At 38.3% G+C, this 242,914-nt stretch overlaps 10 protein-coding genes, 1 long non-coding RNA gene and 1 other non-coding gene across 14 annotated transcripts; 8 read left to right on the top strand and 4 right to left on the bottom strand.

Moving 5' to 3' along the window:
* The first annotated feature begins 9,536 nt into the window (after window positions 1-9,536).
* Window positions 9,537-24,092, top strand: LOC135081456 (alpha-soluble NSF attachment protein). Its single transcript, XM_063976152.1, has 6 exons — window positions 9,537-9,746; window positions 11,159-11,355; window positions 14,870-14,949; window positions 15,995-16,180; window positions 17,620-17,793; window positions 21,003-24,092. Exons 1-6 carry the CDS (start codon window positions 9,655-9,657, stop codon window positions 21,150-21,152), a joined length of 879 nt encoding a protein of 292 aa, XP_063832222.1. The 5' UTR covers window positions 9,537-9,654; the 3' UTR covers window positions 21,153-24,092.
* A 6,232-nt stretch (window positions 24,093-30,324) lies between these two features.
* On the bottom strand, window positions 30,325-31,047 carry LOC135081812 (uncharacterized). Its single transcript, XR_010259283.1, has 2 exons — window positions 30,955-31,047; window positions 30,325-30,745 (listed from the first exon to the last, which is right to left on the bottom strand). It is a non-coding gene; the product is annotated as an uncharacterized LOC135081812 (long non-coding RNA).
* A 4,343-nt stretch (window positions 31,048-35,390) lies between these two features.
* On the top strand, window positions 35,391-43,599 carry LOC135081444 (acyl-CoA synthetase short-chain family member 3, mitochondrial). Its single transcript, XM_063976135.1, has 12 exons — window positions 35,391-35,607; window positions 35,993-36,143; window positions 36,864-37,008; window positions 38,431-38,575; window positions 38,889-38,985; window positions 39,417-39,616; window positions 39,817-40,048; window positions 40,186-40,345; window positions 41,135-41,282; window positions 41,397-41,542; window positions 41,706-41,937; window positions 42,135-43,599. The coding sequence occupies exons 1-12, from the start codon at window positions 35,496-35,498 to the stop codon at window positions 42,410-42,412; spliced, it is 2,046 nt and encodes a 681-aa protein (XP_063832205.1). The 5' UTR covers window positions 35,391-35,495; the 3' UTR covers window positions 42,413-43,599.
* A 7,947-nt stretch (window positions 43,600-51,546) lies between these two features.
* On the top strand, window positions 51,547-85,551 carry LOC135081848 (src substrate protein p85). The gene is made up of 25 exons (XM_063976629.1): window positions 51,547-51,612; window positions 55,900-56,039; window positions 57,197-57,283; window positions 57,855-57,964; window positions 61,261-61,415; window positions 65,464-65,629; window positions 68,355-68,476; window positions 70,742-70,816; window positions 73,280-73,348; window positions 74,759-75,019; window positions 76,442-76,676; window positions 77,553-77,675; window positions 78,171-78,289; window positions 78,391-78,450; window positions 78,550-78,607; window positions 78,935-79,057; window positions 79,648-79,760; window positions 80,031-80,136; window positions 80,352-80,474; window positions 80,970-81,088; window positions 81,190-81,249; window positions 81,349-81,406; window positions 81,734-81,856; window positions 82,447-82,559; window positions 85,086-85,551. The coding sequence occupies exons 1-25, from the start codon at window positions 51,610-51,612 to the stop codon at window positions 85,167-85,169; spliced, it is 2,805 nt and encodes a 934-aa protein (XP_063832699.1). The 5' UTR covers window positions 51,547-51,609; the 3' UTR covers window positions 85,170-85,551.
* A 4,322-nt stretch (window positions 85,552-89,873) lies between these two features.
* On the top strand, window positions 89,874-90,897 carry LOC135081847 (chymotrypsin-1-like). The gene has a single exon (XM_063976628.1). The coding sequence runs from the start codon at window positions 89,920-89,922 to the stop codon at window positions 90,895-90,897; it is 978 nt and encodes a 325-aa protein (XP_063832698.1). The 5' UTR covers window positions 89,874-89,919.
* An 893-nt stretch (window positions 90,898-91,790) lies between these two features.
* LOC135081846 (chymotrypsinogen B-like) lies at window positions 91,791-92,807 on the top strand. The gene has a single exon (XM_063976627.1). It carries the CDS (start codon window positions 91,836-91,838, stop codon window positions 92,805-92,807), a length of 972 nt encoding a protein of 323 aa, XP_063832697.1. The 5' UTR covers window positions 91,791-91,835.
* Window positions 92,808-103,411: 10,604 nt separating this feature from the next.
* On the top strand, window positions 103,412-136,130 carry LOC135081453 (myosuppressin-like). The gene is made up of 3 exons (XM_063976149.1): window positions 103,412-103,480; window positions 133,556-133,743; window positions 135,675-136,130. Exons 1-3 carry the CDS (start codon window positions 103,470-103,472, stop codon window positions 135,764-135,766), a joined length of 291 nt encoding a protein of 96 aa, XP_063832219.1. The 5' UTR covers window positions 103,412-103,469; the 3' UTR covers window positions 135,767-136,130.
* Window positions 136,131-141,714: 5,584 nt separating this feature from the next.
* On the bottom strand, window positions 141,715-198,786 carry LOC135081845 (uncharacterized). The gene is made up of 23 exons (XM_063976626.1): window positions 198,130-198,786; window positions 192,722-192,878; window positions 190,845-190,985; window positions 189,880-190,040; window positions 188,711-188,822; window positions 187,517-187,586; window positions 182,284-185,495; window positions 181,488-181,634; window positions 173,682-173,841; window positions 172,068-172,159; window positions 171,071-171,194; window positions 169,640-169,731; window positions 168,689-168,807; window positions 167,373-167,498; window positions 160,115-160,205; window positions 159,312-159,430; window positions 158,176-158,283; window positions 157,184-157,345; window positions 156,825-157,109; window positions 152,601-152,771; window positions 151,206-151,361; window positions 144,494-144,598; window positions 141,715-142,431 (listed from the first exon to the last, which is right to left on the bottom strand). Exons 1-23 carry the CDS (start codon window positions 198,307-198,309, stop codon window positions 142,381-142,383), a joined length of 6,141 nt encoding a protein of 2,046 aa, XP_063832696.1. The 5' UTR covers window positions 198,310-198,786; the 3' UTR covers window positions 141,715-142,380.
* Window positions 144,357-144,429, top strand: Trnaa-ggc (transfer RNA alanine (anticodon GGC)). Its single transcript has one exon. It is a non-coding gene; the product is annotated as a tRNA-Ala (tRNA).
* LOC135081452 (putative peptidyl-prolyl cis-trans isomerase dodo) lies at window positions 167,163-241,084 on the bottom strand. Of its 3 annotated transcripts, XM_063976146.1 has the most exons (6): window positions 240,951-241,084; window positions 211,925-211,946; window positions 211,217-211,342; window positions 206,773-206,812; window positions 206,038-206,241; window positions 204,904-205,213 (listed from the first exon to the last, which is right to left on the bottom strand). In XM_063976146.1, the coding sequence occupies exons 2-6, from the start codon at window positions 211,925-211,927 to the stop codon at window positions 205,017-205,019; spliced, it is 570 nt and encodes a 189-aa protein (XP_063832216.1). In that variant the 5' UTR covers window positions 211,928-211,946; window positions 240,951-241,084; the 3' UTR covers window positions 204,904-205,016. The 3 variants fall into 3 exon arrangements, 2 of the variants coding, with proteins under 2 accessions (XP_063832216.1, XP_063832217.1); XR_010259196.1 differs by lacking the exons at window positions 204,904-205,213; window positions 206,038-206,241; window positions 206,773-206,812; window positions 211,217-211,342; window positions 211,925-211,946 and adding exons at window positions 167,163-167,333; window positions 239,957-240,660; XM_063976147.1 differs by lacking the exons at window positions 204,904-205,213; window positions 206,038-206,241; window positions 206,773-206,812; window positions 211,217-211,342; window positions 211,925-211,946 and adding an exon at window positions 238,805-240,660.
* On the bottom strand, window positions 199,219-204,377 carry LOC135081844 (E3 ubiquitin-protein ligase TRAIP-like). Its single transcript, XM_063976624.1, has 8 exons — window positions 204,229-204,377; window positions 203,626-203,838; window positions 203,162-203,320; window positions 202,853-202,954; window positions 202,019-202,132; window positions 201,101-201,446; window positions 200,350-200,472; window positions 199,219-199,816 (listed from the first exon to the last, which is right to left on the bottom strand). Exons 1-8 carry the CDS (start codon window positions 204,339-204,341, stop codon window positions 199,478-199,480), a joined length of 1,509 nt encoding a protein of 502 aa, XP_063832694.1. The 5' UTR covers window positions 204,342-204,377; the 3' UTR covers window positions 199,219-199,477.
* LOC135081446 (uncharacterized) lies at window positions 229,007-238,748 on the top strand. The gene is made up of 2 exons (XM_063976137.1): window positions 229,007-229,082; window positions 237,411-238,748. Exon 2 carries the CDS (start codon window positions 237,415-237,417, stop codon window positions 238,453-238,455), a length of 1,041 nt encoding a protein of 346 aa, XP_063832207.1. The 5' UTR covers window positions 229,007-229,082; window positions 237,411-237,414; the 3' UTR covers window positions 238,456-238,748.
* Window positions 241,085-242,914: the final 1,830 nt, after the last annotated feature.

Here is a 242,914-nt window from a genome sequence, read left to right as displayed (position 1 = left end):
CGTGAAAGAAAAGTGGTTCACAATGTGTTAAAGTATTTGTCGAAGAGAAATACCAATGGTTCGGACAATATTTTCATTGAATAATGTTTCCAACAAAGGTTGTCAAATTGACTGACATGTTTATCGTATAGTACAGTCCACTATGAAAATTAGCTGTAGTTTGTTTCAACTAGGGTCATTTCGCCTGTTCGCGTCCATTTAGTGCAGTTGGCAAGTTTGACGGCGATAATAAAAATGCCCCAGCACTCATTTCTATGACAAATTTGTGTAATGTATTCATTATATATTCTATTTTAAGATTAACTTTCAGTTGTATTAGAAACATCTTGCGTTTTCTTTTTAAATAGATAAACTTCAGAATTAGGCGTTATACCCAGTTTGCGTCCACAAAATCCAAATTGCGTCCACCCGTGGACCATTTAGCGTCCAGCAGCTTAGAAAAGGAATATAGGGGTGATTTTTTAAGAATTAATAAAGAAAGATTGTATTTGAACAATTTCTTTATTTAACAATAAACTTAATTATTAAAAATCAACATTATCATCATTTAAAACTCACTTTAAAAAATAAAAATAAATCTTCTCAACATTGGTTTAAGTAAAAAATTCTTTATTTCTGGCCAAACATTTTTCAAACAATTTTTGACCTGGTCGATCATCTTTGAAATTATTTTTAAACTCTCCGTCTCGAATTATTTTTTGAACAGTATCCAACAATTTTTGCTTTTTACTGGAAATCAACATTTAGAAATGTTAAGAAGCCATTCAACTACTTTTGTATTATTGTTCCATTTTCTTCCCTAAACTTTGAATTTTTGACGAATTTCAATATCTAATTACTACATGACGTGACATATCATTGGAAAGAAGTGAAGCTAGAGATGTTTTTAAGATCATTGGCAATCCACTATCACCTTTAATTTTTTTTAAATCGAATTCCAAGTTGAAATTTTTATCGTGGTTTGTGCCTTTGTTAAACTTTCGCGGCTCGTAACTAGCTATCCAATCATTATCTGGATCTGAAATTGAATTTATTTGACTAAAGACATATTCGATATTAATATCAAATAACAAAAGCGGTTAAAAACACGCGAGAAAAAAAATTTTGGCAGTATTTAGGTCAAATTTTGGAAAAAATTAAACAAAAACAAAAATATCAATTAAAATAAAAGTAGCTCACTTAGGGTCAGATGGGCGAAGTTGTATTCTTAAAATGACCTTACCTATACACATTAATATTAAACAGTATGTTTTAATATTTTTTTATAAGCAAGTATTTAACGAAAACAGTGGACGCAATTTGGTTTATTATTATAGAAGATAGGTATAGTTTGCGTCCATTGTGGACGCAAAGTGGAAGTTTTGTAAAATCGATGTAGTAATTCGCGTCCACCTTATTTTATTCGTTAAATATAAAAAACATTACCAAATTCATAATAAACATTATACCTTTTTTCATCATTAAACTGTAGAAATAGCTATCTATCCTAAAATTCACATAAAACAATATAAAACTTACCATCAAACACGCCGCTGCACACTAATTTTTATCTAAACATGCAGCGCGTGTGAGCTTCCTTGTCGAACAGCCGAGACTAACTATTTTTCTAAACAGGAATGGTTGGACGCACAGGACTTTTGTCTATGTGTGCGTGCCTCTTATACATTGACGTATTAGCGGTAATGACTTTTCGTTTGATTGGTGTGTTAGTTGACTTGTTTTCGAGGATTTTTAAAAGGAGATCGGCAAAATGGACGCGAATTGGGCGATGGACGCGAACAGGCGAAATGACCCTACCTATTTTAAAGTTTTTGTCACTTTCTAAGTGTTGAATTTTATGGAATTGGGAAAGAAGTACCGAGTTTGAAGCGTTCATGAGCAGACATTGCAGTTGAATATTCAAGTTCTGAATTTGATTATTGATGAATAATAAAGTAAATCCGTCTAGCTCGATTGATGGTTTCATTTAATTTATTTAAACCAGGTTACCTATAATAACAGTTTTTCGTTAATTTATGAAAATATCAAATTAGCCCGTAATCCTGATTCCTGATACATAAAGTTAGCCTATTAATTTAACACAAGTACGACTGTACTCAGTGTTGCACTATCAAATGCAATTGACGCGCCACTATGCCAGGGTTTTTATGTTCCTGGTCAGGCTATACTGATTGATTAGTTCTAATAGTTTGAGTGTTAAAATTAATGGTATATGATATCATTTGCAATATCCTAAGAGATCTGTTGTTTGAAATCGTTATGCAGTTATATTATTGCTAGTATTTTTTGTGCAATATTTTTGATTATGCTCACAGCGTAAATAATTTTGAATGTTTTACGCTTCTTATGAATCCAGTTTTCTTTTTCTTGTTGGCCATACTGTACTTTTCGATTTTCGCTGTGATTAATTGTCGTTTCGACTGATTTATTTGGAAGAGTAGGGTATTCTTTGTAGACTACTTATAAGTTCTGTTAAGAGAAAGTCTAGGACACACTTTGGATTTTCTTACTCAAGTCACCTTGAAATTTTTAAGTTGTACATTTTATTCTTTTTTTTATAAATGTAATGTAGCAATATTTTATGTAAATATATCCCCTGCTATGTTATACTAGCTCTATCGCGCCTTTAGATATTCGATTTAGTTTATTTATGAAAGGAATAAATCAATTATGATTATTTTTGCTTTTTATTTGTTTTTACCCTTTCATTTCGTAGCTTATCAGAGGGTCCAGTTTAAGCCTATACCAACATTAATTTTTGTTTCTAGAGTAGTGTTTGTGTTTCAAAGGTCTCTAGCTGAAGAGAGTTATTTTTGTGTAATTAATATAGATCTGTGGATGTCTATTTACCTCTCTTTCCGATGACAATACTATCACAAACTAATCTTAAATCGGCCTGTTTGTAATGTTAATGTAAGTGTATAGAAATTTAAAGTCGCACTTCTGTTTGTTCTAGGAAGGTCATTTGCTACGTATTCTGTAGTTTAAGTATATGCCCAAATATAATATTGAAATAGCTGTATATCTTAAGTTAAGTTACAATTGTCCAACAAATAAAAGCAATCTTCTGTAGTATACGGATCCCCATATCTTAGACCTTGAAACTTCCTAGGGCAGACCAAATCTTGAAGCTAGTGGATATTATATTCTGAATAATCACAGTATTATAGTAGCAAGATTTCAATAGATGTCAGAGAATATTGTATAGCTGTTACATTAGTTGGAGATGTAGTCATAAGACAGTGATGTGTTAATCAGTTGTTAATTAAGATCGCTAATTAAGAGCGTTGTAGCAAAAAGTTGGCGTTCGAATTTTAGGTTTTTATTGCTTGACGTCGCGTAGTGAGTGCGCAAACTGCATTTATCTGTACAATTTCAACGCTGCGTCGACTAAACGATCTTAATCCGTAGTTGTATCGTACCTAAGACAGTACATCATACATAATAATAAAGAAATAATGTATAATTTACCTATTTGATTTTTTCTCAGATCAGACTTTTAGCAAAATCAAGTTACGTAATTGATGTATTTTTAGTAAATATTAATAATTTAGTAAATCCCGCGACAAGTTTATAATCTTTAAATTGAGTAAAGTAATAAGTTGATGGGTTTGAAAGAATTTATGTTTTATTTTATTCTTTTTACTGTATCAAAAGCTTGTTTATGAAAAATATTTACTATTTAAATTTTACTTTTGACTTTTTAGTTTTTATGATGCGGGATGGAAAAATTAAAATTTATTCTGATTTTGTGACGTTTCCGCACATAAATATGGATAGGTTAAATATTTAGAATGAAATGTATGAAAACGAGCGTGCCATTTTTTAAACGTTTTCTATAATATCTGTGTCCATCAAAGAGCTCGTAACTAAACGTCGTAAGCGCCATTCAAATTATTATCTAAAAGTTAATAATAAATATTTAGTTTTTGTAAATCTAAACAAGTCAGGAAATCAAAGAGGTAAATACTGATATCATTGTGATTTTATACAATTTATTATTATAAACCACGGTCGTATAATGCTAAAAAATCAGAGGTAACTTTATGATTTTTATCCATAGAGCAAAATTTATCTAATCGTGTTTTTAAACAGTTATCCCATTAGGTACACATGCGTTCTGTAATACAAACCCATCAAAAACAATACTTGTCAAAAAACCAAATCTCACTACTCAGTTGTTCTACGGTAAAAAGTTGTGAGATCCATGTAATACCAAGTCCAGTCCAGTAAATTATTAACGTTTTACATAAATATATTGACTTGGCCATCGCATGAAAACACGTGTAAATTAAATTATTTAGTGCGAAATGAAACGAAATTTTGCATGCCTGTGTAGACATGCAAAATTTCAGCTCAATGGGAAAACGGGAAGTAAGTAAATTTTAAGTTGCAAGATTTTACAACTCCAGATGTCAAAGAAAATAAAAGCTTGTAGATAGCTTTACAAAGAAAAGAAAGATTTATGAAAAAAATAAAAAGTACTGTCTACGATACATTTGTTAGGCCGTGTTGCACCGTCTTACTTTAACATTGACATCAAAATTTTGGATGTCAAAAATCTGTCTAACATAAAACACCGGTTATTGTCAGTTAGGGTCAAAGTTAGGTGGTGCATCTCAGCCTTAGTGTATTTTAATTAAATTTAATACAAATAAAGATGACGAAAATAATCGATAAGTGATCTCACTCGAATATTTCTTATAGTAGGTATACAAGATGTCGAACTAATGGTTACTTACTGAAAAAGTGCTTCATGCAAACGGCATCAATAATATGTTTAAGAACGAACTGAATCTATTCAAAAAACCTATATTTCCAGCTTTCATACATTTAATACAGTTACAAACAAACACGAAATCAATGGTTTCTGAGAATTCTGAGTGCCTTAATGCCGTCCCCTTTATCTGTTTATTTAGTATTTATTAATTAGTATCTCTTGATGATATTGTAGCAAGTTAAACCTAAAATCATGTTTTCCGTAAATAATTTAAATAAGAATGCAATTTACGAGTTTGTTGTTTGATTATATAATATTACTCAATTAAAAAATTAAATTTAAAAAATTAACACTTCTAATATGGTAGGTATGGCTGGCGGCATACATTTAGTATGAAATTCGGAAACATTAAATTTTCGCATAGATCCAGTTTATTCTTTGACCTATTTATTGTTATTGTTTTAAAGAGCTCATGAAGCACTTACAGGAACAGTAAACAGTTTCTCGATATCTTGTATAATTAAAAATCAAGTGAAATCACTTATCGTTTCCACCCTGTACCTATACTTTTAAAAATAAACTTATTTTATACGTTCATTTGTGTATAAGTATCTACAATACAAATACCTAACCAACTTAGTTGACGTTTTATAAAACTATTTGTCTAAGTGTCATCGAACGACCGCTGGTGGATTTGCCATTTACCTGACCTACCCCTTTATTACTAAACGTTTAATATCAGATGAATAGTTAAGCACCAATTTCTTTCATTCAGTCGTCAGTAATTGAACTTTCGGAAAAACATGACGAAGCGTTGTGTGACCGTACAGACGCTATTCAACTTTTATTAGTAAGGAAGAGTATATTTTATGTTGGTAGAAACAAAATAGCATAGACTAATGTTTTGACACCCTGTTAAAATTTTTATTAGTCATTTATTTTTTCCTGACCAAACAGATACCATAATAATATCTTTTGTCTATTCTACCCATATTCTGTAAGTAAAATAATAAAAAGTTTGAAAAGAAAGAAATTACAAGTCCGATTTACCTATACAAATAAATTAAAAATACTTGCGGATCAAAAGTACTCAATCATACTACAATTTACGAAAAAATCACGCGTGACGCATATACGTCAGTGGGCAGTCAACAACAAAGCACGACTGATTTATGCCATTTGATGCACCCGATTTTATAGTATTTTCAAATTAATTTTTCATTTGAAGATTGAAGATAGATATTTTTTCTTTTTCACACAATAATAGTACTATGTTTCTTCTTAAGTATAAAGTAGTTTATGTTGCCAAATGACTTTTAGATTATGAGATGTGACCTGTTTTCTTGCAGTAATTTTCTCGAATTTTGACTATCTTAGACATGATAAAAATGCATTTTAATGAATTAAACATCAAAATTTTCTCAATACACTTTCTTCTTCAGGGTATGCTTATTCTAATGAATACATTCTATCTTCTTACTTAGAAATAAATTTGTTGTAATATTAGTTCAAAGTTGTGCCTTCGCGAGTTACCTGGAAATCGGGCTTTCGAAATTCGCTGTTTTCGTAGGCAAAAATCCAATTTGAAAGAGATTTTGTCAATAGACATTCCGTAAAAACGTATGATAATTACGATGATATAAGTCAAAAGAAGCTATAACAATAAATTATATGACTAAAATCATTTCGAAATCTGCCAAATTCTCGATTTCTGCATGAAAAATGTGACAACGCTCTTAATGTGCGTTTATTATTTTAATTTTGCTGATTTTAGGAAATGTGTGAAAATATAACTGTTGCTTATCGTACAAATAACAGTCATAGAAACAATACTACAATATAATGTACCAAGATACTCATTCTAATGCTAGATTATTTAGTTAATTACATAACAAGAGCCAATGTTCAATGCGTACTTCACTGATTAACATATCACACCCACAATATCTAAGATATCATATATTTTTGTTAGGAGTGGGTTTCTGTACTCGACTATCTTAAGATCTACTTATATTCTATTGTTGTGTTTGTCAGAACACTCCTGCAATACAAAGCTTTCAAAGTGTATCTTGTTGGATCGCAGATAGTGGCGGTTGATTATTAAAAGTACAATAAAGTTTAAAATTGTTTTATTTAACGTTGTGTAAGACCCAACCAGTACATGTGGGATTACCCCACTTCTTTAAGAATTGAGTAAATAGTAGCTTCAACTGCGATGCATGGAGACAAATCTACTAGGAGTCCACCATGAAGGTATAAAAATACTTCTAAATTAATTTCAAGGATTACGATCCCAACCAAGGAATAGATGGAGGGAATGCACCTGATAGGTATCACACTTAACCAGGATCTAAAGGCCCGTATAGGACCTTCTGTTCTATAGACATCTGTCTAATTTGTGCTTCCGATATTGTCTACCCCACGACTAGGGTATGCAAAACCGAAAGTTTATCAAAAACCGATTTTTTTTTCGATTTCCAAGAAAAAAAACCGGTTTTCGGTTTTTAATCGGTTATTATCGTTCTATTTTTTTTTTCAATCAACTCGTAGTTACATACAGCGATTTGTTACGTCCTGTCCGTTTTGTGTTAGATTACATTATTTAAGAGAGGGTTATAACAGTTTTGATAAATTTAGCTTATTCATTAGGCATTATAGGTACATAATGCATAATGAATAAGCTAAATTTAACTCAAGGGATGGTAGTTTATCTCCATTGCAATTGTACGTAATAATTGTTAACGAATACGTTTTTAAAATTCATTACTCTGTCGGTTTAGTATTTTGTTAATTACCACCATGTACGTAATGTACATCAAAAACGTATTTGTTTACAATTACGATTGATTTAAGCAATATCTTAAATTAAAAAATAGAATAAAATGTAAAAAGCTTTATTTGTGAACGTTAGGTGGTATTTCTGTCAAATTTCAATACACTAAGTACCTATTACAGTAATAAGCTTCTGCAGATATCGCAAATAAATGAGATTCAATGTTCAAAACAATTCAGAAATAAAAACTGTTCAATTCACTCACACATAGGTTAATTATTCACTGCAATAATCACCAACTATCTGAATCGCGGGGTGGGTCATGTCAGGTGGCGGCAGTGGTCTCGAACGTCAATGAGCGAAATCGGTAGAGTTGCCAACTAAAAATCGGTACATATGTACCTAAAATCGGTATATGAAAAAAAATACAATTTTCAATCAAATTGCTATATTTACCAAAAAAAGTTCGCTTATTATTGTAATATAACACCATAAAAATCAACTTATAACATAAAAAGAGAAGGTTTAACATAAAAATTAGCGTAGAGATTTGATTGGGCACAAAAAACGGAAATCTTACAAATTAAATTATTTATCATAATGTTTCGGATCGTACCAATATTCTTTGGCCATAGCCGCAGTAATTTTTAAATTAATTTCTAAGTCATAACAATTAGCATCCATGAAAAGTCGTTTTGAATGCAGTAGGTTAGTGATTGACTCAGTAGACAGCCTATTTCTCTGTTTTGTTTTCATTCATTCTTGCTGTAAGGTAATTCCCCGTAACATTACAAAAAAGGGTTGCCAGCACAATTTTGTGAAATCGGTAGAAAAATCATTGCATTTCGGTATTTCGATAAAACGGAGTCCATTTCGGTAGAAATACCGAAAAATCGGTAGGTTCGAGACCACTGGGTGGCGGGCGCGGGCGGTATGAGCACAGTATATATATTTATCTACTTTGGTATGAGTCTTAATAATAATTATCGGGAATTCCCCGTTCAAAGGTAAACGACGGAGTAACCAAGTGACAATGTTGCCAAGTTATAAATTGTAAAATAACCAAATATTCGTCAAATATCAAAATACCCAGGTTATATTATAATAAAATGATATTGCTTATTTATGGAATTTGTTACCTGTATACAGACAGAAAAACCGATTTAAATCCGGGTTTCGATTTTTAAAACCGGTTTTAGAATTCGTCGAAAAAGGGCGGCTTTTCCGATTTTTCGGTTTCCGATTAACCGGTTTTGCATTCCCTACCCACGACACTACTGGTAGTGCAATATAGTCAGAAGGGACTTTTTTTACCGCCTCTGTGGTCTAGTGGTAAGATCACCTGCTTCAGACGCAGAGGTCCCGGGTTCGATTCCCAGTTGGGGCAGCAGATTATTCTGTTCGGTTTGGTTGGTGGTAGGGCTTGTTCTAAGTTCGCCTGGCTAGCTGCCAGCATCTTACTTAAGTCTGTCGCCATAACAACAATGTTAACAGCATTATTGTGTTCCGGCAGTTAGAGGTAAGATAGCCAGTTCCTCCGTGGTTGAGGATTCCGGGTGAAGCTCGCTTCCACCTTCGGCCTGGTCGTCACTTACCATCAGGTGAGATAGAGGTCAAGAGCTTCCTCGATGTGGATAAAAAAAACTTGTATTTTGAGTTTACGACAGTCTGTTACAAGATAAGTAAGATTGGATAATTTGTATAGCTAAAAAATTGGGAAAACGGCCCGTATCACGCACACTTCCATCAAGAAATCATCAGTGGTATGAGGTTCGATTCTCGCCCAGGTGTAGGGACACATCGCAGTAAATGCCGGGATAATGCGCCCAATTAAGCTGATTAACCAACGATATAAGATTATTACATCGGAAAGCACCTAGGAGTAGCACACGCAGTTGTAGATTTAAACTGGGTGAAAAGTAAAAGCATTTTTTTAAATGGAGAATAAAAATCTGGTACAACTTTGTCTATGGTAGAAAAAATTATGAATAAATGAACGCATCTGAAATGACAAAATTTTTCAATATGGCAAGACTGAATCAATCGATGACAGCGACGGATTTTCACACTTCGGCGCTGACGACATTTTGTCAATAAATTGGGAATATTGTTGGATTTTGTTGATTTTGTGCTTAGTGAATAGTGTTAAAAAGCCACAAAGATGGCAGACAATGAACAAAAAGCAATGCAGTTGATGGCGGAGGCGGAGAAAAAATTGAGTTCTTCAAAATCGTTCCTGGGGTCACTTTTTGGGTGAGGACAATGACTTTCTCATATTAATTGTTGATATTGGCTTAATTATCAGCTCCTTGAACGTATTAAAGTCATCATGTTCTTTACTCTGCCTCTTCATTGTAGTTGTAAACAAAAAAAATGATTCCAACCAAGATTTTGCCTAATTTTCATCTTAGTCACAAGATTTCCTATGGATAATTTCAATTTGCTTGTTAGTTTACTCCTTTCATTATGTTTACATCATCTCCATAAATGTATAATACTATTCATTGTAGTTGTCAGACTTAGTAGTATTTGAAAAACCATTTTAGAGACAATGATGTCATTAATTCTTAGTGCACTCTTAATTGATAGATTAATTGACCTCTAATCTTGTTCTAACCTACACCAACATCTTCCTATTGTCAAAGGTCTCATAACTACTTATAACAATGGTACAGCAACTTACAATAATCAATAAAAAACACACACCAAGCCCCTCTCCCTAAACTTTCACTTTTATGCAGAAAGCTATGGCTATGTGATGACTAACAGCATGTTGTATTTTACTTTTTTGTTGTACAATAAGCCTCAGTAATGTATGTCCAACTATTTTAATTTCAAGGCTTTATTGAGTACAAATCTTGATGTCTTGAGCTTTCATCATTGATTGTTGTTACTAAATTATGGAATGCTTTGAACCAGGGTTCGAGGATATATATCAAGGGATATATATCAAGATATATATCGGATATATATCCGATATATATCAAGCCGGTTTTGATGATATATATCAACTTTTAAAATTTGTTACTGTATTTTTACTTTTTGACATAAGAATTTTATTTTTTTAGTTGTTTTTGCCGTATTTAAAAGAATATTTTATGTTTTTGCTTTATTTGTCTGATTTTAAGGTTTAAAAACATTAAAAACATGTTTATGTAGCACATATGCAATAGTATTCATGAATAATACAATAAAATAATAAAATGGCTTTCATACAAAATTGATATTATATCAAAGTTGATATATATCGGATATATATCATAAATATCCGATATTTTGATATTTATAATAAATATCGGATATTTTCGAACCCTGCTTTGAACTGAACCCAAACCCACATGACTAATACATACTACATGTATTTATAAATAATATAAGCAAAATTCTTATTATGATTATTAAAGTTTATTTTGCTTAAGCCTTTAAAAGACAGTGGGAATATTGTTCCCACCATATTTTGTACCTTATTTGCTTCAGGTCAAAAAACAATGAAAAATTTGATTATGTTATGACTGATAAATGGTTAAATAATAATCAATGAGTCTAGATAAGATTAGTTTTAAACGTTAGTAATCCATGTGATTCACACATCTAATTAGAAATATTTGCAAAAGATAAATGAATCTTGTATCTTCAAATATTTAATCATTATTTTCCAACAATAGAGGCTCGTCAAAAGTAGAAGAAGCCGTGGACTGCTACCTCCGAGCAGCGAACCTGTTTAAGATGGCCAAGAAGTGGGCGCAGGCTGGCAATGCTTTCTGCAGCGCCGCACAACTGCACCTCAAGGCAGGCGTTCGTCACGATGCTGCCACCAACTTCGTAGATGCTTCCAATTGCTATAAGAAGTGCGATCCTAATGGTAAATATTGTTTTGAATTATAGCATTGTAGTATAAAAGTTTTAAACAGTATTATGATTTAAGATGTCATGTGCAGATAACCTTACAAACTAATAATCTTTAGGGCTAATAAAATACAAACAATCTTGATCAGGAAGTTCAAAATAAGACAGTTAGGCTGTGTTGCACCACCTAACTTTGACCGTAACTATGACGATAACCAGTGCTTTCTGTATGGAGTTTGACAGATTTTTGACGTTAGTCAAAGTTAAAGTAATATGGCGCAACCCAGCCTTAAAATCATACCAGCATTTATAATGAATAAAGCTAATGTCCTAATGGCATTTAATTATTAAAACAACAGATAAAATAGAAGTGTCTGATAATACATCATTGGTAATTTTATCTAATACATTATTATTAACCTTCCTGTTAAAGAAGGGTTTTTTGCCAGTTTTAAGTAGGGTATTCTATGTTAATGCACTTACAGAGTGTTGTTTATATCTGACATAGGTAGGTATTTATTATCAAAATAGGAAAATGGGTGTGGCCAGATAACCAAATCTAAAACCAGGGTTTAAGATCTGAATTTATTAAATTGATTAATAATAATAATTTGCTGTACAAAATCGAAAGTCTATTTTATATCAGTAATCGCGTGTTCTGATAAGAATGATCCAGTATGATCATGGTCACTAGTGTTTACATGCTGTTGGTGTACTGAGCTTATCTTTTGCAATGTGGACTGTGTACTTTTTAGGGGGATATCTCACTGAGATGCCTAGTTTATTGTTATGTAATAAAAATATTTGGACATGTTAAAACAGCGTCATCTAGGCCCCAAAATCTAGGTCTGCAGGCCTTAAAAATTAGTTTATTCTAACTATAAAGCACAGTTTATGATATGGGCCTTCTAACCCAATGATGTAAGCCTCAGACTGCCAATTCAGGATTCGCTAAGAAAACGCTAATTCGATTCCTGTCTAGGTCTATACTACACTCGGCATCAAATAAATCGCACCTCCCGCGACAAGCACTTTTCAAACGTATGCATCCCCACTTCCTACCAACATTGGTACCATTTGAAAGCCTAGTTCTAAGCTTCATTTCATTAAAGGAAAGGTTTTTACCCCAAAAATGTGTTTTTAGAAGGATCCAGAGTCACTTCTTCAAAAAACAGGTAGTTACGCTAAGCCAACTTTTATGGCTATAAAACTGTTAAGTTGGGATTAATCGCTATCCATCTGTTAAAGAGGACACGTGTGATCATTATTTCGTTTTACAACCACAAAATTTGGTCTAATTGATCCCAGAGGTGAGCCCAAAGTGAGGTCTTTTTTCAAGTCACATTTATGGTATATGTTAATCATTTATTAAGAAATTAAATGTGTTTTTCTTTAAGGATATTTATTGGGCTTTCAAATAACACCAATATTGTTGGGGCACCATGATTGTGTCAGAAGAAAATCTTTAAAGTTCGCGTCGCGGAAGGTGCGGTTTATTTGATGTTGAGTGTATTTTTAGTTAATAAAAACTTATTAAAATGACCCAGAGCGGCGTTCACCACCCGCACCCGTGATCTCCGTATTAGTCCGATAGCCACTAGACCAGTGCCCCGATTACGCTAATTTTTAACGTCTCCAATACAGACGCGCTTCTTCGATTTCTTCGATTCTGCGATACGGATTTGTCAAAACAGCTGTCGTCCGGGCACGTTTAAGATGAAAATTTTTAGCGTAATCGGGGCCCAGGTTACATGTATAAATGAACAATAACCCTAATAAAGGATGTTTTCACTATTACATAATCTAGTCTAGCTTTAAGCAATTATTCCATATTCGACGCACACGTCTTTTGAACGTCTGTCATGGCTAATGGCACCGCTGTTTTGAAATATTTCTGGGATAAATCAATACTCCAGCAATTACTTAACACAGGCCAAGTTTTTCTCAACTGGAAACATAATAAAGCACAAAGTAGCTTGCGCCAAAATCCCAAAGCTCAAGCAGACACTTCGCTTATGTATCGATTCCAAATACGGGACTGTCGTCAACTCTCGAAGTCTCGAGGGATTCAAAAAGCAATGAATAACGTATTTTATGTCATTGGCATGGTATCCCAGTGAGACATGACCTATAAACGTAATGTTTGATTAGGTGTGACTAACAAGTAAATTTTGCAAACATGGGTTAGATTAGTTCATGAATTTTATTCTTCTTTCATAGAAAGCTAGGTTTATCCATAGTTTCTATGCTAAATATTTTATATCATATATGCAAGAATATCATAAACAACAGCGTTTGTTATAGATAGACAGAAGTTACTGTACACAATTTTATCTATTCGAAAAAGCCGCATACAATGACCACATATTTATTTTGAAATCAACTGGGGGCGTGAGTGAACGATCAGCAATTCAGCATGAGTCAAAATAATGTCGAATACACATTTTACAGGCAGTGATATAATAATTTAATTACTAGACATCCAATTATGACCATTAACTAAGCTAGAAGAAACAATTTTATGTTACATTCGATCTAGTATTCTAGTAGCACATTTTTAAAGAACGACGTAATAAATATCGGCATTTACTTACCAAATAGAGTACAGCGACTCCATTGTGTTGTAATAAAACAAAACAATAGTTTTTATCGCGGGTTTCTGCGTTCTTGTTAAAAATATGCGTGTTAGAAACAAATTATTCAAACGTTTTGTTGGTAAACAGGCACATTCTAAATTATCTTCTTTCAGATAACATTTTTATAAATGTGATGCTTATTCGTTTTTCTGGTCTAGTATTTAAAAGTCTTCAATTGATTCCCATATATTCTAAACTCTTTATTTATTGTATCCGTAGTGTTACAAAGGTGGTAAGGTATTACATATTTTAGATACAATTACGGACCGTGTCGGGCACAGCCCTTTTATTTCTTAAACTGTAAATGACATAATTATTTGTTGCTAACTGCCTATAAAATTACACTTGCAGTGAAAAAGTGACCCTTAAAATGTAAATATGAAGTCAATGATCTTTCTTCGTTCAATATTTATGTCGTGACCTTATTTTTTGACAGCATGACCGAAAGGTCGTCCAAAACTGCGTTGTATGTTATGCAAAGAAAGCTTCTTGAACTAATAACCTCTTTAAAGAGTAGTGAGTAGACAGAATTGCACTTCAGCTAGAATGATAACGGAGTGTGACTGGAGTGTAGACTATAGATGAAATGCGAATGAATCGGATTACAAATTAGCGCAATCGGGGTGCTGGATTCAAAAGCAATACTAGCACTAGCTTAGCGTTTTATTTTCAGCAGCATATCAGAATGACCTAAGTGCATCATTACTGTTCTAAGACTTTCCGGGAAACTATTAAGTTATCAAGCTAAATACTCCTACATAATATTTCCAAACAAACATAAGTATGAACTTACATACGTAAACATAGTTTAAAAGGCCAATTACAAGATATATTAATGTAAGAGTTTACCCATATGCTTCATGTTTCTATATCAATGTATGACTGTATTTGCAGAGGCCGTGTCGTGTCTGCTAAAAGCGATCGAGATCTACACCGACATGGGGCGATTCACCGTCGCCGCTAAACAACATCAGGTAATATCATATCAGGTAATAGGCTAGTTTCCTAAAAAAATTTTTTTAGTCCGTCATGTTTAATATCAAAAAATATTGAACACATATTTTTATTTGTCAATCTAACAAATAATTACATAGTTATGGTGCGTTGAAGTTCCGCACGACGTCACAACGTGCGGCACTTTTATGCACGCATTGACGTCACGGGCCTCTTCTTATGAACTTTGGCGCGCTTTATCTCTTTAAATTTAACTGACGGACTAATTAAAACTCTTGCTTTTTGACCCAGGAAACATCCCTATTATTTAATAGAACTGGAGAGAAATAAAATACTCTACATTTTACTATTTATGAAGGCAGGGTTATTTAAGTCGCACTTAACTTTTTTTGAGTGTTATTTTTAATTGAACTCAAAAAGTAGTTCTCATTTTTGGCCAGAACTTATCCATTACACTATCTAGACCAGCGGTTCCCGAATGGTGGTCCGCGGAACCCTGGGGTTCCGTGGAAAGGCTTGCGGCCTTCGGGTTCCGTAAAAAATATTATCCCACGTTTCGTGACCGACGTTGTTCGCTCGCACGGACTTGTTTACGCACAAGGGAGGGGCAGGGCGTGCGGGCGGAGTAGTAAAGGGGTTCCGCTAGGAAAAGTATAATCAATTAGGGTTCCTTGGCAAAAAAAATTGGGAAACCCTGATCTAGACACACTATACTCTCTCTCTATGATTTCTTTGGTTTAAGGATAACTTTTTTAACGACAACAAAATGTAATTAAGTCATGACATGAGACTCTTTTATGATGATAACGTTGTCTATTGCATTTTTTTACTATCAGTAGAAGACAAAAGTCTGATTAGCAGTCATTTTGTCTAGTCTCTACGCTCTAAGATTCAGCAGACTTCGAGTTCGAGTTTTTTCTAGCGAAATTTTATCGCCAAGCTATATTCCAACTGCCCCTTTTTAAAATACCGCTCGCTGAGCTGTAATACTACACTGGTTACTGGTACTACTGTTTTAGCAAACATTTGTAGTAATAGTAAACAAGATATATTACTTCTTTACAGAACATCGCCGAGCTATATGAGACAGAGTGCGTGGACCTCGCCCGCGCGATGCAGCACTACGAGCAAGCCGCCGACTACTTCCGCGGCGAGGAGTCCACGTCGTCGGCCAACAAGTGCATGCTCAAGCTGGCCCAGTACGCCGCCCAGCTGGAGCACTACGACAAGGCGATACAGATCTATGAGCAGGTAAACAGATTTTACACGTAATAACGTGCGATACACCCGTGAAGTGTAGTTAAAATGGAGCAGGCACACATAATATGTGTGCCAATACACGCACTAAATGTTATCAAAATAGAGCAGGTACACACATTATACACGCGCTAAGTGTTGCTAAAATAGAGCAGGTACACACATTATACAGGAGCTATACACGAGCTTAGTGTTGTTAAAAAAGAAAAAAGTTTAAACATGTAAAGCCGACTATTTCCGCGGCGAGGAGTCCACGTCGTCGGCCAACAAGTGCATGCTCAAGCTGGCCCAGTACGCCGCCCAGCTGGAGCACTACGACAAGGCGATACAGATCTATGAGCAGGTAAACGTGTGATAAATGTGGATAAAATAGAAAAAAAAATGACTAAGGACCTCCTATGAGCAAGCCACCGACTGGCGAGGAGTCCACCTCGTCGGCCAACAAGTGCATGCTGAAGCTGGCCCAGTACGCCGCCCAGCTGGAGCACTACGACAAGGCGATACAGATCTATGAGCAGGTAAACAGGTTTTACACGTAATAAGTGTTGTGAAAATAGAGCAGGTACACATTATACATGTGCGATACACGCGCTAAGTGCAGTTAAAATGGAGCAGGTGTACACATTACACAGGTGCGATACACACGCGAAGTGTTGTTATAATAGAACAGGTACACACATTATACACGCGCTAAGTGTTGCTAAAATAGAGCAGGTACACATATTATACAGGTGCTATACACGAGCTTAGTGTTGTTAAAAAGAAAAAAGTTTAAACATATAAAGCCGAATAGCCGAGTACGCAGCCCAGCTGGAGCACTACGACAAGGCGATACAGATCTATGAGCAGGTAAACACTGTTCGTGTGTTTCAGCCAAAAGACGTCCACTGCTGGACAAAGGCCTCCCCCAAAGATTTCCATAACGATCGGACCTGCGGTGCCCGCGTTCAGATACTTCCTGCGACATTCACCAGAATGTCGGACCGCCTGGTGCCTGCCCACATTACGGGTCGCCATTCGAGTACTTTTCTGCTCCAGCCGCTATCAGCTCTGCGAGTTATTTGACCCCCCACATGATTTAGAACTTTGATTTTCTTTCTTGCTCCTCATTTCTGATTCGATCACGCAGGGAAACTCCGATCATAGCACGCTCCAAGGCCCTATGGGGGAACTTGATGCCCGTTTTCACCATTAATCCCTAATTTTTAAGTTACACCTGTGGTAATGCTTCAACTACACGCGATGGCGATCTGCACGCGTTGGTGTGGTAGCTTACACATAATGACGAATTTTGTTTTCATAGGGGTCACTTAAAAATGAGGGATTGATATTGAAAACGGGAATGAGCCTTAGAGGCCTATAGTTAACAATATCACCGTTGTATTTTGTCGTCATATTTTTCGTTTGTCGCTAACAATGCCGTATCTTTTCAGATCGCCAAGTCGTCGCTAGACAACAGCCTGCTGAAATACAGCGCGAAGGAATACATGTTCCGCGCGGCGCTGTGCCACCTATGCGTCGACATCCTCAACGCACAGCACGCCGTGGAGAAGTACTGCGGCCTATACCCGGCCTTCACCGACACCCGGGAGTGCAAACTCGTCAAGGTGAGCTACATTCCGGCTGAGCTACAGTACAGTGAGCTACAGGCCGGCAGAGCTATAGTACTGTGACCTATAGACCGGTTGAGCTACTACAGTGAGCTACAGGCCGGCTGAGCTACAGTACAGTGAGCTACAGGCCGTCTGAGCTACAATACAGTGAGCTACAGGCCGGCTGAGCTACAATACAGTGAGCTACAGGCCGGCTGAGCTAGAGTACAGTGAGCTACAGGCCGGCTGAGCTACAGTACAGTGAGTTACAGGCCGGCTGAGCTACAGCACAGTGAGCTACAGGCCAGCTGAGCTACAGTACAGTGAGCTACAGGCCGGCTGAGCTACAATACAGTGAGTTACAGGCCGGCTGAGCTACAGTACTGTGAGCTACAGGCCGGCTGAGCTACAGTACAGTGAGCTACAGGCCGGCTGAGCTACAGTACAGTGAGCTACAGGCCGGCTGAGCTACAGTACAGTGAGCTACAGGCCGGCTGAGCTACATTACAGTGAGCTACAGGCCGGCTGAGCTACATTACAGTGAGCTACAGGCCGGCTGAGCTACATTACAGTGAGCTACAGGCCGGCTGAGCTACAGTACAGTGAGCTACAGGCTGGCTGAGCTACAGTACAGTGAGCTACAGGCCGGCTGAGCTACAATACAGCGAGCTACAGGCCGGCTGAGCTACCGTACAGTGAGCTACAGGTCGGCTGAGCTACAGTACAGTGAGCTACAGGCCGGCTAAGCTACAGGCCGGCTGAGCTACAGTACAGTGAGCTATAGGCCAGCTGAGCTACAGTGCAGTGAGCTACAGGATGGCTGAGATACAGTACAGTGAGCTATAGGCCGGCTGAGCTACAGTACAGTGAGCTAAAAAGTGGCTAAATGGGTTCAAAGGGCAAAGAGCAAGTGGTCCAGTCTTTAACGAACTGATTATAATAAATAATTATGAACATATTGTCTACACCATGACCTAGAGATAACTGTTAACGTTAACATTTACATACATTGACATTTAAATTAAATTGAAAATTTGAGTTTTTAGCTTATTGAATCATGAAGATAAACTTAATGACCACATATTAATATGTATTGTTAATCGGCTTAACAGGGCAATATTTGTTTGTTCTTATTCATAGAAGATTAACCTTTTTAAGGTTTGTTGAAATGAGGATCATTTCGATTTTTAGCTGTGAATGCAGATTTATAGGGCTAAGAAATCCTTAATACACAGTCCAAAAATTTTTGTTCTACGACAAAAATTGACGAAGTTATGGCCAAATTACTAAAAAAGTTCACTGACCGCCCGGCGCGGGGACGATGACGTCACTATATCCGATCCGAACGCTGCCGGCGTACTGCGTGGATAGAAAATATTTTTTTCTAGCCAAACTATCAGTTTTAGAGCAAAACTTGTAATGACATTTATTCATCAGAATAAAGTAAGCTATCGATAGGTAATTTTAAAAAATAGAAATTGTGAAAAATAACGCAAAAAATCCATACGCTCATACGATTCAATGGAACGCAGAGACGCGATTGGGGTCTCCGCGGTGGTATATTTGGCGATTTATTCAAATAAAGTGTTCATAAGTGTTGTCTTCTTCCAAGTAAAATATAAAAATGTATAAGTATTAATTTATTTACTTCTAACAATAAGGTATAGCTGAGGCAGATACACTCTGCCTAGGCTACAAGACATTGCTATGAAGATCATTTCGATGTACACGCAATACCTACCTGTTATTTAGTTTTTCTGAGTTAAACCTACGTACCTACCTATCTATTCGCCGTTCCCATGGGCGGGCCAGCTGCTGCAGGAAAGGACAGCTGCTCCCTCCTGGAAATCTATTTAATCTTAGCCTAGAAGTTGGGTATGACTCCCCCGCCCCCCTCCTCTCCCCAGGTCATAAGCTGGGCATGACTTCCCCCTCGGCCAGAAGTTGGGTATGATTTACCCCCCCCCCCCCCCCCCAGGCCCAGAAGCTGGGTAAGACTTGCCCCTCCCCCCAGGCCATAAGCATAAGCTGGATATGACTCCCCTTCGGCCAAAAGCTGGGTACGACACCCCCCCAATGCCAGAAATGCCAGAAACTGGGTATGACTTGACCCCCCCCCCCCCATCCCTCCAGGCCAGAAGCTGGGTAAGGCTAGACCCTCCCCCCAGCCTATAAGCATAAGTTGGGTATGACTCCCCCTCGGCCAGAAGCTGGGTATTACATACCCCCCCCCCCCCAGGCCAGAAGCTGGGTATTACATACCCCCCCCCCCAGGCCAGAAGCTGGGTAAGGCTAGCCCCTCCCCCCAGTCCATAAGCATAAGCTAGGTATGAATCCCCCTCGGTCAGAAACTGGGTATGACTTGCCTCTTCCCCTCCCACCAAGGCCAGAAGCTGGGTAAGGCTTGCCCCTCCCCCCAGGCTATAAGCTGGGTATGACTTATCCCCCCCCCCCCCCCCACGCCAGAAACTGGGTATTATTAGCATCATATTATGTATTATTATATTTATGTTCAATACAAACAATCATTAAGTTACACTCACCCCAACCGCGTCTCCGCATTGCATCGAATCCTATGAAAATGTGGTTTTTGGACATAGCGATACTTATTTTTCACAATTTTTATTTTTAAAAATTACTGGTCGAAAGGTTACTTTATTTTGATGAATAAATGTTATTAAAAGTTTTTTTCTAAAACTGATAGTTTAGCTGGAAAAAAATATTTTCCATCCCAATAGTACGCCGGCTGCGCTCGATTCGGATATAGTGACGTCACGCGGCCCTGCGTACGTTGACTTTTAGCGGCAAAAACGGCCTATGTTTATTACTTAATATCTTCGTAAGTAATGGTCCGATTTGGATAATTCAAAAAGATATATCTTTCTTATGTCTTAAAGATTAACGTAGATACTAGTTTTATTGAATTTTCTACAACAGTACTGATCCTCATTGTAAAGACAAAGTCTAAAACTTAGAAAGTAAACAGCAGAACCGGTCTTTATGGAAATACTTGGAGGAGGCCTTTGTCCAGCAGTTGACGCACTTTGAAACGAACGATATTCAGGTGCTTTTATATCTTATGCCCGTTTTCATCATCAATCCCTAATTTTTAAGGGACCCCTATGGTAATACATAACAGGCATTTTGTTCTCATAGGGGTCACTTAAAAATTTGGAATTGATGGTGAAAACGGGCATTATTCTTATTACTGATTTTGTCAACAGGAACTAATCGAGCATTTAGAGGAGCAGAACGTGGACGCGTTCACCGAAGCTGTGAAGACATACGACAGTATATCCCGACTGGACCAGTGGTACACCACCATACTGGTCCGCATCAAGAAGCAAATCAACGATAACCCCGACCTGCGCTGAGCCGTCATCGCCGCGTGAGTCTTGTCTATGCCCGTTGTTTATTGTTTCGGCTGAATACTTGATTGATCTTGAACCGTTTAATAGTCACACACCACAAAACATGTATTACATCTGTGGTATTCTTACTACTTCTAAGGCCAACTTTCCACAGAAACAGAGAGGAGATGTGATGTGGAAATAACGAAATCTGATTGGTTATTCTAACATCTCTCCGCTTTAGTAGATATTAGTTTATATTATAGACAGAACAGACGGTGAAACGCAACTGCAACGAAACTGCAACTTTCTGATGATTCTGATGAATGAAACTGAAAGTTTCAAACTGGTCGCGTCATGTGTGGTCTCTCAACGGACGCTATGGCAGAAACTTAGATGCAACTCAAAGTAACTAGCAGTTGCAGTTTCGTTGCAGTTGAGTTTCACCGTCTGTTCTGGGCCTTAGTGGTCAGTAGTTGATATTACAGTTTGATGTCATGTTTTTTCGAATTCAATTCCAATTTCCCTTCAACTTGACTCATTGAAATGTATTATTATTTTACTTTACCGATTACTTAAGTATACAATAGTATTTTTGCGTGAAAAGTAGAGTAGTATCGCATTAATAGGTGATGGATAAATGAAATATTATCGGTATGGGTTGGTGTCAAATGATTATACGAAAGAGTGGGTTATGTATTATGTAGATTTGTTGGCAATAAAGTTACTGAAGAAATTCATGATATTATATCAACTGTTTATCTTATTAATAACTTAAACTTTTCTAAATTAATCTATAACTGTACAGTAACTTCATTGCCAAGAAATATCTTTGTGTAAAATGCGATACAAAACACCTACAAGTAAATTCAATCAAAATTATAAGCAATAAAAATTCAAATTATTTATTTGGTAGTAAAGTAGTTAAAATTTAAATTGGCAATTTGTGAAGGAGTTTTATGTGAGCAACTTAATTGATTGATTGTTAAATATATCGATAATCGGATATTCGTTTGAATATGCTCAAGTATTTCTCGCTGGAATAACGGACAATGTGCGCAGGCATACGGCAATATATTTCCTTTTTATCGTACCTCTGTAGTTCATTATGCCTATTTCAATATAACAGTTAGGCGTACGCGGTTCTTTGTAACACAATTCAATTATTTTTAACACTATACAATTGTTTTAATACTATTCAATTGTTTTTGTCATATTTTAAAGTTTAAAGGGCGGTTTCAAGGGGCACACGTGGACGGTACACGTATGTAGTTTAGAATAGTTGAGTACAGGGTGTAAGGTACAAAGATTCCTCTTTACACCCTATATTTTCTAAGTGGTCTAACTACAAGATATGATGTATCGTCGCTTAATTAGTAGAGAACGTTTTTCTATTGTTAAGGTTTTCTATTATATCAAATATTTATTTAAAATACTTATTTTAGTCAGTCGATGCAGTATTCTATTTCAAAACGAATGAAGCTGTATTAGTCGAAACTTGATATGGATCAAGACTTAAAGGTCGTCTCTTGCGACAGTTTTAACAATATGTCTATAGACCTAAAAGGAACAGTGACATCATTTTACGATCAGATAAGTATTCTCAAAAGATTTTGTTAATATTTAACCTTCTTTAGTATATCTCTAAGCTCTATTTTCACTGTATTAGTGTGACAAAGAACCGTTCTAGTATTCATGATTAGGTGATAATATTGTAGCGTAGTGGCACCAATGATCGACACTTTAAGGAGATATTGGGCTTCTTATTAAGATTAAAGGTCATTTAGTCATCTTTAAACCAAAAGTAACGATTGAGCATGATAAGGTATATTCTTGAGATAAGAATAGGATGTATTATTTTTATTAACTATACACGGACTAGAAAAAAATCCCAAAAAATGAAAAAGCATATAAATCTCCAATCATCGACACCGAATCTCCAGTAGTCAACACCCAGTCATCGACAGCTGCCACTTACCGACACCCAGTTATCGACGATCTCCTTTTTTGGCAAGTACTCGACCAGGTTTAGGACGGAAGCTCTGCCAGTCCTGGCTGGTGTACTGCCGGTCGACTTAGAGGTACAGAAGCGTGCGGCTATGTACTTCGCATCAAGGGAAAATATACCTAACCTCCGATTTCTTAAATAGCCGCGATCGTTCTAAAATAAGCCGATTATTTGATTCCCGAGAAGTCGTTGAAGAGGAATTACTTAATGAATGGCAAAAAAGATGGAATACGTCAGTCAAAGGGCGTCACTTATATAATTTCTTCCCGAATGTACGCGAACGTCTAACTAGGCGATGGTTAGAAATCGACCATTGCTCGTCGCAGTTCCTCACGGGGCATTGCAACTTTAAACATAAACTTCACTAATTCAAACTAGTTCCGTCTCCTTTTTGCGAGTGTTCCACTAATGATGTCAGTCATGAGCAGTCTGCCCATCATATTATCTTGTGGGAGTGTTATCTTTGGAAACATGAACGTAATTTAATGCTTAATTCAATACAACATACCTACATCTGTTTCCGCAATTTATTACACCGATCTTGTCGCGACAAGGAAAAATTTCCGTGCTTTGAAGCGATTTCGTGAAAAATATTATTGGCAGGTAGTTGCTAATTGCTCATAAGATAAGCCCCCTTAATTGATATTTATTGTCCGTGGTGCATAATCTTTTCTTAAAGGGTTTAAACCTTTGTTTGTCACCTGTCATCCGCTTTGCAATGGAGGGAAGTCGAACCTTAATTTCGAACTCCTCCTATGTTCTTCTGAATAATTTCGTTGCGGGTCCAATGACAGTTTAACTTTCCCCCGGGACAAACTTGACCTTCATTGGTTGGGTTTTTGTGGCGGTCAAGCCGTAGATCCTGGCTACACAGGAGTTGCAGTGGTGGGAACGAGAAGTGGGAATAGTCCCGATTTTAGTTAAAACTGTGCTCGGCCCCATTATACAGGGTGGAAACGAAAAGTGATCTCGCTCGATTATTTCTAAACTATCTATACAAGATATCGAAAAACTGGTTATTGATCCTGAAAGTGCTTCACGAGCTCTTTCAAACAGTATCAGTAATAGCAAATAGGTTACAGAATTAACTGGATCTATCCGAAAATTCAATGTTTTCAGGCTTCATACTAAATGTATGCAAGCCACACAATATTAGAAGTTTTAATTTTTTTTTATTCAATAATAAACACTTAAATTGAACTCCAAATTGCATTCTTATTTAGAAAACATTGGTTTTAGGCTTTACTTACTATAATATTATCAAGACATGAGTGCCATGACTGTGGCAGTACTAAATGTATGGAAGCTGGTAACATTGAATTTTCGGATAGATCAAGTTTATTTTGTAACCTATTATTGGTATCGTTGGATAGAGCTCGTGAAGCACTTTCAGGATCAGTAACCAGTTTTTGGATATTTTGAATAGTTTTTAATATTATGTGGTTTTACTAAATGTATGGAAGCCGGAAACATTAAATTTTCGGATAGATCCAGTTTATTTGGTAACCTATTATTGGTACCGTTGGATAGAGCTCGTAAAGCACTTTCAGGATCAGTAATCAGTTTTTGGATATCTTGTATAGTTAAGAAATAATGGAGTGAGATCACTTATCGTTTCCACCCTGTATAATATAGTGTAACCCATTGTTGTTTTTCCCGAAATTTTATCATGGAGCGTAATCCTACCTAGGTACTCCGAAACGTTTAGCAGCAACTGCAATTTTTTCGCAATTTTAACAGCTTCTACAGCTTTTTCTAACTGCTCGGGAGAATAATTTTTTCTCGAACCAATCATCGACATATACAGTGTGAGTCACGTTAAAGTGTACATATGAAAATAGATGAAACTAGACCTATTTTTATCGACAAAAAAGAGGTCAAAAATTTTTTGAGATTTTTTTTTAATTTTTTATAGAATTTTTTTTCTTCCAATTACTTATTTTAAAGAGAACGTAATAACTTTTAAACTAAGCGGTATATCCTGATAAAATAAAAACAGTAATAATGCTAAATAACAGGCGATACTAAAAAAATACATAAAATACACAAAAAATGCCAACAAATAATAAAAAATGATACTTTTTGAAAAAAATCTGCTTTTAAATTCGTGTTTTTTTGGTTATTTGATAAATTTCTCCAAAAAATGCCCCTATAACAGGTGGTTTTTATTACTTTGTATTATTCTCTATCGTATTACCTTCGTAAAACCAAAAATCGCATGTCTCTATCCCTATCACAACATTTGCTATGATCGTTTGAACAAAGGCCTGCCACAACATTATTCTCCGCTACAGGTAGAGACAATTTTAATTTTAACTAAAATGCTTATTTTGTTTCGAAATCTTTTGTTTTTGTTTCAAATCTAACTTGTATTTATCAAAATTACAAATCTAGAGCCATTTTCAGTTTCGTTGTTAACGAAGCGTTGAATGGCGCGCCCGGAGAGGCTTAGTTCAAACGATCATTGCAAACGTTGTGATAGGGATAGAGACATGCGATTTTTAATTTTACGAAGGTGATACGATAGAGAATAATACAAAGTAATAAAAACCACCTGTTATAGGGGCATTTTTTGGAGAAATTTATCAAATAACCAAAAAAACACGAATTTAAAAGCAGATTTTTTTCAAAAAGTATCAGTTTTTATTATTTGTTGGCATTTTTTGTGTATTTTATGTATTTTTTTAGTATCGCCTATTATTTAGCATTATTACTGTTTTTATTTTATCAGGATATACCGCTTAGTTTAAAAGTTATTACGTTTTCTTTACAATAAGTAATTGGAAGAAAAAAAATTCTATAAAAAATAAAAAAAAAATCTCAAAAATTTTTTGACCTCTTTTTTGTCGATAAAAATAGGTCTAGTTTCATCTATTTTCATATGTACACTTTAACGTGACTCACACTGTATTAGTCCCCAATAATCGACACTTGTCGATTACTGGTAGCTCGACTATGAATAGTTTACTTCAAATATCTACTAAATGCGCAAAGTCGTAAGAACTATATTCGGTTGTCAAATGAAAAATGTTCCAAAAAATTACTATCGACACGTGTCGATTATTGGAAAAGTCAGTTTGTGAAAACCAGTGATCGACACCAACATTTTACTAATATCAAAATAACATTTTAAATTCGTTATAACAAAAATGGATTCTATAGTTCATAAAGTAACCCGTGAAAAAGATAAAATTCAAATAAGTTACAATACAGTAATGTAATTAACAAAAAATGTACTCACTTCCTTAAGGATTTTACTAAGAAATGTTGTTATTTTCACCGGTACTCCAGCCGCAATCAGTTGTTATACTGCCATTTTCAAAATAAATTGGCGGATTTTGCTTAAATGTCAATGGGAGGCAGTCAAAAGTGTGCTTTCTATGGTACAGTGTTGACATATTAAGAAATCGATTTTATACTCTTATTTTATTGAATCAAAAAATAAAGTGTCGGTCATTGGTTCTTGTCGGTCATTGGTGCCACTACGTTACTAGTGTATAAGTTGGTGAATTAATCGAAATGTTTTTTAAATCAACGCGTAGGGTAATACAGCAATCGTTCCATATATTGTAAGTACAGCTGGGCTACTCCGAAACGTAGTTTACGTAGTTTCGGGTATATCTGTCGCTGTCGCTCATGCAGACTCAAGCTTTGTGTGAGAGAGATGGAAACATTCGAAACTTCAAACGTTTTTGGGAGTAACCACGCAAATATGCCGAGTCCAAAGGTACTCTGCGTTGCAATTTGTATTCGGTGTTGTTTTAATTTGATTGCCGCCGCTGGGCGACCTCATTTGTATTGTATATGACAGTGTTTAATTTAAATGTGATAAAAATACTTTTTCGTATGCGGTGCGTAGACAAAGGCGAAGGCGTAAAATACTATATTTGTTATCAAAAGCTCGATCAAAAAAAGTCTGTCAAACTCCATACAAAAATCACCGGTTATGGTTATCGTTACGGTTAAAGTAAGATGGTAGTGGACGCTTGTCCTAGTGGTTTGTGTATTGAATCACAGCTCCAGTTGCTTCGAATTCCGTCGGGGGCAAATGCCAGTGTGTTGAACACATTTACGCCCAAAGTCATGAACGTCGGAATTTTCGTTAAATTCAAAGTTTATCACAACGCTTTAGGTCCTAGTAAACTGATCGCATATGAAAAAGTCGACATTGTAAATAATGAAATGCCCTTTCGAGTGACAAACGAATCGACCTCGGTTATCATCTAAGTTTGTTCAGGGCCTATTCTCATATAGAGTTAATGTATTTAAAACATTTATTTTGTTGTTGTAAATATTAACTGTTTCGTTATTATCAATAAATTTTATATTTTAATTTCAGTTCTTTTGTTTTTTTTATTGTTACCCGTTGTTTTTGCGTTTTGTTCGTTGATTATGCGGCTTCCTTGTATTGGTAAGGTTTCTCACACCGTCGTGTGTATGTGCTCTTAGATTAAGTGGTGGGATACCGCTCGGCAATTGTATGGGAATTAATATTCATTATTGTATGTAAGATAATTCGCCTTAATAGGCTTACTTTTTTTTAAAATCATATTTGGTAGAGTATGCCACATCTTGTAGGGTTCTGTGTGTAAAAATTTGTCTCTCTTTTACTAAAATCATTAATGTTAAAAATAGCGATCGTCTTTTTACGAATACTCGAGTTTGACAGTTATGTAGATCGTCGTATCATCATGTCTAGTCATTTGTATTTACTGGAAATGCTATATTTATCCTATAAAATATACAATTCATGCTTAAGGCTCTAGGAATGCTCATATATTTTAACATTAGAATCGGTTAACAAGAGGTTCGTGTAAGTCAAAAAACCTCGTAGCATTTCTACGATAAAATAATTAGTAAATTATGTTCTGTTTACATAAGTAGTGGGGGAGTGTGGTTAGGGACGTAGGAGCATAGTATCGAGAATTTTAAATTACCCCATTTTTGTATACTTCACTAAAATCATGTTTTTGCAGATGTGGCATACGCTCAATCTAGTATAAATATTTCGCATAACCGTAACCATAGTAAAACAGCAGATAACACATTGTATTGGCACAAGGATATTCGTTTAATTTAAAATAAAGGGTTAATATAAATACCTGTTTCATTTCATTTCGATTTTCCGTATCACCCCAATAAAAAGTAATAAAATAATGTGTTCCCTGCGAGACACAACTCTACTGCTAGGCTGCATATTGGGCACCAAACAGTTAAAATTAAAAAGTTAACTTCTTCAACCAGTTATACAAAATTACAGCTCTCTAGTGTTAATATACTGGTCATCACAAAAATCCGCCCACCTACGTTTTACAGGAAAGCTGGTTTCTACTGACACAATCATGGTGCCCCAACAATATTGGTGTTATTTGAAAGCCCAATAAATATCCTTAAAGAAAAACACATTTAAATTAATAATAAACGATTAACATAAACGCGATATACAATAAAAATGTGACTTGAAAAAAGACCTCACTTTGGGCTCACCTCTGGGATCAATTAGACAAATTTTTATGGTTATAAAACCAAATAATTATCTCACGTGTCCTCTTAAACAGATGGATAGCGATTAATCCCAACTTAACAGTTTTATAGCCATAAAAGTTGGCTCAAGCGTAACTACCTATTTTTTGAAGAAGTGACTCTGGATTCTTCTGCAGACACATTTTTGGGGTAAAAACCTTTCCTTTAATGAAATGAAGTTTAGAACTAGGCTTTAAATGGTGGCAATATTGGTGGGAAGTGGGGATGCATACGTTTGAAAGTGCTTGTCGCGGGAGGGTCGATTTTTGTGATGACCAGTGTAGTTTCCAAGCAAAACCTCGGACAGACAGACATATCGAAACTATAAGGGTTCCTTGTCAGGACTACCGAACCCTAAAAAGGTAACAACCCTTTGATTTATATTTCGAAAGATTTAACGAAAGACTTAGCAGGCTGTATTAACAACGGAAGACAATAGTTTGCTAATCATTTTTAACTTTTTGGGACTTTTGTAAAAAGCTGATGGCCATTAGGTTTATTCCATGCGCCTGTTCAACGTGCGAGACAAAATTGGTTTATTCGAACTTGTAGTGAAAAACCAAATTGCTAAAAACATAGTGTGCTTTTTTATGGTCTTGTTTATCTAAAACTAGCTTTCCGCCCGCGGCTTCGCCCGCGTGGAATTTTGTCTGTCACAGAAAAACTTTATCGCGTGCGTCCCTGTTTCAAAAACCGGGATAAAAACTATCCTATGTCCTTTTCCGGGACTCAAACTATCTCTGTGCCAAATTTCATCAAAATCGGTTCAGTGGTTTAGGCATGAAAGAGAGACAGACAGACAGAGTTACTTTCGTATTTATAATATTAGTATAGATAATAGGTAGGTATTGTTCGCTACTATAATCTCTGTGAATATGTCAAGGATGCAAAACCGTGTATTTTTAGTATCGCAGTAGCATGGAAAAAGTTTATGATATACATAACACGACATGACGTATAGGAAGTAAATAGATGTCGCCTACTCAGCAATTTGCATTTACAACACTAGTGTTGTTCCCATAAGACAAATCGAGGTAACATGAATGATAATTTATCGATTTTGGTGGGTTGGGGCGGGATTGCGGGTGTTAGTCGAACTAATATTATGGTAAGAAGAGCGGAAAGAGAGCAACCGCCTCTGTGGTCTACTTATAAGACCACCTGCTTTAGACGCAGAGGTCCCGGGTTCGATTCTCAGTGGGGGCACAATTTTCTGTTCGGTTTGGTTGGTGGTAGGGCTTGTTCTAAGTCCGCCTGGCTAGCTACCACCATCTTACCTAAGTCTGTCGCCATAACAACAATGTTAACAGCATTGTTGTGTTCCGGCTGTGAGAGGTAAGATAGCCAGTTCCTCCGTGGTTGAGGATTCCGGGTGAAGCTCGCTTCCACCTTCGGCCTGATCATCAGTTATCATCAGGTGAGATTCAGACCAAGAGCTTCCTTGTTGTGGATAAAAAAAAGAAATTTCTAATTTCTGTGTTCCCGAGAGGACAAATTAAACCTCTTGTATGTAAGTAGGTCCATTTCCTACCAAAACGTCAGGACAACATATCGACTTTTACTGAGTATGTGATTGAGTAATGTTGCTTGATCTTAATGGTTACTGGCTATATTTGGTGGCAGTATTTGATTGGGATGAACCTTAGAAAAGTATAAAATCATACTAATGATCATTGTTTTATTTGTTAAACGTTTCAGGTCACTTACACAACGATATTGTTTAAGGGTTCGTGTGGTCTTCTAGCCTTACTATTTTTGTGATTCCCATAAATATGCACTCGACCTTCTTTTTTGCTTACTATCTCATCCAGCAACGGGACATCAATAGATTCTACGCTAACATCCTTTTCTTGTGTGTTCTCCATTATTGGAATATCGTTCAGAAATGGGACGTCTCGAGGCTGAGGCATACCATCGCTGTTCTCAGCAACAGGTACCGACACAGTTTTAACGTTATTTATTGAAGGTAAGTCTTCCATTTGTCTGACAAATCGGTCCTTGAACTCTTTTAATATGTCGGCTATCTGGTCACCAAGTTCAATAGTGCCTTTCACTTTTACTGTGTATGCGAGAGTTGATGGTATCACTGAAAAATATCGGGAAAAAAGTGAACTGAATGTAGCCGTTTAAAACTCACAAGTCCTCCTCCAGAAGTACCACTCTCGCCTTTGACACAGAGAGAAGTCACTGAGGCCTAAGGCTATGACACTCTGTGACGTCATTTAGCGTGATGCCTCATTTAAAATAATTATGAATTATATTAAACGGGTTGTATTTTTAAAATGAGTAACTTACGCAATGTGAAAATAAAGGTGTAAAGCATGTTAATTTACTGTGTTAAATGTATTAATTAATTTCTCACGACTGCAACCAGGCTCTAATGAACGCAAATGCTTATCAATAATGGTAATTTTATTCCATAAATTATCAAATCCCATTAATACACCCGTAAACTCCATCACATAGATGTTATTAGGGTTCCGTACTCCAAGTCTTAACTACCCATGAATTCTCGAATGTTGTGGATGGAGGATGACATTGTGGATCATATTGGTACACCTAACTGGATAAAGGAAATAGGGTAGTTTTTATCCCAGTTTTTTAAACAGGGGCGCGCGCTATTAAGTTTTTCTGTGACAAACAAAATTTCACGCGGGCGAATAGATAGTACATTTATAAAGCAGCGTTGTAGACGCGCGGAACTTTGCGGCAAATTTGAAGGCGCCCTAAGTCTTCATTGCAGAAATGATCCTCTCTTATTAGCCAGAGGAAAATACATAATTTGTCCATACTTCCCACCCTGGTCAGACGGTTTGGGAAGGTGTGATGTTACTTACTGACTTTGGTATCTACAACATCAAGGGAAAAGACACCATTTAATGACAATTCGACATCGATGTATTACCTAGATACTCAAATAGTATTTCTACCCAACTCTAGTTTTCAAAAATACCTATTAGCATCTAGTTATGGAATATTATAAATAGGTAACACATGGTCTAGGCACGTGCATACTACCCGTTCGCGCTAAGTTTGCCAGTCCGTGGAACGCGCGTCCCCTCCCCCAACCGCGATTAAACGCAATTAGTTAGTGATTAAACGCAATTAATGTATCTTATTTTACGCAAAGATACAATTTTTATCAATAATAATACTTAAATAAAAAATATTTTAAATATAGTTTGATAAAATTATTGACGCTTCCCTTCGAGTGACGTCATATCGCCAGCGGAACGGATAGTAGTTTGTCTATATTTTCAAAACGAACATGTTTGCTCAAATATCATCAAGAGATAGAGGTAAGTCGGTTATCTAGGATTAACGTTGAATTTTTTAACGTTTGCTTTTTACCTGGAAATCTACATACATAAGTTCGAGCAGACCTTCCTGAGGATTAAAAATAATCTATATCTATACCTACTTATAATAAATCTGTAGAGAGGTCAATTCTGTACATGAAATATATTTTCAAAATAACTATCAGTGGGGTGATTAGTGATCGATACTGATGCCAAAAATGCAATCAGTAAAATTTTTGTCTGTCTGTCTGTACTCTGTATGTTCCTTATAGAAACAAAAACTACTCGACGGATTTTAACGAAACTTGGTACAATTATTCTTCATACTCCTGGGCAGGTTATAGTATATTTAGGAATTCCCACGGGAACAGTAATTAGCGGGAAAATCCTTTTGTATGAAAAATCTAAACCGCTTAAGTTAGACGCTTGAAATTTGGTATGTAGGTACCTTAGTAAACTTAAAGCTTAGTTACAACAAGGAATTCCCGAAATTCCTACGGGAACGGGAATTAGCGGGAAAATCCTTTTGTATGAAAAATCTAAACAGCTTAAGTTAGACGCTTGAAATTTGGCATGCAGGTACCTTAGTAAACTTAAAGCTTAGTTACAACAGGATATTGCAAAATTCCCACGGGAACGGAGTTAGCGGGAAAAAACATTTGTATGAAAAAATCTAAACCGCCTAAGATAGATGAAGGGGGTAAAACGGGATCCACGCGTACGAAGTCGCGGGCGGCCGCTAGTAATAAATAAAAATACAAATACTACTATCTATTCTATTATGTGTCTGTTTAACTTAAGATTATCATGAATTTATAATTTGAACCTAGAAGAAATAAATAAATAAATCTTTGGACAATTTAAAATGTGGTTTAATTTCCGATAAAGTAAAAAAATATGTATTTTGTTTCTTGAATAGCGAAAGAATATTTAAATATAATGTATCTTTCAAAAACCAATCTCCGGTAATTTAGCCTCCGCAAATAAAAAACATAGATTATTACCTCATCCTTTTGACTTATCTGGGGGCACGGCAGTGCCCCCACCAAGTCGAGCAAAAAAGTGGCACGGCCGTACCATCCTTTTCTCGAAGCAATTCAGGCCATTTTCGACCGCCTGTAACTTCGTTGTGGATAAAACTAAAAGGCTGATATAATAGTACTCTACTAATTATTTTTGTCCTTTTTAGATATCTTAAAGCCGAGTCAGTCAGTGAATCGTTTTTTGAATTTGATCACTAATAATTCTATACTACGGGATAACACTGCGGCGAAGCTACGGTTTCAAGATGACCATAAACGTAAAAGTAAGTACATTTTATAAGTAAGATCGTAGGTCTATTCACTTTGATCGCCTGGATTTGATCACCCAGGTGATAAAAGTACACTCCAAGCGACACTGGTGTCCTTTGATCACTATTCCAATTTGGTCACTTGGATTTGATCACCCAGGTGATGAAAGTGGACTCCAAGCGACATTTTGGTGTCCTTTGATCACTCTATTCCACTTTGATCACCTGGATTTGACCACCCAGGTGATGAAAGTGGACTCAATGCGACTCTTTGGTGTCCTTTGCTCACCTACGGATAAGACGAGAAGCCGGTCTACTCCTAAACACCTTTTCGTATTTTCGAGGTAAGCAGATTTTCTAACCGAGACTACTACTATTGTTAAATTAAGCTAGGTACTAAAATTTCTCGCTAGACTTATATGTTTATTTTAACAGTGTTAAAAGTTACATTATATGCCCCTTATTATGGGCTTACCATAATAAGGGGCGTAGTGTGAGTTTACATCAAACGCATTCGAAATCATCAATAAATGTATGAACATTTTATTGATTAGATTTTAACGCGCTCGCTAGTGACGACGTTTGATGTAAACTCACACTAAGAGTAGGCGCACACCGTTGATTTTTCGTCGGCCGATAGTTTAGTCTGGCAGTTGATCAGTATGGGCATGTATGGGAGTGCGCACATTACACCGATTTGATTTGGCCGATTCTTCATACAATTTAAAATCTGGCACAACTATCGGCCAACTAAAAATCGGTGGTCTGCGCCTAGTCTAAGCCCTCAGCAGCCGACAGGGATCGAGACCTCTTGAATCGGTAGTGTCCTTTGCGTTATTTGTGCTAAAAAGGAGTTAGTGAGAGAGATAGGTTCAATTTCTGGTCGAGTCATAATAAATTTATAGTTTCTAAATGACTTATGGCTGGATGTAGTGGGAGAGACTCCAGGAAAAATATCTTGTATGAAAGTTATGTTATGTTTTTAAGTCTAAGTTACCATTAAATTCGGCATAACCGCCTCTGTGCTCTAGTGGTAAGACCACCTGCTTCAGACGCAGAGGTCCCGGGTTCAATTTCCAGTGGGGGCAGATTTTTCTGTTCGGTTTGGTTGGTGGTAGGGCTTGTTCTAATAAGTCCGCTTGGCTAGCTACCACCATCGTACTTACCTAAGTCTGTCGCCATAACAATGTTAACAGCATTGTAGTGTCCCGGCAGTTAGAGGTAAGATAGCCAGTTCCTCCGTGGTTGAGGATTCCGGGTAATGCTCGTTTCCACCTTCGGCCTGATCATAAATTACCATCAGGTGAGATACAGGCCAAGAGCTTCCTCGTTGTGGATAAAAAAAATCTTGACGCTATTATCCATGCGATTCTGTTTCTCTCTTTTCTTTAGAGGATGGACAAATCTGTAAAGAGCCCCGACAACTTTAAATCATTAACCAACCTTAATTAAGCCATCATCTGCAAGGTATTTATTAAAGTTTAAAATGCATTTCTAAACTTGGGAATAGAACCTACCTATTTTCAATGAAAAATAGACGATACAGTTAAACATTTCCTTCTTGCATGTTACTATTCTGAACTGCGACTATACTGTTTGTTTAGTGACGTGCATCTATCCCGTGAAATGCAATCCCGGGGTTCGCGCGGTTAGTTTTTCTTCCAATTCTGATTTTGCGGTTTTCCTCCACCTTTCTGATAATAAGTGTCGAAAAGGCTAGATAGCCATGCAATTAACTTGATCTAGGTGATCAAGGCCTGTCTTTGCAAGCAGAGCTCTACAGCAAGATATGGGTAGGTATTTGTTTGAGAAGCCAGTGGCCATTTTAAGTAAGTAGGACCAAACTTTCAAAGAATTGAGAAGGATAAATACATCTTCTATACGTACAGTACTCGTATTCTCTACAATGTATAATGCATTTAGGCTATTATATTATCGTTTATTATGATAATAAGCTAGAGTCTGTTAGCTACCTATTCCCGTAAAAATAACATGAATCCCGGATCGTGTCGGAATAATAAACCGGAATTTCATGACGGCTACATTCAGTCTAGTTAATAATTCAATAGTGTCATGGGTCATTCATTCATATGTAAACGGGAATTTAAATGTGGTGAAATAAGACTACGGGCTACTGGAATGACTTATTACTCCCGACAGTACCGTATTAAATCCCGAGTAGGTTTGCCGACTCAAAACCAAAAAAGTGTTTTTTATTAATTTTGCGAATTTGGTGACAGTCAAAAATGCACCAAGAAAGCGAAGGGATTCCCAAAATTGAAAAAAACAAATTCGAATCGTCGATTAGTGAATTAAAAAAGAAAACTTTTGTCTCGGCAGCTGATATAGAAAGTTATGGTAAGTATTTTGATGATAACTTCACATTATTGTAATTAATTCATAGTTTAGATAATGTACTTTACTAGACTATTGTGGTGAACTCGCTTCAAATACAATTAGCTTAGCTACTTGGAGGGCTTGAATATTAGTAGCTAGGTAATTTGTTTGCGATAAATCGGTAGAGGAGATTTAAACTAAAAATCGTTATAAATACCTAAGTAGGTAGGCTTACTGCACTAAAAACGAGAAAGATTGTGAGAGTCTGGAGAAATGAAACTTTACTATGTTAGATAAACCACTCCGCAATTTCGCCTCTCTTGTACCATGGAGACGGACAAGGGAACGCCGGACAAATAGCTAGTAATAAGTACCTACTTACACTTACCTTATTTATCCTATTTAGGAGAGAGTGGTGTCACACCGGTATACCAGAAGGCCCACCGTCGCTCCCTGGACGACCCCGACGGGTTCTGGGCAGAGGTCGGCCATGAGCTGGAGTGGAGCAAACCTTGGGACAGAGTCCTCGATAATTCCAACCCACCGTTTACTAAATGGTATGTGTAACTTAGCAGAAATAACTTGATACGAATACTAAAGGGCAAAGTACCGTTCCTTGCGTAACCCCCACACAAATAAACGCTTGAATATGCAATGAAGTCAGTATCAGTTACACGATTAATTAGATAACAGTATTCAATATTACTGAAAGGAATGGATTAACCAGAAAATGAAAATAGATACACATGTCCACTACTGAACAAAAGTCTCTCCCAAGAATTTCCACAATGACTAGTCCTGCGCTGGCTGCATCTATACGCCTTCAGTAACCATCACTAGGTCTTCGGTCCATCGAGTGGAAGGCCTGCTGCATCTGGCGCGTGATCACTCGAGAACCTTTTTGAACTTTGGTTATCTTACGGATCTCTTCATTTCTGATTCGATCACATTTATTGGCTAACATACATATAACATAGGAATAACATGGCATGGAACTGACGGCCTATGGGGCAGCAAGGTTCGGAGTGGAGGCCACGTACCAGAAAGCGCAGGGTAGGACGTCCACCCACAAGGTGGACCGACGACCTCATAAAGGTAGCGGGAAGGCGCTGGATGCAGGGCCAGGCCGCCACAAACTGGCCATTGTGGAAATCATTGGGGGAGGCCTATGTTCAGCAGTGGACGTCCTATGGCTGAAATGATGATGATGATTTAACATAGTAAATTCACATTCTAAGCGCCAGTTCTACAGCTTCCTAACAAAAATCTAATGCCAGGTGGGTTGGTGGCGAAATGTCGGTATGCCACAATGCGGTGGACCGCCACGTCAGCAGTGGCAAGGGAGACTGCGTCGCATTGGTGCACGACTCGCCGCTCACTGACACCGTCAGGAAGATCACGTACGCTGAGCTGAAAGATCAGGTATGTCAATTACACTTTATTATTACTTAACTATATCAGGACATCAAACTTCAGAAGGTGGTCTATATTTTGTAAATGGATTACTAATGTTTGGCCAAAAAACGTTTCCCAAATTATCACATCGCAAACAACGTTTCGCAAATTTTCATTTAGCAAATTCTCATTTGGCAAAACAACTTATTGCAAACTTTTAATTCGCAAATGTCGTTTTTGGCATATTATTGTTTAGCAAATTATTGTTTGGCAAAGTATGTTTTGCCAAATGTTTCATTTGGCAAAAATGTTTCACAATAAACTATTTACAAAATAATTTGATTGGTGCATAGAATGGAATATAAATTAGCTTGTGGTTATTATTTTCTTTAGTGGGTAGATAATATAAAATTTGTTCTAAATAGATTTTTTTATTTCATTATTTTTATCGAAATTTCCAAAATAGAGGTGATTCTAGCGCTCGGCGGCCGCTGCCGCGGCACGCTTCGCTCGCCTTCGCGCATTAAGGGTTACTGTTCTAACCTAACCTAACCTACTATTTTCTGCAATACCTACTTTTTGCAACCATACTATTTTCTGTAATCTCTTTGTTTTACATAAAATTCTTGTGAAAACCATGATCATGTGCCTTATGCTTTGATTTGTGGGTAACGGTAGGTAAGAATGTGAAGTGTCAATTTGACCAAACAAATTATTTGGGATATAATATTTGGCAAAATAAAACATTTGCTATATAAACATTTGCCAAGTAAAATTTTGCCAAATGATAATTTGACCAAATGAATTAGTTGCGAAAAGTACAGTTGCTAAAAGTTCATTTGGGAAATGAAACTTTGGCGATAAGTTGTTTGCGAAGTGAAATTTGGCGAAAAGTAATTTGGCCAAACGGAAGGATACCTTTGTAAATACATATTTATTATACATAGAAAACACCCAGTCCAATACAAATAAATATGTTCATGCACACAAATGTTTGGTACTGTGCGGGAATCGAACCCGCTACCTCCGGAATAGTAGTCCGTTTCGAACCACTACACCAAACGGTCGACTTGATTGAAAGAGATCATTTCTGGAATTGATGGAACCAATAACCAAAAACTCTCACAGCTTCTCATAAAATCACTCCCATTCTAACCCTGGAAACGGAGTAAGTCTGAACGATTTTATTGCGAACTAGTAAAGTCGTAGCATAGGGCCATGTAGGTTCCATTAGTGAGAAGGCAGCAACCTCAAACCTCAATATACCTAACTCTTAGGTATAATAAATAATTAAGTTACTTAGTTTGTAACTTAATTGTAAAAATACTTAAATATTAAATAAGTAATGTATTACGTCACTTTCACAAATAAATTAAAAAGTCAGTAGCCATATTTCCCCATCAAAACAGATATGGTACAAACAAATACTTACCTAGCAATTTTCCGAAGGTGTCCCGCATGGCCGGCAAGTTGTCAGCCCTGGGGGTCACGCGGGGCTCCCGAGTGCTGATCTACATGCCGCTGATCCCTGAAGCGATCGTCAGTATGCTGGCCACCAACAGGATCGGCGCTATACACTCCGTGGTGTTTGGAGGTAGGCTAATAGCTCGTGTATTTGTATTGTAACTCATCATCATCATCATGGGGCTATTTAGTTTCCTATTCAGTAATTTATCTGCGGCAAATGGAGAATATACCCTACATTCTCAACGCAAAAGAATTGGAGTCAAATTCCTGATGTTCTCATATTAGTTCCGTAAGCACGAGTTCTATAAACTTGCAGAAAATTAACAACAGATTACGAGTTGTCTTGCTATAAAGTTATAAAGCTCAAATTTACCTTTTCTTTCACTGTATTTCCATCTAATGGCTTCTTAATCGTATTTCATATTTTTGTTATTGTTTAGGTTTTGCTGCAAGGGAATTGAGGACTAGAATCGAACACGCAGAGCCCACTGTGATCATTGCGGCCAGCTGTGGAGTGGAACCTAACAAAATTGTTCGGTATGATTCAATACAAAAACAACACTTTCACTTTGTTCACATGTCTTGAATTTACTCACGTACATACATAAATAATCATAGTAAAGACCCGAATAATTATTTTAATTTAATCAAGCAAATTATTTAAAGTAAATTAACTTAACTTTCGGAAACTTTTTCAAACATTTCGCGCGCTTTTTTACCTACGCCATATTTAAAAATCATAGAGTTATTAAATAACTCTATGTTAAAAATGCAAAACCATAGAGTTTACGTCGTAGGAAAATATTAAATCAGACATTTTTGAAAACGTATAAAACTTTTTTCTTAATATCTTTTTGGTAATAATTAAAAATTGTTAAATGAAATTATTCAACATCATTTGAATAATTTTACATATTGTTTTTGTGTAATTTAATTTTTTGTCTTAATAAAAATGCTTTTATTACTAGGTACAAGGATATACTAGACGAGGCACTCTGCCAAAGCACGCATCAGCCTCGAAAATGCATTATATACCAACGTAGGCGAGTGCTCGAATGTGCTTTAGAGCAAGACAGGGACATCTCCTGGCAGGAGGCATTGGAGGCGGATCCTGTACCTTGCGTGTCAGTGGAGGCAAACGAACCGCTGTATATTTTGTATACATCAGGTATGTAATAATAAATAATGTGGTATGTAATAAAAATATGGGATTATATTTTTTACATAGATGATAGATGATCGTCTAATGCTTGGCTTCAGCGGATAGCTTTAAATTTTATTTGCTGAAAATAAAAATTAATTATCCCCTAGTCAAGTGATAGTGTAGTTCTTGGTCTAGCGGATTAAAGAAATATGGTTTATTTACAGGTACTACTGATGCACCGAAGGGCGTTCAACGTCCGTGCGGTCATGCTGCCACCTTGTGTTGGTCAATGCATGCAGTATACGGCCTAAAGAAAGGCGTGTGGTGGTCTGCATCAGACCTGGGATGGGTGGTCGGTCACTCTTACATCTGTTACGGACCGTTATTGGCTGGGTTAACATCAGTACTTTATGAGGGCAAACCGGACAGGACTCCGGACCCAGGACAATATTTTAGGTAGGTGCCACAAATTACTTTCGATTTAGTATTAATCCCTCAGTATTATTTTTTACTTAACCTAATCTAAATGGATTAAAATTCTTGTTTTTTATTAGTAGATATAGGTACTTACTTATTCTGCGATTTCTCCACAGAATAATAGAGCAGCATAGAGTGAATGCTCTTTTCACTATACCTACTGCTTTCCGAGTTCTGAAACGTGCAGATCCATCAGCTAAATACGCCAGACGTTACTGTGGAAATTCTTTGAAGACTGTATTTATGGCTGGTGAACATTGCGACCAAGATACTAGAGTGAGTAAAAGTATTAATTTTGTTTTTCATCGAGTTCTATCTTATGATAGAACGCTAATGCGTTAAAGTAGGTAGGTGTCTGTGCCTAATTGTGTTTAATTAAATAAATCGAAATAAACCGGAATATATCAATACGTAAACAATGTAATGTAGCAGTCGACTGTATTGGAAATAGCTAAGGTCAATGGAATAATGCTTTACATTTTGAAAAGCGCTATGCAACGCATGGTGAAAGACCAAGAAGAAACTTAGTTAATTATTTTATATTTAATGACTATTACACAATAGAACAGATTAATGCCTTTAAATATAATAAAATAATAAAAATATTTAGGTTAACAGTAAACATGTATTTAATTGGAAGGTTATTGTCCCTATTCACATATTGACAGCATGTTTTAACGTTATGTAGATTAAATTCAACGCCACGATTCTGATCTCTGCCCTGTGGCATTGTTTAAACAGTAAATTAAACGGTATAGTAGGTACACTATAAATAGTAGGAAAAACAAACTGACTGTTACAATTTACATGTATTTTGCGGTTCGTAGAAAAGAATTGAGTTAGCTGCTCCCATTTTCATTACTGAAAATGATACATTAAATACGATTACTGTATTAACTTATACTGTGTTCTATACACATTGGAATTCACTGGATGGTAACAGACTACATTCCAACGTCGAGATATTTAAAAAAAACAAAATGGACTATCTTGTAGAGTACGGAGTGGAATTTTTCTATCCATGTGACACAGGCACTGTAAAAACAATAGTTTTAATGATTTCAGCAATGGGCTGAACGCGTATTTGGAGTTCCTGTATTGAACCACTGGTGGCAAACGGAGACTGGTTCCGCCATCACCGCTGCATGCTTGGGATATGGCGTCAAAGCAGTGCCGCCTCACTCTGCAGGATATCCTGTTCCTGGATATGATAGTAAGAGATTCAATCTGATGGTTTCATACCATTATCATTTTATTTTCATTGCTATAAAATAAATAAATGAAACTGTTACTTTCACCTAAATGGTATTATTTTTATTTGTTTCAGTTCGTACGTTTCGAGAAGATGGCATAGAATGTCAGACTGGCGAAGTAGGCAGACTAGTCGCCAAGCTTCCACTTCCACCTGGCTTTGCTTCTACATTGTGGCAAGCTGACGAACGCTTCAAAAAAACTTACTTCGAATCCTATCCTGTAAGTTTTGCTTTTGTGTTAATATCAGTTTATGTTCATGAGCATAAATTATGTTAATGATTGATGAACAACAACAGTAATAATAAGTCAAAACCAAACATAAAAACAGAAAACTGTTGTTTGTCACATTGAAAAGCTAATGTTTATTTCTCCTACTTTCTAGGGCTACTACGACACTCAGGATGCCGGCTGGATAAGCGCTGAAGGAGCAGTGTGGGTGGTGGCCAGAGCAGATGACGTCATAAATGTCGCCGGCCACCGTCTTTCAACAGCGGCGCTGGAAGACGTAGTATTGAAGCACGCCAGAGTTGCCGATGCTGTTGTGGTCGGGGCCCCAGACCCTACTAAAGGAGATGTGCCGCTGTGTTTATACGTCATGAGACCACCTCAAGATGGTGAGTATCTTTTATTCTTTATCATCATCATCATAAACAGGTCATTTAGTACTCTGCAAGTGGATGACCCTCACTAATTTACAGAGGCAAAATAGAGGATTTAGTGTACACTCACTCTCACGTTCCAACTTAAGAAAAACATTTTATAATAAAATATGTTTTTGCTACTTTTCACAACTTTCAATAACTATTTGCAGATGAAGAAATCGTTGCTGAAATCACTGTCACCCAAGAACTGATCGCTCTGGTTCGTCATCTCATCGGACCTATAGCAGCATTCAGAAAAGCTGTAGCCGTACCAGCCCTCCCACGTACCAGATCTGGCAAAGCCCTAAGAGGTGCTATTGCGAAGCTTGCAAGGTCGCAACTAGTGAAGTTGCCCGCGACTATTGAAGACCCAACAGTATTTGGTGAAATCAAAACCGCTTTGCAGAAGTTTGGATATGCCATCGATGCGCCGGATCCTGAATTTTAATGTCTAAGAATTCTGTTTTTGTTGATAGTTTTTTTATCAAAATTCTAGATCAAATGTTTTTATACAACCAGATCAATATTTTGTTTCTTTCAACTCATCAAATGAGTAATTTTTAAAACAATAGTTTTTACTGTTCTATTTTTTCAAGAACCATCTTTTCAAATAAGTATCAACATAATAGGTATTTTTTATGCACTGAAAGCCATGTGAGTAGAGCTATGGAGAGGCTGATATGAAATAAATAAGTTATTTATTTTAAATGTGAGAGAAATCAAAATAATAATAGCATGCATTTTATAGGTTCCTTCAATTTCGTTGTCGGCATGTAGGTAAATTAAATAATTATTGTATGACGGTTTAGTATGGAAATTCATTACTAGTTGTTCGATATGAGAAACTTTTTATCATGAAGGGTATGATAGATTGTGTATTTTCCATGATCATTGACTACCGTTTGTGCATTCAATATCCAAAATCCAGTTTGACAGTAAGCCAAATCCATTTTAATTGCACTCCCATTTAAACTAAGGAAAATATATTGGTAAAATGAATTCAGTTACTAGATGCAAATATACAATTATTATTAGTTATTCTAAGTAGATTATTATTAAACATCTGCCACTTAAAATTAAGTAAACATTTAGATGAATAAGCTCAATGTGATAGCAGGTAATAAAATAGATAGGTAGGTAATTGCAATATTTAAACGAATTTTAATGCAATGTATTAAAAAAACATAAAAAAAACAAAAATCTTTTGTAGGTATTCGTTATAATATTTTTACTAACTTCTTTAGTTTCGGTGTGTAACTAACTAAACGTCTGTGTTTTTTTCATGATTTTATTGAAGGTATTGAGTTCATTGTTGATTACCTACAAAATGGTAGGTAGGTACTTCTATAAAATTGCACATCACAAGTCACTTAAAATATTATTTAACGAAGTAGGTACTATTATTATGTGTTATTATTACTATTAGGTACATACTAAATTATGTGCATGTGTGATTTAAAAGTTAATTATTTACTTTAAAACTTTGCGTTATTATAAAATTTAAAAATGAGGAATAACACGAGCAAAATTAATAATGAGAAAATTCATAAAATATACCTGAAATTCAAGTGCGTTTCTCATTTTTACGTTTAGTAAAACATTATAATCCATAGTGCCTTGTTTGTAATTTTATTAAAAATAAAAACTTCTTCATAATTATGTGTTTCATTTTTCGAATTTCGAATATTAAATAAATTCCTAAATTCCCACGGTGACTGCAGCATTAATTAATTAAAAACACTTTTTATAGAATCCCCGATGAAATCAGGGCCGGATCGTGAATTTGTGGGGCCCTGGGCTGAAACTACTTGAGGGCCCCTATCTTAGTACTCAACTAATAGCCATATTATGCCAAAAAACTGTTTCTATAATGATATATTATTCTTATACATACAGTGTAAGTCACGATAAAGTGCACATATGAAAATAGGTGAAACTAGACCTATTTTTATCGACAAAAAAGAGGTCAAATTTTTTTTTTGTGCCAATCACTTCTTGTAATGAAAACGTAATAACTTTTTAACTAAGAGGTATATCCTGATAAAATAAAAACAGTAATAATGCTAAATAACAGGCGATACTAAAAAATACATAAAATACCCAGAAAATGCCAACAAAAAATAATAAAAAATATACTTTTTGAAAAAAATCTGCTTTTACATTTGTGTTCTTTTGGTTATTTGATAAATTTCTCCAAAAAATGCCCCCATAACAGGTGGTTTTTATTACTTTGTATTATTCTCTATCGTGTTAATTTTGTAAAACCAAAAATCGGAAGTCTCTATCCCTATCACAACATTTGCTATGATCGTTTGAACAAAGGCCTGCCACCACATTATTCTCCGCTACAGGTAGAGACAATTTTAATTTTAACTAAAATGGCTTAGTTCAAACGATCATTGCAAACGTTGTGATAGGGATAGAGACATGCGATTTTTAGTTTTACAAAGGTAATAGTAGGGAATTTAGTGCAAGAACCCCTCCACTTTGGTATAGAAGGCTCATTTTTGCACCAGTTGTTCTTTGGGTGCTCCTGAGTAGATTTCCGTCGGTAGACATCGGGAGCCCCCCCTGTGGTAGCAGGGGGAGGGGGGGCAAGTTTCCTTCTGCCGCGCTTCACTTTAAGGCCCATATCTTCAAAACTATGGGTATTAGGGCAAGTGTGGTGTCATTTTCGGATAATTAAAGGATGGCGAATTCATTTCTAGAACAAACTTTTTGCCTTTTCATACAAAAAAATAGAAATATTGAGTAAAATTCACAAAAACCAAAAAGTATTTTTTTAAATAAACGTCGTTTACTTTTAAACCATTGGAGATAATCTAATAAAAAAAATATGTCCTGAAAGCTACATTTATCAGGATTATAAATATATACCATTGTATGGTACTTTTTTCGAAAAAAGTAGGTGAAAAAAATTTTTTCTTCAGGACAAAGCGGGCGAATTTTGATGCGCGTCGGAAAAAAATATTTCTTTTATCCAAGAATTCATACTATTTGGTTCATAAGCAAGTAAAGATTATTATTTTAGAATTAATTTAGAGTTTCTGGCACATCATGCTACCATGATTTGTATTTTTTCTTCAATTAATTTTGAACTCTATGTGTAAGTCATAAGGTTGAAAATAGTTTAAATACATTTTATTATTGAAAATATCATAAGAAGAAAGCACTAAATAAAGAACTTGAATTTGTCTAAACGTCTAATGATTATTATTAGTATTTTAATTAACATTTTTATTTCTACATACTATTGTACCAGTGACTTAAAGGAATGGTAAGTGTGAGGAAAGTGAGGATTGATATTATCATAGTACGGGAGATTATTTTTAGCACAAAGGCTACGGCTGTGACCATTATAGTTGTTTTTTCAGACATCACCAGCTTCTGTACTACTTCTTGCACTAGCATCTCACCTTTTCCAGGCAAGCTTCGGCAGCTGGTCAATTGGTCCATGTATGTAGCCTCCATGTTGCTATCGACTCTGGTCCACCCCCAACCAGTCGCATAAAGGGAAGACTGAGTCGGTTACTTGCAACTGATCCTATACGCGAACCTTATCGCGAGCGTTATCTTATGTATGGCCACACCTAAACGTAGTCCACAGCGACCCATTAGGATCTTTATTCTCCCTTTTTTATTCCCTATCATCCAAAAAAATCCTATCCATTAGTTAGGTGAATTAAGCGTCTAAGTGAAAGCCACCTAATAGTCTTCTGATGCCGGATATGCTGACCCAAGCAGACCCATCCTTACAGTATTAAGTGTTTCATGGACCCCACATGTATTCCACATGCTCGAGAGCTTCTGTTGTTAGGCCCATTTTGTGGGACATGTGGTTCGTTTCATATTGCCGAGTTTGCGTACCTGTAATTGCTTGGGCTACCTTTGATAAGTTTTCCATGACCCTGTATTTCCCTTTAGGAATGATTTGGAGAGGCTTATATCGTTGGAGCTTTCCCATTCAGCCCTGTGCTTCTTGGATATGGCTCTATGGCCATAAGGTACCTATGCTTTTAGATAAAGGTACTATCAGTTTTGACCCAATAGGTATCGTCTCTGACCCTTGTCTCGCTAGACTGTCGGCTCTCTCATTGCATTCGATCCTTGTATGTCCAGGTATCCCACATCAGGGACCCTTTGTCATGCCTTCAGAGTTTGTTCATCTTTAAGATTGCATCTAGAATAATTCTAGACTCAACCTTTACTGAGGCGATGGCTTTGTTTGAGTGCTGCCTGGCTGTGGCCCAGGATGTAAATATTGCGTTTTTACACCCCTGTTTTTAGTGCACACATAATAAATTATAGCGTAGAATTCAGCTTGAAATACTGTAGCAAACCTCCTTAAACGTTCACTGTGTTCGTAGTGTTTACAGTAGACTCCCGGTCCCGTTCCCAAGGCCAGGCTATCTTGGCTTGGAGCTGTCAGTAAAACAGATTAGGCTGTTCTGTTGGGATTTTGGTCCTCTTTTCTAGTTGTCCCTTGTTCAATAATCTATCCACTTATTAGCTCAATCCACTGTTTTTTTCAGTCCACTGGTATTGTTTTAGATCAAGTACCTCCTACTATTACTACATGCTTGACTATGAACGAGTGCTGTAAGTGCCCATCAACCTAGGCAGTTTTGTATCAGTATATCAAGGGCAGTAATTATGTCCTTATGATTTTTTTAAGTTATTTAAAATTTAGTTGGTTCAAGGGGTTCGCGTATAGGGTCAGTTGCAAGCAACCGACTCAGGCTTCCCTTTACTTGACTGGTTGGGGGTGGACCAGAATCGATAGCAACATGGAGCCTACATGGACCAATTACCCGTAGCTGCCGAAGCTTGCCTGGAAAAGGTGAGATGTTAGTGCAAGAAGTAGTACAGAAGCTGGTGCTGTCTGAAAAAACAACTACATATAATGGTCACAGTCGTAGCCTTTGTGCTAAAAATAATCTCCCGTACTATGATAATATCAATCCTCACTTTCCTCACACTTACCTTTCCGTTAAATCACTGGTACAATAGTATGTAGAAATAAAAATGTTAATTAAAATACTAATAATAATCATTAGACGTTTAGACAAATTCAAGTTCTTTATTTAGTGCTTTCTTCTTATGATATTTTCAATAATAAAATGTATTGAAACTATTTTCAACCTTATGACTTACACATAGAGTTCAAAATTAATTGAAGAAAAAATACAAATCATGGTAGCATGATGTGCCAGAAACTCTAAATAAATTATAAAATAATAATCTTTACTTGCTTATGAACCAAATAGTATGAATTAATGGATAAAATAAATATTTTTTTCCGACGCGCATTAAAATTCGCCCGCTGTGTCCTGAAGAAAAATTTTTTTTCACCTCCTTTTTTCGGAAAAAGTACTATACAATGGTATATATTTATAATCCTGATAAATGTAGCTTTCAGGACATATTTTTTTTATTAGTTTATCTCCAATGGTTTAAAAGTAAACGACGTTTATTTAAAAAAATACTTTTTGGTTTTTGTGAATTTTACTCAATATTTCTATTTTTTTGTATGAAAAGGCAAAAAGTTTGTTCTAGAAATGAATTCGCCATCCTTTAATTATCCGAAAATGACACCACACTTGCCCTAATACCCATAGTTTTAAAGATATGGGCCTTAAAGTGAAGCGCGGCAGAAGGAAACTTGCCCCCCCTCCCCCTGCTACCACAGGGGGGGCTCCCGATGTCTACCGACGGAAATCTACTCAGGAGCACCCAAAGAACAACTGGTGCAAAAATGAGCCTTCTATACCAAAGTGGAGGGGTCTCCATACAAATCATTGCACTAAATTCCCTACTATAATACGATAAAAAATAACACAAAGTAATAAAAACAACCTGTTATGGGGGCATTATTTGGAGAAATTTATCAAATAACCAAAAAAAACACGAATTAAAATGCAGATTTTTCTCAAAATGTATCATTTTTTTATTATTTGTTGCCATTTTCTGAGTATTTTATGTATTTTTTTTAGTATCGCCTGTTATTTAGCATTATTACTGTTTTAATTTTATCAGGATATAATACCTCTTAGTTTAAAAGTTATTATGTTTTCTTTACAAGAAGTAATTGGAAGAAAACAATTAAAAAAATATCTCAAAAAGGACATCATCCATTTTGATCCAAAATCAAAAGTGCCGGCCAAAAAATAAAAGTGCTGTATTCTGATAGAACACGTCCACCTTAGCATTTGTTACTATGGCACCAAAGCTGTAGCACCACTGTGTATCGTAGTATTTGAGTTCTAAAAGTCTGTCTTTTTAACATTTACGATTAAACTATTTACTAAAACAAATGAAGTATCTTGTCGAAACATGGCGTTTTTAATATAAAACATATTAAAAACGCCGTGTTTCGCCAAGATACTTAACACAGTTAACACGATGTACTTATTGTCATTCATATACACTGCATACCCCAAAAATGCACCATGAGTACCTACAAACAATAAAAAGGAATGTTAAAACTAGACGCAGCTTATCACTTCTAGGAATTAAACCAATAGCCTTACCCTACCACCATAGAATACAATGGGCACACCGCCGCACCGCACCACAACCCTTTTTTTACGGGTAAAAATGCGTTGAATCGCACACCTACCCTGCGGGGACAGGGTCTGAAGGACGAGGCATACCCACTAAAAGACCTTGGTACTCCGTCGCTCGCCTTAGTGGCAGGAAACTGTGGGGTTCCGGACAAAGCCTTCTCTACCACAGCCCCTCCCGGCCCTACAAGCCCGGAGCACATAATAAGCAGCGGAGAACTTGGACCGAGCAAACTTTGGCCTTATGGCCCCCTTCACCGCAGCGGAAACAGTCCACTGCGGTCAATGCCAGCAGCGCACTTGAAGGTCGTGTGGCCAGTGCCCTAACAGGCGACACACCCTTCAACAGTGTTACATGACAGGACTAGGAGTTTAGTGGCCGACTGACTTGGCTTGAACCGGAGACCGACCACACACCCCTCCCTCAACCCTTCACCGCTGGTCTCGCGTGTGTCGTTCCCTGTCGGTTTATTTCTTTAGTACCGAGGGCGAAGTTGCCGTGTGTGTTCTCTCAGAATACAGCACATTATTTTTTGGCCAGCACTTTTTGATTATGCACCAAAAATATATGAAACGTGGATGACTTTGATCTCAAATACTACGACGCACAGTGGTGCTACAGCTTTGGTGTCATAGTAACAAATGATAAGGCGGACGTATTCTGTCAGAATACAGCACTTTTTTTTATTGGCCGACACTTTTGACTTTGAACAAAATGAATCGTCGATGAATTTTAGATCTCAAATACTTGACGCACAGTGGTGCTACAGCAGTGGTGCCATAGTAACAAATGCTAAGGCGGACGTGTTCTGTCAGAATACAGCACTTTTTTTATTGACCAACATTTTGATTTTGAACAAAAAATGTATGAATCGTAGATAAAAAAAAAAAAAATAAAAAAATAAAAAAAAAAAAAAAAAAAAAAAAAATTGATGAATTTTAGATCTCAAAAACTCGACGCACACTGGTGCTACAGCTTTGGTGCCATAGTAACAAATGTTAAGGCGGACGCATTCTGTCTGAATACAGCTTTTTTTTTACTAGTCGACACTTTTGATTTTGAACAAAAAATGTATGAATCGTCGATGACTTTTAGATCTCAAATACTCGATGCACAGTGGTGCTACAGCTTTGGTGCCATAGCAGGCCTGTTCATCTCCGCGAGTTTACATCGAAAACAAAACACGCACGATGGCCCACCTACAAGATACTATTCGACAAGGCCTTACATACGAGCGAACATTGACTCACGCACGCGTATTCTTGTGTATGATGAAAGAAAATAAAGAAAATGGTGTACTAAAATACTATGCAGTATTTAACTGCCTAAATAATAATAAAAACACAGAATGTACTTTTTTAAGTTGCCTCAAGACACTGAGAGGTAAATAATTAGTTAATATTATGTTCATCTCCGCGAGTTTACATCGAAAACAAAACACGCACGATGGCCCACCTACAAGATACTATTCGACAAGGCCTCACATACGAGCGAACATTGACTCACGCACGCGTATTCTTGTGTATGATGAAAGAAAATAAAGAAAATGGTGTACTAAAATACTATGCAGTATTTAACTGCCTAAATAATAATAAAAACACAGAATGTACTTTTTTAAGTTGCCTCAAGACACTGAGAGGTAAATAATTAGTTAATATTATTCATGATAATTCATGCTAAATCATGTATTTCCTCCGCCATTTTCCGCAGTTTGGCACCTCACGTCACATCATTTTACCGAAGTCAGCCCTATAGCTTCGGCGCAGTGCCGATCACTGACGTTTGTCAACAAAATGGTGCTTGACTCTTGAGACAGGCTAAATTACACCATATTGTTAATGACATTGAGCATACATTTTTTAAAATACCTTCGCGAAGTAAAACTTCTGTACGTAGTACTTATTATTATTCTGTGGCCATAGTAACAAATGCTAAGGCAGACGTATTCTGTCAGTATACAGCACTTTTTTTTGTTGGCCGGCACTTTTGATTTTGGACCAAAAATGTATGAAACTTTTTAATCAATATTTCTTATGACGTTGTCAACGTTGTAAACCGACTTTACAGACTATTTTTTTTTTCAAATTATGGCCTACTTTTTAGCGGGATCTGGGGGCCCCTTGTAACCCCGGGGCCCTGGGCTGCAGCCCAATCAGCCCATAGGTAGATCCGGCCCTGGATGAAATCCAATTCTGTTTACAGTAGGTTTGTGATTTCTACATAAAATTTTGTACTTTCGGCAACACAGTGTTATCTAACATGGTGTTAACTCATTCATTAAAGGTGGAATTAAATTCCTCTATATTGTGTTAACTGCCTATTGCCGGTCATGTCTCGTTCTATCACAAAGAATCACCATTTGGTGAGAGCGAGATCAAAAACGGAAATGGATAGTTAACACTGAGACCGTACAACTATCAAGTATTTTTAATTTGTATTTATTGAGTTTTTAGTAGGACTATAGCAAAAATATATATATTTTTACAATTAATTTGTTAAACCAAAATCTGCGTATAGAGAACCATCATAAGTCAAAGTCAAAAATGTAAAATGTCAATGTCATTCTGAGCAAGTGACGCATCGAGGAGGGTCGCCCTGTGGTCGTCCTACTAATTTTATTTGCAAAATTGTATGAATTTCTCGGTCAAAATTGGCAATATTTAGACGAAACTTGCTTTTGAACTAATATTTTTACAATATAAACGTGATTTCATACATTTATGTGTTAGATTTCTATCGTGAGAGTGATTTGACTACGTGTGAGCTCAACCGGCAGTAGATTTCAAGGTACAGTGGTTTATTTTACTGAATTTTCCTATAAATTACGGCAATATAAGCTAACAGGTATATGGTTGTTTACAAAAAAGTGTGATTCAGCTGCTCTCACGGGTGATTGTTCACGAATATTAATGTAAACAAAAAGGAGAGAGTTGCTCGAAATGGATTGTTTAGAAATTGAATGGGCTGGCGAACCCGCGCTGATCATTAGAAGTGTCTAATAAGTCAAGATAATTTTAGTCACGACAGTTCTTACGCGATAGTGTAGTGATATCACCTGTTATCAACACAATATTTGCGAAAATGGTAGGTTAATTTAATTTCATTGAGTTACAATCGTGTTGATAAATATTTAGGAGTGTGTACTTGATTATTCGTTTGTATTTTGGATAACAGTGGTGCAATAATAACATTCCATCTCTGTTAGAACAGGACACTTCTCTGTGTTATTTTTGATTTGCTGATGACTACTAAATTTACTAAAATACCTTCTATTATCTCGCAAAATATATCTTTATTTCAAATTATAGAGTATGTACATCTTTATAAATTTCAAGCTATTAATTTTCATAAATAAAGCACTGTTTACACTGACAACAAGCTTTGTCATTTACGTATTGTGATTGCCTAAATGCATCACAAACGTTTTAGTTATTTGAATGAATGAGAAAACATGAGTCAGCTTGCTAGCGAACATTAGAAAATCTTTGTAATACTGAAATGTTCACAAACTCATGTACAAATGAGTCATATTAGAATCGAATACCTAATAATACTAATAAAGAGCTTTTAGCAATTACAAATGATAACGTTTCTGTTGCTGAAAAAGCAGGCTACCCACTTAAAAGATTCCAAATCTTCTTATGGATTTAAAATAGTTATGTTACGGAGAAAGTGATAAATGTGAAAATTATGAATAATCGCCGGTTATTATGAATAATTACCGCATGATTTGGTAAATGTGATTAATATGAGGTCATTTATGTGTGTATAAAACTAAATAGGCGGCTTAGGGGTGGCCCAAGGGCCACCCCCGCCGCACCTTAACCTATTTTTCACTTTAAATCAAAACATTATGTTATAGGCATCATGGAAAAGTAATATTATGCAAGAAACATTCCAAACTCATTATGCCAAATTATATTAATATATGATATCAAAACGTTCAAAAGTTTGGCTGTACACAAGCACGTACACAAGATGTTGTTCTCTTTTATGAAATTTGTTAGTACTAAGGTTGCATTATTAAATAATCACTGTTAAACGTGATTAATTTATGACTTTTACCGCGACTGTCGGTAATTATCCATAATAACCGGTTATTATTAATAATTTTCAATTTATCACATGAACCGTAACAGTTACACAAACAAACATCATCATTAGACAGCTTTCCGGCTTTGCCCGTGTGGAATTCACAGGAAAACTTTATCGCGCGCGTCCTAGATTAAAAAATCAGTATTAAAAACTATCCTATGTCCTTTCCCGGGACCCAAACTATCTCTATACCAAATCGCATCAAAATCGGTTCAGTTGTTTAGGCGTGAAAGCAAGACAGACAGAGTTACTTTCGCATTTATAATATTAGTATAGATTTGAGCTTGCTAAATAAATTTATATTATACACTAGCTTTTCGCCCGCGGCTTTGCCCGCGTGGAATTTTGTCTGTCACAGAAAAACAAAATCGCGCGCGTATTTACTCACCGTTTAGACCTACCCAGGACTACGACAAACATTTTAAAACCAAAATCAGCTCAATCGGCCCAGCCGTTCTCGAGTTTTAATCAGACTAACGAACATCAATTCATTTTTATTTATATAGATAGTTACACAAACAGACAATCATTAGATATTTTCTTATTAGAACATTTGAGCTGGCTAAATAAGTTTATGTTATTACTCAATACTCAATACTTTATTGCTTCACCACATTAGCATTTAGGTTATAATTCAAGCAGATCAATGTGGACCCAGTTAGGGCACAGCAACCTTTGGAAGGAGGCAGAATGACCTCAGTAGTATATCGATTGAATGATTATATTATTGAATTATTATTCATAATGTTATTTAACCCTTACACGCTTATAACTATTCCAAACCATAAAATTCTTTTTTCTTTAGTTATATCCATTTATTTTAGTCTAATTTAACATAAAAGTAGTACAGAAAATATAAGTGCTATGTATTTCAGTGTTTTTCAGTCGGGGACACATATGTATGTCCCTATATGCGTTAAGGTATACATTCCCTCATATATTGAAAATAAAATACTTCTACGCTTTTATTGCAAAATAAATACAAATCACACTAAAAATGAACATCAAATTTAATCAATAAGCTTATTTTTAATATTTATAATAAGAAATTTAAAATAGATAGCATCATATCTTACGTATTTTTATATTTGATCCTCATCTCATCATAGACCTCTTTCTTGAAGTTAGACCTACCTAACTAAACTGTTTGTTTCAAGAACAACTTTGAGTGTAGAGTCTCCAGCGTGCAGAGGAGTGCGTGTAACACGGATATTTGACATATTTTTTTCGTGTTTTCCAATGTCCATGTTTATTTTGAATCCCATTTATTGAAAGCCTGTACTGAGGCCATAGAGCATTGATTCTAGGTCTTCCAAGGTCTCAGCCATGCCATGACTACAATCGTTGAATCTTACTTGGGGGGACAACATCCGAGAGGCTTCGCGACATCTTTTTATCCAAAATACCGCAGTGTCTCAAGACCTTTGACTGAAAGTCTGACTAATGTGTGTTGGCTTGGCGGCGATGACGCACGGAACGGAGACGTGTTCCTTCACTATGGGCCTTATGAGAAGACTCAAAGTCACCCAAAGGGTGATGAGGAAGTCCGCAGGAGACTAAAAGTAACAGACATAGCCCGCATAATTACCAAACATTCGCGGCAATGGGCAGGGCCGTTTGGGCAGAAAAATTCTCGAGTGGCGCCCACGGATAGGAAGACGCAGTGTGGCAGGCCTCATGTTCCTGTGCTGCTCATGCACATTTATGTATACGAGCAGCACAGGAACGATTGTTGTGAAAATCCTCAGGGAAGCCTCTGTCCAGCAGTAGACACCCTTTTATCAGGGAGGAAACCATCCTCGTTGTCACTATTTTCAGTCATCATGACTTCTAAATTTCGTCTTTTTTGAGCGAAATTTCTTCAAGTCGATTTGAAGACAAATGATTTACAAAAAATATGTATGAATTATAAATAAAACGTCAATATAAACATACAAATTATAACGAGGCAAACAATATCCTTAGTAAGAACCAAGTTGCCTTTGACGCACATAGGGACACCCGTGTCCCAATACAGATTTTTACATAATATTCATTATACATACGAAGAAAATCGAAAATATGTAATAAAACGATAATTATACTTATTAGTGAATGTAAATCGGAAGAAAAATAATGGCCAAACAGCCGCTAAGTAATATTAAAAAAAAAATTAATTTTGACGTATAACGATTTTTTTTTTTCACATTTTGTGCCAGTATTTTTTTACACAAGGAATCGCGTTTTTTATTCTTTATAGCGCATAATCATAAAAGATAATAATAAAATTTAAGAATATTTAACTACAAAGGGTTTAACTTAACTAGTATTACTGTAAATCGTAAAAACTATGCGGGGACAAATGTGTCCCATATGCGTGAAAGGGTTTAAATAAATTAATGAAATGAGGATCAGTACTGTTGTAGAAAATTCAATAAAACTAGTATCTACGTTAATCTTTAAGACGTAAGAAAGATATATCTTTTTGAATTATCCAAATCGGACCATTACTTACGAAGATATTAAGTAATAAACATAGGCCGTTTTTGCCGCTAAAAGTCAACGTACGCAGGGCCGCGTGACGTCACTATATCCGAATCGAGCGCAGCCGGCGTACTATTGGGATGGAAAATATTTTTTTCCAGCTAAACTATCAGTTTTAGAAAAAAACTTTTAATAACATTTATTCATCAAAATAAATTAACCTATCGACCAGTAATTTTTAAAAATAAAAATTGTGAAAAATAAGTATCGCTATGTCCAAAAACCACATTTTCATAGGATTCGATGCAATGCGGAGACGCGGTTGGGGTGAGTGTAACTTAATGATTGTTTGTATTGAACATAATAATACATAATATGATGCTAATAACCAGTTTTTGGCCTTGGGGGGAGGGGGGGGGGGGTTAAGTCATACCCAGCGTTCCATTGAATCGTATGAGCGTATGGATTTTTTGCGTTATTTTTCACAATTTCTATTTTTAAAAATTACCTATCGATAGCTTACTTTATTCTGATGAATAAATGTCATTACAAGTTTTTCTCTAAAACTGATAGTTTGGCTAGAAAAAAATATTTTCTATCCACGCAGTACGCCGGCAGCGTTCGGATCGGATATAGTGACGTCATCGTCCCAGCGCCGGGCGGTCAGTGAACTTTTTTAGTAATTTGGCCATAACTTCGTCAATTTTTGTCGTAGAACAAAATTTTTTGGACTGTGTATTAAGGATTTCTTAGCCCTATAAATCTGCATTCACAGCTAAAAATCGAAATGATCCTCATTGTGTTATGGTGTAGATGTGGAAAGCAGCAACGGATGTGGCTGCCCCAGCACTAGCCGAGGCTGACGATTGGGAGACCGATCCAGACTTCGTGAACGATGTCACCGAGCACGAGCAACGATGGGGCCCTGGGGGACGGAACGTTGAAGCTATCGAGTAAGTAATAGTCATATTTGTGTCATTTCAATTTATTTAGAGACTATTAAAGCCTTACTTATTTTAAATCTTTGTTTGTCACCTGTCATCCACTTTGCGATGGAGGGAAGTCGAACCTTAATTTCGAACTCCTCCTATGTTCTTCTGATTAATTTCGTGGCAGGTCCAATGACAGTTTAACTTTCCCCCGGGACAAACTTGACCTTCATTGGTTTGGTTTTTGTGGCGGTCAAGTTGTAGATCCTGGCTACACAGGAGTTGCAGTGGTGGGAACGAGAGGTGGGAATAGTCCCGTTTACTTGTATTTTCCATTGGTTGGCCAGTAAACTGAATACATATGTTTCAATACATAAGCATTCAACTATTTACGCCACTCCTTGTAAAACAGTAAAATGAACTAATTACTTATTAGATCATCACAGGTGACCACTTAATTAGGTGTAGGTAGATAAACACTTCACTTGTTTTATCAAGTTATTTTTGTAATATTAAAAAAATATTATTTGAATTTATACTTTGTTTATTATTTATTAATTGGCTGACCGTATAAATAAATATAAAAGACCTCCAACAAAAATCAAACTACTGCTACTGTGCCACATGCAATACAGAGTAAACCATTAAATTATCTTGTTCAATATTTGACATGATTTATCATTAAGTAACATCATCCAAAATTTTTGAGTTTATTACTTGTCATGGTCACGAACTTAATTCAATAAACAGTTTAGGGAAGCTCGTGGGGTCAATCACTCGGTTATTTATAAACACCAGACAAGGAGGAAACGTGTGGGCTCGGTGATTCATGTAATTTACAAAACATTATGCTGTATACTACATGTCATCGTAAAATTGTAAATTCTGTCAGAATGTAATCTGACTTAGTTAGATTACAGTCTAACCTAAGCCTAACCCACTCTTAGGCTGGGTTGCACCATCTTATTTTAACTTTGACAAACGTCAAAAATCTGTCAAACTCCATACAAAAAGCACCGGTCATCGTTAAAGTTACAGTCAAAGTAAGGTGGTGCCTTTCAGCCTTAGTTTACAATTTCACGCGTTATATTATAAACTGACGGAATTCACATAATATTTATTTTATTTATTTAAAATATTTATTGCACACATAAAAATACATAAATATGATTTTTCTGCAGCATGGCGAAGCTTAGAGAAGAAGTTTTTGAAGCCGATAAAATGGAGAAACAGAAGCAGTATGAGAAAGGACCGAAGCCTTCTTTTGGGTAAGTTTATATTCTCAAATAGGGGCCTGAAAATGCGGCGAAATGGTTCCAGTAAAGGATGGTACGGCAGTGTTTGCTTCGCGCTCGACTTGGCGGGGGCACTGCCGTGCCCCCAGATCAAAGAATTATCATTATTCTGAATACGGTTGGTCAGAAAGTTGTGTGTATCGTTTCGCGCGCGAAAGTTTGCGAGAGAGAATGTATGGATTTTTGTTATTCTTCACGCGAAAAAAATATCACGCACGCGGGTTAAAGTGGACAGTTTGTGAGTCAACACGTTATTGAGCCATGTCAGACGCATCGGGCGACACTGGAGGTAATTTCAGAAATAAATAAAAAAGCTACCTTCAGAAAACTTACCAAACCAACCAGTTCATAAACCAATGGGAATTTAGTGAAAGAAAAATTCAACACAACTATTTATGAAGGGTGTAAATTTTTTTTTCATTGTCTACATTTTAACTCTGTGATTTCACAATAAAAACAATTTGAATTTGGATTTAAAGGTGTTACATTATGTTTTGCTTATTATGAATGCAAATGTTTATAACTGAAATGTTTTTTGTTTTAGCTATGGAGGAAAGTTCGGGGTACAAGCCGATCGTATGGACAAATCGGCTGTGGGCCACGACTACGTCGGCAAAACTGAGAAACACGTCTCCCAAAAAGATTATGCTCAAGGTATTGTGCATATTTTAGATTTAACACCCGTATTCACAAACATTACTATGAGGTCTCACAGTGCGCATGGACGCACAGGGTGACACACGAACCAAGCATAGAGCTCTATTCAACGCTGTGCGTTCGATTTGCTGCTTCACTTAAGCATTGATCGTTTGTGAATACGGATGTTATTATGGTAGCCACACGTAGCCAGCTCATCAACTTCCAAATTATTACAGTGATGATAAAACTTTCAAATGATTGTAGACCTTATTATAAAGGTATAAAGTTCAATATTAATTGCGAATAATTTGCCTTTTTGTGGTACGTTAATCTGCTGTCGACTGACTCAATATTAGTTGAAAACTCGCACCTATTACAAAGGATTAAAGTGCTACAGGGTTAAGTTTGATGTGCCTTCTTCCATGTACAGAAATACAGATATTATTGCATGCTAGTTATAAATAACAATCGAATTAAAAGAAATGTGATTTCTATTACTTTATTGCAAACGAAATCGCATATTGTTTTCTGTATTAGTTTTAGTACCCACTTTCTAAGCTAATGATTCCAGTATTTGACAATGAGAAATTACTTGCACAGTGCAAGTCATTAGCACTACTGAAGTGATAATTTGTAAAAATGTACATTAAAATTCAAATATATTGGTTGGAAATATTATTTTGGTACGAGTATTAGGACAGATGGATAGATTATATGAGACAATATTTACCTAAAAGTTTGTATGAAACCTATTTAGAAAACCTCAAGATCAACCTACATCAACTGGAAACAAATCAGGAAGAAGATGCCCAAACTTTTTACAATAACCTAGCTAACATCATCAACACCAGCCTTGCATGCAGACTTAAGAACAATGAACTGAAAACGACTAACAAAATACTTAGTGAGTCCACTAGAACTCTCCTCACAAGACGATCTGAACTTATGAAAACGAAACAAAAAACTAAAGAAATGAAAGAAGAGCTAAGCATATTGTTTAAGACTACCAGTAAGGCAATAGACAAAGACTACAAAGAATACAGATACAAAATAATCGAGAATAATCTTAATACCTACAGAAGCACGAAAAAAGCCTATAAGAAACTGATCACACACAAAAATTGGATTCAAAACTTAAAATCAAAATCAGAAGAAACAAAAACTAGAAGAGAAATCATGGAATGCGCCACAGATTTTTACAAGGAACTTTATGCCAAATCAATTTCCTGCACCACTACAAACGATATAGTAGGAACAAGCTCTCAAGACACGAATGATTCGCCACTGGTTCATGAGAAGGAGGTTATCGACCACATCAGAAGACTCAAAACTGATAAAAGCCCTGGTCCAGATGGCATACAGAATGAAGCATTAAAAGTCGGTGCTGCCCTGCTAACTTGCCCACTTACATATTTATTCAATAAAGTTTTGAACACAGGTCAGGTGCCAGAACAATGGAAAAGATCTGATATAATCCTTTTATACAAGAAAGGAGACCCTCAAGACATCTCTAATTACCGCCCGATTAGTCTTCTTTCAAGTGTTTATAAATTGTTCACCTCAATTCTACAAAGCCATCTGAGTCAGGAGATTGATAACTACCAGCCAGTCGAACAAGCAGGGTTTCGCTCAGGATTTTCAACAATGGACCATATACAAGTACTACAACAGGTAATGGAAAAATACAAGGAGTTCAACAGGCCACTATACATTGCCTTCGTAGACTACGCAAAAGCGTTCGACACGATCTCTCATGACGCTATTTGGGAAGCGCTGAATAAATGTCACATAAACGAAAATTATACAAGAGTACTCAAAAGCATTTACGAGGGAAGCGTAAGTCAAGTCAAATTGGAGACACGTGGTCCTGATATACCGATCTGCAGAGGAGTGAGACAAGGAGACCCCCTTTCACCCAAGCTGTTTATAATGGTACTTCAACACATTTTTGACAATCTCAACTGGCAGTCGGAAGGTATTAGAGTTAATCAAGATCGACTTACACACCTCAGATTCGCGGACGATATTGTTCTATTCGCTGATACAAGTAAAGAATTAGAAAAAATGATATGCACTTTAAATGAAGAAAGTGAAAAAGTGGGCCTCAAAATGAACGAAGACAAAACTAAAATACTGACAAACAGCCACATAAACCCTATAAACCTCAACGGGAAGCCCCTTGAATATGTAAACAACTACATATACCTAGGAAAACAACTGTCATTCGAAGACAAAAGCGAAGAACTAGAGGTAGAGCGACGAATTAACATGAGCTGGAAAAAATTTTGGTCCCTAAAGGAAATTTTAAAAGGGAAATTTCCTCTCCATTTAAAGAAAACTGTCCTGGACACCTGTATCTTGCCTACTCTTACATATGGATGCCAAACGTGGACATACAACAATAAAATAAAAAGTAAACTAGTAGTATGCCAGAAAGCGATGGAGAGAAGTGTAATGAAATTAAGAAGAATACATAAAGTAAAAAGCGAAAAAATAAGAAGAAAAACGAAAGTTATAGACGCCTTACAATATGCCCTAAAACAAAAGTGGCAGTGGGCAGGACATATAGCAAGATACACAGACAAACGATGGACACTAGAGTCAACCATATGGAAGGGACCGAAAGGAAAAAGGAAAAGAGGGCGCCCTCGAAAGAGATGGATAGAGGATATAGAAAAGATAGCAGGAAGTAAATGGAGAGAGAAAGCTACGGATAGAGAGATTTGGAAGAAGCTGGAGGAGGCCTTTACCCGAGAAGGGGTTCCAATCAATAACGCTGAAGAGAGTAGGAATGATAGCGAGTAGAAGGAAGGGAAACTAAATTTATACATTAAACACTTAAAAGTAATTACTACACGTTATATTTATAATTTAAATATTAAACCCTAGCATGTAAAAACAATTTATTGTAGATTGGAAATAAAAACGGCTTTATTATTATATTATTATTATTATTTATTATTGTATGAAACCTGCGCAGCTGCGATGCGCGAGTCCGATATACACTTGAGCTTGACCGGTTTTTTTTTGGTGGCGGAGCACCCGCCCAAGTTTTAGTGCAGGCCCCAAACCAGATTTTTTGACCATCTTGACTGAAAATAAAACTTTTATTTATTTATGTAACATATTATCATGACATGACAGTAAACCAATGTCTCGCTAATAAAAACAGCCGTGCCGTTCCCATACCTCAGGTACTGAGTTGTCCTCTAGACCTATAGAACCTCATTCTTGAGATGAGATGATACCCATAGTACAGGTTTTGCTTAGTTTGGGACTAGAGGCGCAGTGTAAAATATTTTTTTGTGTAGGTTTCGGCGGCAAATTCGGCGTGCAAACTGACCGAATGGATGCATCTGCCGTGGGGCATGACTACGTGGGAACCGTGGACAAGCACGAGTCGCAGACGGACTACTCGCGCGGCTTCGGTGGCAAATACGGCGTGCAGACTGACCGCGTTGACAAGGTGAGATGTGAACCGTGTGTCTTAGGTCGTAAGGTTGAGTTTAGTAGGTGCAGATAGTTTGCGTTCACAAGGTGTCCTGTTGTGAACCTTGTGTCTTAAGCCATAAAGTTGAGTATAGTAAGTACGTGTCGCAGCGCGAGGTTTCGGCGGCAAGTACGGCGTGCAGACTGATCGCGTCGACAAGGTGAGCTGTGAACCTTGTGTCTTAAGTCGTAAGGTTGAGTTAAGTAGGTGCAGACAGTCTTCGTTCACAAAGGGCGCTATTGTGGATCTTGTGTTTTAAGCCATAAAGTTAAGTATAGTAAGCACGAGTCGCAGATGGACTACGCACGCAGCTTCGGCGGCAAGTACGGCGTGCAGACTGATCGTGTTGACAAGGTGAGCTGTGAACCTTGTGTCCTAGGTCATAAGGTTGAGTTCAGTAGGTGCTGTCATTCTGCGTTCACAAGGGGCGCTATTGTGGATCTTGTGTTTTAAGCCATAAAGTTGAGTATAGTAACTACGAGTCGCAGACGGACTACGCGCGCGGTTTCGGCGGCAAGTACGGCGTGCAGACTGATCGTGTTGACAAGGTGAGCTGTGAACCTTGTGTCCTAGGTCTTAAGGTTGAGTTTAGTAGGTGCAGACGGTCTGCGTTCACAAAGGGCGCTATTGTGGATCTTGTGTTTTAAGCCATAAAGTTGAGTATAGTAACTACGAGTCGCAGACGGACTACGCGCGTGGCTTCGGCGGCAAGTACGGCGTTCAGACTGACCGCCTCGACAAGGTGAGCTGTGAACCTTGTGTCCTAGGTCGTAAGGTCGAGTTTGGTGTGCAAACAAGGTGCGCTATTTTGAACCTTGTATCTTAGGCCATATAATTGACTATAATAAGTACGAGAGTCGCAGACCTATTATGAACCCTCAGATCATAGAAAGAGAATAGATATGAAGTCGCGCGTAACTACAACGAGAACCAGTGTCCCCACATTTCCCCCACCACAGCTCCCACACACACATTCAACTGTGTAAAAACAAAGCGACTGAGAGTCTACGACAACATGTGCAACCGGCTTAAAAGTGCTGTGATTGGCCAGAAGGCGTGCCTTATGGCCAATCAATGGCCGCGTGACGTGACGCACACTTTGAAAAAAGCAATTAGAGAGAAGAAAGATAAAATGGAGTCGATAAGATATCGATACTTTAAATCCTGGGGGCAAGGCTCGAAATTGGTTTAAAAAATGCTTGTATGAAAACCTTTTTATTATTATACGTTACTATTATGTTTTTTAACGATTTTTGCATAAAGGAGTCAGTTCCATTTTGTATGGACGAAAAACTCAGAATCAATTATTGGGACTAAATGAAGTTACCTTATATTAATTTACCCCAACCAAAGCTCAATGTCGTTATCGATGGAGTATAGAAGTTATAGACTGACAAAGTTTGTATGAAAAGTCATGGGTTAAGTAGGTACTTGCGATTTTTACCAGTATTTACAATATTGGTAATATATTATTATTTACTTTAATAATAATAACAGGATCACTGTAATTATTATTAACTACTATCGCGCATTAACTTTTTAATTATGGCGAAATTCGTACCGCCTATGTTTATCAAAAATAATGCCTATATTAGGCTTTCAACTAGCTCTTATAGTAATTACATAGTTGACAGTTACTAATCCCTTCTACTATTGTTATTGTTTTTGTAAAAACTTAAAAATCGCAAGCAACTCATGATTTTTTCATTCAAAATTAGAAAATAGAAAATAATAATTTACTTCTATTTATCGATAATAGGAAACCGTATTAGAACACGAGCCCTGCACTATGTTACGACCGGCACATGCGGCCGTACTGTGTATTTTCACGCGTCAGTGGATATCGGAAGAAATAAAATACATTGCGCAGTAGTTACGCATGACATAAAGTGGTTGCTAACTAAATCGTCAATGTACAACGTGTTTGAATTTTTATCACCACTAATTTCGATATCGCAGTAAATGTCACGGCACTGAATTCGTTCGTAAAAATGTTTAGTTTTTTTTATTTATAAGCAAAATACCAATGGATTTGCAATACTTACATGTGGTAAATGACTTCATTGTTCCTGTAGTTCTTCGTTTCACTTATGTTATTGCACGTTACGACGTATTATCCAACAATATCGGAGAACATTTCCTCAGTACGACTGAATCGCGACTAACCTGGCGTCGCGGGTGATGTTCGTTTCTGGGCATATCGCGGAGACACGCGCCACGCCCCCGTTTCACATCTATTCCCTTCTATGATCTGAGTATGAACCTATGCTATAAGTTATAGAGTGGAAAGTGTTGTTGTGTTGAGCACTCATACAGTATACTGCAGGACAAATGCCATTCAATATCTAGCTTCTGCCACCGACTTATGTTAGAACAAAAATCTTACTAACCACTTAGGCACATAGTTTAAACAATGTTGCAGCATAGTAACAATGTAATGCGGTGAAACCGAACACCGATACCGCATTATGCGGCCATCGCTGCTTCGTAAGATCAGTTCATCAGTCGCGGGCGCATCAATCGTCGGCAATAAGTGACTTTTGTGCAGATTATTATTATTAAAAACTAGTGAATAGGTCTTTTTATCCCCTTCAAATAACCTCGTCTAATGTTATGTATGCTCGTCATGGAGCTTAAGGTATGTCGTGACGTATCCTATAACTAATGGGCCAAAAATATCCAAATACGTTTTCTACTACCCATAGTACAAGTTTGCTTAGTTTGGGTCCTGATCCTGATGGGGCAGGGTCGTGTTCAATTTATTTATTTAATTTTTAAGCTACAACAACACCAACGCGTGGTGCGATCAAAGGCCAATGACAGGTCATCACTGTCATTTCCCAAGTTTTACGTGTTTTTCCCATCACTGCTTTTTCTGAGTAGTTACAATCCTGGTTCATTGAGAATCCAACCCAGGACCTCCGAGCCTGACCGGGTGTGGTCTAGTGGTAATACCAGGCCTGGCTCACTCCGCGCGGTACATCCGATAATTACCTACAGCGAAGCGCCCCGCCGGCGGGTATTATATCAGTCGAGTGTCACGCGCGCGCCCGTCAGGACGCTGGCGTGCGTTGTAGTACCTAATTCTATGATCGAAGTATTATTACAAAATGGACATAAAGAGAAAGAAATATTGTGCGGCGTTCGGGTGTTTAAATTCGAAAAGAAATCTACCGGATTTATCTTTTTTTTCGCTTCCCAAAGATGCTGAAAGGTATGTTGGCCATGTAGGTAATCAATAATAAAATTCTTAGGATAGTATAGGATTCTTCTTTTTTCTGTAATAGTATGTTTAATTTATCTGTCTTATGTTAAAATAGGTATGAATGAAGACATTGTAATAAAACAAGTTTTTTTAATCCTAATTAGGTATATTTGAAATGTTATTTTTACAAAGGTAAAATAACAGTAATACTTACTTACCTACATACGTACCTCATTACAAATAAGTAGATTAATTAGTTTTTCACTAGACAGCAACCCTAACAGCGTAAGAAGAGTTCAGAGGCACGCGATAGAAAGAGACAAAACTTGTAGGTGAATAAAATTGTAGGTACGTAGTGCTGTGCGAGCTGAATTCCACTGTATCGCGTCGTAGCAAGACTTGCATTTATTTAAATCGTCTTGCGGAGTAATCCTTCTGTACCTGTACTATTACTTATTCTGTGGTAATACCCAGGTGGTTTAACACTAGATCACAGAGGCAGTTAAGTGTGCAGTTCGTTCGTTTCAGTCGAAAGACGTCGACTGCTGGACAAAGGCCTCCCCCAAGGATTTCCACAGAGACCGGTACTGCGCCGCTCGCATCCAGGCACCTCCTGCGACCTTCACCAGATCGTCGGTCCACCTAGTGGGAAGCCTGCCCACGCTACGTCTTCCGGCTCGGGGTGGCCACTCGAGAACTTTTCTGCCCCAACGGCCATCGTCTACGAGCTATGTCGGTCACTTTGGTTCTCCTGCGGATTTCCTCCGAGCGTTCAAGTGTGCAGTAGACTTTCTTATTTATCTTTGTCATTTGCTGCAGAGTGCCGCCGGCTGGGAACATCGCGAGCAAATAGAGAAGCACTCCTCTCAAAAGGACTACGCCGCGGGCTTCGGCGGCAAGTTCGGCGTGCAGGCCGACCGCCAGGACGCGAGTGCGCTCGGCTGGGACCACAGAGAAGACGCGCACCACCACCACTCGCAGAAGGGTAGGTTACTGACGTGACTACACTAGTGACGTCACAAAGCGCCGAGAGCGCCGCGCCACCAGTTAGGAAAGCACTCTTCGCGAAAAGATACAGGCAGCAACAAACTAGTGTTGTCACAGAGCGCCGCTGGGATCCCGCATTGGTATGACCTGCATCTCCTCAACTCGCAAAAAGGGTGAGAGACTGACAGCACAGCAGATTAGTGACTTCACAGAATGTCGCCGGCTTGAGAAGTACTCCTCACAGAAGGGAATATACAGATAGTGTCAGGCTAGTGTCGTCAAAAAGTCGACACGCTGACTGGAAGCATCTATAGGACGCGCATTACCACTACTCGCAGAAGAGTGAGATACTGACATCACAGTAGTCTAGTCTAGTAGTAGTAGTCTAGTCTAGGTTCTTTACAGACTTTCGCCGGCAGAAGGGTGAGATACTAATACCATAGCGTTCTTCTAGGTCACATATCACAGAGCGCCACAACGTCTTAGGTTACTAGGATTATCACAGGGCGAGCTAGAGACCACAGTAACGGGACTATTCCCACCTCTCGTTCCCACCACTGCAACTCCTGTGTAGCCAGGATCTACAGCTTGACCGCCACAAAAACCCAACCAATGAAGGTCAAGTTTGTCCCGGGGGAAAGTTAAACTGTCATTGGACCCGCAACGAAATTAATCAGAAGAACATAGGAGGAGTTCGAAATTAAGGTTCGACTTCCCTCCATTGCAAAGCGGATGACAGAGACCACAGTAGACTAGTGTCTTCACAGTATCACCGGCTATAAAGGCACTTCTCGCAATAGGGTAGGATAGAGACAGCATCAGACCAGTGACGTCACAGACCCCGCGAGCTGAAAAGCACTCGTCGCAGTAGGACTACGCCGCGGGCTTCGGCGGCAAGTTCGGCGTGCAGGCCGACCGCCAGGACGCGAGTGCGCTCGGCTGGGACCACAGAGAAGACGCGCACCACCACCACTCGCAGAAGGGTAGGTCACTGACGTCACTACACACTGGTGACGTCACAGAGCGCCGAGAGCGCCGCGCCACCAGTTAGGGAAGCACTCCTCGCAAAAGGGTACAGGCAGGAACAGCTAGACTAGTGTCGTCACAGAGCGCCGCTGGGATCCCGCATTGGTATGACCTGCATCTCCTCAACTCGCAAGGGTGAGAGACTGACAGCACAGCAGATTAGTGTCTTCACAGAATGTCGCCGGCTTGAGAAGTACTCCTCACAGAAGGGAATATACAGATAGTGTCAGGCTAGTGTCGTCAAAAAGTCGACACGCTGACTGGAAGCATCTTAGGACGCGCAATACCACTACTCGCAGAAGAGTGAGATACTGACATCACAGTAGTCTAGTCTAGTAGTAGTAGTCTAGTCTAGTGTCTTTACAGACTTTCGCCGGCAGAAGGGTGAGATACTAATACCATAGCGTTCTTCTAGGTCACATATCACAAAGCACCACGTCTTAGGCTACTAGGATTATCAGAGGGTGAGCTAGTGACCACAACAGACTAGTGTCGTCATACAGTGAACGTGCAGTATCACTACTGGCAAAAAAGTCAGACACTAACATCATAGCAGATTAGTGTCTTCAATCAAAGGGTGTCACCGGCTAGAGAAGTACTCCTCACAGAAGGGAGGATACAGACAGCGTCACGTCTAGACTAGTGACGTCACAGTGTCGTCACAGACCGCCAGGACGCCAGCGCGCTCGGCTGGGACCACAGAGAAGACGCGCACCACCACCACTCGCAGAAGGGTAGGTCGCTGACGTCACAGCAGACTAGTGACGTCATAGTGTCGTCACAGACCGCCAGGACGCCAGCGCGCTCGGCTGGGACCACAGAGAAGACGCGCACCACCACCACTCGCAGAAGGGTAGGTCGCTGACGTCACAGCAGACTAGTGACGTCATAGTGTCGTCACAGACCGCCAGGACGCCAGCGCGCTCGGCTGGGACCACAGAGAAGACGCGCACCACCACCACTCGCAGAAGGGTAAGGATATTGTTACTACAGCATTCTAGTGACGTCATAGAGCGTCGCGCCGCCAGTTAGGATGACACTCCTTGCGAAATGATACAAGCAGTAACAGCTGAACAGACTAATGTCGTCATAGAGCGCCGCCTGCGGGACCACAGATAAGACGCTTACGTGTGGAACTACTACCACTGGCAGAAGAGTGAGATACTGACACCATACCAGACTAGTCTCTTCACAGAACGCAATGAAGTGGTAGCGCTGTGTGCTATGTGTTGCCGAATAAATCTCGAATAAAATTCGACTACCGCGTATTATCTATCGAAACAACAATAATTATCTGATGTTTCTATTCCTTCTGAGTATCCCTATAAGTGTTGATTAGTTTGGAACTAGAAAGTGAGCCCATAAACGTCCCATTGAATTTTGTGGGTACCACCCATCATTACATATTCCACCACACGAGTCCAGTGCGAATAGATGAAGATATAGTAAAGCACCGATGGCGCTGTATAAAATGGCCAAGGGCCATCATCAGGCCATTTATTCTCCACTGCAAATAGGAAAACCCTTTCTGATTTACTTAGGAATTCAATTGGCTAGACAAGTTGGCCTATCTAGCCAAGTCAGATCCTAAGGCTGTGTAAAATATTCATCATCATTTCAGCCACAGGACGTCAACTGCTGAACATAGGCCTCCCGCAAAGGATATTTATGTATTAACGTCCGCCATTTGTGTGCAGACTACGCCATCGGCTTCGGCGGCAAGTTCGGCGTGCAGACCGACCGCCAGGATGCGAGCGCCGTCGGCTGGGACCACCAGGAGAAGACGCCCGCGCACGCCAGCCAGGTCGACCACAAGAAGGTACCTTATTACATCTAACTAAGGTTCATAGCTCGCAGAATTGCTAAAATCAAGTGGCAGTGGGCGGGGCACATAGCTCGTAGAGACGATGGCCGTTGGGGCAGGAAAGTTCTCGAGTGGCGACCACGGGCTGGAAGACGTAGCGTGGGCAGGCCTCCTACTAGGTGGACCGACGATCTGGTAAAGGTCGCGGGAAGAGCCTGGATGCGGGCAGCGCGAAAACCTTGGGGGAGGCCTTTGTCCAGCAGTGGACGTCATTTGGCTGAAACGAACGAACGAACGAAGGTTCATATCACCTTGCCAGTCATGTCTATTGGGACATTAGACAATGACGTCTGTGCACGCCAGTTGATGCCAGCCAGGTCGACCACAAGAAGGTACCTTATTGTGTACTCACTAAGGTTCATATAGGCTTGCTAGTCTCTTGAGACCACCAGGAGAAGACGCCCGCGCACGCCAGCCAGGTCGACCACAAGAAGGTACCTTATTGTGTACTCACTAAGGTTCATATCAGCTTGCTTGTCTCTTGGGACCATCAGAAGACGCCCGCGCACGCAAGCCAGGTCGACCACAAGAAGGTACCTTATTGTGTACTCACTAAGGTTCATATCAGCTTGCTTGTCTCTTGGGACCATCAGAAGACGCCCGCGCACGCCAGCCAGGTCGACCACAAGAAGGTACCTTATTGTGTACTCACTAAGGCTCATATCACCTTGCCAGTCATCTGTCTATTGGGACATTAGACAAAGACGTCTGTGCACGCCAGTTGACGCCAGCATACTAAGGTTCAAATCAGCTTGCTTCTCTCTTGAGACCACCAGGAGAAGACGCCCGCGCACGCCAGCCAGGTCGACCACAAGAAGGTACCTTATTGTGTACTCACTAAGGTTCATATAGGCTTGCTAGTCTCTTGAGACCACCAGGAGAAGACGCCCGCGCACGCCAGCCAGGTCGACCACAAGAAGGTACCTTATTGTGTACTCACTAAGGTTCATATCAGCTTGCTTGTCTCTTGGGACCATCAGAAGACGCCCGCGCACGCCAGCCAGGTCGACCACAAGAAGGTACCTTATTGTGTACTCACTAAGGTTCATATCAGCTTGCTTGTCTCTTGGGACCATCAGAAGACGCCCGCGCACGCCAGCCAGGTCGACCACAAGAAGGTACCTTATTGTGTACTCACTAAGGTTCATATCAGCTTGCTTGTCTCTTGGGACCATCTGAAGACGCCCGCGCACGCCAGCCAGGTCGACCACAAGAAGGTACTTAATTGTGTACTCACTAAGGTTCATATCAGCTCGCTAATCTCTTGGGATCATCATGAAAAGATGCCAGCGCACTCCAGCCAGGTCGACCACAAGAAGGTAGCTAATTGTGTACTCACTAAGGTTCATATCAGCTTGTCTTATAATGTTAGCGTCAAATAGTTCGTGACACCCAAATAGCCAATAAGTTCGCAACACTTCTTTGTTGCATTTGAAATTTCTCTTGTTGTCAACTTTTTGGAACTTTTTGTCACGAACTATTTGACGCTGACGTATAGGCATGGTTTTTTTATCGATGATCTAGTGAAAGTCGTGAGAAGCCTCTGGATGCGGGCAGCGCAGGACCGGTCGTTGTGGAAATACTTAGGGAGGCTTTATCCAGCCAGTGGACGTATTTTGGTTGAAACGAACAAATATATATGTCTCTCGCTTTGTAGCTAGAATGCGTCTCCCTCGCACTCCTCCCCGCGTTCAACCCATCCGTACTAGACCGTCGATGTGACGTCACGGCTGCCAGGTACGCAGTAAACTCGATCGGGTATAGTCTGGTCTGTGAGCACGTAGAATTTTGTCAAATGACCCCTAGCTACCCATCCTTATCGCTCGCGCGTAATTATATTGCTATCGGGCTCGCACACTCACTGCGGGTGCCAGTCGCGCAGTCGCGACAGCAATATAATTACGCGCGAGCGATAAAGATCGGTAGCTAGGGGTCATTGGACAAAATTCTACGTGCTCACAGACCGGGCTTTAGTAGAGAAGCTCCATTTGATGTGCAAGAAGCCCTATCAGAGCTCTTATGCAGGTTTTTTAGGTCCTTTAGCAGTGTAATTTAACAAAATTACTATTACCACAATTACTATTACCACAATTACTATTACCACAATTATAATTACCTCAGGGCTTCGGCGGCAAGTTCGGTGTGGAAACCGATCGCGTAGACAAGTCGGCTCACCGTTTCGACGAGGTAGAGAAGGTCGGCACCAACTACACCAAGCAGAAGCCCGATATCGGCGGCGCCAAGCCCTCGTCTATTCGCGCCAAGTTTGAAAACATGGCCAAGGAGAAGGAACAGGTGGGTTCATCATCATCATAGAATCTTAAATCTAGAATGTGCCATAAATTGTATGATTCGCCACTACACACCCTCACAAACTGCGGACGTATAACGCGCTAGTGTAGGCGAACACATATTTTATGTAAAATATTTAGATTTTAATACAAAAAAAAGTACTCTTAATATTGTAGATAGAAAATTTTTCTCAAAGAAAAATTACACCCTGTATTTTTATTTTTTATTACACCGATCGTTAGGGTTAAGTAAAAGGATGAAATCCCTCTAACATACTAGATAAATCAAATGAAAGGAAAACCATGAAATCTTGAATTATTTTAATTATGTTACAGAAAATTGCTTGCTTGTATTGATCGACTTTTCCAACGCTTTTAATACCGTGGACCATGATGTTCTTCTCTCTGTCTTAGCACATCTCAATATGACACCTACTGTCATAAACTGGTTTGCTTCCTATCTTCGTGGTCGCCAACAAGCGGTTCGTACCGATAAATCAGTTTCCCACTTGCGTGACCTGCTCACTGGCGTTCCGCAGGGTGGTTTACTCTCACCCTTACTGTTCTCTTTATTTATAAATTCTATCACCCTTGGTATTGGCTCTTCTTACCATTTATATGCGGACGATTTGCAACTATATCGACGGTGCCACTGCGGGGATATTAACATGGCTGTGGACAGTATTAACGCTGACCTTAGATATATCTCCGAGTGGTCTAAGCGTTATGGTGTGGCTGTTAATCCGAACAAGTGCCAAGCTATAGTTATCGGTAGTCAACGTCAAATATGTCATCTTGATTGTGTATCACCAGTTAACTTTAATGGCGTTGACATCCCTTACTGCACAAGTGTCAAAAACCTTGGCTTACATATGGACACTACGCTCAGCTGGAACACCCAAGTTGCAGAGGTCAGTCGGAAGGTAACCGCCACACTGCGCTCCCTCTGGAGGCTCAAGAATTTCCTTCCAGTTAAAACAAAAATTACCTTGATCCAATCACTTGTACTCCCAATCATCGACTATGCTGATGTGTGTTACCCTGACTTGAATCAAGATCTCCTTACAAAGCTAGATCGACTGATCAACAACGCCATTCGTTTCATTTTCTGTTTGCGCAAATACGACCACATCTCCGCTTACCGATCTCAGCTACAATGGCTGCCTCTCCCACTTCGACGCAAAGTCAGAATCTTATGTACTCTTTTCTCGATCCTGAATGATCCAAATTCCCCATCTTATCTCAAGTCACAGTTCACTCTTCTCAGTTCAACGCACTCACGTCAGCTCCGTTCTTCTAATAAGTCTGTCCTTTCCACCCCTCTTCACCGAACTGGTTTTCTCTCCGACTCCTTCCGTCTCCAGGCCATAAGGCTCTGGAATTCTCTGCCTGAAGATATCAGGCAAGCCTCTAGCAAGTTTTCGTTCAAAAAATCTGTCCATAACCACTTTCTCCAAATGTTATCATCTTCATGAATGGTTTCTGTTTTAACTTATCGTCATCCATCATTATATCTATCATCTTAGTATGTATTTATTTATTATATTATTTTATATATTATTTATGTATGTGTATATGTAGCTTATTTGTTTTGCCGTCGCTTTGTTTTATTTAATTTTTTTTTGTTATACCGCTAAACTAATTTTTCTGCATAACCCAAAGGTAAACTGGATGAGAATGCCTTATGGCATTAAGTTCGCCTAATGTTAATATTTTTGGCATTGAAGTATAAATAAATAAATAAATAAATAAAATTGTATGGGTATGGTAGTGAATTTTCGAAAAATTTTCGAAAATCTTTGAATGCAGTTCTTTTTCTTTTCAAAAATAATGGAATGTTTTCTTACAGTAAAATTTTGTCTACAGTATTAAGAGTACTTTCCCTCCAGGTGGCATTTCAAAATTCCACCCTGTAAGGTGACTGACTGACTGACTGACATAGTGATCTATCTATCAACGCACAGCCCATCCCACTGGACGGATCGGGCTAAAATTTGGCATGCACGTAGATGTTATGATGTAGGCATCCGCTAAGAAAGGATTTTACGAAACTCCACCCCTAAGGGGGTAAGATGGGATTCACGCGTACTAAGTCTTACTTAAAATTTAAAATTAGTCAAATAATTTCTTCAAACGTGTGCGACCTTAGTAGCTGTTCTATTTGTTATTTTCGTGGATAACGGTGCTGGTTGTGCATTTATTTAAGATATATCTGTAAGACTTTTTGTAAAACCGTTTGTACAATTGTTTGTTGTCCCTAATAAAATAAAATAAAATAAAAATAAAATAAGTCGCGGGCGGCCGCTAGTCTATAATAAAAGCGAAATACCACTCACTGGTTAATCACGACATATTTATGCCCATGCGGCGGAATACAGCTGATCTAATTATAAAACTTATGACCTCACTTATGTACCTGTGATTTCACAATAAACACAATTTGAATTTGAATTATTTATCATTTCAGGAAGCCCTACAGTCAGTGCAGAGGATAAGACAGCAAAGGGAACAAATGGACAAGGATTTATCGCAAAAGGTAAAATAAGTCTACTATGTTCACTTTTAAATGTTTATTTTATTATGAAATACAATTCCGTTTTTTTTCCAATTAGAGAAAAACATTTTTTGATATGTTGAAGTTATGTATAAAGTTTTATTGACATTTTATTCGTCTAAGGCCATGGACCTATAAAAAAAGTCGGACGGATTCTCATCAACAAAATACTGTGACATTAGGATACACCAGCTTGCCTGTACGTACAGGCCGGCACGCACACATTCACACCCTGATACACCACTTCGAGTGCAAACTTCACACAGTTGACACATTTAAGCAGCGAAAAAACAACACGAATACGACATGTCTTGTGTGATGAAATTGTGTAAAAACCGTTCTGTTCGAACAAAAAAAAATTAAGGAATCACATTTCACAGGCAAAATAATAATCCAATCACTTATTTCCCGACATTAAAATATTGAAATTAATTGAAATCAAACGTCATTCACTCGAAAAAATAATACGTCAAAGACCAGTGTTCTCAGTTATTTACGTGGGAAAATTACCCGAAATATGGGAAATTAATAATAATTTTAGGACTTTTTAGTTATTTATTACGCATACTATGGAAATAAAATAATTTATCATAATAATTGTGTTTTAATGGGATATATTTTCATAGGCAAATTTGATCCTTCCCAAAAATGTGGAACTGCGAAATTCAAATTTTCTTACATTGATTGCAAGTCAGTGTCAGGTTGTATGTTAAAAAAAATCTATCAGAGATAATAATAATATATTGATGATGCATAAGATTATGATTATAATGTACACAAGATTCGTAATTTGTAAATGCGTGAATCATTTTTGATCAACATTATGTACATACCCTGACACACTGACTTGCAAACAATGTAAGAAAATTTGAACATTGAAAATTTCGCGCCTACCTCAACGCATTCACCTTTCATCCTTTTAAAATGGCACGGAATAATTCTGTCTACATTTCCAAGTAACATCTGCCGATCTATGTTTTTCTTAAAATAAATGGGTAAAATGTTTTGGCTAACATGGCATCCCTAAATTCACTCACACAATAGACAAACGCCAAAATTTTGCGTCACAGTTTTGTTGTAGCGCGAGTTCCGTCCGCCTTTTTTTATAGGTCCATGTCTAAGGCCCAGAACAGACGGTGAAACGCAACTGCAACGAAACTGCAACTGCTAGTTACTTTTGAGTTACATCTAAGTTTCTGCCATAGCGTCCGTTGAGAGACCACACATGACGCGACCAGTTTGAAACTTTCAGTTTCAGTTTCATTCATCAGAATCATCAGAAAGTTGCAGTTTCGTTGCAGTTGCGTTTCATGTTCTGGACCTAACTCGAAATCATGATTGCTTTGACAGTATAATATACCATTTATACTCATTCTCAAATCCATTTTTCAGGAAAAAGACCGGCTAGCCAAAGAGAAGGAATCCCAACCTGAAATCGAACCAGCACCAGTAGAAAAACTCCCAGAGCCCGCCGAAGTCAAACCACCGCAGCCAATACTGACACACACACAAGTGGAAACCAAACCAATACAGACCAAGGTGGAGGAAGACCCGGTGGCCCAAGAGATCAACAAAGTGATGGAAGCCAGTGAACCGAAGCAAGCTAATCTGCCTGACGTCACGCTGGTTGGCGATAAAGAGCATAAAGAAGAGGTTAGTTTATTTAGCCACATTATTTTGAACTTTATTGCTTTGTGTTAAGGTGCAGAAATAAGGAATAAAGCCCGGTCGCCGAGCACGTAGAATTTCGTCCAATGACCCCAAGCTACCCATCCTTATCGCTCGCGCGTAATTGTGTTGCTGTCGCGCTCGCACACTCACTGCGGGCGCCCGTCGCACAGTCGCGACAGCAATATAATGAGGGTTTTCGCGGTTGAAAAATCCGCCAGATGGCAATACGTAGACGCGAGGTCCAAATGCTGCATGATTGATGGATTTTGACATATCTGTCAATGTCATGTCAAAAATAACCAATTATGCAGCATTTGGACCTCACGTCTACGTATTGCCATCTGGCGGATTTTTCAATCACGAAAACCCTCATTACGCGCAAACGATAATGATGGGTAGCTTGGGGTCATTGGACGAAATTCTACGTGCTCGGCGACCGGGCTATATCAGCTTTGAGCCATACAGAAATAAGAGTAGACATTGCATGATATTGTTGCCGGGGTACATACGATCGAGACGACGTAATTTATGTACATTTGCGTGCGTTTGCCCGGCATCTATACAGGATGTCCCAAAAAGTAGTGTCAAGCCGAAGTCCAGAGGTATAGCATAACTAATCACTAGGGCAGAGTAAATACAAATGAGTAGGTCATCTTCATAGAAACGCACCGAGCGCGGTTTGTATGTGAGCGCGCCAATACGTATGCGGCGCGCACGCACACACTGACAAAATTTAGCGGGAATTAGCGGGGAGTTGCGCCGAATTTTGTAATTACGTATTGGCGCGCTCACATACAAACCGCGCTCAGTGCGTTTCTATGAAGATAACCTTCTCATTTGTATTTACTCTGACTAGGGCTTCCCAAATCACCGTGACTTGATAGTTTTCGAGTTATGGTTTTTTTTACAACATAAGATTATTTATTTATTTATACAGGATTTTAGTTTACATTCGTGTTATGGATGTAAATACTTCAACTCTGCCAATACCACATCCTACTAATATTATAAATGCGAAAGTTTGGATGTCTGGATGTTTGTTACTCTTTCACGCAAAAACTACTAAAAGAATTTTTATGAAACTTTACAGTATTATTGTTTATAATCCAGAATAACATATAGGCTATAATTTATGACGATCTGTGACAAACTAAATTTCACGCGGGTGAAGCCGCGGGCAAAAGCTAGTATCATCTATATTATAAAAGAAAGTCGTGTTAGTTACACCACTTATAACTCAAGAACGGCTGAACCGATTTAGTTGAAAATTGTCAGGGAGGTAGTTTAGAGCCAGGAGAAGGACATAGGATACTTTTTATCCCGTTCGAAATAAAAAAAAGTCTGCTTATGCGGAACAAAGTTCGCCGGGTGAGCTAGTAAATTATAAACTCTTATTTTTTCCAGATAACTCGTCAGCCTACGATAGTGGTGTCCCCTGTCGGTTGGGAAGGCTCTCTCTCGGGCGAGGCGGAGGGCGAGGGCGACGATGAAGACGGATACACGGCGCGCGCCCTGTACGACTACCAGGCCGCCGCGCCCGATGAGATCTCCTTCGACCCTGATGACGTCATCACCAACATCGTCATGGTGAGTGCGAGTTTGTACCCAGTGACTAAGGAATATGGTGCAAAATCCGGTGGTGGGCTCGCCAAATCGTCGTAGTGAGTGCGCATACTCCGTATAGCAGGTGGATGGGCCTGACGAGATCTCATTTGACCCTGATGACGTCATCACTAACATTGTCATGGTGAGTGAGATTGAGCCTAGTGTCCAGGACATTAAGTGCACAGTCCGCGGTATCTTGAATCAACATAATCAAAATAAGTGCGCAATCTTCGTCTAATAGACTACCGCACACGGCGCGAGACCTCTTTCGACCGCCTGACGTCATCACAACATCGTCAAGTGAGTGCGCACTCTCCAATTAGTAGACCGCTTGGTGGGTGCAAGTTTGCGCTCAGTGCTAAGGATATAAGGTGCATAATCCGTTGACCCTCGGCTTTCGGGCGAAGCGCATAAAAAGCCACATAAAAAGCCTAACAAAATCCGGACAAGACAATTTTTGGCCGAACACGACCGTAAAAAGCCAGACATGTCCGGCTAAAGCCGGACACCTGGCAACCCTAGGCGCACAGTTCGATGTATCTTGAATCACACACATCATCAAAATGAGTGCGCAATCTTCGTCTAATAGACTGCCGCACACGGCGAGACCTTCTACCCCGATGACGTCATCACTAACATTGTCATGGTAAGAGAAATTGTGCCTAGTGTTCAGGACATTAAGTGCACAGTCCGCTGTATCTTGAATCAACATCATCAAAATGAGTGCGCAATCTCCGTCTAATAGTCCGCCGCACACGGCGAGACCTCTTTCGACCGCCTGACGTCATCACAACATCGTCATAGTGAGTGCGCACTCTCCAATTAGTGGATCTCTTGGTGGGTGCTAGTTTGCGCTCAGTGCTAACGATATAAGGTGCATAATCCGTTGACTCTCGGCTTTCGGGCGAAGCGGAGGGCGAGGGCGACGACGAGGACGGGTACACGGCGCGCGCCCTGTACGACTACCAGGCCGCCGCGCCCGATGAGATCTCCTTCGACCCTGATGACGTCATCACTAACATTGTCATGGTGAGTGAGATTGTGCCTAGTGCTCAGGACATAAGGTGCACAGTCCGCTGGTCGGCTCGCTAACATCCTCCATCTTCATAATGAGTGCGCACTGCGCATACTCCGAATATCGAAAAGTCATAGTGATTGCGAATACATGCCTTGTGCCCAGGTCTTAAGGTGCACAATACAATGATAAGCTCGCCAACATCGCATACTGAGTGCGCAAACTCCAACTAACACGCCACCGCCGCATATATTCGACCCCGATGACGTCATCACCACATCGTCAAGTGAGTGCGCACTCTCCAATTAGTAGACTTCGACATGGTGAATGCTGCTGTGCTAGTTTGGTCCTTGTGCCCATGGTATAAGGTGCAAAATCCTATCGGGCTCGACCAACATCGTCATGGTGAGCGCGCGTACTCCGGCTGTCAGACTGAGTGCAATTTTGCAAGTTTGCGCTCAGTGCTAAGGATATAAGGTGCATAATCCGTTGACCCTCGACTTTCGGGCGAAGCGGAGGGCGAGGGCGACGATGAAGATGGATACACGGCGCGCGCCCTGTACGACTACCAGGCCGCCGCGCCCGATGAGATCTCCTTCGACCCCGATGACGTCATCACCAACATCGTCATGGTGAGTGAGAGTTTATACCCAGTGACTAGGAAATATGGTGCAAAATCCGATGGTGGACTCGCCGTCATCCTTATAATGAGTGCGCATTCTCTGAATAGTAGGCCGCCGCGCCCGATGAGATCTCCTTCGACCCTGATGACGTCATCACCAACATTGTCATGGTGAGTGAGATTGTGCTTAGTGTCCAAGGCATAAGGTGCACATTCCGTTGTGACTTGAAGCAACATCATCAAAATGAGTGCGCAATCTCCGTCTAATAGTCCGCCGCACACGACGAGACCTCTTTCGACCGCCTGACGTCATCACAACATCGTCATAGTGAGTGCGCAAACTCCAGTTAGCAGGCCGCTGCGCCTGACGAGATCTCATTTGATCCTGATGCGTCATCACCAACATTGTCATATTGTTCAGGACATAAGGTGCACATTCCGTTGTGACTTGAATCAACATCATCAAAATGAGTGCGCAATCTCTGTCTAATAGTCCGCCGCACACGGCGAGACCTCTCGACCGCCTGACGTCATCACAACATCGTCAAGTGAGTGCGCACTCTCCAATTAGTAGACCGCTTGGTGGGTGCTAGTTTGCGCTCAGTGCTAAGGATATAAGGTGCATAATCCGTTGACCCTTGGCTTTCGGGCGAAGCGGAGGGCGAGGGCGACGACGAGGACGGGTACACGGCGCGCGCCCTGTACGACTACCAGGCCGCCGCGCCCGATGAGATCTCCTTCGACCCTGATGACGTCATCACCAACATTGTCATGGTGAGTGAGATTGTGCCTAGTATCTAGCCCAACATCCTGATGCGTGCGCTTGATATCATTCTGTAGCTCGACTTTCGCCTGGCGCGGCAACCACATAAAAAGCCTAACAAAATCCGGACAGGCCGGACAAGACAATTTTTGGCCGGACAAGACAATTTTTGGCCGGACACGACATGTCCGGCTAAAGCCGGACACCTGGCAACCCTAGGCGCACAGTTCGCTGTATCTTGAATCACACACATCATCAAAATGAGTGCGCAATCTTCGTCTAATAGACTGCCGCACACGGCGAGACCTTCTACCCCGATGACGTCATCACTAACATTGTCATGGTAAGAGAAATTGTGCCTAGTGTCCAGAACATAAGGCGCACATTCCGTTGTGACTTGAAGCAACATCATCAAAATGAGTGCGCAATCTTCGTCTAATAGTCCGCCGCACACGGCGAGACCTCTTTCGACCGCCTGACGTCATCACAACATCGTCAAGTGAGTGCGCACTCTCCAATTAATAGACTCTTGGTGGGTGCTAGTTTGCGCTCAGTGCTAAGGATATAAGGTGCATAATCCGTTGACCCTCGGCTTTCGTGCGAAGCGGAGGGCGACGACGAGGACGGGTACACGGCGCGCGCCCTGTACGACTACCAGGCCGCCGCGCCCGATGAGATCTCCTTCGACCCTGATGACGTCATCACCAACATCGTCATGGTGAGTGAGATTGTGCCTAATATCTAGCCCAACATCCTGATGCGTGCGCTTGATATCATTCTGTAGCTCGACTTTCGCCTGGCACGGCAACCACATAAAAAGCCTAACAAAATCCGGACAGGCCGGACAAGACAATTTTTGGCCGGACACGACCGTAAAAAGCCAGACATGTCCGGCTAAAGCCGGACACCTGGCAACCCTAGGCGCACAGTTCGCTGTATCTTGAATCACACACATCATCAAAATGAGTGCGCAATCTTCGTCTAATAGACTGCCACACACGGCGAGACCTTCTACCCCGATGACGTCATCACTAACATTGTCATGGTAAGAGAAATTGTGCCTAGTGTCCAGGACATTAAGTGCACAGTCCGCGGTATCTTGAATCAACATCATCAAAATGAGTGCGCAATCTTCGTCTAATAGTCCGCCGCACACGGCGAGACCTCTTTCGACCGCCTGACGTCATCACAACATCGTCATAGTGAGTGCGCACTCTCCAATTAGTGGATCTCTTGGTGGGTGCTAGTTTGCGCTCAGTGCTAACGATATAAGGTGCATAATCCGTTGACTCTCGGCTTTCGGGCGAAGCGGAGGGCGAGGGCGACGACGAGGACGGGTACACGGCGCGCGCCCTGTACGACTACCAGGCCGCCGCGCCCGATGAGATCTCCTTCGACCCTGATGACGTCATCACTAACATTGTCATGGTGAGTGAGATTGTGCCTAGTGCTCAGGACATAAGGTGCACAGTCCGCTGGTCGGCTCGCTAACATCCTCCATCTTCATAATGAGTGCGCACTGCGCATACTCCGAATATCGAAAAGTCATAGTGATTGCGAATACATGCCTTGTGCCCAGGTCTTAAGGTGCACAATACAATGATAAGCTCGCCAACATCGCATACTGAGTGCGCAAACTCCAACTAACACGCCACCGCCGCATATATTCGACCCCGATGACGTCATCACCACATCGTCAAGTGAGTGCGCACTCTCCAATTAGTAGACTTCGACATGGTGAATGCTGCTGTGCTAGTTTGGTCCTTGTGCCCATGGTATAAGGTGCAAAATCCTATCGGGCTCGACCAACATCGTCATGGTGAGCGCGCGTACTCCGGCTGTCAGACTGAGTGCAATTTTGCAAGTTTGCGCTCAGTGCTAAGGATATAAGGTGCATAATCCGTTGACCCTCGACTTTCGGGCGAAGCGGAGGGCGAGGGCGACGATGAAGATGGATACACGGCGCGCGCCCTGTACGACTACCAGGCCGCCGCGCCCGATGAGATCTCCTTCGACCCCGATGACGTCATCACCAACATCGTCATGGTGAGTGAGAGTTTATACCCAGTGACTAGGAAATATGGTGCAAAATCCGATGGTGGACTCGCCGTCATCCTTATAATGAGTGCGCATTCTCTGAATAGTAGGCCGCCGCGCCCGATGAGATCTCCTTCGACCCTGATGACGTCATCACCAACATTGTCATGGTGAGTGAGATTGTGCTTAGTGTCCAAGGCATAAGGTGCACATTCCGTTGTGACTTGAAGCAACATCATCAAAATGAGTGCGCAATCTCCGTCTAATAGTCCGCCGCACACGACGAGACCTCTTTCGACCGCCTGACGTCATCACAACATCGTCATAGTGAGTGCGCAAACTCCAGTTAGCAGGCCGCTGCGCCTGACGAGATCTCATTTGATCCTGATGCGTCATCACCAACATTGTCATATTGTTCAGGACATAAGGTGCACATTCCGTTGTGACTTGAATCAACATCATCAAAATGAGTGCGCAATCTCTGTCTAATAGTCCGCCGCACACGGCGAGACCTCTCGACCGCCTGACGTCATCACAACATCGTCAAGTGAGTGCGCACTCTCCAATTAGTAGACCGCTTGGTGGGTGCTAGTTTGCGCTCAGTGCTAAGGATATAAGGTGCATAATCCGTTGACCCTTGGCTTTCGGGCGAAGCGGAGGGCGAGGGCGACGACGAGGACGGGTACACGGCGCGCGCCCTGTACGACTACCAGGCCGCCGCGCCCGATGAGATCTCCTTCGACCCTGATGACGTCATCACCAACATTGTCATGGTGAGTGAGATTGTGCCTAGTATCTAGCCCAACATCCTGATGCGTGCGCTTGATATCATTCTGTAGCTCGACTTTCGCCTGGCGCGGCAACCACATAAAAAGCCTAACAAAATCCGGACAGGCCGGACAAGACAATTTTTGGCCGGACAAGACAATTTTTGGCCGGACACGACATGTCCGGCTAAAGCCGGACACCTGGCAACCCTAGGCGCACAGTTCGCTGTATCTTGAATCACACACATCATCAAAATGAGTGCGCAATCTTCGTCTAATAGACTGCCGCACACGGCGAGACCTTCTACCCCGATGACGTCATCACTAACATTGTCATGGTAAGAGAAATTGTGCCTAGTGTCCAGAACATAAGGCGCACATTCCGTTGTGACTTGAAGCAACATCATCAAAATGAGTGCGCAATCTTCGTCTAATAGTCCGCCGCACACGGCGAGACCTCTTTCGACCGCCTGACGTCATCACAACATCGTCAAGTGAGTGCGCACTCTCCAATTAATAGACTCTTGGTGGGTGCTAGTTTGCGCTCAGTGCTAAGGATATAAGGTGCATAATCCGTTGACCCTCGGCTTTCGTGCGAAGCGGAGGGCGACGACGAGGACGGGTACACGGCGCGCGCCCTGTACGACTACCAGGCCGCCGCGCCCGATGAGATCTCCTTCGACCCTGATGACGTCATCACCAACATCGTCATGGTGAGTGAGATTGTGCCTAATATCTAGCCCAACATCCTGATGCGTGCGCTTGATATCATTCTGTAGCTCGACTTTCGCCTGGCACGGCAACCACATAAAAAGCCTAACAAAATCCGGACAGGCCGGACAAGACAATTTTTGGCCGGACACGACCGTAAAAAGCCAGACATGTCCGGCTAAAGCCGGACACCTGGCAACCCTAGGCGCACAGTTCGCTGTATCTTGAATCACACACATCATCAAAATGAGTGCGCAATCTTCGTCTAATAGACTGCCACACACGGCGAGACCTTCTACCCCGATGACGTCATCACTAACATTGTCATGGTAAGAGAAATTGTGCCTAGTGTCCAGGACATTAAGTGCACAGTCCGCGGTATCTTGAATCAACATCATCAAAATGAGTGCGCAATCTTCGTCTAATAGTCCGCCGCACACGGCGAGACCTCTTTCGACCGCCTGACGTCATCACAACATCGTCAAGTGAGTGCGCACTCTCCAATTAGTGGATTTCTTGGTGGGTGCTAGTTTGCGCTCAGTACTAAGGATATAAGGTGCATAATCCGTTGACCCTCGACTCTCGGGCGAAGCGGAGGGCGAGGGCGACGACGAGGACGGGTACACGGCGCGCGCCCTGTACGACTACCAGGCCGCCGCGCCCGATGAGATCTCCTTCGACCCTGATGACGTCATCACCAACATCGTCATGGTGAGTGAAATTGTGCCTAGTATCTAGCCCAACATCCTGATGCGTGCGCTATTATTCTGTAGCTCGACTTTCGCCTAGCGCGGCAACCACATAAAAAGCCTAACAAAATCCGGACAGGCCGGACAAGACAATTTTTGGTCGGACACGACCGTAAAAAGCCAGACATGTCCGGCTAAAGCCGGACACCTGGCAACCCTAGGCGCACAGTTCGCTGTATCTTGAATCACACACATCATCAAAATGAGTGCGCAATCTTCGTCTAATAGACTGCCGCACACGGCGAGACCTTCTACCCCGATGACGTCATCACTAACATTGTCATGGTAAGAGAAATTGTGCCTAGTGTTCAGGACATAAGGTGCATGGTCCGTTGTATCTTGAATCAACATCATCAAAATGAGTGCGCAATCTTCGTCTAATAGTCCGCCGCACACGGCGAGACCTCTTTCGACCGCCTGACGTCATCACAACATCGTCATAGTGAGTGCGCACACTCCGTTTAACAGGCCGCATACGGCAAGACCTTCTACCCCGTGACGTCATTCACAACATCGTCATTGTAAATGAAATTGTGCCTAGTGTCCAGGACATAAGGTGCACAATACAATGGTACGCTCGCCAACATCGTCATAGTGAGTGCGCACGCTCCAACTAACAAGCCGCCGCCGCACATATTTGACCCCGATGACGTCATCACAACATCGTCAAGTGAGTGCGCGATCTCCGATTAGTAGGCTCCGACATGGTGAGTGCTACTGTGCTAGTTTGGTCCTTGTGGCCATGGCATAAGGTGCACAATGCTATCGGCCGTCCGTCTAGCAGGCCGCCACGCCCATTTAGATCTTCGACACCGATGACGTCGTCAATATTGTCATAGTGAATGCGAGAGTGAGCCCAGTGCCCAGGACATAAGGTGCATAATCCGCTGCCTTTCTACAGAATTTGCTTTCCAACATAGTCACGGTGAATGCGATTGTGCGCCCAATGCCCAGAGCATAAGGTGCACAGTCTGTAACTCCTCAGCTAGTGGGCCTGTTCTGGTCACCATCATCATAGCGATCGGCAGTAAGCAGCTGTTGCTGTCGCGTTCGCACACTCACTGCGGGCGCCCGTCGCGACAGCAATATAATTACGCGCGAGCGATAAGGATGGGTAGCTTGGGGTCATTGGACAAAATTCTATGTGCTCACGGACCGGGATTTACAGTGTAGAATCTACACCGATGACGTCGTCAACATTGTCATGGTGATTGCGGGAGTGAGTTCAGTGCCCAGGGCATAAGGTGCATAATCCGCTGCCTTTCTACGGAGTTTGCTGTCCAACATAGTCACGGTGAATGCAATTGTGAGCCCAATGCCCAGAGCATAAGGTGCACAGTCTTCCACTCTTGAGCTAGTGGGCTTGTTCTGGTCACCATCATCATAGCGATCGGCAATAAGCAGCTGTCTCAATCCAGATGAATCTGAAACAAGATAAAAGGAAAAATTACTTCTCGTTTATCCATGTATCAAAAATATCCACATTCAAATTATTTATTGCGTGTCACATGAGATAGTACGTAGAACTAACGGCCGATGGGGCAGCAAGGTTCTGGAATGGAGGCCGCGTACCGGAAAACGCAGCGTGTGACGTCCACCCACAAGGTGGACCGACGACGAAGGTAGCAGGGAAGCGCTGGACGCAGGCCGCTACCAATCGATCAACATGGAAAGCATTGTGAGAGGCCTATGTTCAGCAGTGGACGTCCTATGGCTGAAATGAGATAGAGTGGATAAAAAACTTTTTCATTCTTAATTGATTTGTTTATTCTTTCTCAGATCGACGAGGGTTGGTGGCAAGGGCTTTGCAAGGGTGCATATGGTCTGTTTCCCGCCAACTACGTACAGCTACAGGACAAATAAACACGCTACAGCGCCATCTACTCACATTCCTACTGAACTAACGAAGGTATGCAGTTCACATCGATCAAGGTAGATTTATAGCAAAAGTTGTTGTGATTGGTTGAGCATGACCCTATTAATTGGTTTTATTATCTTCTCTTTAAAAATGTCTAGATAGTGAACCAGTATTTCTAGTCTCTGGTACAGTTAGTACGATTTTTTAGGTATAGATAACCCACGCTGAACTGTCCCACCAAACTCAATGACAGGGGGGCGCTACCATCGTTCAACTTTATGGTTTCCAACATAGCAAAAATCTGAACCAGCGATCCGGTATTGACGGTGGCGCCCCACTGTCAATGTCATGCATAGGACAGTTCAGTATTTTGGAACTATATACAAAAACAGACAAGGGAAATTATTCCTTTATCTATGGCTTGATCAATCATGACATTATTTTATAATAATTTTCAAAGACTAACAGGATGTATGTATGCACTTTGTAAACATAGCACTTTTTTACAATATTTTGCCAATTCTTAATATTTTTTATACAGGATAGTGTAAATAATTTAAGCAAAACGTTAATCTTCGTATCGATATTTCATAGAGTAAGTAAAAAAATAAACTGATAAATTACACTAAATTCCATTTTAGATTTGGGGAAAAAATGTTGATATTGTTTTCTTTGATTCGTTGGAAATATGTATAATGTCAATAAATTGCAAATCAAGCTTTATTTTAATAAATAGGTAACATTTAATTTGCACTTAAATAATACTCAACAATGAAATTATTGATACGAAGATCAAAATATCAAGATGGCTGTGGCTGTCACGTGACCTTTTAAAAATATTGTAAACTAATTTTAAGAATACGATAATCATGCTTCGTAAAGACAAAACAAATTGTTACTGTTGAAAAGCAATCTTTAGCTTAGAAATATACAAAATATCGACTAGATATAGAGATTACTATATGGTTCTTATAAACATGAAATAATAGGGTACTTGAGATATCCACAGAACACCAATAGGTATACCTTAGTTCTTTAGAAATTTCCCTAAATGTAAACAAATATGGCCAACTGACATTGACGAATTTTTAGTCTATGTCAGTTGATCTACTAGTGATGCGACAAAATCTCTCGTTAATCGCAATTCTGTAAATGTTATTTACGGACTGCAACAGACGATTATTAGATTTTTAAAGATCGTTTGTATAATTATTAAGATCAATCCCTCTTCTGATTGATGTTGTGATCAGTAATGTGATCGACAAAATAGGATCTTCTTAATCAAAGAAAATTTAATTTTCCCTTTTTTATTTGTTTAGGAAATATAATTTAAATTATACTGTGGGTCTAGACAAAGTGCACAATAAAATCGTAAACCAGTCGAAAAGTGGTCGAAAGGCCTTTTTTATGTGACACTCGTCTGTTTAATAAAGCTGAATTCAAAGACTTCTTCGCAAAGTGTGTTGTTGCATTCAATGAAGAAAAAATACATTGTTGAATATAAACTCGTTTATATTTTATTTTAAATTAATATTATCAAAGTAATTGGTAATTGAAATAATTGAATACTTGAAATAAAATCGATAAAATTTACAGATTATTATCTATGAATATTGTCTATGACTTACAGATTTTCCAGAGATAGGATCTTAATTTCAACGTCAAATGTCGATTTGACATTTTAACATGAAGCACAAATTTTCACCATCCAAATATTTTGTTAAAATATTTTGTTTTCAATGTTAGATTTCATATTTGTTTCATCATGAGAATAAAGTTGGTTTCATGAGCTTGTGAAATAATGTGTATGATATTAAGAAAACGTGAGTATTATAGTGTAATTGTGTGCACAAGTGTTTGTTTACATCGATGGATATTTCTAAAGAATTTAGGATTAGGCATTAAATTGTAATACATTAAAAAAAATGAAGTTTTTAAAAAGCACCAATTTTTCTAAACGTATCATCAGCTGATGAGTTGAGAGCGTTCTTTGTTCGTCACCAAATCAAAGTTTCATCATTTTTGGAACTTAAGACAAGGCAATAAAGATATTAAATTGTTGAAAGATTTTATTTTAATGCTCTAAAAACGACGTTTCATGCGACTCTTAGTTCTTTTGTCATGAATATCGTCTATTGGCATAAACTTATGGTCTTCGCACGTTTATCAACCCGGAAAGGGATCGTAACCGTATCAACTCGAGGCGGTCAGTATTCTTTGTATGAAAGTCCATACATACACAGCAACGCACACTTATCCGCACTGTAACAACGGTAGGCGATGACAGCTCGCAAAAGGCGATCGGTGTTGATCCCTTTCCGAGTTGATAAGTCTGCTATGAACTTTAGTTTGATACATACTTATAAGTAAATGGGTTGACCGTAAGCCTCAAAATGTCAGTCTATCGTGAACGTACCCTATATTTCCATGCCTTCTTTGTCTTCTGCATAGTGCATAAAAGAGTCTATTTATATCATCTTATTGCTATTTAATGTAAGAAACGTACTTATGACACGAAGTAATCAAATCTAACCTCATTTATGGAATTACACGTGAATTGACTAACATAGAGAAACGCCTAACTCTAGATTTTAAAAATTACAAAAATAATAAATTGACACTGGTTGTAATAATATGCGATTTATTTTTTAATAACGACATTTACAATAATGTTATTAATGAAGTATTATTTTGTACTGTGTATTGTGACTGATGATTTTAATTTCACTGTCATTTCATTTAAATTATTTCAGCCTTTTCATATCATTTATAGTGGTAAGATGCATTTCTTAAGTCTATATTTTAAGTAATTGATATAATGATTGTTTCGCGAAAGATTTTATTGTAAGTGGTATGTTATAGTCATAGTTATAGAAAAAATAATTATTTTTTGTCAACAAAAAATAATAAAAACAGAGTTTTCATTTCAAATATTCAATAGCCTTATTTCTAGAAACTGGGGTTTCGATTCTGCTATTTCGGGTAAGATTATTTTCTTAAGGTTTTTTCAATAACTTTTCTACTTGTCGTATAAATAAACAGTGTAATAAAATATTGAAAAGATCTTAATAAATGTAATAAATCAGAATGGGTTGAAGTGCTGTGTCCCAAGACGTGACTTTCCTAACAAGAATAGTAGGATTAAAAATAAGCTAAATTCTAAAATTACTGGATTAGTAGAATTGAGGCCCTGTAGTCCTATTATTTTGAGTTGAATATACAATTGCTCAATATTTATTTGCATTTTAAAGAACCTACGAAATAATTGCTATAATATGTATCTAGCTTCCGTAGAATAAACCGATATTGATAGTGGATACATATAGTTGTTTTCAATGGAGGATTTTACAAATGTTATCAGTTGACGTGACAGTGTTTACACACTACGTGATTTTACAACTAATAATCGTCGATAATGTAAAATTAAATCTATTTTTTGTTGCGAAATCGAAAATATTACATTTAACTTAGTTTAAGCGCTTAACTTAGTGAGTGCCTGAGGTATGGCAGGGGCACGGGACATTGCCATATATGACGTCAGAGCAAACAAATCTGAAGCCTATTTGTAGTCTCGCTGTCGTTTGACGTCAAAAACCCACTGGTACCGCTCCCATACCTCAAGGTACTCATCTAGCCGTGTAGCATGTAATGTATCAGATACCAAGTATCAAGTGAGTATACAGGGTGTTAGGTAAATGGGTATATGAGCCGACACTAGCCCATGTTAACATGGACAAATAAATGGTATGGTAAAGTTGATATCATTTTATTTTTTTAAATTTTCATACAAAATAAATTTTATAAAATCCGATTTGTATGAAAATAAAATAATTAAAATAAAGATATAAATTTTCTGACTTCACCATACCATTTATATGACCATGTTAACATGGGCTAGTGTCGGCTCATATACCCATTTACCTAACACCCTGTATAGGCACGAGCCCGCTGCGAGCTGCTCGCGCGTGGTTCGCAGGGAGATCGCAGCGACCCGCCGAGTGGCGGTATCACTGCGAGCACAAAGGCGGCTCGCAGTAGGATCCAGGAGCTCGCAGCCAGATACGCGATGACCGTGGACGAGCCGTACTCACTTGAAGGTTGGTTACGTTACATGCTACGCTACGTGCTACATGGCAGGTGAGTACCCTGTCTCAGGCATTGAACGAGCTAAGCACTTGACCTGCACATAGGATGCCACAGTATTTAGGTTGATGTGCCGGTATTTTCACTTTATGTATTTAGGACTCGACACATTTATTTCACTTCAGAAATAAAAATAACGCACAATACATAAAAAAGTTACGTAGTGTGTGAACACTTGATATAATTGTAATATTGTACGGTATGTGATGCCGACTATGTTTTATATAAAGCGATTTATTGTTTATATTATGATGAATAAATGATTATTTTATAGCTAAAATGCCGTTTTATTGACCGTACTCGTATCTTGTTATATTTTTTTGCCTCATCTATACAAATTAGCTATTTTGTAAAGTTATAGTCGCCTAATATTGACTCTAAATTATTTTAACAAAGAAAAGTGGATAAACTTATCGCGTATTTCGCATAAAAAAATATACAAAAAAATATTTATTTTTATTTAAAACTTGGAGTAATATTTCTGTGTACCATTTCTAAACATAATGTGTCACTCAAAATGACATATATTTCAGTGTCATCGTCATTTGAAGAAGATACTTTATTATTATTTTGTAATCGCTTTTTGTAGTTTTATGTGCAATGTAAAATTAAATGAGTGTCGCACTACTACTTTTGCTCATATTCGTTGATTTTGCCAACTGTGAGTACGACACCCGAGTGATCACTACCCTGAAGTATTCCAAATCGTACGTTCACCCAACAGTAATCAACGGTATACCAGCTCAGACTGGTCAGGTGCCTTTTCTAGTGTCCCTCAAAGAAATCCTAGTAAAGGTATCCGATTTGAAGTACATCTGGACTAACATTTGTGGAGGGAGCATCATCAGCAATACAAAGGTCCTAACAGCAGCACATTGCTTTGAAGGAAAGAGTTTTTTGTATTACCATCACCCGGAGTACCTAAGAGTTGTAGCTGGCAACTTTACGACTGAATTAATTCATACTGGCAACACTGACACAACCAGGCGCGCACAATGGCGGAAAATCAAAAAGGTTGTGCTCCATAGAAAGTTTTTTTTCCCCGAAAATGATCTCGCTTTGGTATTTGTGAATGAACCTTTCGAATATAATATAAACGTAGGACACGTCGTGATAGCCAAACGAAGGGCAGATTACCCGAACCAATGCATTTCGGCTGGTTTCGGCAGTATGAATCATAGTGAGGATCGGATTACCCCGATTTTGTTAGTAGCCAATATGTTCCTATTGTCCCGTCGCAACTGTTCCAAAATGTGGGAGATGAATATGGACAAGTTTATTTGCACTTATTCGTTTATGAGTGACATGGGAAGAGGGGATTCTGGAGGACCATTGGCTTGTAAAGGGACTGTAGACCCGGCTGAAAAGAAAGGCCTGCCGTTACTGGTCGGTGTAGTCAGTGGGAAAAACTTCGATAAAACGACTCTCTTCACAAGGGTGTCAGCTTACAAGACGTGGATTGCCAATGCCAAGAGTGCAGCGTGCGCGATTGGAGATTACGTTTCGTATTGTGATATTAAATATTTAGTTTTTGTTGTAATACTTTATAGTTTTTCCTGTGACTTACATACTGATGTTTGTGCGTGGTAAATATAGCTATCTTTATTTTCATAAAATTAAATCTTTATTATTCTTCTTTCTCTTTTGCATCAATTTTAAATACCTGTGTAGGTATGTACAGAACCTCAACACTCAATCTATGAACTAAAGAAAAAGTTCTCGTAAAAGCCTACCGGTATCGAAATATAGAATTTCTACTGTTTATCCAATTCGGATAAAATAATAAGATGTGATCCCTTTCTCATGATACTGATTTTCAGTAAACCAAAATCGGACGGACTCGCGAGCAGAAGCCAGTACCTAATAATCCATAGTCCACCCATAGCCGAATTTTGACTTGAGCTTCGGTTTTTCCTCTACCTTATGAAGCCTCCCCTAGCTATAAATTAGAAATAATAATAAAGAAATTGTCCGTCGGTCGATGTAACGACCGCCTCTTATAATTACAGGCTTCTTTATCTATCGTTTGTCTTAATTTCGTTTGATGAAAACCCCATTTGTTAGAGCCTTCGTTGCGGTGATATAATTTGTCTCTAAATTCGTTATTAAAGGGTATTTGATTTGGCATTTTTGAAAGGATTTTCAGGAATTGGGTTAGATTTATTTAAGGAACCCATTGAAAGCTTGCAGCTGCTTGATATCGGAGAGGTTTTTATGTGATATTAACATTCTGTTTGATGATTAGCTACATAATTCATTTAATTCACATATTTATGCGTTTGATATTTTATTATTTTGTATTAAATGTGAATGAAACACTGTACAAGTACCTACCCGCAGTAACCTACAGAAGCCTGTAGAATCCTATGATTAAATTTAATGATTGAAATCTCTTTGGTAAATGAGATCGGCCTTTTAAAGTTCTATGTAATCTGTATAAAGACATTAGTTATGTCAAACTCATAGAAGAGCGTAATGTAAACACAAACAAAATTAAATTCCTTTTCTGGTTATTTTATGTGAAATTCATGAATGTTCTACTTTTACTCACATTTCTCATCCACACCACAGAGTGCAATATGGAGAACCGGGTTATTACCAGTTTGAAGTACTCCATTTACCGCGTCAAGCCAGTCGTGGTCAACGGAGAGCCTGCTACCAACGATAGAGTGCCTTACTTGGTCTCGATCAAACAGCCAAGTGGCAGGATCGGGACAGATATATTTTGGACTAACATGTGTGGGGGCAGCATCGTTGGGGAACAAAAAGTTTTAACCGCAGCTCACTGCTTTGAAGGTAACAGCTTCTACTATGTCTACAATGCACACCAACTACGAGTCGTAGCCGGCAGCCAGAATTCTAATCTCCAACACAGCGGCGCGACAGACACAACTCCCGACTTGCAAGTCCGGAAAATCACAAAAGCTATCTTGAACAGAGGCTTTCACTTCCCAACACACGATATAGCGATCGTTTTCGTGGACGTGCCCTGGAATTTTACGGACACCGTAAACTTCATTATTCCAGCAAAGAAGACCACCGATTACCCTTATACGTGCATATCGGCGGGTTATGGTAGGATCGGCCACGACACATGGTCTCTGGAATCTGATGTTCTTCTGATAGCAAGTATTAGAGTGTTGTCTAGGTGGAGATGTTCAACCCTGTGGCAAATGAACATGAATACTTTTGTGTGCTCTGATAGTGCGATTACTGATGTGGCGAGAGGCGATTCTGGGGGGCCTTTAGCTTGCTACGACACAATGGATCCCGAAGAAGTTCCAGGAAAGGATTTACTGGTTGGCATCGTGAGTGGAAAGAATTTTGACAAAACAACACTATTTACTAGAGTGTCAGAATATCGGGACTGGATTGACTCAAACTTTGGCTACAGATTATCTCCTACATTTTCAATACTTTTCACAATTATATCGATGGTTTTAATATATCTTTTGTTTCTTTTATGCAACCAATTACTTCCAAAGGTAGGTACAACGTAGCGGTACGCGGAGCGTACAGCAATTAATAGACTCGCTTCAATGGCAAAGGCAGACAGACTATTGTTTTATGTAAAATAGTTCATTTCTGTTGTGATATTACTAGATGATATTTAAATTATACTTAGTCGCGTGGGTGGGTTTAAGGCAAGAATCCTTGATAATCATTTGCACCATAAAATAATATTTATTATCCACCTACAAAGGCAAAGGAAGATTGATTTAATAGTGAGTATTTTTATCTGACTTTAATGCCAAAATGATTGCTAAATGTATTTAATGTTTTAGGGTCTTTCCCTCAACATAAACATGCCTTCAATAAGTTAATTAAGTAACAACACCGAGCGTCATTCCCCAAAGTGCTACAGTCCTAATAAACTAATTTCTGCAGGTGGCTACTCCACTATATCCCCAACACATATTATAATACTCATATTACACTCGTAAATACATATACACACGCAGTTACGTTCACGATGTGAGCGACTTGTGTGATTCTTATAAACTTCCATTCGTTGGACAAAACACCCCTTGAACGTCCTTAATGAGTATGTATTACTCATAAAACTCATTTTTGCAAGTCAGTTTTACACGTCGCAGTATTAACCCTACCACTGCTTCGGGACAATAAATGGGCCAGTGCTGAGAAGAAGCAGCGCAAGAAACTCACGTCACCATTACTACAAAATGCAAATTGCAACATATTGCCCTTCTATCTCCATCTGCTGTCAGAGTGTCTTAGTTTTTGAAATAGAAGTGCTATTTTTAATTCAACAAAAATCTGTCCAATAACTCAACCGCATTAGGTCTCCAATGACTGGAAATTTACCCTATATTGAAAGCTGTCGTCATTTTCAAGAATCCCCCCGTAAATTGGCACTATAGATCGTTTTCATCCACGAAGACGCACCCCACCATTCTTCCGCTAAAATGTTTAGTGTTCATGCTAAATCTATGAGTGCACACGCACACTATATTAATGACGCTCGGATTGCTCGAATCAAACTCCCTACACCCTGTGCTTCCCTCGACCAAAATTTTGTGGGGCGCGTCTTCGTAGATGAAACGATCTAAAAAGTGTGTTTTTTCTTGCACAATATTGCTTGACATTGACGTCTGTTGCCTTCCATGTACAGTCATTAATTCAGATCCTTATTTATGAACAGAATAAAGGATCTTTCGAGTGCGTGAGGGTATCCCGCCGCCGCGTCGCGCTATTGTGTGATTTTATGGTGATATGTAGTCGGCTGGTGAGGCGTTAACATTTATATTAAACCATGAATATCTAGCAGAAGAATTAGATTATTCGGTGACGCATTGAACTGTACAGTGTAAGAAGGTACAGCGGGCCAAAGACATAAATTATATAATACCTGCCTAAAACGATATCTAAAAGGACTAGCAGAGGAATAATCCATCTTACGAGAGCGAAATGCTTTGTGTGCACTATAACAATTAAAAGAGGTAGATTAATCTGAATCAAGTTGATAATCCGTAATAAAATGGTGGAAGTTTAGTATTCAGTACTTGATAGTACATATTAAGATAACGCGTCAAAAACTGCCGCTTTGAAAAAAACTGTTACTGTCTCTACGTATACGTTGTGTGTATCAGTAGAGTGAGGATTCTTGATACACGATTGAAGTGCGTTAGAATGCATGAAATCTTTAAGTCATATTCTCTTCGATAATGCAAACTCCTTTACCACTAGGTGAAAGTACTAACTTTTATACGCAACCGTCGAGGCGCCATTAGCGTTAGTTTCGATGATAAAATCTTTCAATGCCTTTGCATTTTGTCTATTAATATTTTGCGAATTATGTACCTAAATATCCATGAAAGACGAAAGGTGAAGGGGTTGGACTGGCCGACTCGTCATCCAAAGGACGCGAGTTCGAACCCCGCTGCGCTGACGCTGGACTTTTGTGTTGATCCTATTCGAGCGTGATACAAGCACATTAGCTTAGTACGAAAGGTTAAAGGGACGGGGCTATTCTTTAAAAATAATATACCTATTATAAATTCCTACAGTTAAATAAATGTTGCTCTACCAAATAACCAATTATGCCGTATTTAATCCTACTTCATTGTGACTTCAAGGTTCTCATTGATTCCGAAGTTAATTTACCTTCGTCCTGATTTGAAAAAATCACCTGAAATCGGCCTAATCAGAAATAGATCGAACCCGTGTCTCTACGCCCACTGATCCACGCTTAAAAGGTCTCTACATATAGGGTAAAACGTAATTTAGCTCACAAAACAAGTAAGTACGTACCTAACAGTCATTTTTTTTATCCACTACGAGGAAGCTCTTGGCCTGTGTCTCACCTGATGGTAAGTGACGATCAGGCCAAAGGTTCAAGCGAGCTTCACCCGGAATCCTCAACCACGGAGGAACTGGCTATCTTACCTCTAACTGCCGGAACACAACAATGTTGTTAACATTGTTGTTATGGCGACAGACTTAGGTAAAATGGTGGTAGCTAGCCAGGCGGACTTAGAACAAGCCCTACCACCAACCAAACCGAACAGAAAAATCTGCCCCTACTGGGAATCGAACCCGGAACCTCTTGGATTATACCACATTGCACTAATAATATTATGATGTTTAAGTACCTAGGTACTAATAACTTAATTACGAGATCATACCTAGAATCATAGAAAAAAAGATTTTATTCCTTAAACAAGTGCAAATTGAAATTCAAATAGTTTATTCAGTACCCCTACATAGGCCCTACTACACGTCCCAAATATAGCTTGCCCTACCACCACTTCGGGACAACATATGGGCTGGGGTGCTGAGAAGTGACGGAAGAAACTGTCACTTTTGTCACTTTTGTAAAGCACTATAACTAACTAACAAAATTTAGGATTTGTAGAGAAACAGAGGCTATCAGGGAATTTAATTCCTTGGCTGTGTCTTGTTACAATTATAATACTTAATAAGTACCATATTTTTTATCCACCAAATAACAATAAAAACTGAGTAACGTAATTTCCGTGCTACATGCTTTTCCGTTTTCTTTTACAACCTGTACAATTCACAGGCTGTATTAATATTTCTTTCGTTTGAGTAAAAGATCGCGTTGTAAAGACGCGAGAAGGATAGTGTTGTGGGTTTACAAAGAACTGTGTTGGCAACTATAATTGTAGCCTTAGGTTTCCAGTTCTCTTCACCTTTCAGGGCTGAATCTGAACGCTAGAAATGTCAGTCCGAAGTAGTAATTCACGCAGCAGTAGCAGTATAGTAGTAGTATAGTTCATGATAAAGTATTGAAAGAGACTCGCTACACATACCTAGTTAGTATCCAATCCAAATTAGCCTTATGATATCAAGTTCGCCTTAAAGTACGTAGGTAGGTAATTGTGTTCCTTTTAGCATTTAATAATATTTTAATATTATAAAGCTGAAGATTGTTTGTTTGGTTGAACGCGCTAATCTCAGAAAAGACTCCTCCGCTTTGATAAAATATTTTAATACGCGTACGTAGTCGCGGGACAGCTAGTTATAAATCACAAGATCCTAAATCCTAATGACAAAGTTAATTATAATGTTAACCTGAAATTAACCTACTCAATCGGTAAGTGAACACTGATAAGCTTTAATTAACTGTGATAATGTTTTGTTCCGATTTAATGGAATCCTGACATCGTTGACGGCTGTTAACAGTTAATGCTCCTGGCATTAGCGATAAGCCATGCTAAGCTTTCCGTTGTACTTATCCACTTTTATAAACACTTGAAATTAGCTGAAAATTCTGCGAATGTTATAGAATTTATAAATCACTGTAGCACGTGATGTTGTAACAAACATGAATACCTACTTATCAACGTAAAACAGATGCTGCTACGAGTGTGTATGGTACCTATGTATATGTTACAGGAAATGTATGAATTCTAGGAATTGTATACTATTCCTAGGAAATCTATACAATTCCAAAGCTATTTAGGAAATGTATAAAATATTGCTTCAGAGATTTTTTATACGCACATATCCTAGGAAATGTATACTTTTCCTAGGAATTTTATAGAATTCCAATATTGTATTAGGAAATGTATAAAACTAAGCGGCACAAGCACGGTCGCATGATCGGGCGCCCCTCGGTACGCCTAAAATTTCATTTAGCCAAACCACATTGGCCGATAGGTACTTTTAACTCACAATTATTATTGTTTAGCCTGACAGTTGTTTTCGCACTATTATGCTTTGGCCGAAAAAAATATTTGCCTAAAATTTATTGGCATAGGTACCTTTCTTTCGGCATCACGCATATTACACTGAAGTATTGGAAATCCCTAAATTTAAAATCTCTTTTATTAAACTATTATTGGCATGCAGGTTTTAGTACTCCTGTAGCTGGATAACAAAGTCTCGGTTAGGTTAGGTTAGACTTGCGACCTTACACATACACAGCTGCCGCGGCGCGGTAATTTAAGTTTCGGAGAGCAAAATTTGGCGTAATAAAAATAATTTTGTTTAAAAAAAATTATATAATTACATTTCCGATTGCTGTTTAGGAAATGTGTAATTTTCCTAGGAAATGTGTCTAATATAATTTACATCACACATTTCCGGGTGATTTTAGGACTTATACACAATTCCTAGGAATTGTATACAATGACGGATTTCATACATTTCCTGTAACATATACAAGTATACTAATCAGAAGGAAGGGAAAAGAACACTGGAGCAATTTTTTTATGTCTAATGAATGCCATGTTTACCTACATATGGGGTTACAGTTTCACTTGCTAGTTTCTCCTAAATTCCTTAGAATAATTTAGGATAAATATAAACACCTGGGTTTTGGGTTAGATGTTATGAGTAGGTACGTTTTAAGAACGAAATTTCTTTTATAAGTTAAATCTACTTTTCATAATTACCTAGGTGTTTTTAGGATACCTTGAGACGTATGAAAAATTGAATGAATGTAGTACGAGTACCACACAACACACTTTGTCGGCCTGTCACAAGTAATTTTCCCAAAAGCTACTCAGTCAGGTTTGTAGACTTAGGTAAATCTGTGACCTAAAAAGGTACGTGAACGTGACACATCACACATACATAAATAATACTAATTTTATGTTTTGAATGTAAGAAAAGGAAATACTTTGTCGTTAGATATACCTACGTAAAAGTAGGTACTATTAAGTCATAAGTATAAAAATCACGTTAACGATTTCTTGTCTCCTCAATGTCATAAAGCTATAAAAAGGAGAATAAAGTGCTAATATTGTTAGGAAATGTTGCGATTTGCAACATCTGCCAATAAGGTGAATCTCATACGAATACCTTGGAAATTGCAATATAGAGCGTATTAGCAATTATACAATTCCTGTACACCTACTTATTTCATATTAGCGGGTAGAATTCGATTCTAGCGCAATACTCGTACAAGTAATACTGAGGAGTTATTTCATAAAAATAGGATTTTTTAACATGAGGCACATGATTTCTAGAGATCAATGTAAGACATACGTACATGTGACGTGGTTTATAAGTTAGAGACGAATAAATTCTGTTTTCTGAAACATCTCAATTAGAAAAGTTCTTGTAAAAATTATTAACACGAGGCTTGTTAATGTTATTTTTTAGTATAATCATGGATTCTTCGAAGAGATCTACTTAAATCCGAGCAACATTTTCATGGATCCTATTTTCGGCTTAAAAAAGACAAAAAATACATGTAGGTACTAGCTCTTACATCGTTTACTATTCGCCTCTTTGACCCGACCGGCAATAAAACCGAAACCGCTTGCATTGAAGACGCTTCATCGCGCTACACAACACACTTTCATATCACAGTCGGTATTCTGCAGACGGAGCAACAAATAGCAAAAGTTAAATGAAAACCGACTCCACGCTCAAAGTTTTCGCCTATTTTTCGCTACTGTAAAACTAATTAGACGCTGTTTGATCTCGGATTATGAATATTCACGCTAAGTGTGGTCCTGCGCAGGCTATGCATAGAGATGAGGGTAATGCAGCGCGTGTCAGAACCTTCTGTAAAGTAAAGTTGAGGAAAGATGTGCACAAATCATGGCAGTTTGATCTGCCAGTTATGACGGTGGTATCAAAAGTTTCAGCCAGTGGAATAGGGCCCATTATGTTTTTGAAACGTTGTCTGCTTATGTACAGGTGTCCTAAAACTCATCGTCAAGAGGGCTCCGGGCAACAGGTGCAATAGGCCCTAGCCTATTAGCTGAAGACAACTCTGAAAAACTTACAATATTATTGTCTGGCAACTGTTATAATTAAATATTGCGTCAATAAAGCTTTTTCTCTTTTCATCATTCATCTTGAAGAACTTACAAGAGCCTACATATATGTAGACTAGCGGCCGCCCGCGACTTCGTACGCGTGGATCCCGTTTTACCCCCTTAGGGGTGGAGTTTCGTAAAATCCTTTCTTAGCGGAAGCCTACGTCGTAACATCTACCTGCATGCCAAATTTCAGCCCGATCCGTCCAGTGATTTGGGCTGTGCGTTGATAGATCACTATGTCAGTCAGTCAGCCTTTGAGTTTTATATTTATAGATTTTCAAAATTGCAATTTACTCTTCAACAATCGTGTATGTAGGTACCTGCTTACAATGCTCCTTTCGTTTTCTTTTTCCAAACTGACAGTTTCATTTCCGTATTACCATAACATCTTGCAAATCAACATGATTAACTTCCCTCGAAGCGCTATTGCCCTCATATTTGACTTTGAGTTTTCCGGAACCATATAAGAAGTTTTACTGAAAAATAAATCGCTTCATAAGAATTACGTCTCACAATACAAGATTGTCATATTGCTTTCTTAATTATGCGCGTATTTGCCCCATAAAAGCAAATGAGCCATTTTATTTCTCAGCCCTCGTTTCATCGCGCAATATAACTAATTACCTCGAATATGAATTGAGATTTCCGCGCCACACTGAAATACAGGGTGGAAAGGAAAGATTCGTACTTCAACACTTTTTAAACTACTATACTGAACCTGGTCGGTGTTTTTATGCCTTCTAGCTAATCATCCAGTGTTTAGAGAGTTCGATTTACAAGTATACCTAACAAATTTAAAGTTAGTTTATACTGTAAGCAGGTTTGAATAAGGCTGATAGTAAAGAAATTATTCCGTGCTTTAGTTAGAGAGTACACCTTGTCAAACATCTAGGTAGCTCTACTAACAAAATGGTTGTTGTGACCATAGTTAGGTGGTTAGGTTACATCGCACACAATAATACAATTTTATGAGTTTAGAAATTAATTACTAAACACTTAACGGTTTCTTTTGAGAAAATCGTAAAACATCCCTGAACCATTTCACTTAATGTATTTAAAACAAAGTAGCAAGGTTTTAAGTGCACTGGTTAAATAATTGCCAAAGTGAGACACACCCTGTATTTATAATATCGCCACAGTTTTTTATCATTAAAGACGTGGGTACCTACGTAGAAACCTCTTGTTTATTCTCATCGTTTGATTTTTAAATTTCGAGTCCACTAGGAATAAATAAAACTTAAAAGATTAAGCCAAAGTTCACGACAATCCTATTTCAACAAAGAAATCATATTTTTTATGTTAGGTGTCTACTAAAATATTCAGATGTATTAGGCCGGGTTGATATAAACTAATCAATCCCAATAAAAATCCGTCCTTCAACTGTCAAATTTCAATCTGTTTTCGATCAAATCTAACTTAATATTAATCTGTGATCATTTGATCAGTTATATGGATATTTATCCATAATTTGCGATGCTTTTACGCTTTCATAATGTTTAAATAGTCCATTAAACAATATTAACATACATAAAAACTTCGAAAACCGAAGATATTTTAACCAAAGACATAATAAAAGCCTGTTGACGGACGGATTTAAAAAAAACCGGCATTAAAACTAAACAGTTATATACAGTGTGTCCGAGTTAGTAGTGATAACTTTAAGGGCGTGATCTATGGACAGTTTTATCGATGAAAATACTTCAAATCTGGGGCTTGACCCACCTCTCGCCAAATTACAGGGATTTTGTTTTTTATTTTTAATATTCACCTCTTCCTTTGACGACAGCAGGGCACCTTGACACTAATAAGCATTTTCCATAGATCACGCCCTTAAAGTTTGATCACTACTTCCCCGGACACACTGTATATGTTGGTATCTTTTCTTGTATCGCATGGGTTACAACGATCTTGGTGTCTGATATCACTACTGAAATGCTTAACGCGTGTCAAACCAACTGCTTTAACGGCTGCTTAACTTGTTTACCTGCTCATGTGTAAAAAAACAAAACCTTTATAAGATCAAACGTCTGTCTGTCTATCTCAAGCATTTCTCTCATATTTCCGAACCTAATCGAACTGATTTTTCTCACTACTTACACGAATCCATAACCTTTGAATCTAAGGCTTTCGACCTTAGCCTACGGAGGCGTTGAAATATTAAAATTTTCAGTCAATAAACGAATGAAAAATACAAGATTTACTCGAGAAAAGATAATTATTATTGTTTCTGTGTAATTATTTATTTACGCAACAGTAGTGGGTTTTGAAATACAAACACGAACAATACCAATTTTAGTTAACCCAAAGTTTAAACAGTTAAGTGTTCATTGTTGGCGAGAAGCGAGCATCATCTTTAATCTCCGATTAAAAACTTAAGTGTTACTTGAAAGTCCTGTCTGTTCTTCAGGGGAATATATCTAGTCCATGGGTTCCCAAAGTGTGCGCTGTAGAAATTTCATATTGTAGATAGCTATAATTGTAATTTTTGTTCCTATCTACCTAACTTTTTTTTTTTTTTAAACCAGCAGACATTGGTGACTGAGTTTGTAGCGGCGCCGCTTCATCTCAGCAATTGCCAAATGTTTGTCTCGAAGCGCTGGTAGGGCAAAAAAAGAATGGGACATGTATGTATGTAATAGGCTCCTTAAGAGCATTTGATGATTTGTAAGTACTAATTTAGTCTTCACAAATAAAGATAATTTTGATTTTGATTTTTGAACCACACAACCATCAACTATCATTATAGGTGCCTATTTCTTTCGACTGTATTTTTTTAAAGGGTAGGGGCGTCGTGACAAAATAATTTTGTAATTCTGCGCCGCGGGATGAAAAAGATTGGCTACCCCTGCTCTAGTCGATTCAATACCTTGTAAAGATAATGCTCCAGGCTACTGCCAAGTTATACTTTGCGACTTAATCAAAGGGTCTTAAGGATGACTTGAGATAAAATCAATTTAACCGACAAGCTGATCATTAGTGCAATGTATAATAGTTGGTTGTTACATCATATTGAAAAAGAAGGCTAGAAAAGTGTCATAAGTACAGAGACAGTTACAGAAAAAGTCCTCTGTATACTATTTTTGGCTGTTTAACGCTTAACTAAAACCAATTTTAATGAATTATTAGGTACTAAAATTAAGGAAGTAATGTACCTATAGTCTTTTTACCGCTAAATAACTTCATGCTGTAAATTAAAAGATGTAAGTAAGTTTGCTTGGGAAAGTTTTACATGTTTTAAGTAATGAAGACATTTTTTCAGTGGATATCCATATCATGCTATTTTATTTTAATGAATTTTATGTTACTACCTGGGGATTACTAATCTGGGGATTAATTCTGAAAAAACATAACCCTCATAAAGCAGTCGGATAAAAATATACATTTTTTATTTCAGACAAACACACCCATAATTTAGTAAATAGATATTAGATATTATGTTCGTTTGAAACGCGAAATTGATGAGCTCACGCTGGGTCTGTTTTCATAGATTTATTCTGAGACGAGGTTAATTTTTATTGCTCAATTGAGGAAACTTGAAAAGAATCATTTGACGGAGATATCTTTGAATAACATAATTTTCTTGGTAGTTATCTTAGTTTTGCTACATCAAATAAAGTTTATTGGTTGTGTTAGCTAATGAATATTAAAGTATGAGTAGAAACGTTAGAACACTATAAAAATACATGAGGGGAAACTAAATAAACACTATTTGTTACTTTGAACTTTGTCTGGAAGTCTATAAGATTCTGTGCTTTGAAGAACACAATATTAAGCTCAAAAAGTATTTTTTTTGTGACTCCGTTGTTAACCACAAGCACGACACGACAGACGAAAGAACATCTTAAAAACTAAAATGAAGCAGCCTTTTTACTGAGGTGAAACAATACGCCATTGCACTTTAAAGATAACAATTATGCCTAACACAAATCTTAGATGAAATAATATTTTGGTTGGATTAAATTATTATTTGAAATTGTAGTTAATCTAATTTAATAAATAAGGACGTCAGTGTTTAATTGTTTTCTTATGTCCCCACAAACCAATTAATCTATTGTCTTTGCAAAAAAAATTCAAAATAGATAAAAAAAACATTCCGCATTTTCCTGAAACCCCCTTTACGATCACAAATCTACGCAAGCCTTTCTCAAGCAAAATACAACTTTTGACCATCCAGTACTCTACCTCAAGATTACATTATTCCAAAACCAGCAATATACAGAAATAAAAATCTATGTACAGAAATAAAAAAAACACTATTAATTCCAATCAACGCGATATTCGGCGTGGATGCACAGCGGGGGCGGGCGGCCATTTATAAGCGCGCGCGGCCACCGCTACGGCATTCGTAGTCGACGCCGCCGTAGCACGCATCTCGTAGCACTTCGTAGACCCGTAGCAGACATGTCCAGAAGGTAAGTTTTTTTTCACTTTTTTATTGAAGGTTGCAGTATTTTATAAAATGAGGGGATTTTTGAAAGTTTTTTTCTACTTTTAAAAGTTTTAAAACTTCGTTTTAGGGGGTTTTCAGGGGCAAATTAATTTATTTATGAGCAAAATAATAGGAAATATATTGAATGATGATTTAATTTTATTTCTCACATATTTTATACCGGTTGTATGCTGTAAGCATAAAATTGATTTCGAAAGTTATTCTCCTTTAATACAATATTAAAATTATTTTTAAATGATTACAAACATTACTAAGAGATTACTTTTATGTAAAGTTTTCCCAAAAACAAGGGACGAGAATACAAATTGCAATACAGAGCTAAGTGATTACTTCCAAGTTGTTTGAACACACGCTACAAAGTACGAAACAACCAACAATTAATATCTTTGTACGAAAACACGAAATTAAAAAATATCTAGAATTATTGCGGCCAGCGAAGAGCTTTTGTTTCGTTCATTGCAAAAGTTTCAAAGCAACTATGTCAAAGAATATTGCACCGAAGTTGCGGGTTCGATTCCGTTTTTAATTACGATAATGTCTAGTATTCTTTCGTTTTGCAACAGCTCTCAAGGCAGCTTGAAATCAAAGTTAAAAGAAAAGTTATACCACAACGCGAGCTGCGAGAAAGTTGTGAAAGTTCCTTTTATTTCATTAAATATTTCATATTTTTCATACCAGTGTGTGATCACTGATAAAGTATTCATCTATTACAAATACGACACAAAGACAGCTAAATTGGTACCACCAATGGATCGGATTAAACGTATCGAAAGGATAAAAAACTAAGAATTTGGGACTCGTAATTCTGGAAGATTTTCCTTATTATAATAGATTTTCCACACGTGTTTCGGATAAAACGTTTAACTAGAGTTGTCTATTTTCAACTACTTTTTAAGTATCTAAAAACAACTCAAATCCACTTTACAAAAGATATTACTCATACTACAAAACGAGAGCTTATTTTCATGTACTTGAAATGCCGTATGTCTGCAGCCTTTATGAAAAGAGCTGTCTATTAGTATGATCTACTCTGACGGAGTCTCATTTTGCGCCTTGAGTTATTAGGTAATAAAAGAGCAGTAGAATAACTTAAAAAAATAAAATTCAGTAAAAATTTACGAAATTAATTTTATTTTTGCAAGTAGGCATTTGAAAAGCACTTTTACACGTCCCAGTATTAACGCTACCACTGCTTCAGGACAATAAATGGGCCAGTGCTGAAAAGAAGCAGCGCAAGAAACTCATTCACTATTAATTTTCAGACTCTTATTCAAGTCATAAGATATGTTGCAAATCCAGTTACGCTTAGCACTCTTCTAGTCTCTTCCCTACTATAATTAAAAATCCCACAATACTAAAATGCAATGCATATTTAGTTTTCTGTTGGGGTTTCTGGAAGTAATTGCTTTCTAGCGATAAGACCACCTAAATTAGGAATTAGGCAGTTTTATAATAGACAGACTACAATTTCATAAAAAAGTTGCAGTGTTTTGCTTCAAAAAGTAACAGTTAACTATGGTATTGCCGTTTTATTAGAAACAATGAAAGTTTTAATTTCAGAACTGAAAGTTGTATCTTCAAAGCTTATTTTGGATGTTCGAAAAGCTACTTAAAGTAAAAAGTTCCGCTTAGGTTCAGTTGCATTTTAAGCCTTGGTTGAAAGTTCAGAAATCATTGATCAGGATTTTGTTATTTCAAGAAGTTTCGTTACGATCTTAAAACTTTAGATATATTTAGTTAGATGATTGAAGATTCATTGCACAATATCTATAAGAGGCGGACTTAACTTCATTTAAAACGGAAATGTAAGGGCGAAGAGACAAAGAGAAAAATGCAATATGGATTTCAATAACCTGATATTACATAGTATTAGAGACTCGACAGTCTTCTACATTGTAAATTTTATAAAAATGTCACGTAGTAAGTATCCATGTAACGACTAGTTGACGCCTGATTATATTCTATTCGTGAGATTTTCGAAATCGTTTCGCTACATTCCCATTTTTACGTACACAATTACTCGAAACGTCTCCAAGGTTTAAGTTTCTTTTGGTCCGCCAGCTCTGGGTTCAAATCCCAGAGACCTGGGCCACAAAAATTTCAAAAATACTATTGTACCTATTTATCGTTTCCAGTTGGGTTAGATTATTTTTTTCGGTTTTATGGCAACCAAACCTCTCTTGTAGACTTGAATCAATCTGAAAATAAGAAAAGAAGAGCCGTCGGGCCGATTGAGTATGTAAGTCGACCTTTAAAGTTAATACCTAGGATAGAAAAAGAAGAAGATTAAATGGATAAAACCTCGTTTAATTCTAGCTAGAGCCTCTGTGATCTTAAAAAGACTTGAAAATTTTTACCAATGGTCGAAAATTTTGCCTTGTCTAGTTACGCTCTAAATTGTAGAGATGCCCCAATAAAGATCCGAAACTACTCATTAGGAGGCGTAAAGGCATTGAGGGAATCGTTTGCGGAAAAACGTACAGACACTAATTTATTATAATTATACTAAATTGTAGGTTTTCCGACCAAAACTTAATTGGAGATGCTGATATCACTGACTGGAAAGTCAAGTTTGTGTTTAATTAGGACGATATATCGATGATAATAAATGTAGAGATAAGTACGCGGAATCCCAAGTCCCAATAATAATACCTGGTTTTAAATAAAGCAAACAATTAAAACATCTTTGTCTAGAATCTCCTTAGCTCTTCCAGGTCAGAAGATTTAAAAGTCTAGTAAAAACGAGTCGAGAATTGAAACTCTAATTCATTGTTTCTCTTGAAAATAAGGATGATTAATTTTTTATTGAGCTCTCGCGCGAGAGTTGCGTAAAGAAATAATTAAATATTTGCTAAAATGTTTCCGTTTTGATTACTACTGCCTACCTGGCAGGGTTCCGTGCACGTAAGGATCTTCATCTTTCTGTTTTTGGTAGTATTTTGTACAGTCACCGTCAAACAGTTCGTGACACCCAAAGTGGGCAAAAAGTCCTAAATCCCTAAGTCCTTACTCAAATTGGGATGTTTCCCGGGTAAAAAAGCAAGAGTTTGTATTAGTCTGTCGGTTAACTTATAAAAAAATACTCGACATGAATTTTTCACTTTTTTAAACTAATGAAAATTGAAAGAGATAAAGCGCACCAACGTTAAAAAAAGAGGCCCGTAACGTCAAGGCGTGCTTATAAGTGTAGCATTTTGTGACGTCACACGGAACTTCAACGCATCATAACTTCGTAATTACTTATATGACTGACAAATAAAAATTTATTTATTTATTTATACTTCAATGCCAAAATATTAACATTAGGTGAACTTAATAGGCCAGTAGAATTAAACACAAAAATTGATTAAATCGGAAATAATTCCTACAATAGATTTTTTTGCTTTAATGGCTTCATTGGTTGCCCATTAAGACTCTCCTAAGTTTTCGACTTCGACGGAGTTGTGCTTAAGTGTTGGGGGCCCCCGAAAGCGGCGTTTTTTCGGTTTTCCGGTTATACCGCGTAAAGGACTTATCCTATCGAAAAGTGGTCTTCATGACGGTTAAAGGGCACTTAATCCTGCATTGAATAAGATCAAATTCATATGTTTTGGACAAACCGTTCTCGCGCTAAAGTTCGGCAAAGTAGAAAATATACGTATAATTAATGACCCTCTCCACGTCCAATGGCTTGTTACCCACATGCTTCCAAGCCTTGTAAAGGGTCGCCTTAATCAGTGTAACCCTAACAAGGCTCACGAGTTTGATTCGCTTATCCTTGTTCGTCCCAGCCGTTCCTTAACTGCGGTTGCTGCACCTCTTCCTGACACTCTCCTGAACGACTCTGTGTTACCTAATGTGGCTGCCTCTCTTCCTTGTACCCTCCTGTACGATTGCATTGCTTAGCTATATGCCTGGTCCAAGGTTCGACGCCACAAAATCAACTTTGTACGCGTGAAAATAGTTTAAATACTATTTTCCGTGCTTGCAACATTTTTCTTTACTGCTTCGCTTCTCTTAGTCGTAGAGTGATTGTATATATCCTATAGCCTTCCTTAATGTATGAGCTATTCAACACAAAATAATGATTTCAATCAAACTAGTAATTCTTAAGATTAGCGCGTTCAAACAAACAAACAAAAACTCTTCAGCGTTTTAATATGAACTTGTTGTTGTTGATTTTTGGCGTCGAACCTTAGACCAGGCATACGGCTAGGCAACGTAGTCATGCAGGAGGATACAAGGAAGAGGGGCAGCCACAGTAGGTAACACAGAGTCGTTCAGGTGAGTGCCAGGAAGAGGTGCAGCAACCGCAGTTAAGGAACGGCTGGGACGGACAAGGATAGGCGCATCAAGCTCGTAAGCCTTGATAGGGTTACACTGGTTGAGGTGGCCCTTTTCAAGACTTGGAAGCCTGTGGGTAACAAACCATTTGACGTGGAGAGGGTCATTAATTATACGTATATTTTCTACTTTGCCGAACATTAGCGCGAGAACGGTTTGTCCAAAACATATGAATTTGGTCTTATTCAATGCAGGATTAAGTGCCCTTCAACCGTCATGAAGACCACTTTTTGATAGGGTAAGTCCTTTACGCGGTATAACCGGAAAACCGAAAAAATGCCTCTTTCGGGGGCCCCCACCACTTAAGCACAACTCTGTCGAAGTCGAAAACTTAGGAGAGTCTTAATGGGCAACCAATGAAGCCATTAAAACAATAAAATCTTTTGTAGGAATTATTTCCGATTTAAAAGCTAATTCTACTGGACTATAATGCCATAAGGCATTCTCATCCAGTTTACCTTCGGGTTAAAATTATACGTGTCCAATATTTTTTGATAATGTTATTGACGGACTAAAAGATTTGTTTTAAGAAACTAGCCTATTGTAATAAAGACGTTTGCGAAATTCTAGCTAAGTACTTTGGGTGCCAAGAACTATTTGAGGCTGACTGTACCTACACGAGTCATGTCAAACGCTAAATTAGAACGACGGACGTTGGAGCAACACGTGAGGTGTCGAATTGTGTTTTGTTCAGCTCCACCAGCCCTGTGTTTGTCTGCGGGTAATCAAATCTTTCAAGTCAGACTTTTTTCAGCTTTCCTGGTTAGTAGGTTGCGTTTAACCACAACGGATTTTTCAGAGTTGTATAGGACTTCATTGGAAAAGACGCTAAGATTTTCTATCTGCTCGGCTATCTTAAAAATAGGATTCTTGTGATCTCCGATTACATATTTTATGGGTAGGTAATTATTTTGAGGACCCTTTAGTTTGATTGCTTAAATAAAATAGAAAAAATTGATTATATAGATCCTGAAACGATTTCGTTGTATTCCTTAACGTCCCTAATATGGATTACCATGGATGCCTAGATCCTTCAAAATCTGACAGGAATTTCTAGCATATTCTCACTGTAACTGACAAAAGCCTAAGCGATAGAAGTTATTTCTCTGAAAATGTTCCTAAGACAGTAAATCCAAGAAGTTTCGAAGGCGCAACAGGTGCGCATAACTTCGGGACAGAATGTACGGACATGTTTGTACTCACTTCGATGCGTGTAAGAAACTTCAGAAAGGCAGTGTTGTTATATCCAGATGCTGATTAATAGCTTGCTTCTAGTAAAAAGTACGTACGGTATTGTAAAAAATAACTTTAAGGCTGGGTTGCACCATCTTACTTTAACTTTGGCAAACGTCAAAAATCTGTCAAACTCCATACAAAACACACCGGTTATCGTTATAGTTACTGTCAAATTAGGTGGTGCAACTCAGCCTAAGTATATCACTTATGCCCATATTCACATACATTACGATGAGGTCTCACAGTGCTCTGTGACGTGGACGCACAAGGTCTCATAAGAAACAATCACAGAGCTCTATTCAACGCTGTGCGTTCGATTTGCTGCTTCACTTAAGCAAGCATCGTTTCGGCGGGCGTTAGAGTATAATAGATACTCGTACACACTTCCTTCATAAACACTGACAATATCTTGTTTAAGTTTGAAAATTATAAATAACTTGAAAAAATCGAACTGCCTAAGGCGGGAATTGAACCCACGACCTTCCGCTTGCCGGGCGACTGCTCTTCCAACTGAGCTACTTAGACACTGGATGAACCCGTCGAACTGGATGAGCCTTAGGCAGTTCGATTTTTCAAGTTATTTATAATTTGAGATGCGACTCTTAACGCTAAAAATTAAATAACTTGTTTAACTTTATTTAGGTATCTGAAAACTTACAACCTTTATTGAGTTTTCATTCTAGTCTTTTCGGTTTATAAATAGAAATGGTTTAAGCTTTCTTTTACCTAATTCATATACATTAAAGTGACACAAACTACGTTCCCGAAAACAATCTCACCGAGCGTCCACAGAGGACGGCCGTAGATTCACTTTAAAAAGAACGTTTCAAGTTCAATATTTCCCCATAATCAGGGGAAATTACCCCATTACCAAATAGCAACAAGCCGGCAACAATTTCGTTGAGGTGGCCCCGAAATTTGAGTTTGAGCGAACTCCTTTTGTAGGCAAATTGGCCGTTACTTTATACATTACGAGGCTGGCAACACTGTTCTAAGCATAATTTTACGTTCCTCTAGTTATCAAAGTAACTGCTACAATCGATATGTAAAGCTAAAACGTCCTTTCGTTTAAATTACTTTTAAAATATTTCATTTTCTACCTTATTTCTGTCGTCATTTAGCATTTCCATGTTTATCCGAAGGCCTACCTGTTGGAAAATTCGATTAACATCTTCGAATATTATCTGTCTATTTTAGTTATCTTCTAATTTTCACAGTTAATTAAACCTGTTGTCAGATATTAGCATCACGGGTTCAACCCGGAAATCTAATCAAGACTAGAGGTAAGGAGGAAACTCAACCTCTAACCATTAGGTATCCCATGGGCGTCAAAATTACTCATTACATTCATCAATTTGAAAATGAGAATCCAATTATGAAGTACACAATGCAATTATTGAAAACACGGCACGTGCATACGTTAATTCGCTATAATAATTATCCGGCTGTCTGTCCGGGCCACGTCGTGTCATGTCACTTGCAAAAGTATGATAAGTTTCATTGTTCGACCGTAAAATGTTGTGACACTGTGCCGAAACAAAAGAGATATTGGCTGGTTAAACTAATAAAAAGAGAAATATAAAGAAAGGGATAATGCTGCCAGTTTCTTCGACTACATTGGGAGTAGCACTCGGACTGATATTCATAATTAATTTATTCATTGTATCATAATAATCAGCATGTTAATAGTGACTTAGAGCTAAACATGAGCCCTGCTCGGGCACTACAGCATTCATAGTCTAAATATTTTCATTATACTGGCATACCTACATTATGTGTGTAATGTATGTTCCGATGTCGTAGTGGTGCCGAAAAATGCCTTGAGCGTAAAAGAACAAGGATCGATTATTAACTGCAGCTTCAGAACGAAAATGTGATTCAGCCTGAAAAGTTTTCCTGAATTTTACCAACTTCATTTCTAACTGTTAATTTTCTTCCATATGCCTTGGTTTGCGTTACGTTTTTATATTTTAAAGCATCTGTAAAAACTGCCCTCATGAATCTTTTACAGCGCGTTATTGGGAAGATAATTACAAACCTAAATAAACTTATGCTGTTTTTCCATTTGGGCTTTGTTTTTCGTTTTCATTTTCCGCAACGAGTGGGACGAGAAAAAAATGACTAAAACGACCGAAACAAGTTTTTAAATAAATAATTCAAAAATAGGTTGATGTCTATGAAGAGTTGGTAGGAGGGCTTAACTTCCAAATTTTACAAAGCATAACCATTAACGATACTGCAACTTTACCTATAAATACACATTGTGGATATTTAAAATTTAGTTTGAGAAGCGACTCTATTCGCTAAGAAATTATAATAACATTGTGGATTATACGTCCACATATTTCTATTTTACAAAAAGATTTATCTAACTGCACTCTATTCGAAGATAAATGTAATAAAATGTAACTTTTAAAATAAGCTAAAGAGAATTAAGCCTGAAATATTATTTGAAAAGGAATCGATTAAAAATTAATCAGGATTTCAAATTATCGGAGCAAGTCAAGCAGATAAAGAAGGTTTGATTGAAATAAGTAATGCTGATATTATGAAAGGTTTGTATTTCCGTGAAATATTTTAAACTGTCGGATTTGTATACATGTAGAACCTTTTCCATTTCATTTTACTATAATATTTGTACCTACTTATTTGTTCATTTGACAATGTAGTTTTATTTTATCACCATACAAACTTATCTAATATTGCGTCACTATTTACAGGTGACTTAATAAAAAAGATTAGAATGGAAAATAGGTCAGGCCAGTAACCGCATCTCTGCGTTTTATGTGCGTGGGTAGTCGAAGAATATCCCCTGTATTTACCCGACTGCGCCAGAAGGAGGGTTTATAATATTGTTTCATCTTAGATTCGAGCTTGACAATTTAATATTTCTATGTTATGTATTATGTTATGTAACATATTAGCATCAATAGTATAATACTTAAAGCATAACGGCTCTTAGGGCCTCATCACAAAAAGTTAAATGCGCGTTAAACACTTGTTTAAATTGACGTTTACTATGAAAATGATATTTTAAATTAAGTTTAACGCGCGTTTAACTTTTTTGTAGTAAGACCCTATGGCTGGCAAGGGCAATGTAACCTCATCAATCAAGAAGAACAACAGTTTCTATTAATAACTTTATCTTATTGAACTACCTTGATAATGGCCACAATATTCACGAAACCTATTAAAAATATTATAATTTTGATTTTGACATAAAATATATTTTTTAAACTTTTTATGTACCTAATTATCACAGGCACGTTCTAACCGGACCTTCTGTTCTGTTTTTATGTAAATATGTATTAACTGCCAGTATTTGTCTCTGGATTTCTTAAAAAAGGGTAATGTCAAAGTTGTTTGCTCGCGCGCAATCACACGCGTTCCCCCAGGAAATCTTCTCAGATTGGTTTTATTCGTACTACAATTTATTAACGTTCAGAGAAACCGCGTTTGAAGTTATTGAAAATTTGATTTTATTTAAACACCGCTGTTTGTCGACTGCAATACACTTATGTTTTCTTTCTATTTGCTGACTATACATGGACAAACTTTATGTTTGTTCTCAATTTCAAACTGTGTTTACAACAGATCCAACAGATTTAATAGCTGTTGTATCGTAGAATTAGTTTGAGGAAAAAAACTTAAAGAACGTCTTATTTATAATTGGATAAAAATATATTTTCTTATTAACAAATTAATTATTTTACCGCGAGAACCTCTATGAAGTTAATTAAGAATTGTGATACAGGTCATGTTGCGGCTTGATTTTAAAGCTGCCCTTCCAATTATCTTGCAGATTAACTTTAATGTTTCTTTAAAATAAGGGACACTATTTACATATTTATTTGTCCCGGGAAGCAATTAAGTTCGTAATTAACCGCGGTGGCGCGCGTGTCGACGCATAAAGACCAGAGACAATCCATCATGGCGTCAGCTGTCAGTTTTTGGCGCGCGCGGACTCTTAATCAGATTTGCGGGCGGGAAACTAAGTTTCAAAATGGCGGCATCGTTGCAAATTAGTTGGACGGTCCACTGCCTATTGCATCGAGTTAGTGGTTTACGTTGGATTGATCTCCGATTGATTTAAGCGACGAAATGATTTGCGTGGGTCGCATTTCGTTAATTTCACACTAGTAGGTAAATGTGTTGGTGACATTTTAATTGGGGCCTGAATTACATACATGATTGATTGAACTTGCAATTCAATTTACGTTGCAAGCAACGTTAAGAATTAAATTATTATGTCATTGGACATAATAAGCTCTTGCTTTTGTAAATTTCAGCATGTCACAGAAAGAAAGACGCTGAATATATTCGGAGGTTTTGACCAGGAACTTGAAATAAAATTACACTTTGAAATTTTAATAAGTATTCACTAAGCCTAGTGTAATTTACACAGATGTTTTTTTTACATCACAGGATTTTTGTCCGCATTTCGTAACACAGTGACAAAAGTGTGGGTAAAACCGTCCGGCAAATGTCACCCATCTGTTTGACATGCAAATGTGAGGTTGGCCAATTATTACCATAGTATATGGACTAGGCCTAATTAGTATGGAGATAATCTTGTTCCAAACTGTGAATTAAGAACTTTTTATCCTTAGCTGTTTGACTTTTAAAGGGTTTTTCAGGAATCTTCTGCTCCATATTTAGAATTTATAAATAAATTAAATAATTTTGAAAGTATGTGGATACTTATGTGTGACGATTGAACAAAAATAAATGAGAATTTTCTTTTAAATTTCTTCAACAACAAAGAAGAAAATAGAGTCATGAATTATTACGATATTAAACTTTAGGTCCATTCCAATTAGTACCCAATAAATTAATAAAGACGTGGAAAGCATTAGGGGAGGCCTATGTTCAGCAGTGGACGTCCTATGGCTGAAATGATGATGATGATGAAATTAATAAAGCATAAAAAACTGAACGACGTCCAAAAACGCCTACCTATTTACAGATATACTGAAAACTGAGACATGTTACGTGAATAATTCGACGCCTTTAGACGTAGACGAATATTACTATACCTCCATACTTTGTTCTCAAAGAAAATCTTGAAATATTAGAGGCCCAGTCATTTCTCCTGTTTGACTGAATTCAAAGAGACGGTAACTTTTCAAAGCAAAAGTTTTCGCGACATATTAACGGTGACGTTTGCAAATGCTTTCTGAACGTCTGAAACATGTTTAAATATCACAACATTTTGATTTGTCAGACGTTCTTTTTCGTGAAAGAAAAAGCCCAATAAACATTTAATTGGAAAGTCACCCTTAACCATTAATTTCAGGCTCAATTTATCTAGAAAAATAGTTATTTCAGCTCTGGAGACCCAGTTTTCAATTAACGTATACGAGTAGGACAGTAACTTGACATCTACAAAAAATAGTCAGTTGGCGGTACTTTAGGGAAATAGAGTATTAACGGCTTTTACGAAGCTATACCTAAATGTATGCTGTCAATGAAGACACATCACGTCGCCTTTTAGATCGTTTCTTTATTGTCTCCTCGTACGAAATGAGCTAACTAAATTAAGCCCAGTTTCCCCAAAACACTGCAAAAGCATGTTTAATGAAAAAGACCGACAACAGACGTGTGCAAATAGAACAAACATACAAACAACAGCTCCCATAATGCAGAGGACAGAGCACATCGACAGTCGATACGCAAACAGACCCCTGTCTCCCTAATGGGGACAAATTGCCGCACCCAAACCGAACTGCAATAAGGCTGATCTGCGCGTGATCCTGAAACTTAATCTTTGCGTCTCATTTTGTTGGTACGCGACGAAAGGTGACAGTTGCTCGGTGGAACGTTCCATGTGTAACCAATGTCAAATGTTTGCAAACCGCATGAAGACATAATTAATTTATACCAATATTTGAAGAACCACGGGACTCATATGAGACATTATTTCAGTTTCAAATAATATAAAGAAATGAGAGTTCAGAACCTTATTACTAATTCGTTTTTTAAAATTATCGTTAGCTTTCCTGTGCATAAAACATTTTATTTGTTTATTGGCAAACTTTTATGGGAAATTGAATTGAAATGATTTATCTTTCTTTTTTGGGTTAAACTGCTGCATGCATACAATACCTTGTGTCTTATTGCAAATGCCTTCACAGAAGGAAAACAGTGTATTTTTTCTTACAAATACGTAGGCAGGTACTTTAGAGAGATCCCCAAACCGATTTTGGGATGTAAAGAAGGATTATCACCTGTATTTGTGTCTCTTTTGGAGTTTTACATATTCCGGGGATAAAAGAAGCTTACATTATTACATTGCAAGGATAGTGTGGAGTTGTAACAGTAAAAGATCTTACAGAATTGGGACAGCTACTTTAATTTTACAACGACTGTTTGTTAATCAAAAACGCTGCATTGTATAGAGATAGGCCTAGATCCTCTAGGAAAATAACATGATATCTAACTAATATGCTACAGGGTGTCCCAAAAAATAATGTATAGCTGAAGTCCAGAGGTAGAGCATCACTAGGGCTATCCGAATCACTCCGATGTAAGTATGTTCTGAGATTTTTCATTCACTGTCATTCGTTCATTCGATTTTTGTAAATCTTTCTTCCTTATATAGATTTATTTATTATTTTCGCGATGATTCGGGTAGCACTAGTGATGCTCTACCTCTGGGCTTTGGTTTGACTCTACTTTTTGGGACACTTTACATATTTCGTACCCCAATAATAATTATTGGGGTACGAAATATGTAAAGTGTCCCAAAATTGTAGTGTTTAGGTACTTACGGGGAGCCAAAGTTTCTCAAAATGGTTCAAAATACTTTGCATCTTACACAAACTAAACGAAAAATACCCTTGCAATGTTTGAAGCTCTCTAGAAGTAGCGGAAAATCCCTTGTAATTTAACCCTGTATATGTCATCAGGTGGCAAGTAAATTCGTCACTGTCGGTCTATTTGGTGGATAAACTTGGCGATATTGTCAAATACGTTTTCATTTACGTTTCAATGGCGGCTACATTTAATTTTATTAGATTGGAATTGGTAGTCCAGATAAATTACGTTGTGGTGATAAATAAGAATGATTTGTAAACTTTGGAGGTGAAACTAAAGGATTCCATGGATGCTGTAAATATTTAAGGACCCGTAGATTCATGAAACATAGACAACAAAAAAAATTTTGGATAATTATTGAATGGTTTGGCTAAAAATTATCGAGGGATACATTGTTTGTCACTGTTGCAAGCAACAAATAAGTAGGTGTTTTCAGAAGCCAGACAGTTCCCAAAATATAATACACGCATGCAATTTTAAATTATAATGCAATTGTCACTCATTTAAATGGGCATCTCAAATCAGTTGCAGCTAGATTTGGGTCATATGAGCAAACTACCCAATTGAATCACAAATTCGTGTTCTTGTTGAAGTTGGCGCCAAAACATGCCGCCATATTGGTTCCACACAGTGACCTGTACACATTCATACTAAAGTCATACTCATAATATGAATTTGTTTACTCACTTCGATCAATTTATGTGAGAATGAAATGTTTGTTATTCGATGTGGTACGCGTCCAATTTAGATGTTTACCAAAAATATTGTTATGGAATTCTTTGAATTTTATTTTGGTTCTATTACTAAAGGGATATTTACCAATTAGTAGACAAAACCCTAAACTAAACTATGTGTACGACAGCTACAATCTGGAATTAGATTTTTGTCCCTAAAATTAGTAATCGAAACTATTTCAAGGGGTATTTTCCACTAATAATTAGAGCTGCATAGTGGCTTGCAGATGCGCTTCCAAAGTTTTATATAAAAACAACCAAATTAGCAAAACTTTAGGTCTTCCCCCATGTTTTCATTACTGCTGAATAATAATTAGCTCCCGGTTGCGCTGGCCAAGTTAAATGGGACTCATTCGGACAAGTTAAATATCCAGCACACTTGCAGCCGCTGGTTGCTGTAATAACTTTAGTTTTCTAAGGGTTTGCATACTAAATTACGCCCTACTTCTATTTGATTACATGTTTTTAACACAAATATAGAGTTAAAATAGAAAAAAACATGATTCTTCTATGTTTTAAAGGTCTAAAGTTTTTTAGCTACAAGAACCAGGACGATTAGAATTTACGTTATTTTGATTGCAGAAAGAAAGTACATTGTGAACTTTATACAGAATGTACCTATAGACCATGGTTGGACTCTAATTTTCCATGTAAACACACGTATATTCCAATTTAAAACAAAACCTTAAAAGAACAGCAAAATCTGTTGTTGGTGTTAGTGAATAGCGTATGAGTCGTATATCAATTAGGTCTGGAAAGACCGCGTTGCAATTGCAGGGTTAAACTATTGTCAAATTAAAGTGTAAAAATCCTCAAACTAAAACAAAGCTGTAGATCCTCGCCATACAGGAGTCGTAGTGTTGTAAACGTGAGGTGGGATTACTAATATAAAATGGTTGACTGGTAGAGAATGCCGCCCGGCATTAAATCCGCTCTCTACTGCTTCTCTACTTTTATGTGCAAGTTTAAATAAATAAAAAATACAACCTCTGATGCCTTCAATATTTTCAGTAATTTTATAGGGTTTATTTTAACTATAAAAATGATTCTCACCAGAATCAGGATTTCTGACGTGCATTGATCATTGAGTTTCAGCAATGAACTGACTGTCACTGATATTTAATAGATTAAAAATTGCAACAAGGCCAATGAGGTAATCCTATGTCTTTTTGTTACTTTTCATCCCACGTAGACTACAATTTAAAAGTTTTACTCCTACTAAAGAACGGACCAATTTCGAAGCGTCATATGTCAATTAGGTCCGGTTGTGCGACCACTGCAATTATAGGGTTAGCTTGCAACTCTCCGTAATGACGTCGGTCGTTCAACTTACAGAGTGAAGTTTGCTTTTAATTAAAAGAAACTATTACTGGACAAAAAGAAAAAGAGGAAAAAGTAATTATGAAAAAGAAAACTTTAAATTGAACTCGATGTTTGATTGAAAATTAGTATTCAAATGACAATAGTGCAATGGATTTAACTGGGTAGGTATATTGTATTAAAAAAAGCTGAAAAACTTGCGGAAATGTCTTTTTTTTTTCAATTCTTTTCAGCTTCAATCGTTAGATATGGCTAAAAAGGTACTCAAGGAGCATTTGAGTTGTTGAGTTGTTGTAGTGCAAATTGATTGATGATTTATTTTGATCATTAGATTGATATGACTCTGTAACTTTCAATATAGGACAACCCTGACAAAAGAATGTCAAAGACCATCTGTTTACAGCTACCAAGGTTTGAATCCTTAAAAGTTGATTTTGAAACAATTGTTGGAATAAAGTATACTTCAGTTTAATTTTCGGTTTGCTAAACGCCATTAGTGTTGTCGTTTTAAGAATAGTGCACGTGTAAACGTGCGAATTTGCACGTACGCATCGCTTAGTGCGGTGCGTTATGATTTTATGTCGATAACTCTTTCTTAAAACATTAATTACGTATATCAGAAGTCATACAATATACTAGTAGGGCTTATGTTACGAATGTTTATAACAACTTTTGTAGGTACCAACATAGAGCTAAATATTGCTCCATGTCATCCAAATAGAACATTTTGATTTTGAATTCAACCATTTTTTTAATACCTACGTGCAAAAGCGTTAAGGGCTCTACATGATAGGTGAGGTGTACCCCTACTTCTAATGTGATTCGACTAAAAATAAATAGGGCAAAATAGCTTATTGAAAACATCGTTGAACAATATAATTACATCGAATTAAAATTTTGGTAACAATATTCGGGTTATTTGTTTCTTAAAATGTGGATGCACATCCCTGCATTGTTTGCGACGTCACGAGATAAATGAATTCGTAATCGAAGTCGAAGTCCCAATCCCGCAGCCTCCAGCTATCAGTGCGTGCACGCATCTCGGCCGGAGCCGTTGAACTATCGATAAATCTAAAAATAACTCGCGCAGCACTATTTTTAATACGATAATTAATCGAGTGCATAAGTCAAGTGAAGTGTGTGTAATAAGTGCATGCGTTAGGTACTAAGCCGCATGGTTTGAATTTTGATGAAGAGTGTCATGTAAGTGAGGACCTTGAGGTTTTTTTGTAATTTATTGTTACCTTTTAAATTATTTTGGCTTTTATTATTAAACAAGATTTTTACATTTACGTACAGTAGTATTTTTTTAACAAGCGTAGGTTTTATTTTGTCCGTGGCATGTCCTTTATTCATTTGGACATATCAAAGGCCTTTTAACACATGGTTTTTAAACATGGTTTGTTTTAATTAATTTCTTTTTATTGCGATGTAAAACGTTATAACCTTTTTAACTAAATAAATTATAGCCAGATACGTGACAAAACAGTCTTTAATCTGGAAACAGTGTTTTATTTTCACGGAGATAAATTGTTGTACTAAATATTGTGGTAGTTGTAGTAAATATTATGGTATATTCTTTTGTATCCTAATTTTAAATTACCTACGCAAGCGGGGTTTGTTAAACTTTACAGAAAATTTAAACACGTTAAAATATGATAATTTTGGTAACATTCAGTGTTATCTAAGTAAATACGCCTAAATAAACGGTTGTATTCAAAAGTGCCTTGTTTCCTGTTATGAATTTTATACCCTAATGAAGTATTTCTATAAGGGTGTAGGTAAAGACAGTTTATTTTTAGGAGCAGGTGTATCCTTACGCCTTCAGGAAAATTGACAACTTATTTTGTGTGATCGTATATTTTTGACGCAATATAAAAAAGCTATTTACAAAATTACCTGATTTTCACTCACTTCAAACTTAGAAGTCTAGCCAATCCACAATATTGTTGGTCTTGCCTCTATATACAATATCTTTGACCAAAAGGAACTAACTGTATCAGAGGCTATATTATTACTTACTAAATTGGATGAGTTTCACACCCTAGTCTTTTAGCTTCAACCATTGGACATTACCATTTACATCAGACGGGAGTCGTATCCGCAACCGTGGATACCTAAACTAATAACCACCATGCACGTGGGCTGTCAAAATTTAAGTTGTATGTCTTGTCTTTAAGTAAGCACATGAAGCATTGAATTATGAATGACAGAAAACTAAGTTAAAGTATAACAATCACATATTTTTTACAGAATGCCGTACATATTTATTTGGTATTATTACATCATATTGACATTTCCGAGTCTCCCGAGATATGAATCCTTGCGACCAAAATCAAATACACAGTAAAATCTTGACGTTGTGATCAAAATACAATATTTGAGCTTAAAGCTCGACACATAGACTTTAAGTTCTATTGAAATCGCGATGCTATTGTAATAATATTTATAAAATAATGTAGGCTTGTCATATTTTTGTATCATAAATAAAGGATGACAACAAATGAAAGGGCAAAATTAGTTAGTTTTTGTTAAATTTTTTCGCGGTTCCAATTTAGTCGCGGAAGTAAATTGGAACCGCGAAAAAATCGAGTAAATAAAAATAAAGGCCGCAAATACATGATGTAGGTATAACTTTTTGTTCTAATACGTAGGTACAGTTGACAGCTAAACATGCATGTTATGTATAGGTAATAAATGAGTGGTATTTTGTATCAAAAATAACGTAGCTATGGCTTGATCTCCTGATGTTTGTGAATTAGGTAATTAAGTACTTGTAAATTCAGTTTGTACGAGTCTTTTATCAAATTATCAACCAGTTATTATGTAAAATATGAAATCATGAAGATAAAATTTCTTTACGCTAATTCAACAGGTAATTGCTTTATTACTAAACAAGCCGCAAAATGTTTCCAAGAAGGAGCGTGCCTTTATTCTTTTTTAGTTTTTTGATGAACCGATTCTGATGCCTAAATTACCCCTCATTACTGATGCTGCTGCCTTAAAGACAAGGCGGGATCCGATCCTTGAAACCTTACACTCGAAAATGTAGTTCTTTTATGTAAAGATTCGAATATCAATGTGTGACTTGGCTCGTTATTATCTGCCCACGCATTTAGTTGCCTATGAACTTCTAGACAGTATTTATTGGGTTAAAAAGATTTCATTTGCCAATTAGGGTACTGCCCATGTTTATTATTTTATTTTATCTGACAATAAACTAGATAAAATAACATTACAACATCACCACCTAATACCAAAACCCTAGCATAATAATGTGAACAGCTCGTCTGTAAATAAAAATTTGGGATATAGTTAATTTGAAAAAATCACTGGCTCATGGATATTTAGATCATTTCCACGAGAGAATTGGACCACCCAAGATGCATTTCGATAAGAATTACGCATCATTCGCATTTCATTAAGGTTATCTCAGTGAACAAATTGAGTAATTGATAGTAGGTATTTACTTGTTTGATTTCGCTGCTCCATTAAACTAGTGGGTAGTGGGAACTGATTGTGTCAAGTTAATTAATTGTTTTGTTTTTGTTTATATGTTTGACCATAATAAGGTTTTGTAAACTACGGTAATGTTTACTGTGGTATAGTTACAGTAATGACTCCATAGAGCGTCTCGTAGTGCAGGGAAAAGTTGAGGGCACCAGACCACGTGGTAGATCACCAATGAGATGGACGGACCAGATCAAGGCCGCAACTAAGTGCTCGGTTGGCGAAAGTACCCGGAAAGCTGCCGTCCGCGAGGAATGGCGCCGTATTACGAGGAACGTCACTCTGAATCGTGATTCAAAATGATGATCACGACCACTCTGACAAGAGTGTACCGACTGAGAAGAAGTTACAGTCCTCGTCAAATAGTTCGTGACACCCAAAGTAGCCAAAAAGTTCGCAATACGTCTTTCTTACAATTATAATAAGGTTGTGTTATAAACTTTTTGGCCACTTTGGGTGTCACTATTTAAGGATGTCTGAATTGTGGAATATGGGAGTTCAAGGAAAGAAGTAATTCTTCAGCATTAAACTGTATTTAGCGTTTTCTACAATAATACACAACCACACCGGCCCGCCTCCATGACAGCAGAGGGGTTCACTTCCGTATCCGCTAGTGAGGTGACACGACATTAGTGATGTGGCATTGTTCTCACCACAACACCCTTCCTCAATGACACATCTCCAACAAACAATTAAAGTTTCAAACTAACTTAAATGTTAATACACTTACAAAAAAAAAACTCATCCCGGGCTGCACCATACCTCTCTAACCATAACTAAAGTATCAAATTCCAAATAAATGATGATGCAACTCAGGGCCTAGTTTGTAAAACTACATCTTACAAAATCCTACCTTGTTTCTACAGTTTTCAAATTTAGATTTAGCCAAAGGCTTAGTACACATGTCTGCAATTTGTTTTTCACTTTGTATATATTTTAGAATAACAATTTGTTTTTCAACTCTATCTCTAATATAATGATATTTCAAATCTATGTGCTTCAATCTTTTATGTTGTTCAGGGTTTTTTGCAATATGAATGGCAGATTGGTTGTCCTCAAACATAACAATTTGATTACACTTTAAATAAATTTCTGTCAGCAAGTTTATAATCCAACAACCCTCAGATATCCCGTTAGCTAAAGCAACATACTCAGCTTCTGTTGAAGATAATGATACACACTGTTGTTTACTGGACGACCATGAGACCGTGCACCCATACAACTGCATTATGTAGCCCGATGTAGACTTCCGGTCAACCTGATCTCCTGCCCAGTCTGCATCTGTGTATCCAACCAAACATTCATCACCGTTCATACTGTAAACCAATTTCATATGTAAAGTTCCTTTTATATATCTTAAAATCCTTTTTAAACCCTTCCATACATCCTCATTTGCACAACCTTGGTAACGACTCAAATAACCCAAAGCATAACACAAGTCTGGTCGAGTACCTAACATAGCATACATAAGACTTCCAACTAACTTTCTACACTTTCTTGTCAATTCTTCATTCTGATAATCTTGTTTCTCAATTTTCATTCCAGGATCCATAGGTGTACTAACCGGCTTGCATTCTTCCATCTTGTATTCCTTCAAAATTTCTTTCAAATAATCTATCTGATCAATTACTATTGACTTTTCATTCCTTTTAATGTTGATTCCTAGATACTTAGAAATTCCTTCCATGTCCTTCATATCAAAGTTTTCCTTAAGTGTTTCTTTTAGCTTTTCAATTTGTTTACTATTTTCTGAAATCAAAAGTATATCGTCTACGTATAATAGTACATAAAATCTTTTTCCTGGCATGTAATATAAACAATAGTCACAGTTACTACGATGAAACCCTTCCTGTATCATTAATTTATTGAACCTTTCATTCCAATATCTCGGTGACTTTTTCAGTCCATACAATGATTTTTGAAGTTTTAATACTTTTCCATCCTGTTCCATACCTTTTGGTTTTTCCAAATATACTTCTTCCTCTATATTTCCATACAAGAAAGCGCTTTTCACATCCATCTGCTGTATATCTAAACCATACTTGCATGTTACAGCCAGCAAGATACGTAAAGTTGGTAGCTTGGCTACTGGAGCATATATTTCAGAATGATCAAACTTACTGTCTTGCTTAAAACCCCTAGCGACCAATCTTGCCTTATAGATACCTTCAGTTCTCTTCACCTTAAAAAACCCACTTGCTGTCTATTGTCTTCTGACCTTTAGGTAAATCCGTTTCTATCCATGTATTATTACTTTTCAGTGCTTGCAGCTCCCTATTTATCGCCTCCAACCATTCCTTACTATCCTTCCCAGTTATTGCCTCTTCATACGTTAAGTCTTCTTCTCCTTGTGCCGTCAATCCCACCTCATAATCTTTCAACCTTTGAGGGGTTTTTACTATTCTGCCACTCCTTGTTTTCCTTTCCTCCAACCTTGCTTCATCTGGGCTATGCCATTCTTCTGATTCATATTCCTCGTCCTTGTCCACATATCTCCTTTGACCAGCACCCACTTCAGATCTTCTTTCTCTCTCTTGTTCTTCATCAACATTTGTTATTTCTTCCGGTAAATTTCCATATTCCTTCTCTTCCATTTCCTCATCATTCTCTATATTCTCACTCTCTTCTCCCATTGTCTCCTCATCATCGCTATGGCACACCTCTTCTATGTCACCCTCCCTCTGACTGATCCTGTTATCTTCCATATCTTCATTTCTTTTCATTCCTAGCACAAAAACAACATCTCTATGAGTTTCAACATCTCTCTTATTTTCAAACCAAATCCTATAACCTTTTGTATTTATTCCATAGCCGACAAACCTACCCATTTTTGCTTTTGAATCCCACTTTAGCCTTCTTTGTTTGGGGATGTGAGTGTATACTTCAGTTCCAAAAGATCTTAATGTATTGATGTCAAAACTTCGTTTATAAATTAGTTCATATGGTGTTTTACCTTTCTGGCTACTGCAACCTGTCCTATTTATTGTGTACACAGCATTACTCACAGCCTCAGCCCACAACTCCTTGCTTACATCCGCATTTATGATCATATTTCTAGCTGATTCTAGAATTGTTCGCATCTCTCTTTCTATTCTACCGTTTTGTTCTGGAGTATACGCCACAGTACATTCATGCAAAATTCCTTTCCTTTTAAACACCCCTTCCAACTCCCTGTTTTTAAATTCCCCACCACCATCCGATCTAAACTTTTTCACCTTGCATTCAAACTCATTTTCAAATTGCTCAAGAAACTCACATATTCTCTCTTTCGTCTCATACTTACTTTTAAGAAAATACACAAACCTGTAGTTACTGTAGTCATCCTTTAATAATAAAAAATATGAAGACCCACCTAAAGACCTTGTCTCCATCGGGCCACATAAGTCTGCATGCACCAAGTCTCCTGGTCGCTCAGCACGGCTCTCACTGCTAAAGAAAGGCAACCTATGTTGCTTTCCCTGTATACAAGACCGACATTGATCAATCTGCCCTTCATATTTGACACTATTTTTATTTAATATTTCCTTGACATGTTTAAAATTTTGATGGGCTAGTCTTTCGTGCCATGTGGACAAACTTAATAAAGCATTACAGTCATTTTGATCAGAGTTACTTTCAATCTTAAATTCCATTAAATACAAACTTCCTACACGTTTAGCTTGAGCCATAACTGATCCATTTTTGAGAAATTTACAATAGTTTTCACTTGATGATAACAATTAGCCATGGTCAACAGCACTAACCAAAGAAAATAAATTCACATTTAAATCAGGCACATATAACACATTGTGCATGACAGAAGGTATGTATTCTGAGCCATTGTAAGCCAACAAATGTATGTCCCCCATGCCTTCAACATTTAACCTTTTCCCATCCCCAACTATTACCTTTTTATCAATTTTACAAAAATTCTGAAGAAACCTTTTATTATATGTCATATGTTCGCTAGCTCCTGAATCCATTATGAAATCCAAATTATTTTTAATATGTAATATAGGCTCTTGAACTATGAATGCATTTTTAAACTTATTTTGAGATAAATTACAGTTTTTAGCCAAATGTCCAGACTTGTTGCACTGATAACACTTTACTTGTTGGTTACACTCAGCAGCCATATGGCCGGTTTTGTTACAACGATAGCACTTTTTCTGATGACAGTCACGCTTCATGTGTCCAACTTTGCCGCACACAAAACACTTTCTATCACTGTTGCCATTTCCCTTGAATTTGGTTCTGGTCGCAAATGCAGATGATGTAGACTCCCCTTGGTTATTTCTTTCTTCTTCAATCAATAATCTTGAGGTTAGTTCCTTTAGGTTTTGTTGACACGCAGGCACCGACTCCCAAGCACTTACAAAGTGTTTATATTTCTCTGGCAAAGACATCAAAATCTTGGTAATTAGCATATTATCTGATGGTGGTTCGCTCAACGTTCTTAGCTGGTTAGCTATTTCTTCCAGTTTTGAAATGAAGTTCATCATTGGTTCTTCAAAGGTTAAGTTAAAGAAACGTTGTTGTACGAGATGCACACTGACCTGCGATGAGGGCTCATACAAAGCAGATAACCTTTGCCACATTTCCCTGCTAGTCACACAGGACGACAAGTACGTCATAACCTGTTCCTCAACTCTTGTTACAATGATCTCCTGTGCTTTGTAATCCTTTTCATACCATGCTTGTTTTTCTTTCGAATCCTCTTCCTTAAGTAGCTCGCTGCCAATGACCACATCATACAACTTCTTAGCCCTTAGTATCACGGACAGTTGAAACCTCCATGCCCCCCAATTTCTGCCATTCAGCATCATACGCTGCTCCGCTCGACCCTCCATGATCTTGATTTTCGGAAACCTTCCCAACAGCTTAATTTCCGCACCACCTCGTGTGAAAACAGGTTACCCACACCAACCCACGCCGCGCCACTTCAGACAAAGATGCTAGTTTTATAGTCACTTTCCCTTAAACTCCAACACGCGTACGCGTGTCTGGGCCCATAACCAATTGTGGAATATGGGAGTTCAAGGAAAGAAGTAATTCTTCAGCATTAAACTGTATTTAGCGTTTTCTACAATAATACACAACCACACCGGCCCGCCTCCATGACAGCAGAGGGGTTCACTTCCGTATCCGCTAGTGAGGTGACACGACATTAGTGATGTGGCATTGTTCTCACCACAACAGTCTGTACTTACTACACTATTGCTACTGAAGGTTCAAATTCAAATTTTTATTTGCATACAAAAGTGTTCACAGGGTTTTAACATGGGTGTCCAAATGCATGTCCATTTTCTACCGATTGTGGAATTGTTATTTCATTGTTGAACTCCCAAAACACGTTTGCCGGCTTCCTTCACATGTTTTGCCACTTTTTATCGTTTTAAAGATGCTCATAAATCTTTCAATACTGATTCTTACGAAAGAGTTTAGGTTCTTCAAAATGTACCCACTAATTCACTTATTTCTATGGAAAGGTTGTTTTACTTACTCGAAGTAGCCCTAAATATGATACTTATTAACGTTAATGGATTGAAAGACTTGAAAACCCCAAGAGAAATTCAGATATTTAATAGTACTGTGCCCGCGATTTCGTACGCGTGAAAATAGTTCGAATATATTTCCCGTTTTCGCAACATTGTTCATTGATGCTTTATCCTATTGCTCGTAGCGTGCAATAGCTTAGCTAAATAAATGGGTTATCCAACACTAAAATATTTTTTCAAATCGGACCAGTAGTTCCTGAGATTAGGGCATGATTAAGTAAGCAAACAAACTCTTCTGCTTTATAATATTGGTACCTAGATTTATTTATCATCTTAATATCAATTTCCACATCAGATTTAAAACTGCTTTTAGACTTTTTGTCCTATTAGAGGAGAAATTCCTTTAAAACATTTAATTTCGAATACATTATTTCAGATTTCTGAGTTTCTTTCGGTGTATTGATTTTGATAGACATTCATAAAAATATTAAAAATTTATTGCTCAAATTGTAATTACAGAAACCATAAACATTCATCAACGTACAGTCAGCATCAAAAGAATTAACTTATGATTAAATTTTTATAAAAAAGTACTTACTTGAGAGAGCAGGGCGCTTCGTCTTGTGGTCTGCCTATTGGACTACGCCAACTGTGGTTGCAGGTTCGACTGCCACTGGGGACAAATTATAGAGAGAATTAGAGTCATTGTCTTTTATAGTACCTTTATAATTAGTAATTAGTGAAACTAAAAAATAAGTTACATTAATTATGAAACTAACTGTACCTACCTGCCTAATTCTACTCTTGAATTTAATCAGCTTAACATTCACAGTCACAAAATTAAAGAAACCAAAAATCGTAATTCTAATTCATCGAAAGATTTACCTAATTATAGCAATTGGTTTCATGATAATTTTGATTAGTAAGCCTATAAGAAGTATACCTTTAAGAGATTTATTTACTTAGTAAAATTTATTACAAATCAATTGAAATTGAAAATATGGGGCCCAATGATAACCTTATTGATGTTTCTTCTCAAAAGAAAATTATTGCTAACTACATTGAAAGGCTTCAATAAATGAAAATTGATCTATTTAAGGAAAAAATGAGTGGGAAGTTACGAGAAATTATAGGTAGAATATAGTGCTTTTAAGGGTACCGCTGATCTTAATTTTTCTCAAATACGTAGGACGTAGGTACATCTTATTATGAGATCAAGGGTGAAATCTAAAAAATAACTTTTCTTATGCATTCTCAAGGCTCTAGCTATTTAGTAAAAGAGCGTTCGGTTTAAAAACGTCTTATTTGAAAGAGCCCTTAAGGTTAGCTAGATTAACTCTAGAATAGGGAGACCTGGGAGAGTTGTAGCAGAGGTAAGTTTTAACAAACTCAATTTCTCTGAACATATGACAGTTTATCAAGATATCAACTTCACAAATTAGTTGCTCTTTCGACACTCCACACTATAGAATGTCCAACAATGAACTACTTATCCCAGCTATGACATTGTCAGGAGGGCGCTCTATCTATGCTGGATTATTAGTTCCGATTTTTGCCACGTTGGACAACCAAATAATTATGACATTTACAGGAGGGCGCTACTATTAATACTGGGTTGTTAGTTTTTTATTTTTGCCAGTTGACGTTTCAGAATCGTGGGACTTGTGAGCTCGCTAAACGTCATAGGTGCAGAACAATCGGCTTTGTTACAACTCACCTCTCTTACGAGTCTTACGACTTTTCTCGGTCACTCAGCTCACAAAGGCATATATTTTTAATTCTCACTAGATTTCTATAGAAAAAAACTGTATCAAAATGGCTCCGGAGTATAACCGCCTACGCATAATTTTTGTTTCATGAATAAATATTGTAGCTCAAAAAGTTTGCGCTCCTTCTCAGTGGGATTAGGCCCTCATGGCTTAGTGGTTGTTTGCGGTTTAGCCAATAAACGTTGCCTTGTTTGGCTGATAAGATGTTATTACTCCCTTTGAAGAACAGGGATAATCGAGGTTCCGAAATGCAGTACAGTGAGAGTTAAGGCAGCCGGTTTCTACATTAAATCGTCTATTGTTTCTAATAATTGGCTCTAATCGGAGTTCAGACTTAATATTGTGCTATGTTGTTGTGTTAATTGTATTGTTATTGTTTGTTCTCTGTAGCTGTGCCTTAAATAAATAAATATGTCACATGACGCAGTGTAAGTACAGGTTTCTAAATTCAATTGTCAATGATTGTTTCTAATATGTCACATGAAGTATGTAGGTATTATAGGAATGTTGATATGTAGCCCCGAAGCTGTTTTATTGTAGAGTCAGCGACAAATAGTGACACCCAAAGTGGCCAAAAAATGACAACACAACCTTATTCTGATTAAACATGTAACGCAACACGTCTGTGGTGTTTCGAACTTTTTTGCTACTTTGGGTGTTATAATCACGATCTATTTGACGCTGACTGTAGCTATATATCTTTGCCATCGTTTTCAGCAATCACCTTTAATATCCTATCCTAGGCCTACTGATTGACTTTCATTAAAAGTGATCCATGAACTCTTGAGATCATCGTCCCACGCTTTGCATTATTTTCAGTCTAATATTCTCGAATATTCGACCAACTGTCGAATTTCTTGCCGCCCTCTATTTGCCAGAGGGTTAATTCCCTCCGTGGTTTTCAATAAGTGTTGCATTACAATACGTCGACATTCCCAAGAGGGTAGAGGCCAAATTCTTGACGGTAGGTTTTTATTGTGTTTACAACAGCGTTGGAGAGGCGATATCGAATTTAATCATAGGCTTTAATACTTTATTAAGTAGGTACTCGTTGTTTTCTTGGTAATTTTTCTTTTTCTCGGTGTTTTAATACTCGATTGTCAAGGTAGGTATTTTCTGACTAGAAAAGACTAGGTACTCCATCTTAGATAGTCAGATGACATAGGAATAAATCCTATGTAAAAACATGTTTTTCTCATGGGGTTAGTTACACAAGGTTAAGGCTAAAATGAATCCTTAGGATGAGGCATCTTCACACTTCATCACGTAAGGATACTTATTCAAATTCATACTTATAGCTCATCATCATCTCAGCTATACTGCTGAACATAGGTTTCCCACAATGATTTCCATAAAGGCCGGTTGTATCCAGCGCCTTCCTAATACCTTTACGAGGTCGTCGGTCCACCTTGTGGGTAGACGTCCTACGCTACGCTTTCCGGTACGTGACCTCCTCTCTAGAACCTTGCTGCCCTATCGGCCGTCAGTTCTGCGTACTATGTGCCCTGCCCATTGCCACTTCATCTTGCTAATAATCCGTCGGGCTATGTCAGCGACATTAGTTCGTATACAGATCTTATCTCTGCTTACTAGTGTCTACTTATAGCTCTCTTTCTATTATATTTATTACTAGCGGCCCGCCCCGGCTTCGCGCGGTTGTAATGGAATTTCCCGGCTTTTCTCTTATATAATATGCATGTTTAATGCCTAAAAACCTTCATCTTGAGTTACTCTATCTACTCGTATTAAAAAAAACGCATCAAAATCCGTTGCGTAGTTCTAAAGATCTAAGCATATAGGGACAGACAGCGGAAAGTGACTTTGTTTTATACTATGTAGTTATGTTATTTATTTCACACCCGTATCTCAATGTATGCTGTGTGGTCATAGATTAGGCCCCACATAAAACAAAGTTACAACAACTCTCTAAATATTATGTAAGCACATAACAGTAGAAAGCCATTGCAATAACAATCCCATTCACATTCGATATCTACAAAACGCATCCTCTAAGAAGCACGCTATCAGTTATCAGTGTCAAAGCCTAAGGACACAAAGGGCCTGTTAGCGAGTAATGGGAGGTCTCAAAGACAGGATCAAAGAAAAGGGAACACGCGAGGGCGCGAAGACGCCCGGGATGTACAAATAGTTGGATTATTACAGGAGTTACGTGAAAATGCTTTGGAATAATTTTTGTTCTATAGCCTGACCAGGAACATAAAAACCCTGGCATAGAGGCGCATCAATTGCATTTGATAGTGCAACACTGAGTACAGTCGTACCTGTTTTAAATTAATAGGCTAACTTTATGTATCAGGATTCAGGATTACGGGCTAATTTAATATTTTCATAAATTAACGAAAACATATTATTATAGGTAACCTGGTTTAAATAAATTAAATGAAACCATCAATCGAGCTAGTAGGATTTATTTTATTATTCATCAATAATCAAATTCAGAACTTGAATATTCAACTGCAATGTCTGCTCATGAACGCTTCAAACTCGGTACTTCTTTCCCAATTCCATAAAATTCAACACTTAGAAAGTGACAAAAAACTTTAAAATAGGTAGTTGAAACAAACCACAGCTAATTTTCATAGTGGACTGTACTATACGATAAACATGTCAGTCAATTTGACAACCTTTGTTGGAAACATTATTCAATGAAAATATTGTCCGAACCCTTGGTATTTCTCTTCGACAAATACTTTAACACATTGTGAACCACGTTTCTTTCACGACTATAAAGAGATTTTAGCAATTTCATTCACAAAATCAATTGCGCACATTTAAAATAAAGTTTGTTTACACTTTGACAGCAATAGACTGACATGCAAGGTGACATGTCAATGAAGTTTTTAGTTATTGTTGCCATTAAAAGAAATTAGTACCATTAGATTTCCGCAACATGGCGAGGGTTTTTATGTTCCTGGTCAGGCTATAATACTTTTACCTACTGGTGGGTGGGACAGGGCGATCGTCTTTCATATAAATGCCTAATGTAAGAGAAGCTATGCCTAGTTTCGCTCGCAAAATCAAAAATGGAAATTCAGAAAACTACACCTAAGTGTTTTAAGACACTACTTTTCGGGACACCTTGTATATTACTTAGTACATATGTAAATGTTTAAAAAAGCTTAGATTTTAAACTGCACAGGCTATTGTAATTATTGGGGGAGGCCTATGTTCTGCAGTGGACGTCCTATGGCTGAAATAATGATGATGATATGATTTTATATAATCTAATCATTACTACTTATTTACTTCAGCTTTTGGTTTGGCAAGACGTTTTTTCTTTACTTATAGATTTGAGAAATAACTCGTTTTAAGGATAAACATGTGGTGAGGATTGTCCCGAGTTTCCGACCTCGAGAAAGAAATAAGTTTTTTGGGTCAGATACTAAAGTTAATTTGCGAAAAATGAGTGAGTAGGTAAAAGCAGGACGAAAATATGCGCATAGGTAAATAGGTATGTACATATTTTTCTGCTCGGATGACTTTCTGCGTGCTTACTAAAACAGTTTATGTCCCGGTTTAATTTATATGGTAAACATGGCTTTTTAAGAATTTCTTTGGGACAGGTTTACAAGCGGCTTTTTCTTTTGAAGCAGTTTTAGTTAACGCGTAGGAACTGGGTGGTTATTCCTTTAGTTCTCGTATGGGTAAAGTGGACATTAAAATAGGCTAAAAATTAAGATGAGGTCGAATAGAATTAGTAAGAATTTTTTGAAAGTCGACTATTAAGAAGGCAATAATGATAATTTAAATCCAAATTAACCCAATTTAAATAATCACTGTTGTTCTTTCCAAATATACAATAGACTTCAATAGAGCAACTAAAGGTTGGGTTGGTTGTAAATTAAAATATAATAGATTTCTGTTGGTACTTTTATCAGATAGCTAAGTTATTTAGAGCGGATAAATAGTCACAGTCCACGTAACAGAAGACCAGCTTAGATTGTATTCAACCCTAAATAAAAAAAAACATATGACATCAACTTGAGAAATAATCCAGCTTCAGAGGACAATCCAAGTCGTAGAATTCACACGATAGAGCCATTTCAAACTGTACTGTACCTCTATTACGAAAAACTTTCGAGTTCGTTTCGTTGCGTATTCAAAGTGTCATCGAAAAATTTTGTATGAAAAATTAAACAGCGCCCCCTATTTATCAACTGCTTTTTTACCACAATGCGCAAAAAATGTGCATCCCTGGTGCGCAGGGTCCGGAGTAGTGGCAACAGCATCCTGACCATGATTGCGAGCAGGTTGGATTGTGTGTACGTGAGGCATTGCTGTGACACAGCCTATGGAGTGAAGCGGGGATGACTCATGTATGCATAACCTCACACTTGTGGATTTGGAATTGAAATGAGTATAATTTATTATAATACTTATTTCAATTCTAAATCTAAATCTAAATTCAATTTTACATCTGTTTCAACTCAACTAACATAGTTTTTAAGTGCAATTGTTATTAACAAACTGAGTCCTAGTAACTTGAATAAAGAATGATTTATTTATTTATTATTTATTTATTATTATATTATAGCCGCCCTAGGGGGCGCTGTTTAATTTTTCATACAAAATTTTTCGATGGCACTTTGAATACGCAAACGAAACGAACTCGAAAGTTTTTCGTAATAGAGGTACTGTACTACAACGCCGACGCAACGCACGGTCAACACATTGGCGTATCTAGGGCTATATTTCAAGGACATCTGGCCCCTGATTATGCTATGTCTGATAGCTCACTCATGAATGAGTATTATCATCTTGATCAACCTAGAATTCTGGGCACGTGGTAAACGTCCGTGTGTCATCTCTCTAATAAAGATCCTTGTTCCAGCATCGAGTATCGTGCAGCCGTGCTGGTGGCGCTGGCGTGCGTGGTGGCGAGCGCTGTGTGCGCGCCCGCGCCGCTGTGCGCCGGCGCCGCGGAAGACGACCCTAGGGCCGCGCGCTTCTGCCAGGCCCTGAATACTTTCCTGGAGCTGTACGCCGAAGCAGCGGGCGAACAAGTTCCGGAATACCAAGGTAAGATACTCCTCAATGATAGCAAGGTAGGCAATTCCTCTATCTAAGCCCCTCCATCCTCGGTGTCTGCGCCGCGGAAGACGACCCTAGGGCCGCGCGCTTCTGCCAGGCTCTCAACACTTTTCTGGAGCTGTATGCCGAGGTTGCGGGCGAACAGGTCCCTGAATACCAAGGTAAGCTACTCTTCAGTGATAGGAAGGGAGGCAGCTCCTCATCTGACGTATCTAAGCGAGCCTTCGAGGTCTGTGTCGCTGTGCGCCGGCGCTGCGGAAGACGACCCAAGGGCCGCGCGCTTCTGCCAGGCTCTCAACACTTTCTTGGAGCTGTATGCTGAGGCAGCGGGCGAACAGGTGCCGGAATACCAAGGTAGGCTGTTTAGGCCACTCCTCTTTATGTGCTAGCAGTATCTAATCCCCTGCCTGTGCGCACCCGACCCGCGTCGCTGTGCGCCGGCGCCGCGGAAGACGACCCTAGGGCCGCGCGCTTCTGTCAAGCTCTCAACACTTTCTTGGAGCTGTATGCTGAGGCAGCAGGCGAACAGGTTCCTGAATACCAAGGTAAGATACTCTTCAGTGATAGCAAGGAAGGCAACTCCTCATTTAACGTATCCATGCCCCTCTATCCTCGGTGTCTGCGCCGCGGAAGACGACCCTAGGGCCACGCGCTTCTGTCAGGCTCTCAACACTTTCCTAGAGCTGTATGCCAAGGCTGCAAGCGAACAAGTTCCTGTATACCAAGGTAGGCAGGTCCTCATGCTGTGCTAGCATGGTAGGCGACACTTCATCCTGTGCTACAGATAGGCAAATCCAATTCTGTGTTACCAATGTAGGCAACTCCTCATCACATGATGAGTAGTCTCGCGTCGTTCGCAGTTTGATGTCCGTGGTAGTCAAAACCTTTAGATTTAGTATTCCCTACTTAGTCCGTTTTTGCTCTTACAAATGCTAATTCTTAAAATCCTAAATGTACACAGCACCTACTTGTTCTCATGAACTAACTTTTAAATTCCACTTTCAAGTCGAAAGTCGAAACTTAGGCCATGTTTTACATTTCCTAACTTCAATCACCACTCGCATTCATGCGTCCTTCGCGAGTCATTTATCACCGGGTTACTACCACAACTAACTAATATTAGAAGTGAAATAGATACCTACTTTTATGTTGGATACGAGCTTTCTAAAGTTTAATTAAATCAAAATGTAGGTCAAAAGTTAAAGACTGCATAGCGCTCAAAAATGGCTAGTTTTATGCCAATGTCTCGAGGAACTAAATTAAATTAGTGACTTTACAGCACATAACAGACAACTCCATAACTTCAACACTTTTAAAAGTTTCTTAAATCTTGAAGTTTTTATAGTGACATCAAACATTTTTTCAAATAAATAAATATCCTGAAGTTGTGAAACAGTTGGCTTGAAGACTCTACTGAATATGACTATAGTATGCAAATTCATTGACGACACAGTACAGCTGCATTTCGTTAACTGTATCAACAAAATTAGGTCGCAACATGATTTCGGATCATTGCGATAACGTGATTGCAGGTTGATAATTCAGTTTAGATATTATGGGCTCTCATGTTTTCCTATGATTTTGGCGAGTGAATATTTAGGTTACGCAATTGACGCAGGTAGACAGAGTCAGACACACATCACCTATTACCCTCATTTGCCTTAAGTGGGAAGGAACTGTGGGATTCCGGACAAAGCCTTCACTACCAGTCCCTCCCGGCGATTATCCGCCTACACGGATGGCCTTACGAGCTCTCCAGCAGGACGGGGGCCGTTAAAAAAATGAACCAACTTATTACAGGCCTCTAACTACTAGACTGGACCCATCTTTAAGTCGGAACAAGGCGCTAAATGTTTTCTAAGGTCCTGAATCCTGACAGTGCGTCTACAATTCAAATTAACCGAAACCTCTTGTTTCAGCTCTAGTACGCGACTACCCTCAGCTCCTCGACACCGGAATGAAACGGCAAGATGTCGTGCACTCTTTCCTGCGCTTTGGGCGCCGGCGCTGACGTGTGGCGGCGTCTCACCCCGCACCCCGCAGCGACGAGGCTTGAACTAACTGCATAACCAATAACCACCCTTTCGTCCAAAACATTAACGTAGATTTATCTAAGAAGGGTAATTTAGCCGTCGAATCCACGGATAGACGGACAAATTATGTTTCGCCATACTAGTTTTATTCTATAGGTATCCGAGCGACAATCTGAACCTCTCTCCCCAAATTTATAAGGCTAGGTTACGATGTACTTACTGCTAAAAGTATTAATAGTTTAAGGTGTAATTATCGATCTTGTTGTCAATATTTTTGTGGCATTTCATTTGGTAAGTGTAAGAATATTAAAATGTTTTAAATAAATTCCATATTTATGACAAGGCGACGTGTTTTATTTCAATCCTTGACTCCCTTCCAAAATAAAATAAAGTTCTAGAATAACACCGTACATTTTAAAGAAAAGTAATATGATATTACCAACGCATATTAAACGCCTAAGGTTCGGTTTCCACCAAGGCAGAGAAGAGCGGAGAAGTGTGAGGCCGTCAAATTTCTCTGTAGAATTTGACAGCAGCGGCTGCGTGGCGCGATGCGGAGAGAAGTGGAAACCGGGCCTAAGGCGGTTATCACACTGCGCCGCGCTCCGCCGCGGAGCGCGGGGCGACAGATTTAATCATTGTATGCAAGTACCTCAGTTTGTATAGAAAACACGCGCGGCACTTCACACTGACAACGCGTCCGCGCGCGTGATTTTTTATATGAAAATCACGCGCTCCGCGGCGCAGTGTGATAACCGCCTTAGACCTATCTAAAGCAGTGACCTAGACGTTGCAAACAATAATGTAAACGTGCAGTCAAATAGACACAGAAATAATAAAGAATGTAAAGGATTCAAAACTCACGGAAAATGGTGCACCGAAGTCTTCGTGAACGCCGACACCCAGCACTGATACACAAATCTTGTTGTATCAAACAAGTGAATTGCACAATTTTACACACACGAAACAATGCACTGTCTAATCCAGCATAGGGATATTCCGATACTAATAAATACGAGTAGGTACTCGATACTTTTGATTCGATACCAAGTATTTATTGTATCGAATCAATTTTGCGATACTTAATCGGTATCGAAACAAAAATAGGGTAAACCACCCAATCATTGGCACTCTACCAATTTATTGGCATGCTCCAGTTTTTTAAGAAAATTAAGGTTTTTTGTAGCCAAACCTTATATTTTTTAGTAGAAATTGTACAGAAATATCATTTATTACTCGAACTGGCTACACACGTTTTTTATTTTTTCAAACATCGCGGCGCATCAACCATTTGTTTGACAAACCGCGACCTGTGTGAAAAAAACAATCGAAATATTCGTTTTTTACTAAGGTAAGAGCTATCATAATCTTTTAAAAAAATGCAAATCCATTTTGTTGTCCCTATACATAATCATTTTGTCTTATTATTGAATATATTAACTGCCTTTTTAAAACATTATTTTATAATTTAACCGCCAACTTTTAATTATTTGTGGTGTGCCAACATTTGGTATGCGTAAAATCTGTTTATCCATTTTATTGGCACACATGCCAATAAAAGGGTATTTAAAATAATTTGAGTTTATTAAAAATTATACCTTGTTTGTCTCAAAATTTAGTTTAAATTGCATTTAAAATATTTTTTAACGTTTTGGATACACCAATCCAAATGTTGGCCCACTGCCAATTATATAAAATCCATTTATTGGCACGGGTGTCAAACATTGGTTAAAAAGGTGCCAATGAAAAATATTATCTTTTCAGCCACTTTCAAAGCCTTTCAAAGTCTTATTCCACTAATCCCCGTTGACAATCCCCGTCAACGGGGATTAGTGAACTTTTTGTTCATTAATTCCCGTTAGCGCCAATGGAGTTTACGATGGGGATTAATGAACTAAAAAGTTAATTAATCCCCAGTACGTTAAAAATAAAATACTCATGTAAGAATCAGGTACCTTCTATTTATTACTAGATAAGAATTCACTTATTATTTTTATTATCAAATTAAATTAAATTTAAGACTGATTACAATACTTAAAAAAATTAACACTTACCTGATTAACCAAAAGCACTATGGATATTGAATCGTTATTCCCCATTCATCATTTAAAAGAAGATGGAAACGATTACATACAAATTTGGGCCAAGATGAACAAGATAAAAATGGTGTAAATTAATAGCTTTGTAATCAGGCTTAAATTTAATTTGATTATAAAAATAATCAATAAGTGAGTTCTTATCCAATAATAAATAGAAGGTACATGATTCATACATTAGTATTTTATTTTTAACGTAGTTTTCTGAATAAAGAAAAATAAAATAAACTAAAAAGTTCATTAATCCCCATTATAAGCTCCATTGGCATTAGCGGGGATTAATGAATAAAAAGTTCACTAATCCCCGGGCTTTGAAAGTGGTACCACGGTCTACTATACAATTCAGATTGAAACATCCTGATCATCGCTCTAAGCCCGGTCCGTTCACAATTTTAACTGACGAGGAAGAACAGATTTTTGTTGACTGGATAAAATAAAAATCAGTAGCAAAAAAGTATTTCCGAAGAGAAAAGAAGATTTGATAAAAGTGTTTATGGAAAGTTTAAAACCATATTTAAATATAAGCGTTTGAACTGATATGGTATGTTCCTATACAAATAAATGTTACTTTTCTTATAACAAAGGATTTTATTTTGTTTATTTCTATCATGAATCTCTTTAAAACCTCTACATAAGACCTAGCAGCTATTTTTCAGTCTTGCGAGAACAGTGCCAATAATAGGTAATTATCACTGCCAATAAAAGGTTTGGCTATGCCAACAACTGGTATTTTGAGGTATTTTTTTAAAAGGTACACTATATTGAATAAATGATTTAATTTATTAATGATAAGTACTTTATAATATTCTGCAAAGATTAAAAGACCCATATAAATGTTTTTTTCTTTGATAAAACATATTTTTACATGCAAATTTTACCGGTTTTGTGAAGTAGCTGCTTAAAGTGCCAATAATTGGGTGGTTTACCCTACTTGGTATCGAATCGAATCAGCAAAACAACCGAAAACAATAAAAAAAACCGAGAACGCATCATACAGAACTGAGAGAGCAAAAACAGTCAGCTAATCAGCTTTAATCGGTTACCGAGTTACCGGTATTCGTCGCGTGGCGGCGTGAGTGACGCGTTGTCTCGCGCTGGGCCAGCCGAATTCGTCCGACTTCAGCCGAGCCCGAGCCGAAAGCGAGAGAAGGAGTTTGTTAAAATTATTGTCCTTCAACGTTCATTGATAGCACCCTCAAAATAATAAAACAAAATAAAAGTTTCAAAAAGTATCGATATCAGTAACTATCGATACTTTAAGAGTACTTATTTAAGTAGTATCGAAAAAAGATTTGAGTATTATCGAAATGAGTAGGTATCGATACTTAGGTGGTATCGGAACATCCCTAATCCAGCAAATACACTCGGGGGAGACCTTCGGAAACGGCACAAAACAGTCGTAATTCAATCCAAATAATGGAATATTGCACGGTATGCATTTCAATATTCTCGAGACAGGACTGACTTGTCCACTTTTTCGTGTGTACCTGCAAAATATTAATAATATTGAAATCTTTTTCTGTCTACCGACGAAAAGATTAGGCGCGAAAGTTTAAAAAGAATGGTGGACTACATTTTTGACGATGAATTATTTAAATATTAAACAGGAATGTACTCTACGTAGGTACTTTATTTATTTTGTTAGGGTATTAGCAATATAGCAGTCATTTTTTATATTTATTTACTGCTATTTTGGTCGTTACGTCGGATCTCACGTTTTTCTCAATCTCTAAAACAAAAAACTAGATCAAAATCGGTTCATCTTTTGGGATTAAAAATAAAATACTACAAACAAAATACATCTAATATCTCGCTGCTTCGGGAGTTTAAATGAAATGCAATAAAAGTTGCTCACAGTATATTTTCATTCTATAACACACTTGTATACATCGAAAATATCATAAAAACATACAAATTGCGCTAACAGTTAATTTTTGAGTTAGAGAATAAAGAGAGATATAATTTTGTCATTTCGCATACACATAATACAGTGTGTTTGGGATTGGGCTAGCAATAATTTAAGGCGATGTTTTCATGTCAATTTGATCGACAAAAATGCAACCAAAAACTTGCCCGTCAAAACTGAATTTTTTGACAGAAACTAAAATTCATTGTTCTTTTTTTTAAGTATTTTGGTCATTGTTTTTCATTCTTGTGTCTTTTTTAATGACACATATTATTAGCTTACAAATGCAATTTATTATTGTATATCTGTAAGACGGGCACATAAGAAACATAAGAAATTTTTATGTAGTCACATAAAAAATTAAGCCCCACAGTCCAAGAGGAGGGCCCACATATGGGGGCATTTTTGTCGATAAAATTGACATCACAACATCGCCTTAAATTATCGCTAGCCCTATCCCAAACACACTGTATTTTATCTAAAATCAGTAAGAACACGATAAATACATTTTTTATAATAGAAACAGGATTACAACAACACTATGTACTCTTTTCTTCTTCTTAAATCTTGATTTTGCTGTAATTAAAATATTTTTTTTATTAGAATGGTAGTACATGACTGCTTGTTTAAATAAATATCAAAAAGTTGCTAAATTTATTATTTTGCAGACATAGATAATAATAAGGCTTTAATAAATCTAAGTTTGCATCAACCTACCACAAGATGTCGATTATAAAACTTACAGTAAGGGTAAATATTTCACAATACATTGGGATACTTCATCTTTTTCTAGTAGAATATCTATTGTTATTTTCAAATTATAGCTTGACATTTTGTGTGCCTTTTGATTACTGTATTTTGAAACTCGGTATTTATTTTTTGTGATTGTAAAATATATTAGAAAGAACAAAAGTATACATAATTTATGACATGCATTTGGTATCAGAAAGATATATCAATAAATTGTATATACAAGTTGATAATGTAGACATAGCACCGTATTATATACACTAACCATTGAGCTACGACAGTAAAAATAATATACAACGTTCCATACAAAATACAAGCTTTTTTGAAAATTCTACTTTACATGTAAATTTTTAAGCGATTAGAAAATACGTAATCAATATTTATTTACAGTTTTCTTTAATTTTTTGTTTTGCCATAGTAAAAATGTATACTTATATCAATATCAAAGTATTTTGGTATGAAATAATTATTTAGTCGCTAAGGAACAACACAAACATTACAGTTAAAATACAGTTTCAAAATTTATCAGTTGTAGAGAGATGGGTATATTGTTATTTATTCATACAAAAGGAGTGGTCTAAAAATGAATGTCTTTAAAAAAACGTGAATTAATCATAAAAAAAGGCAAGACATATAATATAGACTTATGCTATTTAGTACCAGTTTCATTAAAATATTACAGGCATAGTAAGACTATTTCTTCGGACACTAGTTATAAAAAAATGTAATCTAAAAATCTTATTTTTCCTGTTAAAATTAAATTGTATAATTATGTACCTGTGGGTTTAATATAGAAATAATCACACGATAGTATAGAAATATATTAACAGACTCACATAACATTTATGGCAAGAAATGACACAAACTTTAACTTTTGGAGAGCATACGTAAAACTTATTTTTAATAAATTGTGATAAAAATATAATTGATAAATAAAATCGTAAGTTGCCAATTTGTCATGGTTTGGTTAGTAACTACTTTTAAATAAGGACTCTTTCAAGTTCGTAGCATATACGTCAGCACACCAGTACCTCTGTTACGAAAAACTTTCGAGTTCGTTTCGTTTGCGTATTCAAAGTGCCATCGAAAAATTTTGTATGAAAAATTAAACAGCGCCCCCTATAATATATAAACGAAACGAACTCGAAAGTTTTTCGTAATAGAGGTACAGGTGATCATTTTCGTTGCAAAATAACATCTAATTATAAGTACATAAGAATTAGGCTGAGTTGCACCTATTGACTTCAACGGTGACTATAACAATAAACAGTGTTTTTTGTATAGTTTGACAGATTTTTGACGTTTGTTAAAGTTAAAGTAAGATGGTGCAACTCGGCCTTAATGTTCAGCTTGATATGCCATCAAGTTTGTCTCTGACTTAATGATTACATAAAACAAAACTTACAAATATACAACAATCATTTTCTAATAATTTTGGAAAAACATTATAACATAAATACATCTTTTGGATTTGACCAGAAATCTTATGATGTTTATACGATTTCTTTTTAAAGTACTTCATTGGCTAAACAGGCCAAGATATTTAATACACCAAATATGAAAACTTTAAATATTAAAATATGAAAAAGCGAACATTTCAGACGATTTGTTTTCTTACACAGTTTAAACAGTCTCTCTTTACGACTTATGATAGCAATGGGTTGGATAATATCACACCTTAGATTGCGCGTATCTAATGCTACTTGCCTCAAGCAAATACGGTCCTAAAGATGTCGGCATAAAGTGCAATTTTCATTGCACTTTAAATGCTCAGGCGCATGCATTTTGGCTTGCGTACAGCCGGTTGCCATCACTACAGATATGTAATATTTCGCTATGCCTAGTACGTAATATGCACCACGTCGCCTCCCACTGATAGAAGACATTGACCCTGTGGAATAAATTTAGTTATTATTTGCATAAACTATTTTTATTATATTAAAGTTTTGGGGGATAGGTTACTGTTGTGTGGAACCCGCAACGAACCTAAAGGTTTTCACCACAGCAGAGAGAAGAAGCAGTGAAGAAGTGTTTGAATAACCAAAAGAGTTCGTTATTTCAACGTCGCTTATCCGCTCAGTTTCATCATCATCATCATCATTTCAGCCACAGGACGTCTACTGCTGAACATAGGCCTCCCCCAATGACTTCCACATCGCTCGGTTGGCAAGCTGAAGTGGCAATGGGCAATACACGTACGCAGAACTGATGGTTGATGGGGCAGCAAGGTTCTGGAGTGGAGACCACGTACCGGAAAACGTAGCGTGGGACGTCCACCCACAAGGTGGTCCGACGACCTGATAAACGTAGCAGGAAGGCGCTGGATGCAGGCCGCTCAGTTTCGGTTTGGTTTTTTTTTATTGGTTATTCAAACACATATCTTTGTTGGAAACACCGACTATGATAAGCCACTTCCAACTTCAGTGTGATAATTAAAATATTGTATTCTTTCTAGAGCTTTTCAAGCAGATAGTCCAGTCATTTAAGCTTAAATTAGGTAAGAATCTCGGAATTCGAGATACCCAGCTGTAAGTCTGTAAATACTTGTATATTGACACCCTAAAAGTTGTCTCAAAACCTACGTATGATAGGGTAGAAAACGGTTCACCGTATAACATTTTTTTTTAAACAAAATTTGTAGAGAATTTTGTATTCTACAATATTGATAATAAATAAAAATAGCAAAAAACCCATAGGAAATGAGATATTTCTAAAAAAAGCGCAAAAAACCGATTTTTGTGACCGTTGACCTTGAAATTTAATAGTTGCTTACACCCTACCATATGTAGGTTTTGAGACAACTTTTAGGGTGTCAATATACACGTATTTACGGACTTACAGCTGGGTATCTCGAATTCCGAGGTGAACTTACTATAATGACTGGACTAAGAATTATGTACACACGCCCACACTGTTAACTATCTATTTCCGTTTTTGCTCTCGCTCTAATCAAATGGCGATTCTTTGCGATAGAATGAGATGACATAATTTTCAATGGGCAGTTAACACTGTTGGCGATAGTACAGTCACGGAATGAAAAGGTTCGTCAGTTTTCAAATTGATTCCTTCAACGAATCGCGAGCACATATTACCTTTTGAAACTATGTTACATAATAATCTCGAGTTAGAGAAAATAATCTTTAACTGTTCGTCAGTAAAGTTCAAAATTATTCAGATCAAAGTTGTTTGACGATTTAACTTGTTAAGAAGATTATTATGATTGATAAAGTAAAACCTTCTTGTTGGTTCAACCTGCCATTATCTAATTAATAAAAAAAACTACATTTTGTAACATTGCACTGATGGAATAGAAAAATAAACAAGCAAAACCTTATTCGTTAGCAAACGTCATATTTATTTAAATGTTAGCAGCACTGTTTCTTGCACTGTTATGTCGGCAGGTTTGACTCTTACAGTACCTAGTGCAAGCGAAAACCGACACTAAGGTGACGAACCTTTTCATTCCGCGACTGTACATAGAGGCACCCGCTGAAAACCAGCGTCGGGGCACGCGTGCGACGCTTTTTTGGCACAAAAATATGCGTGTATAGTTTTAAGTCCCTTTGTTCTGTTTAGTTTCTTTTTGTGTCAAATAAAGTTTTTCTTAGTTATTAAATTTTTAGCGTTAAGAGTCGCATCTCAAACTAATTTGAAAATTATAAATAACTTGAAAAACTTAACTTAACTCTTAACTGACAGTTAAATATTTGCAACAATATTTCTGTTAGATGTAGGGTAGGTATACTTAACATTGATGAAACAAACGCTGGCTGTAACAGCGTATTACACTTGAAAATTTCGACGGGGTCATCCAGTGTCTAAGTAGCTCAGTTGGAAGAGCAGTCGCCCGGCAAGCGAAAGGTCGCGGGTTCGATTCCCGCCTTAGGCAGTTCGATTTTTTCAAGTTATTTATAATTTTCAAAAAAAGTTTTTCTTATTCTTACATAATTTACCTGGTTTTTGTGCGCGTTGTCTTGCAGCATGAGCTGCGTGATGTAGAACGAGGTGAGCGCGTTCCCGCCCAGCGCCGCCGTGTAGGCTCGCGCTATGGCTAGCACCTGCAATCATTTATTAAGGGTTAAGAGCGTTTACGCGAAGCGCGGCGTTTCAAGGGGCATCATTGGAAATGATTCGCGCGCGGCGTTTTTTAATAGTTTTTAAATGTTTATAGCAAAACAATAACAATAAATTATTATATCGTTTCAAAGTAAATATTTTAAAGAAGATGTTATCCCAACTAATATTATAAATGCGAAAGTAACTCTGTCTGTCTGTCTGTCTGTCTGTCTGTTACGCTTTCCCGCTTAAACCTCGCAACCGATTTTGATGAAATTTGGCATAGAGATAGTTTGAGTCCCGGGAAAGAACATAGGATAGTTTTTATCCCGGTTTTTGAAACAGGGACGCGCGCGATAAAGTTTTTCTGTGACAGACAAAATTCCACGCGGGCGAAGCCGCGGGCGGAAAGCTAGTCTATATATACACCGTGTTACTTTGCATTCTTGCCATATTCACAGAGATAAAAGTAGGGACCAATACCTGTTATTTAAGATAAACAAGAGACTCCCATAAAGAAAGTACACTGAGTTTTTAGTAAATTTGGTTTTGCAGTACAAATTGGAATAAACCAATTTTGTCTCGCACTTTCTACAGGTGCAAGTGGAATAAACCTAGTGGGCGTGGCCTAGTTCTTATTAATCTGTGATGTTTTATGGCTCTGAGTACCAGCCTTTTTATCCAGTCATAATAATTATTTTAAAATACTCTTCAGTTGATTTTAGATTTTCCTTTCTACTCTCAGTTTCTACTTAACGGGCTTAGGACCGTCAAAAATACGTAATAATTATTAGGCTTTTAATTAACTTATAACATTGTTCCCTATTTTTACAAATTAATAAATTAAGTATGAAATGAAATCACCTTATTCACAATTAATTATTTATTTATGAGTTCCTACTTACAAAGTTTACGTACTGCGAAGCAAGTGTTCAAAGTGTCCTCCGTTCTGATGAAGGCACAGCCTAGCACGGCGAAGCGTAGGTATTTCGCTTTAGTTTTCGCAACACATAAACGTTTTGTCTCACAGTTTCGCTGAAGCAATCCTTTCACGTAACACGTTTACACTTTTTATCTCTTCTGCGCATACCAGGTCGTTTCAAGTCACTCCAAAAATAATAGTCCATTGGTGTTAGGTCCGAGGATCGTGGTGGCCAAGCTACTGGACCCCCTCGTCCAATCCACTGTTCACCAAACGTATTATTCGCGCACTTGACGTCCTTATTGTGGGGGAGCACCATCCTGCTGGTAGTAGAGCATTTGGTGTAACGCTAAGGGTACGTCATCAAGCATTTCATTTAAGACGTCTTGCAGACACTCCAAGCACCATTTTGATTAAATTATTCGTTGTTTGAATACACTTCAGTCATTTTTGTATTATTTATAACGTGATTTGTGATTGATGGATTTCTCAGTTTTTTACAAAAGTGTCAAAAAGACATTTTAAAGACAATAGATTGCAATAGATATTTAAAAAATACAATAAAAAGTAAAAAAGTCTCCATCGCCATCGCTAACATAAGTGATGTGCATGAGTTACGATAGTTAGTGATGTGTTTAACAGATTGTCGATAAAATAAAATATTCAAAATTAAAAATCAAAATTTTCGGGCATTATTTTTTAACGGATTTGTGTTCAGTATCAGTAATATAGTTACCTCTGTAAATATGGCAAGAATGCAAAGTAACACCCTGTATATAAAAGAAAGTCGTGTTAGTTACTCCACTTATAACTCAAGAACGGCTGAACCGATTTAGCTGAAAATTGTCAGGGAGGTAGTTTAGAGCCAGGAGAAGGACATAGGATACTTTTTATCCCGTTCGAAATAAAAAAAAGTCTGCTTATTTATTGCCATTAAGGCGGAACAAAGTTCGCCGGGTCAGCTAGTTTTATTATATTAAGCTATTTTTATGTTGAATTAAAGAAGAATAATGGTGTAAAAATCACTTTGATTTTTGGGAATTCTTATTGTAAAATGCTTAAATGTAAGAATTTTCTCAACTAACTATTTGCCTAAGGACCTATAGGATATAAATGTTTGTTATATCGTTTTCACAGCATTTTTATAAAAAATTCAGCTTGTAAACTGACGCTAACGTGGAAATTTGAAAACCTGTGTGGATTTGTCTTGATAGAATTCTTAAATACTATACTAATCGAAATATTTTCTCAACTAACTATTTAGATGACGAAATTGCCTAATTATTTATGCCTATAACATATTTGTAATGTAACTGGTTAATGAATGTAACGGGTTGAAAAAGTACTGTTTTTGCGCCAAACGGCGTAAACGCTCTTAAGTGTACTGCAGACAGAACAAAAGTGTGACACAGCGTAGGTGTGCGTTACGGCCGGTTCACACATGTCTCCGTTTTACTGTTCCGTTTTATCGTGTACGTTTTTTTTCGTCAAACAGCAAAGCCCAGTGTCACAAAGGTCCCGTGATAAAAAATGGTGTCGTGGTCGTGACATATTTTACCAAATAAACTGTTTTCTATTCTAATAACCGCCTCTCTGGTCTAGTGGTATGAGTGGGTTCGATTCCCAATCGGGGCAGATTTTTCAGTTCGGTTTGGTTGGTGGTAGGGCTTGTTCTAAGTCCGCCTGGCTAGCTACCACCATCTTACCTAAGTCTGTCGCCATAACAACAATGTTAACAGCATTGTTGTGTTCGGGCAGTTAGAGGTAAGATAGCCAGTTCCTCCGTGGTTGAGGATTCCGGGTGAAGCTCGCTTCCACCTTCGGCCTGATCATCACTTACCATCAGGTGAGATACAGGCCAAGAGCTTCCTCGTTGTGGATAAAAAAAAAACTTATGAGTGTTAATTTGTCTTTTCGTTAGAATAACCCTAACCTGGCATCTGTTCTTTTGCTTTTGTATTCTGAGGTAAAAATACAAAAACAGCAGAGCCTAGTGTCACAAAGGTCCCGTGATAAAAATCCTAAGATGCGCACTGCAATAAGCGGTTATCACGCCATTTTATCGATTTGCCCATACATTTTGACGTCGATAAAAGTTATCACGGCGCGCATCTTAGGCCTAGTGGTCGTGACATATTTTACCAAATAAACTGTTTTCTATTCTATTGAATTCTATGGATAAACTAGCTGACCCGGCGAACTTTGTTCCGCCTTAATGGCAATAAATAAGCCGACTTTTTTTTTTATTTCGAACGGGATAAAAAGTATCCTATGTCCTTCTCCTGGCTCTAAACTACCTCCCTGACAATTTTCAGCTAAATCGGTTCAGCCGTTCTTGAGTTATAAGTGGTGTAACTAACACGACTTTCTTTTATATACAGGGTGTCCCGTAATGTAACGTCAAGCCGGAACTGGGTGTTGAGGCAAGTTATGCTGGTTATCAGAAAAATATAAAAAAAAATCTATGTGGCATATTTTCAAAATAATGGGCATTTAAAAAAAATCAAAAATTTCTACTCCAGGTGACGGTCTTTTTACTCGTGTTGCCACAAATCTTCACTTTTTCCAAATTTTTTTTTGTTATGTAACCCTGAATAATGCTTCTCTAAATTGTTATCAAAATTATAAAACCAGCTGCTCCAGCTTGGATAAAAAAAATACATTATTCCCAAAAAAAATTTCAAAATAAAAATTTTGTCTAGTTTAAACTGACTGTACTGAAAAAAAAAAGTACTACGCAAGTGTGGCATGTGACGTCATAATTTGGCGCATTTAGTAAGGATTCCAAAATGGTATAACACTTGGTAAATTCTTGCGGTAATTGTCGACAATTTTTGGTTTTTTGGAAATAATCCCGTTTTTAACTTTATCTACCTTGGTTAAAAATTATTATTCTAATGTGCCCAAAATTCAAGTTCCTATCGGCCGAATACTGAAACGCTACTCAAATCTTTCACTCAGCTGACGGGCTCCTAAATTTAAGTATCCTTCAAATTTAAATGGTATTCTCAAACGCCACTCAACGGATTTGAAGCCGTGATCAGCTAAGCAGCTCTCAAATGTTTACATAATGGCAACATTTACCAAAAAAAGTATGTTTTCATTTACACAAATGATAACTTTACGTTTTTTATCCATTACACGCAGCATCGTTTGGTTATGTATTGTCTTTTATGGAAATATACTCAATCAACTTAACATAGAACAGTTTATTTTTAGTTTCTATCCCAACTAATATTATAAATGCGAAAGTAACTCTGTCTGTCTGTCTGTTACGCTTTCCCACTTAAACCTCGCAACCGATTTTGATGAAATTTGGCATAGAGATAGTTTGAGTCCCGGGAAAGAACATAGGATAGTTTTTATCCCGGTTTTTGAAACAGGGACGCGCGCGATAAAGTTTTTCTGTGACAGACAAAATTCCACGCGGGCGAAGCCGCGGGCGGAAAGCTAGTTATATATAAATCTCGTTTTGTCATATAAAAAAATTAATGCTTGCATTTTTATTTAATTAAAATAATAATTTTAAAGGTGATACTTTTTATTGTTGAAATCTATTGAGTGGCGATCGTGGACCGAAACGTAACCACAATTGACATTTATCATTGTTGACAGAGCATCAAATTGACAAATCAACAACTCTTGGAAATGCTGCTATGCGATGTGTTATTCCTCAGAAATAGGCATGTTTTAATATGTATTGCGATTTCATAGCAGCTATTTTGGTTGTTACTTCGTGCACTATACGATGCACAGTTGGCTGTTAGATGTGGAAGATATCACCTAGTACACGTTCATATCTTCCCGTTGCGTAGAACAGTAGGGTTATAATAAGTATTTGGTCCACTGGTTGTATGGCGTTTGGTGAGGGGTTTCAAAGAGCTTCCAAATTATGAATCCAGAAACAACACCGTTTCTTTAGAGACGCGGAACCTCGCTCGGAATTGCATGTCATTATAATAATATTTTTCAACAGCGTTCAGCCTTATTGCGTTCCTGCGATTAGATTTAGGTATCCTCGAGGCTCGAAAGAAATGATAACGATGACACAGACATTATTTACCACTATTTAGGTATAAGAATAGGATTTAAGATACCGCGCAAGCACTCTCAAATTTAACGGCTGCTCAAGACGATTTGACAGTTGTTTGAGTAATGCTTAGCGTTGAATGGCGTTTCAGTATGCGAAAATTCATTTGAGTGGCGTTTGAGTGCAACTTAATTTGAGAGGTGCTTAAAAATTGAGAACTGCTTAGATATTGTTTTGAGTATGCGAAATGTCAGTTTAGGAGCTGCTTATCTATTTGAGAAGCTGTCAAATATTTAAATGGCGTTTCAGTATTCGGCCGTATGACTGACTACCGTACAGTCAGTCACAGAAACTTTTGTCACCATGACAGTAATTAGTAGTTGACATACTGTGACAAAAGTCACCCGTGCGTGCGCGCCGTTACTACCTGCTCTGCCTGCACTTGTACTTGGTAACAGGGATAATAAGGATATGAAGTTTCGGTTATGGATACGGTTACGGATATTAGAATAATATTATACCGGTTTCGGTTACGGTCACGGATATGAAATCATTTCAGATTATCCGAAAGTTTCGGATAATTTCGGTTACGGAATTATTAGAATTTCAAAAATGTAGGTATAAGCAAGATGCTGCGTGACCCACATAGCTACTTTATGTACCAACTAAGACGACACCTATGTATGATAAAGGTTAAACAGGCTGGCATATTAGATGGTGCCAGGGAATGCCAGACAAGTTGGTAACAAATATTAAGATTTAAGGTACAATTCCAAGACGGGCCGCAGACCGCAAACTGCAAAACTCTATGAAATCGGCAGCGCGGCATTGCTGCTGCGGCGTGTATACTGCAGATTTCATAGAGTTTTGCAGTTTGGAATAATTGTACCCTTAGACTCCGCCTTTATCCGAAACTATCCGTAACTTTTGAATCAGTTTCGGTTACGGTTATGGATATTTTTTTATTTCGGATATCCGATAGTTTCGGTTACGGTTACGGATATCCATAACATCCCTGCTTGGTAAGATGGCCCTCTCCGTCCCGCTCATACCTTTTAAAATGGCTTCTCCACCTCATTTAAGCCAGAAACTTGAATTTTGGGCACATTAGAATAATAATTTTTAACCAAGGTAGATAAAGTTAAAAACGGGATTATTTCCAAAAAAACCAAAAATTGTCGACAATTACAGCAAGAATTTACCAAGTGTTATACCATTTTGGAATCCTTACTAAATGCGCCAAATTATGACGTCACTTGCCACACTCGCGTAGTACAATTTTTTTTCAGTACAGTCAGTTTAAACTAGGCAAAATTTTTATTTTGAAAATTTTTTTGGGAATAATGTATTTTTTTCATCCAAGCTGGAGCAGCTGGTTTTGTAATTTTGATAACAATTTAGAGAAGCATTATTCAGGGTTACATAACAACAAAAAAATTTGGAAAAAGTGAAGATTTGTGGCAACACGAGTAAAAAGACCGTCACCTGGAGTAGAAATTTTTGATTATTTTTAAATGCCCATTATTTTGAAAATATGCCACATAGATTTTTTTTTATATTTTTCTGATAACCAGCATAACTTGCCTCAACACCCAGTTCCGGCTTGACGTTACATTACGGGACACCCTGTATATAGATAACAAATGATATCGCTTACCTCACAAGTAAACGTGTGCAGAAACCCGCTAAGTCCTCCCAGCTCCCGCACAGTAGTGGTTTCTCTTACGAAGAGTAGCCGCAACGCACACACGCGTCTAACGGCGCGCGCGCCGCTTATGGTGCACACTGACGTCAGAGATACTGTGGTGGGCGTCTGTTGGGGAAGAATTGTATTCTGATTAATTACTTATACAGTAAAAAACCGTACCGCGTTCCGGAAAACGCAGCGTGGAACGTCCACCCACAAGGTGGACCGATGACATCATAAAGGTAGCAGGAATGCGCTGGCCGCAGGCCGCTACCAACCGGGCAATATGGAAAGCATTGGGGGAGACCTATGTTCAGCAGTGGACGTCCTATGGCTGAGATGATGATGATGACAGTAAAAACGGCTATCGAAAGGTTTAATTCAAATTCTGTTTAAAGGGTGGAATTTTGTAATGCCACCTGGAGGGAAAGTACTCTTAATACTGTAGATAGAAAATTTTACTGAAAGAAAACATTCCTTTATTTTTAAAAAGAAAGAGAACTGCATTAAAAGATTTTCGAATTTTTTTCGAAAATTCTCTACTATACCATACAATTTCCTGTACATATTTAAAATAATTTAAGATTTCATGGTTTTCCTTTCATTTGATTTATCAAGATTGTTAGAGATATTTCATCCTTATACTTAACCCTAACGATCGATGTAATAAAAATACAGGGTGTAATTTTTAGCAGATTTTAGTTGGTTCGATTCCCGGGTGTGGCAAGCAAATTATTGGAAATAAAGGAATGTTTTCTTTCAGTAAAATTTTCTATCTACAGTATTAAGAGTACTTTCCCTCCAGGTGGCATTACAAAATTCCACCCTATATAGGTTTAGCGAGGGATAGGAGTGGCACAGGACACATAATAACATATGATGTGACAGAGCATACAAGTCTGAAGCATATCTGAAATCTTACTGACGTTTGACGTTACAAAATCATCCTCTTGGCCTGTCTGGCCAGTGTGGGGAGTATGGGCCAAATCCTTTATGTGCCTCTGCAAAATTAGAGGAAGTTGTGTTCCTAGTGGAGTCTAAATGACTTGACAATGATGAGGGTATCACTGGAGCAGGTTGCGGAAAGCACCAAAGCGTTGACTGATCATTGTGAAAATTTTTGGAAAAGGCCTTTGTCCAGCTTTGATCTTTGAGCAGCAGACAATTTTTTTTAAGTAATTTGTTATTGCACAAATTACTAATATATGTAGTCCCGTTAGCCTCTCATACTAGGCTAAATATGTTTGCGTCACGAGTGACCTCACCACAATAGTCGAGCGGCGGCGGGGACCGAACCCCGGATCACGAGTCGGCCAGTCCGACCGAGCGGCTATCGTGGCTTCGCATTATGGTCTGATGTCATACCTGTCCATTGGCCATCTTCTCGTCCACCGGCTCGACCGGCGGCCTGGCCAGTTGCTCCTCGTCCAGCGCGAAGATGTCGTCATCGGCGTCGCCGGTGCCCAGCCGCCGCTCGGGCTCGCGCGCGTCCGCCAGCCGCACCGCCGTGCCCGACACCACCAGCTGGATCTCATCCTGGGGGGAAGGGGACGTGTTAAGACGTAAGCTGTTCCAGAAACTCTCTCAAGAATAATCGCAAAAATCCACTGCTGTACCAGACACCTCTAGCTGGATATCATCTTGGAAGCATGATAACAGCTTAGGATAACTAGCTATCCTTAGGGGCTAAAGGACGTGTTCGGACACAGATATACCAGCAGGCGTCCTGGGCGACAAGTCGACATGCTTATAAGACAGATTTCCTAAAAATCCGCTGCTATGTCCGACACCACCAGCTGGATCTCGTCCTGGAAGCAGGATAACAGCTTAGTATAGCTCGTCTTAGGGGTAAGAGACCGATAAAGAACACTCGTCTTAGGGGAAAAAGCTTATAAGACAGATTTCCCAAAAATCCATTGCCGTACCTGACACCACTAGCTGGATTTCATCCTGGAAGCAAGATGTCCAGGCTGGACCAGGATGGATCTGGTTCAGACTGTGTGTTACGACTGACAACTGTGTTAAGACTCCGATGTCCCAGAAATTCGCCGCCATGCTCGATATTACTAGCTGGATCTTATGCTAGGAGACAAAAGAGTAACTTAAAATTGTGATTTCTTAGAAATCTGCCGCTATGCCTGATACTAAGCTGGATCTAATGCTGAGAGCAAGGAGACAACTTTTAAGTTTTTGCAACGCCTTCACTGGGCGTCACATGTACCTAAAAAATTATGTTCTATCAACCCTTACCCATGTGACATGCAATAAATAATTTGAATTTGACATGTTAAGGCACATGTTAAGATTCTCGACACTACTAAAGCCCGGTCCGTGAGCACACTCACTGCTGGCGCCCGTCGCACAGTCGCGACAGCAATATAATTACGCGCGAGTGATAAGGATGGGTAGCTTGGGGTCATTGGACAAAATTCTACGTGCTCACAGACCAGACTATAGACGAGTTAGGACACAGATCTTTTAGCAGGCGTTCTGGGAGACAAATCGAGATGCTTATAAGACAGATTTCGTAGTAGATGGCACAAAAATCCACCTCCGTTCCCAATATCACTAGTTGGTTCTTATCCTGAAGGCAAGAAGGATCAGATTTCGCAGGATTTCTAATTAGTTCCTTCGAAGATGTCGTCGTCCGCGTCAGAAGACAGAAGATGTGTTAAGATAGAGACTTCCCACCAAACGTCCCAGGGGACAAGACTCAGATTTCCCACCAGATGCCCCTGAAATACACCGCCATTCCTGACACTACCCCAAATCCAAAATTCCACTGCTGTGCCCCATTCTGTTAGCTGAACTTAATCCTAGGGGACAAGAAGGTATGCTGGATAGATCAGACGCCCTAACATGGACATGGTTCAAGTTTCGCCGAGCTGTAATCAATTCGTCCGAAGATGTCGTCATCAGCGTCGCCCGTGCCCAGCCGCCGCTCGGGCTCGCGCGCGTCCGCCAGCCGCACCGCCGTGCCCGACACCACCAGCTGGATCTCATCCTGGGGGGAAAAAGGACGTGTTAAGATAGCTGGATCTAGTTCAGGAAGACCAACAACTGTGTTAAGACTGATGTCCCAGAAATCCGCTGCCGTGCCCGACACGATCTCGTCCTGGGGGGAAGGGGGCGTGTTTAGATAGACTTCCCACCAAACGTCCAGGGGACAAGACTTATATTTTCCACCAGATGTCCCAGAAATACACCTTTCCCACCAAACATCCCGGGGACCAGACTCAGATTGCCCACCAGATGTATTGCTCTCAAGAATAATCGCAAATATCCGCTGCTGTGCCCGATATTACTAGCTGGATCTCATCCTGAAAGATGTCGTCGTCCGCGTCAGAAGACAGAAGATGTGTTAAGATAGAGACTTCCCACCAAACGTCCCAGGGGACAAGACTCAGATTTCCCACCAGATGTCCTAGAAATACACCACCATTCCTGACACTACTAGTCCTCAAGAATAATCCCAAAAATTCACCGCTGTGCCCGATTCTGTTAGCTGGATTTCATCCTGGGGGACAAGAAGGTATGCTGGATAGATCAGACGCCCTGTCATGGACATGGTTCAAGTTTCGCCGAGCTGTAATCAATTCCTGCGAAGATGTCGTCATCAGCGTCGCCCGTGCCCAGCCGCCGCTCGGGCTCGCGCGCGTCCGCCAGCCGCACCGCCGTGCCCGACACCACCAGCTGGATCTCGTCCTGGAGGTAAAATAACAGGTTAGGACAGCTGGACCTCGTCTTATTGGACAAAATTCTACGTGCTCCCGGACCAGACTATAGTCGGATCTCAAGAATAGTCCCAAAAATCCACTGCTGTGCCCGATACTACTAGCTGGATCTCGTCCTGGAGGCAGGAGGCTTATTAGGATAACTGGATCAGGTTTAGGAAGACAGATAACTGTATTACGACTTAGATGTCCCAAAAATTCGCCGCTGTGCTTGGTACTACTATAGTCTGGTCTGTGAGCACGTAGAATTTTGTCCAATGACCCCAAGCTACCCATCCTTATCGCTCGCGCGTAATTATGTTGCTGTCGCGCTCGGCCACTCACTGCGGGCGCCCGTCGCACAGTCGCGACTGTCGCGACTATAGACGAGTTAGGACACAGATCTTTTAGCAGGCGTTCTGAGAGACAAATCGAGATGCTTATAAGACAGATTTCCTAATAGACGGCACAAAAATCCACCTCCGTTCCCAATATCACTAGCTGGTTCTTATCCTGAAGGCAAGAAGGATCAGATTTCGCAGGATTCTAATTAATTCCTTCGAAGACGTCGTCGTCCGCGGCAGAAGACAAGGGGATGTGTTAAGATAGAGACTTCCCACCAAACGTCCTAGGGGACAAGACTCAGGTTTTCCCACTAGATGTCCCTGAAATACACCACCGTTCCTGATACTACTAGTCCTCAAGAATAATCCCAAAAACCCACCGTTGTGCCCGATTCTGTTAGCTGGATTTCATCCTGGGGAACAAGAAGGTATGCTGGATAGATCAGATGCCCTAACATGAACATGGTTCAAGTTTCGCCGAGCTGTAATCAGTTCGTCCGAAGATGTCGTCGTCAGCGTCGCCCGTGCCCAGCCGCCGCTCGGCTCGGAAGGGGACATACTTGTTAGACAGATTTCCCAGTAGATGGCCTAGAAATAGCAATGAGCAGGACACAGTCACATATTATAGCACCAGAACTGACGTCCAAAGTTTTGAAATAGAGGCCATGTACACGTATAAGTATGGGTCCTGCAGTCGAATTGATACCACCAGCTGGATCTCGTCCTGGTGGGAAGGGGGCGTGTTAAGATGGAAACTTCCCACCAAATGTCCTGCAGCAAATCGTCCACGCGCACTGTGAGACCTCATGTTAGTGAATACGGACGTAAGACGCAGGTTTTCCACCAGATGTATAATACACCACCATTCCTGACACTACTAGTCGGATCTCAAGAATAGTCCCAAAAATCCACTGCTGTGCCCGATACTACTAGCTGGATCTCGTCCTAGAAGCAGGATAACAGCTTAGGAAAGCTGAACCTCGTCTTAAGGGTAAGAGGACGAGTTAGGACACTCATCTTAGGGATAACAGGACGTGTTAGGACCCAGATATCCCAGCAGGCGTCCTGCATACAACATGCTTCTTCTCTAAAATCAATTGTACGCAATGTTACCTCTGTTAAAAACAGCTGTGCGCAGTGTTTCTTCCTCTAGTAACTGTCAAAAGCAGTGTTTCGTCTCGTAAAAGCACAAATTTGCAGTTTCCTCTTTTAAAAGCAGCTGTTTGCAGTGTTTCTTCTCGTAAAAATAGCTCTGTGCTTTCTGTTCCATTCTAAAAGTAATGGTATGCAGTGTTTCTAGAAGTGTTTTCTGTTAAAAGATACTACTAACCTCGGGCAGGTCACCGGCCCACCTGCCGCTGCCCGCCCACTGTCAGGCCCCGCCTCCTGTGACGTCAGTCCCCCGCCTCACCTCGGGCAGGTCGATGCGGAAGGCGGCGGTGAGCAGCGCGGCGGGCTGTAGTCGGCGCAGCTTGTAGGCGAGCGGCCCACTGTCAGGCCCCACCTCCTGTGATGTCAGTCCCCCGCCTCACCTCGGGCAGGTCGATGCGGAAGGCGGCGGTGAGTAGCGCAGCAGGCTGCAGGCGGCGCAGCTTGTAGGCGAGCGGCCCACTGTCAGGCCCCGCCTCCTGTGAGTCAGTCCCCCGCCTCACCTCGGGCAGGTCGATGCGGAAGGCGGCGGTGAGCAGCGCGGCGGGCTGCAGGCGGCGCAGCTTGTAGGCGAGCGGCCCACTGTCAGGCCCCGCCTCCTGTGAGTCAGTCCTACGCCTCACCTCGGGCAGGTCGATGCGGAAGGCGGCGGTGAGCAGCGCGGCGGGCTGTAGTCGGCGCAGCTTGTAGGCGAGCGGCCCACTGTCAGGCCCCGCCTCCTGTGACGTCAGTCCCGCCTCACCTCGGGCAGGTCGATGCGGAAGGCGGCGGTGAGTAGCGCAGCAGGCTGCAGGCGGCGCAGCTTGTAGGCGAGCGCGTCGAGCGCGCGGCCCACTTGCCGCTCGCCGGCGCCGCGAACGCCGCCTACCGTCAGGCCCCCGCCCTGCACCTTGCCTCGCCACGCCTAAAAGTCATCAACAACACACCAACCAACAAATAAAAAACTTGAAATGTTAGTGGTTATCTGTCTAAGAACCAGTAAGGCCCAGAACAGACGGTGAAACGCAACTGCAACGACACTGCAACTTTCTGATGGTTCTGATGAATGAAACTGAAACTGAACGTTTCAAACTGGCCGCGTCATGTGTGGTCTCTCAACGGACGCTATGGCAGAAACTTAGATGCAACTCAAAAGTAACTAGCACTTGCAGTTTCGTTGCAGTTGCGTTTCACCGTCTGTTCTGGGCCTAAGTTACCGATCAAGTTATCAAATCAAACGTCAATTTCTGATTGTTTTGTCACGTTTGAGTATGAGCTATCAAAGATATCGATATAATTTGGGAGTAATAGCTTTCATCCTTGCAGCATTTAGGTAGGTTTATTATGATGCTAAAAACCTTAATTAAGTAAGTAAGTAAGTAAGTAAGCATTTATTTGCTGCACACAAAGTCACATACATAGTTTAACAAGATTACATAATTCAATATTTAACATGCACATTCAAAATAAAAAACAAAATAAATAACAATGAAAAATGAAACAATGTGAGCAGAGTTGCGGCAGCAAAAGGTCTCCGTCTCAGCATGTGTCACAAGCTAATGCCTGGACGCTGATTTTCAGACGGCGGCCGACGAAAGTGGAGAGCGGCGGTAATCGCCGCAGCAATTCGCAAGGGCATTGAAACACAAATTATAAAGAAAAATTAAATAAATAAAAAGTTAAAATTAAAGTTAAATTACCATTTCAAAATATTATTAATATTAGATGTGGCGACCCCAGTCTAATTTATCATACCTGCACGAAGGCATACGGCGGCGCGTCGCGTTTCGCCGTGAGCGCGTCTGTGAACACTTGCATTCGCGTATGAAGACCGCGCCGAGCCAACCCACGAGCTGTCTCCACCTGATAATATAAAAATAATAATAAGTTAAAGTTTAGATCTATGAGAATATAAGGGCACTGCCAATTTTCCTGTGAATGTCATATAAGGCGACCATCTTTACACGGTCATCTGTCCACCTTGTATGCATGTTTCGTATGAGATGCGGGCAGAGTAAGACCGTTCTTTGTGGAACTTCTTAGGAGGGCTTTGCCCAGCAATGGACGTGACCTTTGGTTGCAGCCACGATTCTAGATGAGACCGCCATTTGTTTTAGTACTCATGTCCTCTGCCTCTTCGAACTTGTGTACCACGTTAAATCTAAAATTTGCTGTAGCATTTTGCACATAAACTGTAAGAAAATAAAATTCACAATGGCACCGGCTTTTGTAAAAGTCAGGCAATATTTACTCGTCTATACTAATACTAGCGGCCGCCCGCGACTTCGTACGCGTGGATCCCATTTTACCCCCTTCATCTATCTTACGCGGTTTAGATTTTTTCATACAAATATTTTTTCCCGCTAACTCCCGTTCCCATGGGAATTTTGCAATATCCTGTTGTAACTAAGTTTTAAGTTTACTAAGGTACCTGCATGCCAAATTTCAAGCGTCTAAATTAAGCGGTTTAGATTTTTCATACAAAAGGATTTTTACGCTAATTCCCGTTCCAGTGGGAATTACGGGAATTCCTTTCTTAGTGCACCTCTACGGTACCTAAGCTACGTCCCTTCCAAATTTCAAGTGCCTACGTTTAGCCGTTTAGGCTGTGCGTTGATATGTCAGTCAGTCAGTTTCTCCTTTTATATATTTTTAGACTATAAAGAGGAAAACTTTATTTGTTTGGTAGTAATTAATAGGCTCAAAAACTACTGGACCGTTTTTAAAAATTCTTTCACCATTCGAAAGCTACATTATCCACGAGTAACATAGGCTAAATTTTATTTTGGAAAAAAATAGGGTTCCGTTAAATATGTAGATAATGTAGTCCAGGCGCGCGAAGCCGCGGGCGGAAAGCTAGTACATAATATTATCATTATTTAGGTACTCACGTCCTCAGCCTCATCAAGCTCCAACACGCAAGCGTCTTTGTCCGCACATAGGTCTAACGCGGGCGGCTCCTCACCCTCGATCTCCGGTAGTGCACCGTTCGTGCTGTGTTCTGGACCGCCTACAAAGACAAAAGCGCTTTGTAAAAGCCTATTTCAAAAAAATAAAGAAATAAACATCTCTGGACAATCTCACACAGCGCCATCTAGCCCCAAAGTAAGCAATTAATATGCTTGTGTTTTAGATGCTAGCTTAACGGATATACTACTTATATACTTTTTTTTTTAAATACATACATATTATACATAGTAACACCCAGACCCGTCACAGAAATTAAAATTCATCATTTCAATTTCTGCCCGGCCGGGAATCGAACCCGGGACCTCTCGGCATAGTAGTCCGTTCTGAACCTCTACACCAAATGGCCGACGAGGCAGGTAATAATATTTATAGGCAGGTAATAAAATACATGACTTTCACAACACTGCACACTGTAAAATAATAGTACATTAGACCCACAATGTTGTTTTTTTGGGATTCTAAATTTATTTAGAGAAGAAACTAATTTGACAAGCAAGACGAGCATGATCATTATTTGTTTTGGGTGTTTTTATAAAATACGAATTCGAAGCTATACGTTGTTACAACGACATCTAGCTGAAAGTTTCTTATCAGTTTTACAATGTTTAGTTTTCTTTAAAAATGTTTTTTTATCATTTCTTTGCACACAAAGACAATTAGGAAACTCTTTTACACTTTAATTTTCTTCTTTTCAATTTATAAAATGTGTAAACCAAAAACTCACCCGTATCGAATCCATTTGCTGTTTTGTTGGCTGTGAACGAGTCCCACAATGCTTTTTGTATTTCTAACGCTTCCTTGTCATTTTCAGATGCCTGTAACAAAATAAATTATTTAATAGTGTAACCAGGAGATGCTTAAAATGGTACTGGAATCGGGATAAAAGTCAGTATCGAATTAAATGAACATGACGTCATATGCCACGCAACGCAACAATGCGTATTGTGACAGTGACACTTCACGAGATTTAAGTATTTGTGATATAAGCTAGATGACAAAATTTGTCCGTCAGACAGATAATTAGAAAATATTAGACTCATATTTTTTATTTTCTTTCATAATTAAATAATAACAATGCTACATCGAGTTGAAATGGCGCGTTACGTCACGCATGAGTAGATTTTTTACTCAAAAGTGACGTCACGCGACATTTCAACTCAATATAATACCACAGAATAATAATAAGTACTACGTACAGAAGTTTTTCTTCGCGAAGGTATTAAAAAAAATGTATGCTCAATGTCATCAACAATATGGTGTAATTTATCTTGTCTTAAGAGCGTTTACGCCGTTTGGCGCAAAAACAGTACTTTTTCAACTCGTTACAATCATTAACCAGTAATACTACAAATATGTTATAGGCATAAATAGTTAGACAATTTCGTCGTCTAAATAGTTAATTGAGAAAATATTGCGATTAGTTTAGCATTTAAGAATTCTATACAGATAAGTCCACACAGGTTTTGTAAATTTCCACTTTAGCGTCAGTTTACAAGCTGAAATTTTTATAAAAACACTGTGAAAACGATTTAACAAACATATATATCCTATAGCATAGATCCTTGGGCAAATAGTTATCTGAGAAAATTTTTAGATTTAAGCATTTTACACTAAGAAATCACAAATTAAAAGAACGTGAAATACCCAAAAATCAAAGTGATTTTTTCACCAATATTCTTCCTTTATTCAACACAAAAATAGCATAATATAATAGAAGAATATCTTATCTAAAATATTTACTTTGAAATTTAAAATAATTCATTGTAATTTTTTTTCTATGAGTATTTGAAAACTACTATAAATCGCCGCGCACGAATCGTTCAAATTCAGTCCGCCTCGAGGCGTTCCAGAGTGAGGTCACGTCGCTCGGTGCTCTGCTGACATGTGTCATGCGTACGTTGATCTTTGACAGGTAGCTGGACTTTTATAGTGTATCCGAAAAATCTTGGTGGTAGATTTTGCGATCACGTGGTAATTAAAATATTTTATTGTTATTTTTCATTACAGTCTATTTTTACTACAAATTATATTTCAGACGTAATGAAAAATAAAATTAAGTTATTTTTAGCGATGAAACGAAAACGAATGACGAATATTTGGAACAGCAAGTTATGTATGTATACCTACTAATATTATAAAGAGGAATAATACTAATAATTTATTTGCCATAAATAGGTGGTTACAGAATAGTTAATAGGAATGCTCTGCTAGCAGGGACCCACCTAGTTGTAGGGGGAACATACACAACATATTACAGTCGGAAAATCTTTGCGGTAGGTACCTCGGATTGTAGTTAGTTGGACAGTGGTCATTTGACCGCCACTTGAATCGTCTCACCCCTAAGCTTTTGGCTACCGCCGGCGCACTAAGCCGGGTGATGCCTAATCTCGGAGGCCCGGCTGCACTGAGTCGCTGACTATACTTTTGCGTCGCGCGTTATATGGTCCTATATGGGGCTCGAGTATGGCACAGTGCTGTGTAGTCGTGGAACATCCTACTGTTCAAAAAAGCGCAACGCATGATATCACTGACAGGCTGAGGTAATTCGTGGATACCGCATAGTCTATTCCCTATTCTATTCCCGGTCTATTCCCGGTTGTGGACACTGACTGTGTCCCTACTGAGGATAAATGGGAAAAAAAATATTGTCATTAGTAGCGACGTATAACAATCCTACTAATATTATAAATGCGAAAGTTTGGATGTCTGGATGTTTGTTACTCTTTCACTCAAAAACTACTGAACGGATTTTGTTGAAACTTTACAGTATTATTGTTTATAAACCAGATCAACATAATTATAGGCTATAATTTATGACGATATGTGACAAATAAATTTCAATAAATAAATAAGACGTGTCTAAAAAGCGCAATCTATCGTCATTGGTTAAAATCTACAGCGCTGGACAAACTACTGTTTTTGACGTTCGTAAATATTCATGCGGGGGAAGCCGTGAAACGCCATCTATCAACATGATATCAAACAACAGATTTTACGAACTAAGGAGTAAAACGAGGTCCACGCGTACGAATTATTTATAAAATTAATAATATTTGTATTCATCTGGTCTTACTTGACTTTTACTTTACGTATGTCATGCACGATGACATTAATTGTGTTAATATTTGTGTACGTCCCCACTAGGCATAATTGGGATGTATTTTTCTAATTTGTCATAAGTTGTGAGAAAGCCTGTAGCTACAACTGGGAAAGTATGTGTCACCACTGGTGACAATCGATATTATTTATGCCATTTATCCTCAGTGGCGACAAAGCTAGTGTCGACAACCGAGAATAGACGCCAGTTGCGAGGTGACCATAGGTCCCAAGGGGAAATTTACGTGTACGTGCACCACGAGAGGTGGAAACCAAAAGGTAGAGGCTTGAGGATCTCGGCCCTAGAGTGCTGAAGGGTACGCCTGGCCGTCAGCCAAATTTTACGTCGCACCATAGAGGCAGTTCTGCCTGTATTAGAGGAGTGGGTGCGACGGCATGATCGCCTCACACAAAGGGCGACCCAGGTTTTACCGGGCCATGGGTGCTTCGGGCCATTCCTCCACCGTATAGGCCGAGAGCCTGTAGATGGTTGTCAGTTAACACTGCAGTCTTGGCACGTGAGTCACCGCAGCAGACTGACACGCTCCAACAGTGCCCAGCCTAAGCGAACGAGCGGCGGTTGGAAATGACCTCTCCCTACCAATCGGGAAGAGGCGTGAGATAGATAGATAAATTGTTTATTTGTTGTAACACACTTTTTTTTAATGCTTTTAACACACACATTATGTATAGTTGCTATTGAAATTCAATTCAATATCGAAATAAAGTTAGTTAGTCAAGAAACACACTAGGTGACACCACTGGTATTTTGTTACACAGGTTAGTAATAATTTCAACAGTTGCAACATAACAAAAGTGACAAAACAACATAAGATAAAGATGACTAGCGTTTCAAATAGTTCCCTGCGTCAGAGTGATGTGTGCCGCAGCGATGCAAAAAGCAAAGAGCTCAGTATAAACACTACCCTCAAAAGGGCAGAACACTGATTTTCAGCTTTTGCTAGAGAACGCATGAAGCGTACAGGTACGGAATGAACCCGTTCGCTTTCGGAAACAATATCTACATTAGTATAAAATATATGATGAGACAAATAATCTTATGGTATAGTGTGCTTACTTTCTGTGAAAGTGTTCTTTCACAGAAAGAAGCAATGGAAAGGGGGAGCGAGAGGCCTCAGCCGACACTCCGGTTATCCGCCGCCGACACCCTTTGCGCAAGAGGACAGCTTATGGTCTCCAACTGTCCCTTCCTAACAGGCCTCGGTCGCTAGACATGGAGGTGTCTGGTGGCGGCTAAGGACGAATGCTACAGGCAACAGCCAATGGCGATGTCCCGCGTTCCCTCATATCACTTATATGGATCATGGCAGAAACAGTCAGGTTTTTAGTGGGTGTAGGGGCTACCCACCTTCTGGTAGGAAGAACCCCAAATAACCCACTAGCTGCCCCCGCAGCTGGTGGGTATGAAATGTTATGCATTTTCCGGATAAAAAAAGAATAGTAAACAGGAAAAGTTTGTTTTGAATAGAACCGATTTGAAAAAATCTCTCACAATTAAAATTCAAAAATTTTTCTGCTGAACATAGGCTGTATAAAATATTCTCAAAATAGTAAAAAACCTTTGATAATTTACTATTTGATAAAGAATTTACGTATTTATTATTGATTAGGACTAATGTATACCATTATTTATAATTATGGAGTCGGTGTTGGAAGATTTGAAGATTTTATAGTTTCCTTGAGCTGTCACTTGACAGCCTGGCATACTTTTACGATGGTGGATCAAAGTATTTTGATTTGACTATAGAGCGTGAGAACACGCACACAGTCATAATTATTTTAGTGTGAATAAAACTAGCATCGAAATTACCTAAACTTGACATGCCACGCTAGACGTAAACGCTCTTAAGAGTCGAGCACCGTTTTGTTGACATACGTCAGTGATCGGTACTGTCTTGATGCCATAGGGCTGACTGCTACAAGAAGCTACTGTGTCGCCATCTAGCGCACCACACTTGCATTCACTGCTCTTCACGGCAACGCGCAGCTACATGCGGCCGCCAGTTATATAGTGTAAGAGCTAGCACCTAAATATTTTATAACACACATAACTGTGACAATTTATTTCACGTGGGCGAAGCCAAAAAGCTAGTAAGAAATAAAAATTCAATTCAGTAGGTATTTCAAACCAAATTTTATTACATAAACAAACATTATACTAATTTCATTATGGGCCCTTAGTATGTGAAAACTGCAATTGACGATATTTCGTACTGTTTTCAATATTATGTATTACAGAACGTATGTGTGATGGGATGATATTTTCGAAAACACGATTAGAAAAAAAATTTCTCGAAAAAAAACATTTACCTCTGGATTTTTTTATAAAAGTTTAATATGACCGTGTTTTACAATAAATAAAATTCCTATAAAATCACAAAGGTACCTATCATGTTTGACTCTTTGATTTCCTGGCTGTTTTAGATTTCAAAAACCTAAATATATTAATTTATTAACTTTCTGATAAAAATGTGAATGGCTCTTACGATGTCCCCCCCTTAAATCAAAATGTCTTTATTTGGTCTATATGCCCATCATCACTACGTAATAATAATTATAAAAAAAAGTCGCTTTCCTGTCTGTCTGTCCCTATGTATGCTTAGATCTTTAAAACTATGCAACAGATTTTGATACGGTATTTAGGGTTCCGTAGCCAAATGGCAAAAACGGAACCCTTATAGATTCGTCATATAGTCTGTCTGAACATAGAACGTTTTTGTGCACTTTTTAAAATGAGTTAACCAAGTATATGGCTATTAGACTTGCACACGTCCGTCCGTTTTTTGTAGGATTAATATAATTAAGTAACATTTATTTTTTGCATTCGGCTCTTGGTCTAACCCAAACGAAACACGAACAACTAATGAACTAACAATGAACAAAGTTGATAAATTAGTAATATGTAAATAATGAATTTGTTTTACGAGCTGTCCCGGCGTACTTCGTAACGCAAATTAATATAAAGTTGTTTAAGTGATTTATAAAATCGCAATATTAATTTTTGAAAGTAGGGTCATTGTGCTGGTTTTCTATCTAACTTCGGTTTTCGTCCATTTCACTGAGCTGCCATAAACACATGCGTAAAATTTGAATACAAAGTATTGTATTCACAGAAGGCAGTAGCCATCCCGCGCTAGTTTTGTTGCAATCTATAATGCCTAAGCAACAGTTCTACCTAAATGAAAATGTAATTTAAAAAGTAGTGAGTTCCAAAAAATTACGTAAATGCGCGGCCATACACCGGTCACCGGTACATTGCAGAAATCATCGCGCTAGAAAAAAAACGTGCTGACAGGAAAAGTTTTTGGCACGTATGTCTAATTGATAGCATTATAAACACAATTTTAAGTGTTTATTAAACTTCTTCATACAAAATTAAATCTTAGATGATCTAAGGGTCATTTTTTTAAAGCAAAGCTCAGGTCATATAGCAGGCAAATCAACTCGGGAAGGGATCAACAACGTATCGCCTTTTGTGGCATGGAGGTAATAGTGGAGAGGAAATATAGATCTATACAAAAATTCGACAAATTAATGACAAACAGCTGTTTATCTCTTTCTAACTTACCCCTGGTGATGTATAAAAAAAGAAATAGATAATGTTTGGTTACTCATTCTGGCAACATTTTCATGTGACGTCACTAACTACCTGACTTGTGCCGAGTAGGTTCCTACATACAAGATTTAAGAAAACAACATATTTATAGGCAATCAGCTGACAACTACACGCACACACACACACACAAATACCTGTCAGCTGATTGCCTATATTGCGGCCATGTTGTTTTCTTAAATCGTGTATGTATTTATAATGCGTGTAAATGTGTGCGTAATGTACCGAGTACGTTTATTTTAAAGTTACGCCAAGTCCATGAGACATTGATATACGTCAGTGTTTTGCGAGCTGTCATTGCCCTTCGCGCACTGTCATCGGCGAGGCAAGGCGTTTACGTTACGGTGCGGATAGTGTGTGCGTTGCAGTATGGACTTTAGTTGACTGCCTTTATGAGCACTCGAACGACATAAAATAATATGATACATTTATGTAAGGGTATTTTAAGATCACAAAGTTGGCAACTCCGATAGTTGGACGAAAACCAGCGCAAAGACCCTATCCTGTTTGACACCTATAATAATTGACAATAGCTGGCTCGGCGAACTTCGGCAAACTAATGTGTGACGTGAAGTGCCAAATCGCGGAAAATGTCGGAAGAAATACATGAATTTGCATGAATTATCATTAATAACAATAACCACTTATTTACCACTCAGTGTCTTCAGGCAACTTAAAAAAAGTACATTGTGTGTTTTTACTATTATTTAGGCAGTTAAATACTGCACAGTATTTTTTACACAGTATTTTTTTATTTTTTTCCATAATACAAGAGTACGCGTGCGTGTGTCAATGCTCGCTCGTATCTCGTATGTGACGCCTTGTCGAATCGCCTCCTGTAGGTGGGCTATCGTGCGTGTTTTGTTTTCGATGTGAACTCGCGGAGATGAACAGGCCTGATAATACTGTAATTATTCGATTATGAATAAAATTAAAAAATATGTGTCTAAATTTTTTTTATTATCTGTTTGACGGACTAAATAGAATTTCGATTTCATTACCCAGTCATCATCCCTATTCTAAGGCGCTAGAATGTTTGATATAGATGACCCACGCTGAACTGTCCCACCAAACTCAATGACAGGGGGGCGCTACCATCGTTCAACTACATGGCTTCCAACATGGCAAAAATCTGAACCAGCGATCCGGCATTGACGGTGGCGCCCCCCTGTCAATGTCATCGACAGGACAGTCCAGTATTTTGGAACTATACCTTTGTGGGATTTCAAAGATCTTTTTGCAGTTAGCTTACCTTGATCCTAGGCGGCGCTGGTGGCGGCAGCGCCGTAAGTCGGACTGCGGTTCCGCTAGCGAGTGCCATGACGCAGCGCTCGCCGATCGCGATTTGTGTTTGGAGGTTGAATAGCGCGTTCGCACCCTGGAACAAACAATTTTAGTTACAGCTTTTAGTCTAAAGCCCGGTCTGTGAGCACGTAGAATTTTGTCCAATGACCCCAAGCTACCCATCCTTATCGCTCGCGCGTAATTATATTGCTGTCGCGACTGTGCGACGCGCGCCCGCAGTGAGTGTGCGAGCGCGATAGCAACATAATTACGCGCGAGCGATAAGGATGGGTAGCGAGGGGTCATTGGACAAAATTCTACGTGCTCACGGACCAGGCTTTAGTAGTATAAACGATTCTAGTTGTTTGCGGTAAAATTTAACTTTTTTGGAAAATCAAATTCAGGCTTGATTGAAAAAGTGATAATAGAACAAAATTAAAGAAAGATTTCATATCATTGGTTATAAGCACGAGGATAACAGTGTCCGCTATGTAATCACCGCAAAGGAGCATAAGTGCCACTTAGCAGCGTTACGCAAAGTTTAGGAAGAGGGTAGAGTCAGTGCAAAAACGGACGAGTTCATTACTATTGGTCTACCGACGAGTCCACACTTACGGGACTATTCCCACCTCTCGTTCCCACCACTGCAACTCCTGTGTAACCAGGATCTACAGCTTGACCGCCACAAAAACCCAACCAATGAAGGTCAAGTTTGTCCCGGGGAAAGTTAAACTGTCATTGGACCCGCAACGAAATTAATCAGAAGAACATAGGAGGAGTTCGAAATTAAGGTTCGACTTCCCTCCATTGCAAAACGGATGACAGGTGACAAACAAAAAGGTTTTAAACCTGTCCACAAAACGAGTCTACACTTGTTGCACAGTGTTACTTTACTTAATTATTCTATAACAAGTTCTGCAGTGCCCATTCTCAGCCCACACTACGTCTGATCCTGGATCCCTGCTTTCGTTAAATAAATAATATGTATGGTTAAAGTACCCAACATGAATCTGTAAATAAGTACTTGGAAGAGATCTCCTAAAATGTGCTGTCTTTTTTGTGTGATTTTATTGTTTCTTTTTCTGTATGGTGTACAATATAATGCTAATCTATCTATAGTCCGGTCGCCGAGCACGAAGAATTTTGTCCAAGGACCTCAAGCCATCCTTATCGCTCGCGCGTAATTATATTGCTGTCGCGCTCGCACACTCACTGCGGCCGCCCGTCGCACAGTAGCTTGGGGTCATTGGACGAAATTCTACGTGCTCGGCGACCAGACTTTACCTGCATCCTCAGCTTGGCCAGCAGCAGTTTATGCAGCTCGTACTCCAAGAAGGGCAGCTGGTCAGATATGTCTCTTGCGCCCGGCTCGCCGGCCGGCGGCGCACGGCGCGTGCGCGCGGCTAAGGGAAACATATTGATATGTATCTGTCATAATATGTTCAGCGAGTAGAATATCATTGGTATAGGATAGTTTGGGGTTTTTATTCCGGTTGAGACATGTTAAAAGAGTTTATTCGGTTCAACTATAGTCTGGTCCGTGAGCACGTAGAATTTTGTCCAATGACCCCTAGCTACCCATCCTTATCGCTCGCGCGTAATTATGTTGCTATCGCGCTCGCACACTCACTGCGGGTGCCAGTCGCACAGTCGCGACAGCAACATAATTACGCGCGAGCGATAAGGAGGGGTAGCTAGGGGTCATTGGACAAAATTCTACGTGCTCACGGACCGGGCTTTAACTTATTCTTATTATCTAAATAAATATAACTCAAATGTGACTAAATGACTGACATAGTGATCTATCAACGCACAGCCCAAACCACTGGACGGATCGGGCTGATATTTGGCTTGCAGACAGATGTTATGACGTAGGCATCCGCTAAGATAGGATTTTATGAAACTCCACCCCTAAGGGGGTAAAACGGGATCCACGCGTACGAAGTCGCGGGCGGCCGCTAGTTCTTCAATAAATATAAAGTCCCACGCGCGTCTCGTAGCAATGTATAACTATGTGATCGTTTTTAGATTAAGGATTATCAGTAAGCAAACGTTTATCTTAGGGTGCGTCCACACTGGGCGAACGGGCTCGCGCGGCAAACTCGACATCCTGCTCACTCAAGAGCAGGGTGAGCAGGATGTCCAGCGTGCCGCGCTAGCCCGTTCGCCTAGTGTGGACGCACCATTATGTAATTACTAACTAACACAAACAGCAGTAACTATAGCTATACTTACCGACGGCAGTCAAAGTAACCGCTTTAGAGTAGGACGCAAGTCTGCTGGGTTTAGAGCAAGTAGATAACAGCACCGCGGGAACTCGCGCTCGTCTGTGAATGTAAACTTAATGTCTTATTATTGTGTGTTTTATTGGATAATCTTACCCATTCTCTTACGACATCTACGAGAAGATGGGGTGGTCTTATTCATCTTTGCTGGAACCACATCTTTAGCTTAGGCAATCCCATTGTCTAAACAAACCGATAAAAAGGGACAAAATATTTAAACCATACGCTAAATGAACTGCACTTTATTGAGCTGTAGTGAGTACAGCAATTACTCGCAATTTCTGTGGTCCTCCTGTTGATTTATAAGTGTTCTGCAGTAGGCCTGGTATTGGGGGTAACCCCATATTTATGACATGATATGATGGAGGTAACTCCATCATATCATGTCATCGTTTCATCGAATGATCAAAATATCGAATGGTAAAAATATCGAACGTTCAGAATATCGAATTTACAAATGATCGAACGATCAAAATATCGAATGACTAAAATATCGAAAATCAATATCGAGGTTTTAATTAAATGTCATATGATTAATTTACCTAAATAAAACATATTCATATTAAATTTTTTTTTATTTCCTACTTTAAGGTACCATAGTCAACAAACCCTTACCTCCATCTTCCTATTATACTATGCAATATAAGATCGACTTTCGATATTTTAATCGTTCGATCATTTGTAAATTCGATATTCTGAACGTTAGATATTTTGATCGTTCGATGAAACGTGTTCGATATTTAGATTTTCGATCATTTGTTATTCGATATGGTGGAGCCCCTGGCAGGGTGGAAAAAAATCATGATTTTTTTATTTTAATCAAAAAAATCAGATTATTTTGAATATTTTATTTAATTTTATTTTATTCAGAAAACCAATCATTTTATTTTATTCAGATAAAAATGTATTATTCAGATAAATAATAAATCGTGATTTATTTGATTTATATTGATTTTTATTCGATTTTGTAATCATTGCCTTAGTTTTTCATGCGGAAAACATGTTTATTTAGGTACAATTGAGGTATAGTACTGGGAACAAGCCAAAAAAGTTAAATTATGTAAGATGTCATATTTTTACTGAAACAAGAAAAAACTCGTCAAAAACAGCTCGTCCTAAGTGGTGTCTGTTTCCATTACAAAAACACGAATATCTTTTTACAACTATTTCATACTTGAACACCTAATATTAACATTGTTTTGAACATTACAGTTGATTAATATGCACTCCCAGCGTTGCATTAATTCCATTTTAGTAGGTATATTGATTTAAATCAGTGATTTTTATTAAAAAAATCATGCAATAAAAATCGTGATTTAAATCATGATTTAAATCAACTTGATTTAAATCACGCAACCCTGGCCCCTGGTGTAGTACGTACCTGCAGCCGCCGCATGTGGATAGCTCCGCGCGGTAGGGCCCGGCTCCCGGCGAGTAGGGCACGTGCGCTGCGGAACACTCGCTTTCTACTTCTTCTATTGTTGCTTTGGATGTACCATTGGCCACTGGAATGACATAAGCTTTTAATATCATCATCATATCAGCCACATGACGTCCACTGCTGAACATAGGCCTCCCCCAATGATTTACCAGTTAGACCGGTTAAAGCCCGGTCCGTGAGCACGTAGAATTTTGTCCAATGACTCCAAGCTACCATCCTTATCGCTCGCGCGTAATTATATTGCTGTCGCGACTGTGCGACGGGCGCCCGCAGTGAGTGTGCGAGTGCGACAGCAACATAATTACGCGCGAGCGATAAGGATGGGATTGGGTACTAATGGGTAGCTTGGGGTCATTGGACAAAATTCTACGTACTCGCAGGCAGACCAGACTATAGTTGTGAACATCCAGTGTACTCCTGCCATCTTTATAAGGTCCTGTATATGACATCGGTCCAGGAGATCACATGGTACACAACAATTTCATGAGATTTAGAATGAATTCAGATCAGTGACTAGACAACCCAAGACAGTCCAAAGGTTACTACAAGGTTCGAGACTATATTAATGACAAGGATGCGTGGTCAGTTCAGTCTGCACATATTTGATGTACTTGAATTTGGTTATTCTTCTTACCGTTAGATAATTCCTGGCAATTAGCGGTGACTGAGTTTGTTCCGGCGTTTCTTCTCAGCACTTGCTATATGTTTGTCTCGAAGCGCTGGTAGGGCCCAAAAGATAAGGAGACATGTAAAGTGCCCCATAAGGGCTACCTTTTCTTTTTTATTATTTTCTATATTTTGACGTTCATAAGTGCCACTTGTGGTCTAAACTAAATAAATATTTTTGATTTTGATTTTTTTGATTTTTGATTGTCTTGTCGCCTTAGAACAAGGAAAGCCGACCAAAAAAGCACAGCAAAAGAAAAAGACAAATTACCTGACATAGCAGCGTCCAACTCTGCGTTCATGTCACAATCAAGATTAATCACAGCTGCCGTGCCCGACGCTGATAACACGCATACATCTTCGCTGAAATCGAAAAAAAAAAACAAATATTAAATCGTAAAAAATATGTCTGTCGAGTTACGTCACGTAGAATTTTGTCCAATGACCCCAAGCTACCCATCCTTATCGCTCGCGCGTAATTATGTTGCTTTCGCGCTTGCACACTCACTGCGGGCGCCCGTCGCACAGTCGCGGCAGCAATATAATTACGCGCGAGCGATGAGGATGGGTAGCTTGGGGTCATTGGACGAAATTCTACGTGCTCACAGACCGGGCTTTAGTATAGTATAGTAGACGTAAGCCTCAATCATCAGATACGGTTGTGTCTACTAGGAGACTAAAACTTTTATTGGGTGAGGTTCACTCCGCATTGAGCAGGACAAATACCGAACAGGGAATGCGATACAGTCTCCGATAGCGAGGTCCCGCGTTCTCGGTCTATTTTTATTTTATGTTGTTTAGTTGGTCATCATCATCTTCACTATTTCAGCCACAGGACGTCCACTGTTGAACTTAGGCCTCCCTCAACGATTTTCATATTGCCCGGTTGGTGCCTCCAGCGCCTTCCTGCTACATTTATGAGGTCGTTTGGTCGGTTTTAGTGGGTAGGCCCAGTCTTTCTGACAAGGAAGCATCTTAAAACCCACTCACTACCCTTATGGCTGTTGGGTATGTAGCTTGGCCTACCAGCCGCCAGTTACTACAGGGCGGCTAGCACGAAAAACTTTCGAGTTCAAATCGTTTGCGTGCTCGAATCGCCATCAAAAGATTTAGTACGAAAACTACAACAGCGCCCTTGTGAACGTGTCGTAAAGTGAAATTGGTATGAGAAATGGTTGAACGAAACTTATTTTGAGAATCAAAATTATTGTCACGTTATCGTTTAATTCGAAGGTTGAGTATCGAATTTTGTCGAATACGCAAACGATTCGAAGACGAAAGTTGTTCATGCTAGAGGTACAGGCACTGACCAGATGGCGGCGGTGTCGGCGTAGGCGTAGACGGTGTGCCACAGGCACTGACAAGTTGCTAAAGGCACTGACCAGTTGCTACAGGCACTGACCAGTTGCTACAGGCACTGACCAGTTGCTACAGGCACTGACCAGTTGCTACAGGCACTGACCAGTTGCTACAGGCACTGACCAGAAGGCGACGGTGTAGGCTCACATCGTTGCCACAGGCACTGACCAGTTACTACAGGCACTGACCAGATGACGGCGTTGCAGCGTAGCGCTCGACGTGGGCTCTCGCCACCGACCATTCACTAGTTCCACGGGGCGTGTCGAACTGACTACATGGCGTGTCGGCGATGTCGGCTCTCGTTGCTAAAGGCACTGACAAGTTGCTACAAGTACTGACCAGTTACTAACTATAGGCACTGACCAGTTACTACAGGCACTGACCAGATGGCGGCGGTGTAGGCTCACATCGTTACCACAGGCACTGACTAGTTACTACATGCACTGACCAGTTACTACAGGCACTGACCAGTTGCTACAGGCACTGACCAGACTATAGGCACTGACCAGTTGCTACAGGCACTGACCAGATGGCGGCGGTGTCGGCGTAGGCGATGACTGCGTTGCAGCGTAGCGCTCGGGCGTGCGCTCGCAACTCAGTGCGTAGTTCGGCCCACCACGCCGCTCGGGCCGCGCTCTCCCCGCCGCCGTCCACAAGTTTGACGGAGCGGGCGCATACTGTGCCACCTGCGACGATAACTTATATTTAAATGAATATTCTTGGACATTTTACACTGCGCTTCTAAAGCCCGGTCCGTGTGCACGTAGAATTTTGTCCAATGAGGGCTATCGTTTTAGCGCTCACCAGTTAGCGCCACTGCAGAGTAAGGTCCTGTCACTTGCTAGTCGCGAAGACAGTGGCACCAACTTGTGAGCGCTAAAGTGGTAGGAGGACTATCGCATTTGCACTCATCAAGATGGCGCCACTGTAGAGTAAGGTCCTGTCAATCGCCAGGGGTGCCAATTTTTAAGTATAAAAACGATAGCCCTCATTACCCCTAGCGACGCATCCTAATCGCTCGCGCGTAATTATATTGCTGTCGCGACTGTGCGACGGGCGCCCGCAGTGAGTGTGCGAGCGCGACAGTAACATAATTACGCGCGAGCGATAAGGATGGGTAACTTGGGGTCATTGGACAAAATTCTACGTGCTCACAGACCAGACTATAGTTCCAAACTAAGCAAAGCTTGTACTATGGGTACTAGACAACGGATATAAACATACTTAAATACTTTTTTTTGTAAATACATACTTATTATACATAGAAAACACCCAGTCCAATACAAACAAATATGTTCATGCACACAAATGTTTGTAACTGTGCGGGAATCGAACCCGCTACCTCCGGAATAGTAGTCCGTTTCGAACCACTACACCAAACGGCCGACATCAAATCTTTAACCCCTTAACACAAATTCCAAGTTTAGTTAACAACTAAATCGCAACTTGCAAAATTCTGTGTTTTACATGCAATTAATCACTTCAAATTAAATTTTAATACGTATGAATCAGCCTTAACTGTCAAGATATTCCATCTTTGTATACCATGTGTACGCGCCAGCATTAAAACCTCATACATTTCAAACTCATGTCACACTATTCTATCACTCACTCTGACAGTCCTTTTCCTATCCTCTCCTTCCCACCTTCAGTCTCGCTCTCGCATCGCAACGCGCCGCTTCGCCTACCTATCTGGGCGTTAATTACTAAATAAGTATCCAAAATAAACCAATTCAAATAAACCCAAATCGCGCGCTAAACTCATCTCAATAAAAATTCAAGTGTTTGTGAAAGTGAAAGAAGAACCAAGCTTGGACCGTCCTGTGGAGTCTGCTCAATCGAAGGTATCCCATCCCATTCCTATCCCAATCTCCTACAACTCCTTTCTGGTCCTACCGAGCCGCATGGTTCATTTCCTATCCTTTACACTTACATAAAATCACAACTACACATTTTCACGCATCCGTCATTTTGACAACCATCTAGAAAATTCTAGAAAATTCGCTCGTTTGACACATTCTAGAAATTACTATTCGCTCAAACGTCAACTCGTTGTTTGTAAACACGTATATTTTTAAAATTCAATCTTTTTAAATTTTATTTCAATTCAATTTCAAATTCGCTTACATACGCTACGCATTTTATTTTCCTACGCACAACTCAACTCATTTTTTAACGCTAGCTCTCGTGCGTGTGTTTGCTCACCTACAATACAATGGAGGGAGTAAAACGCAAAATTAATTTGCTTGAAGCTAAAAAAGAAGCGCTTTTTCAGAGGGTTCAGGAATTATACGACCTCAGCCTAAAGGTCTCCGACCCTCAGATTGAACAAATTTTCATGTCTCGCATGCATTCGATTGAAAAAACAAGATCGGATTTTCTTGATACTATTGACGAACTTAATTTGTGTTATATGAAAAATGATGAGGAACTCAAACCTACATTTGCCGCACTCAACTCGTTTGACGATTTGTACTGTAACATCCTTTCGGTGCAAAGCTCCATCGCACAACTAAAGGCCAACACAGAGCGACGCAAACAGGATTTCGTAAAAAAATTACCGCCTTTAGAACTAGTCTCTTTCGACGGAGCCCCTTCCAAGTGGCCCGTTTTCTACCAAAATTTTAAAACGCTTATTCATGAGAACACTGGTTTGTCTCCAGGTGAAAAGGCTCAATACCTTATAGGAAAACTTTCCGGAAAAGCACTTACAATTTGCTCGGGTATTCCACCGACTGGTGAGAACTATTACATAATTTGGAACAACCTATTAGAAAAATACCAAGACATAAGAGTACAAGCCTCTATGTATTTGGAACAATTAATAAACTTCAAATCGCAATCTTTAGATGAATTTTTGGAACAGTATTGCTCAGCTGAAGCTGCCTTACGACGTTTACAGATTGATGACCTTTCCGATTTCATTTTGACTCATATTGCTCTCAGTAAATTAGACAAAGACACTCTAAATTTATTTGAACAATCCATTAAGCACGTAAAAATGCCTACGTTTAATGATCTCAAGACTTTTATAAAAGAACAGAATAAGATCCATTCTTTACGCTCATCTTTTACGCAGAATAAGCTGTACGTTAATAATAAAACGAATTTCGCATCGCAGTCTAAAAACTCGAAACCGACACAGTCGTTTGTTTCTAATACAGCTTCTGGAGTAAAACCCAATCAACATTACTTCCAATCTCAACCGAATTCGCAAGGCTCATACACTCCATCCTCTGTACGCAAGAATTGTCAACTTTGTAAGACGGAACCTGAACATGCCCTGTTCAAATGCAGTTATTTTCTCTCGAAAAATGCGCCAACTCGCCACTCTTTAGTTACTAAATGTAACTTTTGTCTCAATTGTTTAGGCTTTCATAACATCAAAGATTGCAGATCTCAAAATCGTTGCTCAGTTTGCCAACGTAAACATCACACTCTTATTCATATAGATAACTTTAACGTGAATAGACCTATGACGTCACAACAGCTGACTTGCAGCGCGACGCTTTCGCCGACCGACGCGTCCATGTCCGCGCCCGGTCCGGTCACGCCGCCGTTGCAATCGATGCCAACCAACAATGTATCTCTCTCTGCAGTCACGCCGTCGATCGCTGATGAATCTAGTACCACGGTCTTATTACCCACCGCGTCAGTGTATACTTATGACAATAATAAGACGTGTCAAAAATTACGCGTGTTTCTAGACACAGGTTCGATGAGCAACTTTATCACAAATAAATGTTGTGCGCGACTGAACTTAAAAGTCAATCCGCTACCTACCACTATTAAGGGCATAGGTCAGTCTGAAAGTGTATCGCTGGGATATGTATCTTTCACAATTGCTTCACGCTTTGATCCCAGGTGTAAATACACTATTAACGCACGCGTCATTGATACAATAACCGATTATTTACCTAATGTAAAGGTTGACATAACCCAGTTATCGCATTTACAAGGTCTTCCTATGGCTGATGACAGCTTCGATATCCCTGCTGAAATCGATTGTTTGTTAGGCAATGAGATATTCCCGCTTCTTTTAGGTAGTAATAAAATAACTTCACCGCAATCCTCTGTCATCGCCATCGAAACCACGCTCGGATATCTCGCTATGGGACGCGCTCAGTGTTACTCAGCTCATTCACGCAATGATAATAAAGCATTCTTTTGCAATGTAGACTCGCACTCATTAGAATCACTCACGCAACGCTTTTGGGAGCTTGAAAGTGTACCTACTAAGAGACACATCAGCCCTGACGACGAAATATGTGAAAACATTTTCCAATCAACTCATTCTCGCGACGACTCTGGGACGTATACCGTTTCATTGCCATTTAAACTCGACCCATCAGAACTCGGCGATTCTTACTTTACTGCTAGGCGTCGCTTTTATAACTTAGAGAAAAAGTTAGACTCAACTCCGGGCTTACGCACTAACTATAATGAAAATATTCAAGACTGTATCGATCGCGGTTTTCTGTCAAAAGTTGAAAACGCATCGAATTCAGAGGAAAATACTCCAAATTATTATATACCTCATCATGCAGTATACCGACCAGATAAACTCACTTCAAAAACTCGAGTCGTTTTAGACGCAAGTTGTAAAACAACTTCTGGAAAGTCGTTAAATGATGTTCTTTACACTGGCCCAAACTTACAAAGTAATATTTTTGATCTTTTAATTAACTTACGCATTTTCTCAGTCGCTTTATCTGCTGATATTGAAAAGATGTATTTCTGTGTAAAGCTTGATCAAAATCACCACCCGTTTCAACGCATATTATTTCGATTTGATCCTGAATCACCGATTGATACTTATCAATACAATAGGGTTTCTTTTGGCGTTTCTAGCTCGCCTTACCTCGCTATGCGTGTCGTTCGCCAACTCGCTGAGGACGAGCGCGCGAATTATCCTATCGCTGCGACTGAAGCTCAATCCTGTATGTATATGGACGATTATGTCTCATCGATGGACGGGTTAGAAAAAGCTGAACAATCTTACCATCAAATGGTTAAGATGTTCATGGCCGGGGGGTTTAAAATGGTTAAGTGGATCTCGAACAACCCTGAGCTTATAAATAAGATTCCCGATTCGCATAAAAATCCACAGCTCGTCGATTTTGACACTGACTCAGAAATTACGACAAAAATCATAGGCATGCAGTGGCAACCTAATGATGACGTTTTTCTTTACAAAATTAACTCTACTAACTCTGACCAATGCACAAAACGCACGATTCTCTCCGCAACCGCTAGATTATTCGACCCTTTGGGTTTGCTAGGCCCTGTGACAGCGTTTCTCAAACTTTTAATTCAAGAATGCTGGCAGCGCGAACTTGAATGGGATCAGCCAGTTCCAGACTCAATAAAAAATAAATGGAATCGGTTTGATAGTGAGATTAACTATTTATCGCAATTAAAAATACCTCGTCACATAGGAATCACCGCGGGTTGTCACGTCACTATCATGGGCTTCGCGGACGCCAGCGAAGTATGCTACGGAGCTGTAGTTTATGTGCGCGTGAGCTCTGATGCAGATTCACCCGGTGAAGTCTTTCTTATCGCATCCAAATCGCGCGTCGCGCCTTTAAAGAAAATATCTCTTACGCGGCTTGAACTGTGCGCAGCGCTGCTCTTAACAAATCTTTTATTATCGGTTCGCGATAGTATAGAGAATCGTTATCCTGTCAACTCAATTTACGCATTTTCAGACTCGACTGTCACTCTCACGTGGATACATTCTCCCGCGTACAAATTTCACACATTTGTTGCGAATAGAATTACTGAAATTAATTCAAAACTCAACGCCAAAATTTGGTATCATGTTAATGGAAATGAAAATCCTGCAGATGTAATATCGCGACCTGTAACTCCTAAAGCATTATTAAATCAATTAAATTGGTTTCACTCTCCTCAATGGACAGCTCAGCCAATCTCGCAATGGCCTATCGAGCCATTTCAAGTTTCATCTAACAGTGTTCGACTGGAAGAGAAAACTATCGCTCTTGTTTCAGAGACAAGCTCTCAATCGAACTCTCACCCTTTCGATCGATTAATTGATCGCATTTCCACGTACCCAAAATTATTACGCGCTACTGTGTACGTGTTACGCTTCGCAAAAATACTACGTTCAAACGGAGTGGTTACATCCTCTGATTTAGAACTCGCTGAACTCTATTTAGTACGCCATATACAGGCACTATTTTTTACTCAAGATATGCACGCAATTAAAAATAATAAACCCTTTAACAAATCGCTTCTCAAACTTAACCCTTTCATTGACTCTGATAATATACTTCGTGTCGGAGGTCGACTCACTCACTCTCAACTCAACTATGGACAAAAGCATCCAATCATTCTATCGCCTAAACATCGCTTCACTCAACTTTTAGTTGATTACTTTCATGTATGTAATTTACATACTGGTCCTTCACTTCTACTCAGTCTGCTTAGACAGAAATTTTGGATACTTTCCGCACGTAACTTAGTACGTCAAAGAGTGCATCTATGCAATATCTGTTTTCGTTTAAACCCTAAATCTACAAACCCTCTTATGGGCGACTTGCCATCATTTCGCGTTTCAGAAGCTAAAGCCTTTGTTTATACATCGGTCGATTATGCAGGTCCCTTCTTTATTACTCACATTCGCCGCAGAGGTGTTAAAAGCCAGAAGGCTTATATTTGTTTATTTTGCTGTCTTACAACTAAGGCTCTACACATAGAGTTAGTTTCAGACTTAAGCTCTGATCTATTTCTCGCCGCTTTTCGTCGATTCATTTGTAGAAGAGGCCCCGTTTCCATGATATATAGCGACGGAGGTACTAACTTCATTGGCGCTAAACGCAAGCTTGACGAAATTTACGCTCTTTTAGAATCTGACTCTCACAAAAATTATTTAAGTTCACATTTGGCTGAACAACGCATTAAGTTTCTTCATAGTCCACCATATGGTCCGCACTTTAACGGCATCACAGAGATAAATGTTCGTTATGTAAAAACGCATCTTTATAAAGTTATTGGTCTTCAAGTGTTAACATACGAAGAGTTCAACACTGTACTTGTACAAATAGAAGGCTTATTGAATAGTAGACCATTGTGTGTTCTTAGCTCTGACCCATCTGATATATCCGCTCTCACTCCCAATCACTTTCTCAATATAACTCCACTGAAATTCTTACCAGTAGAGGATGTCTCTGATATTTCTGACAATCGGTTAACGCGTTATCAGTTAGTCAATAAATTAGTGCAAAGCTTTTGGCGTCGCTGGAGTCAGGAGTATTTAACTTCTCTACAACGCCGTGAAAAGTGGAATACGGTGACCAAACCGATAGATGTGGGCTCTGTTGTTGTTATAAAAGATGACAATGCGCATCCTCTTTGTTGGCCATTGGGTGTGGTTGTGGAAGTATATCCCGGAAAGGACAAAATCATTCGCACCTTAAAGATTCGCACTGCAACCGGTACTTATGTTCGGCCTGTAGTTAGAGTTTGTCCTCTTCCTTTACAGTAACTCAAATAATGTTCTTAACTTTAATTTAACACAACTTTAACGCTAATTTAACTCGTTTAGTTCTCTCTAACGCATGCTTTTTACGTTTTTAACTTTATTTTTTCTTACAAACGCTATTCAATCTAGAGGAAGACCTCTAGGCCGGGGGAGTTGTACGCGCCAGCATTAAAACCTCATACATTTCAAACTCATGTCACACTATTCTATCACTCACTCTGACAGTCCTTTTCCTATCCTCTCCTTCCCACCTTCAGTCTCGCTCTCGCATCGCAACGCGCCGCTTCGCCTACCTATCTGGGCGTTAATTACTAAATAAGTATCCAAAATAAACCAATTCAAATAAACCCAAATCGCGCGCTAAACTCATCTCAATAAAAATTCAAGTGTTTGTGAAAGTGAAAGAAGAACCAAGCTTGGACCGTCCTGTGGAGTCTGCTCAATCGAAGGTATCCCATCCCATTCCTATCCCAATCTCCTACACCATGTTTACTGGCAAATAAAGATTTATTATTATTATTATTATTTGTACGCTTTGGAGCTCACGGGTCAAAAGTGGCCCGTATATATATATTATTATTATAAGAAAATTGATACTAATCTAAGTATAAAAAAATGCTTACAGCTAAGAACTAACAGATAATCTTGTCTTACAAGATAAAAAAAATATGACCTTGCCCTACAAGACAAAACTTGCCGATGACCTTATTCTACAAGACAAGTACCAGCCAATGACCTTGTCTTAAAAGACGAGAACTAGCCAATGACCTTGTCTTAAAAGATGAGAACTAGTCAATGACCTTGTACTATAAGACAAGAACTCACCGATGTGAACTATAAATCCAGGCGGGTACTGGCTCATGGTGAGGAAGGGGTATTCAAGCATCTCCAGATTGTTGCTGTTCATGGACGGCCGCAAGATGGCGCCGCCGCCGCTACCCGTGTTCACCGCCGACGTGTTTAGAGAGCTTCCTAAAAGTAAAAGTAATAATCAACTAAAGCCGGGTCTGTGAGCACGTAGAATTTTGTCCATTGACCCCAAGCTACCCATCCTTATCGCTCGCGCGTAATTATATTGCTGTCGCGACTGTGCGACTGGCACCCGCAGTGGGTGTGCGAGCGCGATAGCAACATAATTACGCGCGAGCGATAAGGATGGGTAGCTTGGGTTCATTGGACAAAATTCTACATGCTATTGAAATCGAACGAGTTAAGCAATGAGCATTAATTAGGACTGTTTTCTTTCGTCAGAAAGTTAGGCCCGGTTTCCACCAAGTGTTTTGTTGAATAACCGGATTTCATTATTCAGGAAACTAGAAAATCTGATTCGTTACTGAAAACACTTCCCCACTACGCTACGCATAGGTGGAATCTAGGCCTTATAATTAATTTTCTTGAACTTAAACATGTGCAAGTAGGTATGTTCTTTAACGAAAGGTAAATTTAATTAATGCACATAATAAATGGAAATAAAAGTGAATTTTTGAGGAAAAAATAGAAACTGAAAGAAACTGAAATTATTTTTGTTGACAATAGTCGGATTTGTGACAGAATTGCTTGGAAAATTAATACGGTTCAGTTGATCTGCGATCATGGAGTTTGTAAAGCTTTACAGACATACCTTTTGGCGTAACACTGAGATCAGAATCCGACGACCTCCGATGTATCCCGAGCGGCGTCGACGACGAATTCAGCGACGCGTTTTGAGTGTGAGTGGGCGGCGCCGGCTCACGACCACCGTACGACTCGTGGCGCGCGTGACGCGGCGATCCCTTGTCTCGCTCGCTCCTGTCCCGCTCTCGCTCGCACCTGCCGACACCGCACGCTGCATGCGAGTTACCACACACACTAGCGCTGTTAGTGTCACACTTATCTCTCTCTACGCCGTCTACGTCTAAGCTCTCGGTACGGTCGAAACTCTCAGGCAGTGACGGTATGGTCTCTAATGGTGCACCGCTAAGTATAGGATGGAAGTGTTGAAGGACCGGCTGTTTTCGTTTTGGGTCTTCGTTGGACATTTTGAGCGACTCGGCGTCTGAATCAACGCTGTCTTGCCTGACTAAACGTTTGTCCTTGGAACCTGATGATTCTAGCTTTGGCTTAGCATTATCATCTGTGGATTCAGTATCAGGAAGAAGCGACTGAACTTTGTCGATGAGCATTGTCTCCATTGCCGTATGGATTAAGCCTGTTGGATGGTCCGACTTACGATCGTGATCATCTTTTTTCGAAGGGTGAAACATGGACTGGACTTTATCTACAAGGATTGATTCCATAGCTGAAGAAGTTAAGCTAGTGGGTTCAGGTTTAGGGGCGTCCTCTACTACTGCTAGTTTAGAACTGTCAATGTCTACAACCGTGGGGTCTATCAATGATTGCACTTTCTCCATAAGTATAGTTTTGACAGCAGTGTTTATGAGACCACCAGTTTCAGGCTCTTTTTTAGCTTTTTCTGGTTCGTATCTTTTATCTTTACTCTCAGTTGAATGTTCTGCAGGAGCATTAAAAGGTATTGGAGAAGTAAATAGCGACTGAACTTTATCCATCAGGATAGTTTCCATTGCAGTATGCACTAAACCAGAAGATTCTTTCTCTTTCTTCTTTTCCTTGTGATATGTCGTCTCACTAGTGTATGATTTTTGATCATCATTACTCGATTCGTCTGGGGTGTTCAAAATGTGGCTTCTCTTAATGGCGTCATCAAAGTTTTTATTAGTTGGACTACACTCGGGTGTAGTAGGCGTCAGCAAGGACTTGACTTTATCCATTAGTATAGTTTCCATAGCAGTATGGACCAATCCCGTTGTTTCTGTAGTACTATTTCTTGCTTCTTCGACTTTCTCCAACTTTTCATTGACGTCATCAAAGAATTGCCTGTTAACATCAGAGGGTTCAGGAGACGTCGGTAGAAGCAATGATTGCACTTTATCAATGAGTATGGTTTCCATTGCAGTGTGAACTAGACCAGTGGGTTTGATAGCAGATTTGTCTTTCTTGTGCAAGAATTCACTATGACGCCTTGAGAGGGATGAGTCCCTAGCATGCTCCGGGAATAATGTACCACTTAATGACGCTCTCGATACAGGCTCTGAGCCTATGTACATTGAAAATTTTGCGCGTTCGAATTCATCATTGCTTTTGTGCAATTTATTCTTTTCTGTATACTCCTTGTCTAAGCTAAGCAAATCTGCGTATGAAAGAAAGGGAGAGCCTAAAACGGTCTCACTGGGAGCTTTAGAAGTAACGTCAGAAGACGACCCAGGCTGGCTCATAGGGGTTTTGGTTTCAACTTTTTTCTTAGGGATTAAGGAGTAATGCGAAAGGCTTTTTATCATGCTGTTTTTGGAGAGCTTCGAAAGCTGTCGTTTGATGCGCTTGGAGGAGCGATATACAAAGCTTTTGTTTTCTACCGGCGAACATGGTGCGCTAATACTGTTGGACTTTTTATGGTGTGCAAAAGGGTTGTGGAATTTAAACTGGTGGTTATTTGATTTTGGGACTACAAACGTGTTGTGATCCGTTTCACTGGACGTGGACGCATACGCCTGGTGTTTGCTAATGTTTTCTTCTATTTTCTCATTCTTATTATTGTCAATGTCAACTTCTTTAGCTGGTACATTTATAGTTGGCGGCGGCGGTGGCGGTGGCGTAACTTCATTAAGATCAGTCTGGTCAATTTGTTTATTCAAATTATCGTGGCTTGATACTTCGAGGACGCTCAATTTTTTATCCACGTGAGCTACGAGCGTTGGGTCGACTATATGATTCATCACGTAGCGAACCACAGAACTCGTCGTTTCAAATGATTTCTCTGTATCAGTTCTCTGATCAGAGCTTTCGTAGTCTTCGTCAGAGCTGGTGTATATTTCTGAACTATCGCCAGATAGGGCAGAAGATACCGAGCCAAAATAACCCGCTTCACCAGGGAGTTTCAGAAGATTGTCACTTCTGCCAGCCACTGGTGTGTTGGGACAAGACTCTGACAGTTTTCTATGACGCTCCGGTATCACAATTTCTTCGGAACTTATATTTTTTAGAGAAGAAAAATGTATTTCTGGGACATCCTTAGTACACGTTTCATCTACACTTGCATCTGAAGATGTTGCTACAATAACTTTGGGTTTTACTTCATCGACGTTAATAGTTGGTTCTGATTCACTAGTTCGGCGTAAAGTCGAGTTTGGTGAATGTTCAGAATCTTGAGTTTCAGCAATGCATGCAAGGCTTGTGTGTGCGTGCATGACTGATCTGGCGAGAATCGATGCCATTCCTACGCCTTGATCTTCAGGATTAGCAAAAGTCTTTCGAAACTTGGGCTTCTTGATTCTTTTGAACTTTTTTATTTCATTCTTTATATCAACTAGGGATATACGAGACGTATCAGACGAGTTTGACTTTATTGAAATCGCGTCATCTTGTTTTTCTGATTTTCTCGATGAGCGCATGCTATTGAGTCTTTTGAGGAAGAAGCTGGTTTTGAACTTTTTTATTTTCTTCAGCGGTCCTGGCGAGTCTGAGTCATCTTCGACGCGATTCAGTAGTCTATTTAATTCGGATTGATCTTCTGCGATGTGCATGAGACTTTTTTGGGATACGTAATCGTCTTGATATATGGAGACGGAGCCAGCATAGCTTTTGATGCTGGATTGCCTCGTGAGGATGCTTTTATCGTCATCTTCTACGTTGTCCGTTTCATCTAGAAGGGAGGATCCTTTAGGGTTCAGTATAGTCAGTAGCTTCTGCAATTCTTCTTGGTGACTTTGATAGTACTGATTGAGGTCTGTGATACTTTCGTCGTTGGTCGCCAAAATGTCCAAACACTTTCTTAGCTGTCTATTTACGTTTATGTACAAATACAAGCGGACACACGACAAACCATGCAAAAGTTTTCAATTAGTATTTTATGTTCAAATACACTTGTTTATTTAATTATAAGTAAGAACATTGAAAACAACAATGAAAGCTGACCTTAAGGAACTGAGAAACTTTGACTGTTAAGTAGTTTAAATATTTACATTTTCTAAATTTTTTTATAGGCGAAGAGTTAGAGCTGAACTTGTTACCGTTAAAAATTTTGTTACACGGGGTTTTTAAAGTGATACATTGTACAGATTGTACAGACATCAAAAGGAAAAGGTATATTTTAAGTTTAAACATAATCTATAAAATTGGGGAACCTTCATTAGATTTAGTATTATGCGTGATTTATATTCAGTAATACCAATAGTAAAAACTACTGAGACACTATCAATCTAAAATCATAGATAACATACACATTCTAAAATGACCAATGACCATATGATAAATCAAATTATTCCAAAATAGATATGATTATTCTAAAAGGAGTTGCAGATGGGATACAAAAATAGGAAGAGGAAAATATTAGGAAGTTAGAGGATTAGGTATGGTAATAATAGGCAGGGTACTCACCTGCCATGTAGCACGTAACGTAGCATGTAACGTAACCAACCTTCAAGTGAGTACGGCTCGTCCACGGTCATCGCGTATCTAAAGCACGGCCAACTAGCAGAGATACAAAAGGTCGATGTGACTGTCGAATTGACAATCTATTCTGTCTCTTCCCATCTTGTGTATTTGTCGTAATATCTCGTTCTCCCGCCAAAATATGTCAAAGTTAACATCAGGTGCGATTGTGGTCAAATACCTGCCTTGTTATGCATAAAAAAAAAAAAAAAAAAAAAGTTAGACGGGTTTGTCAACATTCGGACATCCATTTTTGTATACATAGTTGTTGCAATTCACGAGGGCGAATCTGTTACTTGTCTGTTCTTATTTTATTATTCCGATATATTTAAGTCTTTAAGAAAAAGGGGTAGGCCTGTTGCCATACACAGGGCACATTGTAAGGCAGAAATGCTATCATTATTCTTGTTATTTAATTTAAATCTACATCTATCATCTATTAGACAATAATTCAAATTATAACAAAAACATCTATTTTTATGATTTGACAGATATTTTTTAAAACTGTATCGTCTACAAAAATATTTAATCTAACCATTAAATAGTTATGCACCCTTGCTATTCCAAATTTAAATGACATTGGGTTTGTTTACATTTGGTATCGCTTCTCGTTGGCTCTACTTTAGCTGCGAGCCGCCTTTGTGCTCGCAGTGATACAGTATCTGACTATCTGATACATTACATGCTACACGACTAGACGAGTACCCTGCTAGAGGAGGTGCCATATAGAGATGGGTTATACTAGGTAAATTTGTTACTAGGTGCACCTATTCCTAGTATTTATTAATATTCGATCCAAATACCTATTCCACCTAGTACGTAGTAATTTAGCATACTTGACGCGATAATATGACTTTAAAATACAATTTTCTTAGAAAAGATACAACCGCAGTATGAATAATGCAATTTGAAATTGAATAATAATTCATACTTCAACAGGCTTAGGACTGTCAACTTAAAAGTCGGCGTATTTAAAAGATATCAATTTCATAAAAATATTCACATATTTTTTTCTTTTTTACATGAATTTACATGAATATGGTTTGACTACGTTTGTGTGCGTTTGTTTCGTCGCGCTCAAATTTGTTTGGTCAGACAGAGACGGAGTGAATCTCTACGTTCGCACATATTAATAAGCTTAGCGAGAAATACTAGGTGCGCGTAATACACGACTAGGTACGGATTACGCAACAATAACCTCTATTACTTTGATGGTAGGGTCGGAAATCGTGTAATTTATAAAATATTAGGTGGATCAAGTATTTAAAAAATTGGAATAGGTGCCGCTTAGTACTGTAAAATACCTAGTGTGTGGATCTGTTCTAGTAAATACGTCTCGTGCCATATTGTGTATCATGTATAACACTCACTGCTGTGTGCAAGGAGGCCCACTCGTTGCCTGGCTCGCGCTCGGGACTGGCGTGATACTGACTGCGGTTCCTGTGGGATAATATTCAGTTGACAGCACAAAAAAAAGCTTTTCGAAGACAATGACACTTATTGCAACGAAATAAGTTTGAAACCGGTTTGAAATGGTCGCGTCATGTGTGGTCTCTCAACGGAATCTATGGCAGAAACTTAGATGCAACTCAAAAGTAACTAGAAGTTGCAGTTTCGTTGCAATTGCGTTTCACCGTGTGTTCTGGGCCTAAGATTCAACATTTTTATAATTAGCCCGTGTCAAATTCAGACTTTCGAAGATATACCGACTTACTGAACAATTTACATTTATTGTCGTATTGTGGTCAATAAATTATAGCCTTTATGTTATTTTGATGTACAGTACTGTAAAGTTTCATGAAATCCATGAAGTGATTTTTGCGTGAAAGAGTAAACATTCTTCTATCCATCCTCACAACCTTTTTATCTAAATCTAAATATATATAACTCAAAGGTGACTGACTTACATACTGACATACATACATACTGACTGACTGACATAGTGATCTATCAACGCACAGCCCAAACCACTGGACGGATCGGGCTGAAATTTGGCTTTTTTTTTTTTTTTTATGCATAACAAGGCAGGTATTTGACCACAATCGCACCTGATGTTAAGTGGGATGCAGTCTAGGATGGTACATATCTGCCCTGTATCTGCATGCAGGTAGATGTTATGACGTAGGCATCCGCTAAGAAAGGATTTTTCGAAACTCCACCCCTAAGGGGGTAAAACGGGATCCACGCGTACGAAGTCGCAGGCGGCCGCTAGTTTAAAATATTATGGCGCATTTTCATTAGTCGATAACTCGTTCGGTATACAGCATGCGGGGACTCCCCGTATGCGAGATAACGACCAATGAAAGTTGGAAGTCGATACGCGTTCGGTACAACGCCTGCGGGGATTCCCCGCATGCATTATACCGACCGTGCTATCGACCAATGAAATTCATCATTCAGATTTTCTGACGCGCCATGCCTGTTTCTATTTTTTAGTAAACTTCGCACCCAGATTGCGGGCCCTGTGGCACGCGTTCCAGAAATCTCTCGCACTCCGCATGCGGACCCTATCGACTAGTGAAATTGGGCCATTAATAATAATAAGGAAATAGGATGATACATACCAATAGCTCTGGCCACGACTCCTGCCTCGCCCTCTAAGTCGAAGTCTTGTTGGTAGCCCACCACAGCATTCGCGCCCAGCTCGGCTGCCTTCAAGCCCACTAGGCGTTGCACCTGGCAATAAATATTCAATAGATGAGATACTTAAAAGACAGCTGGCCAGATTAATATACGTAGAAAACACTCAGTCCAAAAAAAAGCTATATCTACTAAAGCCTGGTCCGTGAGCACGTAGAATTTTGTCCAATGACCCCAAGCTACCCACCCTTATCGCACACTCACTGCGGGCGCCCGTCGCACAGTCGCGACAGCAATATAATTACGCGCGAGCGATAAGGATGGGTAGCTTGGGGTCATTGGACAAAAATTCTACGTGCTCACGGACCAGGCTTTATATAAAAATAAGTCGGGTTTTCCTTCCTGACGCTATAACTCTAGAACGCACGAACAGATTTCCACGGTTTTGCATTCGTTGGAAAGGTCTCGGGCTCCGTGAGGTTTATAGCAAAGAAAATTCACAATACAATTAAAACAGTTTATTTTCATAACAATTTTTACTCATGATAATTTTATCGATCCCATCGATGGCGATAGCAAGAAAAAATACTTATTATATACCTACATTTTCAAATCGGTACCATTATTTGAAAAAGTAGCTATTCATCAAAGTATATACAAATGAGTAGGTCATCTTCATAGAAACGCACGGGCGCGGTTTGTAAGTGAGCGAGCCAACACGTATGCGGCGCGCACGCACACACTGACAAAATTTTGCGTGGATTAGCCCAGCGGTTCCCGAATGGTGGTCCGCGGAACCCTGGGGTTCCGTGGAAAGGCCGCAAGGGTTCCGTAATAAATATTATCCCACGTTTCGTGACCGACGTTGTTCGCTCGCACCGACTTGTTTACGCACAAGGGAGGGGCAGGGCGTGCGGGCGGAGTAGTACGGGGGTTCCGCTAGGAAAAGTATAATCAATTAGGGTTCCTTGGCAAAAAAAAATTGGGAAACCCTGGATTAGCCAGTCGTGGTTGCGCCGAATTTTGTCAGTGTGTGCGTGCGCGCCGCATACGTATACTGGCGCGCTCACATACAAACCGCGCTCGGTGCGTTTCTATGAAGATGACCTACTCATTTGTATTTACTCTGCATTCATACATAATGACCACAAACCTGGTTGCTGAGCTTAATAAACGCGACCTGCCTAGCCTCGTTGGACGCACGCGGCGTGCGTATCTTGTCGATCCACTGGTACTCTGGGTCATCGTTCACCACCAACTCCTCGACGAAGCCGTGGATGGAAGTTGCCCTGTAGCCAGGCGGGATCATGGGGCCTGCGAAGATGAATAAGTAAAGTAGGTATAAATAACTTTAGAATAAATATGAAAAACGATATACCTACGTGCCTACAAAAAGACAATGCCGGAAATTGGCGTCTTTTTTTTTTCGCGCGGCCATCGACCATTGCAACGAAACTGCAACCATTTTGTTGCAATTTCTTACAAAACTTACGCGCAGAAAGCAAATCTAGTATGTAAAATCATCAAACTTCTAACGCTCGTAACTCAGTTGAGAATGAGTTTAGAGGTATATACATGTCATAATAAGTTTGGTTTATTACACTATTTTGTAATAAAAAAATAAGGTTTGGTCGATGGCCGCGCGAAAAAAAAAAGACGCCACCTTCCATACAAAATCTGGCATTGCCATTTGAGGGTTGCCTTCGATTTCCCTAGGATCCCATCATCAGATCCTGACTTGACCTGACGTTATATCATAAAAGCTGATTTTAATATAAAATATTAGGGCAATAATAAGAAGTATTTTCCTCATCAGCCAGACAGTTTTGACAGTTCCAACTCCTTGCCAGACAGTTTTTTTAGGATAGCTGCCAAAGCCACGATGACCCAAACTTCATGATTCACCAACATTCTATTCTATATTGGGAGCATACGCTGACAAACTTTCAGCTTTTATAAAATGACGTAGGTCTGGCGTTCTAGCTCTTAGGCTGAGTTGCACCACCTAACTTTGACCGTAACTATGACAATTTTTTGTATGGAGTTTGACAGATTTTTGACGTTTGATGGTGCAACACAGCCTTAGTCTATTTTACAAAACATCAAACCACAACTTACAGTGAAAGAACTGGACTCCACAGCTGGAAGTCTTGTACTTGTTGAAGTCCGAGAACAGTTCGACCTTCACGATGACGTTCAGTTCGCCTCGGATGCCGTGCATCGTGTCGAACACCGGTATCCAGCCTGACATCACCGCGCCTGGACAAACAACGGAAAATAAAGGAGGAGATAGTTGCGGGTTGCAGACCAGAGCTAAGCTAAGTTAGTTTAGCTTTCCACGCATAGCTGACGCTCTTTCCCATAGTGTTTATGGTAACTATGGAGTTACACGACTAAGTGCATGGTCCACGGCGGCATAGTGTACTATAGTCTGGTCTGTGAGCACGTAGAATTTTGTCCAATAACCCCAAGCTACCCATCCTTATCACTCGCGCGTAATTATGTTGCTGTCGCGCTTGCACACTCACTGCGGGCGCCCGTCGCACAGTCGCGACAGCAATATAATTACGCGCGAGCGATAGGGATGGGTAGCTTGGGGTCATTGGACAAAATTCTACGTGCTCACAGACCGGGCTTTAGACACGTACGCTTCATTGTACTCATGGTGTACGTCTGCTTGCAGCTTACATACAAAACAAAGTAACTCTGTCGACGGAGCGGCAGCGTCGCCCACGCGACATAGTATGGAAACGTACAAATACGAGTGCGCGGATAGTTTTAGTACGCTACGCCATCATGGACAGTGGCGCAAAGTACGCAGTTTTGCACACAACTATGGGAAACTGCGTTAGCTATGCGAGCTAAGGAAGACTAACTTAGCTTTTGGTCTACAGCCCGCATACAGCCCGTATGCGTGCAACGCAACACACCAAACTAGGAAACGAGGGTGCGGTTGCAACTGTCAATATTTTAGCTCATTTGCTTCTTTGAAATCGTATGTTATGATCATATTTTTAGATGTTCATAAAAGGAAAACGTTACCAAAACCTATCGACGAACCTGTTTCGTCTTTCCAATCAATACTCGTGTCGATTGCTATAGTACGGCACAGAACGGATATAGAGATCGGAGATTCGGAACGGAGAAGGAGCCTTCCATTAGGTGGACCGACGATCTAGAGAAGGTTGCGGGAAGCGCTTGGATGCGGGCAGCGCTGCAGCGTAGGACTGATCGTTGTTGAAATCCTTAGCTTAGAGGAGGCCTATTTCCAGCAGTGGACGACATTAACGTTTAGGTACACGCTTTTTCAAGGCGACGAAACCACTTTTGTCATTTTTATTCTACCCAATGAGACTTGCAAGGGTCACAAATGTATGTAATGGTTTGACAGTTGTTATCGTACCCTTACCTAAGCATAAGAGACTAGTGATCAAATGAAGATATACATAGGTAATGAAAGGGCTAGAAGCAACAGCGCAATGTACATTTGCAATACTTGCTAATATCTACATAATAAATCAGTTACGAACTTTGTAAGTCGCACCGTTTTTCTCCATCGAGAATTCCTTTTTTTTCTTGAGTGTGATGAACGTGTGAAACAGAAATCACAATTAGAACACACAAAAACCCATAGTATTATCTCTTAGCAAACTGAATAAGTAGGTATTTATGATACTTGAAGAAGACAGTGAGCCATATTATTTTTTTTAATTTTTACGCGTAAAAATATTACATTTGGGAAAGTGGTTTGCTTATTTACTTACGGTATAAAATTCTTTCATTATTATTTATTTCATTGAAGAGTTTGTAAATGTAATCTAAATTCTAAATTATTAATTCTGACATTAAATAGCACTCTTAAGGTTCGGCCAAACCAACGCGATCAGCCGGCGTGCAGCGATGGCGACCAGACTTAAATGCATTGATCGCCATCGCTGCACGCCGGCTGATCGCTTGTGATCGCGTTGGTTTGGCCGAACCTTTAAGGCTCATACCACCATGAGGAGCAGCGGCCTTCGCATTGTTGGCTTCCCTGGCCAGCAGTGGTGCTAGACTGATGACGACTTTGCCAATAGCATCGTTCGCTGAGTAGGTGTCGTGGTCCATGAGCCTGAGTTGTAGTGGCTCATCTTGCAGCTCTGATTCGTCTACCTGGAATGTTAGATAAATAAACTTTGAGTTGGTTAACAGGACCATACATGACTCCATTGTGTGGTTTGGCAGTTGGAATGGAAATTCTGAATTCGATTACATACAAACAAACAGTGAAAAATCACACAGCCTTCAATCTACAGCTCTTGCAATAAAAGAGTGAGTTATCAAATGTTAGTTAAAAGTTATTCGTTTCAGCCAAAAAAAATTAATAGTAAAATAATGGACATGGCGCACAATTTTTGTTGAAGATGCCAAAAAAAACTACAAAAAATTAGAATGAATACTGTATTTTTACATTTTTTATATCTTTAAAAATGACTGAAATATTCAAGCTCAAAGTGCGCTCTTCCGCTAGGAGCGATTTTCCGCGCGGATTTTGAAAATGTGACGTAGTAACATGAAAAGCTGCATGTAAGATATTATCTGTGTACAATGGTTAGAATGGTTAGTAGGGGAGCCGAAGCGGGGATTTCGGGACTTACTAAAGAGTGGCAGACTAACATACAAGGAAATACTTTGTACCTGGTTGATTACCTCTAAGTATGAATTTTTGATATAAAACGGCATTAGTTCTTATGCCTCTCACCCAAAAAATACCTCAATTAAGCCCAAATTTGAGACCGCAACCAAACTTTGAGTGACGATGGAAACTAGCCTAGATGGAGGACTCATGAAATTGAACTTCTGCTTCTTCATTGATAAAGACTTATCATTTACCATACCTTATCATTTTGTATTCCATTTTCAAGTCACTTTTTTTTCGCTTACTGTTTAAACAAAACGTGGGACTTTTTAAAATCTCAGGTCTTTTGAACGCACATCTGAACGATGTCTGGTTTTAATTTCTTCAGTTACTCCGTGACCATGGCGCTTGCAACAGTGCCGAAATATTGGAAACTCAAAACTAAGGTACATGGTAGCAATCCCGTCAGTATTAATAATAGGAAAATGTCTTGAAAAATAAGTAAATCGTATATTACTTTATGTAACTAATTTTATTATGTATCATACTTATAACTAATCACTTCATTCAGAACTAGAAAAAGATTCCAAGGATTCCACTTTTCTTCAATAGATGATCAAGATAATAGAGTTATTTATTATAAATTGCTCTTCCACCATTTCAATTATTCTATCTTACATCTTACTTGATGAAATCTTTTTCAATTTTATTTACATGGTTATAACATTTTCACCATTCCTCTGCACCAATTTGTGAGGTACACCTGAAACCCCCGATAAAGCAGCTATTATAAGAATAATATTTTAAAAAACCCTCCTTCTGACGCAGTTAGGTAATAAACTAAATGTATCCAATTTCACTCCAACTTACTGTCAACTCAACGACGCGCTTTAAAATCAAAGATTGACTTTGAATTATGCCTTATTTTACAATACACATTGAAAACAATATGACTTGCTTGAGTTACTATGACACTCGAGTTAATCCACATTCAGCACCATAGCCTCCCCTTCTACAAGGCCCTCTACAAATGTCAAAAGTCACTTAACCCTTTTAGCACCAGTTCTTTTGTTTTTGAGAAGATGTACCCAAATTTTTATATCAATTTAATTATAGTCCAGTCGTTTGGTACAAATTAACGTGGTTACCTGGAAAGTGTTCCGGGAGTTTTGAAAATTGGTGATTAAAATAGATTTCGCTATGCTCTCTGTTAGTCTGTTAGTTAAGTGTGATTGCCGCGCTCGTTGCGAAATTGGAAAAATGCTGCCTTAGAGAAGATTTTTGATAGTTACATTCTTTCCTATTTCGTCGTTACAGTCAAATGACGTTCACCGCTGGACAAAGGCGAGAGGCCTTTGGGTTTTCCATAGGTTTTTCATAATGAACAGTCCTGCGCTGCCCGCATTCAGGTTATTCCCGCGACCTTTACTAGATCGTCGGTCCACCTAGTAGGAGGCCTGCCCACGCTACGTCATCCAGCCCGTGGTCGCCACTCAAGAAATTTTCTGCCCCAATGGCCATCGTCTCTACGAGTTATGTGTCCCGCCCACTGCCACTTGATTTTAGCAATTCTGCGTGCTATGTCGGTCACTTTGGTTCTCCTGCGGATCTCCTCATTTCTGATTCAATCACGCAGGGAAACCCCGATCATAGCCCGCTCCATTACCCTTTGGGTGACCTAAGCCTTCTTATGAGGCCCATAGTAAGCGACCACGTTTCAGAACCTTAAACTTTCCTATTTATTTCACGACTAGCTTTTGCCTGCGGCTTCACCCGCGTGAAATTTAGTGTCACAGATCGGCATAAATTATAGCCTATATGTTAATCTGGGTTACAAACAATAATATTGTACAGTTTCAACAAAATCCGTTGAGTACTTTTTGCGTGAAAGAGTAACAAACCTGAGACACAGGAATCTTCCTAGTTCAGGTATCAACCCACCAACATTCTTACTTTTTGTTTTTCCTGATTGTTTGTTATCATAATATTATCTGTTATGTTGGTGAGAAATAAACATTACTTTACTTTATTTTAAACTTCCAGACATCCAAACTTTCGCATTTATAATATTAGTAGGATACAATTATGTAATGTAGAAACAAACAAGACAAAAAAAATGTATACTTCAGCAACGCGAATTTTTTTATACTTCAGCATATTTAGGACACTCGGCAGCGTGTCCTGCCATGATCAAAGAAAAAAGAACTCGCAATTTAGCAGGTACATTAATTTGACTGTTTCACAACTCTAAATCTATTTAACTTACATTACATGAAATTTATCACATTTATCAAAGCTTCTTAGCTTGTCTATGTCCCAAAAATTATAAAATGAAAAAAGTAGTTGTCAAAAACCTTTTTTAAGGCGGATTTTTTTCAATAAGGCGGGCGCGCGCGCGGCTTTAAACGAGGTCACAAAATAGAACATAGCGAAATCTATTTATTCACCAATTATCAAAAATTCCGGAAACCTTTCCAAGTAAAATTAATAAATAACTGGACTATTTACTCGTTATTGAGCACAAAGACACAAACTTGGTTATTTTTCCAGAAAATTTATATTTAAGTGCATAAATGTAAAAATGGCTTCATAGTGCACAAAATTGGCAATAGGTGGCATATTAATGGTTACTTTTTAGCGCCTAGTTTGAAATGTGATTGAACGATGACAACTAACAACAGTTGTCAGTTAGGTAAAATTTTATTTTAGTTGGAAAAAGACAAAAAGTGGTAAATGGGTTAACGTGCGGGGGCTGCAAAATCATGTTGTGACGTCACGTGCGAATATTGGAAATTTTTGAAAATTTTAAATAGTCCGTAAACTTCTCGAGGCTCTATCTTCGGTAATACTGGATGGATTGAGGTGAAATAAAAACTAGTGTAATGTGTGTGATCTAAACTTTAAATTAAGTCATAATTTAACTTGATATTACAACTTATGCGTGTTGTCCATTATGTAATTAATTCAATCACTAATCTATATATGTAGTAATTTTATTTATTTTTATTTTATTTATTGCCACACAAAAAAAACGGTACAAAAGGCGAAATTAATGCCATGTGGCATTTCAATTTTGTGTGAATAGAAATAAAACTATTAAGGAAGGGATGATAGCACAGGTGATGGTTTAGCTACATTTGCCATAACTTTTAAAAAAAATAAAACCGACTTCAAATGCGTGAACACAAAAAAAACCTAAAAATTAAAAATATTGCGAATAAAAAAGTTCATCCCCAATTTTCCACCCTTGGGGGTGAAATATTTTCTTCAAATTCGCATGAAACCACCCTTTTGATAATACCTATTCAACAAAAAAATAATCGTTCAAATTGATTTATAATCGGCGGAGATATTGCGTATAAAAAAGTTCATCCCCAATTTTCCACCCTTGGGGGTTGTTTTTTCTATTATTAAATTTAAATGGGACCACCCTTGAGGTATTACCTATACGCCGAAAAAAGATTTGTTCAAATCGGTTCATAATTGGCGGAGTTATCGCGTAACAAACATAGAAAAAAAAAAAAACATACGGGTCGAATTGAGAACCTCCTCCTTTTTTGAAGTCGGTTGAAAATACTGAATACATGATCTGTGACCGAATTGAAGGGGTGAGTGGACAAAGGTGTTATCTGACAAAACTGAAGAATCGACTTTTTTGCATGAACATAGGTTTTAAGTGATGATAAAATCGACTAATGAGCTCAAAACACGCAATTTTGTTACGTGTCAAACCTTAACAAAGGTGTTATCTGACAAGCATTCATACATTTCAGGATTCAAATGTGGTATGAGCAGATTAACATTTTCAAACACTCATAACTCATTTTGTTAGTTAAGACCTTTGTCCACTCACCCCTTCAATTATGTACCTAAATATGCAATGAGAGACAGGAAATATGCCATACAGACTGAATGCCAAAAGATAAAGAGATATTAAAGCTATTTTTGCACCTGTAGTAGATTATTGTATGTGCCTTATTTAACAATTTAATTTTATGACACAGCACACAAAGTTTTTGAGACATTTAATTTGACAACTATTCAATTGATTTGTACTACAGTCCTAAAATATGTTTAAAAAACAATTGATGCCTGAAAATTTCATGATCTCATTCATAATAATACTTCAAAAATTGTGTTTGTTTGTCTTGAACCAACAGGTGCTCTGCAGACAGCTGTTTATAATGCTAAAATAAAATCTGAGCAAAACACTATAAAATGTGTTATTTCTGAAGTAAACAATTTCACATTGTCTTTATAGTTAAAAACTCCACATTCCAATAGAGAGACGATCACATATGTTTAATATAAACAAACAATATGGCAGACAGACGCCAGACGCATATTTAAAAATACTCGAATACCACATCGGAGTAGAATTGTACGCGCGCCAACTTTTGGGACAACCGTTTGTCATTTTACAAATTCTGGCCTTGATAAGTCTGGAGTTTGGAATACTACGAACTTTTGAAACGTTTAGTGTTTTAAAAATGCACAAAATCTTTAGAATTTGACAAGTACAATTTTAATAAGACCACTTGATCTTGTTATCATTATTTAATATTGTACTTATATAAAATCAATATATGATAATGAGATTCCAATTAAAGTGAAACTATTCAATTGACAAATATTTTTGAATGAGCTGTTTGAAAATTGGTAATTCTTTTTGGTAGAGGGTAGTTGTAGAATTTTATTTAAAGTTTATCCAAAATAACTAGGACATGATACAATGAGCAAATAATGACTTGCATGTGTATTTTAACATAAAGTATGAGCTCTTACCTCAAATCTGTACCACTCTGTGCTATTCCACTGCGGGTTCAGAGACTTCCTGCACACGTCGGTCTTGTGCGTGACGCCTCCGAACTTTATCTCCACGAAGGCATCCGTGGTGTCCCCAGCACGGTCCATCACAGGGAGATTCCTTCCCGCCAACACTTTTACCTTTATTTTCCCAGGCATTTTGAACTATTGACAAACAACTTCACACCACACCACCACAATCACCATCTAACCAATCAGTCAACACAAATTATTCGACTCTATTAACACTCTTTTGCAACCAGTTTAACACCTTCCGAACTCATAATCAGCACGAAAACACTACTTGATAATCTTATCAATAGAACTGTCCGCACATCGAAATTCGACTCCGCTGTGATTTGGTGATAACACACACGACACGTAATATATTCCAACACTAAAATCTAGGAAGAACCCTGATTTTTAATCACTATTTTATGAGAAAATACTTTATTTTGGTACGGAACATCTTGTTTTTGTGACGCATTTGATACGCGGTTTACGGTATAAACACTGCGTCTTCAAGCGCCTCAGATGTATCCAAATGATGTTCTAAAACTAATGAGTAGGGTTTATTAATAGACAACGAATGATTTTATAAATAAAATTCGGCTATCGCCGCGGCGCCGTGCGACAATCACAGATGACAGATAGAAAATGTCAAAAGGCATGTCAACTGAAATGTCAATTTCAGATGCGTTCATTTATTTTTTTGTCTGAAATTGCGACGTTCAGTATAAAATAAATATGACATCGTTTTAAGTCGGGTCTCTAGCGCGTTTTGACCCAGCAAAAACATGACAAAAGTGACAAAAGTCAACAAAATTACCTACAAAAAATGTTTAGTGTTGACATGTTTCTATTGATCGTTTAGGGCAAAACACGCGCTGCGCTGGAAACTTGGCTTTTACAGAAACCTTCCCGACACGAAAACTGGTGGTTTATATGAAATACAAATAACCAAATGTAGATATCGGTAGAGGGTATTGTAGGCTACTACAACTACACCTATCCTCACTCTACAAAAAATCAAAATATAAAGTTGTAGGCGAAATAAAACAATTTTTGTTGAACTTGCATTTTAATAACTTCATAGGTACAAATGAACAAATCATAACAATCTCACGTGTTTTAGGTACCAATATTTCTTAATTCTATTTACAATTACATATTATAAGTTCATGATAAGGCGGGAAAAAATTAAATATTATAAAGTCACAACTTTTTCATGTTTTCTTGTTTGCTTTTAAGAACAATACTCGCTATTCCTCTTTTTTTACAAAAATAACATTATATTATTTATTTTTTGCTTACAATAAATTACATCTTACTTATCTCTGATTTTCTCCAACAGTTTACTTATGTCTTGACTACCCGCCGGGGGGTTGGGTCTCTTCAGTTTATGTTTCGCGGTTAGTTTAGGGACGCAACTCTTGATTGGAGGCCTGATGTTTGGCACAGGGAACGTGTCTAACTTGGAGTGGCCGCCTAGACCATCGTATGAGATATCTAGCTGAGCTTGGTTCATATCAGCTTCGTCGGAGAAGTCTATTTTGGCTGGCTCCTTCTTGTGGAAGATGCTCAGCCGCTGGCTGTTTGAAGGCTGGTTCTCTGCGCCCCTTTTGGTTATGTTTCTGGCCGCGTTTAGCAGCGCCATCTCTGAGGGCTGAAAAGAGAAATTATTCGTTACAAAATCAGCAGTTTAGCGCAGTGATATGATGTCAAGATCTTCGAAGCTCCTGACGCTTTCAAAAGATCAAAATATCATCTAGATACATCAATCAGAAACCAAGTCCTATCGACGAATCGCTGAAACGCCTATGGAGAAATTCTTTAAGCCAAAGGAAGTTATGGGAATTCATACAGATTTTAGTATTTCTAAGTAAAAAATCTGGATTAACCTCGGTTAATCTCGGCAATTCTCGAATTGACTCTATCAATAGCCAAGATGCAGAGATGGTGATACCACTTCGTTTATATGCGTCAGTTTTGTTTAGCGTGTTGCTATAAGTGTCTATTGCCCTTTCTCAACAGGTTTAAACTTTAAATAACAAGTTACAGAAGATGGTTTCCTTAAACGTCGGGTTCGGGTCGCCTGAAGCGTTCGATGACAATCTTCGAATGCTGTGGTATCTGTGAGAATTGGGTTAAAACATTAACTCTTGCTGAAACATGATGTAACGACACCCTGTATGTTACCTTGAGTTTTGTAGCAGGCGGCATTTGCGAAGGCCGCGTCTGGAGCGCAGAGAGCGCCAGGCTGCTCTGCTTGAGGCTCAGATACGGGGAGTCCGCTTGCTCTATCCTGTTCACCATTGTATCCTGGGGCAAATAAAAAAAGGTATTTAAATAAATTTTTAAGGAAAATGATCTCAAAAACTCCAAAACTCTGATTCAAATATAGTCAGTAGGTCAATAAAATTAATCAATCATAAAATAATATGATAGAAAGTGACGTTTAGCCTAAGCGCAGACCACCGACTTTTGGTCGATAGTTGGGCCCCGATTTTAATTTGTATGAAGAATCGGCCGATACCGAATCGGTGTAATGTGCGCACTTCCATACATGCCCATACTGATTAACTGCCCGACTAAACTATCGGCCGACAAAAAATCGGTGGTCTGCGCCACGTCTGCGCCTAGGCTTAATACTAATATAGAAATCTATACTAATATTATAAATGCGAAAGTAATTCGGTCTTGCTTGCTTTCACGCCTAAACCACTGAACCGATTTTGATGAAATTTGGCATAGAGATAGTTTGAGTCCCAGGAAAGGACATAGGATAGTTTTTATCCCGGTTCTTGAAACAGGGACGCGCGCGATAGTTTTTCTGTGACAGACAAAATTCCACGCGGGCGAAGCCGCGGGCGGAAAGCTAGTCTAATAATAAACTAAACTATTAAATACATGTAACTTTTAATTAGTAAGGTGGCTAGTTTCTACTCACAAAGCTGACATTGTTGTCGTGTATGATAATGGCTTCATTAAGCCGCGGGCTGGCCTTATGCTGTTTGGGGCTGGGTGTGGCGTCCCGTTCACTATTGGCTACGTCGCTGATCTTTCGCTTGATTATAATATTAACATTATGTTTTAATAGGATTCTATTGTTTCTACTCACAAAGCTGTCATTGTTGTCGTGTATAATAATGGCTTCGTTAAGCCGCGGGCTGGCCTTATGTTGTTTGGGGCTGGGTGTGGCGTCCCGTTCACTATTGGCCACATCGCTGATTTTCCGCTTGTTCAATAGCAACTCGTTCTTTCGGTTCGCGTGCGTTAGTTTTTCTTCTAACTGCCTGTGGGTACAGAAATGATTGTTCATTGGGTGATGCTCAATTATTTTTTTCAAATCAAATCATTTATTGCATTACATGTGTGGTTTGACAGTTGGTAAATGGTAGGGTAGTACATCACATGCACCCTGTAAGGGCATAGCAAGTATTAAGTATAATAAACAAAGGTATATTTTGCTGAATTAATTCATAAGTAAGATAAATTAAATTTTACAAAATAAAAGAAGGAGTTACAAATATTAGATCATTAGTAATAATCAATTTTAAGATAAGTCTGCCTGTTGTAAAGCCTGGGCCACACACATAACAATAACATTCAGGTGATAGAGGAGCGAAGTCCTTGCGAGTATGCAAAAAAGTACTGAAGTATATTTATTTAAAACCTTTAGTGCACACACAAAAAAGCGATACAAAAATTCTCTCCTAGCTAACCGACTGTATGCGAATACTTGGCTTCACAAACCGTGATAATGCGAATCTTCGGGTTATACACACCGTGAAAACGCGAATCTTCAGGTTATTGTGATGTGTGTGGCCTAAAGGTGATAAGAAATGTATTTTTAAAGGTTACTTACAGTAATTTTGCTTGCAGGTCAGCAACATTGTTTTTCTCTACACCAATTTGCTGTTTTGCTGCCTGTAACCTGTCCCTTGTTTCATTCTTCTTTGATTCTGATTCACATAGGGCTCTGAAAACGTGTAATTACAATATTAATCTTTATAGACAAGATATGATTGCATTCTTAAGTGGAACATCATCATCATATTGTTGGTTTTTGGGCCTTTACTTGCGCCAACTCGACCAGGTTTGATCTATTGTGGCAGCCCTTGTCTTTAAGAGTTCACTGCTTAGTCCCGTTGAGTCTATAAATTTCCAGATTCTTTGGAGCGTGATATCTGCTATCTCATCCGGGTGCATGATGTGTCGCCCGAGATGGATACTTCTTTTGCTCATAAGCGGGAAGCATGAGCAAAGAACATGCATGGCCGTTTCTTCTTCTGTATGGCAGAATCTGCACAGAGTTTCCTCGGTCATGTTCATGTTTGATTTACGTTTGTTTAGTTTGCAGTGGCCGGTTAATATTCTAGTCACTGCACAGGCTTTGTATCTTTTGAACTTTAGCAGTTCCTTAGTTACTTTGTTGCTATATCCCTGAATGAGTGCTTTTGAGTGTTTTTGTCCCGATGTAGACTTCCACCACTCAATATCATCATCATAAGCGTCACGTCATTTCATATTATCGCCGCGACACGTCGCGGAGTCGCGACGACAACTAATATTATATGAAATGACGCACGCACAAGTCTTGTGGCCGCGTCTGTCCCGCCATTTGTCGCAATGTACGCTGTCGCTTATTATCAGGTCAATCAGTCATAGAAAATTTGATTTTATTTTTCAATGTCAATACCTTTTCAATGCCGTGGCAAACGTGGCTACAGTCCTAACATCTGTGTATCCCTGTAACATCTGCTCCACTTCATCACTGGTAGCATTTAGGACTTTCTGTAAACTGAAAAAGTAATAATTTTAGGCATGTAACAAAGACAAGATCTAAAATAATGCTTAAATGACATTCTAGCGTACTACTACTGCTGATAACTAAATAACAAACGTCAAAAATCTGTCAAACTCCATACAAAAAATACTGATTATGTTGTTAAAGTTAGGTGGTGCAACAGCCTTACTAAAATAGGACAAATTATGGTTTATTTCTTACCCATTTAAAGTCTGCATATTCTTATTGAGCCTTTCGTTTTCTTCTTTCAGTCTGTTTGTTTCCTTATTTTGTATTTTGACGTAGTCAAGCTGCTCTTTGAGGGCGGATATTGCAGATTCTCTGGTCACTAATTTCTTTTCTAAGTTTTTTAACAGTTCCCTGTAATTATAATTTAAGTATGAAATAAAATTAACTTATAAAAAAATCTTGTTAATACAATAATGAAAGTTAACCAAGGCTTTGGATAGATATTATAAATGTGCATATATTGCATAGATATTATAAAAATTATCAGGAAATTAGTAAGTTTATCAAATTATCAAAGATAAGTTTCTCAAATTACTCAGACCACATACAATTCTGTCTATGATTGTTATCATTATTGGTTTGAAAATTTATGTCTGAAGTAACATGAAGGTCTAAACAAAAAATTTTAAAACTCAATTAATTCAGCAAATACAAACTCATTCTTTTTCAACTCCGTAGTGATTGCAGTCAGTTTATCCTCCTTATCCTTAGCCGAAGCTTTCTGTTGCCGCAGCTGAAGTTGGGCATCGTCAAGACGGGACTGCAGCGTGGTCACGTCTTCGCCAGTGCTCTCGTTGGATATGGTCGGGTAGATACGGAACATGCACTTGTCTGTGACTTTGTGGCGGCATTGTGGGCAGGATTTTGATCTGAGGTGGAATTGTGTAAAGCAATCGTTATCATTTGACAGTTCATAGCGTACGATAATTCTGTCAAATGCTTTGTTTAACTGACTTTATCGTATGTTATGAACTGTCAAATGATTACGATCGCATTACACAATTCCACCTCAGATTTCATATAAGAAAATAATACCATGAATATTATACTTAAAATTACAATCTTAAGAGCATTTAATACTGACTCACTGGTAGTCAAAAAAGTCTAATCATTGATAGATTTTCATGTCTATTTAGGGACCACTTTTAACTGTCCAAAAAGAATGAAGATCATGATCATATTATGATATGGTAAATGGTTTCATATCTAGGTAATTTGGTATCCATTGAAGTTTGTCAGCAAGAATTAGCAAGTTTTACCTTTCGATCCACTGTGCCAGACAATGATGATGAAAAATGTGCCCACATTTGGTCGCGAAGATGTTCTCAGCTTGGTTCACGAGGTCACTACAGATTGTGCATAAAATATGCATCTCCTAAAAATAAAAGGTAAACTAGAGCCACAGGTAGAGCGATGTTCACTGTTTACATTTTGAGGTTATGTTTGTTTGTTTACTCTAATAAATTCAATAAAATAAAGACAACAATAACAAATTTACTTTTTCAAATTGTTTATTACAGAATGAAGTTAAACAAACCCATTGAAACAGAATTTTTAATACTTACCGCCAATTAATTTGAGTACGAATAGAATCCTATTTACGTCGTAAGAAAAAATTATAATTCATAGTTATAATGTAATACACTAAAATTAAGCGTGATTGATGATCACGAATTCAACAATATTTCCATTCATTTTAATCTACCTACAAAAGATTAAATTCACAAATAAAATAAAAATCTCAAAAATCGTGTTATTGACTTTTTACTTTTTAATAACATCAATCAATTTTTTAATCTGTGCATAGACTAGTGATGCGACTTATGCTACGCACGCACACACAAATTGAAATAAATTAATCGATGTAAAATAAATTACAGTGATTTAATTTTTTTAAATAACTTGAATTATGTTCAAATTAGTAAAACGCCCAAAATATTTAATACACTATATTTATTAATATTATAAATTATTTCCCTAGAGATTAAATACAAAACAAACAGTAATGAATAACTATTTTAAGTAGGAATGTAGAAAAAAAGTTTTTTTATTCAGCATTCAACTCTTCCATTTTGCTATAAGCAGTTTTCAGTTCCTTCAGCAGCTGGATGGCTTTTTCCTTTTCTATGAGGACTTCACTTTTCTTCTGTGCGCCGGTGATGTCGGTAGTAAACAGGGACATCGTGAGGGTGTCCGCAGAATCGGGGGGCCCAGGTGCTACTGATACGTCGGTCACTTTGTTTACTGAAACAAAATTTGAATTTTTACTACTGGATTTTTCCCCTGCATTGTATTTATAGTTGGATTATAGGCCAGTTTCATCCAATACTTAATGATTTACGGACTGAGTTTCATTCGTGTTCATCACAAATTACAATTAAAGATGGCAAAGTCTACTGGTCAGCTTGCCGAAGACAAAGCACACGGAATATTTTTCCCCCATTGAGAATCAAACCCGGAATCTTTAGATATGCGACTGTTCTGATGGACAGGCTGGATGATCCCAGCTACAGTATAGTTACCTAATATCTTGACAAGAACGCTTTCAGCCAGTGGCCTCACTGGTGAACAACGCGCCAAGCACTTGGATGCAAGCAGCGCAAGACCGGTTATTGTAGAAATTTTTGGGGGGAAGCCTATGTCTAGCAGAGGGTGTCATCTGGCTGAAAGGAAGAATGGGTAACTAAGTTACTCACTGACGAAGCCGCCAGCCTTCACGCTGTCCTCATAAGCAGCTCAGTGCGTTTTGAACGTTGCTTCATTCAGCTCTAGATAGGTCAAAACACTTTCATCTGGTAAGACCTCATGCCGCTGTTCTCATAAGCAGTTCGGTGCGTTTTAAGGGTTGTGTCACTTAACGATAAATACTAAAACTTCCAGCTGTTAGCCAAGCTACCCATCCTTATCGCTCGCGCGTAATTATGTTGCTGTCGCGCTCGCACACTCACTGCGGGCGCCCGTCGCACAGTCACGACAGCAATATAATTACGCGCGAGCGATAAGGATGGGAAGCTTGGGGTCATTGGACAAAATTCTACGTGCTCACGGACCAGGCTTTAGTTACTTACTGACGAAGCCGCCAGTCTTCACGCTGTCCTCATAAGCAGCTCTGTGCGCGTCGAGCGCGTCAGCCAGCGCGGCGGCGTGCGCGCGCGGGACCCCCAGCACTAGTAGGTCCCGCGTCAGAGCTGCGCCGGTGCACGCGCACGACCAAGCTTGGCGCGTCACCCAGCGGATGCACGCGCACGCGCGGGCGCACTCTTCGCGGGATGCTGTATGGAATAATGAAAGTTTGTACCACAATAGAGTAATAACTTAGGATAGGTATGTTTTAGGAGTCTTTGGGTTCTTCTTCTTCTTCTTTTATTGATGGCGATGAACTTGTGCTTTTTCGCCACTGTTCCGCCAATGTCACGTGCGCAGCTTTTACACAGTGATAGTCAAATAAAGTCCCGCTTTTAACTGAAACTGCAGTTCCAATTGCCCGATTGACGTTATAATTATTTACAGAAACATGTGTAAAAACATTATTACAGAGCAATACTTATGAGTTGGTCTTACAATTTATGAGTTTTATTTTTTCTCTTCGGGCACCCATAAATGGTCGAAAATCAATTCAAATCTACAACAACTTTTAAACATTGTTAATAGTGGGTCCAGTTGCCGGAAGAAGAAATAATTAGGCATTTGGAACCGCGGTCACTTGAAGGAACACTTTAAGCCTTTTACGTACACAAAAATGCCCTCATTGCGATTTAGTTAGCATAAATTGTGTATTTATTTATTTTATAAAATTGACTTACATAAACTGGTATCTTTCAAGATTTCCATGATGCTGTCATCCTGCGAAGAAACAAATTCTTGTAAAAATAATATCCATTCATTATTATAACGAGGATAGCATGCATTCCATAAAGAAAAGTTCAACATACATAAACCACTGATTCCAATCTAATTCCACGTGTAAATATAACAAAACAAGATCCGTTACTGCGAACGCGACCTTTCTATTGATATTCAGGGGCTCTAATGATCAAAGTAACGCCACTATTCTATTAGTGGCTTCAAAGGCTCCCAAGAAAAATAACATTGCTCTAAGACAACATCTAAGTGGTGCAAATTGACAAAAGATGTGGGCTTTAACGGATTATGAGGTGTTACGTGCATTCTATCATAGCAATTGGACAAACGAATAAAGTATAGAAGCACATTTACAAAATCTTGAAAAAATGTTGCTTTTTTTAACGAATTTAGGTAGGTACATCGTGGTTTTTAGTAGCAATAGACAGCTATCCAATTTAGCCCATTCATTTGCGGATTGCGATGTTCAAAAGTAAGTCTCTAAATTATACTTAAAGAACTTCTGAATAAGCAACTTTATCAAACACTACATTTTCTCTGGAAGAGGATTGTTGTAGTAGGTAGGGTAAAGTACATGCTAGAGATTTATTTTTATGTTTTTTGCGTTCAGCCGTGTGACCTATACCTAAGTAGTGCGATCAAATTAGTACCGAGATAGCAGTAATTCTATGTTAAGATAAGCTCTAAGAAGGAAAAATACTAATTTATAAAAATGACGTATCTATAATGATTTGGATTTCCTTTAGATTGTGTTTAAATATGGTTTAAATACTTTGATATTGATAGAATTCAGAAGAGTTTCATTCAGGACAAAATTTATACCTAATTAAAGGGCAGGTTGTAGACTTGTACTTAGTCACCGTAGAGTCATTTGACTGACTCACTCATCACGAACTGCAGAAACTAAAATGCTAGGAGTCTCAAATTTTGCATGGCACCCCCATTTAGAACGTAGGTGCTCACTAAGAACGGATTTTACGAAACTCCACCCCTAAGGGGGTAAAACGGGATCCACGCGTACGAAGTCGCGGGCGGCTGCTAGTAGGAAATAAACAAAAAAAAACCACAGACCATCCAATCATCAGTCATATTACGATTTTCTTAAAACTTTATGCAAAGTATACCTACCCTTATTAAAGTTTATAATTTCGTTCGTAAAAGGCAGTAAATTACGTATTCACTCATTAATCAGTGATGTAGGGTTTAGACCTACCCAAACCCTGCAAAACCACTGAAAAGTTTACGTTCGAACTTCTTCCACAATTTGTACCGTGGTGAAAATCTTGGTGTTCTATGGAAAGGTATTAAATTAATAAGATAACATGCTTTTAATCATTTATCGCAACAAAATACTCATTCTCGTAAAAAATATTAAGCGTCTTTGTAAGATAAAGTATAAAAGTATTGGCGATTGTAAAGGCGTTTTAGAAATCATGTTAGAAGACTTGTTTTTATAAAAAAACGTTATAAAAATGTTGTTATAAATGTTACAAAGTAGCTACTGCTTCAGTAAAGTCTTTTCTATTTCAAGACAAGGCTTCAAGGCTTTATATTCAGGCAACTTAGTACTCAAGCCAAGTAGTGTTCTTTCAATTCATGAATATCTAGAAAAATAAAAACCTTACGCAGTTATGTTAAGGAGATAAATCGAGTTGACACTCGTCTCGTTCGACGTGACAATTTTGCGATAGTTCCCTTTCGAACGTCATAGTATCCATGTATATTCAGCGTCAAATAGTTCGTGACACCCAAAGCACGGTAATACTATCTATATCTATACAGTATTCCAACTCGGCCATATTTTTGAAATAAATGTCAACAGCTGCGCGGTACGTCACCGTATGACAACATGCGATAGGGCTGCTCACCTACAGTACCCATTTTAATTACATCTGCCTACTTAGAATTTCTATCTAGTTTTTTGATTGTATTTTTTTATTTAGTTAGACAAACAAAATACTTTGTGAATGGAATAGGATAAAAATGTGTGTTGTTTTGTGATTAGTTGATTTAATTAAAAAAAAAACTACTTAAATAGTTTTGAAACTTTACTAATCATAATGACCTGTTACTTTAAGTTCGGCCGTGCGAAGTCGTGGGCAAAAGCTGGTTTTATACAATATAATTTTCATTTCAAATCAAACTGACTGAAAATGACAATTTGACTAGTTTTGACCAATTTGACCGTAAATGACGGTCAGTCTAATTCAATCAGTTTTGTCATTTTTAACACTTGGCCACCGACGTCCATTCGGCACATTCGCGACACCCCCGACTTTTGCATACCGAGCGCATCCCGAGATTTGAATTTCGAAGGAAAGCTCTCGTTTCGTCTGTTCATATGAAGTTACAATACTGTATGATATTATTACCGTGCCCAAAGTGGCCAAAAAGTTGACAATACAACCTTATTCCAATTGTGACAAAGACGAGTTGTGAACATAATGGCTACTTTGGGTGTCACGAACTATTTGACGCTGACTGTACCTACAGCAGTGTGGAAATAAAACATGATGCGTAATATATCTTCTGGGGAGAATTGATTTATGAACGAAACGTTCAATGGTTGTAACCCATGTCGTGTTTAAAAATATCGGCCCAATAAATCGCACGTATCTAGCTAGAAATCTCTTTAGGTTCTTGGTTTAATTGTATTTTTTTCCGTATAATTAGGGGCATTGTGGGTTCCCTCGAAGCCGGAGAGGCTTCCTCTAGCCTGATGCGGAGCTGCGGACAAATGTGTGAGCTAGGACAACAACTGGCGGCTCCGTTTCTTCGGGCTCCGGTGGACACCGTCTGGTTTTAGTGGGTAGGCCCCGCCTTTAGTGAGCAGGCGGGGAGAGTCCCACGTAACCCACTGGCCGTCCCCATCGATCAGTGGGTATGGCCAAACCATATCCCGACGTTAAAAAAAGGCTCTAACCAACATATTATCCGAAAAGGAATATGATTTAGGTCAAAGCATGCCAAGCGGTGATTAAGTCATGTTAAATGCCGATAGCGGTTCCTAAAGTTTAACATTCTGCCCTTATAGAAAGAGGATATAAGCAGTGAATCTCTTTCATTTCATAAATTGTAATAAAACGTAATAATATATTGATTTAGACGCCATACTACACGCTCTAATTCATCGCAACACTAATGAAGTGAATTAAGCAATATTCCCTCTCGAATATAGTAATATAATATAATAATCTAATCGCTACACTTGAACAATTGCGGAGGTAGATACTTACTATTGAAAGACATTTCTGTCATGCGATATTAATTGATCAATAAAAAGGTGAAATTAATGTTATTAGCTAAAGATTATTGCTAATAAATTAGTTTTTCTTGTGCTAATATTTCCTCTTTTTTTGCTGTGACTCCGTTTACAGATTTTATTTTTCCCTCCTAACATTACCCTATGTTATAACTTGCAATAAATACCGCCTACTACCTTATGTACTTTAAATGTACGAGTAGATACTATTATAATAGTCTCACGAACTTGAATGCCACATAGATGTGAAAGACTAGCTAAAGATATTGAAAGACTTTTTCCAAAGTATCTATTTTCTCTATAATCTATCTCTATAAAAGCGAAAGGTCACTGACTGACTCACTCACTCATAACGAAACCTCAGAAACTACAAGTGCTAGGAGTCAAAAATTTTGCGTGGGGGTTCCTTTTAGAACGTAGGTGCTCACTAAGATGGGATTTTCCAAAATTCAGCCCCTAAGGGGGTAAAACGAGGTCCACGTAGATAAGTAGAGTCGACAGTTACACACTGTAACAATATGCTAGGCTACGCTAGGCTAGATGACAAAATTTCAATTATTTATCCGTCAGACAAATAATTAGAAAATATTATTAGACTCATATTTTTTATTTTCTTTCTTAAATAATAACAGTACTTATTATTATTCTGTGGTGCTACCTACATCGAGTTGAAACGGCGCGTTACGTCACGATTGAGTAGATTTTTTACTCAAAAGTGACGTCACGCGACATTTCAACTCAACATAATTCTGTAATAATTATTCGATTATAAAAAAAAAAAATACATGTCCAAAATTTTTTTAAATCTGTCTGACGGACTAAATAGAATTTCGATTTCATTACCCAGTCATCATCCCTATTAATGAAATACAAGTGCGATTTCACAACAAATACTGTACTGCAAACTCCACCCTATTAGGTACGTATGTTGCACAGTGTTTTATCATCATCATCAACATCATTTTCAGCCTTAAGACGTCAACTGCTGAAAATAGGTCTCCCCCAAAGATTCCCAGATTGGTCGGTTGATGGCGGTCTGCATCCAGCGCCTTCGCGCTACCTTTATGAGGTCCACATTGTGTGTTGCACAGTGTTTAGCTTGCTCTGTTACATGTAAGACTCACAGGCTGGTCCTCCTCCATGACTTGCTGCACCAAGGTCCTGAAGAGTGGGGCAGGGAGGCTGCTCAAAGCGTGCAACCCTGCCAGAGCCCAGAAAGGGCAATCGCCGTCGGAGCAGAACTTGAATTTCTAAAAAATTCATTAGAGATTAAAAAAAATGCATTTTTATTTGCGACACGATGCGAAGTCCTGAAACATAATTTAAAACAAAAAATATCATACTTATTACTTGATACAATACAAAGCTATAAAGCTCTAAGGCTGTGGTTTCACCACCTAACTTTGACCGTAACTATAACGATAACCGGTGTTTTTGGAGTGGAGGATGGTGTTTGGCAAATATTTGACGTTTGTTAAAGTCAAAGTAAAATAGTGCAACCCAGCCTTTATGTACGAGTAACTAAGCTCTAATTGAGCTAAAATTGCGATTAGAACACAGACATACACATGAATAGATAGGTACATTTAATGATTAATATAAATGAAATAAAAGAATTAATCAATTACTTGCAACCTAAGTGGGTATTTTTCTAGTTCGTAGCAACTGTGCAGCAACTGAGGTAGAATTTTTTATTAATAAAATTGTTTAGTTAAATTGCTGACGTTCGGATCACCTCGACTTGACGTTCAGCTAACACTATAGTTCTGTGCCCACCCACGTATTTGCTATACCACCTAAATACGACTGGCAATAACTTAAAGAACACTTACCATGCTGATGACCAGGGTCGAACTGTAACAAAACATATAAAATTAGCATCAGAATCGCAGCGGCGACATACATCGAGTATGTTATGTCAGTATCAGTTACACACAGGTCATAAGTTTTAATCGTGGTATTGTATCACAGCTATATGGCTGGTGTATCTGTAAAACGTGCCTGTACGTCGTGGTCAGTGTATCATTCAAGTAATTTCTAAAAAATAATAGTGAGTTGCGATTATTTATTTATGAGATTAAAAATATTATTGGCCCAATTTGGGACAACAAATAGGTACTGTAATACACATAGTTTTCAGAAGGCATTTCTAAACATTTGGAAAAACCAGTATCTTTTGTAAACAATTCATAACATACGTAGTTTCATTTAGTATAACTAGAGACACATTTTTCCATGTTCAATCAATAGGTACCTACATACCTAAGAGTAGCCGCACACCGTTGAGTTTTAGTTGGCCGATATTTCTGACCGATTTTAATTTGTATGAAGAATCGGCCAAATCGAATCGGCGTAGTGTGCGCACTCCCATACATGCCCATACTGATCAACTGCCCGACTAAACTATCGGCCGACGAAAAATCAACGGTGTGCGCCTACTCTAAATCATCGTTTATTCTATTAAAACACCAAAAAATGGTTTAGCGGTAGAAATAGACGTCACAGATCAACGGAATGAATAGAGACATTAGTAATTTAATTCAATCACGCACCTAAAATGAACTATCTCAAGAAATCAAGATTTTCTCTTAGAAATACCAATAAACTATTGAACTGTTAGCGATTTCATTAAAATTTCTTGCGTTCCGATACCTGACAAAATATGTCGGGACAATTTTAAACGATTCATTTGTAAACTCGTATTGTATTTTAGTCGGAGAAAGCGATTTGTAATAAATTCCTTTAACGCAAAAATTAAAAATTAATCTTCTATCTATTTATATGTATAAAAGCGAAAGGTCACTGACTCATTCATCACGAAATCTCAGAAACTACAACTGCTAGGAGTCTCAAAGCATAGGGGTTCTTTTTAGAACGTAGGTGCTCACTAAGACGCGATTTTGCCAAATTCAACCCCTAAGGGGGTAAAACGGGTTCCACGCGTACGAAGTCGCGGGCGGCCGCTAGTAAAAGATAAGAATGTAATGAAGTAAACTCACGATAGTCCTAAGAATAAATCTTAGTAATTTTTAAAGGCTATCGATGTAAAATCAGGTCCTGTGTTTGTTCAAAATGATATAAAAATAAAAATAAACACTTTAAATATAAATTGTTTCCTCTATCAGGCAACTCTTCCACGACAATCCAATGCAAGTTTTTATTATTACTGACGGGATTGCTACCATGTACCTTAATTTTGAGTTTCAGATATTTCGGCACTGTTTTAAGCGCCATGGTCACGGAGTAACTGAGGAAAACTTGCGGGAGAGATGGTAACAATCCCGTCAGTAATATTGAAACTTTAAAAGCATGTAAAAATAAGTATGAAGTCATAGCAAACTTTACAAATATTCGACATGATGTAGAGATTCTCATAAAACACACAGATTGGCAGCATGGCGGTTTAATATAGCAGTTACAATGGATAATCCGTGGACCTTCCGAGATAAGTAGCCGCTACGATAATATTTCCGAGCCACGAGGCACGGTCTTTCATCTGAAACTACTATTTCATTTATTGGAAACGCAAAACATATTTTTTGTTTAAAAAATTTGCCCGGTAAATACCTAAGAACTCGTATTTTTTATCTTTGATCATTTCATTCTAAGCTCGTATGCTGAAATGCCAGCTCACTATCAATTTATAACCACACGCCAACAAAATGACCACAAGAAATAACAAATAAACAATTAATTATTTATTTTATAGACTTTTTTTGCCCGCGGCTTCACCCGCGTAAAATTTATTTTGTCACAGATTGTCATAAATTATAGCCTATATGTTATTCTGGGTTATAAACAATAATACTGTAAAGTTACATCAAAATCCGTTCAGTAGTTTTTGCGTGAAAGAGTAACAAACATCCATCCAGACATCCAAACTTTCGCATTTATAATATTAGGTAGTACATATTTGCATTGATTTTGAACCTGAATGTCTCCAACTTCCTCATTGGCCCTAGAGCAATTCCAAGTATACCATCAATAAAAGCCTAATTAGAGTCATCAAACCTCTCAGTCATTCAATTAGAGCCATTAGAACTTCATAACTATGAGTTGTTTTCTGTGTGTAAGCTGAGGACACGTGTCCCCAGCTGACACATCTGTATCTTCGTAAATATTTATGCTACGATAATGTATTATACCTCAAAAATTACAGTCGAATCCAAATAGTAGGCTTTCCACTTTTCAAGACTTTAGCTCAAATACTGTTAAAACCACGATCAAAAAACTATGTGCGAGCTGGAGTACCGTGTCTCCAGCTTACACATCTGTATCTTTGTAAATATTTAAGCTACATCAATGTTTTATATCTCATAAATTAAAGTCGAATAAAAAAACCCGACTTCAAATCTTTCAAAGCTTTATCTCGAACCGTTTTCGAACTACGAACCGATATGTATGTGTAAGCTGGTGACACGTAACACACGGTGGATTATTAAAACCGTATAAGTTAGAGTTGCGTTTTAAAGATCAAATAATTCTTTATAATTAAAGTACACACGAGACATAATTTCAAATCTCTAGGCCTCTTAGTTTCAGAATTAAAAGCCAAAAACTATTTTCCCGCCAAATAATTCAAATATTGTGGGTCGACTGCGACGTTGCCGTTCCGTGCGTCCACTAGAGCAGTCGAATTTGAACCTAAAAACTAGTAGCGTTTGAATCATTTTTATTTGTAGTTTAAATCATTTAATTTCGATTATAAGAATTTTAGACTAGGAGCCGGCTGATTTGTGTTTGAGTACCTAATAACCTATATTTTATTAATAAGAAAAAGCTAGGTAAAACAAAATTATATTTTAATATACAAGTAACGAACTTGTTTCCAAAGGCTCAAATATTTGTGGCGTTTCTAAACGCAACCACTTTAATTTTTATTTAAATACCGTGAAGTCCCACGATTCTGCTACGTCAAGTGGCAAAAATGGGCAACAACTATATTTTGCTCTATGGTTACAAACAGATTTTGCTCTATGACAAACACAGTTGACAATGAGGGTTTTCGCTTTCGGATTTTTGACATGACATTGACAGATATGTCAAAAATAGTCAAAATCCACCAATAACGCAGCATTTGGACCTCGCGTCTACTTATTGCCATCTGGCGGATTTTTCAATCGCGAAAACCCTCATTGAATTCTTCTTCTTCTGTTGAAGAATCAAATAAAAAAAATTAACTACAAGAATAAGCGAACATAACGACATATATAGATGACCCACGCTGAACTGTCCCACCAAACTCAATGACAGGGGGGCGCTACCATCGTTCAACTATATGGTTTCCAACATGGCAAAAATCGGAACCATCATCATCAACAGCCCTTTACAGTTCACTGCTGGACTATGAGCCTCCTCCACTATAGTGGAGGGTTTTGCCATAATCTCCACGCTAGGCAGGCGGGTTGGAGATCGCAGTTTAAAAGATTGATGTTTTTCAGAGAGCGCTGCTGCCCATTCTCTGTTTGATGTGTAGTCCCTAAGTCGGAACCAGCGATCCGGTATTGACGGTGGCGCCCCACTGTCAATGTCATCGATAGGACAGTTCAGTATTTTGGAACTATACAAGGTTTCCCAAAAAGTACTGTCAAGCCGAAGCCCAGAGGTAGAGTATCACTAGGGCTACCCGAATACTCGATTTTTTCAAGTTATTTATAATTTTCAGATGATTTATGATGATGATGAAAATCTTTATCATATTTCAAAAACCGGGATAAAATCTATCCTACGTCCTTTCCCGGGACTCAACCATTATTTATTATTATTTATTAATAAAATATAGGTTATTAGGTACTCAATACACAAATCAGCCGGCTCCTAGTCTAAAATTCTTATAATCGAAATTAAATGATTTAAACTACAAATAAAAATGATTCAAACGCTACTAGTTTTTAGGTTCAAATTCGACTGCTCTAGTGGACGCACGGAACGGCAACGTCGCAGTCGACCCACATTATTTGAATTATTTGGCGGGAAAATAGTTTTTGGCTTTTAATTCTGAAACTAAGAGGCCTAGAGATTTGAAATTATGTCTCGTGTGTACTTTAATTATAACGAATTATTTGATCTTTAAAACGCAACTCTAACTTATACGGTTTTAATAATCCACCGTGTGTTACGTGTCACCAGCTTACACATACATATCGGTTCGTAGTTCGAAAACGGTTCGAGATAAAGCTTTGAAAGATTTGAAGTCGGGTTTTTTTATTCGACTTTAATTTATGAGATATAAAACATTGATGTAGCTTAAATATTTACAAAGATACAGATGTGTAAGCTGGAGACACGGTACTCCAGCTCGCACATAGTTTTTTGATCGTGGTTTTAACAGTATTTGAGCTAAAGTCTTGAAAAGTGGAAAGCCTACTATTTGGATTCGACTGTAATTTTTGAGGTATAATACATTATCGTAGCATAAATATTTACGAAGATACAGATGTGTCAGCTGGGGACACGTGTCCTCAGCTTACACACAGAAAACAACTCATAGTTATGAAGTTCTAATGGCTCTAATTGAATGACTGAGAGGTTTGATGACTCTAATTAGGCTTTTATTGATGGTATACTTGGAATTGCTCTAGGGCCAATGAGGAAGTTGGAGACATTCAGGTTGATTTTGATTGCATGCTACAACACCCGTTACGAGACTACGAAAGAGTGAGGGGCGCTACGACTTACTACGGATAGTGACTACGGCTGCTCGATGTGAATGCTACGGATTTTGCTACGGAAACGGTGCTACGAAACTTGTGATTCGGACGTTGGAGCAGTACTTTTAGGGTTTTTAATTTTGGTGTATTTACTGCAGTAATTATATAAAGTTAGTGACTATTTACTACATTTAAGTCATAACTTCCAATGTTTATTCATTACTTTAAACGCTCCACTACCAAGTTTCCTCACTAACATAGTTACGAGCTCAGCTAGCTAATTAAAGACCCACACAACACTTTTAATATTTTTTAAACAGGTTTGTTTTGAAAATTCAAGATGCTCTCAATTTGTAAAGTTTAGATTTAATATTACTCGTAATGTAATAATCATTTAGTTACCAAAATAAATATTACTTTTATAGTATCAACAGTATGTATACATATTATTGAATCGGATTTTCGTGGTTAGTAACAATACAGGGTGAAGTCAGAAATTTGATATCATCATTTTTTTTTAATTTTCATACAAAATAAATTTTATAAAATTTATCAATTTAATAATAGATGTCAATTTTCTGACTTCACCATACCATTTATATGCCCATGTGAACATGGGCTAGTGTCGGCTCATATACCCATTTACCTAATACCCTGTATAAAATTATGCCTTGATTACATTGGGATAAAATCATTTATCATATTAACATTTTACAGTTGTTTGGAGTTAAATAAAGAATGAGATATAAACTGAAGAAGGCTATTTTAGTCAGTATTTAAACTTCAGACAGCAGTTCTAATAAAGCCCTAAAGGACAAGATATATTTACTTAATTATGGAGGCCCTTTTAAGGAATAGTTTCGAGGGTCGGATCGTCCACTCGGTGTAAGTGTGTTTTCGTTCAATTTGCTGATCGAGAGCAGGTGTTCGTCATCTAAATATACACTTTACGTAAGTACAAACCGTTTTTAAGGTAACTAGTAATATTAAAAGAACCCTGGATGGTTTTAAGTTTTCTGAGTGAATTATGGGAACCCTCAATATCATGCAAATTGTTCTTGGGAGAAACTTGTATAGAGTTATGGTATTCAGATACCGATATTAGGGAGTGATGTGTAAATATGTAAATTTTAATTAAGGGGTTCTTTGGGACAGATAGTTAGGAAGCATGAACGATTTTGTCAGTAAGGTACTTGATACAAATAAGGCCTACCTAACTTTAAATGCTTATATTTCAATAAATATTAACGCCAGTCAACAAAAACAAGGTTAATTAACTTCTTCCATCCTTTAATTTTAGCAATATTACAAAAAACAACACAATTTTTAACTAAATCTATTCAAAATAAGCAAATTACGAAACCACTGATTTTGGCTTTAATAAATCACCTACATGGAATAAGGCCTTTATGATTCAAATGCCTGTAGACCTTAAAATTGAGGTTGTATTAAACAAAATGCGGTCTTATAACATTAAACACGTCGATTTGTTTGCGTTATCAAAATTTTACATACAAAGTAAACAGAAATATACTGTATATCTCTAGATAAACTTATATTCCACTTATTAAGAATAATACATAAATTATACATAAAATTAAATATTCATAGTAACAAAGTAATGATTCCTTACTTAAATTATCAAAAAAAAATATCAAAAACAAACAATATTATTTTTTTGTATAGGGCTTATTAAAACACCGTGTTCGAATAAGGCCTACACATAAAACCTTTTAAATAAATCAGTTTAGGGACATCATTTAGTCTTGAATTTTTGTAAACAAAATGAGATCTCAATTTTTGTTAGAACCAGGGCATAAAAAGGCTTCTAAATCATCTTTACGAATTCCTACACAATCTTCGTGATACCACCAAAAGCAGTCCTTTATGGTAGCATATCTGCTACATTGTCTTCGAAAAATGGCATGATAATACCAGCTTTTATTCTCCTTTCCTTTAGAATTATATACGGCTTTTTTTCTTATTTTTAATTGGTTTTGTATTTTGTTTCTTTTTTTTACAGGTTTAGTAATTTTTTTCGTCTCTATTTTCTTTTTCTTTTCTGTGCTGTTAGTAAAATTCTTATTAAATAAATTTTTAGTTACTCTTTGACTCATTTAGTTTAAGAGCGTTTACGCGAAGCGCGGCGTTTCAAGGGGCATCATTGGAAATGATTCGCGCGCGGCGTTTTTTAATAGTTTTCAAATGTTTATAGCAAAACAATAACAATGAATTATACAGTGTGTCCGGGCATGTAGTGATCAAACTTTAAGGGCGAAATCTAGGGACAATTTTATCGATAAAAATACTTCAAATTTGGGGCTTGACCCATTTATCGCAAAATTACAAGGATTTAAGTTTTTAATTTTTAGTTTTCACCTCTTCCTTCAAAAACAAGTGAAAGCGTGGGTAGCTTAACATTAATAAGCAAATATTTTATATCATGCGATAGCCAATAAAATTATCTATTAGTAGAAGTAGAAAACAGACTCAAGTTTCATACATTTTATGGGAGTAAGAATGGATTTAATTAGAAAAATACATGACTTTTTTCACTTCTTTTTCAGTTATTTTCCAACACAAGAAAAACCAGGTCGTTAAAGTATGTTTTATTTGCATTGTATTATTAGTATTAGGGTTTGTACCCGGGTAATCCCGGAACCGAAAGAACCGGGAAAACCCGGGTTTTTTCGACAGCTTAAGAACCGGGTTTTAAAAATTCAAAACCCGGTTCTTTCGGTACTTTCGGGTTTTGCATAGTTATCTAAAAATCTGTTATAGGTATTAGGCATGAGTCGTAACAAGAACATTGCGAACGTATAGAGAACCTAAAGATATCAGATTAGCTACTAATAAAGATTACCTACTTATTGGTTTTGTATTTTGTTTTTTTTATGAGATATGTAAATATTTTAAGCATTTTTCTTACAATTTTTTTAAATCACTGGCATATTTTTGTTTGCGCTTACGCTGCGACAGGTTATACAGAAGATTGACGAGTATAACTTGCCACTATGCTTGGCGTTCGTAGACTATGAGAAGGTCTTCAATTCGTTCGGGTCTTGGGCAGTGCTTACAGTCTCTTCAGCGGTGCCGTATTGACTATCGGTATATCGAGGTACTGAAGTGCTTTTACAAAAACGCCACCATGTCGGTCCGAGTACAGGAGCAGAGCACGAGGACGATTCCTCTGCAGTGAGGCGTTAGGCAGGGAGATGTTATATCTCCTAAACTGTTCACCACTGCATTGGAAGACGCTTTCAAACTCCTTGAATGGAAAGGATTCGGCATAAACATTAATGGCGAGTACATCACTCACCTTCGGTTTGCCCACGATACTGATTGTGGTCATGGCAGAATCGTTGTAAGATCTTGATTGTGCCAAGAGGCACAATGCTCAAAGACCTTAATCGAGTTTCCTAACAGGTAGGCCTGAGGATGAATATGGACAAAACAAAGCTTATGTCCAATGTCCATGTTGCGCCCTACCCAGTTTCGGTTGGGAGCTCAATCCTCGAGATTGTTGACGATCCAGCTAGGTAGGTCCAATTTCGAAAAGGGAGTCAATCGTCGAATCCAACTCGGCTAGGCAGCCTTCGGGAAACTACGCAAAATCTTTTCATCCAAAATACCTCAGTGCCTGAGGACGAAAGTCTACAACCAATGTGTGTTACCAGTGATGACTTAAGGCTCGGAAACGTGGCCTCTCACTATAGGCCTTATACAGAAGCTCAAAGTTGCACAGCGTGCTATGGAGAGGGCTATGCTTGGTGTTTCTTTACGAGATCGAATCAGAAATGAGGAGATCCGTAAATGAACTAAAGTCGCTACTTTCTATCTCCTCATTTCTATGTCAGCGGATTCAGCGGACATAGCCCGACGCGGACGCAGAACTGACGGCCGATGGGGCAGGAAGGTCCTGGAATGGAGGCCGCGTACCCGAAAACGCAGCGTGGAACGTCCACCCACAAGGTGGACCGACGACATCATAAAGGTAGCAGGGAAGCGCTGGACGCAGGCCGCTACCAATCGATCAACATGGAAAGCATTGGGGGAGGTTTATGTTCAGCAGTGGACGTCCTATCCTATGGTTTAAAATTAAATGATGATGATATTTTTGTGTGAGAGTTGGCACACTCCAACACTCCTTCTCCTTTATTTGCTTTGCATCTGACAGTCAATATACAGGGTGGAAACGATAAGTGATCTCACTCGATTATATCTAAACTATACAAGATATCAATAAACTAGTTACTGATTCTGAAAGTGCTTCATGAGCTCTATCAAACAGTATTAATAATAGGTTACAGAATAAACTGGATCTATCCGAAAATTCAATGTTTCCTTCTTCCATACATTTGGTAAAGTCACATTATTTTAAAAACTACACATGATATCGTAAAACTGATTACTGATTCTAAAAGTGCTTCACAAGCTCTATCCAATAGTATCAATAATAGGTTACAGAATAAACTGGATCTATCCAAAAATTCAATATTTCCTTCTTCCATACATTTAGTACTACCACAGTCATGACACTCATCTCTTGACAATATTATAGCAAGTAAAACCTAAAACCAATGTTTTCCATGAATAATTTTAAATAAGAATACAATTTACGAGCTTATTTTAAGAGTTTATTATTAAATAAAAAAATTACACTTCTAATATTATTGTGTGTCTGGCATACATTTAGTATGGAAGCTGGAAACATTGAATTTTCAGATAGATCCAGTTTATTCTGTAACCTATTATTGGTACCGTTTGGAAGAGCTCATTAAAAACTTTCAGGATCAATAACCAGTTTTTCAATATCTTGTATAGTTTAGAAATAATCGAGTGAGATCACTTAATGTTTCCACCCTGTATAAATAGTCAAATATATCGATAAGTTGGATGAAAAAGACTGATTGTGGTACCTCAATTGAAAACTAATTATTTTACTTTTTTTTTATTTTTGGGAGTAGAATTTAGTAAGAATAGAAAAATATTGTAAATCATGTTTGTTGATTATTCCTAGTCTATTCAAAGAAGTGTTAATTCAATAAAAAAAACATAATCAAAATATTGTTTTTTTGGAACCGAAAGAACCGAAAAAACCGGGTCTCCCGGTTCTTATGACCATCAGACCCGAAAAACCCGGTTCCTCAAACCAGAACCGATTCTGCATTCCCTAATTTAGTATTTGAGCTATTCTACAAAACGAACGTAAATTTATTAGTCTTCGTCTATTAGTTTCGACGTAATTGTTGAACAAAGATACCCCTTCCCAGCGGTTTTCATAGCGCACGCGACATGCGAAAATGCACTGCCTGAAAGAATCACACAACCTATTCCGATTACTATGGAAACCGCTGGGAAGGGGTATCTTTGTTCAACAATTACGTCGAAACTAATAGACGTAGACTAATAAATTTACATTCGTTTTGTAGAATAGCTCAAATACTAATAATACAATGCAAATAATACATACCTTAACGACCTGGTTTTTCTTGTGTTGGAAAATAACTGAAAAAGAAGTGAAAAAAGTCATGTTTTTTTCTAATTAAATCCATTCTTACTCCCTTAAAATGTATGAAACTTGTATCTGTTTTCTACTTCTGCAAATAGATAATTTTATTGGCTATCGCATGATATAAAATTTTTGCTTATAAGTGTTAAGCTACCCACGCTATCATTTGTTTTTGAAGTAAGAGGTGAAAACTTAAAATTCAAAACTTAAATCCTTGTAATTTTGCGAGAAATGGGTCAAGCCCCAAATTTGAAGTATTTTCAACGATAAAATTGTCCATATATTACGCCCTTAAAGTTTGATCACTACATGCCCGGACACACTGTATATCGTTTCAAAGTAAATATTTTCAAGAAGATGTTATTTTATTATATTAAGCTATTTTTATGTTGAATTAAAGAAGAATAATGGTGTAAAAATCACTTTGATTTTTGGGTATTTCGCGTTCTTTGAATTTGTGATTTCTTATTGTAAAATGCTTAAATCTAAGAATTTTCTCAATTAACTATTTGCCTAAGGACCTATTCTAAAGGATATAAATGTTTGTTATATCGTTTTCACAGTATTTTTATAAAAATTTTAGCTTGTAAACTGACGCTAAAGTGGAAATTTGAAAACCTGTGTGGACTTATCTTGATAGAATTCTTAAATACTATACTAATCGAAATATTTTCTCAATTAACTATTTAGACGACGAAATTGTCTAATTATTTATGCCTATAACATATTTGTAATATAACTGGTTAAAATAATTGTAACGGGTTGAAAAAGTACTGTTTTTGCGCCAAACGGCGTAAACGCTCTTAATGATTTTTTCCGTAATCAGGTGTTGACATAAGTATCTAATATGGCCTACCATGCTGAAATAAGGCCTAGGCTTTATTAGATATCTCGCTCTTGTTGTCTTTAAAAATTTACAAATAATGCCTCTATAGCCAGTGGTACAAATGAAGGTAATTATTAGCTAGTAAGAAATATTTAGACACGATTACAACGAAAAGCTTAATCTAAAACAGCGTCATTTTGCCGAAAATTTAAGATGAAATCGCCAGATTTTTATAAGAGAGCACGAAATCACCCACCACCTTAGAAGAACGCGTGCCAATTGATGCTGGGATCGTGGATCGGGACGCTCTTGCATTCTACCGGGTTGTAGGGCATATGAGTACGTGTTCTTGAAGTATTATCCCGGTTGGATTTATTTATCTGTGTTTTCTGATGTATAGGCCTTATTAGAACGTAGGCCTTATTTGTATCAAGTACCTTATTAACAGCAGGAACATAGATATATACTATACTAGCTCCAGCCACAGAAAAAAGCAACAAATAAGATAATCTCCTACAACTCCAAAACCTTCAAAAAATATTGGGCTACTTTTGCTCCTGGGTATGCTTGCTCTCTCATAAGCAGCACCTGAATTTCGCCTTATCTAAACCGTCGTCGTCGTCGTTTCAGCCAAATGACGTCCACTGCTGGACAAAGGCCTCCCCCAAGGTTTTCCACAATGAACGGTCCTGCGCTGCCCTCATCCAGGCTCTTCCCGCGACCTAAACGTTATCTAAACCGATTGAGTGATTAAAAATTAATGTCCACCTAAATAACGTCACAAAAAACAACTGACTGTCGGATTTAGTTCTTTCAAAGACCGCTAAGCCAGGGTTTCCCAAACTATGGGTCGCGACCCAGTGGTGGGTCGAGAGCGAACATTGAGTGGGCCCTGCCTGTAGAACGACACACCACCCTACCGATCTTCCACCTTTTACTAAATTACATCTAGTTAGCTCAGGAACCTATCATATGTCGATAAAAATATATAACATGATACCTAAGGAAATAAAAGGCATTGAAAAAGATAATTTGTTTTGTAAAAAATTAAAAGAATGGCTACTAAGTAAATGTTTCTACACGTTAAAAGAATTCTTTGATCTCAACTCTAGATAAATAAATAAATATACCTAAGCAATTGTCTGTAATATTGTTATTTTGATAATTTAGATTTTAATATTGAATGTACCTATAACGTTGCAATGCCCTTACATGGCCATGTTTCGGGACTCTGTATTAATATTTAAGACCCAAATGTACCAACATGATGCAATAAACATATATGACTATGACTATGACTATGATCTAACCGCTGGGCAGCGGGCGAAATTTCCTATTAGGTGGGCCCCGAGTTTGGGAACTTGTATTAGATGAGTCGTAGCCCAGACAACTTTGGGAACCACTGCGCTAAACCATTGACTAAATCACGTCAATAGTCAACAATCTATGGTATCAAAAAGAAAAAGAAGCCCACCCAAATAAAAACGTCACAAAAAACAACGCACTATCGGATAATAATATAATTCTTTCAAAGACTGCATCATACGCCCGTATTCACAAACGATGCTTGCTTAAGTGAAGCAACAAATCTAACGCACAGCGTTGAATAGAGTTCTGTGATTCGTGTGTCACCCTGTGCGTCCACGCCCACTGTGAGACCTCGTAGTAATGTTTGTGAATACGGCCGTAAGTCAACAATCTATCTATGGTATCAAAAATAAAAAGAAGCCCACCTAAATAAAAACGTGACAACAAACAACCGACTATCGAATGTAGCTCTTTTTAAACGTCACAAAAAACAACAGACTCAAAATATAATTCTTTCAAAGACTGCATCATACGCCCGTATTCACAAACGAGTAAAGCAGCAAATCTAACGCACAGCGTTGAATAGAGTTCTGTGATTGGTTCGTGTGTCACCCTGTGCGTCCACGCCCACTGTGAGACCTCGTAGTAATGTTTGCGAATACGGGCGTAAGTCAACAATCTATGGTATCAAAGAGAAAAGGCACACCCAAATAAAAAACGCCACAACAAACAACCGACTATCGAATGTAGCTCTTTTTAAACCATCAAGGTTCATCAAAAAGACACATCCAAATAAAAACGTCACACAAAACAACAAACTATCGGATGTAATTAAATATCTTTGGACATTTTACACTACGCTTCTAGTCCCAAACTAAGCAAAGCTTGTACTATGGGTACTAGACAACGGATATAAACATACTTAAATACTTTTTTTGTAAATACATACAAATTATACATAGTAACACCCAGACCCATCACAGAAATTGAAATTCATCATTTAAATTTCTGCCCTGTGGGAAATCGAACCCGGGACCTCTCGGCATAGTAGTCCGTACCTATCGAAACCACTACACCAAACGGCCGACATTCTTTCAAATACTGCATCTAAGTCAAGAATCTAAGGTATCAAAAAGAAAAAGAGCCCACCCAAATAAAAAACAACAACAAACAACAGACTATCGGATGTGTGCGCAATGCCCGCAATTTCCTTCGTCGCGTGCGCAGCCGCCGGCGATTGTGCGCTTCTGCGAACCGCGGTTGACAAACAAACCGTGTTTATAAGCAGCGACGTGTCGGCTGGCGAGTGAGACGACGATGGCGAAGGGCTTATGATAGAAGATTAAGATTTTAAGATAACCCATTAATTTAAAGACATTTTTGACGATTTAGAAGGACTCTTCAAGCCCACAATCGAGACACAATAGAAATTCATTTTTATGCGACCGGCCATACAAGGCAAACGCACACGTACTGACTGACCTTTGACCTGCCTGAGAGAATAATTTGTGATTCGATGGTGAGATGACCACCATACCGATATTGATTGGGTGCGATTGTTCATGTCCATTCCTATGAGCAAAAGTTCCGATTAACTTATGCAATTCATGTAATTTTTTTTACAAATTTTAATAAATAATAAACTAAGTAATAAGTATTTGAAATTCTTATTTAGGTTAATTGAGAAATATAATTAATTCATATTTTGGAAGGATGAAAGCACAAAAAAGCGATTGATGTTTACACCTCAATTTTTTTATTCTTGGGAAGTTGGATTCATGAAACGAAATGTTTCAACTGTCTAAATCACCATCATAAGCTGAATGAACTTATAACAACTGTATGACAGGACCTTGCAAAGTCACCCTGTATATCATACCACTTCTCTAGCGCCATCCCTACAATAGGAACAATTTTTTTATGCAGAACAAGGCAGGTATTTGATCGCAATCGCACCTGATATCGAGTATAAATATGGAGATACCTACTTGGTTATTAAAATAGTTCGCACGTTGCTTTGTAACTTTCCACCTGGCTATAAAACACTAGATTTATCGACACAAAGAAGCTTATCGTAAGAAAATACTAATTTATCGATACAAAGGAGTCTATAACTTGATTAAAATACGGAAAAGAAGTTTCATTACCAGCCAGATAGATTGAAGCCAACAATCCAGGGAGCACATTTTGTGTCCCTTGGGAATGGTACACAATAAGTTCCATAAAAATGTACATTCCTTCAGAAGTAGGAATTAATTTACAATTATTATTAAAAGTAGCAATTGTTTTGCATTCACACTTAAGTATGTAGGTAGGCACTATTTAGAGTTAAAATCTACCAATGAAAGTATCATAACAGTTAATTAATTTTAAACGTTGGGCAAATAGGAACAGGCCTATCCGCGTTAAAACCTGTTCAAATTAATTTAAAAAAATACCGAATTGAAAATTATCCTTATTCTATTAATTTATTTAAAACGCTCAATTTAGAGATTTGAGTTATCTAGACCATAGCAATCCTTTCTCTGTAATTGGATCAAAATGATTACGCTAAAGTAACGGAATAATTCTAATACTTAATTGGAAGAAAAGTACAACATTCAACATTTCACTGACTGAGTTTAAAAAGAAACCACTCTGTTAGATTTAAATAAACATTGAGCAGCATTTTTAAAGATATCCTTTCTAACAAATTGCTATACTAATAGGACTAATTTAATGTCAATACGTTCCTCGCTTCTTGACTTTGTAACGTCGAACCCTTTACAGGAAAAAGGCGGGTTTCGATTTGATTTTAAGTCTGATACTACGTCTTTATGTTGGGGGTATAAGGTCGATGTTAGGGTGTGTAGGTGGACGTGTGGTTCTAAGGGAATCTTACGGGAAAGTAATGAATATAAAATAATTGGACGACAGAGACGTTTCGTCCTACAGTGCGGCGCAAATGCCCTCTTGCAATTCAACAGTTGGTCGCCGCGAAAGTAGCGATGGCAGAAAAATGATTACTAATTACAATTTTAAAATGATAACGTTTATATTGTCAGAGTATGATGATTAAGCACTACAATATTTTGGGTCACCTATAACAAAAGTTGCAAATAAATGTCAGCCAAACTAGGCGAAGTTTAACTCAGGAGTTAAAGAGTTTTTACCTAAATGGCACTAATCGGTCAAATTAAGCAAGCTGGTTAATCAGCTTGATATCTACACAGATAAATCCCGAAAACTATCTAAAATGTCATAAAGATTTAAATTTTACCCATTTTCAAAAAGTTTCAATGTCAATTTCAGCTTTCTTAGATCTACTCGTAATTATTTTGGGGGGAGCGTTAAGTTACGATAACAATTAGGACAAATATTCGAAATGATTATGTTAACTACTTCGATAGCTTATCCGAATATGAGTTCCCCAGTGTCGTCCAGGCACAACACAATCAACAAAACACGGAAACAATCGAACAGGTACCTTGTCTGCCGCCGCGCTGCTGGTAGGTACTCTGTAGGACGCCGCCGCCGGCCGGTAGTTAGGGCTTCGCCCGGTGTCTTCGGTGGTTCACTTGAGTCACTAACTTCAAGCAAAGTACTGTGGAGGCCTCACACACAAAACATTTCCAAAAAGTCACCAAATTTCACATTTCCGTTGGAGCACACAATAAGCGTGGCACTCGCGGAGCCGGCCCAAACGCGAGAGGGCGAGCTGCATAGCTTTCGTTCGTTTGCCGTCGTGGACGCGGCGCGGCGCTACTGTAGTCGCGCGCGCTCGCCGTGTAAGTTTTGGCGGGACGGAGTTGGCGGCAGATTTAAATAGGTCCCGCGCAATAGTACCGTGCTCATTGAAAGTATGTGTGCCTGAACAGATTATGACACCATCACTAAAAATCTATCATTAAATAAAGATATAAGTACGAGTACGCTCTCTTCTTGAAAGATTGTAAGTCGTATCTGTCCGAAAATACTTCCCAAATAAACTATAGAGCAAGTTTATTATATGGACCACTATTCCTACTTCCCTATTCAATATTAAATGCGAAAGTAACTCTGTCTGCCTGAGTCGCTTTCACGCCTAAACCACAAACCCCATTTTGATGTTTGGCATACAGATAGTTTGAGTCCCAGGAAAGGACATACTTAGGATAGTTTTTATCCCGGTTTATGAAACAGAGACGGGCGCGATAAAGTTATTCTGTGACAGACAAAATTCCACTTGGGCAAAGTCGCGGGCGGAAAGCTTTAAAGAATCTACATTTTACCATTAATTCAAATCTTTAAAAAATCTTCTTCGTCGCTACACTCTTGCCAGAGTGGTCGTGGTCGTTACACCAGATCCGGTGGCAAGCCTCAGTCGCCATTCACCCCGTACTGCAGCCTTTCTTGTGCACTCGTGGAGTGGACCATTGAGTGCGGTTTTGACCTGGTCAGTCCAGCGCATGGGCGACCTGCCGCGCGCTCTTGTGCCCTCAACCTTCCCGTGCACGACAAGTCGTTCAACAGAATTAAAAGTTAGTTAGCTTTAAAAATAAAAGTTGCTAAAAATCGCCGTTTTTTTGCTACCAGTACTGCGCCGTCCAATGCACGCGCTATAAAAGGCCCGCGCGCGCGGACGGAATCCTCACTCAGTCGGTGTCCATGTTCTACCAATTGAAGCAAGTGCCACCCCTTAGTTTTTCGGTTATGCTGTATTAATTGTTTTTAAGGTAAGTTTTGGACTTTCTTTTGGCTTAAGATGGGATAATTTTAGTTTTTTTGGAGAAGATTTTGTGGAACTATTTTTGCAAAATTGATGGTAGAGGCCAAAATTCATTTAAATTATTGAATTAAATACAAATAAACAAGAAAAATATTTTTTAATAGAATGAAAATAAAAAATTTAATACTTGACAAAAAATTCATTGAGCCGTTAAATTCGCGTAATTTCAATACATAAATTATATCAAATTATTAAACACATAATAACTAAACAATGATATCGCTGACACTTACTTGTATTAATAATAAAGAATTATTAAAATATAGAAGTATGGCCTTCTATATTTTAATAATTATTTATTATTTAAGAACTTTTTAGATTATCAAAAAATTATCAAAAAAGTTCAACATAGCATAATATTTTTTTTTAATAATTATTATAAATAATTTATTAATCAAGTCTGCCACATAAGACTATAATCAATTTGCACAGAATACAAAAAGAGGGCGGGTCTTTACAAAGGGCGAACTTAGAGCAATAAAGCTAAGCGCGGTTTGTCTTCCAGTCAACCTTTGATATACAAATACCTCTCCGACAATGGCTATTTAAAATTTATCTACATATCAAAAGGGTCATCGTCTACTGTCCCATATGGGTCTTAAAAGATAGGTAACTAATCCTGAATTTAGTTAAGTAGAGCTAACTTAGGCCCAGTTTTTTGATTCTTAGTTAAAATAACTAATTGTCAAATTTTGCTACTAATGGTTAAATATTAACAAAATGTAAACAAATAGTTAAAAAATGTACTAAAAGTCAAGCTAACCATTGTTCGAAAAACATTTTTTTCTGATATTTAACCACTTGTCATTTGACATCTGTCAAATTTGACCATTGGTTATTTTAACTACGAATCAAAAAACCGGGCCTTAGTAGGTATAATAATATTACAGTGACAAGGCACACACAAGTTTCAAAAATTTACAAGTTTTTAATTTTTACACAGGAATAAATGCAAAATTCATCTATATATATAAAAATTAAACCCGTTTCGCGTTGTCACGGCATCACGTGTGAACGGCTGAACCGATTTCGATAATTCTTTTTTTTAAATGTTTGTGGAAGTCCAAGGATGGTTCTTACGGAAAAAAATATTAAGAAAATCTCTACGCTAAGGCGGTACGAAGTTCGCCGGGTCAGCTAGTTAAATATACATAAGCTTCACCTATGAATTTGGTGAGTTGTTCTGCCAGACAATTCATACGAATCAATGAAAAAAATAACCATCCTTTATTAGTTTAAATATTCTAAGCTATAAGAAATAGCCTAAAATCTTTCAACAAATAAAAAATCATTTAGACTTGACCATCGCGTATAAATCCATAGCGCTGTGCTTTCTTTCAATTTATTGAAATTAAAAAATAACTTTAAATAATAAAAGACATGGATAAATATACGTACGAAATCATTTAAATTTATTGCATAGGTAGTATTATTTTATTTGGAAATAATATTTATTGAAAATCAAAGTAGCTTTCGGCACATTCCAACCGTTGAGCGTTTTATCGCATTGACTACCCACTCCCAGAATGTTATTTTCAGGCCCATGAATGGTCTAGAAGTTAGGGTATTATGTTTATTATATTTTAAAACCTATCATCGTTTATTCTGTATTGTTTTAACAACAATCAATTGGAAATGTCAGCAATTCGGATGGCATCTTAGTAGACAATACGCGGAAGTCTCGGGAGGTTTCCCCAGCAATTCTACTAGGCAGCTTGTTGAATTTAAATTTGAAACGGCTATATTTGTATTAAATTTGTCGCGAGTTGATTACAGTTCGGCATGATAGCTTGATTAAATTTTTAACAAACTCTGCCATTTATGGGCGTCAAAAAGATGATAAAGGAATGAAATAAAGGCCTCTACATGTTTTATTTATCTTTGCAAAAAGACAACGCTACGAAAATTGTAGGAGTAGAATTTCATGAAATAATTTTCAGAACCGAATTAATAGTTTTTTTCCAGGAGATAGATAAACAGCTAATTGCCCTATTAAAATGAAGATATTTTATTACTAGCTTATAGAATTTTGTCTGTCACAGAAAAACTTAATCGCGCGCCGCGCGCGTCCCTGTTTCAAAAACCGGGATAAAAACTATCCTATGTATGTTCTTTCCCGGGACTCAAAATATCTCTATGCCAAATTTCATCAAAATCGGTTCAGTGGTTTAGGCGTGAAAGCAAGACAGACAGTTACTTTCGCATTTATAAATATTGGTATAGATTTTAAAATTAAATGGATAACATAATCTTCTAAAATGTTGGTAAAGAGACTGACAAATAGTGCAGTCACTCGCAAAAAACTCAGTAATTTCTTGTGCTTCTTCTCAGCACTAGCCCATATTATTGTCTGAAGTAGAGTTGGGACGTGTAAATGTGCTCTTTACACATTTTATGATTATTTCGATGGGTAGCGTACATTTGGATTGGTATAGATAGGTAGTACCTACGTCTTGCGCCCTGATGACATTGCTAACACGCAAACTATAATACATACTCTATTCTGCAGTCGGTTAAAAAATAAAAGCAATGGCCCATTAAACACTTGAACAAAAGACGCTCAGAATCAGCGTTTCAGCGTAAGAGAAAATGCATAATGAAAAACATAATGGAATCTTGAGACTAGAGCGTTTGTTAGCAAACGGAATTTCTTTTTGATCTTCTCCTATCATGTGGGCTATACAGATTGTAGCTTTAACTATGGATCAAACCAAAAGGATTCGTTCTACGGCTCAAATGTTGCATTTGAACTTTCCCCAAGAAAGTAATGTTCAAATCTTATAAAAAAAAATACATCAGTAATCAGCCAATGATTAAAAGGGACGTCAATTTCGTTTTTGAGAATTTGGATTACTCAATTTGGATATTATTTCTGTAGGATTATTGTTATATTTGAGCAGTAGAATGAATCCTTTTTGTTCGATCCATACTTAACACCCCCTATAGTGTCACCTACTTTCATTTGATATGGTTCCGAGAAAACCTTGAAGTAACATTCATATCGAAAACTTTGCGGAAATCAGTTCTATACAGGGAAACATTTGTGACAGATTCTAAGTATTTCGAACGTGATTATACTCTTCACGTGAAGTAACTACTTGTGTTACAAAAATAGCGGGGGTTAAGCCAATTTGGCCACCTAGATATTGAGTGCTTCTTCCAAGGTTTAGGGAAAAAAGTTGACTTTTGACCTTTGAATAACTATCCGTTCTCCTATGGTTATAGCGGTTTCTGAATCGAGATTCTTAACTTAAGAATAAACCCAAGCCTATTTTCGTATCTAAATTGTGAGTAAATCAACTTGAAGAATTTGTTTTGAGTAACCTGAAATCAATTTAGGATAATTCAGAAAAGAAAACAAGAAAAGTATGAGCATTTTCTCTGGACAATATTATGTTGCTGTCGCGCTCTCACACTCACTGTGGGCGCCCGTCGCACAGTAGCGACAGCAATATAATTACGCGCGAGCGATAAGGATGGGTAGCTTGGGGTCATTGGACAAAATTCTACGTGCCCACAGACCGGGCTTTAGCTTTAAATCTTAATTCAGAAACCGGTAAGATTTCATTAATCCTAAGATCTGAGTTTGATTTCCAGTTACTTAGTACCTACATGTGAGTACTAAAGGATACATAGGAGGCTTGCAGGCTTTAATAAAAGGCTTTTCCTAAAAGGATGCCTCTGTCTCTGTTTTGGAATGCGTCGGTCTGATTGAGCCACACTAGACGGGCTTATTAAGGCTGTCACTAGCGTTGCAGCCTCTTTGTAACAAGCCAAATAAGATTTTGCTGTTGGGTTTGTAAATTAAAGGTTTTGTGATTAGAATAGAATTGAACTAGGTTTGATTGATGACAAACCTTCATTATAGAGTAGGAAAAGAACATAGGTAAAACTCATAAAACTCATTTATTTCTGTAAGTAGGCTTAAAAAGCACTTTTACACGTCCCAGTATTAACCCTACCACTGCTTCAGGACAATATATGGGCCAGTGCTGAGAAGCAGCAGCGCAAGAAACTCAGACACTATTGTTAGCCTCTTTTTCAAAGGTTTACAGGTTTTCAAAATACATAGTTATAAATATTTATGCGAGCTAGTTACGCATCCCAAACATTTTTATCCTTTAAATAATCATCGACTTTATAGTTGCCCTTTTTCATTAAGGTACTTTTAATATGTGCTTTGAATTAATGAATGGGTAGTTCTACAACAGTTTGTGGTAATTTATTAAATAATTTAATACATTTCCCCATAAATGAATTACCAATCTTATGCAGTCTGAAATTTGGAATTTGGTAACAATGGTGTTATAATAAACTTGAATTTTATGCCAGAAAACATAGAAAGTTAGAAGTTACATAAGAGATACAGTTATTGATAGATTAAATGGCTCCATCAACCAATAAGACAGTTAAAATAACATCGAGGTGGAAGGGTTGTAAGTTTGATCCCAATCCCAATCGACCGCTCTGTACCTGTAGCACGAAAAACCTTCGACTTCGAATCGTTTGCGTATTGGAATCGCCATCAAAAAATTTAGTATGAAAACTTAAACAGCGCCCCTGTGAACTTGACCTAAAGTGAACTCAGTATGAGAAATGGTAGAACGAAACTAATTTGGCAGTCGAGATCGTCATATTATTGTTGAATTCGAAGGCTGGGTATCGCATGTTTTCGAATACGCAAACGATTCGAAGACCAAAGTTTTTCGTGCTAGCCACACTGGTCTATTATGGTCCTATCCTTCTAACACAAGTTTTTAGGTGAATTGGAGGGGTAAAAAGGATATTAATAATTTGTTGAAGGTAAATTAATAAAGTTATGAGACCCTTTACAAACTTATGAGTCGCATTCGATTCAAGGAAGGAGAGTATTTCACTACAGTCTTCAGAATTTCCTTGGAAAGTCCTTACATTGTTTAGCTCGATGTGCTTTTATCTTTGTATATTATGTACTTACTTATTATATTCTATGTATTCATTATATTCATGTATTCCCACACACTTACAGCTTATTACTGCCCACGCGGCAAAATGCTCACCCAATAGGTAGCTCTGCTATTTATATCCTACCAATTGAACACAGCGTAGGCGGTGTACTAAATGTAGTACATCACAAGCCAATCATATAATGATTTGCATTCCTATTAGGCAAGACATAATGTGTTTACTATTACTAACATAATATTACTAAACATGCAACAGAGTAGTAATGGTATTGCACTATCTATTTTGATATTCAATATCAATGATTAGAGAGGCTGTGTGCAATGTGCATAAATAGAAATATCTATTTCCTTGACTACTTAATAAAAACATTCATATACAATCAAACAGCCTAAGTAATTTTAGGTTAAACTCGAATCTTAAATGGAATTGGGTTCAAAACTAATGAAAAAAATCTTTCACCGTTAGAAATTTTCTTAGGTCTCCCCTATATATACCAAAAATCTAAGTTCAGCGGTTTAACTTGGCCTGAAAAGATAACAAGCAATTAACAAATACATAACGCAGAAGTAACTAGGTACATTTAATTAAGAGCCATATTAATAAATTGTCACAGGCTAAGTAACTATATTTTTACGAAAACACCTTCAAGAGTTTCCCTTTCTTAAAGCCTAGAGATAGAAGTCCTTCCAAAGACTTATTTGTAGAAGTTTTAGAGATAACTTCCACGAAAATATTTTCAGTTTACGATATCAGAAAGAAGTATAGCAACTTGTTAAAGGCACCGAGCAAATCTAAAGTAAACTAAACGGTTCCGAAATATTTGTTAAAAGTTTATGCAGAGGAAGCTACAGTCAGCATTGAAAACTTATGCTTTTTGTGAAATGTGGGAGCTAGTTTCCCAACTAAAAATGTTGCGTATCTATTCGTATCTCAATAATCTTATTAGATGTAGAGCTATTTTAAATTTGGTGCATGGTCAATATAATGACGTTTGGCTCCCGAATATCAGTAGGTAAGCTATTGGCCAATCATAGTTACTTAGTTAAATAGTTTAGTTAAAATACCTCTCAGTGAGCCCTTTAGAAAAACAGAACTCCGCTGAATTGCAGCAGTAATACAACTTATTACGCTAATGCAACACTGCCATTATAAGTAGGTAGATAACTTAATGCCAGTAAAGTTTAAAATATAGACAGGCGATTTTTGCGGTGTTTTAAATGATCTAGGATTGGGAATAAGACCTATTTGAAGCCGTCACCATTTCAAGAGAATTCTTAGAACACAAATAGGTAGGTACGTATCTAAGAAGGGCAACAAATTAGTAAGATGGTAACTTAAATGAAATGCTAAAATTGTCCTTAATAATATATCCTCTGCACCTCTGGTCCTCAATTATTATTTACACACCTACGTTCACCACACCCCCATTCTAAAATTTTCTTCCATTTTCGGGGATCAGTGTACAAAGTAACTCTCAATATTTCCCCTAGTTACACACAAAACATGTGTTGAATAATACATCGTTCAGTAATACAAGCAATTTAACAGGCGTGAAGGCAAAAGAGGGCTACAACAAAGGTTTTATTAAGTTCTCTGTGAGTAACTACGCATCAAAGGATGATAATCAGTGTTTGGAAGTTGTAAGTTAGTGGCTCTATGGCGTAGTGGGTGGGTAGTTTCTTTGGAAAGAAGTTTCAGGTTCGATTCCCTATTTGGTCAGAAAGATTGGTGGCTCGATGGCGTAGTGAGTCACTTTAGCACCATAGGTAGAGGGTTTATTTTCTTCTTTGGTTAGTTCAAAGAAACATAGGTTTTTTCAGGCTTTATATTGTTGAACGACACGGAATAAATGATATTTTCATCTTGTCCAGTATTTTAATATCTCTGTTGTTACGAATAATGTAATGTAATAGGTACCTAATGATAAGGACTAACCTAACTTTAAACGACATCGATTAATTATAATTAACGCAAATCAAATTTATTACAAAACGCCTAAGAGTAGGCGTAAACCGTTGATTTTTCGTCGGCCGATAGTTTAGTCAGGCAGTTGATCAGTATGGGCATGTATGGGAGTGCGCACACTACGCCGATTCGATTTGGCCGATTCTTCATACAATTTAAAATCGGGCACAACTATCGGCCAACTAAAAATCAACGGTGTGCGCCTACTCTAACAGTGAATCGAGTCCAACCTATTTTGTGTGACGAAATATAAAAAAAATATCATTATTGTTGTGTACTTTGTATGTACACCTTCAATCTAAATTATACACTTCTTAAAATGTTAGAACTACTTTTATTTATTTACATAAACACCGACACCGAAATAATACCTCTTAAAACTGAATTAAAATAATTACATTAGGTACCTACTTACTTGTTTTGTAAATTAAGTCAGGAGGGTCTGGAATATTTCAACTAATTTCAATAGAATTCAGTAACTTGATATGCTCTGAGACACGGGATCTTGCCCTGAGTGCTTTTGCATTAATAACTATGGACTCTGAACCTATTTTATAGGATAAATTGATGAAGATGTGAAAGGAGATATTGATAATCACTTGTCTATTTTCTTTGTGAAGACAATTGGTGTTACAAACAACAAATGTAAATTATAAATATTTTCTAAACTCTTGTTTTGGGAATAAGGCTGATTGTATCGCATACTTAGTAGAAAAACTAAAATATTAATAATTATTATTATTATAAAACTTTATTGCACAATAGAATCGTACAAAAGGTGGACTTAATGCTATTTAAGCATTCTCAGCCAGGCGACCCCTGGGTTATGCAGAAAGCTGTGAGTGCGAAGGTAGAGGTAGAAGGGTAGAAGTTAAAATTGAAGTTAAATTTTTAATTGATATATAATTCATATACCTACCTATCTCCACGAGTATCTAGAGTTCGGATAACAATAAATTACAGCTCGTTAAATAATATTGTGATTGGTGACCTTAATAATAACTTAGGGTTTTTGCTAAAACTCGCGTGTCTGTAGCTATTGATAGCCAAGATAGATAGTAATGCCAAGGAATCTTAATTATTTTGGGATTTACATTGCTGTGCCTGAAGCACGGTAATGCATGAAGCCCAATAAATAGAGGAAACTAGCGGAATTTCGTAAAATCCTTTTTTAGCGGATGCCTACGTCATAACATCTACCTGCATGCCAAATTTCAGCCCGATCCGTCCAGTGGTTTGGGCCTTTGAGACCTCCCCATACATAAATGGTGTAAATGAAGCCATGCTATCAACCAGCTCTATCTCTATCACATTTGTAACAACTCCTATACAGACGTATCTAACAACAACATTTTCTTTCCAGAACAATGTCGCACAAATGGATCATCTTCACCTTCTCGTGGTTCGGCACAGTCAGCCTGCAGTACATCAACACCGGCGGTCCTGGCGCTGACACCGTTCTCGACCCCCTTGACTCCACCCTCCACTACCCCTTACCCTACGTCCATTATTTCAACCTCCAACCCTCACGGAACGAGTTCGAACCCTACCAAGGCGAGTCGCAACACTACAACCAGTTCTACCAACCCAACGATAGAGAACAGCCAGATTTGCAACGCAAGCGCCGCAAGGCTGAAGATCAGGAGGACATCCGCACCAGGCGATGGCTACCTAACCTGGTGGACACAGACAAAACTATGTACTTTCGGAACGACGAGAAAATGCCTGGGAGCCCTTTTATAGTCGGGTTCTCGGGGACAGTCGATGAGAACGCAACGGATCTACTGAACAGCATAGACATGAGAGATAAAAAGAATTTTAGTCCATGGGGCGGCAAGCGTAGCAAGGCGAGCGTGGAACACATGTGGTCCTGGAAAAGATCTTCTGGTATCAGAGAACCGAGCATGCCGAAGCGTGTCCGTTTCAGCCCGTGGGGAGGAAAAAGATCAGGCCAGATGGTCTTCAAGCCTGGTGCCAAAGGATCCAAGATTATATTCTCGACGTCTGTACCTGAACTCACACGGATAGTCTCCAATTTCTCGCCGACAGGAGAGCGGTTTGATTTAGCCGGTTTCCAGTTCATACCCTCTTTGGACAAGCGGCACCCGATCAAAGTGCTAGCGTTGAGTACGCAGGTGGACGATAAGACCTTACGAGAGGCGTTGCCATTTAAGACGTTCCTGGAGTCTTTGCCGAAGATTTTCAAGCCGGGCCATCCTTACTCGGACGTGAATTTAAAGAAGGATGGGAAGAGGAAAGTCAAGTTCAGCGCTTGGGGCGGGAAGCGGTCGCCGCCCATCATCGGGCCTATCTGGACTCCCGCGCCGCAGGACATCAAGGAGTCGACTCTGAACACGATACTGTTGATACGGAACAACCAAGACGACGAACCGGCGAAGGCATTGTAATGTGGAAGCATCCCGACAAATTGCTTTTAGTTTCAAGTGACTCCCGAACTTGACTGACGTTTGGCTGTACAACGGTTACTGTTAGATAAAGAATAAGCTTGCTATTGGTGCCATAATGAGACTAAAACCAAGTTCGGGAGTTACAGCACACTGTCTCTGGCGAAATTGGCTGGGTTCGTCCGAGACACTGTCGAACTGATGAATAAATATTGTTGTTATTTATGATATTTGTTACCTACTCTTATTTATTGTGCTATCTTAGCAAGATAATAAAATAAACAGTATTCAGTTACAACTGATCTCGAGTTTTTTTGGTGAACAAAGATGGCTTGGAAATAATACAAAATGGTATTTTAAAAATAAATGTTATTCTTTAATAGTACCTATTAATACACAATCCAGAAAAAACATCAAATAAAACTAATTGAGACAGATTAATAGGATTTGACAATCATTGAAATCTTTAAATATGTTAAATGCAATAATAATAGACACCAATCATAAGTTCTAATCACATTAGTCTAATCTAATCACATTGTTTAAAGTAGGTATAGAAATAGAAAAATATGGTATTAATAACCACATCTTACATAAGAATATTTATTAACTTACGATAGTTTGAGAATGTAGTCAAAAGCACTTATTATTACAATTTAAAGATTTACGAAAAAAATACTTTTGCAACCTTTCTATCGTTAATTTGATACCCCATTTATGATTTATTTAAAAATTTACAATTCATCCTTTATTGGGTTACCAAAATATTTTTGAGTCTTTCAAGTCTATCCATCCTAGAAGTTTCTAATAGCACATTCTTTAACTTGGGATTTATCCTGTTTTATATTCCATATTGATATTTCTAAACATTGGTGCAAAAAATCCTAGTTATAAAATTTGGAGGTATTAATTATAAAATTGTTTTTTAAAAATTATTGGCAGCAACAGGCATTCATTTATTTCGAGGTAGGAAAGGATATTATGTTATGCACCCCCTCGCCAATGGGAGTTATTGGTTATACGATAATTTAGACATCTTTAAACCTATCTTATATTACAAAACACAATAGCTGTCTTGAATAGAAATGAGACACATACATTCAAAATTGCGTTTTTCCATGAAAAAAGATTTAATTAGCTTACCAGAATCATACTAGATAGAACTAAAGACAGAAAATATCATACTCAAAAAGCTATTTGACATTGTATGACATCTACATCAGTTATGGAATGTTCAACCACATGCACCACAAAATATAAATTGGTGATAGAAATACAGTCCCATAGCCTGATGGATGACTGAATAGAGAGGTAGATATTTAGTTATGAGATTCGGTTGATTTTGCACAGTAGTTAAATTTCAATCAAATATTGGACACTAGAATTAGAATTTTCATACTTCTCAAGGAAATACTTAAACTATTACTCAACAATATTGAAAAAAAAAAGAATGTCATTATTTTACATTTCACTGACAAATTAAAGACTTATGGTAGATGGATACATTGAATTATGAATAGATAACAGCACATCAAGCTTTTCCCTGTGGCATCTTATGTAGAAGTAGTACATGCCAGTTTAATCCTTCAAGCTCCGTGAATCTAGACACAATAGATAATCAATTTTTATGCGGCAGCCGGCTACAGCTTGGGGTCTGAGAGGTTAATACATAAATATAAAAGCCTGATGTGCTGACTTTACAATTAAGGCAGATATTAAAATACAGACTTGAAAAATTAGGCTGTTCTAAGGATGATATGAACTCCAGAATCAGTTTCTACAGGTTTGCTAAGCTGCCCCACCTTCAATTTGAACGCTTCATCTTCAAACGCAGGCTGCATCTGTCCTCGACCGAACAGACCAAGATCACCACCACGTTTAGCTGAAGAGCAGTCCGAATACTTAGATGCTATGTCAACAAACGCTGTATCGTTGCTGACTATTTGTTTGCGATAGGTTTTAACCAAATCCATAGCTTCGTTTTTGGTTCTTGTGATTTTTTCCTCGCGCCATGACGAAGGGCGACGGCTTTCTGCGTGTTTCACTAAGATGTGGCTGCATCTGATCTCTCCGGGGTCTGCTGGCGCCTCCGGGCGTTCCCATTGCGACTTTTTAGTGTAAGTATTGAGGAAATAAGTCATACCAGTGGAGCGGCTTGTTCTCATCTCCCATCCTTCAGGCAATGGTCCCTCTTTGTCTTGAGACATTCTGGAATATTCGGTGAATATTGTGGAATCACAAATTGGGCACAATACGACATATAGCAAGTTTCAAGATATGCTGAGTAAGAACATTAGATTATAAGCCAAATAATCTGGATTGTACGCATGAGGCTTTACTAAGTATATTAATACAGTGATTAATGTTTATTTGGCATCTTTGTTCACCAAAATAGTGAGAAATTTGCACGAAAATACATTTTATTTACTAAATACTGTCTAAACTTAACCTATAAACTTTGCTAGTTAATTTTGTAAAGATAGAATCACCAAACGTACCTGGTTTTAAAGCAGCGTTGTTTAATACGCAAAAAATACAACTACAATCAGTTTTCACTTAATAATATCACTTATCTTCACTACAAAATGTAAAAACTTTCTCGGCCCCCCTTCAATCGAAGCTTTGTTTGACAGATAGTGATGTGCTCAGTGCTGCCGCTTACTTAACTTTGTTAAGATTTTACCGCACATATCAATTGAATAATCGATAAGCTTCTCATCGATATTATAAATTAGTAAAAAAAAGGGATAGACTATGAAGGTTTTCTACATTCTTTTTTTTGTTAAAGAATCCTTGTCTCGTTAACCCCTCGTGGCATAAAATAATTATGCTTGTGTTATCACCAACGGGTTCACCAGTGTACCACACACAGAATTCCAGCGGTTGCTCGGGTCGGGGAAGTCCGGGGAACTCGATTCGGTCAAAAGTGCGAAAATTGTGAAAGACACCATCTGTGTAAGCTCTTGTTATCGAGTTCGTTAAGTACTTGAATACTTTCACTAGCAAAGGTTTGCAAGGGTAGAAAATGATGACAATCGCGTTACATAGGTGGCGCTGTTATGAAACCTGAAACAGCTGAAATTAGGAAGCGCCATCTAGTGAGATCAAGTGGCTTTACTTATTCAGGAGCGGTTTTCTTTATAAATTTATTTAAGTGAGTAATAAAAATTACAAACCCTGGAAAATTTCAGAGACTATTGAAAATTTCAGGGATTTTTTCAGAGTTCTCTCAATTGAGGCGGTATATTTGCGGTTACGGTTTGATGTAAATGGAATGGAGGTACAAGAACTACGTGATTATCGCTCTGTCTCAGGTCTAACACTCCTTATGGGACACAACACAAAATTCATTAAAACGCAGAACGAGAACCCAAAAGAATGCTTTTCTTTTGTGTTTTAAATTCTCTATAAAATAAAGTACCTAAATAAAAAGAGTAGTAATTAAAATGGCAGAGAATGTCCGCCACTGTACATCTGTATTAATAAAATATGTGCAAAAGTGTACCTAAATAATTAAATAAAATGTCTTGTTTTCAAAGTTGCTTATCATAACTTAAAAAAATCGAATTGCCTAAGACGGGAATCGAAGGTTGTGGATTCGATTCTTTCAAGTTATTTAAAAAAGTGTAATATAAGGTAATCGGCTGGATTTTCCAGAGGTATCAGTATGACTATTGTAGGTACTTTAATTGTGTTCGCTGCCTAGTTGCATTGCATTATGGTTGCCTTTATTTGCCGATTTACCCTCGAGATTGAGTTTGTTGTGGTTCAGGCCAGTTCAATCCGGTTTACACTGCATCGTTTGCTTGATTGAGTGAGTTGCGAACGGTGTACTGTAGGTACACTAAGTTGTTCAAATTGATTTTGTAATACTAATCAATTCTAGAGCTGGATGTTGGCACGCCGATTTCAATTGTAGGCGGTGTTGCTACAGTATGTGGTATTATAGATGGCGCAAAAAATATTTGCGATTTTAACTATTTTGGCAGACTAGTTAATGCTTAACACAAACCTACTACAGAAATTTTGTTACATATTTACATTTTACTGCATTCATTTTATTAGAAGAGAAGAAAATGATTAAGCAAATCAGTAAGTAATCTATACTTATAATAAATCTGTACAGACTTACAGAGGTCAATTCTGTACATGAAATATATTTTCAAAATAACTATCAGGGGGTGATTAGTGATCGATACTAATGGCAAAAATGCAATCAGTAAAATTTTTGTCTGTCTGTCTGTCTGTCTGTCTGTCTGTCTGTCCGTCTGTATGTTACTTATAGAAACAAAAACTACTCGACGGATTTTAACGAAACTTGGTACAATTGTTCTTCATACTCCTGGGCAGGTTACAGTATACTTAGGAATTCCCACGGGAACAGGAATTAGCGGGAAAATCCTTTTGTATGAAAAATCTAAACCGCTTAAGTTAGACGCTTGAAATTTGGCATGCAGGTACC

Source organism: Ostrinia nubilalis, chromosome 20, assembly GCF_963855985.1.
Source record: "Ostrinia nubilalis chromosome 20, ilOstNubi1.1, whole genome shotgun sequence".
In the NCBI taxonomy this organism is placed as follows: Eukaryota; Metazoa; Arthropoda; class Insecta; order Lepidoptera; family Crambidae; genus Ostrinia; species Ostrinia nubilalis.
Note: the sequence above shows the minus strand (reverse complement) of the source record. Positions and strands in the feature narration are given on the sequence as shown.

Bases quoted from the DNA above. Each gene is read 5' to 3' on its own strand.
- LOC135081456 (XM_063976152.1), top strand. From the start codon at position 9,655: ATGGCAGACAATGAACAAAAAGCAATGCAGTTGATGGCGGAGGCGGAG. The intron at 9,747-11,158 runs GTGAGGACAATG...TTCCAACAATAG, and splicing joins TTCCTGGGGTCACTTTTTGG to AGGCTCGTCAAAAGTAGAAG. The intron at 14,950-15,994 runs GTAATATCATAT...ACTTCTTTACAG, and splicing joins TCGCCGCTAAACAACATCAG to AACATCGCCGAGCTATATGA.
- LOC135081444 (XM_063976135.1), top strand. From the start codon at position 35,496: ATGCACCAAGAAAGCGAAGGGATTCCCAAAATTGAAAAAAACAAATTC. The intron at 40,049-40,185 runs GTAGGTGCCACA...ATTTCTCCACAG, and splicing joins GACCCAGGACAATATTTTAG to AATAATAGAGCAGCATAGAG. The intron at 40,346-41,134 runs GTGAGTAAAAGT...TAATGATTTCAG, and splicing joins ATTGCGACCAAGATACTAGA to CAATGGGCTGAACGCGTATT.
- LOC135081848 (XM_063976629.1), top strand. The intron at 65,630-68,354 runs GTAGGTTACTGA...ATTTGTGTGCAG, and splicing joins CCACCACCACTCGCAGAAGG to ACTACGCCATCGGCTTCGGC. The intron at 81,250-81,348 runs GTGAGTGAGATT...TCCGTCTAATAG, and splicing joins TCATCACCAACATTGTCATG to TCCGCCGCACACGACGAGAC.
- LOC135081847 (XM_063976628.1), top strand. From the start codon at position 89,920: ATGAGTGTCGCACTACTACTTTTGCTCATATTCGTTGATTTTGCCAAC.
- LOC135081846 (XM_063976627.1), top strand. From the start codon at position 91,836: ATGAATGTTCTACTTTTACTCACATTTCTCATCCACACCACAGAGTGC.
- LOC135081453 (XM_063976149.1), top strand. The intron at 133,744-135,674 runs GTAAGATACTCC...CTCTTGTTTCAG, and splicing joins ACAAGTTCCGGAATACCAAG to CTCTAGTACGCGACTACCCT.
- LOC135081845 (XM_063976626.1), bottom strand. From the start codon at position 198,309: ATGCCTGGGAAAATAAAGGTAAAAGTGTTGGCGGGAAGGAATCTCCCT. The intron at 167,499-168,688 runs GTAAAGTCTGGT...TGTTTGTTCCAG, and splicing joins TGGCCAAGCTGAGGATGCAG to GGTGCGAACGCGCTATTCAA. The intron at 158,284-159,311 runs GTGAGTACCTAA...TTATATTATCAG, and splicing joins AGCTTGATGAGGCTGAGGAC to GTGGAGACAGCTCGTGGGTT.
- LOC135081844 (XM_063976624.1), bottom strand. From the start codon at position 204,341: ATGCATATTTTATGCACAATCTGTAGTGACCTCGTGAACCAAGCTGAG. The intron at 201,447-202,018 runs GTAAGTAACCTT...CTGTACCCACAG, and splicing joins GACCTGCAAGCAAAATTACT to GCAGTTAGAAGAAAAACTAA. The intron at 200,473-201,100 runs GTGAGTAGAAAC...TATTTGCCCCAG, and splicing joins ACGACAACAATGTCAGCTTT to GATACAATGGTGAACAGGAT.
- LOC135081452 (XM_063976146.1), bottom strand. The intron at 206,813-211,216 runs GTGAGTCTTACA...GTTTCTTCGCAG, and splicing joins TCATGGAGGAGGACCAGCCT to GATGACAGCATCATGGAAAT. The intron at 206,242-206,772 runs GTAAGTCAATTT...TATTCCATACAG, and splicing joins CTTGAAAGATACCAGTTTAT to CATCCCGCGAAGAGTGCGCC.
- LOC135081446 (XM_063976137.1), top strand. From the start codon at position 237,415: ATGTCGCACAAATGGATCATCTTCACCTTCTCGTGGTTCGGCACAGTC.